Below are 288,358 nucleotides of genomic sequence, written 5' to 3'. Positions count from 1 at the left end.
ATAAGTGATGTAACAAATTTGCGCGTTGGCTCTGAGTGCCTTCCTCCACATCGGATGAGCTTGTTTGCAGATCACTAGATTAAACTTCCATTTTGGATGACTATAGGAAGTTAATTAAGAGCGTGTGATCTTCCCCATCGGAAGGGGCATAATCTTATTAATGGACTTAGTGTCAAGTAATGGTATACACTTAGGCACGTCTAATAGTATCCTCCCCATCGAAGTCACTGCTATTATTTGTGTGACCGAAGAAAACCAACTATTAATTTGTCAAATAAATAGGTTGACAAGATAATAAAATTAAAAACCCCTCTTACGAATGTTTGATTTTGTATACGTCCACACTATCGTGGCATACAAAATTCACGGTGTTTGAGGTAATTTTATTTGTCATAAAGATTTATTGACAAGGTATTTAATGGGTAAACCCCTCCTCTTACAAATGTTTAATTTTGTATACGTCCACATTATCGTGACATGCAAAATTCACGGTGTTTGAGGTGTTGGTGAATTTAAATAATATTGTTTGAGGAATCAATGTTATTTTAAATTCAAAAAGTTTTGACCAAATAGTTGATCAAAGACAGATCAACTATTAATTTTATTCGTCATAAAGTAAAGTTGACAAGATAATAAAATTAATGAATAAAATCTCCTCTTTGATTTTGTATACGTTCACACTATCGTGGCATACAAAATTCATGGGGATTTTAAAGAGTTGATCTTGACCAAATATTTTTATGATTCTTAGGATTTAAAATGTTTGTCAATCCCCTAGTAGTTATAGTATAGAAAAGACTTAGTAGTCCCAATTGTAATGATTGGAAATAGGACTTGGACATTAAGGTAGACTGTCTTCTTAGAATTAAGAATAATATAAGTGTATTTAATTCATTAGAGAGAAAATAACTATTGAGGGAAAGTCGGAGTTGCATCTATTGAGGGAAAACTCCGAGAGACACGTTTAAGATGGTACGAACATGTACTTAGACAACCAATAAATGCTCCAGTTAGGCGATGCGAAACTATGATAAATATGCATATCAAACGAGGAAGAGGAAGACCAAAAAAGACTTGGTTAGCAACAATAAAACAAGATAAAATTTATTTAAATATAGATGATGATATAATAGGAGATAGAGCTCAATGGCGTAAAAGGATTCATACAGCCGACCCCACCTAGTGGGAAAAGGCTTGGATGTTGTTGTTGTTGTAATTCATTAGTTGAAACATGTTTAGTGGTGTTATCTACCAGAACCTGGAGTGTAGATACAGATGCCATTAATCATGTCCGCAATTCATTGCAGGGTTCCAAGAAACCCGACAACTAAATGAAAATTAAAACACCGTCCACATGGGCACTACTGTAAAAATGGTAGCTGTTGTAGTGGGAGATGTTTATCTTTTGTAACGACCCGCCTTCTACTGACTAAGCTATAAGGCCGGACCGTCACATTATGCTGTGCTAAACTATATCCATGACCATCACTAAGTCTAGATGCGGAAGCTGTACTAATTAAAACTTTGCTATGCTAACACCAGTTCTTGGTTCTAAACGTGCTAAGGGACGTAATCTAAACTATTCATGTAACACCCCACCCTCCTCACTACTGGACTGTGAGGGCGGAGCGCTACTGGACTACTAACTTTACTTAACTATCCTTGTTCACATGTTGATAGAAATTCCTAAAACTCTCGGAGGACTCAAAACATACAATTAACTAGCAGCGGAAGACTAAATGACTCATCTAATACATTCTTAATAAATGACAATCTTAATAAATTCTTATGCTAGGTCCCAAGGCTTCTATAGTCAGGCATCACACATCCATCCACACCTCCTTGTCGCCTTCCTTTGCTATAACTTTTCCTTTCCTTTATCTGCAGTAAGAGGAAAATGCATCTATAAGCAAAATTGCTTAGTAAGCGCTATCTAACTCACAAAACTCGAATATGCATGTGAATATACTGAAATCTAAAAGCTGAATGCTCAAAAGGAAAACTACTCAAGCTCATCTACAAGCAAAAGAAACATACTGAAATGCTAAACGTGTAAAACAAATCTATACAATCATGCTAGCATAATCTTGCTGAATTTTAAACACTTTCTGAATCTTATTTCACTTGTTTAAAAACTTATACTTTAATACTTCAAAATAATAATCAACTTTCTTCTTGGGCCCAGTAACATCTTATGCGCGTTCCCTAATAGGTTGGGGTAGCGAGCCACCAATCCTAAAAGAGCAGACTTCGGTCTACCAGGGCCAAGACCTTGGAATTGATTTGTTTAACGACAACCTCGGAAGTCGGGTACTAGCCTCTTAAATAAAGTAAAATACTTGTTATCTTTTATTACTTCTAATATATAATGACTCGGCATTTTTTTTAAGCACCTTGTGTGCCAAAATCCCTAAAATCTTGACTTTGGGATCTACTTAAGGCCTTGGCCTTTCTCTTTCTTTTCTTTATCTTTCTTACACTTGTTAATACTTATAATAAAAGAATGCTTCTTTAAAAACTGAAATGTTTAAACAAATTCTAACTTTGAAATGCATAAACAAAAATCTGGATACTATGATAATCAAAATTCTGCATACTATACTAATTAAGATTCTACATTCTATGCTACACTATTTCTGCATACTATGCAAACATAAATTCTGCACTATAATACTTAACCAAATTGCACTATAATCTTTTTCTTTAAAAACTGCACTATAAGTTCCATCAAAAATCTGCACTACAAGTTCCACCAAAAATCTACACTATAAATTCCACCAAAAATCTACACTACAAGTTCCACCAAAAATCTGCACTATAAACTTTAAAGAAGTCTATACCATAAGCTCTTAAGAAATCTGCACTACAAGCTCTAAAGAAATCTGCTCTAAAGAAATTTGTATTTTAAGCTCTAAGAAATCTGCACTACAAGCTCTAAAGAAATCTGCTCTAAAGAAATCTGCATTTTAAGCTCTAAGAAATCTGCACTATGAGCCTACATAAAGATCTGCACTATAAGGTTAATTAAAAATCTGCACTATAGGCTTAATTAAAAATCTACACTACAAGCTTAATTAAAATCTGCACTATAAGCCTACATAAAAATCTGGACTATAAGCTTAATTAAAATCTGCACTATAGGCTTAATTAAAAATCTGCACTATAAGCTTAATTAAAACCTGCACTATAGGCTTAATTAAAAATCTGTACTATAAGCTTAATTAAAATCTGCACTATATGCCTACATAAAAATTTGCACTATAAGCTTAATTAAAATCTGTACTATAGGCTTAATTAAAAATCTGCACTATAAGCGCTTCTTATGCTTCGAATTCAAGAAGAACAAAGGTCCGAAACTACTCCTACTGCAGGTGAGAAGCACTTACCTTGCTTCTTGGACTCACAACTGAACAAAAAGGGCTTCTAGGACCTTGGTCGGCCGCCGGAGAAGATGCCCTAACTCCCTTTCGTTTTCTGCCCGAGCTCCGCCATCGTACGCAGAAGAGAAGGAGAGAATGGTTTAAGTTACGGGAAAATAGAGCATCAACTTATCCCTTTTTATAACTTAATATTTCTGTTAACTCCTTAAATAAATTCGCTATATTTTCTAAATAGACAAATCCAACATCAACTTATCCATTTTATAATCCAATATTCTGTTAATTATCTTAAATAAATTCGCTACTTTTTCTAAACAAACAAATCCAACATCAACTTATCCCTTTTATAATATTATGTAAACTATCTTAAATAAATTCGCTACCTTTTCTAAACAAACAAATCCAAGATCAACTTATCCCTTTTATAATCCAATATTCTGTTAACTATCTTAAATAAATTCGCTACCTTTTCTAGACAGAAAAATCTGTTTGCACACTTGGTCAAACGAGTTTTGACCGAGTCAAAGGTCATGGGTTCAATTCTCGGCTTGGACATTTTTTTGTCGAAACTTCCTTCGTTTAGTAAAAATACCAAACGACCTCCAAAAATTACACAAAAATACTCTAAAAATTTTTAAAAATCTCTAGAATATTTCTAAATATTTTGAAGAACTTTTAGACCTCCTAATGAGGAAAATTGGGTCATTACAATTCATGACATATTTTACATCCCCCATGGTCAAGCAACTGAACTAAGGGTCTCCCGGCTGTTATCAGGCCTCCCAATCGATCCACGGATCGATTGGAATGGTCGAATCGATCACCAATTCAGAATCGATCCGGTGATCGATTCAGCAGGCTACTGTATCCGGGACTTAGGTTGGATCGATCCAGTGATCGATCCAGCACGCTACTGTGCTCGGGCAATATCCTGGATCGATCGGTTGATCGATCCAGGCTAACCAATCTATCCAGTGATCGATTCCGGAGCTCTCTATTCGCGATGAAACTAGGCTGGATCGATCGGCTGATCGATCCAGACGCAGTCTGTTCGCGGAACAGGCTGCCAATCGATCCATTGATCGATTGAGGACCCCCAATCGATCCACCGATCGATTGGGATTTCTGATTTTGCAGCTAAGCTCTGATTTCAGCACTTGTTCGTGCCAAAATTTCTTATATCAACTCTAAACTAAATGCAAAACATTCTAACATCACACAAATAGTATTTTAAGCATGATAAGGTGCATGATTAACTAATTCATAGCAATTAACATACTAAGGTGCAAAATAATAAAATGCAAAAAGGTTTTAGTGCTTAAAACAAGCTTGCTGAAATTTCCTAAGATCTTTATTCCAAGTTCCATCCACACACATCTTCATCGCATTGCCCTCCAGCCTCCGCTAGTCCATCTTTCCTTTACCTTTATCTGCAGTATAAGGAAAAGTATCTGTAAGCTTTCGCTTAGTAAGAAACCATCTACCTCACTAAAACATGCATACGATGCAATTCATGATTTTAAAACATGCTATTTGAAATACATACTGAATATGCTAAGCATGGCATGGCATACAACACATAGAAAACTAACCGATCATGGCAATTAAAAGCTAATCATAACTATCATGTTGTATCAACAGAAAACTAAGCTGATAGAAAAATTGAACTGAGCTAATCCCAGTTAATGATAGAGCTGTACTGAATTCACCTAGCTATTTTGGTGAGAGTCTGCAAATTATATATATATAAAATAGGTGAAAATACTAATCATGCTGCTGATGGGCCCGGCATCTGTACGTGCTATGCGCACATCCCTAACTAGACCCGGGTTTGCAAGTCCCGAATTTAGTAGGGTTACTAGGTTATCTGAACCTAGGGACGACTGTGGGAGCCCAACCCAATGGATATCTAATCCAGTATAGTGACACTGAGAAAGTAAAATACTGAACATAAGCTAATAAATTCTTGTCTTGCTTTTACTAGGTTGTCTAAACCCAGAACTAGGTTATCTAAACCTAGAGGCGACTGTGAGAGCCCACCCATTGGACATCTAGGCCTGTAAAAGCTGAAGCAAGACTAAATAAGCTATAAAAAATGCTTCTAGTGCATTTATCTAAGCTACTAAAATGCCTAAGTTGCATTTTACTGTGCTAAACAATTTAATCGAACACTTGGTATGTGCTAATTCGCATCCTTTGTGTCGAAGGTCTGCATACTACTAAACTAAAACATGGAATTCACACGAAAGCTACTTATACTACAGGTGAGGGGTTTCTTACCTCCGGTGCTAGTTTTCTTACGATTCTAATCGCTAGATTCCCGGTGGAGACGATCTTCTCGACGATCTTCTCGCGTCTATACGTTCTTCTCGCGGAGAGGAGCGTCCTCGTATCTTTTGTGTTGCCGAGAGATATTCCTAGAAACCTTGGTTTGGTGCGCCGAGAGAGAGTGTAACGCCCCAAATTTCCTCAATTAGAGTCCTAAAAGTAATTTAAAAATATTTAAAAATGCTATACAAATATTCTAGGGATTTTTAGAAATTTTTAGAGTATTTTTATGTAATTTTGGAGGTCGTTTGGTATTTTTACAAAACGAAGGAAGTTTCGACAAAAAAATGTCCAAACCGAGAATTGAACCCATGACCTTTGACTCGGTCAAAACCCGGCTGACCAGGTGTGCAAACAGATTTTTCTGTTTAGAAAAGGTAGCGAATTTATTTAAGATAGTTAACAGAATATTGAATTATAAAAGAGATAAGTTGATCTTGGATTTGTTTGTTTAGAAAAGGTAGCGAATTTATTTAAGATAGTTAACAGAATATTATAAAAGGGATAAGTTGATGTTGGATTTGTTTGTTTAGAAAAAGTAGCAAATTTATTTAAGATAATTAACAGAATATTGGATTATAAAAGGGATAAGTTGATGTTGGATTTGTTTGTTTAGAAAAAGTAGCGAATTTATTTAAGATAATTAATAGAATATTGGATTATAAAAGGGATAAGTTTTGGATTTGTCTGTTTAGAAAAGATAGCGAATTTATTTAAGGAGTTAACATAAATATTAAGTTATAAAAAGGGATAAGTTGATGCTCTGTTTTCCCGTGACTTAAACCATTCTCTCCTTCTCTTTTGCGTACGATGGCGGAGCTCGGGCAGAAAATGAAAGGGAGTTAGGGTATCATCTCCGGCGGCCGACCAAGGTCCTAGATGCCCTTTTTGTTCGGTTGTGAGTCCAAGAATCAAGGTAAGTGCTTCTCACCTGCAGTAGGAGTAGTTTCAGACCTTTGTTCTTCTTGAATTCGAAGCATAAGAAGCGCTTATAGTGCAGATTTTTAATTAAGCCTATAGTGCAGATTTTAATTAAGCGCTTATAGTACAGATTTTTAATTAAGCCTATAGTGCAGATTTTTAATTAGGCTTATAGTGCAGATTTTAATTAAGCCTATAGTGCAGATTTTAATTAAGCTTATAGTGCAGATTTTTATGTAGGCTTATAGTGCAGATTTTAATTAAGCCTATAGTGCAGATTTTAATTAAGCTTATAGTGCAGATTTTTAATTAGGCTTATAGTGTAGATTTTAATTAAGCCTATAGTACAGATTTTTAATTAAGTTTATAGTGTAGATTTTAATTAAACCTATAGTGCATATTTTAATTAAGTTTATAGTGCAGATTTTTAATTAAGCCTATAGTGCAGATTTTAATTAAGCTTATAGTGCAGATTTTTAAGTAGGCTTATAGTGCAGATTTTAATTAAGCTGGTAGTGCAGATTTTTAATTAAGCCTATAGTGCAGATTTTTAATTAAGTTTATAGTGCAGATTTTTATGTAGGCTTATAGTGCAGATTTCTTAGAGCTTAAAATGCAGTTTTCTTTAGAGCTTGTAGTGCAGATTTTTGGTGGAATTTATAGTGCATATTTTTTGTGGAACTTGTAGTACAGATTTTTGGTGGAACTTATAATGCAGTTTTTAAAGAAAAAGATTATAGTGTAGTTTGGTTAAGTATTATAGTGCAGAATTTATGTTTGCATAGTATGCAGAAATAGTGTAGCATAGAATGTAGAATCTTGATTAGTATAGTATGCAGAATTTACTAGCATAGTATGCAGATTTTAGATAAGCTTAGTATACAGATTTTAGATAAGCTTAGTATGCAGATTTTAGATAAGCTTAGTATGCAGATTTTAGATAAGCTTAATAGGCAGATTTTAGTTAAGCTTAATATGCAGATTTCTGTTTAAACTTGTATGCAGATTTTGTTTAAGCATTTCAGTGTTAGAATTTGTTTAAACATTTCAGTTTTGTAAGAAGCATTCTTTTAAAGAAAAGTATAAGAAAGATAAAGAAAAGAAAGAAAAGGCCGAGGCCTTAAGTAGATCCCAAAGTCAAGACTTTAGGGGTTTAGGCACACAAGGTGCCTATTAAAATGTCAAGGCATTTAAAGAAGAAGTAATTAAGATTATAAGTATTTTACTTTTAAGAAGAGGCTAGTACCCGACTTCCGAGGTTGTCGTTAAACAAATCCAGGTGTCCAATTCCGAGGTCTTGGCCCTGGTAGACCGAGGTCTGCTCTTTTAGGATTGGTGGCTCGCTACCCCAACCTATTAGGGAACGCGCATAAGATGGTACTACGCTTGGGCCCAAGAAGAAGTTGATTATTATTTTGAAGTATTATAAGTATAAGTTTTTGAACAAGTAAAACGAGTTTTACATAAACATAAAGTATTAAAGATTAAGTTAGAACAAATGAAATAAGTTTCATATAGTTCTGAAAATCAGTAAGTTTAGTTCTTTATTCTACCATGTTTATCTAGTGGATGAGTAGTTTTCATGTTTACCTATTAGATGAGTAGCATGATTAGCTATTAGAATTACATGAGTAGATTCCTTAGCTTTTCTTTGCTATTAGTTTGATATGAGCAGTTATGTTTATGCTTTATTTCTTTTTAGAGCATATAGTTTCTAGTTCTTTTCGTATACATGCACATTCGTGATTTTGTGAGTTAGATAGCGCTTACTAAGTAAATTTTGCTTATAGATTGCACTTCCTCTTACTGCAGATAAAGGAAAGGAAAAGTTATAGCAAAGGAAGACGACAAGGAGGTGCGGATGGATGTGTGATGCCTGGACTATAGAAGCCTTGGGATTTAGCATAAGAATTTATTAACAAAGAGTTGAGTAGAATGTATTAGATGAGTCATTTAGTCTTCCGCTGCTAGTTAATTAAATGTTTTGAGTTCTCCGAGAGTTTTAGGAATTACTTTCAACATGTGTGCAATGTTAGTTAAGATAAGTTAGTAGTCCAGTAGCACTCCGCCCTCACAGTCCAGTAGCGAGGAGGGTGGGGTGTTACAGAGAGAGAGAAAAGGAGAGGTGGGCGGCGGTGAGGTTAGGGTGAAGAAAAGTTACGATCAAAATAACTCTTCACTAAATTACTTCCTATTTATATTAAGGAATTAATTCGCCCAACTCTAACATAAATATAATTGTTTCCCTTTCCTTTCAGCACGGCCCTGCTGGGTTCATTGGTTACCATGGTTCACCATAAGTCATAGGACCCAATAGGTCTCGGGTTCAATTCTCGTGTAGGCTATTTTCGTTCTCTATTTATTTTTGCTAATTCCGCTATTGTAAAAATTCCATAAAAATATTCTAAAATTCCAGCAAAATCATAGAATATTTCTAATAATTATTTTGAGAAATTTCGGGCGTTACAATCCCCCATACCTTATAAAAAGTTCATCCTCGAACTTAGAATAACTCTGGGTACTTCTGTCTCATACTAGCTTCTGTCTCCCAAGTTGCCTCTTCTACTGTGTGATTTTGCCAAATGACCTTTACTAATGGTACTTCTTTATTCCGTAATTTCTTAACTGCTAGATCTACTATCTGAGTAGGCCGACAGTCATAGCTGAGGTCTTCGCGGACTTGTACCAGCTGGGGCTCAATCACCTGGGTGGCATCTGGGATATGCTTCTTCAGCATAGAGATATGAAATACATTGTGGACAGCTGACATTTCCTGAGGCAGCTCTAGCTCATATGCTACTTTGCCCACTCTTCTGCTGATAAGGTATGGTCCCACGTATCTGGGACTTAGCTTGCCCTTCTTCCTGAAACGCATTACTCCCTTCATGGGAGCCACTCTGAGGAACACTGTATCCCCAACTGAAAACTCTAAAGGTCTGCGCCGTGTATCAGCATAGCTTTTCTGGCGGCTCTGAGCTATCTCTATCCTCTGGCGGATCTGCTGTATAGCTGCTGTGGTATCTGCCACTAGATCTGTCTGAAGTTCTAGTTCTTTCTGTTCACCACTCTCATACCAGCAGATTGGAGACCTACACCTCCGCCCGTAGAGGGCCTCGTAAGGTGTCATACCGATGGTGGCCTGATAGCTGTTGTTGTATGCAAATTCTGCTAGACTCAGATATTTGCACCAACTTCCTTTGAAATCTAGGGTACATGCTCGGAGCATATCCTCAAGTACCTGATTTACCCGCTCCGTCTGTCCATCTGTCTGAGGATGGAAAGCTGTGCTGAACTTTAACTTCGTGCCCAAAGCTGACTGTACATACTCCCAGAAGTGTGATGTGAACCTACTGTCTCTGTCTGATATAATGGTTCGTGGGACTCCATGTAGTCTAACAATCTCCTTGAGATACAACTGTGCTAGCTGTTCCATGGAGTAGGATATCCTGATAGCTAAAAAGTGGGCTGATTTAGTCAATCTGTCGACTATTACCCAGATGGTATCAAAACCATTCGTGGTTCTGGGTAGTCCCACTATGAAATCCATAGAAATGTCTTCCCACTTCCATTCGGGTATCTGAATGGGCTGTAAAACTCCTCCTGGTCTCTGATGTTCTGCCTTAACCCTCTGACAGGTTAGGCAGGTGCTGACATATCGATCGATGTCTCTCTTCATTCCAGGCCACCAAAAACGCTTCTTCAAGTCCTGGTACATTTTGGTGGAGCCTGGATGCATCGCATAGGGAGTCTTGTGAGCCTCTTCTAAAATCTTTCTTCATAGTTCCTCCTGATCTGGAACACATAATCTGTCACCAAAGTATAATACGCCGCTATCTGATATTCTGAACTCTCCACCTTCTGATTCTGTTATCCCTTGCTTGATTTTCTGAATTTCAGGATCCTGTTCCTGAGCTGTCTGAATGTCACCAAGCAAGGTAGACTCTAATGTCATAGTAGAGAGCTGTCCAACTATGAGTTCGAGACCGAAATCTGTGATCTCTTTCTGTAGGGGCGGTGACATGGCTGCTAAAGATAGAAGGGTAGCACTGGACTTCCTGCTAAGTGCGTCTGCTACCCTATTGGCTTTCCCTGGGTGGTAGAGGATGTCTACATCATAGTCTTTGACCAACTCTAGCCACCTGCACTGTCGCATATTCAGATCCTTCTGAGTGAAGAAGTACTTCAGACTCTGATGATCTGTATATACTCTGCACTGAGCTCCATACAAGTAATGTCTCCAAATTTTGAGGGCGAACACGACTGCTGCAAGCTCAAGGTCATGAGTATGATAGTTCTTCTCATAATCCTTGAGTTGTCTGGAGGCGTAGGCGATTACCTTGCCATCTTGCATCAGCACTGCTCCTAGTCCCAACTTAGAGGCATCACAATATATATCAAAGCTGTCTGTATTTTCCGGTAGAGTCAGGATGGGTGCACTGGTCAATCTTCTTTGTATCTCACTGAAGCTATTATCATAGTCCTCTATCCACTGAAATTTTCTGTTCTTCCTGGTGAGAGCTGTCAGTGGGGAGACTATCCTGGAGAAGTCCTCTACGAATTTTCTGTAATAGCCTGCTAATCCCAGAAAGCTTCTGATCTCACTAGCGTTCTTGGGTCTTTTCCAGTTACTCACAGCTTCTATCTTACTGGGGTCTACCATGATACCATCCTTTGAGATGATGTGACCCAGGAAGGACACCTGATCTAACCAAAATTCACATTTTGTGAACTTGGCGTACAGCTGATTCTGCTGAAGGGTCTGCAATACTATTTTCAGGTGCTCTGCGTGTTCTTCCTGAGTTCCTGAATAGATAAGAATGCCATCGATGAATACGATAACGAACTTATCTAAGTATTCTCTGAATACCCTGTTCATGAGGTCCATGAAAGTAGCTGGAGCATTTGTCACACCAAAGGGCATGACTATGAACTCGTAATGTCCGTATCTGGTCCTGAATGCTGTCTTGGGTATATCCCCTTCTTTAACTTTCACCTGATGATAACCTGATCTGAGGTCTATCTTAGAGAACACTGCTACTTCCTTTAGCTGATCGAACAGGTCATCTATTCTGGGAAGAGGATATCTGTTCTTGATCGTGACTTGGTTTAGTGCCAGGTAATCTATACACAGGCGCATGCTCCCGTCCTTCTTCTTCATGAACAATACAGGCGCTCCCCATGGTGAGTGACTAGGGCGTATGAAGCCTTTGTCAAGCAGCTCCTGTAGTTGCTCATGAAGTTCTTTCAGTTCTGCTGGGGCCATGCGGTAAGGCGCTTTGGAAATAGGATTTGTACCGGGAATGAGCTCTATCTCAAATTCTATCTCCCTGTCTGGTGCTAAGCCTGGTAAATCTTCAGGGAAGACTGCTGGGTAGTCACATACGATTCGGACCTCTGCTAGCTGTCGGTCCTTATCCTGACTGGTACTGACTACGTGTGCTAAAAATCCCGTACATCCTGAATCCATTAATCTCTGTGCCTTCATAGCTGAGAGAAACTTTTTGGCCTTTCTCTTGGATTCTCCGATGAACTCGAACTGTGCTTCTGCTTTAGGTTGGAATACAACTTTCTGTTTACGACACTCGATGGAAGCACCGTATCTGATCAAGAAGTCCATTCCAAAGATGACATCGTAGTCAGTCATATTTAGCACTATCAGATCACAAAAGAGTTCTCTGTTTGCTATAATGACTGGCACTGCTCTGAGCCAGTGCGTGGATGCCATATTTCTCCTGAAGGTAGCGTTGTCAGAAACTGACTACTGAGTACCTCTGGAGGTATTGCTAACTTCTCGGCAAATGCCCTGGATATATATGAATGGGTTGCCCCAGTATCGAATAAGACAGTTGTACTTTGCTGTAAAATACTAATCTGACCTGAAACAACTGTCGAGGCATTTGCTACGTCCTCTTTGGTGAGTGAGTAGATCCGTGCATTTGTCGTAGCTAGAGGGGCTTCTAGTCTGCCCTGGCTGATGTGGGGACCATCTAAAGCGGCCTGCATCTGATGCAACTGTGCTGTCTTGGCTTCGTACTGGATCGACTGTGGTGGAGGAAAGCTGGCCTTGTTCGGACACTGCTTGGCCATGTGCCCTTCTTGTCCACACTCAAAGCATCCTCGTGTGCCCTTACGACAAACTCCAGGGTGAAATTTCCCACAAGTAGTACACTTTGGATAACTGGGTTGTTTGCTAGCTGGCCCTCCTTTTGGGTAACTCCCTGGTTTGTGCTTGTTGCTGGAGTTCCCTTTCCAGTTGGAGCTGTGGCCCTGTTGTTTCTGAGTGCCTGAGCCTCCTTGCCCTTTCGACTCTGAGAGAACTTGCTTCTGCTGCTTGATGCTGTTCTGATAATGCTCAGTGATTAGGGCACTACTCACTAGTTCTTCTGTGGTTTGTGGCCTATGAACGCCACTGGCTACATTCAGTGCTATGTCCGGCCTGAGCATCTTAAGCATCAGTTGGACTCTTTCCTTTTCAGTGCTCACTAACTCGGGACACAGACGAGCCAGCCTGTTGAATTTCTTTACGGCCTCCTCAACTGAAAGGCTGCCCTGGCGAAACTCCGTGAACTCGTCGTAGTGGCGATTTGTGACCCGCATGTGAAAGAACTCCTCAAAGAATTCTTTCTCGAACTCTGCCCATGTCATCTGGTTTACTGGGCGCTTCACTCTAATTCTCTCCCACCACATGCGTGCATCTCCTGCCGAGCCTATGAGGCCTATCCTTGCTTCTGCCGATTCCCGTGCCCATCCTCTTGCGACCGACTTGAAGTATGGCATCGCGGTGCCTAGATATTGTGTTTGATCTTCCTTGCGAACTCTACGGATAGGCTTCTCTCCTTCTCGCTTTTTGGCTTTATGTAAGATACTGATCCTCCATTCCTTTTCCTTGCTTTCCGGTGACTGTTGAGGTATGTGCTTAGCCTTGGTTGGCTATCTCCTGTTGCTGTTCAGCTAACTGCTGCTGTAACTGAGCCACTAATGCTGTCAGGTCTGGGGGAGGCACTGAACTGCCTGCCTCGTGCTGGGGCTCAGTAGCTGGTGCCCTTCTAGCTGGGCGTCCTCGTGCCATCTCTAGAGACATAGAGGACATACATAACTGATACGATCATAATTGCCTATCTATGGTTATCATGTTAGGTACTATCATAAATAAGCATGCTTTATTTATCTCTAACATGAAAACAGGAAACATAAATAAGGTGAGAGATGTTCTTACTTGGAAGCTGCAGGTTCAATGCTGATGTGTGTGTAGGAAGTATGGAAACTGCTCTGATACCACTCTGTAACGACCCGCCTTCTACTGACTAAGCTATAAGGCCGGACCGTCATATTATGCTGTGCTAAACTATATCCATGACCATTACTAAGTTTAGATGCGGAAGCTGTACTAATTAAAACTTTGCCATGCTAACACCAGTTCTTGGTTCTAAAGGTGCTAAGGGGCGTAATCTAAACTATTCATTATATATTTTACATCCCCCATGGTCAAGGAACTGAACTAAGGGTCTCCCGGCTGTTATCAGGCCTCCCAATCGATCCACGGATCGATTGGAATGGTCGAATCGATCCGGTGATAGATTCAGCAGGCTACTTTATCCGGGACTTGGGTTGGATCGATCCAGTGATCGATCCAGCACGCTACTGTGCTCAGGAAATATCCTGGATCGATCGGCTGATCGATCCAGGCTAACCAATCGATCCAGTGATCGATTCCGGAGCTCTCTGTTCGCGATGAAACTAGGCTGGATCGATCGGCTGATCGATCCAGACGCAGTCTGTTCGCGGAACAAGCTGCCAATCGATCCATTGATCGATTGAGGACCCCCAATCGATCCACCGATCGATTGGGGTTTCTGATTTTGCAGCTAAGCTCTGATTTCAGCACTTGTTCGTGCCAAAATTTCTTATATCAACTCTAAACTAAATGCAAAACATTCTAACATCACACAAATAGTATTTTAAGCATGATAGGGTGCATGATTAACTAATTCATAGCAATTAACATACTAAGGTGCAAAATAATAAAATGCAAAAAGGTTTTAGTGCTTAAAACAAGCTTGCTGAAATTTCCTAAGATCTTTATTCTAAGTTCCATCCACACACATCTTCATCGCATTGCCCTCCAGCCTCCGCTAGTCCATCTTTCCTTTACCTTTATCTGCAGTATAAGGAAAAGTATCTGTAAGCTTTCGCTTAGTAAGAAACCATCTACCTCACTAAAACATGCATACGATGCAATTCATGATTTTAAAACATGCTATTTGAAATACATACTGAATATGCTAAGCATGGCATGGCATACAACACATAGAAAACTAACCGATCATGGCAATTAAAAGCTAATCATAACTATCATGTTGTATCAATAGAAAACTAAGCTGATAGAAAAACTGAACTGAGCTAATCCCAGTTAATGATAGAGCTGTACTGAATTCACCTAGCTATTTTGGTGAGAGTCTGCAAACTATATATATATAAAATAGGTGAAAATACTAATCATGCTGCTGATGGGCCCGACATCTGTATGTGCTATGTGCGCATCTATAACTAGACCCGGGTTTGCAAGTCCCGAATTTAGTAGGGTTACTAGGTTATCTGAACCTAGGGACGACTATGAGAGCCCAATCCAATGGATATCTAATCCAGTACAGTGCCACTAAGAAAGTAAAATACTGAACATAAGCTAATAAATTCTTGTCTTGCTTTTACTAGGTTGTCTAAACCTAGGGGCGACTGTGGGAGCCCACCCATTGGACATCTAGGTCTGTAAAAGCTGAAGCAAGACTAAATAAGCTATAAAAATGCTTCTAGTGCATTTATCTAAGCTACTAAAATGCCTAAGTTGCATTTTACCGTGCTAAACAATTTAATCGAACACTTGGTATGCGCTAATTCGCATCCTTTGTGTCGAAGGTCTGCATACTACTAAACTTAACATGGAATTCACACAAAAGCTACTTATATTGTAGGTGAGGGGCTTCTTACCTCCGGTGCTAGTTTTCTTACGATTCTAATGTTGGGTTCTTCGAGCCGCGAAAACCGCTTTTTCGCGTCGCGGAAACCCCGAAGGACCCAAAGCCGTAGATCCGTGCAAAGATTCGTATAAAAATTCGAAAAACTATTTCTTGTACGAGTTCAAAAACTGATCTACTACTTAGATCTATGAGGAAAAAGTGTTTACCCTTGATGCGATGCCCTTCGCGTTCCCGCTCGTCCAAATGATGCCGGATCTCAAGACCGTCAAGCGCCGGTCCTCTAGAAGTATCCACACGGACACACTAGATGGAGATGACCAAAAACCAAGGTGTGCTAGCACCTATGTGGTTCGGCCAAGGGAGGAGAGGGAGAGGGAGAGCTTGAGAGGAAGAACACAAGGAAGAAGAAGAAGTTACACCACTTCCATGGGAAAAATGAAATTTTTACACCCAAAAACCAAGTGGCCGGCCACATTTCAAAATTCACATTAATTGCATTAATTGCAATTAATATGAAACCATAAAATCACATTAATTGCATTAATTGCAATTAATATGAAGCCATTAAGAGAGTGGCTTTGTTACTTCCATGAGGTGGCACCCATGATGATGTGGAACATCATTATTGGTCCACCTAATGCCAACTCACCAATGAGGTGACAAAAAGGTCAAGTCAAAATTGACCTTTGGTCTTCCTTCTCAAGTCAAGTCAAACTTGACTCAATCTCTACCATGGTGGATGTAATCCAACCATTTGATTCGAGCCAACTTAATATAATGAATCTAATTCATTAAATTAAATTGATTCAATGAGTCAAAATCTAAATTAGACTCATTTAACACATGAATCAACTTGAGTCGAACTCAAGTTAGCCCAATTAGGATTACTCTTAATCCAATTTGATTCATCAAATGAATCTAATCCTCTTGGTTCATCATATGAACCTAATCTCCACCTAATTGTCCTAAGTGTGTGACCCTATAGGTTCTTGTAACGTTGGCAATGCCCTAAACCCATTTAGGAGCATAAGTAATGAGCGGTATCTAGCAACACATCATTACTACCTAAGTTACAAGAATGTCGAGATCCGACATCACCTTGTGACTACTCACAAAATAATGACAAGTGTCCTTCTATCCTAGACATCTAGATTGATCAATATGAGGCATAGACCGTGTCATCCTCTAATCAATCTAAATCTTGAACTCCAAGTAAACTCACTTGATCAAATGAGCTCAACATCTAATGTTGACTCATTTGGGCATGGCCATGCGCTTAGTGGTCTCACTCTATCAAGAATAGCGATGTCGCTCTCGTCATATGGGAGGGATAGATCCCATCTACATCACTCACATCCCTCTGCATAATTCGTTACATACCCAGTAATCGCCTTTATAGTCCACCCAGTTACGGGTGACGTTTGACGAAACTAAAGTACATAACTCCTTATGTAGGGATCCATGGTGACTTCAGGTCTAAGGACTAATAGTCATACTAATAGCCACATGAGAAAGTATATGACACTCATATAACGATCCATGATACTTTCTCATGGCGGGTCATTCAGTATACATTCTCTAATGCATACCCATGTGTCAGCTTGATATCTCTATATCCATGACTTGTGAGATCAAGTCATCGAGCTGACCTACATGCTAGTCTTATTGTATTAACATTGTCCCTGAATGTTAATACTCGACTAGGAATGATTTAGAGTAGTGTTCCTATATCATCTCACGATTCAACCAATCGATTGATATAGGTAAGAACCTTCTACTCAAGGACGTTACTATACTTATTTTATCTGGCACTAATACAAATAAGCATAATAACCAAAAACCAAATGCCTTAATATATATTCAAGAATATGATATACATGAGTCCATACAATCATCAAATGATTGGCTCTAGGGCTCTAACTAACAATCTCCCACTAGCACTAGTGCCAATCAGTATAGGCTCTAAGGCCTAATGACCTAGTGTGACCATCATGCTTTCTCTGTGCCAAAGCCTTGGTCAAGGGATCTGCGATGTTAGCCTCTGTAGGTACTCTGCAAATCTTCACATCTCCTCTATCGATAATCTCTCGAATGAGATGGAAGCGCCGTAGTATGTGCTTGGTCCGCTGGTGTGAGCGAGGTTCCTTCGCCTGTGCTATAGCTCCATTGTTGTCACAATAGAGCTCAACTGGGTCAGCGATGCTAGGAACCACCCCAAGTTCAGTGATGAACTTGCGGATCCAAACTGCCTCCTTTGCTGCCTCTGATGCAGCTATTGTAGAATCAGCTACTGTATCCTGCTTCGAACTCTTCCAGCTGACAGCACCACCATTAATGCAAAATACGAACCCTGACTGCGATCGGTAATCATCCTGATCGGTCTGAAAGCTGGCATCACTGTAACCCTTTACAGTTAGCTCATCATTGTCTCCATATATCAAGAAATATTCTTTAGTCCTTCGTAAGTACTTAAGAATATTCTTGACCGCTATCCAGTGACTTTCACCTGGATCTGACTGGTATCTGCTCGTCATGCTCAAAGCATACGAGACATCAGGTCGAGTACACAGCATGGCGTACATGATCGATCCTATGGCTGAGGCATAAGGGATCTGATCCATGCGGTCTCTCTCCTCTCTAGAAGAGGGACCTTGAGTCTTCGAAAGACTCACGCCATGTGACATCGGCAGAAATCCCTTCTTGGAGTTCTGCATGGCAAACTGAAGGAGTACCTTGTCAATGTATGTACTTTGACTTAGGCCAAGCAATCTCTTAGATCTATCTCTATAGATCTGAATCCCTAGAATGCGGGATGCCTCACCTAAGTCCTTCATTGAAAAGCAACTCCCTAGCCAGGTCTTGACAGACTGAAGCATAGGAATGTCCTTCCCAATGAGTAGTATGTCATCCACATACAATATGAAGAAGACAACTATGTCCCCTACAACCTTCTTGTAGACACAAAGCTCATCTTCGTTCTTGATGAAACCAAACTGTTTGATCGCATCATCAAATCGAAGATTCCAGCTCTGAGAAGCTTGCTTTAGTCCATAAATGGACCTATGCAGCTTGCATACTCTACTAGTATGCTGTGGATCTACAAAACCCTCAGGTTGTGTCATGTACACATCCTCGAGTAGGTTTCCATTCAGAAACGCGGTTTTGACATCCATCTGCCATATCTCATAGTCATGGTAGGCTGCAATAGCAAGCATGATCCGAATGGACTTAAACATCGCTACTGGAGAAAAGGTTTCATCATAGTCAATACCATGAATCTGCTTGAAACCTTTAGCTACCAAGCGACCCTTATAGATAAGTCCATCCATGTCAGTCTTTCTCTTAAAGACCCACTTACACCCAATGGGTTTTACCCCTTCAGGTGGATCAACCAAAGTCCATACTTGGTTGGTGTACATGGATTCCATCTCGGATCTCATGGCTTCTAGCCATTTCTCGTCATCACAGCTTCTTGATAGGTGGTAGGCTCATCCTCTATGAGCATAACGTCATCATGGTCAGACAAGAGAAATGAGTATCTCTCAGGCTGACGACGTACCCTATCAGACCTGCGAAGAGGTATGTCTACTTGAACTGGTTGTTGTTCCTCAACTTCTTGTGGAACAACATCATCCACAACACTTTGTGGTTCCAGTTCAACTTCCATCGAGGCATCAGTGCTATTGTTCGCATCTTGAACTTCTTCAAGATCGAACGCACTCCCACTAGTCTTTCTAGAAACAAAGTCCCTTTCTAAAAAGACCCCAGTCTTTGCCACAACTACCTTGTGCTGACTGGGAATGTAGAAGTAATATCCCTTAGTTTCCTTGGGATATCCGATGAAATAGCACTTGTCGGATTTGGGTCCTAATTTGTCTGAGACTTGATGTCGTACATAAGCCTCACAACCCCAAATCCTCATGAAAGACACCTGGGCATCTCTCCCAGTCCATATCCTATATGGTGTCTTTATTACGGCCTTGGATGGAACTCGGTTGAGAATGAAAGCTGCCGTGTCTAGAGCATATCCCCATAGATATGTTGGAAGATCTGTGTGACTCATCATAGATCGTACCATATCTAATAAGGTATGATTCCTCCTTTCGGATACACTATTCCACTGTGGTGTTCCAAGAGGAGTGAGTTGAGATAAAATCCCACACTCAGCAAAGTAGTCACGAAACTCATGGCTTAAGTATTCACCACCTCGATCTGATCGAAGTATCTTAATACTCTTGCCAAGCTGGTTCTGTACTTCATTCTTGAATTCTTTGAACTTTTCAAAGGATTCAGATTTATGTGTCATCAAATACACATAACCATATCTACTGAAGTCATCAGTAAATGTGATGAAGTACCTATAACCGCCTCTAGCAGCGACATTGAAAGGGCCACATACATCACTATGTATGAGTCCTAACAAATCAGTCGCTCTTTCACTGTGCCCACTAAAAGGAGTCTTGGTCATCTTGCCTCGTAGGCATGACTCGCATATCTCATATGATTCAAAATCAAATGAGTCCAGCAAACCATCCTTATGGAGCTGGGATAAGCGCTTGTCATTTATATGACCTAAGCGACAGTGCCAGAGATAGGTGTAGTTCATATCGTTCGATTTGAACCTCTTGGTACTAACGTTATAGATAGGGCTCTCTAGATCTAGAATATAGAGTCCGTTTATCAGAGGTGCACTACAATAGAACATATCGTTTAAATAGATAGAACAACATTTGTTCTTTATTATAAACGAAAATCCTTTCTTGTCCAAACAAGAAACTGATATAATGTTCTTAGTCAATGCAGGCACATAACAACAATCGTCTAACTCTAGTATAAGTCTAGAGGGCAGAGATAGAAAATAAGTCCCTACAGCAACAGCAGCAACCCGTGCTCCATTGCCTACTCATAGGTCTATCTCGCCTTTGTCAATGCTCGCTATTTCAGTGCTTGTATACTAGTACAAATGTGCGAAGTACATCCGATATAATACCCACGATGAAGAAATAGAGAGGTTGACTTCTATAACATTTATACCAAGTAGAAATCTTATTTCTCTTGTTAAGATCTTCCGGTATCTCAAATCTCTCATGCCTCGCTTGACCTTGATACAGTTGACGAAGAAGTTCAACCATATCGTAAGCAACCATTAACTCATGTTGCTTCTGAAGCTCAGAGTTCATGGTCGCGAGCATTAGACATGACACATCTAATGTGTCATCTTGATGCTTCTTGTAAGAATCTTTGTCAGCTCGCGGGGCATTGGCAGGAGGAGCCTCCGGAATGTGCTGTTCCTGAGTGAGAACTATTCTCAGGTTCCTGTACCAGTCCAGGAAATTTGCTCCGTTGAGCTTGTCCTTCTTAAGGACAGATCGCAGGGAGAAAATGTTCATATTCGACGTCATGGCAATTCTACAACAGAAATAAATATCATATTCTTTAAAAATCATTTAATTAGGCCTTTTAATTAAATGATGCTCCCACTGAATTCTATAATTCTTGTGGGACAAGATCCACATCATACCAACCCTTGAGTTAGCTTTGGTTAATACGCCCAAGGCTTAGTATGATCGGTAGGTAACGATTACCAATTACATCTCTATGCAACTCTTGTTTATAGAATCAATATCCGCATTTATATTAAAACTCGAGTTAGCTTTGGCTAATTCGCCCGAGAGTTAATATAGATGTGATATTGACCTATCTTTCCAACTATTGGAAGAATGCCTATAGTCGACTCGATCCAACCGAGTAACTATGAATACTCAATCTAATTGAGTTTGTATTCACCCATGCGTTGATAGACGGGACCAAGATTGTCCCTCTGTACCCTACCAAGATAATATGTATTGCTCTGCTTTGGCAGATTCAACAATACATGTGATCGAGGTAGTGATAGGTATCACGGCACGGTTAGGCATTTTAGAGTTGGTTCGATCTAGATCTAATCTAATCGAGAAGAATGCATCTTGTGCACGACTTAGATCTAATCTAATCGCAAGGGTGCATCATGTGCACGACTTAGATCTAATCTAATCGATAAGGCACTAATTAATTAATTAACTATTAAACATGCATCAGATACATAATAATTAATTAATTAATCTATTTGTGATTTTGTCATGGCCCTACTACGATCTTCTCAAGCCAATGAGAAGATCGAATGGTCAACCTAGGGTCAACAGCTTCTCCAAGCTCCTCCCTTTGACCACCTTGTGTTGCTCGTGCCTGCCTCGGAACTCCGTCTCGTGTGGACCCTCCACCGCTCCAATTTGTACATTACAATTTGAAACTCGAGTTACATTCGAGTCTAAATCTAATTTACAACAAGAATAAAAGATGAGGCACGACGCGCAGGTCGCGAATAATAAAATAAATACAACACACGAAAACACATCACGGCACGCAGGTCGTATTATGAATTACAACACAACCAATCATATTGGGCTTTGGGCCATGACTATCACAAAATTAATATATAATTCAAAATTATATATTTTCTTATTTTCTGTAATTTTTAAAATAATTTTTTTTTTTACAATTTTACAAGTAAAATTTCCCGGCGGTCCCGTTTAGCGGTTTCGGGCGCAATCGCGGAACGGATCCCCTTGCGGGGCCCAGGGGCAGCGCCCCTACCCGCGATCTAACCATTGCGAGGGTTCCTTTGTGATCCAACAGCGCCTAAACCCGCTGTCCCAAAACGATTTGGGCCGAGACATTACCGTTTCGGAAAAATCTTCCCGACGGGTTCGTTTTTAGCGATTTCGGGTGCGATCGCGGAGCAAATCCCCTTGCGGGGTTAGGGGCAGCGCCCCTACCCACGATCTAACCATCGTGAGTTGCTCCGTTGCGATCTAAAGGCACCCGAGTCCGCTGTCCCAAAAGATTTTGGGTCGAAACGAAGCCGTTTGGGAAAATTCTTCCCGATAGCCGAAGCCTACAAGTGCCGAGACACTTGTGCTTCGCCTATAAGGAAAAATTACCCATAAAAACATAAAAATTGAATTTTTACAGAAAATCACAGAAGCTTTTTGTTTTCCAAAAACCAAAAACTAACTCGTACAAGTCTTTGCACGTGGCTCTGATACCACTGTTGGGTTCTTCGAGCCGCGAAAACCGCTTTTTCGCGTCGCGGAAACCCCGAAGGACCCAAAGCCGTAGATCCGTGCAAAGATTCGTATAAAAATTCAAAAAACTATTTCTTGTACGAGTTCAAAAACTGATCTACTACTTAGATCTATGAGGAAAAAGTGTTTACCCTTGATGCGATGCCCTTCGCGTTCCCGCTCGTCCAAATGATGCCGGATCTCAAGACCGTCAAGCGCCGGTCCTCTAGAAGTATCCACACGGACACACTAGATGGAGATGACCAAAAACCAAGGTGTGCTAGCACCTATGTGGTTCGGCCAAGGGAGGAGAGGGAGAGGGAGAGCTTGAGAGGAAGAACAAAAGGAAGAAGAAGAAGTTACACCACTTCCATGGGAAAAATGAAATTTTTACACCCAAAAACCAAGTGGCCGGCCACATTTCAAAATTCACATTAATTGCATTAATTGCAATTAATATGAAACCATAAAATCACATTAATTGCATTAATTGCAATTAATATGAAGCCATTAAGAGAGTGGCTTTGTTACTTCCATGAGGTGGCACCCATGATGATGTGGAACATCATTATTGGTCCACCTAATGCCAACTCACCAATGAGGTGACAAAAAGGTCAAGTCAAAATTCACCTTTGGTCTTCCTTCTCAAGTCAAGTCAAACTTGACTCAATCTCTACCATGGTGGATCTAATCCAACCATTTGATTCGAGCCAACTTAATATAATGAATCTAATTCATTAAATTAAATTGATTCAATGAGTCAAAATCTAAATTAGACTCATTTAACACATGAATCAACTTGAGTCGAACTCAAGTTAGCCCAATTAGGATTACTCTTAATCCAATTTGATTCATCACATGAATCTAATCCTCTTGGTTCATCATATGAACCTAATCTCCACCTAATTGTCCTAAGTGTGTGACCCTATAACTTTGGCAATGCCCTAAACCCATTTAGGAGCATAAGTAATGAGCGGTATCTAGCAACACATCATTACTACCCAAGTTACAAGAATGTCGAGATCCGACATCACCTTGTGACTACCAATTGTGACTACTCACAAAATAATGACAAGTGTTCTTCTATCCTAGACATCTAGATTGATCAATATGAGGCATAGACCGTGTCATCCTCTAATCAATCTAAATCTTGAACTCCAAGTTAGACTCACTCGATCAAATGAGCTCAACATCTAATGTTGACTCATTTGGGCATGGCCATGCGCTTAGTGGTCTCACTCTATCAAGAATAGCGATGTCGCTCTCGTCATATGGGAGGGATAGATCCCATCTACATCACTCACATCCCTCTGCATAATTCGTTACATACCCAGTAATCGCCTTTATAGTCCACCCAGTTACGGGTGACGTTTGACGAAACTAAAGTACATAACTCCTTATGTAGGGATCCATGGTGACTTCAGGTCTAAGGACTAATAGTCATACTAATAGCCACATGAGAAAGTATATGACACTCATATAACGATCCATGATACTTTCTCATGGCGGGTCATTCAGTATACATTCTCTAATGCATACCCATGTGTCAGCTTGATATCTCTATATCCATGACTTGTGAGATCAAGTCATCGAGCTGACCTACATGCTAGTCTTATTGTATTAACATTGTCACTGAATGTTAATACTCGACTAGGAATGATTTAGAGTAGTGTTCCCTATATCATCTCACTATCGATTCAACCAATCGATTGATATAGGTAAGAACCTTCTACTCAAGGACGTTACTATACTTATTTTATCTGGCACTAATACAAATAAGCATAATAACCAAAAACCAAATGCCTTAATATATATATAAGAATATGATATACATGAGTCCATACAATCATCAAATGATTGGCTCTAGGGCTCTAACTAACATCTAATGGCTAGATTCTCGGTGGTGACGATCTTCTCGACGATCTTCACGCGTCTATGTGTTCTTCTCGCGGAGAGGAGCGTCCTCGTATCCTTTGTGTTGCCGGGAGATATTCCTAGAACCCTTGGTTTGGTGCGCCGAGAGAGAGAGTGAAAAGGAGGTTGGGCGGCGGTGAGGTTAGGGTGAAGAAAAGTTACGATCAAAATAACTCTTCACTAAATTACTTCCTATTTATATTAAGGAATTAATTCGCCCAACTCTAACATAAATATAATTGTTTCCCTTTCCTTTCAGCACGGCCCTGCTGGGTTCACTTGGTTACCATGGTTCACCATAAGTCATAGGATCCAATAGGTCTCGGGTTCAATTCCCGCGTAGGCTATTTTCGTTCTCTATTTATTTTTGCTACTTCCGCTATTCTAAAAATTCCATAAAAATATTCTAAAATTCCAGCAAAATCATAGAATATTTCTAATAATTATTTTGAGAAATTTCGGGCGTTACATCTTTTGATAAGAATAAAACATGGATTTTTGAGTAATTGTCTTTACGCACCAAGTTTAGAAAGAACTAGTTTTCAGTTTCTAAACTATTCAAAGAACTTGATATTCTGTCTCTTTTAATAACAAAGTTGTTATTAAGAAAAAGAGGGAAGTTATCTGTTCTAGTACGTTGGGTGGCAATTTATAAATCCAATAACTCTCATGATACAACAAATGGAAATTAGTAACACATCTTCTAACTTTAAGAGAAAGTAGCCTTCGGAAATAAACCAATTATGTCTTTGGCATCTAAGGTTAGGTTATATTAACTTGAGTAGGATTCATTGGTAGCTGATGAACTTTTGGGTTTATTATTAGTGGAAATCTTTCCAACCTGCGAGTCTTACTTGGAAGGGAAAATAACCAAGAAGCTTTTAAGTCTAAGGGGTATGGAGTCAAAGATATGTTGAAATTGGTTCATTCTGATTTGTGTGATCCTATGACTATCCAGACAAGAGGTAGTATTGAATATTTCGTCTATTTTATAGACAACTATTCAAGATACAAATAAATTTACTTAATGTACCGCAAGACTAAGTACTTTGATTAGTTCAAAGAGTACAAGGCTGATGCAGAGAAATGTTAAAGTAAAAGTCACTATGGTAAGATCGTAGTGACAAGAACCTCTTGGGAGAATTTAGGAGTCACTTATCAGAAGTAGGGATTCAATCCCAACTAACTGCACCTGGTACACCCCAACAGAATGGTGTAGAAAAAGGAAGGTATAGGACTCTTATGGAAATAAGTAGATTGATGAGTTATTTAGAAAATCATTTTAAGGATATACTCTGGAAACGGAAATGAATATACTACCTTCCAAAGACAGAACTCTCTACTCATATAGAATTGCTGAATAGGCGTAAGCCTATTTCGAAGCATATTCAGATTCGGGTAGTCTAGCACATATGCAAAAGAGAGACAATGATAAGTTGGACAGGAATTCACTTGTTTGTGGGTTATCCTAGAGAAATGAAAGTAGGTTTATAGTCTTAAAAATCAGAAGGTCATTGTTAGCATCAATGACCGATTTTTAGAAAAGGACTATGTAATAAACCATGTGCCCATAAGAAAATTTGTTCTTAAGGAAATAATAAAAGACATGTCTAATCTAGTACCAACTGTACAAGATGAGATACCACAAGGAAACTGCAACACATATCACAAATGATACACAATTGCAGAAAGTGCCTTGTCGTAGTGGGAGGGTTGTTAGGCAACCTAAAAGGATTCATGTTTTGGGAGAGTTTTTGGACTAGATCCCTGGAGGACATGAACCTGATCTCCGGACATATGACGAAGCACTCCAAGATAAAGATGCAACATCTTGGCAAAGAGTAATGAATAACAGAATTAGAATATATGTATTCTAATAAAATCTGAAAGCTAGTAGAAACACCAAATGGTGTAAAAGCCTTTGGGTGTAAAAAGGTCTATAATAGGAAAAGAGGGATAGACAGGAAGGTAGAAACTTTCAAAAGCAAGGCTAGATGAAAAAGGAAACTTTTTCACTGGTAGCCATGCTTAAGTCTATCCAGATTCTTTTATCTATTTGGCAAGTGGATGTCAAGACAGCATTCCTTAATGGAAGTCTTGAAGAAAACATCCATATAAAGCAACCAGAAGGGTTCATTGTAAAGGGCTAAGAGCATCTTGTGTGCAAGCTCAATCAGTCTATGGACTGAGGCAAAGCTTCAAGGTCTTGGAACATCCAGTTTATCAAAGTAATCCAGACCTATGGATTTATTGAGTAAACAGATAAGTCTTGTGTATACAAAAGGTGTGATGGAAACGTGGTGGTATTTCTTGTACTATACGTAGATAACATTTTTGGTAGTTGGAAACAATATCAAAATATTGTCAGAAGTAAGGGTATGGTTGTCCAAATAATTCGATATAAAGGACTTGGGAGAATGTATATATTTTTGAGATCAAAGAAATAAGGGATCGCAAGAAAAATATATATTTTACTTATCCCAAGCTTAATACATCGAAAAAATCCTTGCTCGTTTTTAGCATGCAAAAACTCCTAGAAAGGTTTCTTACCTTTTAAGCATGGAGTGTCTTTATCTAAAGAGATGTCTCTGATGACATCAAAGGAGATTGAGGACATGTAGGCAGTTCTTTATGCTTCGGCAGTTAGACAACCTAATGTATGCTATGCACGAGATCAGAAATCTGTTTTGCCAAGGGCATAGTTAGCAGATATCAAAGTAACCCTAGACAAGGACATTGGACTGCAGTAAAGCATATATTAAAAGTACCTTAGAGGCACTAGAGATTATATACTAGCTTACAAGGCAGTTAATTTGGTTCCTGTAGGTTGCATGGATTTTGATTTCCAATCGGATAGGGACAATAATAAATCGACCTCGGGGTTTTGTGTTTACTTTAGGAGGAAAAGTCATAACTATGGAAGAGTGATAAGCATAGGTGTTTTTCTAGACTCCACCATAGAAGCTGAGTATATGGCAAGCCTCTGAGGTAGCCATAAAAGCTGAATGACTTAAATAACCTCAAGATAGACTTAGATATGATTTCTAGTTTGTCCAAAGATTATTACAATTTATTGTAATAGTAATGGTGCAGTAGCAAACTCGAAGAAACCATGAGTCTATAAGGCAAGTAAACACAATAGAGCGCAAGTACTACCCAATACGAGAAATTGTATAACGAGGAGAAGTTGTTGCCGCCTAGATTGCATCAGATGATAACCTAAGGTCCTTAAGGCAAGAGCTTTTTGAAAGGCAAGGGAATCAGATGTATGGCAGTAGATATGACAACTTAGTCTTTTAGTATAAGTGGGAGATTGTTAGAATGTATACTAAAAGCCTAACTTTTTGTATAAAACATTTATCTAGAAATAATAATCACATTGGTCAAATGTCTACATTTGTGATAAATGTAGTTGTTCAATTAATTTATATTGTAGATAACATGGTGTGTGGTGTCACACACAGAAGATCATGTTATCAGTACCTTATAAATTATAAGCAGTAGCTCACGACCATGATGGAAAGGAACAAACCATTGGAAGGTTGTAGTGTAATTAGCTGTTAGTTTATCTTAACTATATAATTACACTAGTACACTAAGAGTGTATTGAGTAGGACCATTAGAGGTTGTTTCTTTTATACTGACTTTATAAAGGAACAAAGACCTCAGTTATTATGGAAGTGTGTGCTCTTAATCCTAATATAATAACAAGCACATATATTTGATATTTGTTTCTTTAATTTATCAATGGGTGAGATTTAGTTCGATGAATCAATAAGCCCGATAAGTTGGGAAATGATATCACTTATAGTGTGTGTTGTTGATTATAGAAGGAAACTGTGTCCTAGTAATCTAGGTTGAGAATGTCCCCAAGAGGAGCTCATAAGGATTGTCATGTTAAACCCTGCAGGTGGACTTAGTCTGACATGACGATGAAGTTGAGTGGTACTACTCTTGGAGCTAGATACTAATTAAGTGAGTTGTCAGTAACTTACTTAATTAGTGGACATTTGTTATCTTAAACACAGGGAGACTAACACACTCATGATAAGAAGGAGCCCAAAATGTAATTTGGGATTGGTAAAATAGTTCAATAATAGTTCTCTAGTGGAATGAATTATTATTGATAAAATTAAGTTGTATGTTCGGAGCGAGCATGGGATGTTTAATTTTATCGGGAGACCAAAACCAATTCTTCCTCTCGGTCCCTATTGTAGCCTCTAGTATATAGAGATTTATACCCACCGCATACCCACCTTCTTACCCATCCAATGGGGTCGGCCAAGCTAGCTTGGAACCCAAGCTAGGGCCGGCCAAGACCAAGTGGATGAGCCATGTAGGTGGCCGGCCAAAGCTTGGGTCCCAAGTTTAGGTGGCCGGCCACTAGAATATTAAAGAGAATTTTTATTAAAATTATTTCTTATGTGGATATCATGATTTTAAAAGAGAGTTTAAAAATTAAAAATTTCCTTTTATAGCTTTCTACAAAAGATTAAGAGAAGAGATTAATCTCTTTCCTTATTTGTAGTTTAAAAGGATGGTTTTAATTTTTGGTAAAAACTTTCCTTATTTGTAAATCATCTACATGTTTAAAAGAGAGTTTAAAATTTGAAATCTTTCCTTATTTGTTGATTAAAGGAGGATTTTAAATTTTAAGAAAACTTTCCTTTTCAACCATGTTCATGATTTAAAAGAGAGTTTAAAATTAAATATTCTCTTTTATAAGTTTCTACAAAAGATTTGATATCTTTCCTTATTTGTAGATTAAAAGAGTTTTAAATTTATAGAGATAACTTTCTTTTTATCCACATGTTTAAAAGAAAGATTTTAATTTATTAAATTTCCTTTTTATAAACCAATCATGAAGGGATAAAAATTATTGGAGAAATTTTATAAATTTCCGGAAGCAAATAAGGAAGTTTTAATTTTTGTTTAAAATTTTATTTGCTTGGAGAATTTATGTGGTGGCCGACCATTACAAATTGAAAAGAAAAATTGTTTTTAATTAAATAAATTTTCCTTTTCAATGGCAAAAGAATTAAGGAAGTTTTTATTAAATATTCCTTATTTGCCAAGACCAAGGATTATAAAAGAGGGGTTAGAGGAGGCTTTAAGGCGAAGGACTCTATTATATTTTTCTCCCTCTTTTCCTTGGTGTGGTGGCCGGCCCTTCCTTTCTCTTCTCTCCTCTTGTTGTGGCCGAAATCTATCATCTCTTGGAGCTTGGAGGATGTGGCCGGATCAAGGAAGGAGAAGAAGGAGAGAAAGCATGCATCCCTTGGAGCTTGGTTGGTGGAAAATTCTTCATCCTTTGAAAGTTCTTGTGCTTGGCCGAAACTTGAAGGAAGAAGGAAGAAGGTGCCTAGGTGGTTCTCATCTCGGAAGATCGTTGCCCACACAACGTCCGATGTTAGAAGAGGAATACGGTAGAAGATCAAGAGGTCTTTCTAAAAGGTATAACTAGTAATTTTCTTTCCGCATCATACTAGTTATTTTGGAAATAATACTAAATACAAGAGGCATACGATTCTAGTGTTTCGAATTTGTTTTCGATATAGTGTTCTTTTGTTTTTCTTTTCCTTGTGATTTGATTATTCTTTTCGGTTGACCTAAAGTTATTTTAGGAAATTAAATATTAGCTTTTCTTAAAAGGTTTTGTCTAGTCGGTGGTGGTTGCTCCCATATCCAAGAAGGTCATGTGCCTCGCCACGTCAGTACTGGGAACCAATTTTGGAAATTAATATTTAATGGAATTAATAACTTAGGTGATTTGGATCAAACGTGTTAAGTTCCGCAGGAGATCCAAGTCAAAACCTAAAAGAACAAATAGATTTAGTTTTGGATCAAACGTGTTAAGTTCCGCAGGCGATCCAAAATTTAATTTAAAAGAACACATGTAGCTAGGAAAAGGTTTAGACCTTTATACAAAATTTTTTATACAGTGGAACCTTTAGGTTTTCGGAGTAGCAACCAACACGGCCATGGCTTTCTTTGCTTCTGGAAATATTGCATGACCGTGTGATACACACGACCATGCACTACTTTGGCTCTGGAAGGCTTGCACGATCGTGTAGATCTACACGGCCGTGATCTGCTTGTCTTCAAAATTTGACACGGCCGTGTGATACTCACACGGCCGTGCCCTTCCTCCTTCCTCCTAAGGCTGCACGGGTGAGCACCACCATACAGCCTGGACACTCCTTCATTGCGCCAGTGCTGTAGGGGTGAGGATCACCACACTGCCTGGGCAACTCCCCATGGTAGGGCCATGTGGCACTCAGGGATGGTACTCTCTTCCGTTCAATTGTAGATTTTGCCTCGAACATCAATTCTTCTCCAAAATCGACTCCTGCGTACAAAAAATGCACAAAAGCAGATCTCTGAATAGAAAGAGTAAATATGCTAAAAGAAAAGATGGAAGTACATAAATACATAGATAAAGCATGCGCAAAATATGTGAATGTGTGTCAAAACATGCTAAGCAAGTGTATACAATCTATGCACATCACACCCCCAGACTTAAACTTTTGCTTGTCCTCAAGCAAAAATGCTGCAATCTTAATTCATATGCTCTACAATGCATTCATAATCCCTAATGTACTTTCCTAACTCTATCAAAAAGTTTCATTAACAAGCATGATTATGGAAATAAGTCAAGTATGGCTCAAGCATAAGTCTCTTGTGCACAGTGCAAAAAGTGACCCAAACTTTTCAAGTTTCAATCTATGTCCTAGTCAAGTCGTCATCTAGATGAATTCTTAATGTTTCCGGTGATAGACACTTACCTGCCACATACTTGGTTCATATTTCTCAATCAACCTAAGGTCTCAAAAGCGTGCTCAATCTCAAGAGAAGTTAAGTAGTCATTTCCCTAGTAACCTAACTCGGTCTCAAAGGGGTGACTTACTAGATTCCACTCATGACAACTATTTTTAATATCCCTTATTCACTTTTTTTTTCACTTTCTTTTTTATATAAGTGTTTGCATTATGCAAAACTTATTTACAAATGTACTTTTAGCACAAATGTTGGGATATTTTAATTTTTCCAAATGAGCTTACATGATTTGAGCATCATCCAGTAACCAAAATGAAGTTTGAGAAATCACCATGGAAACCAAGTACTAAACAAACAAGATGACTCATGACTATTTCAATGATATCAACTATCCAAGCTCAAGTATAGTGAAGGTAAGATCCTTAAGGTCAAGCCAAATCCCAAACTTATCTCCATATGATACTTAGCTTATTTTATGATATCCAAGATAGAGAAAAGAAATACACTAAGCATACTACTAGCATCATTTACAACATCACGAATCAAGATAATAAACGTTCTAACATTTTTACTAAAAAGACAAGAAAGCATATAAGTGAAGTTTGATGTTCTCAAGATGTATGCCACAGGTTTTTTTTCAAAAGACAGTCAAGTGACTATCAAAATAGTCCAAGCAAAACAAGAACAAATGCAAAACAAAATAAACTGTAGAACAAAATAGAAAATGTAAAAATTTTCAGGTTTTCAAACCCCCCCTAGACTTAAACTTTTCATCGTCCCGATGAAATCAATATGGTGGAGGAGGTGGACGAGGGAAAGGAGGTCTACGTCGTTCCCCAATAGGAAAACTAGGAAAACCAGGGGTTTCACTCAGGAATCTATGATATTCATAAAGAGCATCTATTTGTTGGCTAGTAATATTCATGCCCTACATAAAATCCCTCATTCTAGCTTGATCAATATCATAGTCCTGAACAAATTCAGCCATTTGATCTTGAAAGTTCCTCGTAAACTGAAAGTGATTTTGTACTTCTCTAAATTGGTCATCAGATAAAGAAAAGTGACTTTCCAACATTGTTGTTGGGCATTTTTCTTCTCATGAAGTGAATCCAGAGATGCACGAAAATCTGAAAAATCAAATCTGGAGGAACCCGTACCATAGGCAAAAGAATGCCTAGTGGGCTCCGGATATCCGGAGGGCTGCGGGTGTCCAGATGACAAGGGCTCAAGGTGTGGCTCTGTGACTCCAGATATAGAAGGGACATTCTCAGGGTCTAAATTAGTAATTACTCAATTAGCAGGGTTGCGAATAGAAGTTCGTTCAGGACAAGGAAGAGGTAAAGGAAAACCATTCGTCCTAGGAAATGCAAAACCATTCTCATCCCGATAAATTATTTTCATAGCCAGACATGCATCAATGTCTATCATGTCATTGCCATGGATGACTTCCAACCCATCTAAATCAAGCTCTAAATTAATAGCTATTTGAGCAATCAAACCACCAAAAATAATTTACCCCAAGGATGCCATCCCGGCTCTCACTAAGGTTTGCAAAAAATGAAAACTGGAATCGAAATCAACTTTATGTAACATAGCCCACAAAGCGTAAAGCTCTACTTTCTTGATGACTCCATCACTTTCCCCTCTACCAAAAATAATTTTACTCATAACACGATGTAGGTATCTAAAGACAGGGTTTTGCATGTGAGAAGCCTTAGCTCTAGAGGGATCATAAGGTTATTCTAAACTAGTGATCAAACTCCAAAATTGATTCCAATTAAACCTAGAATTAAACCTGCGGGAGTTACCAGTAGATAATCCAAAATAAGTGTTAAATTCACTAAATGTCCACTTAAACTCTTGATTCATAAGCCTAAAAGTTATCTTGCCAATATAATCATCCTCATTGCAAAGTGAACATCTAATGAACTTAAAAACTCCAAAATAATGCGAGGATATGTCAGTAGATGTGTGTACAAAATGTCATTCCAATCTAGGAACCCAATCATCCAATCTATATCATCTCTAATCCCTAGCATATCCAAAACGGTTGGGTCCATATATCTTGTACACACAATGTTTCTATTGACAAGAATCTCAAATCTAGATTTATGATCTGCATTTCTAAAAACGATATTGAATTCATTGTTGTTACCTTCATCGCGTGCTATCCTCTTTCCTTTACCTTTTTTTGGTTGTTTTCCTTCTTCCTTTGTTGGCTCCTTTCCTCTGCTCGATCCACCACTTCCCTTGTGAAGTTTTTTCAGAATATTGGACATGTTGTCAAGATTAAGTGAGGAAGGGTGCTGTTTTTGGTTGGAGAAGTCAGATCTTAAAGGAATAGATCTTGACAAACAAGATCTTTGGTCAAGGAGTTGGAGATTTTAGATATAGGAGAAGAGAAAAGTCTAGATCTTGATAAAGTTTATGGAGAAGAAAGAGTTTGAGATCTAGATCTGAGAAGGTTTAGGAGAAAGGTTGAAGAGGAAAGGAGTTCAGGAGAAAAGGATGTTTTGAGAAAGTGAGGGTGTGTGGCCGACACGGCCCAAGTATGGTCATGTATAACAAACATGGCTAAGACAATTACTCCGCATGGGCTATGTGGGTCTACACGGCCCCATCCTTCCTCTCCTTGGAAGACCTTGCACGGTCGTGCTAATCAGCACGACCACAGCCATCTCCTCATCGGATGAATTTGCATAGCCGTGTAAGGGACACGACTGCTTCCTTTTCTTTGTCTGGTTGGTTCGCACGGCCGTGCAGATATGCACGACCTCAGCCTTCTTCTTTTCAGTTTAGCTCACACGGTCATGTATGGGACACGACCAACATCCTTTCTTCCTCTGGGAATCACCACATGGCCATGTCAGGTACACAACCGGGCAATCTCTCTTTTCGGGAGGCCTCACACGACCGTGTTGTTAGCTAGAGCCCTAGAGCCAATCATTTGATGATTGTATTTTGGACTTGTTGTATCATATTCTATATAAATAAAGGTATTTGGTTTTTGGTTATTATACTTACTTGTATTGGTGCCAAATAAACTAAGTATAATAACGTCCTTGAGTAGAAGGTTCTTACCTATATCAATCGATTGGTTGAATCGATAGTGAGATGATAAAGGGAACACTACTCTTAATCATTCCTAGTCGAGTATTAACATTCAGGGACAATGTTAATGCAATAAGACTAGCATGTAGGTCAACTCGATGACTTAATCTCACAAGTCATGGATATAGAGATATCAAGTTGACACATGGGTATGCATTAGAGAATGTATACTGAATGACCCGCCATGAGAAAGTATCATGGATTGTTATATGAGTGTCATATACTTTCTCATGTGGCTATTAGTATGACTACTAGTCCTTAGACCTGAAATCACCATAGTTCCCTACATAAGGAGTTATGTACTTTGGTTTCGTCAAACGTCACCCGTAACTTGGTAGACTATAAAGGCGATTACTAGGTATGTAACGAATTATGCAGAGGGATGTGAGTGATGTAGATGGGATCTATCCCTCTTATATGACGGGAGCGACATCGGTATTCTTGATAGAGTGAGACCACGAAGTGCATGGCCATGCCCAAATGAGTCAATATGAGATATTGAGCTCATTTGATTTAGTGAGTCTACTTGGAGTTCAGGATTTAGATTGATCAGAGGATGACACGGTCTATGCCTCACATTGGTCAATCTAGATGCCTAGGATAGAAGGACACTTGTCATATATTGTGAGGAGTCACAATTAGTAGTCACAAGGTGATGTTGGATCTCAACATTCTTGTAACATTGGGTAGTAATGATGTGTTGTTAGATACCGCTCATTACTTATGCTCCTAAATGGGTTTAGGGGCATTGCCAACATTACAAGAACCTATAGGGTCACACACTAAAGACAATTAGATGGAGATTAGGTTCATATGATGAACCAAGAGGATTAGATTCATTTGATGAATCAAATTGGATTAAGAGTAATCCAAATTGGGCTAATTGAGTTGGACTCAAGTTGATTCATGTATTCAATGAGTCTAATTTAGATTATGACTCATTAAATCAACTTAATTTAATGAATTAGATTCATTATATTAAGTTGGCTTGAATCAAATGGTTAGATTAGATCAACCATGGAAGAGATTTGGTCAAGTTTGACTTGACTTGAGAGGAAGAGGAAGAGTCAAGTTTGACTTGACTAATTGCCACATCATAAGTGAGATGGCAAGATGTGGACCAATGATGATGCTCCACATCATCATGGTGTGCCACCTCATGGAGGTTACAAGCCTCCTTTCCCATTAATGTGGCCGGCCACATTAAATGAGTGGGAGTTACTCAAGTGGCCGGCCACACAAGAGGATGAATGGGAATGAATTTCCATCTCATTCATTCCTCCATCTTCTTCCTCTCTTCTCCTCTCCCTCTCCTCACTTGGTCGAACCACACAAGGTGCTAGCACACCCTTTGTGTGGTTTTTCTCCACCTATGTGTCCGTGTGGATACTTCTAGAGGGGTATCTATTTTGATACTCTCGAGATCCGGCACTGTTTGGACGAGCGGGAACGCGAAGGGATTCGCTTCAAAGGTATAACCTTTTCTTTTGTAGATCTAAGTGTAGATCTAGGTAGAAACTCATATTCGTGTGTTTTTCAAACTCTTTCTTTGCACGGATCCGTTGGCTAGGGGCTTTCGGGGTTTCCGCGACCCGGAAAAGCGGTTTTCGCGGCCCGAAAAACCCAACAGCGGTATCAGAGCCACGTGTGAAGATGAATACGAGTTTATTTTTTGTTTTATGAAAAACTTTTCAGTTCTGTAGTATTCTGTAAATTTATGATTTTTATAGTTTTTATGGGTATTTTTCTCGTAGAAGCGAAGCACAAGTGTTTCGATACTTGTAGGCTTCGACTACCGAGAAGAATTTTCCTAAACGGCCAAGTTTCGCCCCAAAACTTTTTGGGACAGCGGGCTAAGGCGCTGTTAGATCGCAATGGAACCCTCGCGATGGTTAGATCGCGGGTAGGGGCGCTACCCCTGGCCCCGCAAGGGGATTCGTTCCGCGATTGCGCCCGAAAACCGCTAAACGGAACCGCCAGGAAATTGTACTCGTAAAAATTGTAAAAATTATAGAAAAATTATAGAAATATATAATTTTGAATTATATATTATTTTTGTGATAGTCATGGCCCAAAGACCCAATTCGATTGGATAATTCGTGTTGTAATTCAAAATACGGCCTGCGTGCCGTGATGTGATGTGCGTGTTGTATTTTATTTTTTTTCGCGACCTACGCGTCATGCCTTTCTCTTTTATTCTTGTTGTAAATTAGATTTAGACTCGAATGTAACTCGAGTTTCAAAATGTAATATAAAATTTGAAGCGGTGGAAGGTCCACTCGAGACGGAGTCACGAGGAGGGCGCGAGCAACACGAGGTGGTCAATGGAAGGAGCTTGAAAAGCTGTTGACCTTAGGTTGACCATCCGATCTTCTCATTGGCTTGAGAAGATCGTAGTAGGGCCATGACATAATCACAAAATTATTTAATTAATTGCTTTTGTGTGTATGTGATGCATGCTAGTTAATTAAGTAATTAATTAGTGCCTAACGATTAGATTAGATCTAAGTCGTGCACATGATGCACCCTTCGATTAGATTAGATCTATCGAGTATATGATACGCATCATCATTTAGATTAGATCTAAATCACGTCAACTCGTAATGCCTACCATGCCGTGATACCTACCACTACCTCGATCGCATGTTGTTGTTGAATCTGCCAAAGCAGAGCAACACATACTATCTTGGTAGGGTACGGAGGGACAATTTTGGTCCCGCCTATCAACGCATGGGTGAGTACAACTCAATTAGATTGAGTAACTAGTTAACTCAATTGGATCGAGTTTAACTATAGGCATTATCCAATGGTTGGTAGATAGGTCAAAATCACGTTTATATTAACTCTTGGGCGTATTAGCCAAAGCTAACTCGAGATTTAATATAAATGCGAATTTTGATCCTATAAACAAGAGTTGCATAGAGATGTAATTGGTAATCGTTACCTACCGATCATACTAAGTCTTGGGCGTATTAGCCAAAGCTAACTCAAGGGTTAGTATGATGTGGATCTTGTCCCACATGAATTATAGAATTCAGTGGGAGCATCATTTAGTTAAAGGCCTAATTAAATGATTAAGAATATGATACTTATTTCTACATTTATTTCTGTTGTAGATTACCATGACGTCGAATACGAACACCTTCTCCCTACGATCTGTCCTCGAGAAGGACAAGCTCAATGGAGCAAACTTCCTGGACTGGTACAGGAACCTGAGAATAGTTCTCACCCAAGAACATAAACTGTACGTTCTGGAGCAGCTCATTCCGGAGGCTCCTCCTGCCACTGCCCTGCGAGCTGACCGAGATGCTTTCAAGAAGCATCAAGATGACGCATTAGATGTGTCTTGTCTAATGCTCGCGACCATGAACTCTGAGCTTCAGAAGCAACACGAGTTAATGGGCGCTTACGATATGGTTGAACATCTTCGTCAACTGTATCAAGGTCAAGCGAGGCATGAGAGATTTGAGATCTCAAGGGCACTGTTTCAGTGCAAGATGCCAGACGGGGCTCCTGTAGGCCCATATATACTCAAAATGATTGGGTACATAGAGAACCTACAAAGGTTGGGGTTCCCACTTGGCCAAGAGCTGGCCACTAAACTAATCTTGCAATCCTTGCTAGATAGCTATAGTCAATTCATTCTAAACTACAATATGAACGAGATTGACAAGCCACTGCTCGAGCTGCTTAGTATGTTGCGAACTGCTGAGCTAAACCTTAAGAAGGCTAAGCCCAACACTGTTCTGATGGTTCAGAAACATAAGGGCAAGGGCAAGCCCAAAGGCAAGGGAAAGTCCCAAGCCAAGGGTAAAGGCAAGACACTGAAGCCTAAAGGAGGGGTCGCCAAGGATGCTACCTGCTTCCACTGCGGTCAGACCGGGCACTGGAAGAGGAACTGCAAGGTATACTTGGAGGATCTTAAGAAGAAGCAAAGTGAGACTTTCACTTCAGGTATATATGTTATAGAAGTCAATCTATCTATTTCTACATCATGGGTATTAGATACTGGATGTGCTTCTCACATTTGTACTAATGTGCAGGCGCTGAGAAATAGCAGGGCATTGACAAAGGGCGAGGTGGACCTATGAGAGCACGGGTTGCTGCTGTTGCTGTAGGGACTTACATTCTATCTCTGCCCTCTAGGCTTGTACTAGAGTTAGTGGATTGTTGTTATGTGCCTGCATTAACTAAGAACATTATATCAGTTTCTTGTTTGGACAAGAAAGGTTTCTCGTTTACAATAAAGAACTAATGTTGTTCCATCTATTTAAACGATATGTTCTATTGTAGTGCACCTCTGATAAACGGACTCTATATTCTAGACCTTGAGAGCCCTATCTATAACATAAATACCAAGAGGTTCAAGTCAAATGACATGAACCAAACCTACCTCTGGCACTGTCGCTTAGGTCATATAAATGACAAGCGCTTATCCCAACTCCATATGGATGGTTTGCTGGACTCATTTGATTTTGAATCATATGAGATATGCGAGTCATGCCTATGAGGCAAGATGACCAAGACTCCCTTTAGTGGGCACAGCGAGAGAGCGACTGATTTGTTAGGACTTATACAAAGTGATGTATGTGGCCCTTTCAATGTCGCTGCTAGAGGTGGTTATAGGTACTTCATCACATTTACTGATGACTTCAGTAGATATGGTTATGTGTACTTGATGACACATAAGTCAGAATCCTTTGAAAAGTTCAAAGAATTCAAGAATGAAGTACAAAACCAGCTTGGCAAGAGTATTAAGATACTTCGATCAGATCGAGGTGGAGAATACCTTAGCCATGAGTTTTGTGACTACCTAGCTGAGTGTGGGATTCTATCCCAACTCACTCCTCCTGGAACACCACAGTGGAATGGTGTATCCGAAAGGAGGAATCGTACCTTATTAGATATGGTACGATCTATGATGAGTCACACAGATCTTCCGACATACCTTTGGGGCTATGCTCTAGACACGGCAGCTTTTATACTCAACCGAGTTCCATCAAAGGCCGTGATAAAGACACCATATAGGATATGGACTGGGAGAGATGCCCAGGTGTCTTTCATGAGGATTTGGGGTTGTGAGGCTTACGTTAGACGTCAAGTCTCAAACAAATTAGAACCCAAATCCGACAAGTGCTACTTTATTGGATATCCCAAGGAAACTAAGGGATATTACTTCTACATTCCCAGTCAGCACAAGGTAGTTGTGGCAAAGACTGGGGTCTTTCTAGAAAGGGACTTTGTTTCTAGAAAGACTAGTGGGAGCACGTTCGATCTTGAAGAAGTTCAAGATGCGAACGATAGCACTGAAGCATCGATGGAAGTTGAACTGGAACCACAAAGTGTTGTGGATGATGTTGTTCCACAAAGAGATGAGGAACAACAACCAGTTCAAGTAGACATACCTCTTCGCAGGTCTGATAGGGTACGTCGTCAGCTTGAGAGATACTCATTTCTCTTGTCTGACCATGATGATGTTGTGCTCATAGATGATGAGCCTACCACCTATCAGGAAGCTGTGATGAGACCAGATTCCGAGAAATGGCTAGAGGCCATGAGATCCGAGATGGAATCCATGTACACCAAGCAAGTATGGACTTTGGTTGATCCACCTGAAGGGGTAAAACCCATTGGGTGTAAGTGGGTCTTTAAGAGAAAGACTGACATGGATGGACTTATCTATAAGGGTCGCTTGGTAGCTAAAGGTTTCAAGCAGATTCATGGTATTGATTATGATGAAACCTTTTCTCCAGTAGCGATGTTTAAGTCCATTCGGATCATGCTTGCTATTGCAGCTTACCATGATTACGAGATCTGGCAGATGGATGTCAAAACCGCGTTTCTGAATGGAAACCTACTCGAGGATGTGTATATAACACAACCTGAGGGTTTTGTAGATCCACAGCATACTAGCAGAGTATGCAAGCTGCATAGGTCCATTTATGGACTAAAGCAAGCTTCTCGGAGCTGGAATCTTCGATTCGATGATGCAATCAAACAATTTGGTTTCATCAAGAACCAAGATGAACCTTGTGTCTACAAGAAGGTTGTAGGGGACATAGTTGTCTTCCTCATATTGTATGTGGATGACATATTGCTCATTGGGAAAGACATCCCTTTGCTATAGTCTGTCAAGACTTGGCTAGGAACTTGTTTCTCAATGAAGGACTTAGGTGAAACATCCTGCATTCTAGAGATACAGATCTATAGAGATAGATCTAAGAGATTGCTTGGCCTAAGTCAGAGTATATACATTGACAAGGTACTCCTTCGGTTTGCCATGCAGAACTCTAAGAAGGGATTTCTGCCGATGTCACATGGCGTGAGTCTTTCGAAGACTCAAGGTCCCTCTTCTAGAGAGAAGAGAAATCGCATGGATCAGATCCCTTATGCCTCAGCCATAGGATCGATCATGTATGCCATGCTATGTACACGACCTGATGTCTTGTATGCTTTGAGCATGACGAGCAGATACCAGTCAGATCCAAGTGAAAGTCACTGGATAGCGGTCAAGAATATTCTTAAGTACTTAAGAAGGACTAAAGAATATTTCTTGATATATGGAGGCAATGATGAGCTAGCTGTAAAGGGTTACAGTGATGCCAGCTTCTAAACCGATCAGGATGATTACCGATCGCAGTCAGGGTTCGTATTTTGCATTAATGGTGGTGCTGTCAGCTGGAAGAGTTCGAAGCAGGATACAGTAGCTGATTCTACAACAGAAGCCGAGTACATTGCTGCATCAGAGGCAGCAAAGGAGGCAGTTTGGATCCGCAAGTTCATCACTGAACTTGGGGTGGTTCCTAGCATTGCTGACCCCATTGAGCTCTATTGTGACAACAATGGAGCTATAGCACAGGCAAAGGAACCTCGCTCACACCAGCGGACCAAACACATACTACGACCTCATTCGAGAGATTATCGAGAGAGGAGATGTGAAGATTTGCAGAGTACCCACAGAGGCTAACATCGCAGATCCCTTGACCAAGGCTTTGGCACAGAGGAAGCATGATGGTCACACTAGGTCATTGGGGCTTAGAGCCTACACTGATTGGCACTAGTGCTAGTGGGAGATTGTTAGCTAGAGCCCTAGAGCCAATCATTTGATGATTGTATTTTGGACTTGTTGTATCATATTCTATATAAATAAAGGCATTTGGTTTTTGGTTATTATACTTACTTGTATTGGTGCCAAATAAACTAAGTATAATAACGTCCTTGAGTAAAAGGTTCTTACCTATATCAATCGATTGGTTGAATCGATAGTGAGATGATATAGGGAACACTACTCTTAATCATTCCTAGTCGAGTATTAACATTCAGGGATAATGTTAATGCAATAAGACTAGCATGTAGGTTAACTCGATGACTTAATCTCACAAGTCATGGATATAGAGATATCAAGTTGACACATGGGTATGCATTAGAGAATGTATACTGAATGACCCGCCATGAGAAAGTATCATGGATCGTTATATGAGTGTCATATACTTTCTCATGTGGCTATTAGTATGACTACTAGTCCTTAGACCTGAAGTCACCATAGTTCCCTACGTAAGGAGTTATGTACTTTGGTTTCGTCAAACGTCACCCGTAACTGGGTGGACTATAAAGGCGATTACTAGGTATGTAACGAATTATGCAAAGGGATGTGAGTGATGTAGATGGGATCTATCCCTCCTATATGACGGGAGCGACATCGGTATTCTTGATAGAGTGAGACCACGAAGTGCATGGCCATGCCCAAATGAGTCAATATGAGATATTGAGCTCATTTGATTTAGTGAGTCTACTTGGAGTTCAGGATTTAGATTGATCAGAGGATGACACGGTCTATGCCTCACATTGATCAATCTAGATGTCTAGGATAGAAGGACACTTGTCATATATTGTGAGGAGTCACAATTAGTAGTCACAAGGTGATGTTGGATCTCAACATTCTTGTAACATTGGGTAGTAATGATGTGTTGCTAGATACCGCTCATTACTTATGCTCCTAAATGGGTTTAGGGGCATTGCCAACATTACAAGAACCTATAGGGTCACACAATAAGGACAATTAGATGGAGATTAGGTTCATATGATGAACCAAGAGGATTAGATTCATTTGATGAATCAAATTGGACTAATTGAGTTGGACTCAAGTTGATTCATGTATTCAATGTGTCTAATTTAGATTATGACTCATTAACTCAACTTAATTTAATGAATTAGATTCATTATATTAAGTTGGCTTGAATCAAATGATTAGATTAGATCAACCATGGAAGAGATTTGGTCAAGTTTGACTTGACTTGAGAGGAAGAGGAAGAGTCAAGTTTGACTTGACTAATTGCCACATCATAAGTGAGATGACAAGATGTGGACCAATGATGATGCCCCACATCATCATGGTGTGCCACCTCATGGATGTTACAAGCCTCCTTTCCCATTAATGTGGCCGGCTACATTAAATGAGTGGGAGTTACTCAAGTGGCCGGCCACACAAGAGGATGAATGGGAATGAATTTTCATTCAAGACTCATTCACTCCATCTTCTTCCTCTAGCTCTCCTTCTCGCTCTCCTCCTCAACTTGGCCGAACCACACAAGGTGCTAGCACACCCTTTGTGTGGTTTTTCTCCACCTACGTGTCAGTGTGGATACTTCTAGAGGGGTATCTATTTTGATACTCTCGAGATCCGGCACTGTTTGGATGAGCGGGAACGCGAAGGGCTTCGCTTCAAAGGTATAACCTTTTCTTTTGTAGATTTAAGTGTAGATCTAGGTAGAAACTCGTATTCGTGTGTTTTTCAAACTCTTTCTTTGCACGGATCCGTTGGCTAGGGGCTTTCGGGGTTTCCGCGATGCGGAAAAGCGGTTATCGCGGCCCGAAAAACCCAACACGTGTATGGGACACGGTCCTAGCATTCCCCTTCTCTGTAAGATTTGCATGGCCGTGTATGGCACACGACCAAGCTCTGTTTTGCTCCCAAAGGATAATTTCACTCCTTCCTTGCTTCTCCAACACTTCCATGCCCATGAAGAAGTCATGGCCAGCTCACGGAAGCGAAATTTCAACCTAAAAACAAAAGTAAAAACAAGTTTAAAAGAACTAACTAATGAAATGAAAACTGAAATTAAAAATACTATAAAAACCCTTGAGTTGCCTCCCATGAAGCGCTTGTTTAGGGTCTTTAGCTCGACCAATATGATCATTCCTCTCTTTTTCTTGCCCATGGAGGGTAGATGTATTTCTCATTTTCATTGGGAGGCCTTCTCCCAACGTCTTCCACCAAAGTGTATTCCTCATTTGGTGGCCTCCCATGAGGATGGAAATTCCATTCCTTATGTTTATAAATGTTTGCCCTGCTATAAACATTTAAAAGAGAAGAGACATGGTTAGAGGCATTAGATAAATCATATTCCAACCTTTACTTACCAATTACCAAAGATAGTTTATGGTTTTTAACGTCAATAATAGCCCCAGCTGTAGCAAGGAATGGTCTTCCCAATATGATAGGAATTTTTGGATCCTCCTCCATGTCAAGAACTACAAAATCTGTGGGAATTATACTCCCACCTACCTCTACTGGCACGTCTTCAACGATACCCATAGGGTACCTGCAGGAATGGTCAACAAGTTACAGTGTCATAGTAGTAAGTTTAAAGTTTTTGAGACCTAATTTATTACAAATAGAATAAGGAATGAGGCTAACACTTGCCCCTAAATCACAAAAAGCTTTCTCAATAAATTCATCTCCTATATTGCAAGGAATATAAAAGCTTCCTGAATCCTTCAGCTTTGGGGAAATGTTCTTTTCAAAAAGAGCACTACATTCCTCCGTAAGTGCTATGGTCTCTATGTCTCCTCTCCTTCTCTTACTTGACATGATGTCCTTGAAGAATTTGGCAAACTTGGGCATTTGTAAGATTGCATCAATGAGAGGAACTTCAACACATATCTCTTTGACTTTCTCCAAGAATTTGCCAAACTCTTCATCCTTCTTAAGCATAACAAGTCTTTGAGGAAAAGGGACTACTTGACTTTGTGAGAAAAGTAGAAGAGTCTTTTCAACCTTGGCGATACTCTCCTTATCTTCTCGAACCTGGTTAGGTTCTTGTGTTGAAAGAGAAAGCTCTTCTTCAAATTTCATCCCCTTTTGAGCAGTCACTTGGGGATCTCCCAAGGTCAGTCTACTCCTAAGTTCAATTCGATTGCAGTGCTCCATAGGATTAACATCAGGTTTTCCAGGAAGTTGACCTAGTGCTCTAGAAGATGAAGAAGCTAACTGGGCAATTTGACTATCCTGAATCTTTTGATGTTTTTCAGAATTATTCATTCTCTGAGTAAGCTTCAAAATAGCTTGCTTCATTTCATTCTGATTTGAGATAATTTCTTCAAACATCTTTTCAATCTTAGACATTAGAAAGCCTTGAAAGGATTGTTGTTGTTGAAAATTCTGCTGCCTAGACTGAAAATTAGGTCTTGCCCCCATAGATGGTCCTTGCTCTTGATTATTTCTATAAGAAAAATTAGGATGACTTTTCCACCCGGGGTTGTATGTATTTGAGTACGGGTTGTTCTGCCGCTGATTAAAACCCATGATTGCGTCACATTGCTCTAAGTGATTGATTTGTGCAGAGATAGCTCCCAAAGGACATGAGTCACTAGAGTGATTAGAACTTCCGCATACTTCATAAGTAGATACAATGACATTGACCGTATTTGAATTAATTCTCATGCTTTCTAATTTCTTTGTAAGAGCATCGAGTTTTGCAGCCATTAAAATGACTGCATCAACATCGAACTTCCTTGACGCTTTTGTTGGGTTTACACAAGAATAGCCACCACTTCTCTCATTTGCCCATTGATGATGATTTTGTGTTACACTTTCAATTATTTCCTCAGCTTTATCTAGGCTTTTATTCGTGAGTGCCCCTCTAGCAACTGAATCTAGGGACACCTTAGTATGATAATTAATGCCATTATAGAATGTGTGCAACACTAACCACTTCTCCAAACTATGATGTGGGCATTGTCTAAACATATTATTATATCTATCCCAAGTTTCAAATAAAGATTCTGAGTCAGCTTATTTGAAACTTGCAATGAGATTCCTCATATGAGCCGTTTTACTAGGTGGATAGAATTTATCCAGAAATTGTTGCTCACATTGCTCCTATGTGGTGATGCTATTTGGAGATAAAGAGTTTAGCCATTGCTTAGCTCTGTCTCTTAAAGAAAACCCAAATAATAATAAATGCACTGCTTTAGAAGGAACACCATTCATTTTCATTGCACCGCATATCTCATAGAAGACCTCCAAGTGTTGATTTGGGTCCTCATACGATCCTCCACCAAACTGATTTTGCTGCACCATAGAAATAATAGCCGGTTTGATCTCAAAATTATTTGCTTCAACAAAAGGTCTTGAAATACTAGATCGAAACCCTCTAGCATAAGGTGCTGCATAATCCTTTAATGGTCTGTTTGTCATGCTAGAATGTTCTTGTTCTTCTTGATGTCTTTGTGAAGTTCTTCTTCTATGAAATGTTCTGTCTATTTCGGGGTCTAGAGGAAGAAGTTCTCCTGTAAAGTTAGATCTTCACATACACAAGAACAAGATTGCAAGATATATTTGTTCAAAAGAAAAGAAGAAAGAAAAAGAAAAGTTAGATCAAAGGAAAAATAGAGAATAGCTAGACTAGAATGCTAGAAATCAAGAATGCAAAGTTAGAATTAGAATTAGAATTGCAACAAAATGAATTGTTAAGAAGTAGAAAGATATGCAAAAACTATGAAAACAGAATTCTAAAGATTAGTTACAATTATGCAAATGAAAAGAAAAGTTGTGTTTAGTCTAAATCAATTGATAATCGCTAATGTTATATCGTAGTCCCCGACAACGGCGCCAAAAACTTGTTAACGATCCGCAAGTGTACGGATACGTCGTCAGTAATAAAGAAAGATATCGTATCCACAGGGACTGGTATAACCACTAAAGATATCTCAAGATGAATTAGCTAAACAACTAATCAATTATTATAACAACTAAGTGCAACTATGAAAAGTAAAGTATAAAAATAGGAATAAGGGCTACGATAAAAGGGTTGTTCTAGGAGTTTTGGTTTCTTTGTAATATTATTCAATGTAAATGATATACCAAATCTTATTCCTCAATTAGCCTTCATTTGTAGAAGATTGCTGATTCTCTCTTGCAATAGACAACCGACCTAGGACCAAAATCTATATCTAATGTGATCAATTAGGAATGATTCCTATGATGTCCTTACACGGGCTTGCTTGTCACGTGCGCCCCTCGGATAATCAACATAGAAATTCATTACTTCTCAACCATATCAAGATATAAAGATTAATGCATACAATCTATCCTATCCCCTTGAATATCCTTATTTCCCCTTCAAGATTATCCCTCAATCATCCTTACACGGGCATGTCTGTCACGTACGCCCCTCGGATAATCGAATGAGGGATTACCTCTACAAGATCCACTAGACACACAAACATTCAATCAAGTATGGTAATTAAGCCCAATCACATCAATCCACACAAGATCAAATAGATACAAACACAAGAACATATCATAGAAATAGGAAATTGGCAAATAATCCACAAGAGTTTACATCAAATCATATTACAAATACTCCCTCCATCCTAGAACAAAGAGATCTAATCCATAGAACAAGAAGAGGAATCCAAAGACAAGAAAATTACAAGCATCTTGATCCCAAAACCCAAGAAGATAAAGGGAAGAAAAGCTTATCTACGATGAAGAATCGTCTTCGGATCCAATCCTCGTTCCTAGAGTCAATTCATTGAAGATCCACCCTTAGATCGCCAGAAAATCCCTCTAAGAAAGTGAGGAACCGCCCAAATCTTGCCCTCTCCCAAAAGGGAGAACTCCCCTTTTCAAATGAGGTAGAAACCCTTATATAGAGCTGGGGTTTGGGCACCACACGACCTCGAGACACGACCTGGTCCATTCCCTTCACTACCTAGGTGACACGGCCGTGTGATGCTCACACAGCCGTGGCATGCTCTGCTATTGCCCCCTTGCATGGCCGTATAGATCTACATGGTCTGCTCTGCCTCTGGCTCTAAAACTCCTACACGGTCGTGTCTAAGACACGGCCAGGGCTTTATTGGCTTCTGGAAATGTTGCACGACCGTGTGACACACACGACCATGCACTGCTTTGGCTCTGGAAGGCTTGCACGGCCATGTAGATCTACACGACCATGATATGCTTGTCTTCAAAAATTGACACGGTCATGTGATACTCACACGGCCGTGCCCTTCCTCCTTCCTGCTGAGGCTGCATGGGTGAGCACTGTTAGAGTGTATACTAAAAGCCTAGCTCTTGTAAACATTTATTTTGAAATAAACAATCACATTGGTTAAAAATGTCTACATTTATATGTTAAGTGTAGTTGTTGAATTAATTTAGATTGTAGATAACATGGTATGTGGTGTCACACACAGAAGATCATGTTATCGGTTCTTTATAAATTATAAACAGTAGCTCACGAATGAGATGGAAAGGAACAAACCATTGGAATAGTCGTAGTGTAATTAGGTATTAGTTTATCTTGACTAATAAATTACACTAGTACACTCTAACACTACAAGAAAATTGGGATTCTACAACACTTAAACGACAACGCTTTTTATAAAAAACGTTATCTATTTTTTTTTAACAACGCTTTTAGTGAAAAGCGTTGTCTATTTCATTATTTTCTTATTAATAGACAACACTTTTCTAAAAACCGTTGTCTATTAGTGATTTTTACAGGTCAAAGACAACGCTTCATAAAAAGCGTTGTCTATTAGCCTTCTTTTTAGTGTCTACAACAATGCTTTTTAAAAAGTATTGTCTATTATTAAATTCTCATCTAAATCTTGATTAATACAAACCGTTGGATCTAAGTAAGGAGTAGAAAACCCGAACCATTCTCCCAACTCCTATCTTCCGATCGTTTTTGATCCCGAACCCTTCTCCCAACTCCTCATCTCACGCGGCAAACCCCTCTCTCGCGAACCCCTCTCCGCGAACCACTCCTCCAAACTCCTCTCCGTCAAGACCGCGGGATTAATCTCTTCGCCTCCGTCGCCTCATTCACGCTTCTTTCACACTACCCAATCTCTTTGATTCGTGGGATTAATCTCTTACCCGTCTGATATCGAGCAGTTCTTCCTTTTGCTTCAACAGGCGAAGGCGAAAAGGTTTCCTTTTGAACTCTTCGGTGGAACGCGAGCATCCCGCGAGAATGTTGCTTCAATTCGTGGGTATCCAGTCCAATCTCTGGCTTCCGGCCTTCGTTCACGCAAGGTACTCGATATCTGAAGCCCTCTGGATCGCTTCGTGGTTCTGCTAGAGAGATCTCTAAGTTTTTTTATCCTCGATTTGTTTTAGAATTTAGATCTCGCTTCTGGATCCCTTCTGAACCTGTTCGGATCGATCCTTTTCTGGAGATTTGCCTTCCGTTCTGGTTTGCTTCTGTTTTTTTTTTATCCCTTTTTTTTTTCCTCTTGTTGTTTGAGCCTCGTGCATTAGCTTTTGGCTCCGGTTACAACCATAGTGGCGTTTACGTTTGCCCGTTGGAGTTGGGTTTGATGTGGTGATTTGATCTGGTGTTGTAGGGTTTAGAATCTGGTTGCTGCTTACATGGGAGATGGTGGCGCCATGGCTATCAAAGTCATGAAGATTGAGCAGAGTTGTGTGGAGAACAAGCAACCGGGGGCTGCTTCAAGTTCATCCATGTCTGAAGGAAGTTATGGGTTTTCTGGGATGTCTCCGTCCGTTTGTAGCTCCTCGAGGTCTTCCCCATCCCATAGGTACTGCTTAGTTTGTTGTATTATGATTTGATGTCAATATTAATATATGTATCTCAAATTGGCCCTGTTACTGTTTATATTGTGTTATTTTTATTGTTAATTAATTTGAATGTATACATTTTTTTTTCTACAGTTTTTGACTGTTCAATTTCTATAAGATGCAGAGAATCTTTGTCTGAGTTAACTAATCGGTGTTAAGTTTGGTTTTTTATTAGACTGTATGTATGAGTTCTTACTATAGGGATCGAGTCAAGTCTGCTTTATCATCACTTGTTTGTTTCGATGCTACTCAAAGAACACTGAATCGATCAATCCCAATAAGGTAGACGCTCAAATATGCTCATTAGAACTGCCCTTAGTAGATACAAATAGGTGGTCTTTGTATGCAAAAGGTTTAGGAAGGCAAAGATTCTTATACAGGAAAGAAAAGGTTCATTCTTTGTGAGAAAAACAATATAGTGTTTAATCAGTTAAGCTTTACCTAAATAAGGTGGTTGTTCTTTGTCTGATTAGTTGTAAGATGTAATAGATTTTAAAATGTGATCTAATGTAATATTTTGTGACCTTGACCATGGGTCATAGAAATATAAAAATATGTTATTTGTTAAGCTTTACCTAGAGTGGTTGTTTGTTAAGGGGTTTGATAGAGATTAGTTGTAAGATGTCATGTTATAGGACTTGTGTGATGGCACTTGATTCACCTAACAAAATTTAAAACATTTTAAATGTAAACTAATGTAAAAGTTATAATTTATATTAGAGTGGATATATATCTTGTAGTTGTTTTTTTTTATCTTGCAGTGAGAGTCTTCAATATTACTTTTGAGTGTCCCGGCATTGCCATGAGGAGTTGGCGGGTTCTATTGAGTGTCCTGGCATTGCCATGAGCGCCTCCCAAGAAGAGAAGAAGTGCAGCTTCATAACACTGAGTTCAGGTACCAAAAGAGGGCTTTTACAAATTACAATAAACTCAAAGAAAAATTAGGGCAAATTACTAATTGTTCCATCCTCTTACTAATGTATACACAGATCCTGTGCATGTTGCTTATCATGATGAGGAATGGGGAGTTCTAGTTCATGATGACAGGTGATTACTTCCACTAATTTCTTCATCTTATCTACACAAATTTCAACTAAATTTACATGTTGACAAGATTCAGATGGATAAACTTGCAGGATGTTGTTTGAATTGCTTGTTCTAATAGGAGCTCAAGTGGGGATGGACTGGACTACTATATAGAAGAAGAGGAATGAATTCAGGTTAGAACTAATGCTAGAAACAGTTTTTATTCAAAGGAAAGTACTTGTTTCGAACAATTTAGAATCTTGAAAGAAATGTTGTGTGGCAGGGTGGCATTTGCTGAATTTGATGCAGAGTCTGTCTCCAAGTTCACAGAGAAGTAGATGGTTTCCATCAGTGTGGAACTGAAGCTGGATTTAGGAAGAGTTAGAGGAATATCACTATCTACTTTGAAACAGAATTAGTGTTAATTTTGATATTTACTAGCTTCTTATGTAATTAAATACTAATATTACTTCAATGTCAGAATTCTATTATTTTGGTATGAGTTTGAAATCATTAGCTGAGTTGATTATATGTAAAATTAGAATCTAGACATGGTAAAGGAAAAATAATAGTTTCGTAAATATAAAAATAATGATTTTAAAATAATTCTTTAAAATTTTTTTCTTTAAAATGACAACGCTTTTAAAGCGTTGCAAAAAGTGATGTCTTTGTAAAAAAACAACAACGCTTTTAAAGCGTTGTAATAGCGTTGTCTTCGCTAAAAACGACAACGCTTTAAAAGCATTGTCTTCGCTACAAACGACAACGCTTTAAAAGCGTTGTCGTTGAGCAGACTTTTAACAACAGTGCCTTTAACAACGCTTTTTCAGGCACAAAGACAACGCTTTAAAAGCGTTGTCTATTAGCTTTTTTCTTGTAGTGTAAGTGTATTGAGCAGGACCATTTAAGGTAAGTTCTTTTTGTGCTGACTTAATAAAGGAACAAGACCTTAGTTATTATGGAAGTGTGTGTTCTTAATCCTAATATAATAACAAGCACATATATTTAGTATTTATTTCTTTAACTTATCAAAGGGTGAGATTTAGCTCGATAAATCAAAAGGCCTGATAAGTTGGGAAATGATATTACTTATAGTGTGTGTTGTTGATTATAGAAGGAAACTAAGTCCTAGTAATTTAGGTTGATAATGTCCCCAAGAGGAGCTCTAAGGTTTGTCATGTCAAACCCTGCAAGTGGACTTAGTCCGACATGACGATAAGGTTGAGTGGTACTACTCTTGGATTAAGATATTAATTAAAGAAAGTTGTCAGTAACTCATTTAATTAATGGACATTCGACATCTTAAACACAGAGAGACTAACACACTCATAATAAGAAGGAGCTCCAAATGTAATTTGGGATTGGTGCGATAGTTCAATAATAATTCTTTAGTGGTATGAATTATTATTGATGAAATTAAGTTGGGTGTTCGGGGCGAACACGGGAAGCTTAATTTCATCGGGACACCAAAACCAATTCCTCCTCTCAGTCCTTATCGTAGCCTCTTATATATAGAGAATTATACCCACCTATACCCACCTATACCCACCTTTCTACCCACCCTTAGGTGGCCGACCAAGTTAGCTTGGAGCCCAAGCTAGGGCCGGCCAAGACCAAAAGGTTGAGCGAAGTAGGTGGCCGGCCAATGCATGGAGCCCAAGCATGGTGTGGCCGGCCCTAAGCAAATTAAAAGGATTTTTATTTTAAAAATTTTTCTTATGTGGATTCCATGGTTTTAAAAGAGAGTTTAAAATTTAAATCTTTCCTACAAAAGATTAAGAAAAGATTTGATATCTTTCCTTATTTGTAGATTGAAAGGAAGATTTTAATTTTGATAAAACTTTCCTTTTTTGTAACCATGTTCATGATTTAAAAAGAGAGTTTAAAATTAAATATTTCTTTTATAAGTTTCTACAAAAGATTAAGAAAATATTTGATATCTTTCCTTATTTGTAGATTGTAAGGAGATTTTAATTTTAAAGATAACTTTCCTTTTTGAAAATCATCCACATGTTTTAATAGAGAAATTTTAATTTATAAAATTCCTTTTATAACCAACCATGAAGGGGTAAATTATTAGAGAAATTTTATTTTAAAATTTCTGGAAACAAATTAGGAAGTTTTAATTTTGTGTTAAAACTTTCCTTGCTTGGAGCAATGAGGTGGATGACCATGTGGATTTAAGAAAAGAAAATTAGTTTTAATTAATTAAATTTTCCTTTTCATGGAAAAGTAATAAGGAAGTTTTTATTTAAATTTTCTTTATTGGCAAGACCAAGGATTATAAAAGAGGGGGTAGGGGTACCTTCATGACTAACAACTCTATTCTATTTTTCTCTCTTTTCTTCCTTGGTGTGGCCGACCATCCTCTTCTCCTCTTCTCTTCCTTTTGGTGGCCGAACCTCATAAATCTCAAGGAGACTCTTGTGGTGGCCGGATCCTACTTGGAGAAGAAGAAGAGGAAGGAGTTTCTTGCATTCCTTGGAGCTTGGTGGTGGTGGCCGAACCTCTACATCCTTGGAGGAGTTTTGGTGGCCGAAACATGGTGAAGAAGAAAGAAGGGCTTGGGTGGTTCACATCTCAGTAGTTCTTTGCCCACATAACGTCCAAGATAAGAAGAGGAATACGGTAGAAAATCAAGAGGTCGTTGCATACAAAGAAAGGTATAACTAGTAATTATTTTTCCGCATCATACTAGTTTGTCTTTGTATTAATTCCAAACACAAGAGGCATATGATTCTATATTTTTGGATTAGATATTCGAAGTTGTGTTTCTTTTATTTTATTTTGATCTTGTGATTCGATTGTTCTTTTTGGTTAAACCTAATGTTATTTTAGGAAATTAAATATTAAATTTTGTTAAGAGGCTTTGTCGAGGCAGTGGTGGACGTTCCCATACCTAAGAAGGTCATGTGCCTCGCCATGTTTAACCTGGGAGCCAATTTTCGAAATTGATATTTAATTGAATTTATAACATGGGTGGATTTGGATTAATAATGTTAAATTCTATTTACAATCCAAGTCTAAACCATTAAGAACAGATAAGTTAAATTTGGAATCAATAATGTTAAGTTCCATTTGCGATTCCGAATTTAATTTCTAAATAACACAATAGGTTGTTAGGAAAGGTTTGACACTTGTACAAAATTTTTGTACAGTGGAACTGGTACGATCTTCCTAGGACCAACCAACAATTGGTATCAGAGCTAGGGTTTGCCTGTATGTGTTTGGTTTTCAGTTTAATTATGCACATGTCATACATAATTTAGGCACGATAATAGTAGGATGTGCTAACTCTATGATTGCAGGCTCCAACTATTATGGCTTACAGATATTGTGTGTGATTGGACCCTTGGACATGTCAAGGGCATTTTATTGTGTGTGCATGATTGTAATATCAAATACAGCAGGAGCTGTATTAGTTAATAGGATTTTACATTTTTGTTCGATCTAGACTTTATGCACATTCCCTTGTGGAATATAGGATCGATGTATGTAAAATTTTATTTTCTGTCGCAGATCATATCCTTGCGAGGTGTGGTGCTATTGAAGGACCAGAGGCGTAGTAGAAAAGAAACCTCGATGGACCCGACGATATGAACCCTAGGGCTGGCAGCACACGAAGGACAGTGATGGAAAAGGCCATAATAGTTGAAAAATTAATTTCCATATTTATTGTTTTTATTTACTGTAATGTGTGTGATGTGTGCTTGTTAGGTTAAAATTCCTCACCTTAAATAAGTAAGTGGGAGAGGAATTTTTTAGATAAATTCCACGGTCTTCATTACTGGTTTGTAAGTGATGCGACAAACTTGCGTGTTGGCTCTGAGTGCCTTCCTCCCCATCGGATGAGTTTGTTTGCAGATCACTAGATCAAACTTCCTTTATGGATGGTTATAGGAAATTGATTAGGAGTGTGTGATCTTCCCCATTGGAAGGGGCACAATCTTATTTAATGGACTAAGTATCAAGTAATGGTATACACTTAAGCACATTTAATAGTATCCTCCCCATCGGAGTCACTGTTATTATTTGTGTGACCAAAGGAAAACCAACTATTAATTTGTCATAAAGATAAATTGACAAGATAATAAAATTAAAACCCCCTCTTACAAATGTTGAGATTTTGTATACGTACACACTATTGTGGCATACAAAATTCACGGTGTTTGAGGTAATTTTATTTGTCAAGTTGACAAGATAATAAAATTAATGGGTAAACCCCTCTTACAAATGTTTGGATTTGTATACGTCCACACTATCGTGGCATACAAAATTCACGGTCTTTGAGGTAATTTTATTTTTCATAAAGATAGGTTGACAAGGTTATTAATGGGTAAAACCCTCCTCTTACAAATGTTTGATTTTGTATACGTCCACACTATCGTGGCATGCAAAATTCACGGTGTTTGAGGTGTTGGTGACACCGTGAATTTAAATGATATTGTTTTGAGGAATCAATATTATTTTAAATTCAAAGTTTTGACCAAATATTTGATCAGAGATAGACCAACTATTAATTTATTTCTCATAAAGTTAGGTTGACGAGATAATAAAATTAATGGATAAAATCTCCTCTTTGATTTGGTATATGTCCACACTATCGTGACATACAAAATTCACGAGGATTTTAAGGTGTTGGTCTTGACCAAATATTTTTTTGATTCTTAGGATTTCAAATGTTTGTCAATCCCCTAGTTGTTAGACTATAGAATAGACTTAGTAGTCCCAATGATTGGAAACAAAACTTGGACTCTAAGGTGGACTGTCCTCTCAGAAATGAGAACAATAAAAGTGTATTTTATTCATTAGTTGTTGAAACATGTTTAGTGGTGTTATCTACCGGTACCTGGTGTGTAGATACGAGAGCCACTGATCATGTCTGCAATTCATTGCAGAGGTTCCAGAAAACCCGACAACTATATGAAGGGAAAATCACCGTCTACATGGGCACTGCTGCAAAAGTAGCAGCTGTTGCAGTAGGAGATGTTTATCCTCTGATAGGAATAAAATATGGATTTTGAGAAATTGTTTTTACGTACCAAGTTTAGAAAGAACTTGATTTCGGTTTCTAAACTATCAAAGAACTTGATGTTCTGTCTCTTTTGATAACAAAGTTGTTATAAAAAAGAATAGGTAAGTTATCTGTTCTGGTACGTTGGATGACAATTTATATAAATCCAATAAATTTCACGATACAACAAATGGAAATTAATAACACATATTCTAACTCTAATAAGAGAAAGCAACCTTCGGAAATGAACTAATCATATCTTCGGCATCTAAGGCTATGTCATATGGACTTGAGTAGGATTCAAAGGATAATAGTCGATGAACTTTTGGGTTCATTGGTGGTGGAAAACTTTCCAACCTGCGAGTTTTACTTGGAAGGAAAAATGACCAAGAGGCCTTTTAAGTCTAAGGGGTATAGAGCCAAGAAGTGTTAGAATTGGTTCATTTTGATTTGTGTAGACCTATGACTATCCAGGCAAGAGGTGGTTCCAAATATTTCGTCTCTTTTATAAACGACTATTTGAGATATGAGTACATTTACTTGATGCGCCACAAGTCTAAGTACTTTGATAAGTTCAAAGAGTACAGGGATGATACGGAGAAACTTCAAGGTAAAAGTATCAAGACACTACGGTGAGATCGTAGTGTTGAGTATCTCTTAGGAGAGTTTAGGAGACACTTATCAGAAGTTGGGATTAAATCCCAACTGACTGCACCTAGTACACCCCAACAGAATGGTGTGGCAGAAAGAAAGTATAGGACTCTTATGGAAATAATTAGATCGATGATGAGTTATTCAGAATTACCAAATTTATTTTGAGGATATACTTTGGAAACGGAAGTGAACATAGTACCTTCTAAATCAGAACCCTCTACTCCCATAGAATTATAGAATGGGCGTAAGCCTAGTCTAAAACATATTCAGATTTGGGGTAGTCCAGCACATGTGATGAAGGGAGACACTGATAAGTTGGAATTAAGAACAAGAGTTCACTTATTTATGGGTTATCCTAGAAAAATGAAAGGAGGTTTATAGTCCTAAAAAATCATAAGGTCATTGTTAGCACCAATGCTCGATTTTTAGAAGAGGACTATGTAACGAACCACATGCCCATAAGTAAATTTGTTCTTAAGGAAATAATAAAGGACATGTCTAATCTAGTACCAACTGTACAAGATGAAATATCATAAGAAACTGCAACATGTATCACAAATGATACACAATTGCACAAAGTGCCTCATCGTAGTGGGAGGGTTGTTAGGCAACCTGAAAGATTGATATTTTGGAAGAGTCTTTGGACTTGATCCTTGGTCAACATGAACCTAATCCCCAGACACATGACGAAGCACTCCAAGATAAAGATCCAACATCTTGGCAAAGAGCGATGAATATAGAAATAGAATTTATGTATTTTAATAAATTCTGGGAGCTTAAATAACCACCAAATGGTGTAAAAGTCATTGGGTGAAAATAGGTCTACAATAGAAAAAAGAGGGATAGATGGGAAGATAGAAACTTTCAAAGCAAGGCTTGTTGAAAAAGGGAAACCTTTTACCAGTAGTCATGCTTAAGTCTATCCAGATTCTTTTATCTATTGCTGCTCATATGGATTATGAGATTTGACGAGTGGATGACAATACAGCTTTCCTTAATGGCAGTTTTGAAGGAAACATCTATATAAAGCAACCAGAGGAGTTCATTGTGAAGGGCAAAGAACATTTAGTATGTAAGCTCAATCAGTCTATTTATGGACTGAAGCAAAACTTCAAAGTCTTAGTACATTTGGTTTAATGAAGTAATCCAGACCTATGGATTTATTTAATAACCAGATGAGTATTGTGTATACAAGAAGTGTGATGGAAATGTGGTGGTATTTCTTGTACTATATGTAGATGATATTTTTTGATAGTTGGAAACAATATCAAAGTGTTGTCAGAAGTAAGGGTATGGTTGTCCAAGCAATTCAATATGAAGGACTTGGGAGAATGCACACATATTCTCGCGATCAAAGTAATAAGGGATCACAAGAAAAAAACGTTGTGCTTATCCCGAGCTTCATATATCGATATAATCCTAGCTCATTTTAGCATACAAGACTCCAAGAAAGGTTTTCTACCTTTTAGGCATAGAGTATCTTTATCTAAAGAGATATCTCCGAAGACATCAAAGGAGATAGAGGACATAAAAGCAGTTCCTTATGCTTCGGCTGTCGGAAGCCTAATGTATGGTATGTTGTGCACTAGACCGGATATCTGTTTTGCCCAGGGCATAATTAGTAAATATCAAAGTAACCCAAGACCGGGACACTAGACTGCCGCAAAGCATATATTAAAGTACCTTAGAGGGACTAGAGATTATATGCTAGTTTACAAGGCAGATAATTTGATCCCTGTGGGTTATACGGATTTTGACTTACAATCAGATAGGGACAATAGTAAGTCAACCTCGGGGTTTTGTGTTTACTTTAGAGGTAAAGCCATAACAATGGAGGAGTATTAAGCATAGTTGTTTCTCGGACTCCACCATAGAAGATGAGTATCTGGTTGCCTCTGAGGCAACCATAGTAGCTGTATGACTGAGAAACTTCATGATGGACTTAGATGTGATTCCTGATTTGCCCAAAATTATTATAATAAATTGTGATAATAAGTGGTGCAGTAGCAAACTCGAAGGAAACACGAGTCCATAAGGCAAGTAAACACAATAGAGCGCAAGTACCACCCAATACGAGACATCATATAACGAGGAGAAGTTGTTGCCGCCTAGATTGCATCAGGTGATAACCTGGAGATCCTTTCACAAAGGCCCTTAAGGCAAGAGCTTTTAATCGACATGTGGAGGGGATGGGAATCAGATGTATGGCAGTAGATAAGACAGCTTAGTCTTTTAGTATAAGTGGGAGATTGTTAGAGTGTAGTATACTAAAAGCCTAGCTTTTGTAAACATTTATTTTGAAATAAGAATCACATTGGTCAAAAATATCTACATTTAAATGTTAAGTGTAGTTGTTCAATTAATTTAGATTGTAGATAACATGGTGTGTGGTGTCACACACAGAAGATCATGTTATTGGTTCTTTATAAAATATAAATAGTTTCTCACGAGTGAGATGGAAAGGAACAAACCATTGGAATAGTCATAGTGTAATTAGGTATTGGTTTATCTTGACTAATCAATTACACTAGTACACTCTAAGTGTATTGAGCAGGACAATTTAAGGTAAGTTTTTTTTGTGCTGACTTAACAAAAGAACAAGACCTTAGTTATTATGGAAGTGTGTGCTCTTAATCCTAATATAATAACAAGCAGATATATTTAGTATTTATTTCTTTAACTTATCAAAGGGTGAGATTTAGCTCGATAAATCAAAAGGCCCGATAAGTTGGGAAATGATATTACTTATAGTGTGTGTTGTTGATTATAGAAGAAAACTGTGTCCTAGTAATCTAGGTTGATAATGTACCCAAAAGGAGCTCATAAGTTTGTCATGTTAAACCTTGTAGGTGGACTTATTCCGACATGACGATAAGGTTGAGTGGTACTACTCTTGGACTAATATATTAATTAAAGAGAGTTGTCAGTAACTCATTTAATTAGTGGACATTCGACATCTTAAACACAGGGAGACTAACACACTCATAATAAGAAGGAGCTCAAAATATAATTTGGGATTGGTGCGGTAGTTCAATAATAATTCTTTAGTGGTATGAATTATTATTGATGAAATTAAGTTGGGTGTTCGGGGCAAACACGGGAAGTTTAATTTCATCGGGAGACCAAAACCAATTCTCCTCTCGGTCCCTATCGTAGCGTCTTGTATATAGAGAATTATACCCACCTTTCTACCCACCCTTAGGTGGTCGGCCAAGTTAGCTTGGAGCCCAAGCTAGGGCCGACCAAGACCAAAAGGTTGAGCCAAGTAGGTGGTCGGCCAATGCTTGGAGCCCAAGCATGGTGTGGCCGACCCTAAGAAAATTAAAAGGAATTTTATTTTAAAAATTTTTCTTATGTGGATTCCATGGTTTTAAAAGAGAGTTTAAAATTTAAAATCTTTCCTACAAAAGATTAAGAAAAGATTTGATTTCTTTCCTTATTTGTAGATTGAAAGGAAGATTTTAATATTTTATAAAACATTCCTTTTTTATAACCATGTTCATGATTTAAAAAGATAGTTTAAAATTAAATATTTCCTTTTATAAGTTTCTACTAAAGATTTAAAAAAGATTTGATATCTTTCCTTATTTGTAGATTATAAGGAGATTTTAATTTTAAAGATAACTTTCCTTTTTGAAAATCATCGACATGTTTTAATAGAGAAATTTTAATTTATAAAATTCCTTTTATAGCCAACCATGAAGGGATAAATTATTAGAGAAATTTTTATTTTAAAATTTCCAAAAACCAATTAGGAAGTTTTAATTTTGTGTTAAAACTCTCCTTGCTTGGAGCAATGAGGTGGCCGACCATGTGGATTTAAGAAAAGGAAATTAGTTTTAATTAATTAAATTTTCCTTTTCATGACAAAGTAATAAGGAAGTTTTTATTTAAATTTTCTTTATTTGCCAAGACCAAGGATTATAAAAGAGGGGGTAGGGGTGCCTTTATGGCTAACAACTCTATTATATTTTTCTCTCTTTTCTTCCTTGGTGTGGTCGACCATCCTCTTCTCCTCTTCTCTTCCTTTTGGTGGCCAAACCTCATATATCTCAAGGAGTCTCTTGTGGTGGCCAGATCCTACTTGGAGGAGAAGAAGAGGAAGGAGTTTTTAGCATCCCTTAGAGCTTGGTGGTGGTGGCCGAAACTCTACATCCTTGGAGGAGTTTTGGTGGCCGAAACTTGGTGAAGAAGAAAGAAGGGCTTGGGTGGTTCCCATCTCAGCAGTTCGTTGTCTACACAACGTCCAAGATAAGAAGAGGAATACACACTATGTGAAAAATGACTTTTTATTTCGTTGATTACCTAAAGTAAAAGACCTATTTTTACCGAAGTAGACATGCGTGAAGTAAAAAGATTTATTTTACTTCGGATAAACTCTGAAGTCATAGGCCCAGAAAAACGAAGTCGTATTGGGTGTCGGGTTCGGACATATTACGAAGTTAAAAGTGCATTTAACTTCGTCGGTTTTTAAAAACACCGAAGTAATTAATCCTTTTCGACTTCATCGTTTATTATTTGTTGTGAAGTAATATACCTACTTTAACTTCGGTTAAAAATGAAGTAATGGATTACTTTTACTTCGACATATATCGTTAATTCCTGAAGTAATTATCGATTAAATTACATTTAGCTTCGTTCTGGATCGAAGTAATAGATAGATACTACTTCGGAATTTTTGGTAATAACCGAAGTAGTTGATACTATTTTACAGCAACAAATTGTATTGCTTCGAAGTTATAAGTAGATTTTACTTCGGATTTTATGAATAAAGTGAAGTATTTTTTCTCTTTTTACTTCATTATTTTTAGACTTCAGTAATTTTGAGCATCACAAAAGGTAAATTCATAAGCCTTGATCAAAATAAGCCATGATTTCAGCATATGTTTATACAAAACAAATCTCACAACCTATAATTCACACAACCATAAAAAACGAGTACACAATCTCCCTAAATATGGTCAAAATAAGCCATAAAAAACCAAAAACATGTACTGGTTCATTCACACAACCTGCAATTCACTTCAAGAACGAGTACACAAATTCACTCCATTCAATTCTCACTTCATCATATTGTGTCTGCGTATAGTACTGGTTCTTCACACAACCTGCAAATTGCAATTTAGAAAGAACCATCATGTTATGTTTTGTAACTGAAAACTTTAAATCAAAACACAGTAAGTTGAATTAACAAAAGCATGATAAGACAAATAAATATGTATTTTTATATGCACTCTTATAGTAACAATTTTGTTCGAATTATAACATGTGAGTCACAGAAGCCTAAATAAATTTGGGCCTTACATGCTCATTATTTTACTGGACTAAAAGTTGAGGCATTGTCTATCACAAAAGTATATTTTTAAAAAAATCTGCCTGAAGTAAGCTCAGGTTGTGTGAAGTCCAGCAACACTTGAAGTAAGCTAACTGGAGACCAGCAATACTTGAAGTAAGCTAACTGAAGTAAGCATTATCTATCGCAAAAGATAATTTTTGGAATCCTAAAAAATTCTGCCTAAAGTAAGCTCAGGTTGTGTGAAGCTCAGGTTGCTTAACATATCTGTAGCTAACTTTTGAAAAAATATGTTATGTTTTATAGGCAATTTCTGGAATCCTAAAAATCAAAGAGAAGTATAACCCAACAACTTGGATGCTTGAAGAAGCTCAGTGCCTACAGAAGCCCGATTTGGAATGGATTTTGTAGAATACTCAACCCCCCACACACACACACAATATTACTAAGCACACACACACACCCCATTACTAAGCACATACACACTTTGTATAGACAAATAACTCAAAAAAACGTACCCCTATTCACCTTTCCCCTCTTCCCACAGGAAAGTACACATGTTAGCCCCAAATCAGTTACTAATTTCCCCCAGCTACTAATAGAACTATGCATAACACAGTTTTGTATAAAACCATAAACAGGGTGTCATCTAAGGGCGAGGAAAAAAAAGAATGAAAGAAGCCATATCAAAGCATGAGAAGAAAGCAGTAGCAGGGCGTGAACGATTTGATTCAGTGTGCAACACTATATCGATTTGATTCAGTATGTGCATTCCTGTTCAAAATGGAAGAAATTCACACACCTTCCTCTCCAACTGTAGATCCTCACATTCAACAATCTCTTTCATGTACCGCATGACACAATATCCACATTCAACACAACCTTGTTGTTTTAGATTACCCTAATGAATCAAAGTTAATGCAAAGTGAAAAACCAAATATATAAGAACCAGAAATGCATGTTTTCAATAAGACATACCGTCAACTGTTTGAAAATTGGTCGTTTTGGATTACCCCTCATACAAAGGTACGTCCTCACTCCACTACATTGTAAAAATAGAACTTATTTCATTTCATATTTGCTAATCAATCTATTCACAATCTACATAATCTAAAACATACTTGCACACTGTAGTTTTCCAAGCGTTATCTCGGTTCCTATTACCCATTGAGTCCAACAAATAAATTGTATCTTTGTCCTCGTTTATAACGGTCAAGATCCAGTGGTTCCTGCACGATTGTCAATATATAGCTAAGCTACTATGCATTAGGAATTGAGCAGGGATTAAAAATATACCCAGTGTTGTATGGGATAAGGCATATGCTGTCTCCATTTGATGCTTTCAACTGATTAGCAATGTGTTGTGAAGAGGTACTGCCATCTTGAGCGGCTGGTATTTTGTTGGGATCCACAAATGACACATACTCAGCCCTGTTTGTTTCCTTCAAGTACTTGTACAAGTAACTGTATTCAAGTAATAAAAAACATGGTTACTTAAGACATGAACTAATGCAAAGAGAAGAATTGTATATAAGACATAACTTACCCCATGTAAACCAAAATTTACCTGGCCCCTATCTCTCTCATTTCCATACAGCGCATGACATCCTCTCTCAACAACGATGTACTCACATTACGTCCAAATATGGCTTCATCAAATTCGATAGGAATGCTTTCCTCCTCAGTCATCAGTCTAACAACATAAGAATACAAAAACTTGCATGGCATTGGTAGAGCACTTTCAACTTCTTTGAATTTATTTTTCTCATCAGGAACCTCCAAAATAGCAAATGGTGGTGCATGTTTCTCCTTTTTCTGCAATTTTAAATAATTGTAGCAAAATATATAACTATAGCAACAGAAAAGTGAACTGAAAATACCTTTGTCGTCGGAAATGTCACCAACTCTTTTGGCCAGCCAACCACAGTTCCAACAGCATCTACCATTACTGTTGGTCCCGACTTAAGTGGAATTGGAAGCTCCGCTTCCTCCTGTAAAACAACATCAACAGACACCTTTAAGTTGCCTTCCCCAAATGGAGCATTGTGCAGCATAACATTTGGGCCTCCGTCAGATACTATCGTGCCATATGCCACCACATTCCCCTTATTCTTCAGAGCCAAATGACATTTTTTCTCCTGAACAATAAGATATTATGTTTTAATATCTAAAGCTAGGAAACAAATTTAATGTACCAAATATAATATAAAACCTCATTGAATGAACTGCCGCATTCAAAAACTTCCACATCATCTTCCAATCTTTGAACTGCCATGTGCGATGACTTATTAGATGCTACACGTTCAGAAACTCGATCACTTATTTCTGGCATAAATCGAGCAAGAAGAGCCTTGAGTTTTTCAACTTCAGCTTTCAAACTCTTTGTTTCCTCCGCTTGCTCTTTATAGTTTTCAGCCAAAGCCTTTGACACCAACTCCCTCTTCTTCCTTGGAGTTTTGAAGTAGACTTGGGGCTTCACAAATCCCCCTACACCTCTAACCCTGCCGTAATGTTCTTGGCTCCCTAATGCAGTAGTTAATACGTCATTACTTCAAGAAGATATGAACTCTCCCCTCTTTTTCTTATCCAACAAATCGTCCTAAAAATATGGAGGTAACATTAAATATCCAATGAAGACACCTTTTTCACTTATTATGAATGAACTAGAAATAAAACTAAAATAATACAATTTTTTCAGCAACTTCAGCAGTCTCTGTATTTGTGATGTTTCCGGATTTGTCCTCGCGGGCCTTACGCCAAAATAATGACCTATCAACTTCCTCATCCTCCCTGAATATTTTTCTATGCCTCTAAAATTCCAAAAAACGATCATTTAAAACATGGCATACTACATGAAAAGGATAATATAATGTTCCATGGATTACCAATTCAGTCTCCAAGCCAATGTAACCTTTGCGAGACATTTTGTGATGATACTTGCAATGGCTCGTCTGTTCCTTTTGTTTTTCATGAGTGACCTATATCACGTAAAAAAAAGTAAATTTATAGAAGAATTGCTAGAATTTAAAAACAATAGGATGGAGTATGATGAACTTATTATATATATTCCTGCTGTACATGAACTTATTATATATATTCCTGCTGTACATAACTTCATTTTGTTAATTAAATGCCCTAAATGTTTTAAATCTTGGTGCATATAATAATTTAAATATAACATGATAATATCATCAAGTACCTCCCAAGATGGATGTAGTCTCTCATCGACAAAAGCTTTCCAAATTGCAGATGGGATCTGATACTACTCCGGTGGTGACCTCAATTTTTCAGAATTATCTCTATATGGCCAGGCAAACCTACTGTTGAGTTTGTTTTTGAAGTCTCTCCATTTCTGGCCTGCTGAACTCATCACTGCCCCCTCGCTTTGAGGTGCTAAGTCAAAGACATTCTGTAACACACAGCAGTAATTGCTATCAGTTTGTATATTGAAAAAATCACAATGAAAAAAAAAACATAAGCAATCTCATAAGGAAGTGTATTATTAGATTATACTCACTGATATTTCTTCCCACACTTTCTGTTTCACGTTCTCTGGAACAGTGGGCCATGACTTTATGTTAATTGGCACCATGGATCTAACAACAGAGCCTATGAAAGATTGTAGTGCCTTCCCATTTTCATTGTACACAGGTCGTCCCATGTCATCATATTCAATCGTCGACTTTTTTCCCTAACTTGCAGCAGCAATAAGTCTGCACATTGATGTAGGCCCTCGAGTCTTCTTCTGCCCAGTAATAGAAGGTTCTACTATTTCAGTCTCTCCTCGTAGCTCTGCAGCGGCTAACCCATCAGCATCTTGGTGTAGTTCGGTGTCCTCAATTACACGTGGCTCATCATATTTTGCTATTTTTCGCAGTTTTTTAGGACGCAATTTTCTTTTCACTGCATATAGGAAAATAAATGATGAGATAACGGTATATAAAGTCTACAGTGACAATATAATAAAAGAAGACATGATACAAATAATAACATTAACACATATGAACAAGTAAAAATAATACTAGTAAAAATAATAAATATTAATGCAGATGACATAAAAGTGGAAAACATCATTTTTTCTTGTTTGTTACAAAGAAACCCTCTTTAGAAGATCTAAAGTATCCTTCACGTGTAGGAATACAATGAATATCAACATTATCAATTGGTCGAGCTTCGGGAATTCTGGTCCAAAGATCCTCTTCTCCCTCGTAACATCTATTTGGAACTGGAAGCACTATTGACGACTGTAACACCCCACCCTCCTCACTACTGGTCTGTGAGGGCGGAGGGCTACTGGACTACTAACTTTACTTAACTATCCTAGTTCACATGTTGATAGAAATTCCTAAAACTCTCGGAGAACTCAAAACATACAATTAACTAGCAGCGGAAGACTAAATGACTCATCTAATACATTCTACTCAACTCTTTGTTAATAAATTCTTATGCTAAATCCCAAGGCTTCTATAGTCCAGGCATCACACATCCATCCGCACCTCCTTGTCGCCTTCCTTTACTATAGCTTTTCCTTTCCTTTATCTGCAGTAAGAGGAAATGCATCTATAAGCAAAATTACTTAGTAAGCGCTATCTAACTCACAAAACTCGAGTATGCATGTAAGCTGAAAGAAATTTAGAAACTGAATGCTCATCTAATAGCAAACGAAACATAGCATACTGAAATACTAAACATGTAAGCAAATCTAAACAACATGTCAGTATATAAGAAAGCTAAACTTGCTGAATTTTAAACTTATGTGAAGCTTATTTCTTTTGTTTGAAAACTTATACTTTAATACTTCAAAATAATAATCAACTTTCTTCTTGGGTCCAACAACTGTACTTACTATGCGCACATCCCTAACTAGACCCGAGATAGCTGGTCCCGAATCTAGTAGGGTTTACTAGGTTATCTAAATCTAGGGACGACTATGGGAGTCGAGCCCAAGGACAACTGAGAGTCCTGCATACAAGGTTATCTAAACCTAGGGACGACAATGGGAGCCCAACCCAAGGACAACTGAGAGTCCAGTACAATGCCACTAATAAAAGTAAAATACTTGTTATCTTTTAATACTTCTAATATATAATGCCTCGGCATTTTAATAAGCACCTTGTGTGCCAAAATCTCTAAAGTCTTGACTTTGGGATCGACTTAAGACCTTGTCCTTTTTCTTTCTTTTCTTTATCTTTCTTATACTTGTTAATACCTCTAATAAAAGAATGCTTCTTTAAAAACTAAAATGTTTAAACAAATTCTAACTTTGAAATGCATAAACAAAAATCAGCATACCATGCTAATCAAAATTCTACATACTATTCTAATTAAGATTCTGCATTCTATGCTACACTATTTCTGCATACTACGCAAACATAAATTCTGCACTATAATACTTAACCAAACTGCACTATAATCTTTATTAAAAATCTGCACTATAAGCTTAATTAAAATCTACACTATAGGCTTAATTAAAATCTGCACTATAAGCTTACATAAAAATCTGCATTATAAGCTTAATTAAAATTTGCACTATATGCTTAATTAAAAATCTGTACTATAAGCTTAATTAAAATCTGCACTATAAGCCTACATAAAAATCTGCACTATAAGCTTAATTAAAATCTGTACTATAGGCTTAATTAAAAATCTGCACTATAAGCGCTTAATTAAAATCTGCAATACAAGCTCTACATAAAAATCTGTATTATAAGCTTAATTAAAATCTGCACTATAGGCTTAATTAAAAATCTGCACTATAAGCGCTTAATTAAAATCTGCAATATAAGCTCTACATAAAAATCTGTATTATAAGCTTAATTAAAATCTGCACTATAGACTTAATTAAAAATCTGCACTATAAGCGCTTCTTATGCTTCGAATTCAAGAAGAACAAAGGTCCGAAACTACTCCTACTGCAGGTGAGCACTTACCTTGATTCTTGGACTCACAACCGAATAAAAAGGGCTTCTAGGACCTTGGCCGACCGCCGGAGATGATGCCCTAACTACCTTTCATTTTCTGCCCGAGCTCCGCCATCGTATGCAGAAGAGAAGGAGAGAATGGTTTAAGTCACGGGAAAACAGAGCATCAACTTATCCCTTTTTATAACTTAATATTTCTGTTAACTCCTTAAATAAATTCACTACCTTTTCTAAATAGACAAATCCAACATCAACTTATCCCTTTTATAATCAAATATTCTGCTAACTATCTTAAATAAATTCGCTACCTTTTCTAAACAAACAAATCCAACATCAACTTATCTCTTTTATAATATTCTGTTAACTATCTTAAATAAATTCACAACCTTTTCTAAATATAAAAATCTGTTTGCCCACCTGGTCAGCCGGATTTTGACCGAGTCAAAGGTTGTGTGTTCAATTCTCGGTTTGGATATTTTTTTGTTGAAACTTCCTTCGTTTAGTAAAAATACCAAACGACCTCCAAAAATTACATAAAAATACTCTAAAAATTTCTAAAAATCTCTAGAATATTTCTAGAATATTTGTAAATATTTGTAAGAACATTTAGAACTCCTAATGAGGAAAATTGGGTAGTTACAATCCCCCATACCTTATAAAAAGTTCGTCCTCAAACTTAGACTAATTCTATAGCATGTTCTCTACCTTGTACATGCATTAGTTAGCGTCCATAATCTAATGTACTAAGGAAAACCACATCAAAGGTATCTTAGGACCTCCTAACCTACTTTCAATGAACATAAGCATAAGCAGTGACATAAGCATGACAACATAAACGTAAGCATGGTAGATGAACTAAACATAATGATAGACTCGATCACAAGCATGTCCATATGCATAGGCAAGAACATAACATGAACATAACGTGGACCTAAATATAAACGTAAATATAAATATAACATGACTTGAACATACTTGCATGCATACTTATAAACATACTATTGTGGTGGCCTAGTTGCACTTAGTAGTACCGTAACATAAGTTGTTGATCAGACAACCACCCTAGCGCTAGGTTGGTAGGGGTCTGAACTTAGGACCGGAGTTCCCCTTTATTCTGGCGCGCTCACCGGGCTTAGGTCCCTGGATCATACCACCATCCCAGAACATATCTTGTTTGATTCTGGCGCACTCACTAGGCTTAGGTCCCAGATCATACCATCATCCCAGAACATATCTTGTTTGATTCTGGCGCGCTCACCGGGCTTAGGTCCCCGGATCATACCACCATCCAGATCACATCTTGTTTGATTCTGGCGCGCTCACCGGGCTAAGGTCCCCGGATCATACCACCATCCCAGAACACATCTTGTTATGTAAAAGAAACTAAGCAGAATTCTTAACTTTATAAGCACTTCTAAACATCTCCCTATTCTGTACATATAATCTAATACTTCTAAGGATTTCTCTTTACTGTAAAGAATAAAGAAAAGCATACTAAAAATTAAATACTTTCTTACTTGAAGACGGCAAGGTTGGTGCTGATGTGTGATGTTGGAGAATAGGAACTGCTCTGATACCAACTTGTAACACCCCACCCTCCTCACTACTGGTATGTGAGGGCGAAGGGCTACTGGACTACTAACTTTACTTAACTATCCTAGTTCACATGTTGATAGAAATTTCTAAAACTCCCGGAGAACTCAAAACATACAATTAACTAGTAGCGGAAGACTAAATGACTCATCTAATACATTATACTCAACTCTTTGTTAATAAATTCTTATGCTAAACCCAAGGCTTCTATAGTCCAGGCATCACACATCCATCCACACCTCCTTGTCGCCTTCTTTTACTATAGCTTTTCCTTTCCTTTATCTGCAGTAAGAGGAAATGCATCTATAAGCAAAATTGCTTAGTAAGCGCTATCTAACTCACAAAACTCGAGTATGCATATAAGCTGAAAGAAATCTAGAAACTGAATGCTCATCTAATAGCAAACGAAACATAGCATACTGAAATACTAAACATGTAAGCAAATCTAAACAACATGTTAGTATATAAGAAAGCTAAACTTGCTGAATTTTAAACTTATGTGAAGCTTATTTCTTTTGTTTGAAAACTTATACTTTAATACTTTAAAATAATAATCAACTTTCTTCTTGGTCCCGGCAACTGTACTTGCTATGTGCATATCCCTAACTAGACCCGAGATAGTTGGTCCCGAATCTAGTAGGGTTTACTAGGTTATCTAAACCTAGGGACGACTATGGGAGTCCAGCCCAAGGACAACAGAGAGTCCTGCATACAAGGTTATCTAAACCTAGGGACGACAATGGGAGCCCAACCCAAGGACAACTGAGAGTCCAGTACAGTGCCACTGATAAAAGTAAAATACTTGTTATCTTTTAATACTTCTAATATATAATGCCTCGGCATTTTAATGAGCCCCTTGTGTGCCAAAATCCCTAAAGTCTTGACTTTGGGATCTACTTAAGGCCTTGGCCTTTTTCTTTCTTTTCTTTATCTTTCTTATACTTGTTAATACCTCTAATAAAATAATGCTTCTTTAAAAACTAAAATGTTTAAACAAATTCTAACTTTGAAATGCATAAACAAAAATCTGCATACAATGCTAATTAAAATTCTGCATACTATTCTAATCAAAATTCTGCATTCTATGCTACAATATTTCTGCATACTATGCAAACATAAATTCTGCACTAAAATACTCAACCAAACTGCACTATAATCTTTATTAAAAATCTGCACTATAAGCTTAATTAAAATCTGCACTATAGGCTTAATTAAAATCTGCACTATAAGCTTACATAAAAATCTGCATTATAAGCTTAATTAAAATTTGCACTATAGGCTTAATTAAAAATCTGCACTATAAGCTTAATTAAAATCTGCACTATAAGCCTACATAAAAATCTGCACTATATGCTTAATTAAAATCTGTACTATAGGCTTAATTAAAAATCTACACTATAAGTGCTTAATTAAAATCTGCAATATAAGCTCTACATTAAAATCTGTATTATAGGCTTAATTAAAATCTGCACTATAAGCGCTTAATTAAAATCTGCAATATAAGCTCTACATAAAAATCTCCATTATAAGCTTAATTAAAACCTGTACTATAGACTTAATTAAAAATCTGCACTATAAGCGCTTCTTATGCTTCGAATTCAAGAAGAACAAAGGTCTGAAACTACTCCTACTGCAGGTGAGAAGCACTTACCTTGATTCTTGGACTCACAATCGAACAAAAAGGGCTTCTAGGACCTTGGCCGACCGCCGGAGATGATGCCCTAACTCCCTTTCATTTTCTGCCCGAGCTCCGCCATCGTATGCAGAAGAGAAGGAGAGAATGGTTTAAGTCATGGGAAAACAGAGCATCAACTTATCCCTTTTTATAACTTAATATTTCTGTTAACTCCTTAAATAAATTTACTACCTTTTCTAAACAGACAAATCCAACATCAACTTATCCCTTTTATAATCAAATATTCTGCTAACTATCTTAAATAAATTCTCTACATTTTCTAAACAAACAAATCCAACATCAACTTATCCCTTTTATAATATTCTTTTAACTATCTTAAATAAATTCACTACCTTTTCTAAATATAAAAATCCGTTTGCCCACCTGGTCAGCCGGATTTTGACCGAGTCAAAGGTCGTGTGTTCAATTCTCGGCTTGGATATTTTTTTGTTGAAACTTCCTTCGTTTAGTAAAAATACCAAACGACCTCCAAAAATTACATAAAAATACTCTAAAAATTTCTAAAAATCTCTAGAATATTTCTAAATATTTTTAAGAACTTTTAGAACTCCTAATGAGGAAAATTGGGTTGTCACAACCACCCTTTGTTCAGTGGGTCAGCAACATAAAATACTTGTCTAACTTGACTTGCAAGCACAAATTCATCCTTCTGGTGGCCTCGTTTGTTCAGATTAACTAAGGTGAAGCCACATTCATCATTGTATTGTATTCCTTTGTCATTTGATACCCATGCGCACTTGAAAAGAGGAACTTGAAATTGATGATAGTCTAGTTCCCAAATCTCTTCAATAACTCCATAAAATGTCACATTCTCTAACACGGGATTCTTATCTTTGGCACTACAAACAAGCATCGTGTTGGCAAGTAGAGAAACACCACTGTTTTGACAAACTTTCTCATCATCCCGCTCTTTTTTTTGGTATAAATTGCCATTTATGACATAGCTATCACACTTTAAGACCCGCACACGTGGTCCATGGGCCAGCCATCTCAATGACGATGTCATTCCACCATTGCAACTATCGATTTTAGCAGCCACCTAACATGCATTCCTATTAATTAGTGTGATCAAAACAATGATTAACAAATATTGTATGTTAGCATCTTTTACATCACCTTTGCACGAAACCAGTCAATGAACCTTTTATTATGAGCATCTTGTATCCACCTTGCATCTTTCTGTTTCTTGGGAAACATTATCTTCAAGAAGGATTTGTGTTCACTGAAGAAGTAAAGTTCTAAAGTTTTATTTTCATGAATACATATGGGCTGCCAAGTACATATAATTATTAGTTATGCAATATACTTACATAATGTATGGAGATATTTCTTCTGTATTTTCTAGAACAGTCAAGTGTGCTTGTTGGAGATCAATTTGTTGGACGATGATTGATGAATTGCTTGCTGAGAATCCAGGAATGCTTGCGTTTGGGTCACATAGTGATTTAGGGACCCCAACAGGATCAAGGTCATTGAGATATTCTGAACAAAATTCAACTGCTTCTTCTGCTGCATATCTCCGAACAATGCAACCTTCCGGATATTTTCGACTGCCTACGTAACTTTTCAACACCTTCATGCATCTTTCAAATGGGTACATCCATCTGAAGTAGACTGGTCCACATAATTGGACTTCACGAACAAGATGAACTGTTAAGTGGATCATGATATCGAAGAAAGAAGGGGGGAAATACTGCTCCAATAAGCAGAGTGTAACGATCAAGTCAGATTGCAGCTTATCTAACTTGGCTACATCGATAATCTTACAACAAATATCTTTGAAGAAGAAGCATAATCTTATGACAGCATATCTAACATATTTTGGCAGAGAATTACGTATGACTATTGGCAGGAAGTGCTGCATTATAACATGAGAATCATGTGATTTCAAGCTACTCAGCTTCATCTCATCCATGCAGACAAGATTCTTCATGTTTGATGAGAAACCTTCCGGAACTTTTATATCCATTAATGACCTACATACTTGTAATCTCTCATTTTTTGTGAATGAGCATGCTGCAGGAGGTAGATATGTTCTTTTCTCACCAATTTTAGGAGTCAATTGAGGCCTAATTCCCATCTGAACCATGCCCAACCTAGCTGTCACATTGTCCTTAGTTTTTCCCTTGATGTTCATCAAAGTATTAATCAAAGACTCGAAAACGTTTTTCTCAATGTGCATAACATCGAGACAATGCCTAACATGTAGATATTTCCAGTATGGAAGATTGAAAAAAATTGACTTCTTCTTCTAACATTTACTGAAATTTGTAGCTCCAACATACTTTTCTTCTTCAATGTCTTCCACAATATTCTCCTTTGCATTTTTTCCTTATTTTCCCCTTCACACTTGTTTTCTTTCCAAACTCACATGTTATGTCTGAAAGCTTGTCAAACAACTTAATTCCAGATAATGGCCTACCTGCTTCACCAAGTTCCTCCTTGCAATTAAACTCCTTTATTTGCCTCCGATATGGATGAAATTGTGGTAGGAATCGTCTATGCCCAGCAAATGACACTTTCTTCCCATTTTGTAAGTGCTTTGCATAAATATCCTCACCACATATTGGGCATGCGTAATAACCATGTGTAGTACATCCACTAAGGTTACCATATGCAAGAAAGTCGTTGATGGTCCATAAAAGAACTGCTTTAAGAGTGAAAACCTCCCTTCGATAAGCATCATAAACTCCATCAACTCCTTCCCACAACAGCTGCAAATCATCAACCAGAACCTTAAGGTAGACATCAATATCGTTTCCAGGCTGTTTCGGCCCTGAAATGAGCATCGTTAGCATAAGGAATTTCCTTTTCATGCACATGTCTAGAGGCAATGTAACGACCCAATTTTCCCTATTCTAAGTTTCAAATGTCCATAAAGATATTTGAAAATGCTTTTAAAATATTCTAGAGATTTTTAGAAATTTTTAGAGTATTTTTGCATAATTTTTAGAGGTCGTTTAGCATTTTTTCAAAACCAAAGAAGTTTAGGCAAAAAGCGTTGGAAGTGAGGTTTGAACCCGGGACCTCGGGTCAGACTGACCCAAGCCAAAACCGGCCTGACCAACTAAGCTAGGAGATTTCTGTTAACCCTATATAGAGAGAATTAAGGATATAGTATAGTTTGGAATAAAACCCTTATATATAAAAGGGAATTAGGTTTTGGATTTTCCAAAAACCCAACATTTTCTCCCGAAATCTTTCTTCTCCTTCTCCCTCACGACGGCGCCTTCTCTCTCGGCGGAAACGAAGAAAGCTGGCTTAGGGCTTAACTCCGGCGGTCGGCGAGCTTCTTCCTCCGAGGGTTCGGCACACATCCGAGCTTCTCTCGGCAAGGTGAACGCACGGACGAGAAGGGACCGAGATCTTCAAGCTCCATCCGAACCCCTAAATTTCCTCTTCTCGGTTGTAAGTCCAAGCAATCAAGGGTAAGTACTACTCTCACCTGTGGTAGGAGTTGCTTCGTTTGGTATGGTTGCTTTCGGATTTTTGCTTGGCGTGTAGAATTGTAAGCTCGGTTTTGTTTCCTTTCCATGCCCTGTTCATAGCCGAACAACATCCTTTAACATTAGGTTTGTAGATTTCGGTTTTAAGCCTAAGTATAGCATGATTTGAGCTTGCGGGGTTGAAGTGGGTGGATTTTTGGTGCCATCCGAGTGCTGCCGAGACCTGCACATGAAGTTTGGGTTTATGCCGTGACCTGCATAGGGAACTCCAAGTATCATCTAGGCTAATTGAGCAAGTAGAATGGTTTAGTGCTAATTAGAATTGTATGCATTTTATTCTTGAGCGTATGTTGTTCATGAACCTCTTTGCTTTAGGGTCATGTTGTACATACTTAAGTTTGATAAGTAAATATTTTGGACAGCATGCTTATAAAACCTGAGTCGCATTCCTTTGCTTCCATTATAGCATGATGAGAATTTCTAAGTAGCATCCTATACTTGTCTTTACAGCATACTTAGAAGGCCAAGAAATTAGTTTCCTTTACGCTTCGTTTATAGCATGTTTAAGAAGTTTAAAGTAGCATGTTACCTTATTTTGTATAGCATGTTTAAAGGCCTTAAAGTAGTATTCTTTGTCATGTTTTAATAGCAGGTTTAGAAGCCCTTAAAGTAGCATTCCATGCTCTGTTTCTACAGCATGATAGAAAGTGTAGAGTTACATATATTGCTTTTATTACAGCATACTTAGAAAGCCCCAAAGTTAGCTTCCTTTTGCTTTATTTATAGCATGATTAGAATCATTCCATACTTGATTTTACAGCATGTTTAGAAGCACTAAAATAGCATCCTTTGCCATGTTTTCACCGTATGATTCAAAGGCTTTAAATTGCTTTCTTTAGTTTAGCTTATAGCATGATCAGTAAGCTTTAAGTTACTTGTTTTATTCTATTATATAGCATGGTTAGTTGATTATACACCCATACTTGTTAAGTATATTTAAAGGACTCCCACAATCTTTAATAAAAGATAATAAGGAAGATAAAAGAATAAGAAAGATAACAAGTAAGTCAAGCAAGAGGCTAGTACCCGACATCCAAGAGCTTGTCGTTAAACAAATCCAGGTGACCATTTCCGAGGTCTTGGCCCTGGTAGACCGAGGTCTGCTCTTTTAGGATTGGTGGCTCGCAACCCCAACCTATTAGGGAACGCGCATGAGATGGTACTAAGCCTGGGCCCAAAGAAAAGAAAACCAAAAGAAAGAAAGAAAGAAAGAAGAAAAAAGTAAAAGATAGAAATTAAAAGACTAATTTCTATTACAAGGATATAAGAAAATATAATAAGTTTTATGCTTAGAATAAATAAAAAGTTAGTTTCTTTAATTCTAAGCTTACAATGTTCATTTCTTATTATCCTGTTAGATAGTGAGCATGTTTAGTATTCAGTTTCATTTTCTGTATACCATGAGCACATGCAGATTTGCTTTAGCATTTCAGTTTCAGTATTATTGCATTACATTTATGCATTTCGAGTTTTGTGAGATAGATTAGTACTTACTAAGCGTTTTCGCTTATAGATCTTTTCTTTTTCCTCCTACCGCAGATAAAGGAAAAGCTAAGATATGAAAGGGAGGCGACAGGATGGTAGTGGTGATGAAGGTGTGTGATGACTGCGACTATGGAGAGATCCAAAGAGTGTTATCAAACCTGCAGGACCTATTTGATTAGAGTTTATGCTTTAGTTCTTTTCTTTAACACTATTATGAAGTTTATGAGATTGTAGTTGAGTTTGATTCGTATTGTAGCTTATTTATGTCCTATTCTGGGAGTTGTGTTTAGTACTTGTTGCTAGTCTAGTCTTTTGATTATAGTATGAATTTATTATTGCGTGGTAGTGAATAAAATGTGTTCCAGCCGCATGTGGCTGCGTATATATCTTGTGTATTATAGATTTAGTCACCGGTACAGGGGAGACTCTGCCGAAATTTTTCGGTAGGGTTTCCATGTGATATTTAATCATACCGGTTAAGTAGAGTTAGTAGTTAAGTAATGGTCATCCTTAGAGAGTAGTAGTAGTAAGAAGGGTGGTTGTTACAGGCAAATTATATGTGGCCAGCATGATTGGCCAGCAGCTGTAGCGACTACTAAGATTGCTGTGAGGATTAATTCCATCGGCTGCAAGTGCCAGGCGAATATTTCTTGCCTCACTTCCAAAGTCGGGCCACATATGATCCACCAATTTCCATGACGGTGAATCAACTGGATGGCGTAACTGACCAACAACTCTTGTGCTATCTGCATGCCATGTTAAATGTAACGATCCAATTTTCCCTATTTCAAGTTCTAAAAGTCCATAAAAATATTTGGAAATACTTTTAAAATATTCTAGAGATTTTAAAGAATTTTTAGAGTATTTTTACGTGATTTTTGGAGGTCGTTTAGTATGTTTACAAAAAGAAAGAACTTTTGACAAAAATTGTTGAAAGCGAGGTTCGACCCCACGACCTCGGGTCGGACTGACTCAAGCAAAACCGGCCCAACCAGCTGAGATAAACAGTTTTATTAACCTTATATGGAGTGAATAATATTTAAGCAGTAGTTAGTGAATAGAGAATAAATAGGAAGAAAACTAGTTGCAGCCGAGACTCGAACCTGCGAGCCGCGCTTTAAGCAAAACGCAGCCAACCAACTGTGCCAGCGAGTTATGTTAACTCAAGAGGGAGAAATATAGTTAAGTTGTAATTGGAACCGAAAATAACCCTAGTTATAAAGTGAGGACTAAAGTGATTTTCGGAAAACCTAAAAAAAAAAAATTTCTTTTCCTCTCCTCACCTCTCGCGTGCGACGGCGGCAGATCAGGCGGAAGGTGAAGCCGACCTAGGGTTCCTCTCCGGCGGTCGACATGAGCCAGTTCCATTCTCCAGCATCACACACATCAGCATCATCCTTGCCGTCTCCAAGTAAGAAAGTATTTAAGTTCTTTCTTTATTGCTTTTCTTTATTATTATTTGCAGTATAGAGTGATTGCTTATAAGTGCTTAAGTAGATAAGAGTTTTTGTTATTTTTCTTTCTTCATATACAAACATGTATGTATAGAAAGGGGTAGAGAAAATAGCAAATCTTTTTATTTGTTTAACTAGATGTCAAGAAGAGGACGTCCCCGTACCGCTCGTACTGTGGACCGAGCACAGGAGAATGAAGAGCCCAGAGTAGCTGAACCGAATCTTTCTGAAGTTGTTGCTCAACTTCAGAGACAGGTGGCAGAGCAGCAGCAAGTGATCGTCAATCTGATGGCGAATCAGCAGCCAGTTTCTCCCCCTCCCCTAGCAGTCACTATGGAGATTCCAGTGGTAGCTGAAGTTCCACCAGCTGCCCTGGGAGTCGTCACAGCATCTCAGAGACCAGAAGCATACCTAATACAGTGGCTGAAGCTGAAACCAGTCAAGATCGAAGCCAAGACAATAGGGAGCCAGAAACCCCACTCAAGTAATCAGAACTGGAAGGGCAAGGGTCACCAGAGAAAGCAGTGGAGCTCAGGAGGTAACCAAAAGGGGGGACCAGCAAACAAGCAGACCAAGTTTCCTCTATGTCCTGAATGTGGGAGAACACATCAAGGAGCCTGTCTTTTGGGTAAGACAGGATGTTATTCATGTAGGCAGGAAGGACACATGGTTAAAGAATGCCCTAACAAGCTCAAAGCACCTCAGCCACAGCCATTGCAATGTGGAGGCCAGCCTGCACAGTTGCACCACATGGAAGCAGCATTGGAGGGACCCTATATCAGTCAAGGAAAGTTAGAAGCTCCACCAGTTCCAGCCTTTGATGGTGCCAGAGTATTCTCCCTCACCAAAGAAGAAGCTGCTAGTGCCTCCACGGTCGTAACAGGTCAAGTAGTTATTTTTCAGCACATAGCTACTGTACTATTTGACACTGAGGCGACCCATTCTTTTATATAGATACCTTTTGCCAGTAGTTTACAGGTGCCTACAGAGAGTACGAACTCCAAGTTCCTGACGACCCTACCTTCTGGAGAAGTCATGGGATCCAATCAGTGGCTCCGAGCCGCACTGGTCAGAAGTGCAGACCGAGAGCTATATGTAAATTTGATAGTTCTCGGCATGCAGGATTTCGATATCATTTTTGGTATGGATTTCCTCAGCAAGTATAGTGCTTTGGTGGACTACCGCAGAAGGAAGGTGATTTTTAGTCCAGAAGGTGAACCAACTTTTGAGTTCACAGGAGTGCCAAGGGAGAAGACCCAAGAACACCAGGGAGATCAGAAGCTTCCTTGGTTTAGCTGGGTACTACAGAAAATTTGTGGAGGACTTTTCCAGAATAGCCTCTCCACTCACAGCCCTCACCAGGAAGGACAAGAAGTTTGAATGGTCAGATAAATGTGAGCAGAGTTTTCAAGAACTCAAGAGGAGACTGACCAATGCTCCTATACTGACTGTTCCAGAGAGCGACAAGAGTTTTGACATCTACAGTGATGCTTCCAAGATGGGCTTAGGAGCTGTACTCATGCAGGAAGGAAAAGTTATAGCTTATGCTTCCAGACAACTCAAAGACTACGAGAAGAATTACCCCACTCATGATCTTGAGCTGGCAGCTGTGGTCTTTGCACTGAAACTCTGGCGACATTATTTGTATGACGTTCAGTGCAGGATCTTCACAGTCAGAGTCTTAAGTACTTCTTCAATCAGAATGACTTAAACATGAGACAGCGTAGGTGGCTAGAGTTGGTCAAAGATTATGACTGTGAAATCCTCTACCACACAGGCAAAGCTAATAAAGTGGCAGATGCATTAAGCAGAAAATCCAGTGCATCCCTGATGTCTTTGTCATCATTAGCCCTACCACTGCAGAAGGAGTTGTCAGATTTTGGAATGGAAATTATTTATGGGCAACTCTCTACATTGACCTTAGAGTCAACCCTGCTTGAGGATATACAGAGAAAGCAAAGTGAAGATCCTAATATCCAAAAGATCAAGCAAGGGATACAAGAAGAAGGAAATTTGGAGTTTCGAGTATCAGACAGTGGAATTCTTTATCAGGGGAGCCGCCTTTGTGTCCCCAATGATGAAGAGCTGAGAAAGAAAATTTTAGAAGAAGCTCATAGTACACCTTATTCCATGCATCCTGGTTCTACCAAGATGTATCAAGACGTGAAACAGAGAATTGAGACTACCAGAGTAGACAGAAGAGATATGCTGACACACGCCGTAGGCCACTTGAATTCCAAGTAGGGGATTCAGTCTTTCTCAAGGTTGTTCCTATGAAGGGAGTGATGAGATTTGGCAAGAAGGGCAAATTAAGTCCTCGTTATGTAAGACCTTACTTGATCACAGAAAGGATTGGGAAAGTAGCTTACAAGCTGGAATTACCACAAGACATGTCAGCAATACACAATGTGTTTCATGTCTCCATGTTAAAGAAGTGCCTCCATGACCCTAGCCAAGTGATTGAGCCTCAGTCAGTGCAGATCCAAGAGGATCTTAGTTTTGAGAGTAGACCTACACAGATAGTGGATAGAGCAGTCAAGAGATTAAGAAGCGAAGAAGTACCACTAGTGAAGGTCGTCTGGTAGAACCAGAAGCACGAGAAAGTCACTTGGGAGTGGGAGGACAGTATGAGACAGAAGTATCCAGAGCTATTCTAAGTTCGAGGACGAACTTTTTATAAGGTATGGGGAATTGTAACGACCCAATTTTCCCTATTTCAAGTTCTAAAAGTCCATAAAAATATTTGGAAATACTTTTAAAATATTCTAGAGATTTTTAAGAATTTTTAGAGTATTTTTACGTGATTTTTGGAGGTCGTTTAGTATGTTTACAAAAAGAAAGAACTTTTGACAAAAATTGTTGAAAGCGAGGTTCGACCCCACGACCTCGGGTCGGACTGACTCAAGCAAAACCGGCCCAACCAGCTGAGATACACGGTTTTATTAACCTTATATGGAGTGAATAATATTTAAGCAGTAGTTAGTGAATAGAGAATAAATAGGAAGAAAACTAGTTGCAGCCGAGACTCGAACCTGCGAGCCGCGCTTTAAGCAAAACGCAGCCAACCAACTGTGCCAGCGAGTTATGTTAACTCAAGAGGGAGAAATATAGTTAAGTTGTAATTGGAACCGAAAATAACCCTAGTTATAAAGTGAGGACTAAAGTGATTTTCGGAAAACCTAAAAAAAATTTCTTTTCCTCTCCTCACCTCTCGCGTGCGACGGCGGCAGATTAGGCGGAAGGTGAAGCCGACCTAGGGTTCCTCTCCGGCGGTCGGCAAGGGCTTCTTTTCAGAAGCCGTTCACGGATTCGTGGTCTCCTCGTCAAGGAGAACACGCGGATAGGAAGGGATCGCAGAGATCTTCACATCATCCGAACCCTAGAATACGTCATCTTCTTCGGTTGTAAGTTAAAGAAGCAAGGTGAGTTGCTTCTCACCTGCAGTAGGAGTAGTTCCGATTCGTTTAGTGTTTTCTTGTTTGTTCAAGTTTTACGGTGAAGCATGATCAGGGGTCTTGTTTTCTGCCGTGAGTTTCCCGAATTGGGATTTGGTGGTTCCTTGTTTCTCTTGTTTTCTGTTGAAACATGCTGTAAAGATTATGATTTTGTGCTTACTGCCGGGGATCTCAAAGAAAAGGAATGAATTGTTTAGTTTAGGCATATGATTGGATTTCCTTCATGCCTTGCAATTAGAAATTCAAGTTAGAGTTAGAATTTTCTGTTGTGACCTTGCTGTGCAATTCGGGATTGTGACCTTGCTGTGCAAATTGGATTGGTACGGATTATGGTTTGTGCCAATTAGCCCTAGCTGTTTTTTTTTCAATTGGCACATTAGTTTAGACTTCCTTTTCATGCTGCAATGGGCACGAACAGCCCTCATTGCCCGGTTTCGGTTGGTGCATATGAGGAACAGAAATGATGTATATAAATGTAGCATGTAGAACAAGTATGGTTTTGAGTTTACAGTAGAAATTCCCATTAGATTTATTGGATTGATCCCTCTTGCTAATAAAAGAGTATACCATTAGCTGTATGTGTAAGTTGACTCTCCATCTCGTATATCTAAGGTTATGGCTTTTCTTTAGTCACATATCAGTTATTTCACATGCACCTATTGACCAATTTCATTCATGCCCAACCAAGGTATTAGAGTATGATATGGCACATTCACAGTAGAAGCAACAGCAATTTAGTCAAGTAACTCCACCTTTAGGGAAAAGTCTTTAAGTATGACCACGCATTCCTAATAGCCTTTTGGTTAATGACTTAGAACTACATGAACAGATTTAGATTTCTAGTCCCCTTGCTACTAGAATAACATATGCAGATTTTGTTAAGCATTGTAGTGCAGATTTGCTTAAAGTATTTAGTTTCTTTAGCAGTGTAGATTTTAGTTTTGTTCATTTCTATTTCCAGTAAGCATGAAAAGGGTTGCATTAGTTTAGCATTGCAGGTTGTGACTTTTCCTTGTTACTGCCGAACATGTTTAGGCCATATATTGTACATTGCAGATTTAGTTCCTCTACTATTTCTTACACATGAACAACCCTTTCAATTTAGTATGCTACTTAGTTTTCTCATCCTGTTCTTTGAGTTTAGATCTGCTAAAAAGGTAATCATATTATGATCCTTAGTATGTTTAGCATTTTTAGTCTTGGATTCCTATGCTCAACGAACATGAACAGCTTAAGCTTAAAGTATGCATAGTTGATTCTTTTTTTTAGCAATTCAGTATCTATTTCTTGAGCATTTTACAAGTACGAACAGCACCTTGTAGCATTTCAGATTTAGTACTTATTGTTGATTTAGTAGCATGAGCAGCCTTGCCATTTTTAAAGTATCAGTTGAACATGAGCAGTAATGATTCCTATCTTTAGTCTTTTCCTATTGGACTAATATGAGAAGTTATAAGCTAAGAAAGACCAAGACTTTAACTTGATCCCAATTTCAGAAGTTTAAGATCAAAAGCGCACACAAGGTGTTTGCTTAAATGCCAAGTAAGGGCAAGTATAAAGAAGTTATAAAGAAAGTATTTTACTTTTAAAGGGCATGTACCGGACACAAGATCCAAGGGATGGGCTCTAAGTTGCCCCTAGGCACATGGCCTAGAAGTATCTTAGTAGTTTCGGGATTAGCTACCTCGATTCTTATTAAGAATGCGCGCAAAGTGGTACAATGCCGGGCCCAAGAGAAGTTGATTATTATTTTCAAGTATTAAAGTATAAATTTTAAACAAGTGAAATAAAAGAATAAATTTAGAGTAAATGAAGTAAGTTTCACTTTGTTTTAAAGATCAGCCGGTTTAGCTTTCTTTTATGCTAAGCAGCTTTTACATGTTTAGTTTCTTACATGTTATTTATTTGCTAGTTGATGAGCATGTTTAGCTTTACATGTTCAGTAGTTTTACATGTTTAGTATCTTTACATGTTCAGTAGTTTTACATGTTTAGTATGCTTCTCTTATTAGTTTATGAGCATGATAAACTATACATGTTTAGCTTTTCAGTTAGTTGATTTCTTTGCTATTTATGAGCATGAGTAGCTGTACATGTTAGTTTTTCTGTTAGTTGGTTTCTTTGCTATTTATGAGCATGAATAGCTTTACATGTTAGCATTTAGTTTTAGCATGTTTTATTTGTATGCATGCATATCGAGTTTTTGTGAGTAGATAGCGCTCACTAAGCTTTATGCTTATAGACTGCACTTCCTCCTACTGCAGATAAAGGAAAGGAAAAGATTTAGCAAGGAAGGCGACAAGGTGGTGGTGATGGAGGTGTGTGATGGCTGGACTATGGGGAGATCAAAAGTTTGCTAAGGAATTATCAAGACTTTTCTGTTTAGAGTTCTTTAGTTTCCTTTAAATGTTATTATGAGTTAAGATTGTTATTAAGTTTATTCCGCATTTGTAGTTGGGTTCTACTGTATGGAGTGGTATTGTTGTTTGCTATCGTTAGGATAGTTTCCTCTTTTTTTGTGATATTATACTGCGTGGTTGTGAAAATATATGTTCCAGCCGCCTGTGGCTGAGTATAGTATATGTGTATTTTTGATTTGGTCACCGGTACAGGGGAGACTCTGCCGAAATTTTTTGGTAGAGTTTTCCTAGAGATTTATAATAAACCGGTTAAGTAGAGTAGTAGATAAGTAACGGTCACTCTTAGAGAGTAGTAGTAGTAGTAAGAAGGGTGGTCGTTACATTAAATTTCTGGAAGTTTCTAAAGATTTAAACATGCACTTAAATTTTGGTATGGGAGGGAAATACCAAACCACTTTGGCAGGAACACCTTTCTTCTCAACATTTTTCTTGGTTAGCTTCCATCTTGATAAGCCACATTTCGGGCAGCTTACACAGTCTTTATATTGTTTCCTATAAAGGATGCAATCATTGGAACAAGCATGAATCTTTTCATGACTCAAAGCCAAACAACTCAACGTCTTCTTTGCTTCATAAATTGATGATGGCAGATTGTGGTTATCAGGCAGCATGTCCCCAAAATCTGCTAGTAGATCTGAAAATAGAGCATCACTCATCCTATGCCTTGCTTTGGTATTGTATAGTTTTACAAGTGCACTCAACTTTGTGTAACGTTTGCATCCCTTATACAGTGGCTTCTCTGCTTCCTCCAAAAACTTCAAAAATGCTTCTGGATTTTCTGTATGGTTATCATACACTGCCTCACACAAATTAACAGTTTCAAAATTATCATGACAATTATCAGTTGGCTCTTGGTTGACACTCGAATTTAATCTATCCTTCTCCGTAGCCTCGCCATGCCAAATCCAATTCAAATAATTTTTACTGAAACCATTGAAGTAAAGATGCTCCCGAATCCACATAACCGCTCCCTTTTTAAGATTCATACATTTGCAACAAGGTCAATGAATTAAATTGGGGTCGATATGTGGATTCTGCAAACAACTTCTAATGAATTGTTCCACACCCTCCTCATACTCTTTGGACCTCCTATCTAAGTAAATCCAAGATTTATCCATTATAGTACAATAGAATCCCAAGAAACTTCTTCAGAATTATCGTGCTAAAATTATTTATCGCTAGCTCAATGTGTTCTTTGATCAAAACCTGAAGATACTACATATATGTTAAGCAAAAGTTAGAGTAAGACTGCAAAAAGGTAGTCAAATTCATATCGAGCATAGTTCCGTATTTTATACTCATTCCAACAGCTGTCAATATTTTCTACTCATCATGAAGAAAAATAATGCGTATTTTGTACAATATGTGGATATATAAAGAACGAAAGCATGGGATGACTCATAAATCTCATGAAGTATAGTCAGTGCTCAATAAAAATCTATATTTGTGCAGCTGAAATGCATTCTTCTACATCAAAAACCAACAATTTTAATTGGTATAAACTTTCACAACAGAAATCAATCCCACAATACACGATCCACAACAACAAACCAAATAAAGAACAACCGAAAACAGAAGTATCTAATCCAAGAAAGCATAATGAAAAAAAAAAGCAAAAAAAATTTCCAAACACTTGTCTTTGTTGGAAGAATAGCACCAAACCAACAACAAATTGGAGACCGTCTAAAACATGATTTTGCAAATTAAAGGAGGAGAAAAAGAAGAAGAATAAGAAAAAGAAATCGAAGGAAAGAAACCTGGACCTCAGCCTTCCGCCAGCTCCGTCAAATTGAAAACATATGGTATATCTCAAACACTTGCAACCTAAACCCTGCGTAAGAAAGTTCAAGTTGCCAAACCTTATTTTTGGCTGATTGCTGCAAACCTTCGTCTCTGTTGCCTAAGACTCCAAATCGGAAGCCCTAACGAGGGGGAACTGAGAGGACTGAAATAAAGGGGAAGGAAGAGGAGGTCCAACAACTCAATTTCGGAAGAGGAGCATCGGAAGCCCTAACCCAAGAAAATGAAAGGAAGTGGGAGGAAATAAAAATGGTAAGAATCTCTTTGTAAAATTAAAAGTTAACTCTTTGTACTATTACTTCGGAGTAAACACTAAAAAATGTATTCACGACGTTTGTAACACCCCACCCTCCTCACTACTAGACTATGAGGGCGGAGCGCTACTGTACTACTAACTTTACTTAACTATCCTTGTTCACATGTTGATAGAAATTCCTAAAACTCTCGGAGAATTCAAAACATACAATTAACTAGCAGCGGAAGACTAAATGACTCATCTAATACATTCTTAATAAATGGTAATCTTAATAAATTCTTATGCTAGGTCCCAAGACTTCTATAGTCCAGGCATCACACATCCATCCACACCTCCTTGTCGCCTTCCTTTGCTATAACTTTTCCTTTCCTTTATCTGCAGTAAGAGGAAAATGCATCTATAAGCAAAATTGCTTAGTAAGCGCTATCTAACTCACAAAACTCGAATATGCATGTGAATATACTAAAATCTAAAAGCTGAATGCTTAAAAGGAAAACTACTCATGCTCATCTACAAGCAAAAGAAACATACTGAAATGCTAAACGTGTAAAACAAATCTATACAATCATGCTAGCATAATCTTGCTAAATTTTAAACACTTTTTGAATCTTATTTCACTTGTTTAAAAACTTATACTTTAATACTTCAAAATAATAATCAACTTTCTTCTTGGGCCCAGGCGTAGTACCATCTTATGCGCGTTCCCTAATAGGTTGGGGTAGCGAGCCACCAATCCTAAAAGAGCATACCTCGGTCTACCAGGGCCAAGACCTCCCGAAGTCGGGTACTAGCCTCTTAAATAAAGTAAAATACTTGTTATCTTTTATTACTTCTAATATATAATGCCTCGTCATTTTCTTTAAGCACCTTGTGTGCCAAAATCCCTAAAGTCTTGACTTTGGGATCTACTTAAGGCCTTGGCCTTTCTCTTTCTTTTCTTTATCTTTCTTACAATTGTTAATACTTCTAATAAAAGAATGCTTCTTTAAAAACTGAAATGTTTAAACAAATTATAACTTTGAAATGCATAAACAAAAATCTGCATACTATGCTAATCAAAATTCTGCATACTATACTAATCAAGATTCTGCATTCTATGCTACACTATTTCAGCATACTATGCAAACATAAATTCTGCACTATAATACTTAATCAAACTGCACTATAGTCTTTTTCTTTAAAAACTGCACTATAAGTTCCACCAAAAATCTGCACTACAAGTTCCACCAAAAATCTGCACTATAAATTCCACCAAAAATATGCACTACAAGTTCCAGCAAAAATCTGCACTATAAACTTTAAAGAAATCTGTACCATGCTCTTAAGAAATCTGCACTACAAGCTCTAAAGAAATCTGCTCTAAAAAATACGCACTACAAGCTTAATAAAAAGCTGCACTATAAGCTTACATAAAAATCTGCATTATAAGCTTAATTAAAATCTGCACTATAGGCTTAATTAAAATCTGCACTATAAGCTTAAATAAAAATCTGCACTATAAGCTTAATTAAAAATCTGCACTATAAGCTTAATTAAAATCTGCACTATAGGCTTAATTAAAATCTACACTATAAGCTTAATTAAAAATCTACACTATAAGCTTAATTAAAATCTGCACAATAGGCTTAATTAAAAATCTGCACTACAAGCTTAATTAAAATCTGCACTATAAGCCTACATAAATATCTACACTATAAGCTTAATTAAAATCTGCACTATAAGCCTACATAAAAATCTGCACTATAAGCTTAATTAAAATCTGCACTATAGGCTTAATTAAAAATCTGCACTACAAGCTTAATTAAAAATCTGCACTATAAGTCTATATAAAAATCTGCACTATAAGCTTAATTAAAAATCTGCACTATAGACATAATTAAAATCTGCAACATATTATATATAAAATCTGCACTATATGCTTATAAAAATTTAAAATTACACTATATAGGCAATTAAAATCTACACTATAAGCGCTTCTCATGCTCGAATTCAGAAAGAACAAAGGTCCAAACTACTCCTATTGCGGTGAGAAGCACTTACCTTGCTTCTTGGACTCACAACCAACAAAAGGGCTTCTATGACTCATGGCCAGAGATGATACCCTAACTCCCTTTCATTTTCTGCCCGAGCTCCACCATCGTATGCAGAAGAGAAGGAGAGAATGGTTTAAGTCACGGGAAAACAGAGCATCAATTTATCCCTTTTTATAATTTAATATTTCTGTTAACTCCTAAAATAAATTTGCTATCTTTTCTAAACAGACAAATCCAACATCAACTTATCCCTTTTATAATCCAATATTCTGTTAATTATCTTAAATAAATTTGTTAACTTTCTAAACAGACAAATCCAACATCAACTTATCCCTTTTATAATCCAATATTCTGCTAACTATCTTAAATAAATTCGCTACCTTTTCTAAACAGACAAATCCAATATCAACTTATCCCTTTTATAATATTCTGTTAACTATCTTAAATAAATTCTCTACTTTTTCTAAACAGACAAATCCAAGATCAACTTATCCTTTTTATAATATTCTGTTAACTATCTTAAATAAATTCGCTACCTTTTCTAAACAGACAAATCCAAGATCAACTTATCCCTTTTATAATCCAATATTCTGTTAACTATCTTAAATAAATTAGCTACCTTTTCTCAACAGAAAAATCCGTTTGCCCACCTGGTCAGCCGGGTTTTGACCGAATCAAAGGTCTGTTGGAGTGTATACCGAAAGCCTAAGCTTTTGTAAACATTTGTTTTGAATAAAGAATCACATTTGGTCAAATTATCTACATTTGTTTGTAGTTGTTCAATTAATTTATATTGTAGATAACATAGTATGTGGTGTCACATGCAGAAGATAATGTTATCAGTAACTTATAAATTATAAACAGTAGCTCACGGCCAAAATGGAAAGGAACAAACCATTAGAAGGTCGTAGTGTAATTAGGTATTAATTTATCTTGACTATATAATAACACTAGTACACTCAGAGTCTATTGAGTAGGACCATTTGAGGTCATTTCTTTTATACTGACTTTATAAATGAAGAAAGACCTCAGTTATTATGGAAGTGTGTGCTCTTAATCCTAATATAATAACAAGCACATATATTTGATATTTATTTCCTTAATTTATCAATGGGTGAGATTTATTTCGATGAATCAATAAGCCCGATAAGTTGGGAAATGATATCACTTATAGTGTGTGTTGTTGATTATAGAAGGAAACGGTGTCCTAGAGATACTAGGTTGATAATGTCCCCAAGAAGAGCTCATAAGGATTGTCATGTTAAACCCTGCAGGTGGACTTAGTCCGACATGACGATAAGGTTGAGTGGTACTACTCTTGGACTAAGATATTAATTAAATGAGTTGTTAGTAACTCACTTAATTAGTGGACATTCGATATCTTAAACACAGGGAGACTAACACACTCATAATAAGAAGGAGCCCAAATATGTAATTTGGGATTGGTGCGGTAGTTCAATAATAGTTCTCTAGTGGAATGAATTATTATTGATAAAATTAAGTTGTGTGTTCGGGGCGAACACGGGATGCTTAATTTTATCGGGAGATCAAACCAATTCCTCCTCTCGGTCCCTATCATAATCTCTTATTTATAGATTACTATTCCCACCTATACCCACCTTCTATACCTACCTAAAGGGGGTCGTCCAAGCTAGCTTGGGAATCAAGCTAGGGCCGGCCTAAGCTTGGTTTATGGGTGGCCGACCCTAGCTTGAACCCAAGCTAGAGAGGGCCGGCCATAATAAAATTAAAAATAATTTTAATTTTAATTTTTTATTATGTGGAAGATATAATTTATTAAAGAGAATTAAAATAAAAATATCTCTTTTAAAAGAATCTACAAAAGATTAAAGAAAGAGATTAGATCTCTTTCCTTATTTGTAGATTGGAAAGATATTTTGTTTTCTCTTTGAAAATTATTCACATGTTGAAAAATTAAAATTATAGAAATTTCTTTTTATAAACCATGAAGGGATTTTTGAAGAGAAATTTTATTTTTAAAATCTCCGGAAATAAATAGGAAGTTTTAATTTGTTGATTGAAACTTGTCTAATTTTTCCTCTCTATGATGTGGCCGGCCATTATAAGATTAATTGGGAAATTTTATTTTATTTTTCTCAATTAAATCATGACAAGGAAATTAAGGAAATTTTATTGTAATTAAATTTCCTAATTTACCAAGACTAAGGAATATAAAAGAGGGGGTTGGGGTGCCTTCATGAGACACAACCTCTATTATTTTTCTCCCTCTCTTATTCCTTGGTGTGGCCGGCCAACCTCTCTTCCCCTCTTCTTCTTTGTGGTGGCCAAACCTTTCTCTTGACTTGGAGCTCTTGTGGTGGCCGGATACTACTTGGAGAAAAAGAAGAAGAAGGAGAGAAAGTTTGCATCCCTTGGAGCTTGGTTGGTGTTTTATTTTTCCTTCCTTGGTGAAGCTTTCTTGTTTTGGCCGAACCTAGCTAGGAGGAGAAGAAGGTGTTTGGTAGTTTCTCATCTTGGAAGATCGTTGCCCACACAACGTCCGAGGTTAGAAGAGGAATACGATAGAAGATCAAGAGGTTTTTCTAAAAGGTATAACTAGTAATTTTTCTTTCCGTATCATACTAGTTATTTTTGGAAATAATACCAAATACAAGAGGCATACGATTCTAGTATTTCGAATATATTTTTCGATGTTGTGTTCTTTTGATTTATTTTTCCTTGTGATTTGATTATTCCTTTCGGTTAACCTAAAGTTATTTTAGGAAATTAAATATTAGCTTTCTATAAAAGGTTTTGTCTAGTCGGTGGTGGTTGCTCCCATATCGAAGAAGGCCATGTGCCTCGCCACGTCAGTACTGGGAACCAATTATGGAAATTAATATTTAATGGAATTAATAACTTAAGGTGATTTGGATCGAACGTGTTAAGTTCCGCAGGGGATCCAAGTCTAAACCTAAAAGAACAAATAGATTAAGTTTTGGATCAAACGTGTTAAGTTTCGCAGGCGATCCAAAATTTAATTTAAAAGAACACATGCTAGCTAGGAAAAGGTTCAGACCTTTGTACAAAATTTTTGTACAGTGGAACCTCTAGGTTTTCCGAGTAGCAACCAACAATTGGTATCAGAGCTAGGGTTTTGCCTCTGTGTATTTGGTATTAGTTTAATTATGCATATATCATACATAATTTAGGCAGGATAATAGTAGGATGTACTAACTTTGTGGATGCAGGATCCAACTATTATGGCTTATAGTTTTATGTGTGTGATTGGACCCTTGGACATGTCAAGGGCATTTATATGTGTGTGCATGATTGTATTATAAAATACAGCAGGAGCTGTATTTAGTTTTATTAGGATTTTATTTTTGATCTAGATACATGTACATTCCTTTTATGGAATATAGGATCAAAAATGTAAAATTCTATTTTTGTCGCGAATCGAATCTTGCAAAGCGTGGAACCTTCTGAGGACTAGAGGCGCAGCGGAACAAGAAGCAAGATGGATGCGACAGCTAGACCCGGTAGGAGTGGCCAAATATGGCAGCAGCTTGGGATGACAACACACGGAGGACAACTATAAATAAAAGCCATAATAGTTGAAAATTAGATTTTCTATTGCTTTTATATTGTGCTGTGTGTGCATGTTAGTATACATGTTTAGTAGGCTAGCATAGTTAAAATTCCTCATTTATAAATAACTAAGTGAGAGAGGGATTTTTAAGTAAAACCATGGTCTCCATTACTGGTTTGTAAGTGATACAAACAAGCTTGCGCGTTAGCTCTGAGTGCCTTCCTCCATATCGGATAAGCTTGTTTGTGGATCACTAGAACAAACTTCCATTTGGGATAACTATAGGAAGTTAATTAAGAGCGTGTGATCTTCCCCATCGGAAGGGGTACAATCTTATTAATGGACTTAGTGTCAAGTAATGGTATACATTTAGGCACAAATAATAGTATCCTCCCCATCGGAGTCACTGTTATTATTTGTGTGACCAAAGGATACCAACTATTAATTTTATTTGTCAAAAAGTTAGGTTGACAAGATAATAAAATTAATGGGTTAACACCCTCCTTTTATAAATGTTGAATTTGTATACGTCCACACTATCGTGGCATACAAAATTCACGGTGGTTTGAGGTGTTGGTTAATTTAAAATAGTATTGTTTGAGGAATCAATATTATTCTAAATTTAGAGTTCTGACCAAAAGTTATTTGTGATTCTTAGGATGACTTTCAACCCACTGTCCATCATACTACAACAGAATAGACTTACTGGTCCTAACTACATAGATTGGAAAAGGAACCTGGATATTGTTCTTACTGCTGAAAGCTATAAGTTTGTACTGACTGAGTCTTGTCCTGATGCACCCACTGGTGAATCTACCCAAGAGGAGATTGAATATCATAGGAAATGGGTAAAAGCAGATGAGATGGCGCGGTGTTACATTTTGGCTTCAATGTCAAATGTATTGCAACATCAGCATCAAGATTTACCAACAGCTTATGATATTATGAACAATCTCAAGGAACTCTTTGGTCATCAGGATAGGGCTTCTAGGAAAGAAGCCATGAGAAAGATAATGACAGCCACCATGCAAGAGGGTACTCCTGTGAGGGATCATATCCTAAAGATGATGGCTTATCTAAACGAGATACAGATCCTTGGAGGAGAAATTGATGGGGAAACCCAGATCGATATGATCCTCTAAACACTACCTAGAAGTTTTGAGCAATTCCGCCTGAATTATAATATGAACAAAAGGGTATATTCATTGGCGGAACTACTGACAGAACTTCAGGCAGCAGAAGGTTTGTTTCGTCACAATTCTCATATTCACTATGCTGAAAATGGTTCTACTTCTAAATCGAAAGGAAAGAAGAATAAGAAACAAGTTGGTTCAGCAAAGAAAGTGAATAAATCTCAGAGTACGGGACCTAAAGCTGGAATGAAGAAGCTGAAGGGCAACGTCCTTTGAGTCGCGAAAGGCGGCCTGTCCTCGTAGGAATCAAAACAACAAAGGTATATCTCATACTCTAGTTGTTGAAACATGTTTAGCGGTGTTATCTACCAGCACCTGGTGTGTAGATACAGGAGCCACTGATCATGTCTGCAATTCCTTGCAGGGGTTCCAGGAAACCCGACGACTAACTGAAGGAGAGATTACCGTCTACATGGGCAATGCTACTAAGGTGGCGGCTGTTGCAGTGGGAGACGTCTACTTATCTTTTAGTAGAAATAAAAATTTGGTTTTGAGAAATTGTCTTTATGTACCCAGTTTTAGAAAGAATTTAATTTCAGTTTCTAAACTATTTTTAGATGGATATTCAGTTTCCTTTAGTAACGATATAGTTATTAAGAGAAATAAAGTGATTATCTATTCTGGTACATTAGTTGACAATTTGTATACTTTAAATCCAATTTCTCCCACAAAGCAAAACATAGAAATTTATAACTCATCTTCTAACTCAAATAAGAGAAAAGAACCTTCGGAAATGAACCAAGCATATCTTTGGCATCTATGGCTTGGTCATATTAACTTAAGTAGGATTCAGAGGCTTATAGCCGATGGACTTTTGGGTTCATTAGAGTTGGAAAATTTTTCAACTTGTGAATCTTGCTTGGAAGGTAAAATGACCAAGAGGCCTTTCAAGGCCAAGGGGTATAGAGCCAAAGAAGTTTTAGAATTGGTTCACTATGATTTGTGTGGTCCTATGTCTGTCCAGGCAAGAGGAGGTTTTGAATATTTTTTCTCTTTCATAGACGATTATTCAAGATATCGATACATTTACCTAATGCGCCGCAAGTCCGAGTGCTTTGATAAGTTCAAAGAGTACAAGGCTGATGTGGAGAAACGACTAGGTAAAAGTATCAAGACACTACAATCTGATCATGGTGGCGAATACCTCTTAGGAGAGTTTAGGAATTACTTATCAGAGGCCGGGATTCAATCCCAACTGTCTGCACCTGGTACACCCCAACAGAATGGTGTGGCAGAATAAAGGAATAGGACTCTTATGGAGATGGTTAGATCGATGATGAGTTATTCAGAATTACCAAATTTGTTTTGGGGATATGCTCTGGAAACAGCAGTATACGTTCTGAACTTAGTACCTTCTAAATCAGTTTCTTCTACTCCCACAGAATTGTGGAATGGGCGAAAACCCAGTCTAAGACATATTTGGATTTGGGGTAGTCCAGCACATGTGCTGAAACTAGATGCTGATAAGTTAGAATCTCGTACAGAAGTTTGCGTGTTTGTGGGATATCCCAAAGGAACGAAAAGAGGTTTATTTTATAGTCCTAAAGACCAGAAGGTCATTGTTAGCACCAATGCCCAATTTTTAGAAGAAGACTATATAATGGATCACAAGCCCAGTAGTAAAGTTATTTTAGAAGAACTAAGAGAGGACACGTCTACTTTAGTACCAACAGTACAAGATAAAGTACCACAAGAGACTGCAACACGCGTCACACATGATACACAACCACAGACAGTGCCTCGTCATAGTGGGAGGGTTGTAAGGCAGCCTGAGAGATTCTTGTTTTTGGGAGAGTCTTCGAACTTGATCCCGGGTAAACATGAACCTGATCCCCGGACATATGACGAAGCACTCCAAGATATAGATGCAGTATCTTGGCAAAAGGCAATGAATTCAGAAATAGAGTCTATGTATTCTAATAAGGTATGGGTAGAACCACCAGATGGTGTAAAAGCTGTTGGGTGCAAGTGGATCTACAAAAGGAAAAGAGGGACAGATGGAAAGGTAGAAACCTTCAAATTAAGGCTTGTTGCGAAAGGGTACACTCAAAAAGAGGGAATCGATTATGAGGAAACCTTTTCACCGGTAGCCATGCTTAAGTTTATCCGGATACTCTTTTCCATTGTTGCCCATATGGATTATGAGATTTGGTAAATGGATGTCAAGACAGCTTTCCTTAATGGAAGTCTTGAAAAGAACATCCATATGAAGCAACCAGAAGGGTTCATTGAAAAAGGCAAAGATCATCTAGTGTGTAAGCTCAATCGGTCCATTTATGGACTGAAGCAAGCTTCAAGATCTTGGAACATCTGGTTTAATGAAGTAATCCAGTCATATGGATTTATTCAAAGTCCGGATGAGTCTTGTGTATATAAGAAGTGTAACGGAAATGTGGTGGTATTTCTTGTACTATACGTAGATGATATTTGTTAATTGGCAACAATGTCAAGGTATTATCAAACGTAAGGGTATGGTTGTCCAAACAATTTGATATGAAGGACTTAGGAGAGTGTGCACACATTCTTGGGATCAAAGTAATAAGGGATCGCAAGAAAAGAATGTTGTGTCTGTCCCAAGCTTCATATATAGATACAATCCTTGCTCGTTTTAGCATGCAGGATTCCAAAAAAGGTTTCTTACCTTTTAGGCATGGAATAGCTCTATCTAAAAAGATGTCTCCAAAGACATCAAAGGATATAGAAGACATGAAAACAGTTCCTTATGCTTCGGCTGTAGGAAGCCTTATGTATGCAATGCTATGTACGAGACCTGATATTTGTTTTGCCGTGGGCATGGTCAGCAGATATCAGAGTAACCCTGGACAAGGACATTGGACTGCGGTAAAGCATATATTAAAGTACCTGAGAAAGACTAGAGATTATATGCTAGTTTACCAAGCAGACGATTTGCTCCCTGTGGGTTACACGGATTCAGATTTCCAATCAGATAGAGACAACAGTAAGTTTACATCAGGCTATGTGTTTACTTTAGGAGGTGGAGCCATTTCATGGAGGAGTGTTAAGCAAAAATGTGTTTCGGACTCAACCATGGAAGCTGAGTATGTACCACCGACTCGAGGGCGACTAAAAGCAGTATGGCTCAGGAACTTTCTAATGGACTTAGATGTGATTCCTGGTTTGCCCAAAATTATCATGATTTATTGTGAGAATAGCGGTGCAGTTGCAAACTCGAAGGAACCACGAGCTCATAAGGCAAGTAAACATATAGAGCGCAAGTACCACCTGATATGAGATATCGTGAAGAGAGGAGAAGTTGTCATCGCCAAGATTGCATCAGCGGATAACCTAGCAGACCCTTTCACTAAGGCCCTTCCGGCGAAAGCTTTTGATCGGCATGTGGAGGGAATGGGAATCAGATGTATGGTAGAAGAAATGACAGCTTAATCATTAGTATAAGTGGGAGATTGTTGGAGTGTATACTGAAAGCCTAAGCTTTTGTAAACATTTGTTTTGAATAAAGAATCACATTTGGTCAAATTATCTACATTTGTTTGTAGTTGTTCAATTAATTTATATTGTAGATAACATAGTATGTGGTGTCACATGCAGAAGATAATGTTATTAGTAACTTATAAATTATAAACAGTAGCTCACGACCAAAATGGAAAGGAACAAACCATTAGAAGGTCGTAGTGTAATTAGATATTAGTTTATCTTGACTATATAATTACACTAGTACACTCAGAGTGTATTGAGTAGGATCATTTGAGGTCGTTTCTTTTATACTGACTTTATAAAGGAACAAAGACCTCAGTTATTATGGAAGTGTGTGCTCTTAATCCTAATATAATAACAAGCACATATATTTGATATTTATTTCCTTAATTTATCAATGGGTGAGATTTACTTCGATGAATCAATAAGCCCGATAAGTTGGGAAATGATATCACATATAGTGTGTGTTGTTGATTATAGAAGGAAACTGTGTCCTAGAGATACTAGGTTGATAATGTCCCCAAGAGGAGCTCATAAGGATTGTCATGTTAAACCCTACAGGTGGACTTAGTCCGACATGACGATAAGGTTGAGTGGTACTACTCTTGGACTAAGATATTAATTAATGAGTTGTTAGTAACTCACTTAATTAGTGGACATTCGATATCTTAAACACAGGGAGACTAACACACTCATAATAAGAAGGAGCCCAAAAATATAATTTGGGATTGGTGCGGTAGTTCAATAATAGTTCTCTAGTGGAATGAATTATTATTGATAAAATTAAGTTGTGTGTTCGGGGCGAACACGGGATGCTTAATTTTATCGGGAGACCAAAACCAATTCCTCCTCTCGGTCCCTATCGTAACCTCTTATATATAGAGTACTATACCCACCTATACCTACCTTCTATACCCACCTAAAGGGGGTCGGCCAAGCTAGCTTGGGAATCAAGCTAGGGCCAGCCTAAGCTTGGTTTATGGGTGGCCGGCCCTAGCTTGAACCCAAGCTAGAGAGGGCCGGCCATAATAAAATTAAAAATAATTTTAATTTTAATTTTTTATTATGTGGAGGAAGATATAATTTATTAAAGGGAATTAAAATAAAAATATCTCTCTTAAAAGGATCTACAAAAGATTAAAGAAAGAGATTAGATCTCTTTCCTTATTTGTAGATTGGAAAGATATTTTATTTTCTCTTTGAAAATTATTCACATGTTGAAAAATTAAAATTATAGAAATTTCTTTTTATAAACCATGAAGGGATTTTTGAAGAGAAATTTTATTTTTAAAATTTCCGGAAACAAATTAGGAAGTTTTAATTTGTTGATTGAAACTTGTCTAATTTTTCCTCTCTATGATGTGGCCGGCCATTATAAGATTAAATTGGGAAATTTTATTTTATTTTTCTCAATTAAATCATGTCAAGGAAATTAAGGAAATTTTATTGTAAGTAAATTTCCTAATTTACCAAGACTAAGGAATATAAAAGAGGGGGTTGGGGTGCCTTCATGAGACACAACCTCTATTATTTTTCTCCCTCTCTTATTTCTTAGTGTGGCAGGCCAACCTCTCTTCCCCTCTTCTTCTTTGTGGTGGCCGAACCTTTCTCTTGATTTGGAGCTCTTGTGGTGGCCAGATACTACTTGGAGAAGAAGAAGAAGAAGGAGAGAAAGTTTGCATCCCTTCGAGCTTGGTTGGTGTTTTTTTTCCTTCCTTGGTGAAGCTTTCTTGTTTTAGCCGAACCTAGCTAGGAGGAGAAGAAGGTGTTTGGTGGTTTCTCGTCTTGGAAGATCGTTGCCCACACAACGTCCGAGGTTAGAAGAGGAATACGGTAGAAGATCAAGAGGTCTTTCTAAAAGGTATAACTAGTAATTTTTCTTTCCGCATCATACTAGTTATTTTTGGAAATAATACCAAATACAAGAGGCTTACGATTCTAGTATTTCGAATATGTTTTTCGATGTTGTGTTCTTTTGATTTATTTTTCCTTGTGATTTGATTGTTCCTTTCGCTTACGTAAAGTTATTTTAGGAAATTAAATATTAGCTTTCCATAAAAGGTTTTGTCTAGTCGGTGGTGGTTGCTCCCATATCGAAGAAGGTCATGTGCCTCACCACGTCAGTACTGGGAACCAATTATGGAAATTAATATTTAATGAAATTAATAACTTAAGGTGATTTGGATCGAACGTGTTAAGTTCCGCAGGAGATCCAAGTCTAAACCTAAAAGAACAAATAGATTAAGTTTTGGATCAAATGTGTTAAGTTCCGCAGGCGATCTAAAATTTAATTTAAAAGAACACATGGTAGCTAGGAAAAGGTTCAGACCTTTGTACAAAATTTTTGTACAGTGGAACCTCTAGGTTTTTCGAGTAGCAACCAACAATGTCGTGGGTTCAATTCTCGGCTTGGACATTTTTTTGTCGAAACTTCCTTCGTTTAGTAAAAATACCAAACGACCTCCAAAAATTACATAAAAATACTCTAAAAATTCTAAAAATCCCTAGAATATTTCAATAGCATTTTTAAATATTTTTAAATTACTTTTAGGACTCTAATTGAGGAAATTTGGGTTGTTACAACGTTACTACTTCGGTTTTTAACAAATTTCTGAAGTAATAGCTTATTTCAGTTTAAAGCGAAGCCCGTGTTTTTAAACCTGCAAAGTCTATATTTGTATATACTTCGTCGATTTTTGCAGCGAAGTTGCTTATACTCTTTTACTTCGTATATTTAAATTGGCGAAGTAAATTGTGGCGAAGTAAAAAGTCATTTTTCACATAGTGACGATAGAAGATCAAGAGGTCGTTGCATACAAAGAAAGGTATAACTAGTAATTATTTTCCGCATCATACTAGTTTGTCTTTGTATGAATTCCAAACACAAGAGGCATATGATTCTAGATTTTTGGATTAGATATTCGAAGTTGTGTTTTTTTATTTTATTTTGATCTCATGATTCAATTGTTCTTTTTGGTTAAACCAATTGTTATTTTAGGAAATTAAATATTGAATTTCATTAAGAGGCTTTGTCAAGACAGTGGTGGATGTTCCCATATCCAAGAAGGTCATGTGACTCGCCATGTTTGACCTGGGAGCCAATTTTTGAAATTGATATTTAATTGAATTTATAACATGATTTGGATTAATAATGTTAAGTTCCGTTTGCAATCCAAGTCTAAACCATTAAGAACAGATAAGTTAAATGTGGAATCAATAATGTTAAGTTCCGTTTGCGATTCTGAATTTAATTTATAAAAAACACAATAGGTTGTTAGGAAAGGTTCGACACTTGTACAAAATTTTTGTACAGTGGAACCGGTACGATCTTCCTAGGACCAACCAACAAGCACCACCACACAGCCTGGACACTCCTTCATTCTGCCAGTGCTGCAGGGGTGAGGATCACCACACGGCCTAGGCAACTCCCCATGGTAGGGCCATGTGGCACTCAGGGATGGTACTTTCCTCCTTCGTTCAATTGTAGATTTTACCTCGAACATCAATTCTTCTCCAAAATTGACTCCTGCGTAAATAAAATGCACAAAAGCAGATCTCCGAATAGAAATAGTAAATATGCTAAAAGAAAAACTAGAAGTATAAAAATACATAGATAAAGCATGCGCAAAATATGTGAATGTGCTTCAAAACATGCTAAAAAAGTATATATAATCTACGCACATCATCTATCTCCACTATCAAGAAATTTTTGATCCTTGATTTTCAAAGATCGAAGCTTATCAATGTGAATGGTGGAGGCATCTGTGTATCATATTCGAGTCCATCTCGGAATACCATCTTGAAGTTGAGTTTGTTGATGAAGTCTCTGATGTTGTTGAGATTAGGGCTTCAACTTCTTTTCTTCCTCTAGCTCATTCCCCTTTCTGGCGATGAGTCCGGTGAAGAGTGGTCTTGCTCTGATACCACTTGTTAGGTCACTCTAGAGCTAAGGGGGGTGGGGGTGAATAGCTCGTCTCCCTTTGTCGATGTTGATTTGTAGCAGAAAATATGACGCAAGCTCCTCTAATGCTAGCTCAAATGATTTACTTGGTATCCACCTCAAGAAGAGAAGACTAATATAAGGATCCAACACTCACTCACACATCCACTATTAAAATACTCGTTCTCAAAAACACTCCAGAGGTGGAGAAAACGTTGTACAAGACTCCAATGCAATAAGATGAAAAAAGAGTAGCTAATACAACCAAATCTTACAAGATTTACAACATTGAAACCCTAGCCTGCTCCTTCTTGCTTGTCCACCGGATTGTTGTGATTCCTTGATAATGTTGTCCCTTGGAGGTAATCTAACCAGACTCGTATCTGACCGACTATATGTAGTACGAGATTGTAATAAGAATGGAGAACTAAGTCCCTCCAGCCGGACTAGATATTAGGTTGACTGGACTATATGTTGAGTTGCATTATAATAGTGAGAAATGAGCTATCCTCTAAGTCTGAATGGCACTGAGTTAGACCGATTGTATACTGAGAGTTCTTTTGATGGAAGGGGAGAGCTCATTCCTAGGTCCGTCCGACACTTTAGACCTAGCAATCATATGTAATAAAACTTACCCCTGAACTGTTATGTTGGGATATGGAAGTTGTTGGTACAGTTAGCACTAACGATTTAACCCAGGTTTTGATGAATGACAAATAGGTTAAGTTAGTTTTGTTGTTGTCTGACACTTTGATCGAGTGTGCAGGAGAAGTCCAGACAGGTCGACGGGCTGACCGGATGTCTGGCACGAAGTCCAAGCGGGTCGACGGGCTGACCGGACGCTTGGCGAGAAGTCCAGCTAGGTCGACGGGCTGACCGGATAGATGGCGAGAAGTCCAAGCGGGTCGACGGGCTGACCGGACGTCTAGCAGGTAAGTGAGGTAAGTCACTGGAGGGGAGTGACTGTGAGGACGCGTTCCCGGAAAGGGGACATTAGGCGTCGATCCGGCTTAGATCCATTTCGGATGTCTAAGTCGAGATCGTGACTAGATTCCGGTCTCGGAAAGACGGAATCTAAGTCATACTCTTTTATCCATCTGTTGAACTTTAACTGTGCTAACAATCTGTTTTACAGGATACATATTTGCCTCAGACTAACTTTGTTTTGCAGGAAAAGGGAGTTTTCCAGGCGCCCGGAAGGCGAATTCTATCCAGCCGAGTCGTCGCCACGTGGAGCATCATGGTTTGTGCAGCTACGTCACATTCCAGGCGCCCGGAAGGGATCCAGGCGCCTGGAACAGCATATAAAAGAAGCCCCAGACAGGAGCTTCAGATGAATTCAATTTAAGCTGAGAACTCTTCTACTGCTGGTCTTGCTGCTCGACGTTCAGTGCGACGCCAACAAAGTTCCGACAAAGTGCTACTTCGGTTTTTATTTAATTTCCTTGTCGGTATTGCTTTATTTTCACTTGCATTTCCTGTACTCATTCTGTAATCATATTTCGACTTGTTAGTGATTGCCCAACGAAAGTGGTCAAGGACCACGGGCCTTCGAGTCCGAACGAAGTAAAACATCTGTGTCTATTTTATTTTTCCGCTGCGTTTATACTTGTCTTTTTCGAATCGATATTCACCCCCCTCTATCGAATCTAACGGTCCTACAAGTGGTATCAGAGCAGGTACCGCTCTGATTTGGTGCAACCACCAATCAGACAAGGGGTGAATTTTCTTTTGTTTTTTTTAATTTTAAAACTGGTGTTTCGTTAACTTAATATTTCTCTAATCAATTTAAATTAGTGCAACACGAATCTAGTTTTTTTTCTCTCTCTTCCCGCACTACTAATCCAAGACCAAGTCTTGGGATATTTTTTGGTTATTTACCTGTGCACAGAATGTCCCAACAAGAAGGATTCAGCACAGTGCGACCTCCACTCTTCAACGGGGACGACTTCCCTTACTGGAAGAAGCGCATGGAGGTCTACCTCAAAACTGACTTTGACCAGTGGATGAGCATTACGAGACCTTACAAAATTCCGGCAGACACCTCCGGGAATATACTGGATCCTGAAGAATGGACAGCTGACTTGAAGAAGAAGGCGTCAACAGAAAACAAAGCGATCAACACTCTACAGTGCGGACTAACAAGAGAAGAGCTAAACAGAGTCGGTCCACACAAAAACGCTAAAGAACTGTGGGACAAATTGATCGAGCTGCACGAAGGAACAAGCGACGCTAAGGTAACAAAACGAGACCTGCTTTTAAATAAAATTTTTAATATAAAAATGCAGGAAGGAGAAACAGCGAATCAACTCCACGCGAGGATCAAGGACATCCTCAACGGGCTCCATGCGATAGGCCACCAGATGGAGAACAGAGACTTGATAAGGTACGCATTAAACGCCTTTCCACGTAATAGTTTGTGGGCATCAATAGTGGATGCCTACAAAATTTCTAAGAATCTTTCTAAATTAAAATTGGATGAGCTTTTCTGTGAATTAGAATTACACGAACAAACTAATGCTGGAGCCAAGAAAGGTGTAGCTTTATTTGCAGGTTCCTCCAAGAAAAGCAAGCCTGAATTTGAAGAAGACGCCGACCAAGACTCCGAAGATGAAGAACACCTGGTGAACTTGGTAAGAAAAATGTTCACCAGGAGAAAGAGGAGCTTCAGCAAAAAGGACCTTCAAAAGATCAGCTCTCCCTCAGAACAAAAGAACGTCACTTGCTACGGCTGCAATAAAAAGGGACACTACAAGAACGAATGCCCAAAACTGAAGTTCGATAAATCAAAGCCAACCAAAAAGAAGGCACTCAAAGCAACGTGGGACGACTAGAAGAGCAGAAACATCAGAGCCACCTCGCACTGATGGCCCGCGAAGCTGAAACAGAAAATGAATCGGAAGATGAAGACGGGTCTGAACCCGAAACAAGCCACGAGTCCGTATTCGTTTCCGAAGGCCCGAATGAGGTATACTTTAATTTAAATAAAAAATTTTTTAGAATCATTTCCTGCTTAAATAGTAAATTAACTAAATTAGAAAATGAAAACAAATCACTTCTTGAGGAAAATCAAAACCTCAAGGAACAAATCATAAATTCAAATCCAACTCAAGATCTAACACTTGAGGAAGAAAATTTATTACTAAAAAATGAGATTAACAATTTAAAAGAAATGTTAGAAAAATTCACAACAAGATCAAAAAATCTAGACTTAATCCTAAATAATCAAAAAGCATGTTATAATAAAACCGGACTAGGATATAAGTCGAATTCAAATAAAACCTTCAAATCATTAATAACCCAATATAAATCAACTAATCTAGCTTGGGTTCCGAAAGCATGTCTGACCACGCAAGTAGGACTTAATCAATATTATATACCTAAAGAAAAAATACATTATATAAAATCGAATAAACCAAACCAAAATCCAAAATACAAACCTAAATCAAATTCAAAATCTAAACATTTTAAAAATCAACAAAATTATCACCAAGTTAACCATAACTATAAAAAGAATCGACACAAACCTAAAACCAAAATCTAAATTAATGGCCAATAATTCAGGGGGAGGCTCCAGAATAGCTGGCACCTCCAAAACTAAACAATCCCGGCAGGGTAATTAGGATTAGTTAAAAAGAGACCAAGTTTAACTTGACTCATGTTACTGGTGAAGTTTTTGGATGATAGTACGTTAGGGAAGCTTGGGCATCGCATGTCTAGAAAGATATGGCTTTGATCTGGTGCATTTGGCCAAGTGGAACTGACCGAAGCTACCCTTAAACGAATCCTAACCAGTTAGACCAAGATTTAGTACTAAGTTCTGTGGATAGGACTATTCGGAAAACCTCGAAAGGTTGGTTACTTCTAATGATGTCCATGTGACTCACCAAGCTTAGAAGTTTATCCGAAGAATGCCTATTTGTGGAAACCAAAGCTAAGTCTGAATCTAACACAAGTTAAACCAAAACTCGGTAATCAAACCAATTTCATCTCACAAAATCATAGAATTCCCTGATTGATAATATAGATCGGGTGAGATGAATAAGGCTTAAATTTTAAAGTTAAAATTTTTAATTTTAACTTAAAAATTAATTTTTAAATTTTAATTCTAAACTTAAAAATTAATTTCAAAATTTTAATTTTAAACTTAAAAAATTAATTTCAAAATTTTAATCTTAAACTTGAAAAAATTTATTTCAAAATTTTAATTTTAAACTTAAAAATTAATTTCAAAATTTTAATTTTAAACTTAAAAAATTAATTTCAAAATTTTAATTTTAAACTTAAAAAAATTAATTTCAAAATTTTAATTTTAAACTTAAAAATTAATTTCAAAATTTTAATTTTAAACTTAAAAAATTAATTTCAAAATTTTAATTTTAACTTAAAAATTAATTTCAAAATTTTAATTTTAAACTTAAAAAATTAATTTCAAAATTTTAATTTTAACTTAAAAATTAATTTCAAAATTTTAATTTTAAACTTAAAAAAAATTAATTTCAAAATTTTAATTTTAAACTTAAAAAATTAATTTCAAAATTTTAATTTTAACTTAAAAATTAATTTCAAAATTTTAATTTTAAACTTAAAAATTAATTTCAAAATTTTAAGTTTAAACTCAAAAATTAATTTCAAAATTTTAATTTTAAACTCAAAAATTAATTTCAAAATTTTAATTTTAACTTAAAAATTAATTTCAAAATTTTAAACTTAAAAATTAATTTCAAAATTTTAATTTTAAACTTAAAAATTAATTTCAAAATTTTAATTTTAAACTTAAAAATTAATTTCAAAATTTTAATTTTAAACTTAAAATTTAATTTCAAAATTTTAAACTTAAAATTAAAAATTTTAATTTTAACTTAAAAATTCATTTTAAAATTTTAATTTTAAACTTAAAAATTAATTTCAAAATTTTAACTTCAAACTTAAAAATTAATTTTAAAATTTTAATTTTAACTTAAAAATTAATTTCAAATTTTTTAAACTTAAAAATTAATTTAAAAATTTTAATTTTAACTTAAACTTAAACCAATTTTAAACTTAAACAATGCATGCTCAAAAGACTAACTTTAATCCTACTTACTGTAGGAAACCAAGTGGATTTTGGACAGTGGTTTGCTCCAAACATATGACTGGAGATCACACCAAGTTCACTCAACTCACTTACAAAAGCCTAGGAACAGTTGCCTTCGGAAACAACGGCAAACTCAAGGTAATTGGTATAGGTAATATTGAGTTAAAATTAGACTTTATAATTACAAATGTCTTACTTGTTGAAAACTTTAAATATAATCTTCTAAGTATAAGTCAATTGTGTGATACTAGGTATAAGGTCAAATTTCTATCTACAGAATGTTCAATCAAACATCTAGATAATCCTACCATAAGCCTAAAAGGTTTTAGAAAAGACAACATCTATGTCATCAACTTAACCATTTCTTCCATTAAGTGTTATTTAACACAAAAAGAAGAAACTTGGTTATGGCATAGGAGGATGTCTCACACCAACTTTAGAAATATAAGTAAACTAAATGGACTTGTAAAAGGCTTACCAAAGTTACCTAACTTAGATTCAACCATATGTAATGCTTGTCAACAAGGTAAACAAACTAAATCAACCCACAAACAAACAAATCAACCACAAACTAACTCAATCTTAGAACTTCTACATTTAGACCTTTTTGACTCCCATGGAGTCAAATCCATAAATGGAAACTTATATTGTTTAGTAATTATAGACGATTATTCTAGGTTTACTTGGGTAAAATTCTTAAAACATAAAGATGAAACTTTTGAAATTTTTACAAATTTTTGCAAACAGATTGAAAATGAAAAAGATATTAAAATTAAAAGAATTAGGAGTGACAATGGGGGAGAATTTAAAAATCACAACTTTAACAGTTTTTGTCTAGAAAACGGTTACCATCATGAGTTCTCATGCCCTAAAACCCCCCAACAAAATGGAATTGTAGAAAGAAAAAATAGAACCTTACTTGAAGCTTCTAGAACAATGTTAAATGAGTACAACCTACCTAAATACTTTTGGGCAGAAGTCGTTAGTACAGCCTGCTATGTACAGAACAGAACAACAATAAATAAAAATCATAACAAAACTTTTTTCGAAATATTTTATAATAAACAACCAAACATAAAATATTTTAAGGTATTTGGGTGCCCAGTTTTTATCTTAAATACAAGAGAACACTTAGGAAAATTCACCTCTAAAATTGAAAATGGAATTTTTGTGGGATATTCCCTAAACAGTAGAGGCTACAGAATTTATAATAAGGTTACATTAAAAATTGAAGAAACTACTAATGTAAAATTTAAAGAAACTAAACAAGACATAAAACCTACACAACCACCTAAGTTTGTTCCAGAAACCAACCAAACTCTAAGTCATGAAGAAGAGGAACACCATCAAGAGCATCAACCTCCTAGAACAATAAGGGTAAACCCAAATCATCCAACTGATCAAATAATTGGTGACCCAGACTTAAGAGTTCAAACCAGATCATCTTTTAGAAACCTAAGTCAAATTTCATTAATTTCAAAAATTGAACCCAAAACTGTGAAAAAATCCCTACTAGACCCAGATTGGATTATAACTATGCAAGAAGAACTAGCCCAATTTGAGCGTAATGAGGTCTGGGACCTAGTCCCACCACCCAAGAATAAGAAAATAATAGAAACAAAATGGGTATTCAGAAACAAACTAAGTGAAACTGGGGAAATTACTAGAAATAAGGCTAGGCTGGTTGCCAAAGGATTTAGTCAAGTTGAAGGACTTGACTATGATGAAACATATGCCCCAGTAGCCAGATTAGAATCCATTAGAATGCTACTAAGTTATGCAGCCCATAAGGGATTCAAACTATACCAAATGGATGTTAAGTCTGCCTTTCTTAATGGACTAATCAAAGAAGAAGTTTATGTAGGTCAGCCTCCTGGTTTTGAAAGTCTAGAACACCCTGATTATGTTTTTAAATTAAAGAAAGCCCTATATGGACTTAAACAAGCACCAGGGCGTGGTATGAGAGGCTAACATCTTACCTAACATCTAAAGGATTCAAACAAGGTAAAATGACCCAACCTTGTTTGTTAAATCATTAAATACAAACATTTTTATTGCACAAATATACGTAGATGACATAATATTTGGCTCAACAAATTCAGAATTTTTAGAAGAATTTATTAATCTAATGGAAAAAGAATTTGAAATGAGCTTAGTGGGAAAACTAACCTATTTCTTAGGATTAAAAATCAAACAGACAAATGAAGGAAACTATATTTCTCAACATAAATACACCAAGGAATTACTTAAAAAATTCGGAATGGAAAATACAAAAGAAATAAAAACACCGATGGCAGTAAACACAATCTTAGATAGTGACCCAAATGAAAAACTAATTGATTTAAAACATTATAGAAGTGCAATAGGTAGCCTACTGTACTTAACTGCAAGACGACCTGATATTTTATTTGCAGTTAGTATGTGTGCTAGATACCAAACTTGTGCTAAGGAATCTCATTTGACACAAGTTAAAAGAATTTTTAGATATCTTAAAGGAACAACAAATGTAGGAATCTGGTATCCTAGGACAAATAATTTTGAACTAATAGGGTATTCTGACTCAGATTATGCTGGATGCAAATTAGACCGCAAAAGTACAAGTGGTGGATGCCAATTATTAGGTTCATCACTTGTTAGCTGGTTTAGTAGAGAGCAACATTGTGTTGCTCTGTCTACAACTGAGTCAGAATACATAGCTATAGGCGAATGTGTTGCACAATTATTATGGATGATGCATACTCTAAAAGATTTCAACTTAAATATCACAAATGTAAAAGTATTAATTGACAATATAAGTTCAATTAACTTAACCAAGAATCCTGTGCATCATTCATGTAACGACCACCCTTCTTACTACTACTATTCTCTAAAGATGACCGTTACTTAACTACTAACTCTACTTAACCGGTGTGATTAAAAACCACATGGAAACTCTACCGAAAAATTTCGACAGAGTCTCCCCTGTACCGGTGACCATATTCAACAATACATGCAGTATATATACTCAGCCACAAGCGGCTGGAACACATAACTAACAACCACGCAGTATAATAAATCTAACTCAGCAACAATAAAGGAAAACTAATCCACAACCACAACTGAATAGCAAACATAGTATCAAGTGTCCTTATAAACAGTTATCAAATTTCCTTAACACATAAAAACTTAATTAACTCAAAGAACAAATCATAATTCATCTTATTCGCAAGGATCCCTAGAACTTCCATAGTGCAGACATCACACACCCCTCTTGCATCTCCTTGTCGCCTTCCTTCATATTAGCTTTCCTTTTTCTTTATCTGCAGTAGGAGAAAGTGCAGTCTATAAGCATAAAGCTTAGTGAGCGCTATCTAACTCACAAAAACTCGATATGCATGTATACAAATAAAAACATGCTAAAACTGAATGCTAATATGTAAAGCTACTCATGCTCATAAATAGCAAAGAAATCAACTAACAGAAAAGATAACATGTATAACTACTCATGCTCATAAACTAATAAAGAAAGCAAACTAACTGGAATGCCAACATATAAAGCAAAACATGCTCATCAACTAGCAAATAAATAACATGTAAGAAACTAAACATGTAAAAGCTGCTAGCATAAAAGAAAACTAAACTTGATGATCTTTAAAACAAAGTGGAACTTACTTCTTTTACTCTAATCTTATTCTTTTACTTCACTTGTTTAAAATTTATACTTTAATACTTGAAAATAATAATCAACTTCTCTTGGGCCCAGGCATAGTACCATCTTATGCGCGTTCCCTAATAGGTTGGGGTAGCGAGCCGCCAATCCTAAAAGAGCAGATCTTGGTCTACCAGGGCCAAGACCTTGGAATTGAACACCTGGATTTGTTTAACGACAACCTTGGAAGTCGGGTACTAGCCTCTTCTTAAAAGTAAAATACTTATTATCTTAATTACTTCTTTAAATGCCTTGGCATATTAATAAGCACCTTGTGTGCTAAAATCCCTAAAGTCTTGACCTTAGGATTTATTTAAGGCCTTGGCCTTTTCTTTCTTTTCTTTTTCTTTCTTTTTACTTGTTAGTGCCTCTAAAAGAATTTGATAGAACTCCTAATTTTCCCACTAGAATACATGGTTGTTCATGCTTATTAAAATAGCAAATGAAAACTAAAGGAACTGCTCATGTGTATCTAGTAATAAAGAAAACTGATCATGCTCAACTTATAGCAATTAAAAACTGCACATGATCAGCTAAGGGTAAATGAAAACAAAACATGCTCAGCTAAGGTAAGTTCAAACAACAAAGGAAACTCGTAATGCTGGTTCAAGATGTAACGACCCGCCTTCTGGGTACTAAGCTGTAAGGCGAATCGTTACAATACTGCTAAGCTATACTGCGCGGAAAGCTGGGCTAATTAAAATTTTTGCTAACTAATTGATTCTTATAAACTAATCGCCTTACAGACCGATCTACTGATACTGGTACGGTCACAAGACCCTGGATCGGTCTGCTGTCCGATCCTGAAGCTTCATTGCTTCTGGTGGATCGGTCTGAGCCCGATCGAGTGCCTGATCGGTCGGTGAACCCGATCGGTGGCTTCAGTGCTCTTGGATCGGGGTTGACCGATCCTTAAACTTCTGGGTTCGCTCTTGTCCCGTCTTTGGATCGGTCGGCCCGATCCAGAGCTGAATCGATCGGCGAGCCGATCCGGTCGATCGGTGGCCGTCCGGTACTAATCTCTTGAGGCTCTTGTATCGTCTTTGGATCGGTCGGTGGCCGATCCGAGGATCTGATATCTCTGTATCTCCGGATCGGTCGGTGACGGCCGATCGATGCTTCTCGAGCAGCGATCGAGGCCGTCGGTCTATTCGTTCGGAACTCGATTTGGGACTCGGTGTGCCAAATACAATCCAACAACTACCTACTGCATAATAAACTATTCTAATAACAGGTAGTGGCAATTCTAAACTGGTTCATGGCATTTCACTCACTAAAACACATTTTAACAACTTAACGTGCATGAAAGCGACAGTATCAAACTAATAAACTGAAAGTGCTGAAAGTAAATGCTAAAGAGTTCTAATGTATAAATGAAGCTCGTTAGATCCCTAAGATCTTTCATTCCAGTTCACCACACACACCATCTTCGCATTGCCCTCCAGCCTCCGCTAGTCCATCTTTCCTTTACCCTTATCTGCAGTATAAGGAAAAATAGAATCTGTAAGCTTAAAGCTTAGTAAGAAACCATCTACCTCACAAAACATGCAACGATGCAATCATGGATTTAAATCATGCTATTTGAAAACATGCACTGAAAAGCTAAACCATGGCATCTTGAAATCTAATGGCATAACATATAAGCATGGCATATACACTGGAATCATGGCATAGCAAGTAATAACACTAAGCTAATCATAAGTTAAGCTAACTGGAACTAAAGCTGTAACTGAAAACAAACTCCACTAGCATATCTGATTTTGAGTTTGAAACTAATACATAATAAGTGAAAATAATAAACATGCTGTTGGGCCCGGGCGCATTTCTACTAGACCCGGGGTTGCAAGTCCCGAATTTAGCAGGGTTACTAGGTTAGGACGACTATGGGAGTCAACCCAATGGATATCTAATCCGATGCAGTGCCACTGAAAATAAAATACTAATATCTTTAGCTAACTGATATAACATGCTTCTAGGTTATCTGAACCTAGAGCTAGGTTATCTGAACCTAGAAGCGGGAGCCTACCCATTGGACCATAGTCCCATATAAGCTGTAGTGAGCAAAGTTACTAATTTAAATGCTACTAATGCATTTAACTGGGCTAATAAACATAACTGAAGGGTAATTAGCTAAACTAACCCCTTTTTCGAACACTTGGTGTGCTTCAACCCCTCTCTGCATTAGGAAAGACACCTCTAGGCACCCAACCGCGTCTATGATCTCCAACTGAAGGAGAATAAACGTGTCCGGCCCATCTAAAGGTGCTAACTAAATTCCTAATCTTCGAGAAGGGTTAAAACACATCCTAGGTGCCGGAAACTACACATATAGCTAATAACTAATGCATATAAACGAACGGAGCTATTATACCGCAGGTGAGGGGTTTCTTACCTCCTGATCTTAATTTCTTACGATTCTATTCGCTAGAGTTCCGGTGGAGATGATCCTCTCGATGATCCGATCACGTCTTCGCGTTCCTCTCGCGGAGAAGAACCTCTTTCGTGTTGGAGTCGTCGCCGGAAAGTGAACCTATGGACCCTTGCCTTGGTGTGCCGTGCGTGAGGAAGAGGAAGAGGAAGAGGAGTGGGCGGCGGTGAGGGTTTGGAGAGGATCGGCGTGAGTTAGGGTGAGGAGAAGGAAGTTGCCGAACCAAAACTAAAATAAACCAAACCCCACTTAAACCCTCTATTTATATTAAGTGGGTAACCCGAACCAACTCTAATATAAATTTAATTGTCTCCCTTTCCTTTCAGCACGGCCCTGCTGGGTTCAACTGGTTACTAACATTATCCTCTACACGATAGGTCTCGGGTTCGATTCCCGCTTAGACCGTTTTCGTTTATATTTATTTTTGCTACTTCCGCTACTCGGAAAATTCCGGAAAAATATCTAAAAATTCCAGAAAAATCATACTATATTTCTAAAACAGTTTTGAGAATTTTCGGGCGTTACAATCCCCCATACCTTATAAAAAGTTCGTCCTCGAACTTAGAACAATTCTGGGTACTTCTGTCTCATGCTGGCTTCTGTCTCCCAAGTCGCCTCTGCTGCTGTGTGATTTTGCCAGCTGACTTTAACTAATGGTACTTCCTTGTTCCGCAATTTCTTTACTGCTCGGTCTATTATCTGAATAGGCCGACTGTCATAGCTGAGATCATCACGGACCTGTACCAGCTCAATCACCGGTGGCGTGGAATATGCTTCTTGACATGGAGACGTGAAATCGTTGTGGACGGTGACATTTCTGAGGTAGCTCTAGCTCATATGCTACCTTGCCCACTCTCCTCGTGATAAGGTATGGTCCCACATATCGGGGCTAGCTTGCCCTTCTTTCCAAAACGCATGACTCCCTTCATGGGAGCTACTCTGAATCCCCCACTGAGAACTCTAGGGGTCTGCGGCGTGTATCGGCATAGCTCTTACCAGGCTCTGTCCTCTATCCTCAATCTGGTATGCTCTTGGTAGTGCTACTAGATCAAGCTCTGGTTCCTTCATTCACCACTCTCATACCGTACAGATAGTGATGCACCTCCGCCCATAGAGTGCCTCATAAGGTGCCATGCCGATAGTGGCACGATAGCTGTTGTTGTATGCAGCTAGACTCGGATATTTGCACCAACTTCCTTGAAATCTAGGGCACAAGCTCGGGAGCATATCTTGAGTACCGATTTACTCGCTCAGTCGACCATCCATGAGGATGGAAAGAATTTTAACCGTGCCCAATCTTGTTACACTCCCGAGTGTGATGTGAATCTCTTGTCCATGCGAAATGATGGTTCGTGGGACTCCATGTAGTCGGACGATCTCACGGAGATATAACTGAGCTAGCTTCTCCATGGAATAGGATATCTTGATAGCTAGAAAGTGGGCTGATTTAGTCAACCTGTCAACTATTACCCGATGGCATCAAACCCACTATGAAGTCCATCGAGATATCCTCCCACTTCCATTCGGAATCTGTATAGGCTGCAGAACTCCTCCCGGTCGCCGATGTTGCCTTGACCCTCCGACAGGTGAGGCAGATGCTAACATATCTGGCGATGTCTCGCTTCATCCCGGCCACCAAAACGTTTCAGGTCTTGATACATTTTGGTGGAGCCTGGATACGGGAGTCCTGTGAGCCTCATCTAAAATCTGTCTCCGTAGCTCCTCCCGATCTAGACTGTCGCCAAAATACAACACCCCGCCATCGGACACTCTGAATTCTCTACTTTCTGCAGCCCTTGCTTGATTTTTCGAATCTCGTGATCCTGATCTGGCTGAATATCACCAAGCAAGGTAGACTCTAAGGTCATAGTAGAGGCTGTCCCACGATGAGCTCGAGACCGAAATCCACGATCTCCTTCTGTAGGGCCGGTGACATGGCTGGCAATGGATTTTTGCTAAGTGCATCTGCTACCTTATTGGCTTTCCCCGGATGGTAGAGGATGTCTATATCGTAGTCCTTGACCAGCTCAAGCCATCTGCGCTATCGCATATTCAGATCCTTGAAGAAGTACTTGAGACTACGATGATCTGTATACACTCTGCATTGAGCTCCATATAAGTAATGTCTCCAAATTTTGAGAGCGCTGCAAGCTCAAGGTCATGAGTAGGGTAATTCTTCTCATAATCCTTGAGTTGTCCGGAGGCATCACCTTGCCGTCTTGCATCAGCATCGCTCCTAGTCCCAACTTAGAGGCATCACTATAGATGTCAAAGCTGCTGGTGCCAAAATAGGAGCACTGGTCAATCTCCTTTTAGCTCGCTCTCGATCCTCACGGAATTTCTGTTCTTTACGGTAAGAGGCATCGGTGGGAGGCTACCGAGAAATCCTCTACAAACTTCCTGTAATATCCTGCTAATCCCCTGACGTTCTTGGGTCTCTTCCAGTTACTTACTGCTTCTATCTTGCTGGGATCCACCATAATACCATCCTTTGAGATGATGTGACCCAGGAAGGACACCTGGTCTAGCCAAAATTCGCATTTCGTGAACTTGGCGTAAAAGTGGTTCTGCTGAAGTGTCTGCAATACTAGTTTCAGGTGCTCTGATGTTCTTCCTGAGTTTCTGAGTAGATAAGAATGTCATCGATAAACACAATAACAAACTTATCTAAATACTCCTGACTCTGTTCATGAGATCCATGAATGTAGCTGGAGCACCAAAAGGCATGACCACGAACTCGTAGTGTCCGTATCTGTTGGTATATCCCCTTCTTTAACCTTTACTTGATGATAACTCCGAGATCTACCTTAGAGAACAACGATGCCCCTTGATCGAATAGGTCATCTATTACGGGAAGAGGATACATTTTTGATTGTGACTCGGTTCGGTGATCGTAGTCTATGCGATCGCATGCTTCCATCCTTCTTCTTCACGAAGGCGCTCCCATGGTGAGTGACTCGGTATATGAAAAGCAGCTCCCGTATTTGCTCTGAAGTTCCTTGATTCTGCTGGAGCCATGCGGTATGGTGCCTTGGAAATTGGATTTGTGCCGGGAATAAGCTCTATCTCAAATTCAATCTCACATGTCTGGTGCTAAGCCTGGTAGCTCTTCAGGGAACCTCTGCTAGCTGTTGGTCCCTGTCCTGACTGGTGCTGACTACGTGTGCTAGGAATCCCGTGCATCCTGAATCCAGTAACTTCTGTGCCTTCATAGCTGAGAGAAACCTCTTGGCCTTTCTCCTTGGTTCCCCGACGAATTCGAACTGTGCTTCCGCTTCAGGTTGGAACGTGACTTTCTGTTTACGGCACTCGATAGAGGCACCGTATTTGACCAAAAAGTCCATTCCGAAGATAATGTCATAGTCGGTCATTTCTAGCACTATCAGATCGCAAAAGAGCTCCCTGTCTGCTATAATGACCGGCACTGCTCTGAGCCAGTGCGTGGACGCCATGAGTATCTCTGGAGGTACCTCTAATTTTTCGGAGAACATCCTGGCTATATATGAATGGGTTGCCCCAGTATCAAATAGAACAGTAGCACTATACTGAAAAATGCTAATCTGACCTGTGACAACCGTCGAGGCATTGGCTACGTCCTCTCTGGTGAGTGCGTAGATCCTCGCATTCGCTAAAGCTGGAGGGGCTTCTAATCTGCCCTGGCTGATAAGTGGACCTTCTAGAGCGGCCTGCATCTGATGTAACTGAGCTGGCTGAGGAAGACCGGTCTTGCTCGGGCACTGCTTGGCCATGTGCCCTTCTTGTCCACATTCAAAGCATCCTCGTGTGCCCTTGCGACAAACCCCTGGGTGGAATTTCCCACAAGTGACACACTTTGGATAACTGGGTCGCTTGCTAGATGGTCCTCCTTTTGAGTCACTCCCGATTTGCGCTTGTTGTTGGGTTCCTTTCAGTTGGCCCCGCCGCTTCCGAGTGTGAGAGCTTCCTTGGCCTTTGAACTCGAGGAGACTTGCTACATTGCTTCATGCTGTGCAGTAATGCTCGTGGTCAAGGCACTGCTCACTAGCTCCTCCGTGGTCTATGGCCTATGAATGCCACCAGCCACGTTCACTGCGATCTCGGGCCTCGGCATCTTGAGCATCAACCGGACTCGTTCCTTCTCTGTGCTAACTAACTCTGGACATAGCCAAACTGTTGAATTTCTTCACGGCTTCCTCCACCGAAAGGTTGCCACTGACGAAACTCCGTGAACTCGTCGTAGTGGCGGTTTGTAACCGCATGTGAAAGAACTCCTCAAAGAATTCCTTCAAGTCCCCCATGACATCTGATTCACTGGGCGCTTCGTGTGCGTCTCCTGTCAGGCGAAGAAGGCACACTTCACCTTCTCGTGTTACGGCCAGTCCAGACTTTCTAGTGTTTTGAACCATGCTTGTGCATCCCATGGTTCACTAGTGCTGAGAAGTTCTCCGGCTTGACTCTGCCACTGGATCAGATAGGCTTCCTTCCTTGGCTCATTCTTTGACCTTTGGTCTTTGGGGAGTGGAACCTCTAAAACTCTGGAGTCGTCGGGTTTGGCTCGGGGTATGTGGATTAGCCTTTAAGGTGGCTATTTCCTGCTGCTGTAACTGAGCCACTAATGCTGTAAGATCTGGAGGAGGCACTGAACTGCCTGCCTCTTGCTGGGGCTCACTGGCTAGTGCCCTTTTTGCTGGGCGTCCTCGTGCCATTTCTAATGACATAGAGAACATATGTATAACTAATACTATCACAGTTATAAAATTTCTGATATCATGATTAAACTACCATGTACTAACAAGCACAAGCATATAACATGAACTGTAATTATAAGCAAGAAACATATAACATGAACTGTAGCTATAAACAAGAACATTAAGGAGAGTAGAGGTATCCTTACTTGGGAGCTGCAGGTACAATGCTGATGTGTGTGTAGGAAGTATGGAACACGGCTCTGATACCACTCTGTAACGACCCGCCTTCTGGGTACTAAGCTGTAAGGCGAATCGCTACAATACTGCTAAGCTATACTGCGCGGAAAGCTGGGCTAATTAAAATTTTTGCTAACTAATTGATTCTTATAAACTAATCGCCTTACAGACCGATCTACTGATACTGGTACGGTCACAAGACCCTGGATCGGTCTGCTGTCCGATCCTGAAGCTTCATACATTCTTGGATCGGTCTGAGAACCGATCCGAGTGCCTGATCGGTCGGTAGGAACCGATCGGTGGCTTCCGTGCTCTTACACCGGATCGGTCGGTGACCGATCCTTAAACTTCTGGGTTCGCTCTTGTCCCGTCTTTGGATCGGTCGGCCGAGCGAGGCTGATCGGTCGACGATCCAGTAGCTGGATCGGTCGGTGACCGATCCGTACTAATCTCTTGAGGCTCTATCGTCTTTGGATCGGTCGGTGACCGATCCGGAGGAATCTGATATCTATCTCCTTTGGATCGGTCGGTGGCCGATCGATCTCCGAGCGATCGGTGCAGACCGATCGGTGTCTGTTCGGCCGGAACTCGATTTCGAGGACTCGGTGTGCCAAAATACAATCCAACAACTACCTCTTGCATAATAAACTATTCTAATAACAGGTAGTGGCAATTCTAAACTGGTTCATGGCATTTCACTCACTAAAACACATTTTAACAACTTAACGTGCATGAAAACGACAGTATCAAACTAATAAACTGAAAGTGCTGAAAGTAAATGCTAAAGAGTTCTAATGTATAAATGAAGCTCGTTAGATCCCTAAGATCTTTCATTCCAGTTCCACACACACACACCATCTCCGCTTCCGCTAGTCCATCTTTCCTTTACCCTTATCTGCAGTATAAGGAAAATAGAATCTGTAAGCTTAAAGCTTAGTAAGAAACCATCTACCTCACAAAAACATGCAACGATGCAATCATGGATTTAAATCATGCTATTTGAAAACATGCACTGAAAAGCTAAACCATGGCATACTGAAATCTAATGGCATAACATATAAGCATGGCATATACACTGGAATCATGGCATAGCAAGTAATAACACTAAGCTAATCATAAGTTAAGCTAACTGGAACTAAAGCTGTAACTGAAAACAAACTCCACTAGCATATCTGATTTTGAGTTTGAAACTAATACATAATAAGTGAAAATAATAAACATGCTGTTGGGCCCGGCAACTGTACTTGCTGTGCGCGCATCCCTACTAGACTTTAACCTAGGGACGACTGTGGGAGTCCAACCCAATGGATATCTAATCCAGTACAGTGCCACTGAAAATAAAATACTAATATCTTTAGCTAACTGATATAACATGCTGATTCTAGGTTATCTGAACCTAGAGCTAGGTTATCTGAACCTAGAGGCGACTGTGGGAGCCTACCCATTGGACCATAGTCCCATATAAGCTGTAGTGAGCAAAGTTACTAATTTAAATGCTACTAATGCATTTAACTGGGCTAATAAACATAACTGAAGGGTAATTAGCTAAACTAACCCCTTTTTCGAACACTTGGTGTGCTTCAACCCCTCTCTGCATTAGGAAAGACACCTCTAGGCACCCAACCGCGTCTATGATCTCCAACTGAAGGAGAATAAACGTGTCCGGCCCATCTAAAGGTGCTAACTAAATTCCTAATCTTCGAGAAGGGTTAAAACACATCCTAGGTGCCGGAAACTACACATATAGCTAATAACTAATGCATATAAACGAACGGAGCTATTATACCGCAGGTGAGGGGTTTCTTACCTCCTGATCTTAATTTCTTACGATTCTATTCGCTAGAGTTCCGGTGGAGATGATCCTCTCGATGATCCGATCACGTCTTCGCGTTCCTCTCGCGGAGAAGAACCTCTTTCGTGTTGGAGTCGTCGCCGGAAAGTGAACCTATGGACCCTTGCCTTGGTGTGCCGTGCGTGAGGAAGAGGAAGAGGAAGAGGAGTGGGCGGCGGTGAGGGTTTGGAGAGGATCGGCGTGAGTTAGGGTGAGGAGAAGGAAGTTGCCGAACCAAAACTAAAATAAACCAAACCCCACTTAAACCCTCTATTTATATTAAGTGGGTAACCCGAACCAACTCTAATATAAATTTAATTGTCTCCCTTTCCTTTCAGCACGGCCCTGCTGGGTTCAACTGGTTACTAACATTATCCTCTACACGATAGGTCTCGGGTTCGATTCCCGCTTAGACCGTTTTCGTTTATATTTATTTTTGCTACTTCCGCTACTCATAAAATTCCGGAAAAATATCTAAAAATTCCAGAAAAATCATACTATATTTCTAAAACAGTTTTGAGAATTTTCGGGCGTTACACAAGAGAACATATCAGTAAACACCCTAAACTAATTCTTGAATCTAATTAAGTACTATGACTGATTATAGCTTGCTACTTTATGTGTACCTAACAATCCAAACTCTATCTTTACAGGTTAATTACACATGCACAGTACACATTTATTCAACTAGAAATCTCCATATTATGAACATATCATCTGAATAATCTAGGGTATTCCTGGAATACTAGTTTTCAACTAAACACATGGGTATGATTAGAATCTGGAAACTCAATTTAAGCATAATCAAAATTCTAAGTAGAGTATGCACCTATCTAACCTTTAATGAGTACCAAAATAGCATATGTAGAGTACAAAAACAACACATGCTCAAATCTGTTGAATGGATTCCGAAATTCGTATCAACACATTCATTTCATTCTATTACCACCCAACCCAAAAGATATATCTGTATATATATAAAGAGGAGAACTAAGTGTAAACAAATCTAATGTATAACATCCAGGAAGACCCTATCCAGGTCTAATGAAAGAAAAAACTCAACTGAAATGAGAAAAGAAAGCAAGGGACACATGCTGTTCTTAAACCTCTAGCTATCCTAATTCTGTACACGAAACATCCCTTTATTTTCTTTATAAGAATCACGGCAGCAAGCTTCACAAGCAACAAATTCTGTACAAGGTTCTTTAAACTTGGTTCCACAGACATAAAAAGAAACTGCAAATCCGTGCATCATGATCCGAAACCAAAAGGAAGACCAAATCCCTATTGCAGATTCTTTAAACTCTAAGGTTTCGTGCAAAGCTTCGGGAACAAGGAAAATAACAAGAAATAAAACTCGGAGCTATCCTACTGCAGGTGAGTAGCAACTCACCTCGCTGCTCTTGGACTTACAACCGGAGAAGAGAACTCTAAAGCTTCTAGGTTTCGGGTGAAGATGAAGATCTCGGTGATTCCTTCCTTTCCGCGTGTTCCCCTTGACGAGGAGAGCTCGGTTCCGCAAGAGCTCGTGGAAATTCCCTTCGGCCGGCCGTCGGAGACGAAGTTGGCTTCGTCTTTCCTCCGCTCGGCAGAATCGGCGCACGCACGGGAGAAGAGATGGGATTAGGTCACGGGAAAACACTTAACCCTTTATAACCTAGATTTTATTTTTGCCCTTTACAATAACTTAAGTACATCTCGCTACATACTTAGTTAACAAATCACGCGCAGCCCAGTTGGTTGGCTGTGTTTTAATCAAGTTCGGCCAGAGGTCTTGGGTTTATTCTCAATTTATTTTAAACGTTCCAGCTATAACTTAAATCTATTTCTCTCCATATTTGATTAATAAAACCTGCGTAGCTCAGTTGTTGGCTGCGTCCGATTGGGTCAGGTCCGGCAGGAGGTCTTGGGTTCAAGTCTCAACTTCCACATTTTTGGTCAAAACTTCTTTCTTTTTGTAAACATACTAAACGACCTCCAAAAATTACGTAAAAATACTCTAAAAATTCCTAAAAATCTCTAGAATATTTTAAAAGTATTTCTAAATATTTTTATGGACTTTTAGAACTTGAAATAGGGAAAATTGGGTCGTTACAATTCAAGAACCAAACATATTGAAATTAGGCACCACTTCATCAGGGATCATGTTACTAAAGGTGATATTGAACTCAAGTACATTGAGTCCAAATCAAATTTATCTGACATTTTTACAAAACCACTCCCTGAAAGTGAATTTAGCAACTTACGATGAAAATTAGGGATGTGCTCAATAGACTAGGTTCTTTCAAAAAAAAAAAACTTTCAAAAATGGTTTTATCAAAGTATAAGTCAAATTTATTTGTTTTCAAAACTTGCCATTTTTAGATTTTCAAAAACAGTTTTGGCCTTAGACTAGTTTTGAATCCTTAGAAAGCATGTACCCATAGGACTAGTTTTTGAGCATCTCACCAACACCTTAGGCTTACTTTGCTTGTGTTTGACAAACATAGAAAGGGGTGAGATGCATAGGCCAACTGTCTGGACTTAAAATGCTTATTTCAGTGCATCAGCATAAGTCTGGACGTTAAATACAAATCAGACAGTAATCAGATTAAAGATAATCAGTCAAGTCATACACTGACCTTAATCTGACTAACCAAGTGAAAGCTACTATCTTCTGATAGTTAGTTAGTACCTAATTGGTTAGACAGCTGTTTAATTTTAAGATATCAAATTCAGGGGGAGAAATTAATAGCAAAACTTGAAAGTTTAAATCCCATTTTTTTAAACCTGAGTTTAAAAGTTGAATATAGCATATTTAAACTTATTCAGTTCTTGTAACATATGCTTGGAAATCTTTACACACTTGAAAAGTGAAACTTGATTAACTTTATATTTCTTCAAAAATTCATCCCAAGTCATTTTGACTATTTTTTTGGTGTTCAAAATTAAACCAAACTTAAATATATTGCAAAATCTAGTTACTTTTTGCAGAAACTCAACACTTTGATTATTTACCCTTACTTATTTTTTTTTATGAATGCCAAAGGGGGAGAGTTAGGTGCTTAAGTTAGCTAAACCAATTTGAAAATACAAACTAACTTTAAAAACCACATAAATGCATGTTGTTTCTTGCATATGTTAACACTAACTTAACCAGGTTGTCATTCCATCAAAAAGGGGGAGATTGTTGGTGCAGTTAGCACTAACGATTTAACCCAGGTTTTGATGAATGACAAATAGGTTAAGTTAGTTTTGTTGTTGTTTGACACTTTGATCGAGTGTGCAGGAGAAGTCCAGACAGGTCGACGGATGTCTGGCACGAAGTCCAAGCGGGTCGACGGGCTGACCGGACGCTTGGCGAGAAGTCCAGCTAGGTCAACGGGCTGACCGGATAGTTGGCGAGAAGTCCAAGCGGGTCGATGGGCTGACCGGACGCTTGGTGAGAAGTCCAGACGGGTCGACGGGCTGACCGGACGTCTGAGTAAGTGGAGGGGAGTGACTGTGAGGACGCGTTCCCGGAAAGGGGACATTAGGCGTCGATCCGGCTTAGATCCATTTCAGATGTCTAAGTCAAGATCGTGACTAGATTCCGGTCTCGGAAAGACGAAATCTAAGTCATACTCTTTTTATCCATCTGTTGAACTTTAACTGTGCTAACAATCTGTTTTACAGGATACATATTTGCCTCGGACTAACTTTGTTTTGCAGGAAAAGGGAGTTTTCTGAAACAAGGTGGTCGGCGCCGAAGCGAATTCTATCCAGCCGAGTCGTCGCCACGTGAAGCATCATGGTTTGTGCAACTCGTCACATTCAGTGCCGGAAGAGATCCGAGCGCTGGAGCGATATAAAAGAAGCCCAGGGAGCTTCAGATGAATTCAAATTAAGCTGAGAACTCTTCTACTGCTGGTCTTGCTGCTCGACGTTCAGTGCGACGCCAACAAAGATCCGACAAAGTGCTACTTCAGTTTTTATTTAATTTCCTTGTCGGTATTGCTTTATTTTCACTTGCATTTCCTGTACTCATTCTGTAATCATATTTTGACTTGTTAGTGATTGCCCAACGAAAGTGGTCAAGGACCACAGGCCTTCGAGTAGGAGTCGTCACAGGCTCCGAACGAAGTAAAAACATCTGTGTCTATTTTATTTTTTCGCTGCGTTTATACTCGTCTTTTTCGAATCGATATTCACCCCCCCCTCTATCGAATCTAACGGTCCTACAGAAGTTTGACAGGATCTCATCCTGGTCAGCTGTATGTTAGGAGATATTGCCTTTGTTGTATGCTGAGAAAATACTTCTGGAGGATGGGGCGCTAACACCCTTTTGGCCGACCAACATTAGGGTCATCGAAATTTATCTTATATATCTTAGCATCAAGTGAAGTGATAAGTCCTCCTAGTTCAGCTAGTTATTAGGGTCGGTTGACCGTATACAAAGAGACTTCTACCTAAAGAATGGGGAACTGAGTCCCTTAAGTCCGACCGACTACTGGAATGATCGGCTTTATTCTGAGAGTCATAACGCTGAGTGAGGAGTTGAGTCTTGGTGAGAATAATCCATTCAGATGCATCTATTCTAACTTTGATTGTCACCTCACCCTGACTTTGACCACCACCTTATCTTGACTCTGAATGACACATCATCTTTGGGTCCACTTATAACACATCATATCACTAGCCTCCCCTTCAAGTCTAGTCGAAGGAGACTAATATTTAACTGACTAGACTCAAGTCTTATTTCTATCCGATCATCCAATTTACTGGTTTGGTCGGCTGGTTGTGCTTCTACTCATCCATTAATGCTACAGTGTAACGCCCGAAAATTCTCAAACTTGCATTAGAAATATTCTATGATTTTTCTGGAATTTTTAGATATTTTTCCGGAATTTTCCGAGTAGCGGAAGTAGCAAAAATAATTAGAAGAATAAAAAGGCTTAAGCGGGAATCGAACCCGGGACCTCTCGGGTCCGCTAAACCTTTAGTTAGCCTTGGTAACCGGTGAACCCAGCAGGGCCGTGCTGAGAGAAAGAGGAACCAATTATATTTATATTAGAGATGGGTTCAATAATCCACTTAATATAAATTAAGAACTTAAGTGGGTTTGGTTTAATTTTGGTTCGGCAACCCTCTCCTCACAAAACCTCACGCCACCTTCTCCTCTCAAACCCTCACGTCGGCGCCCCTCTTCCTCCTCCTTCTCACGGCACACCAAGCCCCAAGGGCCAAGGGAACTTCTTCCGGCGAGATCTTCGATACGAGGACGTTCCCCTTCGCGAGAAGAACACGTAGACGCGAGCGGATCGTCGAGAAGATCATCTCCACCGGAGTTCTAGCGAATAGAATCATAAGAAATTATGAATAGGAGGTAAGAAACCCCTCACCTGCAGTATAATAGCTTCCGTTTGAGTTTTTATGCTTTAGTTAGGATGTATGCAGATTTTTTATCGATATCTAGGGTGTTTTTAACTCTCTTCGCAGATTAGGGATTTAGTTGAGCACCTCTAGACGGGCCGGACACGTTTTCCCTCTTCAGATAGGAGGTTAGACGTTGTCGGGTGCCTAGAGGTGGTCTCCCTAATAGGAGAAGAGTTAGAGCATCCTAGGTGCTCGATTAAAGGTCTAACTCAGTAATAGACAGTTTAATTAACTGATTAAATGCACTAGAAGCATTTAAAACAGCAAATTAGTTTTATTTCAGCTTATGTAGGACTACAGTCCCATGGGTGGGCTCCCACAGTAGCCTCTAGGTTCAGACAACCTAGTTCTAGGTTCAGATAACCTAGATTCAGCAAAATAAGTATATAGCATTCAGTATTTTACTTTCAGTTGGCACTGTACTGGATTAGATATCCATTGGGCTGGATTCCCATAGTCGGTCCCTAGGTTTAGATAATCCAGTAGCTCTACTAAATTCGGGACTTGCGACCCCGGGTCTAGTTAGAGATGCGCGCATAGCACGTACAGTTGCCGGGCCCCTCAGCAGCATGTTTAGTATTTTCACTTATTATATGTATACGGTTTTTAACCTTTCACAAATTAGTTCGTGAACTCAGTACAGCTCTAGCAGTAGCTCAGTATTAGCGTAGCTCAGTTTCAGTATCATGCTCCAGTTTAGTTTTTCCCTGGGAATATGCATGATAACTTTATGTGCAGTTGTTATACATGTTTTTATGTTCAGGTTTAGATATGCCATGATTGTATGCTTATATGCCATGCCATGCTAGTTTATTCAGTATATCCAGCATATGTTTTAAACAGCATGATTTAAAATCATATTTGCATCGTTGCATGTTTTATTGAGGTAGATGGTTTCTTACTAAGCTTTAAGCTTACAGATACTATTTTTCCTTATACTGCAGATAAAGGTAAAGGAAAGATGGACTAGCAGAGGAAGCTGGAGGGCAATGCGAAGATGGTGTGTGTGGCAGGAACTGGAATAAAAGACCCTCTGGGGATCTAGCATTTACTTTAGCACTTTACAATTTATTAGTTCTAGTTTTCATGTTTTATGCACTCTTGAACCTTAGCAAGTTTAAACAATTAGAACTTTTAGAAATTTATACTTCCATGCACTTTAAGTTGTTAAAATGTGTTTTAGTGAGTAAAATGCCATGAACCAGTTTAGAATTGTCACTACATGTTATTAGAATAGTTTATTATGCATTAGGTAGTTGTTGTATGAGGTTTTGGCACGAAGCAGTGCTGAAATCAGAGTTTCAGCTCGAAATCAGAAACCCCTGATCGGTCAGCAGACCGATCAGGGAGTCTCTGATCGGTCGGTAGACCGATCAGGGATCTGGTTTCTGCGAACAAACTTTCTGTTCGCTCACTGATCGGTCAGCAGACCGATCAGTAAGCCACTGATCGGTCTCACTGACCGATCAGGGACCAGCTGGATCGGTTGGCAGACCGATCCAGCAGCGTACAGAATTGCAGCCTAGTTATGGATCGGTCGGTTGAACGATCCGGAGGTTCCTACCGTACCAGTATCAGTAGATCAGTCTGTGGATCGATCCGAAGTTTATTATCAGTTGTAAACACCTCCCCTAGCATGTGTACAACTCCTAGGTACACCTAGAATACTAAGATCAGATTTTAAAGATAATAGTTTAGCAAAATTTTAATTAGCCCAGCTTTCCGCACAGTATAGTTTAGCATTATTGTAGCGACCGGCCTTACAGCCAGTACCCAGAAGGTGGGTCATTACAGAGTGGTATCAGAGCAGTGTTCCATACTTCCTACACACACATCAGCATTGTGCCTACAGCTTCCAAGTAAGAATACCTCTTCTTTATTTATGCTCCTTGTCTTGTCATTAAGGTTCATGTTTATATGTCTACTGCTTGATAGTATGTGATAGTTTTTAAACATGACATCAGTAGTTATATAACTGTGATTACATTAGTTATGTTATGTTCTCTATGTCTTTAGAAATGGCACGAGGACGCCCAGCTAGAAGGGCATTAGCTACTGAGCCCCAGCAAGAGGCAGGCAGTTCAGCTGAACAACGACAGGAAATAGCCACCTTAAAGGCTAATCAGCAGAATACTCCCACAGTCATCCCGGAACCAAATTTGACTACTCCAGTAGTCTTGGAGGTTCCACCAGTCCAGCCTACAGTACCAGTAGCCCCAGCAACAGAGACAAGGAGAGAAGCCTATCTGATCCAGTGGCGGTGGTCAAGCCAGAGAACTTCTCGGGCACTAGTGAACCATGGGATGCACAAGCTGGTTCAAAACCTTTGGAGAGCACGATGGAGCTTGGGTGGCGAGAATACTAGAAAGTGAAGTGTGCCTCCGCACAGGCGCGCATGTGGAGAGAATCGAGCAGGCGCCCGGTGAACCGGATGTCATGGGTTGACTTGAGAAGGAGTTCTTCGAGGTTCTTCCACATACGGGTTACGAACCGCCACTACGACGAGTTCAGCGAGTTTCGTCGGGCAACCTTTCTTGAGGAAGCCGTGAAGAAATTCAACAGGTTGGCTCGTCTATGCCCGAGCTAGTCGGCACAGAGAAGGAACGAATCCGGTTGATGCTCAAGATGCCGAGGCCGAGATAGCAGTGAACGTGGTGGTGGCATACATAGGCCACAAACCACAGAGGAGCTAGTGAGCAGTGCCTTGACCACGAGCATTACCAGAATAGCATAAAGCAGCAAAGCAAGTCTCCTCAGAGTCCAAAGGCCAAGGAAACTCTCACACTCAAAAACAGCAAGGCCACAGCTCTAGCTGGAAAGGAAACTCCAACAGCAAGCGCAGATCAGGAAGTGATCCAAAAGGAGGACCATCTAACAAGCGACCCAGTTATCCAAAGTGTGCTACTTGTGGGAAATTCCACCAGGGTTTGTCGGGCACACGAGGATGTTTTGAATGTGGACAAGAAGGGCACATGGCTACCGAACAAGACCGGTCTTCCTCAGCCACAGCAGATTCAGGATGCAGGCTAGCTCGGATGCAGGCCGCTCTAGAAGGTCCACTTATCAGCCAGGCAGATTAGAAGCCCCTCCGGCTATGGCGAAGGATCTACTCACTCACCAGAGAGGGCGTAGCCAATGCCTCGACAGTTGTCAGATTAGCATTTTTCAGTATAGTGCTACTGTTCTATTTGATCTTGGGGCAACCCATTCATATATAGCCGGGGTTCTCCGAAAAGTTAGAAATACCCTCGGAAGCACTCGGTGGTCAATTTTTGACGACACTATGCCAGTCATTATAGCAGACAGAGAGCTCTTTTGTGATCCGATAGTGCTAGAAATGACCGACTATGATGTTATCTTTGGAATGAACTTTCGATCAGATACGGTGCTACCATAGAGTGCTGTAAACAGAAAGTCATCTTCCAACTGGGTACATCGGAGAACCAAAGAGAAGGGCCAAGAGGTTTCTCTCATGTAAAGCATAGAATCTTGGATTCGGGATGTACGATTCTAGCACTTGTAGTCAACGTCGGCTAGGACAAGAACCAACAGCTAGCAAAGGTTCGAGTCGTATGTGACTACCCAGCAGTGACAGGGAGATCGACTTTGAGATAGAGCTCATTCCGGTACAAATCCTATCTCCAAAGCGCCATATCGTAACTGAAGGAACTTCAGGAGCTGCTTGACAAGGGCTTCATACGCCCTAGTCACTCACCATGGGGAGCGCACTATTTGTGAAGAAGAAGGATGGAAGCATGCGGCTATGCATAGACTACAGAGCAATGAATCAGGTCACGATCAAGAACAGGTATCCCTGAATCGATGACCTGTTTGACCAGCTGAAGGGAGCAGCAGTGTTCTCTAAGATATATCTCAGATCAGGTTATCATCAGGTGAAGGTTAAAGAAGGGGATATACCCAAGACAGCATTTAGAACCAGATACGGACACTACGAGTTCGTAGTCATGCCCTTTGGCATGACTAATGCTCCAGCTACATTCATGGATCTCATGAACAGAGTATTCAGGGAGTATTTAGATAAGTTTGTTATTGTGGTTATCGATGACATTCTTATCTACTCAGGAACTCAGGAAGAACACTCAGAGCACCTGAAACTAGTATTGCAGACCCTTCAGCAGAACCAGCTATACGCCAAGTTCACGAAATGTGAATTTTGGCTAGATCAGGTGTCCTTCCTGGGTCACATCATCTCAAAGGATGGTATTATGGTAGATCCCAGCAAGATAGAAGCAGTAAGTAACTGGAAGAGACCTAAGAACGCCAGCGAAATCAGGAGCTTTCTGGGATTAGCAAGATATTACAGAAAGTTTGTAGAGGACTTCTCCAGGATAGCCTCCCCACTGACAGCTCTTACCGGGAAGAACAGAAATTTCGGTGGACGGAGGGCTGAGACGGCTGAGCTAAAGGAGATTGACCGGTGCTCCCATTTGGCTCTACGACAACACCAGCAGCTTTGACATCTATAGTGATGCCTCTAAGTTGGGACTAGGAGCGGTCCTGATGCAAAGATCGCCTATGCCTCCAGACAACACAAGGATTATGAGAAGAATTATCCTACTCATGACCTTGAGCTTGCAGCAGTAGTGTTCGCTCTCAAAATTTGGAGACATTACTTATATGGAGCTCAGTGCAGAGTGTATACAGATCATCAGAGTCTGAAGTACTTCTTCACTCAGAAGGATCTGAATATGCGACAGCGCAGATGGTTAGAGCTGGTCAAAGACTACGATATAGACATCCTCTACCATCCAGGAAAAGCCAATAAGGTAGCAGACGCACTCAGCAGAAAGTCCAGTGCTACCTTATTATCTCTTACAGCCATGTCACCGCCCCTACAGAAGGAGATCGTAGATTTCGGTCTTGAACTCATCGTTGGACAACTCTCTATTATGACCTTAGAGTCTACCTTGCTTGGTGATATTCAGTCAGCGCAGGAGCAGGACCCTGAAATTCAGAAAATCAAGCAAGGGTTAGCAGAGACAGAAAGTAGAGAATTCAGAGTGTCCGATAGAGGGGTGTTGTATTTTGGTGACTGTAAAATACGGTACCCAAATATTATTTAAATAATAAGGTTATTGGACAAATAATCTTATTGGATTTTTTTAGGAATTTTTAGGAATTTTCTGGGAATTTTTCGGAGTCCGTTTGGCGTAGTTTAAGGGGATCATTTATAGGCTAAGTGGAAGCCCGTTTAAAATACCCAAAAGTGGGAGTTGATTGAGGAAACCAACTTAGGGTTTAATTGATTTAACCTAAGTTTTAATTAGGCTAGGTTTATAAGCCGAAATCTTCTCCATTCCTTCTTCACTCTGCCGATCCCTTCTCCCCATTTGCGCCGACTCCTTCCCCTCTTCCGCCCGATCGGTGCCGATCAACCTCAGATCGTCGGCCAGCCGGGGTTCCCTTCCAACTCCTCAGCATCGTCGTCGACTCTCACGGGCCGCCTCTCAGCATCGACCTGAGCCGAGCCTTCATCTCTTCTCACCGGCGCCGACTGCCAAGCCTCAATCCGGCCATTGTTCTTTCATCCCTAGTCGCGGATACTCGCCGGAAAACCAGGCACACGAGCTACCTCTTCTCAGTAGCCGCGAGCCCCTCTACCAGCGTCGTGTGGACTTCTTTCCCCTCTCCGACCACAGATTCAGCCTGGAGTTAACCTTACCGTCGTGTGCTCTACTTTTCTTCCCCGATCTGATATGTGCACTGCCGGCCTTCGTGGATCAGTGTCGCCTTGATCGCCCAAGTTGGATCGCGATGCCACTGTTTAATCGCATTAGTGCTACCCAATTTTGTAAGCCGAGCTTCTCATTTCCTCCATCGATCAACCCAAATCTACTCTGAATTAGTTGCCCACAGGTATAATCTAGAACACACAGTTATGCTCTAGATTTTTGTCGTTGGATCATCTATCGTTATTGAGTTAACTATTTACAGCCAAGATTTCTTTCTCCTATCGTGAGCCATCGCCGAAAGAGCTAGGTATTGTTAGATTAGTCGATGGATCAGCCTTTGTAGCTGCCTCCCCTGGTTCCGATAGCAGCTCTACCAGGACACCCATTTCTAGCAGCAAGAACCCGACTATGAGTTAGCAAGGAAGAGCTTCACTTCTATTGCTACTATGATTGGATATCTTCGTCAAGCGGAGAATCGGATTTGGGTAAGTTTAGAAGGTAACTTCGTGTATTTACCATATCTGATTTTAGTTGTGAAATGGTTAGAGTGTCCTAGTCTATTTTGTTGTGATTTATTGCTTGAGTGGATTTTAGTTTGTGTGTGATTATCATGTGGATGATTTGTTATTGAGATGAAAGTATATGGCTGATTTAGAGGAGTACATGATTGTAATAGAATCATAAGATTGATATCATGATTAGTGTTGATGGGTTGGATTAATCGGTGTGATATGTGGATTTTGGTAGATCTTGAATTGTTTGGTTTAAGGATTATCTAGTTGTCATAGACGTGATTAGGTAAAATTTATAGCATGTGATTTAATTGAATTGGAAATTGGATTTTAAGTTTAGCTAGTTGTTGTATATATAATTAGTTAAATATATTATGTGATTGCAGGACTTGGATTCGAGATGTGCATCTCGACATGGGATTAGTTTATCACGATCGACAGATAAAGGCGGGTACTTCTGCCTTTATCTCTCTAGCACATTGATCTTAGTGCATGAGCTATATGTTTAGTTGGCTACTATGTTTATCTTGACTCCACTCTTATTTTTCCTGCGCTTGATACTTCCACTCAATCTTTGAGCTACTCGTTTATGTATCTATATAGTCTCTCGTTGTTATTCATGATATTTAGCAGATACTATAGTACTAGGTATTGGATACCAGACACCAGACATTAGATAGTAGGTATTGGATATATGGACACCTGATACCATGTTTACCTGCTTTGATTTCTGTTTATTTACACACCTTGCTGAGCATGCTGGCTTCATGTAGCATACCTGTTTCTGTTTATATATATATGATGACTGCTGCATTTTCGCATCATGTCATTGCATGCATAGCCGACGACTTTGGCTCCCTTGTGGTTGAGACGGTCGTTGGCCACTCATGGGTAGTGGTAGCTGGAGCGTGCCGCTTGTCCTGTCGTGTCACACTCGGCCACTCATGGGTAGTGGCGGCTGGAGTTGCGGCAGCAGGGACCCCGTCGCAGACGTAGCTATTCAGCTACTATGCACCTGTCCATCCGGTCACTCGAGAGTAGTGGCGGCCTTTGGGTGGTACAGTTTGTCATCGATCCGGCCTCTCGACCATACAGGGGTCGTGGTGCAGAGAGGTGGGCGGGGTGACCATCCGTACATACGCTGTTGTTATTATATCTGCTGGTTGTTTACTTATGCTGTTGTTGCTTATCTATGCTGCTGTTGCTAGATTATGCTGTTGTTGTTTTATTTATGCTGTTATGCTTACATAGGTTGAGATTTATACCTGTGATATGTGTTTAGACACTGGCTTACTTACCATTGACCTGTATATACCTCACATGATACCATGTAGTTATGAGCAGTACTGTAGCAGGACTTTGCTACATCTACCTTCCCTTACTAGCCTAGGATATGGTTTCAGGTATGGACACTTATTATGTTATCACTGTAGTATCTGCTATTTCCATACGAGACTGTATACCTTTGCATCTCTAGTTCTTTACTATACTCATGCACTATCCGTCTATTACCCGCTGAGTTTTTATACTCACCACCCCGTATATTGGTAATTTCACCAGGTAGCAGGTAAAGGATTTATGGAGTCGCCTGGAGAGCCTGTCCGCCAGTTCCACGTCACATTCGAGGACGACCTTACGATTTCGGTATTTCTTACGTTATTTGTATTTTGGGTTTTGTACTTGTTTATGTATTTGTATTCTTTTGTATTTGGTTTGATATTATTGTGTCAAGCCGAGCCGGCTCGCAGTTAGTTACTTTATGTTTTGTGATCGTTGTTTGTGATTTCCGCTGTGTTGATTTTAGTACAGCCGTGTGGGCTGATTTATATATTTATATAACTGCGTGGTTGTGTAGATATATTCCAGCTGTATGTGGCTGATGTATATTGTATGTATGTATGTTTCAGATTGTCACCCGTACAGGGGAGATGCTGCCGAAATTTTTCGGTACGGTCTCCTTTTGGGGGCGTGACAATTTATTGGTATCAGAGCCAATGTTTTAGAGGCCTATTTTCGTTTGGTTTTTCGTGATTTGGTTTTTCTCGATGTGACTTTTCGGGTTTTGGGACCAGGCAGCGACAGGATTCTCCAAGCTATAGGAGGTATGTTTGCATATTGTTAGCTTACATTTCTGTTAGTGCATGCATAGTTGTTATGTCAGTTATGTTATGTATTAGTATGCTTTTGTTAGTACCTGTCCAGTTGTTTGTAGCATACATCAAATGTGTTGGGTCAATCACTGATCACGGTTGATCCTACTAGAGATCAAGGAATACAGTCTCATAGGATTTCTTTTACCATACCACTAGTGTTATTAATTTCTGTTATCACTAGTTTAGTAGTGGTTAGTATCTGCTAAATATCATATTGTTTCGGTTAGTGGAGAACCAATTCACTCGTATTGCCTTGGTTTGTAGAGAACCGATTTACTCTTATTTGACTTGGGTAGTAGAAGATTGATTTATTCTTGTTGCTTCGGTTAGCGGAGGACCGATGTACCCTTGTTGACTTGCTTGGTAGGGCTGATTTACTCTGTTGGTTTGGTTAGTAGAGGATCGATGTATCCTATTATATGGAGATTTTAACCCTAGACTGTATGTACCTGGTAGGATGACCTTGAGGGTACATTTGGATGGACGACCCCTACTGACGTGGAAAAATGTGGAGCTAGTTGCTTAACACTTACGAGATATTTTATATCTGTGGGAGGTTAGGTGTGATCCTGAATCACTTCTTATCTGGGAGGAGTTTTGTAGGAAAACACCTCGATATGGATTTGTGATACATTCGGGTGACACCCGATGTATAAGGACTTGGAGCGTTTCTACTGGTGGAATGACATGAAAAAGACATCGCGGATTTTGTAGCTTGGTGTCTAGTATGTCAGCAAGTGGAGGCTGAACATCGGAGGTTAGTAAGATTATTTCAGTAGATTCGGATACTGGAATGGGGTTGAGCGCATGTTATGATGGATTTTGTTGTGAGATTACACAGGACATGGAGAGGATACGAAGCGTTGGGAAATCAGTGATTGGTTGATGAATTTGCTCCCTAGTTATTGATTTGTAGGATGGATTCTTTAGATCCAGTAGCAGGATTATATGGCAGAGAGATTATCGGACCTCATGGTATATCTCTGGGTGTTATATTGGATGGAGATCCATGATTCACCTCACGTATCTCGCAGGGTTTGTAGCATTGTGAGTGTGGAGCTTTGTTGAAGTGGAGGTTTTCACCCTCTGACAGATGGACAGTCGGAGCACGTTATGTGGATGTTAGAGGATTTGCTGATACTAGGTGTTGTGGATTATGAATTTTAGATGAAATTGATTTACCTACCGTTGGTTAGACAGTAGTGTGAGAGTAGCGGAAGCAGGATGAGCTCATAACCCACAGAGTCATACCTTGCAGTTAGAGGTTTGTTAAGGATATTTGAATGGAGCTGTATGTGAGTATGTTGTTGGATTATTACAGTTAGATGAGGATCCCTGAGTTGAGCAGTAAATTTGGGGACCAAATTTTTATTAGTGGGGGAGAATGTAAAATACGGTACCCAAATATTATTTAAATAATAAGGTTATTGGACAAATAATCTTATTGGATTTTTTCAGGAATTTTTAGGAATTTTCTGGGAATTTTTCGGAGTCCGTTTGGCGTAGTTTAAGGGGATTATTTATAGGCTAAGTGGAAGCCCGTTTAAAATACCCAAAAGTGGGAGTTGATTGAGGAAACCAACTTAGGGTTTAATTGATTTAACCTAAGTTTTAATTAGGCTAGGTTTATAAGCCGAAATCTTCTCCATTCCTTCTTCACTCTGCCGATCCCTTCTCCCCATTTGCGCCGACTCCTTCCCCTCTTCCGCCCGATCGGTGCCGATCAACCTCAGATCGTCGGCCAGCCGGGGTTCCCTTCCAACTCCTCAGCATCGTCGTCGACTCTCACGGGCCGCCTCTCAGCATCGACCTGAGCCGAGCCTTCATCTCTTCTCACCGGCGCCGACTGCCAAGCCTCAATCCGGCCATTGTTCTTTCATCCCTAGTCGCGGATACTCGCCGGAAAACCAGGCACACGAGCTACCTCTTCTCAGTAGCCGCGAGCCCCTCTGCCAGCGTCGTGTGGACTTCTTTCCCCTCTCCGACCACAGATTCAGCCTGGAGTTAACCTTACCGTCGTGTGCTCTACTTTTCTTCCCCGATCTGATATGTGCACTGCCGGCCTTCGTGGATCAGTGTCGCCTTGATCGCCCAAGTTGGATCGCGATGCCACTGTTTAATCGCATTAGTGCTACCCAATTTTGTAAGCCGAGCTTCTCATTTCCTCCATCGATCAACCCAAATCTACTCTGAATTAGTTGCCCGCAGGTATAATCCAGAACACACAGTTATGCTCTAGATTTTTGTCGTTGGATCATCTATCGTTATTGAGTTAACTATTTACAGCCAAGATTTCTTTCTCCTATCGTGAGCCATCGCCGAAAGAGCTAGGTATTGTTAGATTAGTCGATGGATCAGCCTTTGTAGCTGCCTCCCCTGGTTCCGACAGCAGCTCTACCAGGACACCCATTTCTAGCAGCAAGAACCCGACTATGAGTTAGCAAGGAAGAGCTTCACTTCTATTGCTACTATGATTGGATATCTTCGTCAAGCGGAGAATCGGATTTGGGTAAGTTTAGAAGGTAACTTCGTGTATTTACCATATCTGATTTTAGTTGTGAAATGGTTAGAGTGTCCTAGTCTATTTAGTTGTGATTTATTGCTTGAGTGGATTTTAGTTTGTGTGTGATTATCATGTGGATGATTTGTTATTGAGATGAAAGTATATGGCTGATTTAGAGGAGTACATGATTGTAATAGAATCATAAGATTGATATCATGATTAGTGTTGATGGGTTGGATTAATCGGTGTGATATGTGGATTTTGGTAGATCTTGAATTGTTTGGTGGATAAAAGATGAACTTATCATCTAGTTGGATTTAGACTATTAGGTGAAATTTAACGGTTATCTAATTGAATTGGAAATTGGATTTTAAGTTTAGCTAGTTGTTGTATATATAATTAGTTAAATATATTATGTGATTGCAGGACTTGGATTCGAGATGTGCATCTCGACATGGGATTAGTTTATCACGATCGACAGATAAAGGCGGGTACTTCTTGCTTTATCTCTCTAGCACATTGATCTTAGTGCATGAGCTATATGTTTAGTTGGCTACTATGTTTATCTTGACTCCACTCTTATTTTTCCTGCGCTTGATACTTCCACTCAATCTTTGAGCTACTCGTTTATGTATCTATATAGTCTCTCGTTGTTATTCATGATATTTAGCAGATACTATAGTACTAGGTATTGGATACCAGACACCAGACATTAGATAGTAGGTATTGGATATATGGACACCTGATACCATGTTTACCTGCTTTGATTTCTGTTTATTTACACACCTTGCTGAGCATGCTGGCTTCATGTAGCATACCTGTTTCTGTTTATATATATATGATGACTGCTGCATTTACGCATCATGTCATTGCATGCATAGCCGACGACTTTGGCTCCCTTGTGGTTGAGACGGTTGTTGGCCCGAGCCGCACGCTCGGCCGCTCATGGGTAGTGGTAGCTGGAGCGTGCCGCTTGTCCTGTCGTGTCACACTCGGCCACTCATGGGTAGTGGCGGCTGGAGTTGCGGCAGCAGGGACCCCGTCGCAGACGTAGCTATTCAGCTACTATGCACCTGTCCATCCGGTCACTCGAGAGTAGTGGCGGCCTTTGGGTGGTACAGTTTGTCATCGATCCGGCCTCTCGACCATACAGGGGTCGTGGTGCAGAGAGGTGGGCGGGGTGACCATCCGTACATACGCTGTTGTTATTATATCTGCTGGTTGTTTACTTATGCTGTTGTTGCTTATCTATGCTGCTGTTGCTAGATTATGCTGTTGTTGTTTTATTTATGCTGTTATGCTTACATAGGTTGAGATTTATACCTGTGATATGTGTTTAGACACTGGCTTACTTACCATTGACCTGTATATACCTCACATGATACCATGTAGTTATGAGCAGTACTGTAGCAGGACTTTGCTACATCTACCTTCCCTTACTAGCCTAGGATATGGTTTCAGGTATGGACACTTATTATGTTATCACTGTAGTATCTGCTATTTCCATACGAGACTGTATACCTTTGCATCTCTAGTTCTTTACTATACTCATGCACTATCCGTCTATTACCCGCTGAGTTTTTATACTCACCACCCCGTATATTGGTAATTTCACCAGGTAGCAGGTAAAGGATTTATGGAGTCGCCTGGAGAGCCTGTCCGCCAGTTCCACGTCACATTCGAGGACGACCTTACGATTTCGGTATTTCTTACGTTATTTGTATTTTGGGTTTTGTACTTGTTTATGTATTTGTATTCTTTTGTATTTGGTTTGATATTATTGTGTCAAGCCGAGCCGGCTCGCAGTTAATTACTTTATGTTTTGTGATCGTTGTTTGTGATTTCCGCTGTGTTGATTTTAGTACAGCCGTGTGGGCTGATTTATATATTTATATAACTGCGTGGTTGTGTTTATTTCTGTTCCAGCCGAGTGGGCTGGTTATATAACTGCGTGGTTGTGTAGATATATTCCAGCTGTATGTGGCTGATGTATATTGTATGTATGTATGTTTCAGATTGTCACCCGTACAGGGGAGATGCTGCCGAAATTTTTCGGTACGGTCTCCTTTTGGGGGCGTGACAGTGACAGACTCTGTGTTCCAGATCAGGAGGAGCTACGGAGACAGATTTTAGATGAGGCTCACAGGACTCCTTATGCGATGCATCCAGGTTCCACCAAAATGTATCAAGACCTGAAGAAATGTTTTTGGTGGCCCGGGATGAAGCGAGACATCGCCAGATTTGTTAGCATCTGCCTCACCTGTCAGAGGGTCAAGGCAGAACATCAGCGACCAGGAGGAGTTCTGCAGCCTATACAGATTCCAGAATGGAAGTGGGAGGATATCTCTATGGACTTCATAGTGGGACTACCCAGAACCACGAATGGTTTTGATGCCATCTGGGTAATAGTCGACAGGTTGACTAAATCAGCCCACTTTTTAGCTATCAAGATATCCTACTCCATGGAGAAGCTAGCTCAGTTGTATCTCCAGGAGATCGTCAGACTTCATGGAGTCCCACGTACCATTATTTCAGACAGAGACAGCAGGTTTACATCACACTTCTGGGAGTGTGTACAGTCAGCATTGGGCACGAAGTTAAAGTTGACACATTCCATCCATGAGACGGATGGTCAGACAGAGCGAGTAAATCAGGTACTCGAAGATATGCTCCGAGCGTGTGCCCTAGACTTCAAGGGAAGTTGGTGCAAATATCTGAGCTTAGCAGAATTTGCATACAACAACAGCTATCAGGCCACTATCGGCATGGCACCTTATGAGGCTCTCTATGAGCGGAGGTGTAGATCTCCAATCTGCTGGTATGAGAGTGGTGAACAGAAAGAACTAGAGCTTCAGACAGATCTAGTAGTAGATACCACAGCAGCTATACAGCAGATCCGCTAGTGGATAGAGACAGCTCAGAGCCGCCAGAAGAGCTATGCTGATACATGGCGCAGACCCTTAGAATTTTCAGTTGGGGATTCAGTGTTCCTCAGAGTAGCTCCCATGAAGGGAGTAATGTGTTTTGGGAAGAAGGGCAAGCTAAGTCCCCGATATGTGGGACCATACCTAATCAGCAGAAGAGTGGGCAAGGTAGCATATGAGCTAGAGCTACCCCAGGAAATGTCAGCTGTCCACAATGTATTTCATGTCTCTATGCTGAAGAAGCATACCCCAGATGCCACCCAGGTGATTGAGCCCCAGTCGGTACAGATCCGCGAAGACCTCAGCTATGATAGTCGGCCTATTGAGATAATAGACCGAGCAGTTAAGAAATTGCGGAACAAGGAAGTACCATTAGTCAAAGTTATTTGGCACAGTCACACAGCAGAAGAGGCAACTTGGGAGACAGAAGCCAGCATGAGACAGAAGTACCCAGAATTTATAAGGTATGGGGGATTGTAACGCCCGAAAATTCTCAAACTTGCATTATAAATATTCTATGATTTTTCTGGAATTTTTAGATATGTTTTCGAAATTTTTCGAGTAGCGGAAGTAGCAAAAATAATTAGAAGAATAAAAAGGCTTAAGCGGGAATCGAACCCGGGACCTCTCGGGTCCGCTAAACCTTTAGTTAGCCTTGGTAACCGATGAACCCAGCAGGGCCGTGCTGAGAGAAAGAGGAACCAATTATATTTATATTAGAGATGGGTTCAATAATCCACTTAATATAAATTAAGAACTTAAGTGGGTTTGGTTTAATTTTGGTTCGGCAGCCCTCTCCTCACAAAACCTCACGCCACCTTCTCCTCTCAAACCCTCACGCCGGCGCCCCTCTTCCTCCTCCTTCTCACGGCACACCAAGCCCCAAGGGCCAAGCGAACTTCTTCCGGCGAGATCTTCGATACGCGGATGTTCCCCTTCGCGAGAAGGATACGTAGACGCGAGCGGATCATCGAGAAGATCATCTCCACCGGAGTTCTAGTGAATAGAATCGTAAGAAATTACGAATAGGAGGTAAGAAACCCCTCACCTGCAGTATAATAGCTTTCGTTTGACTTTTTATGCTTTAGTTAGGATGTATACAGATTTTTTATCGATATCTAGGGTGTTTTTAACTCTCTTCGCAGATTAGGGATTTAGTTGAGCACCTCTAGACGGGCCGGACATGTTTTCCCTCTTCAGATAGGAGGTTAGACATTGTCGGGTGCCTAGAGGTGGTCTCCCTAATAGGAGAAGAGTTAGAGCATCCTAGGTGCTCGATTAAAGGTCTAACTCAGTAATAGACAGTTTAATTAACTGATTAAATGCACTAGAAGCATTTAAAACAGCAAATTAGTTTTATTTCAGCTTATGTAGGACTACAGTCCCATGGGTGGGCTCCCACAGTAGCCTCTAGGTTCAGACAACCTAGTTCTAGGTTCAGATAACATAGATTCAGCAAAATAAGTATATAGCATTCAGTATTTTACTTTCAGTTGACACTGTACTGGATTAGATATCCATTGGGCTGGACTCCCATAGTCGGTCCCTAGGTTTAGATAACCTAGTAGCTCTACTAAATTCGGGACTTGCAACCCCGGGTCTAGTTAGAGATGCGCGCATAGCACGTACAGTTGCCGGGCCCCTCAGCAGCATGTTTAGTATTTTCACTTATTATATGTATACGGTTTTCAACCTTTCACAAATTAGTTCGTGAACTCAGTACAGCTCTAGCAGTAGCTCAGTATTAGCGTAGCTCAGTTTCAGTATCATGCTCCAGTTTAGTTTTTCCCTAGGAATATGCATGATAACTTTATGTGCAGTTGTTTTACATGTTTTTATGTTCAGGTTTAGATATGCCATGATTGTATGCTTATATGCCATGCCATGCTAGTTTATTCAGTATATCCAGCATATGTTTTAAACAGCATGATTTAAAATCATATTTGCATCGTTGCATGTTTTTGTGAGGTAGATGGTTTCTTACTAAGCTTTAAGCTTACAGATACTATTTTTCCTTATACTGCAGATAAAGGTAAAGGAAAGATGGACTAGCAGAGGAAGCTGGAGGGCAATGCGAAGATGGTGTGTGTGGCAGGAACTGAAATAATAGACCCTCTGGGGATCTAGCATTTACTTTAGCACTTTACAATTTATTAGTTCTAGTTTTCATGTTTTATGCACTCTTGAACCTTAGCAAGTTTAAACAATTAGAACTTTTAGAAATTTATACTTCCATGCACTTTAAGTTGTTAAAATGTGTTTTAGTGAGTAAAATGCCATGAACCAGTTTAGAATTGTCACTACATGTTATTAGAATAGTTTATTATGCATTAGGTAGTTGTTGTATGAGGTTTTGGCACGAAGCAGTGCTGAAATCAGAGTTTCAGCTCGAAATCAGAAACCCCTGATCGGTCAGCAGATCGATCAGGGAGTCTCTGATCGGTCGGTAGACCGATCAGGAATCTGGTTTCTGCGAACAAACTTTCTGTTCGTTCCCTGATCGATCCGTGGATCGATCAGGAGCTGGATCGCGGCTCACTGATCGGTCAGCAGACCGATCAGTAAGCCACTGATCGGTCTCACTGACCGATCAAGGACCAGCTGGATCGGTCGGCAGACCGATCCAACAGCGTACAGAATTGCAGCCTAGTTATGGATCGGTCGGTTGAACGATCCGGAGGTTCCTACCGTACAAGTATCAGTAGATCAGTCTGTGGATTGATCCGAAGTTTATTATCAGTTGGAAACACCTCCCCCAGCATGTGTACAACTCCTAGGTACACCTTGAATACTAAGATCAGATTTTAAAGATAATAGTTTAGCAAAATTTTAATTAGCCCAGCTTTCCGCACAGTATAGTTTAGCATTATTGTAGCGACCGGCCTTACAGCCAGTACCCAGAAGGTGGTCGTTACATACAGTCAACATTATTTTCCTTGGAAAAATATGTGTCAAGCCCTTGACATGCTAGGCAATACGTCAATGATATGTAGGAAAATACTTTTAGCGAAATGATTTAAGTTATCTTGTCCATCATAAATATCCATTTATGGGTAAGCGACATGTGTCCCACTACCATATTCTCTAAAGCGACAATTGACGCAAGCCTTTTCGTATGAACCAACGATGCTTCCTCCTTTATAATCAATCGATCGCCAATGATCAAGCCATTTTAGTCAGACAATTGAGATTGAAAAATCACTTATGACTTTTGTTTAAAAACCATAAGCATCACAAAAGAAAATTATCTGTGTCTTCTCTTCTCCAACCCTTTCTGTTGGAGTGTATACTAAATGCCTAGCTTTTGTAAACATTTATTTGTTGAAATAAAAGAATCACATTGGTCAATATCTGCATTTATTTGTTAAATGTAATTATTCAACTAATTTATATAGTAGATAACATGGAGTGTGGTGTCACACTCAGAAGATCATGTTGTCGGTTCTCTATAAATTATAAACAGTTGCACACGACTAAGATGGAAAGGAACAAACCATCAGAATAGTCGTAGTGTAATTAAGTATTAGTTTATCTTGACTAATAAATTACACTGATACACTTTAAGTGTATTGAGTAGGACCATTTAGGTAAGTTCTTTTTGTACTGACTTAGTAAAAGAACTAGACCTTAGTTATTATGGAAGTGTGTGCTCTTAATCCTAATATAATAACAAGCACATATATTTAATATTTATTTCTTTGACTTATCAAAGGGTGAGGTTTAGCTCGATAAATCAATATGCCCGATAAGTTGGGAAATGATATTACTTATAGTGTGTATTATTGATTATAGAAGGAATCTGTGTCCTAGTTATCTTGGTTGAGAATATCCCCAAGAGGAGCTCATAAGGATTGTCATGTTAAACCCTGCAGGTGGACTTAGTCCGACATGACAATGAAGTTGAGTGGTACTACTCTTGGAGCTAGATATTAATTAAGTGAGTTGTCAGTAACTTACTTAATTAGTGGACATTCGTAATCTTAAACACAGGGAGACTAACACACTCATAATAAAAAGGAGCCCATAATGTAATTTGGGATTGGTGCGGTAGTGCGGTAATAACTCTCTAGTGGAATGAGTTATTATCGATGAACTTGAGTTGTGTGTTCGGAGCGAACACGGGATACTCAAGCTCATCGGAAGGACAAAACCAATTTCTCCTCTAGGTCCCTGTCATAGCCTCATTATAGCCTCAAGTCCATCCAAATGAAAGGCTCTTCTTGGTGTCTAAACAGTGGGCCGGTCCAATGCTTGGTGACCAAGCAAGGGCCATTGGACCGGCCACATCCTCTTCTATAGGGGCCGACCCATTGCTTGGTGACCAAGCATGTAGGGGCTAGCCACAATATTCAAACAAGGAGGGTTGTTTTTAAATTTTTAAAATCTTCGCTTTGTAGAAAACTATAAGTTTTAAAAGAGAGATTTTAATTTTAAAAAACTTTCCTTATTTGAATTTGGCCACATATTTTAATAGAGAGTTTTAAAAGTTTTAAAACTTTCCTTTTTTAACTATCCTCATGGTTTAAGAAAAAAGGAAGATAAGTTTTAAAATTAAAATTTTCTATCATCATGTTTAAAAAGAAAATTTTATAAGAGAAGTTTTAAATTTTAAAACATGGTTTTAATTTTTAGAACTTTCCTTTTTTAACTCCTACTTTAGGAAAGAGAGCTTGTAAAATTTTATAAGAGGATTACTTCTTGTAAAATTTTTTAAAAAATATATTTCCTTATTCCTCTTGATGAGGTGGCCGGCCACCTTGATTGGTGCCCAAGCAAGTGGCCGGCCATCATAAAATAAAAATAAAAATCATCAAATCAAAATTGGCGATTGATTCAATCAAGAAAAAAGAAAAGGAAAAATAAAAAGGAAAAAGGAAAAACTCTTGGATGATTTTATTTTTTGTAAAAAAATTTTCCTTATTTGCCTTGGGCAAGTAATATAAAAGAATGAGTGAGGGGGCTTCATGAGACAACTCTTATTCTTTTGCTTGGAGATCTCAAGTGGTCGGTCCCTCTCTCCCTTCTCTTTTCCGTTTTGCTCTCTTCTCCTTGGTGGTGGTGGTGGCCGGATTTTAGAAGAAGAGGAAGAAGCTTTTGGGTGGTGTTCATCTTGGAGGATCGTCGCTCACACGACGTCCAAGGCGAGGCCAGGAATACGACAGAAGATCTCGAGGTCATTAGCTTTACAAAGAGAAGGTATAACTAGTAGTTTTCTTCCGTATCATACTAGTTATTTTCTTTGTAAGAATTCTAAATACAAGAGGCAATTAGATCTAGTTTTTCGAATTTATTTTTCGAGTTTGTGTTTTCTTCTTTTTCGAATTTGTGATTCGATTGTTTTTTTTGATTAACCTAGAGTTATTTAAGGAAATTAAATATTAGTTTTCCTTAAAAGGCTTTGACTAGGCGGTGGTGGTTGCTCCCATATCCAAGAAGGTCATGTGCCTCGCCATGCAGTCCTGGAAGCCAATTTTAAAAATCAATATTTAATGGAATTAATAACATAGGTGGATTTGAATCAATAGTGTTAAGTTCCGCTTGCGATTCAAATCTAAACCATTAAGAACAGATAAGTTAAATTTGGAATCAATGATGTTAAGTTCCGTCTGCGATTCCTAATTTAACTTCTAAAGGACACAATAGGTTATTTAAGGAAAGGTTCGACACTTGTACAAAAATTTTTATATAGTAGAACCGGTACGTTTTCCTAGGATTAACCAACAATTGGTATCAAAGATAGGGTTTGCCTCTGTGTGTTTAGAATTCAAATAGGTTATGCACATGTCATACATAATTTAGGCAGAATAATAGTAGGATGTGCTAACTCTTTGGTTGCAGGCTCCAACTATTATGGCTTATTTAGATATTGTGATTGATTGGACCCTTGGACATGTCAAGGGCATTATTTTGTGTGCATGATTGTATATATCAAATATAGCAGGAGCTGTATTATTTTTAGAATTTTCATTTTTTGTTCGATCTAGAATACATGTACATTCCCTCGTTGAATATAGGATCGATATATGTAAAATTCTATTTTTGTCGCAGATCGGATTCTTGCGAGGCGTGGTACTTTTGGAGCACCAATGACGCAGTGGAATAAGAAGCAAGATGGATGCGACGACTTGACCCGATGGCGGTGGCTAAAGATGGCAGCAGCTAGGGTTGGAGCATATGGAGGACAGTAACAGAAAAAGGTCATAATAGTTGGAAAATAATTTCCATATTTATTGCTTTTATTTACTGTGATGTGTGTGTATGCATGTGATGTATGCTAGGATAGTTTAAAATTCCTCACTTTAAATAACTAAGTGGGAGAGGGATTTTAATAAATCCCATGGTCTCCATTACTGGTTTGTAAGTGATGCAACAAGCTTGCGTGTTGGCTCTGAGTGCCTCCCTCCACAACGGATGAGTTTGTTGCGGATCACTAGATCAAATTTCCTTAATGGATGGTTATAGGAAATTATTTAGGAGCGTGTGATCTTCTCCAACTGAAGGGGCACAATCCTATTTAATGGACTTAGTATCAAGTAATGGTATACACTTAGACACATTCAATAGTATCCTCCCCAACGGTGTAACTACTATAGTATTGTGTGACCAAAGTGAAACCAACTATTAATTTTATTTGTCATAAAGTTAGGATGACAAGATAATAAAATTAATGTGTCACACCCTCCTCTTACAAATGTTGAATTTGTATACGTCCACACTAACGTGGCATGCAATATTCACGGTGATTTAAGGTGTTCGTTAATTTAAAATAGTATTGTTTGAGGAATCAATACTATTCTAAATATAGAGACTTGAATAAAGTTATTTTTGTGATTCTTAGGATGACTTTCAACCCACTGGCCATTATATTGAAAGAGAACAAACTTACTGGACCCAACTACATAGATTGGAAAAGAAACCTGGGCATTGTCCTTACTGCTGAAAGCTATAAGTTTATACTGACTAAGGCTTGCCCTGATGCATCTAACGGTGACTCTACCCCAGAGGAGATTGAGTATCATAAGAAATGGGTAAAAGCTAATGAGATGGCGCGGTGTTACATTTTGGCATCAATGTCAAATGTATTGCAACATCAGCATCAAGATTTACCAATAGCTTATGACATAATGAACAATCTCAAAGAACTCTTTGGGCACCAGAGTCGGACTGCTAAGCAAGAGGCAATGAGAAAGCTAATGACATCCACCATGTCTGAGGGAACACCCGTAAGGGACCATATCCTCAAAATGATGGCTTATCTGAATGAAATACAAGTCCTTGGAGGAGAAATCGATGGGGAAACCCAGGTCGATATAATTCTCCAAATGCTACCCAGAAGTTTTGAGCAGTTCCTCCTGAACTATAACATGAAAAAAAGAGAGTATATGTTGGTGGAACTTCTGACAGAACTACAGGCAGCAGAAGGAATATTTCGTCATAGTTCTCAGATTCACTATGCTGAAAATGGTTCTACTTCTAAGTCGAAAGGCAAGAAGAAGAAGAAGCAGGTCTTTTCAGTAAAGAAGGTGAATAAACCTCAGGGTACAGGACAGAAAGCTGGAATGAAGAATCCGAAGGGCAAGTGCTTCATCTGCAAGCAGTCTGGACATGGGAAAGTGGACTGTCCTCGTAGGAACCAGAACAATAAAGGTATATCTCATACTCTAGTAGTTGAAACATGTTTAGCGGTGTTATCTACCAGCACCTGGTGTGTAGATACGGGAGCCACTGATCATGTCTGCAATTCTTTGCAGGGGTTCCAGGAAACCCGCGACTATTTGATGGAGAGATAACTGTCTATATGGGCAATGATACTAAGGTGGCGGCTATTGTAGTAGGAGACGTCTACTTATCATTTGATAGGAATAGAAATTTAATTTTAAGAAATTATCTTTATGTACCCAGTTTTAGAAAGAATTTAATTTCAGTTTCTAAACTGTATTTGGATGGATATTCAGTTTCCTTTAGTAACAATGTGGTTATAAAGAGAAATAAGGTGATTATCTGTTCGGGTGCATTGGTTGGCAATTTATACACTTTAAATCAAATTTCCCCCACAAAGCAAAATATGGAAATTAATAACACATCTTCTAACTCTAATAAGAGAAAAGAACCTTCGAAAATGAACCAAACGTATCTTTGGCATCTAAGGCTTGGTCATATTAACTTAAGTAGGATTCAAAGGCTTGTAGCCGATGGACTTTTGGGTTCAATAGAGTTCTGCTTGGAAGGTAAAATGACCAAGAGACCTTTTAAGGCCAAGGGGTATAGAGCCAAAGATGCGTTAGAACTGGTTCATTCTGATTTGTGTGGTCCTATGTCTATCCAGGCTAGAGGTGGTTATGAATACTTTGTCTCTTTTATAGATGATTATTCAAGATACGAATACATTTACCTAATGCGCCACAAGTCTGAATGCTTTGACAAGTTTAAAGAATATAGGGCTGATGTGGAGAAACGTCTTGGTAAAAGCATCAAGACACTACGGTCTGACCGTGGTGGCAAATACCTCTTTGGAGAGTTTAGGAATTACTTATCAAAAGTCGGGATTCAATCTCAATTGTCTACACCTGATACACCCCAACAGAATGGTGTGGCAAAATTAAGGAATATGACTCTTATGGAAATGGTTAGATCGATGATGAGTTATTCAGAATTACCAAATTCGTTTTGGGGATATTCTCTGGAAACAACAATGTACATTCTGAATATGGTACCTTGTAAAACAGTTCCTTCTACTCCCATGGAATTATGGAGTGGGCGTAAGCCTAGTCTGAATCATGTCCGGATATGGGGTAGTCCAGCACATGTGCTGAAGGGAGATACTGACAAGTTGGAATCATGTACAGAAGTTTGTTTGTTTGTGGGATATCCTAAAGAAACGAAAGGTGGTTTATTTTATAATCCTAAAAATCAGAAGATCATTGTTAGCACCAATGCTCAATTTTTAGAAGAAGATTATGTAATGAACCATAAGCCCATGAGTGAAATAGTTCTAGAAGAAATTAGAGAGGACACGTCTACTTTAGTACCAACAGTACAAGATGAAGTACCACAAGAAACTGCAACACGAGTTACACATGATACACAGCCAGAGACAGTGCCTCGTCGTAGTGGGAGGGTTGTGAGGCAACCTGAGATATTCATATTTTTGGGAGAGTCTTCGGACTTGATCCTAGATAAACATGAACCTGATCCCCGAACATATGACGAAGCACTCCAAGATATAGATGCAGTATCTTGGCAAAAGGCAATGAATTCTGAAATAGAATCTATGTATTCTAATAAGGTCTGGGAGCTTGTAGAACCACCTGATGGTGTAAAAGCCATTGAATGCAAGTGGATCTACAAAAGGAAAATAGGGATAGATGGGAAGGTAGAAACCTTCAAAGCAAGGCTTGTTGCGAAAGGGTATACTCAGAAAGAGGGAATTGATTATGAGGAGACTTTTTCACCGGTAGCCATGCTTAAATCTATCTGGATACTCTTATCTATTGCCGCTCATATAGATTATGAGATTTGGCAAATGGATGTCAAGACAGCTTTCCTTAATGGAAGTCTTAAAGAAAACATCCATATGAAGCAACCAGGAGGGTTCATTGAAAAGGGTAAAGAGCATCTAGTGTGCAAGCTCAATCGGTCCATTTATGGACTGAAGCATGCTTCAAGATCTTGGAACATCCGGTTTAATGAAGTAATCCAATCATATGGATTTATTCAATGTCCAGATGAGTCTTGTGTATACAAGAAGTGTAACGGAAACGTGGTGTTATTTCTTGTACTATACGTAGATGATATTTTGTTAATTGACAACAATGTCAAGGTATTATCAGGCGTAAGGGTATGGTTGTCCAAACAATTTAATATGAAGGACTTAGGAGAATGTGCACACATTCTTGGGATCAAAGTTATAAGGGATCGCAAGAAAAGAATGTTGTGCCTATCCCAAGCTTTATATATAGATACAATCCTTGCTCATTTTAGCATGCAAAATTCCAAGAAAGGTTTCTTACCTTTTAGGCATGGAGTAGCCTTATCTAAGGAGATATCTCCGAAGACAGCAAAGGAGATAGAGGACATGAAGGCAGTTCCTTATGCTTCGGTTGTAGGAAGCCTTATGTATGCAATGCTGTGTACGAGACCTGATATCTATTTTGTCGTGGGCATGGTTAGCAGATATCAGAGTAACCCTGGACAAGGATATTGGACTGTTGTGAAACATATATTATAGTACGTGAGAAGGACTAGAGATTATATGTTAGTCTACCAAGCAGACGATTTGCTCCCTGTGGGTTACACGGATTCAGACTTCCAATCAGATAGCGATAATAGTAAGTCTACGTTAGGCTATGTGTTTACTCTAGGAGGTGGAGCCATTACATGGAGGAGAGTTAAGCAGAAATGCGTCTCGGACTCAACCATTGAAGCTGAGTATGTGGCAGCCTCTGAGGCAGCCAAAGAAGCTGCATGGCTCAGGGATTTTCTAATGGACTTAGATGTGATTCCTGGTTTGCCCAAGATCATCACAATTTATTGTGATAATAGCGGTGCAGTTGCAAACTAGAAGGAACCACGAGCCCATAAAGCAAGTAAACATATAGAGCGTAAGTACCACCTAATACGAGACATCGTCAAGCGAGGAGAAGTTGTCGTCGCCAAGATTGCATCAGCAGATAACCTGGCAGACCCTTTCACTAAGGCCCTTCCGGCGAAAGCTTTTAATCGACATGTGGAGGGGATGGGAATCAGATGTATGGCAACAAATATGGCAGCTTAGTCTTTTAGTATAAGTGGGAGATTGTTGGAGTGTATACTAAAACCCTAACTTTTGTAAATATTTATTTGTTGAAATAAAAGAATCACATTGGTCAATATCTGTATTTATTTGTTAAATGTAATTGTTCAACTAATTTATATAGTAGATAACATCGAGTGTGGTGTCACACTCATGAAAATCATGTTGTCGGTTCTCTATAAATTATAAACAGTTGCTCACGACTAAGATGGAAAGGAATAAACCATCAGAATAGTCGTAGTGTAATTGAGTATTAGTTTATCTTGACAAATAAATTACACTGATACACTTTATGTAACAACCACCCTTTCTTACTACTACTCCCTAAGGGAGATTGTTACCTAACTATAACTTCACTCCTAGTGGCACTGACTCTATAATTAGAGTCAGGTAGATTTTATCACAGTTCAGAGGAATTCCTACCAAAAAATTTCGGCAGAGTCTCCCCTGTACCGATGACCAAATCTATAATACACAAGATATATACACAGCCACATGCGGCTGGATCACAATTTATTCACAACCACGCAGTAATAAATCATATCGTAATCAAAAACTAATCTAGCAACATGAACTAAACTCAAGCTCCCCGAAAGAAGCATAATAAGCTACAATGCACATCAAACTCAATCATAAACTCAAAATTTCATAACAGAAATAGGGAAAAATAAACTAGACATAAACTCTAAATAAATAAGTCTTGCTAGTCCCCTCTGGACCTCTCCATAGTTCAGTCACCACACACATCCATCATCACCACCACCCTGTCGCCTCCCTTCATATCTTAGCTTTTCCTTTATCTGCGGTAGGAGGAAAAAAACAAAAGATCTATAAGCGAAAACGCTTAGTAAGTACTAATCTATCTCACAAAACTCGAAATGCATAAATGAAATGCATAAGTACTGAAACTGAAATACTAAAACTATCTGCATATGCTCATGGTATACAGAAAATGAACTAGATACAAATCATACTCAGTATCAAGCAGAATAACAAGAAACTAACTATGTAAACTTAGAATTAAAGAAAACTAACCATTCTTATTTATTCTAAGCTTGGAACTTATTTCATTTCTTGTATCCTTGTGTTAGAAATTAATCTTTTAATTTCTATCTTTTACTTTCTTCTTCTTTCTTTCTTTCTTTACTTCTTTACTTTTCTTTACTTTGGGCCCAGGCTTAGTATCATCTCATGCGCGTTCCCTAATAGGTTGGGGTTGCGAGCCACCAATCCTAAAAGAGCAGACCTCGGTCTACCAGGGCCAAAACCTCGGAAATGGTCACCTGGATTTGTTTAACGACAAGCTCTTGGATGTCGGGTACTAGCCTCTTGCTTGACTTACTTTTTATCTTTCTTATTCTTTTATCTTCCTTATCATCTTTTATTAAAGATTGTGGGAGTCCTTTAAATATACTTAACAAGTATGGGTGTATAATCAACTAACCATGCTATATAATAGAATAAAACAAGTAACTTAAAGCTTACTGATCATGCTATAAGCTAAACTAAAGAAAGCAATTTAAAGCCTTTGAATCATACGATGAAAACATGGCAAAGGATGTTATTTTTGTGCTTCTAAACATGCTGTAAAATCAAGTATGAAATGATTTTAATCATGCTGTAAAAACAAGTATAGAACGATACTTTAGGGCTGCTAACCCTGCTGTAAGTACATGGCAAGGATGACTACTCTAAGGCTTTTAAACATGCTGAAAAATAGAATAAAACATGCTACTTTAATCTTCTAAACATGCTATACAAAATAGGCAAAAACATACTACTTTAAACTTTCTAATCATGCTAGAAATAAGGCAAAAGGAAGCTAACTTTGGGCTTTCTAAGTATGCTGTAATAAATAGGTATAGGATGCTACTTTAGTGACTCCATTCATGCTGTAAAAATAGGCAAGGAATGCTACTTTAGGGCTTCTAAACCTGCTATTAAAACATGACAAAGAATACTACTTTAAGGCCTTTAAACATGCTATACAAAATAAGGTAACATGCTACTTTAAACTTCTTAAACATGCTATAAACGAAGCGTAAAGGAAACTAATTTCTTGGCCTTCTAAACATGCTGTGATAAGAGCAAAGAAACTAATCTAATCTTACTAATCACACTACAAAATGGAGCAATAGAAAACTAATTTGATCTTGCTAATCATTAGCAATGGATAATGGCTCATGCTTTACTATTAGCAAACAAAACTAAACAACAAGGGAATGATCTAACAGCATAGGAAAAATCTAAACAACATGCTAAACCCATTCAAATTTCCTTCTCCTCTTCTTTAACAAACCCATGGCAGCAAAGGTAGATTAACCAAGCTAGGGCAGCAAAAAAAGAAATTAACTGTTCATGCTCATTAAGTGGCAAGGAAAACTAAACAATTTAATTTGAGTTTCATAGCAGCAAGGGAAATTACACATGCTCAACTAATTGCTAATGGGAACTACTCAAATTACTTAAAGCTTCTTCTCAGCTTCCTATAAGGACTCACGGCAGCACAAAGGGAAAGGGTTGATACCGTTCAGTCCACAGCAAAGAGCCAAATACAAACCGAGCACACATTTTAGGGCCACACGGCTTATCAATTCCAAGCTAATCATGTACAAGAAGTAATCTACTATGCCAGGTTCCAAAATTCTGTACGAAGCAAGGAAAACTATAGGAAGCTGTTACCCGCAGCTTCTGATCCCAATTGTACAGTAGACCCGAAACCACCTTGGTAAAGAAAATTCTGCACAACATGATCCTAAACAAGAGGAACCATATCCCTAACACAAGGAATTCGGCACAACCAAATCCGGAAGCAAGGAAGAAAGCCCTAACATGCATTTCTACTCGGCACTGTGAAATCCGGAAGCAAGGAAGAAAAATCGAAACTCGGAGCAACTCCTACCGCAGGTGAGTAGTACTTACTTGCTTTCTTGGACTTACAACCGAGAAGAAGGGAAGGAGGGCTTCTAGGGCTCGGGTAGCGGCTTTTCCGGCGTGTTCTCGGAGCTCTCGGCTTCTCTCCGTCGGGAACAGCCACCGTGGATGAAGGACGGTTGGAGGGAAGCTTCGCCGGCGTCGGAATCTCCAACCCTAGCTGCTCCTGGTTTCCGCCGCGAGAGGAGAAGAACCGCGCCGTCGCGAGGGAGAAGGGGAGAAACAATTTCGGGAGAAATTGTTTTGGGTTTTGGAAAATCAAAACCTAATTACCTTTAATATATAAGGGTTTTATTCCAAACTATACTATATCCTTATTTAACTCTATTTGAGATTAACATAAATCTCTTATCCCAGCTGGTCAAGCCGGTTTGGCTTGGTTTGGTCCGACCCGAGGTCGCGGGTTCGAACCTCTTCTCCAACACTTTTTGCTTAAACTTCTTTGGTTTTGTAGAAATACTAAACGACTTCCAAAAATTACGTAAAAATACTCTAAAAATTTCTAAAAATCTCTAGAATATTTTAAAGGCATTTCCAAATATTTTTATGGCCCTTTAGAACTTGAAATGGGAAAAATTGGGTCGTTACACTTTAAGTGTATTGCGTAGGACTATTTAGGTAAGTTCTTTTTGTACTGACTTAGTAAAATAACTAAACCTTAGTTATTATGGAAGTGTGTGCTCTTAATCCTAATATAATAACAAGCACATATATTTAATATTTATTTCTTTGACTTATCAAAGGGTGAGGTTTAGCTCGATAAATCAATATGCTAGATAAGTTGGGAAATGATATTACTTATAGTGTGTGTTGTTGATTATAGAAGGAATCTGTGTCCTAGTTATCTAGATTGAGAATATCCCCAAGAGGGGCTCATAAGAATTGTCATGTTAAACCCTTCAGGTGGACTTAGTCCGACATGACAATGAAGTTGAGTGGTACTACTCTTGGAGCTAGATATTAATTAAGTGAGTTTGTCAGTAACTTACTTAATTAGTGGACATTCGTAATCTTAAACACAGGGAGACTAACACACTCATAATAAGAAGGAGCCCATAATGTAATTTGAGATTGATGCAGTAGTGCGGTAATAACTCTCTAGTGGAATGAGTTATATTGATGAACTTGAGTTGTGTGTTCGGGGTGAATACGGGATACTCAAGCTCATCGGAAGGCCAAAACCAATTTCTCCTCTAGGTCCATGTCGTAGCCTCATTATAGCCTCAAGTCCATCCAAATGAAAGGCTCTTCTTGGTGTCCAAGAAGTGGGCCGGTCCAATGCTTGGTGACCAAGCAAGGGCCGGCCACATCCTCTTCTATAGGGGTCGGCCCTTTGCTTGGTGACCAAGCATGTAAGGGGTCGGCCACATTATTCAAACAAGGAGGGTTATTTTTGAATTTTTAAAATCTTCTCTTTGTAGAAAACTATAAGTTTTAAAAGTGAGATTTTAATTTTAAAAACTTTCCTTATTTGAATTTGGCCACATGTTTTAATAGAGAGTTTTAAATGTTTTAAAACTTTCCTTTTTTAACCATCCTCATGGTTTAAGAAAAAAGGAAGATAAGTTTTAAAATTAAAATTTTCTATCATGTTAAAAAAAGGAAATTTTATAAGAGAAGTTTTAAATTTTAACACATGGTTTTAATTTTTAGAACTTTCCTTTTTTAACTCCTACTTTAGGAAAGAGAGCTTGTAAAATTTTATAAGAGGATTACTTCTTGTAACATGTTTTAAAAAATATATTTCCTTATTCCTCTTGATTAGGTGGCTGGTCACCTTGCTTGGTGCCCAAGCAAGTGGCCGACCATCATAAAATAAAAATAAAAATCATCAAATCAAAATTGGTGATTGATTCAATCAAGAGAAAAGAAAAGGAAAAATAAAAAGAAAAAAGGAAAAACTCTTGAATGATTTTATTTTTTGTAAAAAGTTTTTTCTTATTTACCTTGGGCAAGTAATATAAAAGAATGAGTGAGGGGGCTTCATGAGACAACTCTTATTCTTTTGCTTGGAGATCTCAAGTGGTCGGCCCCTCTCTCTCTTCTCTTTTCCCTTTTGCTCTCTTCTCCTTGGTGGTGGTGGTGGCCGGATTTTAGAAGAAGAGGAAGAAGCTTTTGGGTGGTGTTCATCTTGGAGGATCGTCGCCCACACGACGTCCAAGGCGAGGCGAGGAATACGGCAGAAGATCTCAAGTTCATTAGCTTACAAAGAGAAGGTATAACTAGTAGTTTTCTTCCGCATCATACTAGTTATTTTCTTTGTAAGAATTCTAAATACAAGAGGCAATTAGATCTAGTTTTTTCGAATTTATTTTTTGAGTTTGTGTTTTCTTGTTTTTTGAATTTGTGATTCGATTGTTCTTTTTGGTTAACCTATAGTTATTTAAGGAAATTAAATATTAGCTTTCCTTAAAAGGCTTTGACTAGGCGGTGGTGGTTGCACCCATATCCAAGAAGGCCATGTGCCTCGCCATGCAGTCCTGGAAGCCAATTTTGAAAATTAATATTTAATGGAATTAATAACATAGGTGGATTTGAATCAATAGTGTTAAGTTCCGCTTGCGATTCAAATCTAAACCATTAAGAACATATAAGTTAAATTTGGAATCAATGATGTTAAGTTCCTTCTGTGATTCCTAATTTAACTTCTAAAGGACACAATAGGTTATTTAAGGAAAGGTTCGACACTTGTACAAAAATTTTTGTATAGTGGAACCGGTACGTTTTCATAGGATTAACCAACACTTTCTTGCGGCGATTTCTGTCGACAAGCTTTCCTTTCTTATAAACTATAGTTGTAAGTTTCTCCTCCGATCTTCCTTTGTCTTCCCTTCATCCATGGCCCAAGAGGCATTTTCTCCTTGGTATATCTTTACTCGCTCCGACTTTGACAACTACGATCTAGAAATGCTTGGCCTTTGGAAATCCCCAAAAACTATCTTATCTGTGTTTCAACCTCCCAAGATCATCCTCATCGCCCCCTCCTTGCCATGTTACATTCTTTAAAGACCAATTTCTCGCATGTTTATGCTTTCCAATTCCCTATTTTTTATCTGAGATAAGTTGTTACTTCAATATTCCTCTCCAATAATTTACACCCAATGCCTTCCGCACTATATGTAGAATGTTTATTTTGTTCCGCCTATATGATATTCCTCTGACCCCGAAGTTTCCTTGAAGAGAAGACACAAGAGGCGCCAACTCGTCCCTACCACTCAACTCCTCGCAGGACAAGCGTCTCCAATTACTACACCTTCTCCCCATCTTACACCCATCCGGGAAGAAACCCCGACTCCATCTTTCGAGCGAATACCATCTTCTCTTCCTTGTGGTAGTCCGACCCAAGGGGAGGTTGTGTCCCATCGAGGCAGTTCTCCAGCTGTGCCTACTCCATACTTGTAACGCCCCGCCCCTCCTGCTAAGGCGGCGGGGGTTACTTGGACATACACATACTTACTTACTGCAGCGGAAGTCTTACATAGAGAATTTAAAAACAACTTTTCTTACTTTAAAATCACCATGGACATAAAAGAACCACATAACATACCTAACATGATTTTTGAGTCATAATACCCAATACATACTTAATGTCATGGAGTCATAATAACATAAACATAGCATATTCCTTATTAAACAAAAGCAGGTCTTTCCCTTTAGCCAAGCCACTACCACACACATCCTTCTAGCCCCTCCTGCTGCTCCCCTAGTACATCCTTTCCTTGCCTTTATCTGTGGTACAAGAAAGTAAGTTGTGAGCACTCAAGGCTCAGTAAGTTCCTTTCCTACTCAAAAAAACCGTATAGCATATCAAAATCACAAGTCAAATTGCATGGAAACAAATTTATCATAACAAGCAGCATATCATGGCATATCGTAATATAATCATCATAAAGTATCATGGCATATTCTAACATGAACATCAAATGTATCCTGACATAGCATAACATCGTCATAAATATCATGGCATAATCATAAAGTATATGCAAGGTGAATTCCTAACCATGTATCATGAAACATACGCAACATGTCTTTTGAAAACTTATAATATACATACTTAAACATAATCTCAACATGATTAGGGCCCCGGCTTGTACCACATACATAAATGCGCGCGTCCTATGTAGGTCCAAGGTAGCAAGTCTTGAACTCTACAAGGCATACATACTAGGCCCGTTTCTTAGTCCATCGACCTAGGGGCACTTAGGAGCCCATCCCTAACGAGGCCCGTTTCTTAGTCCATCGACCCCGGGGCGCTTATGGAGCCCACCCTTGGTACAAGCCATACATAAAGTAAAGTAGCATGTCATACATATCATAGTTCTTATCCTTTCATGCATATCATGTTTCTTAACATATCATAAAACATGCATATTTGGGCACACAGCACATGCATGAATCATAAGCATACATAATGAACATGTCATTTATCACATCATAAGGCATGCATATTTGGGCACACAGCACATGCATGGATCATAAGCATACATAATGAACATGTCATTTATCATATCATAAAGCATGCATAATTGGGCACATAGCACATCACAAAGGACATTATCATGCATGGATCATAAGTATACATAAATTAGCATATCACCTATCATAGAAAGACATAATCATTCATGGAATCATTAAATAACATCTCTTAATTCATAACATAGCATGTGAGGCACATCTAGGTCACTAAACCTATTATGGCCGAAAGTCAAGAGTAGGGACATGATCTATTGACAACATACAAACATAAGAATCTCATGATAACTTCACATCCTATCATAAGAAAGATCATAAGTATATTAACCTAAATTTTTAAGCCCTCCTAGGTTTCTAATTCTTTCATGGCCGAAACCTTCATGAAGAGCAATCAAGTTCTAAGCAACATGCAAACATGTAAACCCTAAACTCATATCATATCATATTTCATAAGGAACAACTTGAGCATGTTTAGTTTAGGTTCTAAGTTCCCTAAGCTTCCAACCTTATCATGGCCGAACCCTAGCAAGCCTTATTCTAGGTTACATGTAGCATGAAAGTGTTGATCCTTAAGCCAATATCCTACACATTTCATGAGGAACATCATAAGCACATTTGGTTCAAGTTCCAAACTTCCTAAGCTCATTAAACTAAGGTGGCCGAAACATGTTAAGCATGGAAACTAGGTTTCTAGTGGCATAAGAGCATGGAAACCACAACCACATTTCATAGCATTTATCACAAGAAACATCATGAGCATATCTAAGTTGGGTTCTAAGTTTCCCTAGGCCTTTAGACCAATAGTGGCCGAAACATGTTAAGCTTAGATTTGTTTTTCATGTGGCCTAAAAGCATGGAAACCCTACACAATTTTCATGGCATCATTACAAGAAACAACATGAGTAAACTTAGTTTAAAAATCTAAGCATCCTAGCCTTAAAACTTAGTGTGGCCGAAAGTTACATGTAACCAAATTTCTATGTAACAAGCAACCATAAGAACATCAAACTAGTTTCATATCATTTCATCAAGGAGGTCATGAGCATCTTAGACTTGGTTTAAACTTTCCTAGGCCTCAAATCTCAACATGGCCGAATCTTTATAAGCATGAAATAGAATTCAAAACCAACATACAATCATGGCATGACATTTTGGCTTCATATCTTGTCTTAGGAAAAATCATAGAATGCTTAGTTTTGTGTTTAAAGCTCTCCTAGGCCTTTAGTTCTTCCATGGCCGAATATTCTTGAGCATGAAAATGGAGTTTCAATCAACATACAAGTAAGAGAAAAAGTTAACAACACCATTATCATAGGGTACATAACACAAGAACAAGGGAGCATGTTTAGTTTGAGCTTTAGCTTACCTAGTCCTCTTGTTCATGCTTGGCCGAGAGTCTAAGGTTCATGGATCTAGGTTCTAATTAATCATTCTAGCATGGAAACATTAGATTAACCTTCTACATAAGATACATGTCACAAGAAAAATAATAAGCATATCTAGTTTAAAATTTCTTAGACTCTTCCTTTTGTCTTGGCCGAAATTTTCATAAAGCAATCCTAGGTTTTTAAGCAATCTATCTTCATGGAAAACCATATGAGCTATTGTACCATAGGTGAGGGGAAGCTTACCTAGTGTTTCCTTGTTAATCCTTAAGAAAATGGTACCCTTGGTGAAGAGGAAGAAGAGAGTTTCTTCTATTAGCACTCCTTTTGATTTCTCTTGCTTGGAAGGGTACACCTTGAAGGCTCCTTCTTGTAATTTAGTTTTCTCTTAGGGAGAAAACCTAAACTTGGCTTGTGGAGATGAGGGAGGAGAGCTCTAGTTTCGGCAAAGGTGAGGAAGAAGGAAAAAAATGAAATTCTTTTCTTTCTTTCCTTTCTATGCTAAGTGGGTGGAAGAAACAAAGATAAACTTTGCTTCCCTTTCTCCTTAATTCATGTATATACTTTTTTTCTAATGAGAATATGTCCTCATTCATCTCGCTTAATTCTTCTCATCCTTACTCTCTTAATCCCCACGAAAATAGAGAAAGAAAAAGAAAAGACAACTTGTCTTTTGCTTACTCCTTTTTCTTAACCAAGCGGTAAACAAGAGGAAGAAAGTTACTTGATTTTTCTCTTGTTTCCTCACTTAATTATATCCCCACTTTTAACTACAATTCCCATCATTTTCCATTCATATGTTATTCATTATCCTAGTGGTTATCATACATAATTTTATTTCTATCCTTTGTGAGAGGTTCAAGGTTCAAACCTTCACCTCTTCTTTTTATTTCTCTTATTTCTTTTTCTTTTGATTCTTCTTACTCTTATGTTCTAAAGCAAATAACACCCATATATTTATCTTATAATTTTGTGGGTGTTACAGTACCCCATACCTCATAGAAAGTTCATCCTCAAACTTAAAATAGCTCCGGATACTTTTGTTTCATATCATCTTCTCGTTCCCACGTGGCTTCTTCGTATTGTTGATTTTGTCATAGGACATTTACTAAGGGTACTTCTTTGTTCCTTAGTCTTTTGACATCTTGATCCAATATCTGAATTGTTCGGCTTTCGTAGGTTAGGTCCTCTTTCACTTGTACCGTCTGGGGTTCGATCACTTGGCCCGTGTTCGGAATACATTTCTTTAGCATCGAAACGTGGAACACGTTGTGAATGGCTGACATCTCTTGAGGCAGCTCTATTTCATACGCTACCTTGCCGATTTTTTTCAGAACCTGGTATGGTCCCACATAGCGCGGGCTTAGCTTTCCCTTCTTACCGAACCTCATTACTCCCTTCATAGGAGCTACCTTGAGGAATACTGAGTCTCCGACACTGAACTCCAATGGCCTTCGTTGCTTATCCGCATAATTCTTCTGTCGACTCTGAGCAGTTTCTATTCTTTGGCGGATATTCTGTATAACATGGGTGGTGTTATCAATAAGATCTATTTGAAATCCCATCTGTTTCTTTTCCCCGCCTTCATACCAACATATAGGTGATCTGCATTTCCTACCATACAGAGCCTCGTAGGGTGCCATCCCAATAGTAGACTGGTAGCTATTGTTGTAAGCGAATTCTGCTAAGCATAAATATCGGCACCAGCTTCCTTTGAAGTCCAAGGCACAAGCCTGTAGCATGTCTTCTAGCACTTGGTTCACCCTCTTTGTCTGTCCGTCGGTTTGAGGGTGGAAAGCAGTACTGAATAATAGCTTTGTGCCAAGAGCCCTCTGAACACATTCCCAAAAATGCGAGACAAAACGACCATCTCTGTCCGAGATGATGGTCTTAGGGATCCCATGTAGTCTAATAATTTCCTTGACATATAATTGAGCCAGTTGCTCAATTGAATGAGTCATCTTAATTGCCAGAAAGTGGGCGGATTTGGTTAGTCTATCCACGATTACCCATATAGCGTCATAGCCATTTGTTGTCTTGGGTAATCCTGAAATAAAGTCCATAGATATATCCTCCCATTTCCATTCCGGAATTTGGACAGGCTACAGTAATCCTCCAGGCCTCTGGTGTTCTGCTTAAACCCTTTGACAGGTCAGGCAGACACTGATGTACTGAGCCACATCTCTTTTCATACTGGACCACCAAAATTTCTTTTTCAAATCATGGTACATTTTGGTGGTCCCGGATGCATTGCATAGTGCGTTGAATGAGCTTCTTCTAATATCTTCCTTCGCAACTCGGGGTCCTCGGGAATACATAATCGATCTCTGAGGTATAATATTCCGCTGTCCGCGGTACGAAATCCATCATTCTTTCCTTCTAAGATCTCTTGTTTAATCCTTTGGAGGCTTTGGTCACTGGTTTGCTTCTCTAATATATTGTCGAATAGGGTGGGTGCTATGGTCAGGGTGGAGAGTCGCCCGGACATAGCCTCGACCCCATGACACGAAATGTTTCTCGGTTTCCCAATAGATTCGACCACTGGTTTGCCTTCAGTATTAAATAAAACTTTAGCATGTTGGCTTGAGATAGGCAGCTGACCTGTAACGACAGTAGAGGCGTTCGCCACATCTTCACTAGTAATCGCGAAAACCCTGGCATTCGTCGTCGCTGGCGGGGCTTCCAATCTCCCTTGGCTGATCGAAGTCCCTTCTATAGCAGTTTGCATCTGGTGTAGCTGTGAAGGGGCACTCCTGCTCTGATTATTCTGCTGGAATGGTGCCTGAAACTGAGTAGGACAGTCTCTGGCCAAATGTCCTTCTTGTCCACAATTATAGCATTTTCTTGTACCTTTGTGACACATTTCGGAATGCAGCTTCCCACAAATAGAACACTAGGGGTATCTCGATTGCTTATTCACTGACATACTTTTTGCATTGTCCCACTGCTTTCTTTTTCTGGTAGAAGTTCCTTTCCAGCCTGGTTTGGTACTCTGGGGTCTCTGTCCTTCGGCTCGTGTCTGACCTTTATTCTCATTCATTGCTTTCTGATAATGTTCTGTAATCAGTGCACTGCTGACTAATTCCTCTGTAGTCTGCGGTCTATTAACTCCGCCGGCCACGTTCAGTGCTATCTCGGGTCGAAGCATCTTCAGCATCAGTCTGACCCTTTCTCTTTCTGTACGCACTAATTCAGGGCAAAGGCGTGCTAGACGGTTGAAGCGCTTTACTGCTTCGTTCACTGATAAGTCACCTTGCCGGAACTCGGTGAACTCGTCGTAATGCCGGTTCGTCACTTGCGTATGGAAGAACTCTTCGAAGAACTCTGTCTCGAAGTCTGTCCAATTCATCAGATTAATTTGCCTCTTAGTTTTAACTCTTTCCCACCACATTCTCACATCTCCGGAGAAACAGAAAGATACGCATTTGATCTTCTCTGATTCAGGCCAGTCCAGTAGTTCCACTGTGCTTTCTATTATCTTGAACCAGGCCTGGGCGTCCCACGGCTCGTAAGTACCCGAGAAGTTCTCCGGCTTCAGCCTCAGCCACTGTATCAAGTAGGCCTCCTGTCGAACCACTAGGGCAAGGGCTACTGGTGGTACTGGTGCAACTATTGGCATGACGAGCACTGCGTTCTGAATTACTTGCGGGGTGGTAGGAGTTCCTTGTTGACCCATCAAAGTCGTGATCAACTGTTGTTGTTCCGTGATCTGACGATGGAGGTTGGTAACTACCTGAGTCAGATCTGGTGGAGTTACTGTCTCGTCCGCTCGGGTAGTGCGTCTCCTAGCCATGCTTATCTTCATTAAATAGCAATAAATCATCGTTATTCCTATTCGACTGTCATAAGGTCATTACTATTCCTATCCTACCATCATGCATACCTAAACTAAATCAAAGAATAAATAAACATGCATAATATTAAAGCATCAAAACAAAAAATTACAATAGGCATATAGAATCTTACTTGTAGGTCTCATTTAACAATATTTATGTAACGCCCCGCCCCTCCTGCTAAGGCGGCGGGGGTTACTTGGACATACACATACTTACTTACTACAGCGGAAGTCTTACATAGAGAATTTAAAAACAACTTTTCTTACTTTAAAATCACCATGGACATAAAAGAACCACATAGCATACCTAACATGATTTTTGAGTCATAATACCCAACACATACTTAATGTCATGGAGTCATAATAACATAAACATAGCATATTCCTTATTAAACAAAAGCAGGTCTTTTCCTTTAGCCAAGCCACTACCACACACATCCTTCTAGCCCCTCCTGCTGCTCCCCTAGTACATCCTTTCCTTGCCTTTATCTGTGGTACAAGAAAGTAAGCTATGAGCACTCATGGCTCAGTAAGTTCATTTTCTACTCACAAAAACCGTATAGCATATCAAAATCACAAGTCAAATTGCATAGAAACAAATTTATCATATCAAGCAGCATATCATGGCATATCGTAATATAATCATCATAAAGTATCATGGCATATTCTAACATGAACATCAAATGTATCCTGACATAGCATAATATCGTCATAAATATCATGGCTTAATCATAAAGTATATGCAAGGTGAATTCCTAACCATGTATCATGAAACATATGCAACATGTCTTTTGAAAACTTATAATATACATACTTAAACATAATCTCAACATGATTAGGGCCCCGGCTTGTACCACATACATAAATGCGCGCGTCCTATGTAGGTCCAAGGTAGCAAGTCTTGAACTCTACAAGGCATACATACTAAGCCCGTTTCTTAGTCCATCGACCTAGGGGCACTTAGGAGCTCATCCCTAACGAGGCTCGTTTATTAGTCCATCGACCCCGAGGCGCTTATGGAGCCCACCCTTGGTACAAGCCATACATAAAGTAAAGTAGCATGTCATACATATCATAGTTCTTATCCTTTCATGCATATCATGTTTCTTAACATATCATAAAACATGCATATTTGGGCACACAGCACATGCATGAATCATAAGCATACATAATGAACATGTCATTTATCACATCATAAGGCATGTATATTTGGGCACACAGCACATGCATGGATCATAAGCATACATAATGAACATGTCATTTATCATATCATAAAGCATGCATAATTGGGCACATAGCACATCACAAAGGACATTATCATGCATGGATCATAAGTATAAATAAATGAGCATATCACCTATCATAGAAAGACATAATCATTCATGGAATCATTAAATAACATCTCTTAATTCATAACATAGCATGTGAGGCACATCTAGGTCACTAAACCTATTATGGACGAAAGTCAAGAGTAGGGACATGATCTCTTGACAACATACAAACATAAGAATCTCATGATAACTTCACATCCTATCATAAGAAAGATCATAAGTATATTAACCTAAATTTTTAAGCCCTCCTAGGTTTGTAATTCTTTCATGGCCGAAACCTTCATGAAGAGCAATCAAGTTCCAAGCAACATGCAAACATGTAAACCCTAAACTCATATCATATCATATTTCATAAGGAACAACTTGAGCATGTTTAGTTTAGGTTCTAAGTTCCCTAAGCTTCCAACCTTATCATGGCCGAACCCTAGCAAGGCTTATTCTAGGTTACATGTAGCATGAAAGTGTTGATCCTTAAGCCAATATCCTACACATTTTATGAGGAACATCATAAGCACATTTGGTTCAAGTTCCAAACTTCCTAAGCCCATTAAACTAAGGTGGCCGAAACATGTTAAGCATGGAAACTAGGTTTCTAGTGGCATAAGAGCATGGAAACAACAACCACATTTCATAGCATTTATCACAAGAAACATCATGAGCATATCTAAGTTGGGTTCTAAGTTTCCCTAGGCCTTTAGACCAATAGTGGCCGAAACATGTTAAGCTTAGATTTGTTTTTCATGTGGCCTAAAATCATAGAAACCCTACACAATTTTCATGGCATCATTACAAGAAACAACATGAGTAAACTTAGTTTAAAAATCTAAGCATCCTAGCCTTAAAACTTAGTGTGGCCGAAAGTTACATGTAACCAAATTTCTATGTAACAAGCAACCATAAGAACATCAAACTAGTTTCATATCATTTCATCAAGAAGGTCATGAGCATCTTAGACTTGGTTTAAACTTTCCTAGGCCTCAAATCTCAACATGGCCGAATCTTCATAAGCATGAAATAGAATTCAAAACCAACATACAATCATGGCATGACATTTTGGCTTCATATCTTGTCTTAGTAAAAATCATAGCATGCTTAGTTTTGTGTTTAAAGCTCTCCTAGGCCTTTAGTTCTTCCATGGCCGAATATTCTTGAGCATGAAAATGGAGTTTCAATCAACATACAAGTAAGAGAAAAAGTTAACAACACCATTATCATAGGGTACATAACACAAGAACAATGGAGCATGTTTAGTTTGAGTCTTTAGCTTACCTAGTCCTCTTGTTCATGCTTGGCCGAGAGTCTAAGGTTCATGGATCTAGGTTCTAATTAATCATTCTAGCATGGAAACATTAGATTAACCTCCTACATAAGATACATGTCACAAGAAAAATAATAAGCATATCTAGTTTAAAATTTCTTAGACTCTTCCTTTTGTCTTGGCCCAAATTTCCATAAAGCAACCCTAGGTTTTTAAGCAATCTATCTTCATGGAAAACCATATTAGCTATTGTACCACAGGTGAGGGGAAACTTACCTAGTTTTTACTTGTTAATCCTTAAGAAAATGGTACCCTTGGTGATGAGGAAGAAGAGAGCTTCTTCTATTAGCACTCCTTTTGATTTCTCTTGCTTGGAAGGGTACACCTTGAAAGCTCCTTCTTGTAATTTAGTTTTCTCTTAGGGAGAAAACCTAAACTTGGCTTGTTGAGATGAGGGAGGAGAGCTCTAGTTTCAGCAAAGGTGAGGAAGAAGGAAGAAAATGAAATTCTTTTCTTTCTTTCCTTTCTATGCTAAGTGGGTGGAAGAAACAAAGATAAACTTTGCTTCCCTTTCTCCTTAATTCATGTATATACTTTTTTTCTAATGAGAATATGTCCTCATTCATCTCCCTTAATTCTTCTCATCCTTACTCTCTTAATCCCCATGAAAATAGAGAAAGAAAAAGAAAAGACAACTTGTCTTTTGCTTACTCCTTTTTCTTAACCAAAAGGTAAACAAGAGGAAGAAAGTTACTTGATTTTTCTCTTGTTTCCTCACTTAATTATATCCCCACTTTTAACTACAATTCCCATCATTTTCCATTCATATGTTATTCATTATCCTAGTGGTTATCATACATAATTTTATTTCTATCCTTTGTGAGAGGTTCAAGGTTCAAACCTTCACCTCTTCTTTTTATTTCTCTTATTTCTTTTTCTTTTGATTCTTCTTACTCTTATGCTCTAAAGCAAATAACATCCATATATTTATCTTATAATTTTGTGGGTGTTACAGTACCCCATACCTCATAGAAAGTTCATCCTCGAACTTAAAATAGCTCCGGATACTTTTGTTTCATATCATCTTCTCGTTCCCACGTGGTTTCTTCGTACTGTTAATTTTGTCATAGGACCTTTACTAAGGGTACTTATTTGTTCCTTAGTCTTTTGACATCTCGATCCACTATCTGAATTGGTCGGCTTTCGTAGGTTAGGTCCTCTTGCACTTGTACCGTCTGGGGTTCGATCACTTGGCCCGTGTTCGGAATACATTTCTTTAGCATCGAAACGTGGAACACGTTGTGAATGGTTGACATCTCTTGAGGCAGCTCTATTTCATACGCTACCTTGCCGATTTTTTTCAGAACCTGGTATGGTCCCACATAGCGCGGGCTAAGCTTTCCCTTCTTACTGAACCTCATTACTCCCTTCATAGGAGCTACCTTGAGGAATACTGAGTCTCCGACACTGAACTCCAATGGCCTACGTCGCTTATCCGCATAATTCTTCTGTCGACTCTGAGCAGTTTCTATTCTTTGGCGGATATTCTGTATAACACGGGTGGTGTTATCAATAAGCTCTGTTTGAAATCCCATCTCTTTCTTTTCCCCACCTTCATACCAACATATAAGTGATCTGCATTTCCTACCATACAGAGCCTCGTAGGGTGTCATCCCAATAGTAGCCTGGTAGCTATTGTTGTAAGCGAGTTCTGCTATGCATAAATATCGGCACCAGCTTCCTTTGAAGTCCAAGGCACAAGCTCGTAGCATGTCTTCTAGCACTTGGTTCACCCTCTCTGTCTGTCCGTCGGTTTGAGGGTGGAAAGCAGTACTGAATAATAGCTTTGTGCCAAGAGCCCTCTGAACACATTCCCAAAAATGCGAGACCAAAACGACCATCTCTGTCCGAGATGATGGTCTTAGGGATCCCATGTAGTCTAATAATTTCCTTGACATATAATTGAGCCAGTTGCTCAATTGAATGAGTCATCTTAATTGCCAGAAAGTGGGCGGATTTGGTTAGTCTATCCACGATTACCCATATAGCGTCATAGCCGTTTGTTGTCTTGGGTAATCCTGAAATAAAGTCCATAGAGATATCCTCCCATTTCCATTCCGGAATTTGGACAGGCTGCAGTAATCCTCCAGGCCTCTGGTGTTCAGCATTAACCCTCTGACAGGTCAGGCAGGCACTGATGTACTGAGCCATATCTCTTTTCATACCGGACCACCAGAATTTCTTTTTCAAATCCTGGTACATTTTGGTGGTCCCGGATGCATTGCATAGGGCGTTGAATGAGCTTCTTCTAATATCTTCCTTCACAACTCGGGGTCCTTGGGAATACATAATCGATCTCTTAGGTATAATATTCCGCTGTCCGTGGTACGAAATCCATCATTCTTTCCTTCTAAGATCTCTTGTTTAATCCTTTGGAGGCTTTGGTCACTGGTTTGCTTCTCTAATATATTGTCGAATAGGGTGGGTGCTATGGTCAGGGTGGAGAGTCGCCCGGACATAGCCTCAACTCCATGACATGAAATGTTTCTCGGTTTCCCGATAGATTCGACCACTGGTTTGCCTTCAGTATTAAATAAAACTTTAGCATGTTGGCTAGAGATAGGCGGCTGACCTGTAACGACAGTAGAGGCGTTCGCCACATCTTCACTAGTAATCGAGAAAACCCTGGCATTCGTCGTCGCTGGCGGGGCTTCCAATCTCCCTTGGTTGATCAAAGTCCCTTCTATAGCAGTTTGCATCTGGTGTAGCTGTGAAAGGGCACTCCTGCTCTGATTATTCTACTGGAATGGTGCCTGAAACTGAGTAGGACAGTCTCTGGCCAAATGTCCTTCCTGTCCATAATTATTGCATTTTCTTGTACCTTTGTGACACATTTCGGAATGCAGCTTCCCACAAATAGAACACTAGGGGTATCTCGATTGCTTATTCACTTACCCACTTTTTGCATTGTCCCACTGCTTTCTTTTTCTGGTAGAAGTTCCTTTCCAGCCTGGTTTGGTACTCTGGGTCTCTATCCTTCGGCTCGTGTCTGACCTTTATTCTCATTCATTACTTTCTGATAATGTTCCGTAATCAGTGCACTGCTGACTAATTCCTCTGTAGTCTGCGGTCTATTAACTCCGCCGGCCACGTTCAGTGCTATCTCGGGTCAAAGCATCTTCAGCATCAGTCTGACCCTTTCTCTTTCTGTACGCACTAATTCAGGGCGAAGGCGTGCTAGACGGTTGAAGCGCTTTACTGCTTCGTTCACTGATAAGTCACCTTGCCGGAACTCGGTGAACTCGTCGTAATGCCGGTTCGTCACTTGCGTATGGAAGAACTCTTCGAAGAACTCTGTCTCGAAGTCTGTCCAATTCATCGGATTAATTTGCCTCTTAGTTTTAACTCTTTCCCACCACATTCTCGCATCTCCGGAGAAACAGAAAGATACGCATTTGATCTTCTCTGATTCAGGCCAGTCCTGTAGTTCCACTATGCTTTCTATTGTCTTGAACCAGGCCTGGGCGTCCCACGGCTCGTAAGTACCCGAGAAGTTCTCCGGCTTCAGCCTCAGCCACTGTATCAAGTAGGTCTCCTGTCGAACCACTGGGGCAGGGGCTACCGGTGGAACTGGTGCAACTATTGGCACGACGGGCACTGCGTTCTGAATTACTAGCGGGGTGGTAGGAGTTCCTTGTTGACCCATCAAAGTCGTGATCAACTGTTGTTGTTCCGTGATCAGACGTTGGAGGTCGGTAACTACCTGAGTCAGATCTGGTGGAGTTACTGTCTCGTCCGCTCGGGTAGTGCGTCTCCTAGCCATGCTTATCTTCATTAAATAGCAACAAATCATCGTTATTCCTATTCGACTATCATAAGGTCATTACTATTCCTATCCTACCATCATGCATACCTAAACTAAATTAAAGAATAAATAAACATGCATAATATTAAAGCATCAAAACAAAAAATTACAGTAAGAATATAGAATCTTACTTGGAGCGGCAGGATGGAGGCTTGATGTGTGTAGTGAGATAGCTAACCTCGCTCTGATACCAAACTGTAACGCCCCGCCCCTCCTGCTAAGGCGGCGGGGGTTACTTGGACATACACATACTTACTTACTACAGCGGAAGTCTTACATAGAGAATTTAAAAACAACTTTTCTTACTTTAAAATCACCATGGACATAAAAGAACCACATAGCATACCTAACATGATTTTTGAGTCATAATACCCAATACATACTTAATGTCATGGAGTCATAATAACATAAACATAGCATATTCCTTATTAAACAAAAGCAGGTCTTTCCCTTTAGCCAAGCCACTACCACACACATCCTTCTAGCCCCTCCTGCTGCTCCCCTAGTACATCCTTTCCTTGCCTTTATCTGTGGTACAAGAAAGTAAGCTGTGAACACTCATGGCTCAGTAAGTTCCTTTCCTACTCACAAAAACCGTATAGCATATCAAAATCACAAGTCAAATTGCATGGAAACAAATTTATCATATCAAGCAGCATATCATGGCATATCGTAATATAATCATCATAAAGTATCATGGCATATTCTAACATGAACATCAAATGTATCCTGACATAGCATAACATCGTCATAAATATCTTGGCATAATCATAAAGTATATGCAAGGTGAATTCCTAACCATGTATCATGAAACATATGCAACATGTCTTTTGAAAACTTATAATATACATACTTAAACATAATCTCAACATGATTAGGGCACCGGCTTGTACCACATACATAAATGAGCGCATCCTATGTAGGTCCAAGGTAGCAACTCTTGAACTCTACAAGGCATACATACTAGGCCCGTTTCTTAGTCCATCGACCTAGGGGCACTTAGGAGCTCATCCCTAACGAGGCCTGTTTCTTAGTCCATCGACCCCGGGGCGCTTATGGAGCCCACCCTTGGTACAAGCCATACATAAAGTAAAGTAGCATGTCATACATATCATAGTTCTTATCCTTTCATGCATATCATGTTTCTTAACATATCATAAAACATGCATATTTGGGCACACAGCACATGCATGAATCATAAGCATACATAATGAACATGTCATTTATCACATCATAAGGCATGCATATTTGGGCACACAGCACATGCATGGATCATAAGCATACATAATGAATTTGTCATTTATCATATCATAAAGCATGCATAATTAGGCACATAGCACATCACAAAGGACATTATCATGCATGGATCATAAGTATACACAAATGAGCATATCACCTATCATAGAAAGACATAATCATTCATGGAATCATTAAATAACATCTCTTAATTCATAACATAGCATGTGAGGCACATCTAGGTCACTAAACCTATTATGGCCGAAAGTCAAGAGTAGGGGCATGATCTCTTGACAACATACAAACATAAGAATCTTATGATAACTTCACATCCTATCATAAGAAAGATCATAAGCATATTAACCTAAATTTTTTAAGCCCTCCTAGGTTTCTAATTCTTTCATGGCCGAAACCTTCATGAAGAGCAATCAAGTTCTAAGCAACATGCAAACATGTAAACCCTAAACTCATATCATATCATATTTCATAAGGAACAACTTGAGCATGTTTAGTTTAGGTTCTAAGTTCCCTAAGATTCCAACCTTATCATGGCTGAACCCTAGCAAGCCTTATTCTAGGTTACATGTAGCATGAAAGTGTTGATCCTTAAGCCAATATCCTACACATTTCATGAGGAACATCATAAACACATTTGGTTCAAGTTCCAAACTTCCTAAGCCCATTAAACTAAGGTGGCCGAAACATGTTATGCATGGAAACTAGGTTTCTAGTGGCATAAGAGCATGGAAACCACAACCACATTTCATAGCATTTATCACAAGAAACATCATGAGCATATCTAAGTTGGGTTCTAAGTTTCCCTAGGCCTTTAGACCAATAGTGGCCGAAACATGTTAAGCTTAGATTTGTTTTTCATGTGGCCTAAAAGCATGGAAACCCTACACAATTTTCATGGCATCATTACAAGAAACAACATAAGTAAACTTAGTTTAAAAATCTAAGCATCCTAGCCTTAAAACTTAGTGTGGCCGAAAGTTACATGTAACCAAATTTCTATGTAACAAGCAACCATAAGAACATCAAACTAGTTTCATATCATTTCATCAAGAAGGTCATGAGCATCTTAGACTTGGTTTAAACTTTCCTAGGCCTCAAATCTCAACATGGCCGAATCTTCATAAGCATGAAATAGAATTCAAAACCAACATACAATCATGGCATAACATTTTGGCTTCATATCTTGTCTTAGGAAAAATCATAGCATGCTTAGTTTTGTGTTTAAATCTCTCCTAGGCCTTTAGTTCCTCCATGGCCGAATATTCTTGAGCATGAAAATGGAGTTTCAATCAACATACAAGTAAGAGAAAAAGTTAACAACACCATTATCATAGGGTACATAACACAAGAACAAGGGAGCATGTTTAGTTTGAGTCTTTAGCTTACCTAGTCCTCTTGTTCATGCTTGGCCGAGAGTCTAAGGTTCATGGATCTAGGTTCTAATTAATCATTCTAGCATGGAAACATTAGATTAACCTCCTACATAAGATACATGTCACAAGAAAAATAATAAGCATATCTAGTTTAAAATTTCTTAGACTCTTCCTTTTGTCTTGGATGAAATTTCCATAAAGCAACCCTAGGTTTTTAAGCAATCTATCTTCATGGAAAACCATATGAGCTATTGTACCACAGGTGAGGGGAAGCTTACCTAGTGTTTACTTGTTAATCCTTAAGAAAATGGTACCCTTGGTGAAGAGGAAGAAGAGAGTTTCTTCTATTAGCACTCCTTTTGATTTCTCTTGCTTGGAAGGGTACACCTTGAAGGCTCCTTCTTGTAATTTAGTTTTCTCTTAGGGAGAAAACCTAAACTTGGATTGTGGAGATGAGGGAGGAGAGCTCTAGTTTCAGCAAAGGTGAGGAAGAAGGAAGAAAAGGAAATTCTTTTCTTTCTTTCCTTTCTATGCTAAGTGGGTGGAAGAAACAAAGATAAACTTTGCTTCCCTTTCTCCTTAATTCATGTATATACTTTTTTTCTAATGAGAATATGTCCTCATTCATCTCCCTTAATTCTTCTCATCCTTACTCTCTTAATCCCCATGAAAATAGAGAAACAAAAAGAAAAGACAACTTGTCTTTTGCTTACTCCTTTTTCTTAACCAAGAGGTAAACAAGAGGAAGAAAGCTACTTGATTTTTCTCTTGTTTCCTCACTTAATTATATCCCCACTTTTAACTACAATTCCCTTCATTTTCCATTCATATGTTATTCATTATCCTAGTGGTTATCATACATAATTTTATTTCTATCCTTTGTGAGAGGTTCAAGGTTCAAACCTTCACCTCTTCTTTTTATTTCTCTTATTTCTTTTTCTTTTGATTCTTCTTACTCTTATGCTCTAAAGAAAATAACACCCATATATTTATCTTATAATTTTGTGGGTGTTCCAATATTCACTCCCCTCTCTTCCAATTTCTCCCCTTACCGAAGCTCCAGCCTCCGCAACTTCCTCCAGCCTGTCGAAAAGTCACTATCAATTTTTGGTTGTATACAACCTACTGTCCGCCCAAGCAATAGCTTCTCTATCGGCTCTACTATCGGCATGCAGTCGAATATTACCGAAGGGCCCATTAATTGAGGCCTGAGAGTTAGCCATGAGCCGAGTTGACAAGCACACTCTGGTTGAGATGGCGGATAAGTATTCTTATGACTTAACCAAAGTAGGTTTTAGCTTTCTTATCTTCTTTTATTTATAATACCTCTAATGATGATTTGTCTATAGCTTTAGGGAGTCGGGATGAACTTAACCCAATCCATGGCAAACTTGGCCTAGGAAAATGAGGCCTTAAAGGGGCGACTAGCAAAGGCAGGATCTATCTATGCCTCCACCCGATCCCCATAGGAAAGTTAGGCTCAACTTAACTGCCTAATCAAGTTAGAATGGCAACTTCAGGAAGCTCAGGCATCGATGAACGCTAAAGAAAAGAGAGTGAAGTCATCAGAGGGTGCCCTAGAAACCACCAAAGATACACTACAATTCGAATCAACCAGGCAAACCAAGGTGATGACGGATCTGGATGAGAAAATTACTGAAATCCAGAGCCTCTCTACTCAGTTAGAGGAGCTGAGGGCTATTCATGCTTTGGAGATGGGTACAAAAGAAGGCAAACTAACGGCCATAACCCACCTGTTATCAGAGTAGCAACAAAGGGTGGACGCTTAAAGAACTGAACTGAGTCCCTGCAAGTGGAAGTAGAGTCCACAAAATTTGAGTTAAATGCCTCTAAATCTAAGATAGTAGGAACTATATTCAAGTTGACTGCTTCCTGGGTGGAACTAACAACCTACTAGGCAAGGGAGAATGAGCGCTTTGAGACTAGGAAAACTACCTACCTCCAAATACGAGAGTTCAATATCAATTGTCACCTCCATCAACAAAGCATTTCTTGTTGGTGTTGAGAGGGCTATTGTGTAACTTCTTGAGGGTGGTTACATGGTGTTAGAATCTCCCACCTGATTTCTAAACCACCAAAGGATTTTAAAGGAGCTCTCGCCTAGCGTCTTCCCTATGTTTGTGTAGCATATCTTGTATGTTAGCCCCTTTTATGGGCCAAGCAAACTTCCATGTAACCAAACTTTGATTTTGCTTAATCTTGTTTCGTTCTTGGTCACTTCTTGCTGCTAATTTTCCTTAGTATTCTTGAGTACTCCAAGTATTTAAGTGGGAGTATCTTAGTCTTACTTTATATACTTAGCAACTTATAAGACAAAGCACATCCTTAAGTATTTAACAAACATCGATGATCAGACCAGATTCATGTTGATCGGATATATAGTAAGGACCGTAATCCTGGGCACTTAACTACTTTAGTGACAAAATTATGAAGGCCCGACTAGCTTAGAGTCGATCGGATACATGGTATGTGTAAGGTTCTAGTACGCTAAACACGTAAAAAGCAAAGCAGAAAAATTAATTAGATCCATTCCAGAAGATCTATGCAAAGGATAAAATATATACTAAGTTTGTTAAAGGGAGTTATACCTTCGGAGCATAAACACGAACTCCCGATAGCAAGGATCTCAGCACGATCATGTGGGCATGCCTCTAGCGGTATCCACATGTTAGTTAGAGCCCTAGAACCAATCATGTGATGATTGTTGTATGGACTTGATGTATCATATTCCTATATGTTTATAAATACATTTCTTTATGGTTATTATACTTACTTGTATTGGTGCCAAATAACTAAGTATAATATCTTCCTTGAGTAGAAGGTTCTTATCTATATCAATCGATTGGTTGAATCGATAGTGAGATGATATAAAAAACACTACTCTTAATCATTCCTAGTCAAGTATTAATATTCAGGGACAATGTTAATGCGCTGAGACTAGCATGCAGGTCAACTCGATGACTTGATCTCACAAGTCATGGATATATAGATATCAAGTTAACACATGGGTATGCATTGGAGAATGTATACTGAGTGACCCGCCATGAGAAAGTATCATGGATCGTTATATAAGTGACATATACTTTCTCATGTGACTACTAGTATAACTATTAGTCCTTGGACCTGAAGTCACCATAGTTCCCTACATAAGGAGTTGCATACTTTGGCTTCGTCAAACGTCACCCGTAACTGGGTGGACTATAAAGGCGATTACTGAGTATGTAACAAATTATGCGAAGGGATGTGAGTGATGTCGATGAGATCTATCCCTCCTATATGACGGGAGAGACATCATGATTCTTGATAGAGTGAGACCACTAAGTGCATAGCCATGCCCAAGTGAGTCAATATGAGATATTGAGCTCATTTAATTAGAGTGAGTCTACTTGGAGTTCAAGATATAGATTGATTAGAGGATGACACGGTCTATTTATCAATTGATCAATCTAGATGTCAAGGATAGAAGGACATTGTTATGTATTGTGAGAGTCACAATTAGTAGTCACAAGGTGATGTTGGATCTCAACATTCTTGTAACTTGGGTAGTAATGATGTGTTGCTAGATACCGCTCATTACTTATATTTCTAAATGGGTTTAGGAGCATTGTCAATGTTACAAGAACTTATAGGGTCACACACAAAGGGCAATTAGATGGAGATTAGGTTCATTTGATGAACCTAGAGGATTAGGTTCATGTGATGAACCAAATTGGATTAAGAGTAATCCAAATTAAACTAATTGAGTTGAACTCAATTTGATTCATGTGTCCAATGAGTCTAATTTAGATTATGATTCATTGAGTCAATTTAATTCAATGAATAGAGATTCATTAAATCAAAATTGACTTGAATCAAAGGTTGGATTTGTTCAACCATGGGAGATAAGAGGTCAAGTTTGACTTGACTTGAGAGGGAAGATGAAGGGTCACGTTTGACTTGACCATTTTCCACCTCATTTGTGACATGGCATGGGGCCGGCCAATGATGGTGTTCCACATCATCAAAGCTAGCTCAAGTGTGTGCCACCTCATGAGGAAAACCAAGAGTCATGACTCTTGGTCTTCCATGAGTGGTCGGCCACTTAAAGAGGAGAGGAGTTACAAGTTTGTGAATAATTTTGGTGTGCTCATTCAAGTGATCTTCCTCCTCCTCTCTTCTTCCCTCTCCCTCTCATCCTTGCCGTGACTTCTAAGGGTGCTAGCACACTCTTAGTTTGTTCTCTCTATCTCTTGTTCATGTGGATAATTCTAGAGGTGTGTCCGCTTGAACACACTTGAGATCCGAAGAACCTTGGACGAGCGGGATTTGCGAAGAGCTTCGCTTCAAAGGTATATGACATGTAGATCTAAAGTAGATCTAGAGTAGAACAACTAAGTACATGAAAAATTTTATCTTCGCACGGATCCAATGGCTAAGAATTTCGGGGTTTTCGCAATGCAAAAAGCGATTTTTGCGGCTCGAAAGTTCTAACACCACATGAATAAGCCTTTTGTCTGTCTCATGAACTCTCGAAGTGGGGAAGAAAACCAACCAAAGGTTGTGCTAGTAACCACAAGGGGAGGTTTCGGCCAAAGGTGGAAGAAGAAGGAAGAAGAAGATGCATATCTTAAAAATGAGATAGAAAAGACCTTTTGTACTTCATCCAATGAATACACTTAATGAGCATTAATACTCCATTAAGACAAGAGCCTTTTGGTCTTCCTTCAAGAATTCAAATCAACATTTGAATTCTTCATGAGTCAATGGTCAATTGTGAAATAGACCTTTCATCTTCCTTCATACAATTCAAATTCAATGAGTCACTATCTCATTAATTTAAATTTACCCAATGAGTCTAGTATGAATTGAACTCAATCCAATAATTAGATCTAATTAAGTCTAACTCAATAAGTCTAGTTCGGATTAGATTTAATCCAATAATCCATCATATAAACTCATCTCCAAATAAACTTATTCTTTGTGTGTGATCCAATAGGCTCTCGTAACGTTGGTAATGTCTCTAAAACTATTTTAGATATATAAACAATGAGTGACATCTAGTAAGACATCATTGCTACCCAACTGGCGAGAATGTCAAGATTCGACTTAACCTTTTCATGTCTATTATTTTGTATGACTCAATTCTTCTATTCTTGCTATCTAGATTGATCAATAAGACATGGATTGTATCATTCTCTTATCAATCTTTATGTTTCTTGATCTCTAAGTAGACACACTCAATCAAATAAGCTTAATATCCCATATTGACTCATTTGAGCATGGTTATGTATTCTTATGTCCTACTAATCAAGGGGCCCATAAATATCACTTTTGTCATATGAAAGGGATAATTCTCATCTATATTACTCACATCCCTTCGCATAAGTTATTGCATATCCAATAATTAACTTTATAGCCCATCCTATTACAGGTAATGTTTATTGATATCAAAGTATACAACTCCTTATGTAGGGAATCGTAGTGACTTCAGGTCTAAGGACTATTCATATTAATAGTCACTATGAGAATATTTATGACACTCATATAATGATCCATGAAATATCTCATGGTGAGTCATTCAATATAATTCTCTAAGATATACTCATGTGTCAACCTGATATCTCATATCCATGACTTGTAAGATTAAGTCATCCGTTGACCTACATGCTAATCTTAATGCATTAACATTATCCTTGTATATTAATACTTGACTAGAAATAGTTTAGAATAACATTCTATATATATCCACAAAATCTCACTATCAATTCAATCAATTGATATATTGTAGACTATAACCTTCTACTATAGGACATTATTATACTTATTCATTCGGCGCGAAACTACAGTAATATAATAACCAACTTTGTCTTTTATTAATAAAATATGATACAAAAAGTATCATTGTGATTATCTCATAATTGGTACTAGGGTTAATACTGATAGTATTGACCTTACTTAGATAAGGGGAATAAAATCCTCAAGACCTGATCAGAATTAAAGCCAATCAGCTTTTTAGATGACCTGGTCACTAAATAAGGAGAGAGGTTCTTATTGGCGCAAGTACTGAGATTTTGGAATAATGATTTGCCCATCACGTTTTCATAAATGTGTCTTTCCTAATATTGACACATGTCTAACAACTTCAGTTTTCCTTACAAGACAACTGATGTACAATTCTCTATGCATGAGACTGTTTATCTTTCCTCTAATCCGATGGTCCTAGTAAGTGGCCCGCTTTTTTTACCCCCTAAGCCAACGACTCCTTTTGAAAAGGGGCTTGCAATATTTCTTTAAAAACCATGGCAACTTTATCTCTTTATCTTCTTTCTTCTCCACGAGGTTAATCAATTCCCTAATTTGTAAGTCTTGTAGAACCCTTTTTTTTTCTTTATTTTCCTTCAACCGTTCCTCTCGAGTCTTCACCATGAATGTTTCAGGTGTTTAGTGCACTTTTCTTACCTTAGATTTCAACAAGGTGAATCTAGACAAACTCTGTTTCACTTATGAAGTTTACTCTTCTATGCATATTCAGGTCCACTAACCATGATCACCCCCATTGCCCTCCTAATAGTTATGTAACCTTTTTCAAGGATCAAATCCTTGTTGGCCTATGATTTCTTCTCCCACCTTTTTTTGCCTAAATGAGTCAATATTTTCACATCCCACTTCAACAATTGGTTCCCAAATTCTATTCATCTTTTATGTAGAATCGCCACCATGTTTCATTTTCTTGGAATCCTCTTGACTCCTAGCATGTTTCACTACTTCTACTACCCCCAACAAATAGTGGATGATATTTTTCTCTTTTGTGCCCATCCAAAAATTACCCTCTTTGATAAACTCCCTTATTAGGGTACTGAGTGGAAGAACAAATATTTCTTCCTCCAATTCCCTATCCCATTATCCTGTTCAACCCATTGGTAGTTGTCTCTTCCCCTACACCTGAGCTAAGCGAGTTTTGAAAGGAATTGACTTTTAATGAAACTACACAAAAATCGTCTGGCTTGAAATTTGACATTCCTGGGCTACTCTTGGAGGGAATGTTGTATATCTTCGGATTGAGCCCCCATCCAGCTTGGGCTAGACTCCTCCTTCGGTAAGAAATTTTAACTTCCTTCCCCTTTTACTTCTAACTAAAACCTTCTCTTTTTTTCTACAGTGGATATTGTCTCTAAGGCTTTCCTCTCCCAAACTATTCATATGGATGAAGCCATGTTGAACCAGTTAAAAAAGGCAATCCTGGACGTGCGAGAGGCCACGCTGGAAACTTCGCAACATGGTCTTCCCTAACTACCAGTGGTACCCTTTGAGTCTTCTGACTTGGAGGTGCCCTTCAGTTTTAGGTGTAACCGCTCAAATGCCCCTAACCCTTCCAATCGGGCGAGGGCCGAACAGGCCACGATGACCCCTACTACTTTCGCTCAGGGAAAAGCCTCGATGTGGACGACGTGCCCCACCCCAGCAAGGCCTTCGAAGTCGACTAAGCCTATCCCAAGACCATCAACATCTATGCATCTCCCCCAACTAGTTGACCCTACCTCAGGTGCTTCCTCATCCAGGCTAGGCATGCCTCCTGAACTTAAGTGCTAGTTCCATCTCTCCTTCGGCTTACCATCCAAGAAGAGGATGGGTTCGAACCCTCCGCTACCCTTCAGGCTGGTGAAATTTCAAGGGTCGTTAGCCGAAGCTTGGATGAGTGGGATGAGGCAACCAAGAGATTTTCTATATTTGATTGTACAGATGAATTCACCCAGGGCACCACCATAGTAAGTTTCAAATTTAATTTCCTTTAATGAATGAAATTTCCTAACACTGATCTTTCTTAGATTTTTATTGTTGGCCTTAACCTGAGTCACTTGGTGGTGGACCTAGCGCGAGCCAACAAGATCTTGAAATAACTTGTGGAAGAGCTAGAACTCCCCTCTATGTCTGCCCCAAACCCCGAGATAGCATGCTTATTGCCTTCCAGGCTGGGCTACTATTGGAGATGGAGAGGGCTATGAAAGAATCCCAACAAAAAGTAGACCTCCAATAGGAGGAGTAAAGGAAACTTGAAATCTTGTTGCAAAATAGTGAAACCAAGCTCTAAGCAGAAATGACAATGAAAACCAAGGCAATATCCAACCTGACACAAAAGACTATCACATTAGAGGAACTTAAGATGGCTCATGCTTCAGAGTCGACTGAGAAAGCCAAGGAGTTATTAGCCAAGGATTTGTTAATACTAGAACAACAGAAGAACTTGGATACATAAGAGAACGGGATAGACTCTCTACAAACGGAACTGGAATCTACTAAATCCGAGCTGGCAGCTTATAAGGCAGGTGAAGATGAGCATTTTGAAACTAAGTGGCAAGCCTATTTTAAATATCGTGAGTTTGGCTTGAAATTTGTCCAATGGACTGTATGGACTCTCATTCTTGGAGCTGAGGGAGCCATCACACAATTACTGTATTGTCATGAATTTGTTGTAAGAGACTTCTTTGACTCCAGAAGATTTCTGAGAAGGAGGAAGTTCTTATTTGAAGTGAAGAGCCTGGAGTAGACTCTTGAATTAGTCATTTTAAGGAGGCAGATACCAAGTAAAATCCAAGTGTTATGCATATAGAGTTGATTTTGAATCAAAGTTTTCGTTGTACATGCAAACGACAAGCACAAGATCGAGATAAAGTGATTAGAGTTATTCTCCCCCTCTCTATCTCACACGGATCCTAACACTAGCGAACTTACTGAGAGGAAAGGAGAGGAGGCGTAACCACTATAGAGAGGTGAAGGAAGTGCCACTATGATCGATTGAGAGGAGAAGGAAGGAGACAAGCATTTTATTAGAATGTATACTAAAAGTCTAGCTTTTTGTATAAACATTTATTTTGAAATAAGAATCACATTAGTCAAATGTCTACATTTATATGCTAAATGTAGTTGTTCATTTAATTTGTATTGAAGATAACATGGTGTGTGGTGTCACACAGAAGATCATATTATGAGTTCCTTATAAATTATAAATAGTTGCTCACAACCAAGATGGAATGGGACAACCCATTGGAATGGTTGTAATGTAATTTGGTATTAGTTTTTCTTGACTATAAAATTACACTAGTACACTCTGAGTGTATTGAGAAGGATCATTTGAGGTTATTTTTTTTATACTAACTGTAAAATAGAACAGGACCTCTGTTATTATGGAAGTGTGTACTCTTAATTATGATATAATAACAAGCATGTATACTTAATATTTATTTCTTTAGTTTATCAAAGGATGAGATTTAGTTCATTAAATCAAAAGGCCCGATAAGTTGAGAAATGATATTATTTATATGATGTGTTGTTGATTATAGAATTAAACTGTGTCCTAGTGATCTAGGTTGGTGATGTCCCCTTGAGGAGCTCATAAGGATTGTCATGTAACCCTACAGGTGGACTTAGTCCTGCATGACAATAAGGTTGATTGGTACTAATCTTAGAGCTAAATATTAATTAAGTGAGTTGTCAATAACTCATTTAATTAGTGGATATTCGATATCTTAAACACAGGGATACTAACGCACTCATGATAAGAAGGAGCCCATATTGTAATATGGAATTGGTGTGGTAGTGCAATAATAACTTTTTAGTGGTATGAGTTATTATTGATGAACTTAAGTTGAGTGTTCGGGGCGAACACGGGAAGCTTAAGCTCATCGGGAGACCAAAGCCAATTCCTCCTCTAGGTCCCTATTGTAGCATCTCATATAAAGCCTTATATCCACTCGAAGCCTAGCTTCTTAAAACCTAAGCTAGGACAGGCCAAGCCTTGCTTGGTGTCCAAGCAAGGGTTCGACCAAGCCAAGCTTAGAGCCCAAGCTAGGGTCGGCCAGCCTTGCTTAGTGCCCAAGCAAGGGGTCGCCCACACACTTGGAAAAGGAAGTTTTATTTTGAAATCTTTCCTTTTATAGAGATCCATTAAAAGGATTTAAAAGGATGATTTTAATTATAAAATTTTCCTTTTTTAGATTGGTCACAAAAGGAAATAAAAGGAGTTTTTATTTTGTAAAATCTTTCCTTTTATAGAGATCCATTAAAAATATTTAAAAGGATGATTTTAATTATAAAACATTCCTTTTTTAGATTGGTCACAAAAGGAAATAAAAGGAGTTTTTATCTTGTTAATCTTTCCTTTTATAGAGATCCATAAAAGGAATTTAAAAGAAAGATTTTAATTATTGAAATCTTTTTTTTTATAGACATCCACAAAAGGATTTAAAAGAGAGATTTTAATTTTATAAAACATTCCTTTTATAGCTATTCACAAAAGGGATTTTAAAAGAGAGATCTTAATTTTTGTTTAAAATCTTTCCTTGTTTGATGAAGAAGGTTATGGTCGACCATGATAAAGGAATTAAAGGAAGTTTTAATTTTGTTTTAAAACTTTCCTTTTTTGCATTCACCAAGGATTATAAAAGAAGAGGAGGTGGTGCCTTATGGTTTAACACATCTTCTATTCCTCTTCTCTTCCTTGGTGCTCGATCCCTTCATCATCTTCTTCTCTTCTTCTTCCTTGTGGTCGGCGGGATCAAGCTTGGAGCTTTTTTGGTGGCCGGATACTTGGAGGTGAAGAAGAAGAGAAAGGAAGCTCTCTAGTTGTGATATCCTTTGGTGGCCGAAAGCTTGGAAGGAAGAAGAAGGCTTGGGTGGATTTCATCTTGGTAGATCGTCACCCACATGATGACCAAGAGAAGGAGAGGAATACAATAGAAGATCAAGAGGTCTATAAGCTACAAAAAGGTATAACTAGTTATTTGTTTCTGCATCATAACTAGTTCATCCTTTTGTATAGATCTTGAAAAACCAAACACAAGAGACCATCGATTTTAGACTATCATTTTTGTTATCGATTTTGTACTTCAATTTCATGTTTCGATATTGTGCTTCTATTGAGGTCTCTGTAGTTAAACCTAGTTTACTATAAGAAGTTAAATATCCGATTTCTTTGAAAGGTTTTGTCTAGAAAGTGGTGGATGATCCCATACCCAAGAAGGCCTAGTGCCTCGCCATGTTTAACCTGGAAGTCGATCTTTGAAATAGATATTTTAATTAACTTCTGTAATATGGTTTAACTTATGAAGAACACATTGGTTAAACTTGGAGTAAAAATGTTAAGTATCGTTTCCAATCCAAGTTTAACTTCTGAAGGATAATTTGTATTAATAATGTTAAGTATCGTTTTCAATCCAAATTTAACTTCAGTAGAGCACATGAGTAGCTAGGATAGTTCTTTGTTTGTATAAATTTTTGTACAGGGGAACTAGAGCGGTATTCCGAGTAGCAACCAACAATTGAGTAAATAGTTAAATTTTTATTAACTTATTAACTAGGATATATAATTTAATCCTAATTTGAATTAACAAATAAGTTACAATTATTTTTGGGATTACTAGTAAACATTAAATTAATCTTTAAAAGTAATTAACTTTATTCAGTTAATTAATTCACACTTGGTATTGGTTTTATTAATTGATCATAATCGTTAAGTTCATGTTATTAAAAGTATTATTAAATTAGGATTAATTAATTAGTTATTAATTAAAATTTAAATTAATTGATTGAGTTGATTTTATGTTTTAATTTAACTTAAGTTAAATTATTAATTAAAGTTAATTTAAATTAGGATTTAAGTTTTAAAATAACTTTTAAAGGATTTTTCTAAAATTATTTTAAAATAAGTTTAGTTTAAATTTTTAAAGGATTTTTAAAATAATTTTTAAAAGGATTTTTTAAATAATTTTTAAAGGATTTGTAAAATATTTTTTAAAGGATTTTTAAAATATTTTTTAAAGGATTTTAAAAAGATTTATAAAATAATTTTATGTAATATGTTAATTAAATTTACTTTAACTTCAATTTAATTTAATTTAATTTTTATTCATTACACCCGATCTATATTTTCAATGAAGGGAATGCTATATTTTTTTGAGATGAGTTCAATTAACTTTTAGGATTTGATTTAACTTGTATTAGATTCAAGTTTAGTTTTAGTATCTAAGCTATGGTGAGTCACCTGGATATCATTAGAGTAACCACGTCTTTGAATTTTTCCAATTAGTCAAAACTTTGGTTTAACCAGCTAGAATTAGTAAAGGATAGCTTAAGTTTAATTTGTTCTACTAAGTCAAATACACCATGTCGAAGTCATATCTTCCTAAATATGCATAGACAGAGTTTCTCTAACTTACTATCATCCAAAACTTCTTCAGTGATGTTTGTCAAGTTAAATTTTTGTCTCTAATTAAGGTAGTTCTAATTACCCAGCTGAGTAAACTATTGTTTTAGAGGTGCCAACTAGTTTGGTATCTCCTCTGAATTATTAAACCTCCTTTTAAGTTTAAGCTTAATTAATTTCTAGTTAAGATTAATTAAGTTTTAGTCGAGATTTAATTAATTATAGTTTAAGTTCAATTTAAGTTTTTAATTGAGTTGAATCTAGATTTTATGAATTTTAATTTATATTTTAGATTAGGTTTATTATTATATTTATTGATTAATTTCATAATCAAAAGATACTTAATTATATCTTGATTTTAGATTTGGCTTAGACTTGTACTCTAAGTCTAGATTTAATGACTTGGTGAGATTATTAATTATCTTTTCTAGTTTATAAATTTTGTTTTTCAAAATATTATTTTATTTTTCTAATTTCCTAAACCTTGAATATGAATTTTTAAAGATTAAATAATTATTTTCTAAATTATTGTTTAGGTTTTTACTAGTTAATTTATTTGGTTGAGCATGCATATCTAATTGTTGAGGAAAATCTAAACTAGAGCAATAATAATTATCTAAGTTATTACGATGTGTAGAAAAAATAGAATTTTCATATACTATAAATTTACTAACCTTTGCTTCCCCAAGATCCTTAGATCTTCTTTCTAGGCAATGATATTTGTAATGACTCATCTATCTACACTTGAAACATTGGATATGCTCCTTCCCTTTCTAGACTTTTGGTATTAATTTCGCCTTTGCTTCTGGTTGTGTGGTTCGAGCCTTATAAGTGGGGATCTTACTTTTGTAATGTCATCTTTCACTGCATTTAAAGCATGTTATATGATCTTTAACTTTTAAATTTACTAATTTACCTTTTAAATCCATGTTAGGATTCTCCTCCTTGTCCATCGTCGTCTCAGATTCAAATTTTGACTTTTGTTCTGGCTCAAATTCAGATCCTTCTGCCTCCTCGTTAGCCATTAATATCATGAAGCTGGTTTGATCTGATTCTCCTAAGTCTGATTCTGAGTATGACTCATGGGATGACTCTGGGAATTCGAACTCAGATTAGAGCTAAGTTTGTCACGCCCCAGGTGAGTCCTTGTCCGAAGAAATTTCGGCAGCATCTCCCCTGTACGGGTGACAATATGAATCCAGAATACATATATCTCTATACCTCGGCCACACACGGCCGGAACAATACACACAAATAGAAAACAATCCACGCAGTTATATTCAACATTTCCACACAGATATAATATGAACAATCCACGCAGTTATATAAAGAAAGAACGATATAGAATCCTCGAAGATATATGTAAACATCCTACTCCACTACAACGAAGAAAGACAAAATCCACGAAGTAATGAAAATATATCCGCAGCGGAAAACCAAAAGTAGTAAACCCAAGTGTTCGATATAAAGTCCACAATACAAAACCCACATCACAAGTATATAAGATGCAAAAGCAAAACAGATCCCGACAACAGGAAATCCTCGCGATAAAGGGCTAGCAACTGGAATCTCTCCTGACGGCCTAACAATAGTAACAACGGGGTGAGTTCAAAGAACTCAGCAGATAATCCAATAGATATGTACAGTAACATATAACCACCAGTAACATCCTATGGTACAGTACACCAAACCATAGAGCCTACAGTACAGTTTCCTAACAGAACAACCTACGGTACAGTCTCCTAACAGTATAACAGATATGCATAGCTGAAATAAATTGTAATAACCAGCAATAGGCATAAGGTACAGTCTATAGCAAGCATAATAAGAAAATGCATAACTGAAATAAACTGTACTCACCTGCGAGGCTTGGGCAATTAACTGTGGACATACACAGACAAAGATAGTCAGAGCAAATAAGCATGTATCATGTATGCATGTCAATCATATGCAATCACCCAAGTGCATCATCCAATATGCAACAATCACAATAAATGCAATATGTGCATATGATGCAATATGACATGGTCACCCCTGACGCCAGTCAGCCATCTCACACACAATGGTGAGACCGAGTGGGTAGGGTTGTGACACCGTGCACTCTGCCGTCACTACCCCTGATAAGTGACCGAGTGGACGGGATGCTGTCGGAGTACACCTATCCTCCTACCTCAGACATAGTGAGGGAGCGCAATGCTCTCATCTCCAGGTACGCGATGACGGGGAGGGATCCCGGCTGAAACCCCGCTGTATCGTGCTACCCATGAGCACCCCGGCGGTGCACCACCGAGCAACCTGCCATACACACCCTGAGTGTTGTGCCACTACCCATGCAGTGGTCACGCTGTGTGCAGGCCCTCATGTAGCAGGCTGACGAGCTCAACAATAATGGAGTCGTCAATCACCCAGCATGCAATCATGCAATATGGTGCGTGCGGCTACAGTATGTCATACCTGAACATATCCTCCTCCATATGTGTAAGTGCCAAAAAGATAAACACATATATAACAAGGATAATAAACAACATGAATCCAATATCACATATCCAACATATCTATCAACTAATCCAGTATAGAGGGAAGCACAATAAATACCTCTATCTCTATGAACACAGATAACATAGCCAGAAAGAAAGCATACTAGGGTATAGCAACTAACAGTAGAACCATGTATCAGGTATCAACTAAACTAAAAACAGGGGAAGTACTAAAGCTACAAATCACTAGTAATTATATATAAAGTGCACATATCATAAGACAGTATCAAAAGATAAGTCAAAGGGTACCCGCCTCAAATAGAAGGTATGATCAAGCAATCCAAGGTCGAGACGTCTGTCTCGAATCAGAGTCCTGTGTCAAACAAATAATATATATTTTATTTAGCTAAATCCAAATGAATAGCTAAATAAAATCTTTAAAACTAAATTAGGGCAAAACCCTAATCACACAACCTCAATCTACATAATTAAACCTAACGGTCAATTAGGGTTAGTTACTTAATCCCTAATCACCAATTAGATTAGAAATATAAACTTAAATTAAAACTCAATAGTTGACTAGGGTTAATTGTCTTAACCCTAATCATTCCATTAGATTAAATCTAAGCAAATATATCTAATCATAATCAACTAACCAATTACAACCTCCAATCAAACCTACACGTGATCCTCCATCTAAAATAATCAAATCCAATCATGATCTACACATCATATATCAACTACCTCATACAACTAATCATGGATTAATCCAATGTAGTCCTAATCCAATACATGAATCTAATTCCTCAACACAAGAAACAATTACCCTACACCTTACCTCGAATCCCAGCCGATACTATTGCTGGTTGGAGTGCTGTCGGCAAGGAAATACCTCACGATCACAATTCCACAGAACAGGACAGATCAGAACCTCACAACTGCACTTGTTGATCCACAGCACTCACTTTGCCAAAATCTTCCCTCACTGATCAGCTCAAAGTGAGATCAAGAAATGGAGATCACAGATCCAGTAGCAACTCTTCTAGGCATTGCCCGATAGCTCAAGCACACCTCCATCATCAACCAAATCTCCCAATCCACCACAAGAATAGGAGGTGCAAGATCTGCTCAAGAGGAAATACCAGCACAAGAAGAATCAATGCCGGAAGAACTCTGACCTAACGAACCTTTGAATCCACCAAAGATCCGGCGATGCCTTACCTCCAAGATCGCTGCTCGGTGGCGTCTCTCGATCCAAATCCGGCCAATGAAGGGGTGGATCGCACTGTCAGCAACGCGAGGAGAGGAAAGGGAAGGTCGATTGGCTAGGAGACGACACAAATCAACCCCCCGCCGTGCCCTAGTTGTCGTATCGCCGACAATCGATCGTTGAATCCACCGAACCGCAACCCCTCGACCGATGGAGATCTGTACTCCACTAGTCCCGTCGTGCTCCAGCAAGCTCCGATGACTCCACTGGTTTCCGTCGTGGTCGACAGCCGCCGGAACCGTCGGCTTTGCTTCGTCCGCAAGAGAGAACAGAGGAAGGGGATCGGGGAGGAAGAGGGGAAGGAGTTCGGGTAATCGGCGATTTGGGGGAGGAAATAAGGGAAAAGGATTTATATAATTTAAAACATTTCCTCACTTAAATGGTATCCCAAACAGGCTTAATCCGTACCCGAAATTAATCCCCTCAAAACCCGTCATACGAGCTCCGAAAAATTCCTAGAAAATTTTTAAAAATTCTGAAAAAATTCTATAAGGCTATTTTCCAAATAACCCTATTAATTAAATTTTTCTGAGATCTCACATCCTCCTCTACTAATAAAAATTTGGTCCCCAAATTTCGCTATAACCAACAGCCAACACTATAACATAACCAAACTGTATAAATGCTAAAAGAAACTCTAACCCACATACCTCAAGTAAAGAGATGAGGGTATCGAGCTCGAATCGTATCCTCCAGCTCCCAAGTAGCCTCCTCGTCAGAATGATACTGCCATCTGACTTTAACCAGTCGGACCGTCTTGTTCCTCAACTGACGCTCTCTACGGTCCAGAATCCGTACCGGAACTTCCTCGTAAGTAACGTCCGCCTGAATAGGAACTGATATATCCGACAGAACATGTGCCAGATCTGATACGTATCTCCTCAGCATAGATACATGGAATACATCATGAATGCCGGCTAGAGATGGTGGTAGCGCTAGACGGTAAGCTACTGCTCCAATCCTCTCCAAGATCTGGAACGGTCCAATATATCGGGGAGCTAGCTTACCTCGGAGACCAAATCTCTTCACCCCTTTCGTGGGTGAAACTCTAAGAAATACATGATCACTAATGGAGAACTCCAGGGGTCTCCGTCGCCGATCAGCATAACTCTTCTGACGGTCCTGAGCCTCTGACATCCTCCGTCTGATAGTGCGAACTAACTCTGCATCCTGCTGAGCTCTCTGAGGTCCTATCAGCTGGGCCTCCCCAACCTCCTCCCAAAGGATGGGTGTCCGACACGGTCTACCATACAACGCCTCAAACGGTGTCATCTGGATAGTCGAATGATAGCTGTTGTTGTAGGCGAACTCCACTAAGGGCAGGTGGTCCTCCCAACTGCCTCCGTAGTCCATAACACAAGACCTCAGCAAATCCTCCAAAGTCTGAATGGTCCGCTCTGACTGTCCATCTGTCTGCGGATGGAATGCCATACTGAAACGGAGCTGTGTGCCCAAGGCCTGCTGCAGACTCTGCCAGAATCGGGACGTGAACCGTGGGTCTCTATCAGATATAATGCTCAACGGAACTCCATGCAATCTGATAACCTCTCGACAGTATAGCTCTGCTAATCGATCTAAAGAATCTGTCTTCCGGATCGCTACAAAATGTGCGGATTTGGTTAATCAGTCAACGATTACCCAAATCGCATCATGACCTCGTCGAGTCCTAGGCAATCCTACCACAAAATCCATAGTAATATGCTCCCACTTCCACTCTGGAATAGGGATCCTCTGAAGTAATCCAGCAGGTCTCTGGTGCTCGGCCTTCACTTGCTGACAGACAAGACATCTTGCTACAAAATCAGCGATGTCCTTTTTTTTTCATACTGTTCCACCAATAGGAACGCCTCAAATCACGATACATACGGGTCCCACCTGGGTGGATAGCAAATCTAGAACGATGAGCCTCCTGAAGTAATTCCTCCATGACCGGATGAGACTGAGGCACACATAATCTGCCTCAAAAATAAACAATACCCTCGTCAACTCGTGTAAACTCGGTCTGCTGTCCAGAAGCTATCTGGCTGCCAATGAACTGTCAGTGCTGATCTCCGGCCTGGGCCTCTGGAATCCTCATCCTGATCGACGACTGAGCAACCATGGTAACAAGAATACCCTGCTCTGTCCATCCCTGCTCCTCAAGGCCCAACTTGGAGAATCCCTGAATCAAGTCCGTGACTAAAACTCGGTGACAAGGTAAAGTCCCTCTGGACTTCCTGCTAAGTGCATCAGCAACCACATTAGCTTTACCCGGATGGTAGCTAATAGTACAATCATAGTCCTTCAGGAAATCCATCCATCTCCTCTATCATAGATTGAGTTCCTTCTGTGTAAAATATATTTGAGACTCTTATGATCAGTAAGAATCTCAAAAGTAATACCATAAAGATGATGTCGCCAAATCTTCAAAGCAAAGATAATAGCGACTAGATCTAAATCATGTACTGGGTAGTTCTTCTCATGCTCCTTCATCTGACGAGAAGCATAGGAGACTACCCTACCGTGCTACATCAAAACAACGGCCAAGCCCTGAAGAGATGCGTCTGTGTAAAGTACGAATCCGTCATCACCAGAAGGTAAAACCAAGACTGGTGCTGATACTAATCTCCGCTTCAGCTCCTGGAAGCTGGTCTCACAAGCCTCTGACCACGTGAACTTCACGCCTTTCCGGGTCAGACGTGTCAACGGCATAGCAATGCTGGAGAAACCCTCAACAAATCGTCGGTAATATCCAGCCAATCCCAAGAAACTGCGGATCTCTTGGACTGACTTCGGCTGCTCCCAGCTGGTGATAGCCTCGATCTTCTGAGGATCTACTGAAATACCTCGGCTTGACACCACGTATCCCAGAAAACCAACTGAAGATAGCCAAAATGCACACTTGCTGAACTTCACATACAGATGATGTCGTCGAAGAGTCTCCAAGACTATGCGAAGGTGATGCGCATGTTCCTCCTCGGAACGTGAATAGATCAATATATCATCGATAAACACAATAACAACTGATCTAGGTACTCCAGAAAGATACGGTTCATTAGATTCATAAATACTGCAGGAGCATTGGTAAGCCCAAATGGCATTACCAAAAACTCGTAATGTCCGTATCTTGTGCGAAATGCTGTTTTCTGAATATCAGAATCTCTAACTCTCAGCTGATGATATCCGGACCGCAGATCAATCTTAGAATACTCTGATGTATCTCTAAGCTGATCAAATAAATCCTCAATCCGTGGCAAGGGGTACTTATTTCTGATAGTCACTGCATTCAGCTGCCTATAATCGATGTACAACCTCAGAGTACCATCCTTCTTCTTGACAAATAGTACTGGAGACACTAAGGTGGAATACCGTGGGGTTCTCCACAAGGACATCGAAATGCTCCTGCCCGTGCATGCCATATGCAGCTGCTGCAGGGGGAGCTATCCTCTGCTGATGATGCGAAAATTGGGCTTTCGGCCAACCTCGCTGAGTCCCGGACTAACCAAACTGTCCTCTGGGAACAGAAACTCTAGAAGCTACATGCTGAGCCTTCAGCGAACAGCCTCGACTCAAATGTCCAGGCAGTTTGCAATAATAGCAAACTGACTATCCCAGAGTACATGCAGAGATGATGTGATCTCAAGACCCGCATCGGGTGCAGTGAGAGTCACCGGTGGACTGTTCCCGGTTCTGCTAAGAAGACCGGGAATGTCCTGATGCAGAGCGTCCTGACTTCTGGGGTCGGCCAGATGACCCTGAAGTACCCTGCCCCATCTAAGTGCGACTCCTCTGCTACTGTCCAGTAGTTTGTGGCTGCTGGGTCTGTCCGGAAGTCCGATCAGTCTCCTTCCTCTTCTTGTCCGCATTCACTCTCTGATGAGCAAACTCAATCATAAGAGCTCTACCCAGTGCCTCTGTATATGATGAATGACCAAAACCGGCAATCTTCACCTGAAGATGCCCGTCCAGTCCCTGGACAACCTGAAGCATACGAGATCTATCCTCGGCAACAACTCAGGATAGAATCTGGCCAATCGATTAAATTCAGCATTATACTCCATCACTAAGCGGTTATTCTGTCGAAAACTCAGAAAATCCTGCCGACGTGTCATCTGATACGCTAGGGGAAAATACTGACTCTCGAACGCCTCTATAAATCTCACCCATGTAATATGCTGCTCGTTATAATCGAGCGCTGCGTGTCCCACCAGATCTTTGCCTCATCTCGTACCTCAAGTACGCAGTAGTAGGCACGACTGGAGGGGGTGCCGGGTATACTGAAGGTAATACCACTAGTGGTAAGTAGAGGTAGATACCTCTGAAGTCGGAACCGTCGGGGTCTTATAATCCGACGTGCATATAATATCCTGACGAGTCTGTCCCTGACGGACAAGCTCGACCCTAGCAGATCTCTCTAAAGACTCTATCTCCGGAGAATCTATCGGCCTCTAACGTGGATGACCACGTCTCAGTATCGAAACACGTGTATGTACCATATCTGTAACAAAATGTTATCCAGACATCACTACAAGTATGAAAACTATAAAATTACCTCATTTACCTATTTGCCGTCTGGAGATGTCCTGTCGCTGCTTAGCCCCAAATAGAACCAATAAAACCTCATCAAAATACCTCGGAATTCCGAATCAAAAAATCGACGGAAATCCGCAAAATCCAAAAATATCCAGATAAGCTCGCAAAACTCGTACGAACTAGTATCAGATAAGCTCTGATACCAAATAAATTGGGATTAGATAAAATCCCAAAAATCAAGATACGCTAACAAACTCCAGGACACAAAAATCCGAAATCGGGGCCTAGCTCAGATACCAAATAAATTGGTATCAGATAAACTCAGAAATCCAGAGCAGGTATCGCAAACCTACTCTGATACCAAATAAATTGGTATCAGATAAAAAGAAAATAGAGAGCATCATAACCCAGGCTCTGATACCAAAAGAAATTATCACGCCCCAGGTGAGTCCCTGTCCGAAGAAATTTCGGCAGCATCTCCCCTGTACGGGTGACAATATGAATCCAGAATACATATATCTCTATACCTCGGCCACACACGGCCGGAACAATACACACAAATAGTAAACAATCCACGCAGTTATATTCAACATTTCCACACAGATATAATATGAACAATCCACGCAGTTATATAAAGAAAGAACGATATAGAATCCTCGAAGATATATGTAAACATCCTACTCCACTGCAACGAAGAAAGACAAAATCCACGAAGTAATGAAAATATATCCGCAGCGGAAAACCAAAAGTAGTAAACCCAAGTGTTCGATATAAAGTCCACAATACAAAACCCACATCACAAGTATATAAGATGCAAAAGCAAAACAGATCCCGACAACAGGAAATCCTCGCGATAAAGGGCTAGCGACTGGAATCTCTCCTGACGGCCTCAACCTAAAAATAGTAACAACGGGATGAGTTCAAAGAACTCAGCAGGTAATTCAATAGATATGTACAGTAACATATAACCACCAGTAACATCCTATGGTACACCAAACCATAGAGCCTACAGTACAGTTTCCTAACAGAACAACCTACGGTACAGTCTCCTAACAGTATAACAGATATGCATAGCTGAAATATATTGTAATAACCACCAATAGGCATAAGGTACAGTCTATAGCAAGCATAATAAGAAAATGCATAACTGAAATAAACTGTACTCACCTGCGAGGCTTGGGCAATTAACTGTGGACATACACAGACAAAGATAGTCAGAGCAAATAAGCATGTATCATGTATGCATGTCAATCATATGCAATCACCCAAGTGCATCATCCAATATGCAACAATCACAATAAATGCAATATGTGCATATGATGCAATATGACATGGTCACCCCTGACGCCAGTCAGCCATCTCACACACAATGGTGAGACCGAGTGGGTAGGGTTGTGACACCGTGCACTCTGCCATCACTACCCCTGATGAGTGATCGAGTGGACGGGATGCTGTCGGAGTACACCTATCCTCCTACCTCAGACATAGTGAGGGAGCCCAATGCTCTCATCTCCCGGTACGCGATGACGGGGAGGGATCCCGGCTGCAACCCCGCTGTATCGTGCTACCCATGAGCACCCCGGCGGTGCACCACCGAGCAACCTGCCATACACACCCTGAGTGCTGTGCCACTACCCATGCAGTGGTCACGCTGTGTGCAGACCCTCATGTAGCAGGCTGACGAGCTCAACAATAATGGAGTCGTCAATCACCCAGCATGCAATCATGCAATATGGTGCGTACGGCTACAGTATGTCATACCTGAACATATCCTCCTCTATATGTGTAAGTGCCAAAAAGATAAACACATATATAACAAGGATAATAAACAACATGAATCCAATATCACATATCCAACATATCTATCAACTAATCCAGTATAGAGGGAAGCACAATAAATACCTCTATCTCTATGAACACAGATAACATAGCCAGAAAGAAAGCATACTAGGGTATAGCAACTAACAGTAGAACCATGTATCAGGTATCAACTAAACTAAAACCAAGGGAAGTACTAAAGCTACCAATCACTAGTAATTATATATAAAGTGCACATATCATAAGACAGTATCAAAAGATAAGTCAAAGGGTACCCGCCTTAAATAGAAGGTATGATCAAGCAATCCAAGGTCAAGACGTCTGTCTAGAATCAGAGTCCTGTGTCAAACAAACAATATATATTTTATTTAGCTAAATCCAAATGAATAGCTAAATAAAATCCCTAAAACTAAATTAGGGCAAAACCCTAATCACACAACCTCAATCTACATAATTAAACCTAACGGTCAATTAAGGTTAGTTATCTAATCCCTAATCACCAATTAGATTAGAAATATAAACTTAAATTAAAACTCAATAGTTGACTAGGGTTAATTGTCTTAACCCTAATCATTCCATTAGATTAAATCTAAGCAAATATATCTAATCATAATCAACTAACCAATTACAACCTCCAATCAAACCTACATGTGATCATCCATCTAAAATAATCAAATCCAATCATGATCTACACATCATATATCAACTACCTCATACAACTAATCATGGATTAATCCAATGTAGTCCTAATCCAATACATGAATCTAATTCCTCAACACATGAAACAATTACCCTACACCTTACCTCGAATCCCAGCCGATACTATTGCTGGTTGGAGTGCTGTCGGCAAGGAAATACCTCACGATTACAATTCCATAGAACAGAATAGATTAGAACTTCACAGCCGCACTTATTGATCCACAGCACTCACTTTGCCAAAATCTTCCCTCACTGATCAGCTCAAAGTGAGATCAAGAAATGGAGATCACAGATCCAGTAGCAACTCTTCTAGGCATTGCCCGATAGCTCAAGCACACCTCCATCATCAACCGAATCTCCCAATCCACCACAAGAACAGGAGGTGCAAGATCTGCTCAAGAGGAAATACCAGCACAAGAAGAATCAATGCCGGAAGAACTCTGACCTAACGAACCTTTGAATCCACCAAAGATCCGGCGATGTCTTACCTCCAAGATCACTGCTCGGTGGCGTCTCTCGATCCAAATCCGGCCAATGAAGGGGTGGATCGCACTGTCAGCAACGCGAGGAGAGGAAAGGGAAGGTCGATTGGCTAGGAGACGACACGAATCAACCCCCCGCCGTGCCCTAGTTGCCGTATCGCCGACGATCGATCGTTGAATCCACGAACCGCAACCCCTCAACCGAAGGAGATCTGTACTCCACCAGTCCCGTCATGCTCCAGCAAGCTCCGGTGACTCCACTAGTTTCCGTCGAGGTCGACAGCCGCCGGAACCGTCGGCTTTGCTTCGTCCGCAAGAGAGAACAAAGGAAGGGGATCAGGGAGGAAGAGGGGAAGGAGTTCGGGTAATCGGCGATTTGGGGGAGGAAATAAGGGAAAAGTATTTATATAATTTAAAACATTTCCTCACTTAAACGGTATCCCAAACAGGCTTAATCCGTACCGGATATTAATCCCCTCAAAACCCATCATACGAGCTCCGAAAAATTCTTAGAAAATTTCTAAAAATTCCGGAAAAATTCTATAAGGCTATTTTCCAAATAACCCTATTAATTAAATTTTTCCGAGATCTCACAGAGTTCGACTTGATCTTCCAGTTATGACAAATCCTCGTGAAGTTCGTTTAATCATGTCTAAAAGTCATAGGCATATTTGAATTCTCAAATTTTGTATATAATTTTATTTGGTAATAATTCTGAAATTAAGCTAATTACCTTTTGGTTTGCTTCTAAATTTTTGATAGATCTCTTCAATGCCATCCCACAGTTGAAGTTGCCCATCATAATGAAGCACTCCATTTGATACTTCTATATCTTGAAGTAATTCATTTCGTATGGTGGAGGTACATAAATGCTTCGCCCTTCACCTTGAGCCATTTATGTGAGAAGATCTTGCACATAAGAATATAAAAGGGAAGAGTTGCCAAGACTAGGTCTTGGATTAGTAGTGCTTAAGGTAAAAAGAAATATCGAGGACTCGAGTGGTGTTGCAATAATGTCGAGTCAAAACCAAATGAGAAAGAGTTATTTGAAGAGGTAAATTTTACCAAGTCAAATAAATTACAAAAAACTAAAATCTGAATATAAAAATGGTTCCCTTGGCTTGATTGGTGGTTGCACCAATTCAGAGCAAAATCTTACTTTGATAACACTTGTTTGATTGTAAAGATGTTAGAGGAGGGTGAATATCATTCGTCAAAAATCGTGATTTAAAACAAGTTACGCAGCGAAATAAAGAAAACAAAAACACACGCTAAAATAAGTAATTTTTTACTTGGTTTGGAGCCTTTGACGACTCCTACTCTAAGGCCCGCACTCATCGAGTACTTTCGTTGGATAATCCACTAATAGTTCAAATGATTACAAAATTTAAGTACAAGAACTATAAGAAAATGTTATCGACTACAGAGAAAATAAATAGATCCTCATTGTCGATTGTCGAAGGAGCGTTACAGCATCGTAGGAGCTTTCCAGAGCAGCGTGCAAGAAGTCAAGTCGTAGAAAAAGTTATTTTGAAGCTACTAGTTGAAGGCCTTTATATAGGCCTATTCCGGGTGCCTGGAACCCCTTCAAGTGCCTGGACCGCTGCTGATGTGGCAATCTCTTGTCGAAACTTAGTCTATCAAGTTTATCCACCTCCGGACGTCCGAACCCCCTTAGGATGCCTTGACCCCCTCTGGACGCCTTGAAAGTTGACATGGCTTCGACCAATCGTTGCACTCCACCTCAACTTCGGGATGAAATTTTTAATCCAAGCGCTTGGACAACTATGGGCGCTCGGACTGCCCAGGTGCCTGGCGAGGCTGCCCGGGCGCCTGGACTCCCCTTTTTTTAGTTGCTTCCTCCCTGTAAAAAGGGTTAGTCCAGGTAACAAAAAAAATATGCTTTTCCTGCAAAACAATGTTAGTATAATATAGCTATTGGGATGTATACTAAAAGCCTAACTTTTTGTATAAACATTTATTTTAAAATAAGAATCACATTGGTCAAATGTCTGCATTTATGTTAAATGCAGTTGTCCATTTAATTTATATTGTATATAACATGGTGTTTGGTGTGACACAGAAGATCATGTTATCAGTTCCTTATAAATTATAAATGGTAACTCACAACCAAGATGGAATGAGACAAACCATTGGAGTGGTTGTAGTATAATTTGGTATTAGTTTATCTTAACTATAAAATTATACTTATACACTATGTGTGGATTGAGCAGGACCATTTGAGGTTGTTTCTTTTTATACTAACTACATAAAAGAACAAAACCTCTGTTATTATGGATGTGTGAACTCTTAATCCCGATATAATAACAAGCATGTATACTTAGTATTTATTTCTTTGATTTATCAATAGGTGAGATTTAGTTCATTAAATCAATAGGCCCGATAAGTTGGGAAATAATATTATTTATATGGTGTGTTATTAATTATAGGAGGAAACTGTGTCCTTGTAATCTAGGTTGATGATGTCCCCTTGAGGAGCTCATAAGGATTGTCATGTAAACCCTGCAGGTGGACTTAGTCTGGCATGATAATAAAGTTGAGTGGTACTACTCTTGGAGCTAGATATTAATTAAGTTGTCAGTAACTCATTTAATTAGTGGACATTCGATATCTTAAACATAGGGAGATTAATGCACTCATAATAAGAAGGAGCCCATAATGTAATTTGGAAATGGTGAGGAAGTGCAATAATAACTCTTTAGTGGTATGAGTTATTATTGATGAACTTGAGTTGGGTGTTCGGGGCAAACACAAGAAGCTTAAGCTCATCGGGAGACCAAAACCAATTTCCCCTCTCGGTCCCTGTTGTAGCCTCTATAAATCCTTGTATCCATAAAGTCCACTTCTTACCCAAGTAATGGGTCGGCCACATCCTTTCTTGGTGCAAGGGTGTCGGCCAAGCATGAGCTTGGAAGCCAAGAGGTGGCCGGGCAAGCTTGGTCCCCAAGCTAGGGGTTGACCACTAGAAAAGGAAAAGGAAGTTTTTTTTTCAAAATAAAATTTTGTTAAAATCTTTCCTTATTTATAGTTATCTTCAATGGTTAAAAGAGAGATTTTATTTTATTAAAATCTTTTTTTTTTGTAGTTATCTACAATAGTTAAAAGAAAGATTTTAATTTTCCTTTTATAGTCATCCTCGTGGTTTTAAAAGAGAGTTTTAAAATTTTAAAATCTTTCCTTTTATAGCTATCTACAAAAGATTAAAGAAAGATTTTAATTTTGTTAAAATCTTTCCTTATTTATAGTTATCTAGAGAGATTTTAATTTTTGATAAAACTTTCCTTTTTGTAACCATGATTTAAAAAAAAAAGTTTATTTAATCTTTCCTTTTTTTTAGTTGTCTACATGTTTTAAAAGAGAGAGATTAATTTTAAAACATTCCTTTTGTTGCCATGTACAATAGGAAATTTAAAAGAGAGAAATTTTAATTGTTGTTAAAATTTCCTTTTTTAAAGGGAGGCCATAAATAAGGAAGTTTTAATTATGTTTAAAACTCTCCTTTTTTGCCATGACCAAGGATTATAAAAGAGAAGGAGAGGGTGTCTCATGAGATATACAACCTAAGCCTTGCCTCCTCTCCTCTCTTCCTTGTGGCCAACCCTCTCCTTTCTTTTTCTTTCTTTGTTTTCTTTCCCATAACGGCCAGCGGCACCTTTCTCCTTGTCTCCTCTTTTGCTTCCTTAGGGTCGGCGGCATCAAGGATTGGAAAATCCTTATGGCCGGTTGCTTGGAGAGGAAGAAGAAGAGGAGGAGTAGCACTTGGTGGTCAGTTGCTTGGCGGAGAAGAAGGAGGAAATTTCCTATTTTGGCATCCCTTGGTGGCTTGAGAGTCTTAAAGGAGAAGAAGTGGTTCGAGTGGATTTCATCTTGGTAGATCGTCGCCCACACTATGTCCAATAGAATGAGAGGAATACAACAGAAGATCAAGAGGTCATTAGCTACAAAGAAAAGTATAACTAATTAAAGGTTTCTGCTTTGAATTAATTAGTTAGTTTTCTTTGCATGGATTCTGAAACACCAACGCAAGAGGCTAGTGATTTTATGTATCGATTATGTGCTATTGATTTTGTATTTAGTTTTTGCGTTTTGATCTTGTGTTTCTATTATGGTCTCTATAGTTAAACCTAGGGTTATTGTAAGAAGTTAAACATCAAATTTCTTTGAAAGGCTTTGTCTAGGAAGTGGTGGATGATCTCATGCCCAAGAAAGACTAGTGTCTCGCCATGTTTATCCTGGAAGCCGATCTTTGAAATATATGTTTAATCATCTTCTGTAATATGGTTTAACTTAGGAAGATCACATCGGTTAAACTTGGAGTAAAAATGTTAAGTATCATTTCCAATCCAAGTTTAACTTCTGAAGAGCAATTTGGATTAATAATGTCAAGCATCGTTTGTAATCCAAATTTAACTTCAGTAGAGCACATGGGTAGTTAGGTTAAGTTCTATGCTTGTACAAATTTTTGTACAGGGGAAACAGAACGGAATCCAGGTGTAGCAACAAACAATTGGTATCAGAGCTAGGTTTTTGCCTCTGTATGTTTGGTTTTTAGTTATTATGCACTTTTCATACATAAGTTTAGGCGGGATAATAGTAGGATGTGCAAATAGATTAGCTCTGTGATGGTAGACTCTAACTATTATGACCTATTGTGATTGTGTGTGATTGGACCTTCTGACATGTCGTGGGCATTTTATATGTGTGCATGATTGCAATTATTAAATACAGCAGTGTTGACCTCCGTAAGTGTACGGAAATATCGCAAGTAATATAAAAGCTTATTGTATCTACAGGGACTGGAATAAGCACTAAGAATATCTCAACGCGAATTAGCTAGACAACAAATCAATGGATTGACAAAGTCTAAGTGTAACTATGAAAAGTAAATAAAAGAATGAAAGAATAGGCAACAAGAATAAAGGCAATGATAAGGGATATTCTAGGAGTTTTGGTTTCTTTGTAAGGTTGTTCAATGTAAATAATCTACCAAATCCTTTTTCTCAATCGTCCATCATTTGTAGAAGGTTATCGGTTCTCTCTTGCAATAGAGAACCGACCTGGGACTGAAATCCATACCTAGATTGATCAATTAGGAATGAATCTATGTTGTCCATACACGGGCTTGCCTGTCACGTGCGTCCCTCGGAAAATCAACATAAGAATCCATCGCTCATCAACCCATCAAGATATAAAGATTAATGCATAAATCTATCCTACCCTCTTGAAATACCTAATTTCCCCTTCAAGATAATCCCTCAAACGTCCTTACACGGGCATGTTCCTGTCACGAAGATCCCTCGGAAAATTGAATAAAGAATTACCTCTACAAGATCCAAAAGATATCCAAACTCTCAATCAAGCATGGTAATTAGGCACAATCACAACATTCCACACAAGATCAAATAGATACAAAATAGGACAAAATCATAGAAATGGGAAATTGGCATATCCACAAGAGTTTACATCAAGAAATCTTTACAAATACTCCCTCCATCCGAGATCGAAGATAAACTACTCCATCGATCGAAGAAAGAAATCCGAAAACATAAAGATTACAAGCATTCTTGATCCCAATCCAAGAAAAGGAAAGAAAGAAGGAAAATCTATGATGAAGACGGTCTTCGGAACCAATCCACGTTTTCGGAGTCGAATCGGTGAAGATCTTCCCTTAGGTCACCCAGAAATCTACCCAAGAATGGAAGGAATTGCCCAAATCTTCCATTCTCCCCAAAGGGGAGAAGATCCCCTTTCAAATCTTGAAGGAAGCCTTATATAGAAGAGGGGATTGGGTGCCACACGGCCCCGAAGCACGGTCGTGTGAGTTCACACGGCCTGCTCAATTCTCTTCTCTGCTAACCTCACACGGTCATGTGAGGTACACGACCATAGCTTGCCTCTACCAATGCCCCCCTTGCACAGCCGTGTAGATCTACACAACCTGTACTACCTTCTCCTCTGGAAACCTGGCACGGCCATGTGGTGCACACGGCCAGAACTCTCTTGCTCACTGGAAACCTCACACGGCCGTGTAGCACACATGACCGAGGCTTCTCTGGTCTTGGGAAAACTGACATTGTCGTGTGGTGTACACGACCTAGGCTTCATTGGGCTCCAAAGCTTGGCATGGTCATGTGAGGTTCACACAGCCAAGCCATCTTCCTTCTCTGCTGCAGCAACACGACCTCTCATGTCCACACGGTCTAGGCAAACCCCCATGGAAGGGCCATGTGGGGTTTAGGTATCATGGCTTCCCCATCTCTTTGCTTATAGATTTGGCCTCGAACACACATCCTTCACCAAATTTGACTCCTGTGTATAAAAAATGCACAAAAGCAGATCTCCGAACAAAGAGAGTAAATATGCTAAAAAGAAAAACTGGAAATACGAAAATGTATAGATCAAGCATGCTCAAAGTATATGAATGTGTGTCAAATCATGCTAACAAGTGTATACAATCTACGCACATCACACCCCCAGACTTAAACCTTTGCTTGTCCTCAAGCAAAATGCTGCAATCTAAATTCATATGTTTTACAATGCTCTCATATCCCTAATACATTCTCCTAACTCTATCAAAAAGTTTCATCAATAAGCATGATCATGGAAACAAGTATGACTCAAGCATATGTCTCTTGTGCACAGTGCAAAGTAACTCAAAACTCTTCAAGTTTCAATCTATGTCCTAGTCAAGTCGTCATCAAATTTGAATTCCTAATGTTTTCGGTGATAGACAAGTAACCAGTGATAGGCACTTACTTGCCACACACTTGATTCATATTTCTCAATCAACCCAAGGTCTCAAAGGCATGTTCAATCTCAAGAGAAGCTAAGTAGTCATTTCCCAGTAACCTAACTCGATCTCAAAGGGGTGACTTACTAGATTCCACTCACGGCAACTGTTTTTTATATCCCTTATTCACTATTTTTCACACTTTTTTTCGTAAGTATTTGCATTGTGCAAATCTTATTTATAAATGTACTTTTAGCACAAATGTTGGGATATTTTGATTTTTCCAAATGAGCTTACATGAGTTGAGCCTCATCCAGTAACCAAAATGAAGTTTGAGAAATCACCATGGAAACCAAGTACTAAAAACAATATGAATCATGACTATTTCAATTATATCAACCATTCAAGTATCAAGTATAGGTGTAGTGAAAATAAGATCCTTAAGGTCAAGCCAAAGCTAAAACTCATCTCCATATGATACTTAGCTTATGTAATGCTACCTAAGATAGAGAAAAGAGGTACATTAATCATACTACTAACATCATTTGAGCATCATGAATCTAGATAATGAACGTGCTAACATTTAATCTTGAAGACAAGAAAGCATATAAGTGAAGTTTTGATATTCTCAAGATGTATGCCACTAGAATTTCAAAAGATAGTCAAATGACTATCAAAACAAGCAATCCAAGCAAGACAATCGAAATAAAATGCAGAGCAAAAAAACAACTACCATGCAGAAAACAAGTCAAAAATTGAAAACTAGAATGCAAAAAGAAAAATCAGGTTCGACACCCCCCGAGACTTAAACTTTTCATCGTCCCGATGAAATCAATATGGTGGAGGAGGTGGAGGTGGAGGAGGACGAGGAAAAGGATGCCTACGACGTGGTTGGCTAATGGGAAAACTAGGGAAACCTGGAGTTTGACTCAGGATTATATGATACTCAAACAAAGCATCTACTTGTTGGCTAGTGACACTCATGCTTTGCATAAAATCTCTCATTCTAGCTTGATCCATATCATAATCCTGGACAAATTCAGCCACTTGACCTTGAAAATTCCTCGTGGATTGAAAGGGCTCTTGTACTTCTCTAAACTAATTATCTGATAAAGAGAAGCGACCTTCCAACATTCTTCGTTGGGCATCATGCTTCTCATGAAGCGATTCTAGAGAAGTATGAAAATCAGAAAAGTCAAATCTGGAGGAACCTGTACCATAGACAAAAGAATGCCAAGCAGGATCTGGATATCCAGAGGGCTACGGGTATCCATATGTCGGGGGCTCAATGTGTGACTCTATGTCTCCGGATATGGAGAGGGCATTCTCGGAGTCTACATCAGTGATTACCCAATTAGCTGGGTTACGAATGGCAGTTCGTTCGGGACAAGGAAGAGGTAGAGGAAAACCATTCCTCCTAGGAAATGCGAAACCGTTCTCATCCTGAATAATCATTTTCATGGCAAGACATGTATCCATGTCGATCATATCATTGCCATGAATAACCTCCAACCCATCTAAATCAAGTTCCAAGTTAATTGCTACTTGAGTAATCAACCCACCAAGAACTATTGATCCCGAAGACGCCCTCGCAGCTCTCACTAAGGTTTGCAGAAAATGAAAATCGGAATCAAAATCGACTTTATGCAACATAGCCTATAGAGCATAGAATTCTACTTTCTTAATGACTCCATCACTTTCCCCTCTACCAAAAATTGTTTTGCTCATGACACGATGCAGATATCTAAAAACAGGGTTTTGTATGTGAGAAGCCTTGGCTCTAGAGGGCTCATAGGGATGATCTAATCCGGTGATAAAATTCCAAAAATTGTTCCAATTAAGCCTAGAGTCAAACCTTCGAGAGCTACCGAAAGACAATTCAAAACAAGTGTTGAAATCACTAAATGTCCATTGAAATTCTTGATTCATTAATCTAAAGGTTATCTTGCCAACATAATTGTCCTCATTGGAAAAATGGACATCTAGAGAACTTAGAAACTCCAAAACAAGGCGAGGATAAGTAGGTAGATGTGTGTACAATATATCACTCTAATCTAAGAACCCAATCATCCAATCTATGTCATCCCTAATTCCCATCATATCTAAAATGGTTGGGTACATATACCTAGTACACACAATCTTTCTATTGACAAGAATTACAAATCTAGTAATTTGATCATCATTTCTAAATACGATATTGAATTCGTTGTCATTACCTTTGTTATGTGAGGTCCTCTTTCCTTTGCCTTGCATTGGTTGTTTCCCTTTGTCTTTGGATGGTTCCTTTCCTTTGTCTCCACCACTAGATCCACCACCACCCTTGCAAAGTCTCTTCAATAGGTTGGACATATTGTCAAGCTTGAGTGGGGAAGGTATTAGTTAGAGCCCTAGAGCTAATTATATAATGATTGTTGTATGGACTCATTGTATCATATTCCTATGTATATAAAGGCATTTGTTTTGGTTATTATACTTACTTGTATTGGTGCCAAATAACTAAGTATAATAGCGTCCTTGAGTAGAAGGTTCTTATCTATATCAATCGATTGGTTGAATCGATAGTGAGATGATATAGAGAACACTACTCTTAATCATTCATAGTCAAGTATTAACATTCAGGGACAATGTTAATGCGATGAGACTAGCATGTAGGTCAACTCGATGACTTGATCTCACAAGTCATGGATATAGAGATATCAAGTTGACACATGGGTATGCATTGGAGAATGTATACTGAATGACCCGCCATGAGAAAGTATCATAGATCGTTATATGATGAGTGTCATATACTTTCTCATGTGGCTATTAGTATGACTATTAGTTTTTGGACCTGAAGTCACCATGGTTCCCTACATAAGGAGTTGCATACTTTGGCTTCGTCAAACGTCACCCGTAATTGGGTGGACTATAAAAGCGATTATTGGTATGCAACAAATTATGCGGAGGGATGTGAGCGATGTAGATGAGATCTATCCCTCCTATATAACGGGAGTGACATCGTTATTCTTGATAGAGTGAGACCACTAAGTATTGGGTTTTTCGGGCCGCGAAAACCGCTTTTTCGCGTCGCGGAAACCCCGAAACCCCCTAGCCACTGGATCTCGTGCGAAGAAAAACATTCGAAAAATACGAGTATGAGTTTAAATGTTGATCTACAGTAGATCTACATAAGGATAAACCTTTTTATACCTTTGTAGCGAAGCCCTTCGCAATCCCTCTTGTCCTCGGTTCGCCGGATCTTGAAAGTGTCAAAGTAGACACTTCTCTATGTGTATCCACACAAGCAAGAGATGGAGAAGAAACCTTTAGAGTGTGCTAGCACTCAAGCAAGGTCTCGGCAAGAAGGAGGAGAGGGAGAGAAGAATTGTGAGCAAGAGGAAGAAGATGAAATCAATTAGCCTTGAATGAAAATAAAACTTTCATCCACACTAAAAGTGGCCGGCCACATTAAGACTTGTAACCCCCATGGAATATCAAGAGTCACAACTCTTGGTAACTCTCATGAGGTGGCATTTGGTCAAGTCAAACTTGACCAAATGAAGAAGCCTTGATGATGTGGCATTGGTCAAGTCAAAGTCAAGTCAAAACTTGACTCTACATCTTCCTACTTAAGTCAAGTCAAACTTGACCACTTCTATCCCTTGGTTGATCTAATCTAACCATTAGTCCAAGCCAATTTTAATTTAATGAATCTCTATTCATTGAATTAAATTAATTAAATGAGTCTAAGTCCAAATTAGACTCACTTAACACATGAACCAACTTGAGTCCAACTCAATTAACCTACTTTGGATTACTCTTAATCCAATTTGGTTCATCATATGAACCTAATCATTTAGGTTCATCAAATGAACCTAGTCTCCATCTAATTGCCCTTAGTGTGTGACCCTATAGGTTCTTGTAATGTTGGCAATGCCCCTAAACCCATTTAGGAGCATAAGTAATGAGCGGTATCTAGCAACACATCATTACTACCCAAGTTACAAGAATGTTGAGATCCAACATCACCTTGTGACTACTAATTGTGACTCCTCACAATATATGACATTGTCCTTCTATCCTAGACGTCTAGATTGATCAATGTGAGGCATAGACCGTGTCATCCTCTAATCAATCTAAATCTTGAACTCCAAGTAGACTCACTCAATCAAATGAGCTCAATATCCTATATTGACTCATTTGGGCATGGCCATGCACTTCGTGGTCTCACTCCATCAAGAATACCAATGTCTCTCCCGTCATATAGGAGGGATAGATCCCATCTACATCACTCACATCCCTCTGTATAAGTTGTTACATACCCAGTAATCGCCTTTATAGTCCACCCAGTTACGGGTGACGTTTGACAAAACCAAAGTACATAACTCCTTATGTAGGGAACGATGGTGACTTCAGGTCTAAGGACTAGTAGTCATACTAATAGCCACATGAGAAAGTATATGACACTCATATAACGATCCATGATACTTTCTCATGGCGGGTCATTCAGTATACATTCTCCAATGCATACCCATGTGTCAACTTTATATCTCCATATCCATGACTTGTGAGATCAAGTCATCGAGTTGACCTACATGCTAGTCTTATTGCATTAACATTGTCCCTGAATGTTAATACTCAACTAGGAATGATTAAGAGTAGTGTTCCCTATATCATCTCACTATCGGTTCAGCTAACCGATTGATATAGGTAAGAATCTTCTACTCAAAGACGTTATTATACTTAGTTTATATGGCACCAATACAAGTAAGTATAACAACCAAAAACCAAATGCCTTTATTTATATATATAGAATATGATACAACAAGTCCAAAAAATACAATCATCAAATGATTGGCTCTAGGGCTCTAGCTAACAATCTCCCACTAGCACTAGTGCCAATCAGTGTAGGATCTAAGCCCCAATGACCTAGTGTGACCATCATGCTTCCTCTGTGTCAAAGCCTTGGTCAAGGGATCTGCGATGTTAGCCTCTGTAGGTACTCTGCAAATCTTCACATCTCCTCTCTCGATGATCTCGCGAATGAGATGGAAGCGCCGTAGTATGTGTTTGGTCCGTTGGTGTGAGCGAGGTTCCTTCGCCTGTGCTATAGCTCCATTGTTGTCACAATAGAGCTCAATAGGGTCAGCAATGCTAGGAACCACCCCAAGTTCAGTGATGAACTTGCGGATCCAAACTGCCTCCTTTGCTGCCTCTGATGCAGCAATGTACTCGACTTCTGTTGTAGAATCAGCTACTGTATCCTGCTTCGAACTCTTCCAGCTGACAACACCACCATTAATGCAAAATATGAACCCCGACTGTGATCTATAGTCATCCTGGTCGATCTGGAAGCTAGCATCACTGTAACCCTTTACAGCTAGCTCATCATCGCCTCCATATATCAAGAAATATTCTTTAGTCCTTCTTAAGTACTTAAGAATATTCTTGACCGCTATCCAGTGACTTTCACCTGGATCTGACTGGTATCTGCTTGTCATGCTCAAAGCATACGAGACATCAGGTCGAGTACATAGCATGACGTACATGATCGATCCTATGGCTGAGGCATAAGGGATCTGATCCATGCGGTCTCTCTCCTCCCTAGAAGAGGGACCTTGAGTCTTCGAAAGACTCACGCCATGTGACATCGGCAGAAATCCCTTCTTGGAGTTCTGCATGGCAAACCGTAGGAGTACCTTGTCAATGTATATACTCTGACTTAGGCCAAGCAATCTCTTAGATCTATCTCTATAGATCTGTATATATCCCTAGAATGCGGGATGTCTCACCTAAGTCTTTCATTGAGAAGCAACTCCCTAGCCAGGTCTTGACAGACTGAAGCATAGGGATGTCCTTCCCAATGAGTAATATGTCATCCACATACAATATGAGGAAGACAACTATATCCCCTACAACCTTCTTGTAGACACAAGGCTCATCTTCGTTCTTGATGAAATCAAACTGTTTGATTGCATCATCGAATCGAAGATTCCAGCTCCGAGAAGCTTGCTTTAGTCCATAAATGGACCTATGCAGCTTGCATACTTTGCTAGTATGCTGTGGATCTACAAAACCCTCAGGTTGTGTCATGTACACATCCTCGAGTAGGTTTCCATTCAGAAACGCGGTTTTGACATCCATCTGCCATATCTCATAGTCATGGTAAGCTGCAATAGCAAGCATGATCCGAATGGACTTAAACATCGCTACTGGAGAAAAGGTTTCATCATAGTCAATACCATGAATCTGCTTGAAACCTTTAGCTACCAAGCGACCCTTATAGATAAGTCCATCCATGTCAGTCTTTCGCTTAAAGACTCACTTACACCCAATTCAGGTGGATCAACCAAAGTCCATACTTGGTTGGTGTACATGGATTCCATTTCGGATCTCATGTCCTCTAGCCATTTCTCGGAATCTGGTCTCATCACAGCTTCCTGATAGGTGGTAGGTTCATCATCTATGAGCACAACGTCATCATGGTCAGACAAGAGAAACGTGTATAAACATGATGAGCACAACGTCATCATGGTCAACTAATACGCCCAAGACTTAGTATATTAAATCTCTAGTTAGCTTTGGCTAATACGCCCGAGAATTAATATAAACGTGATTTTGTCCTACCTTTCCAACCATTGGAAGAATGCCTATAGTTGTACTCGATCCAACCGAGTAAACTAGGAATACTCAATCTAATTGAGTTTGTATTCACCCATGCATTGATAAGCGGGACCAAGATTGTCCCTCCGTACCCTACCAAGATAGTATGTGTTGCTCTGCTTTGGCAGATTCAACAACAGCATGCGATCGAGGTAGTGGTAGGTATCACGGCATGGTAGGCATTACGAGTTGACGCATTTTAGATCTAATCTAAATGATGATGCGTATCATATACTCGATTGATCTAATCTAATCGAAGGGTGCATCATGTGCACGACAAATGACATGAACCAAACCTACCTCTGGCACTGTCGCTTAGGTTATATAAATGACAAGCGCTTATCCCAGCTCCATAAGGATGGTTTGCTGGACTCATTTGATTTAGAATCATATGAGATATGCGAGTCATGCCTACGAGGCAAGATGACCAAGACTCCCTTTAGAGGGCATAGCGAAAGAGCGACTGATTTGTTAGGACTCATACATAGTGATGTATGTGGCCCTTTCAATGTCGCTGCTAGAGGGGGTTATAGGTACTTCATCACATTTACTGATGACTTCAATAGATATGGTTATGTGTACTTGATGACACATAAGTCTGAATCCTTTGAAAAGTTCAAAGAATTCAAGAATGAAGTACAGAACTAGCTTGGCAAGAGTATTAAGATACTTTGATCCGATCGAGGTGGAGAATACCTTAGCCATGAGTTCCGTGACTATCTAGCTGTGTGTGCGATTCTATCCCAACTCACTCCTCCTGAAACACCACAGTGGAATGGTGTATCTGAAAGGAGGAATCGTACCCTATTAGATATGGTACGATCGATGATGAGTCACACAGATCTTCCGAAATACCTTTGGGGCTATGATCTAGACACGGCAGCTTTTATACTCAACCGAGTTCCATCCAAGGCCGTGATAAAGACACCATATAGGATATGGACTGGGAGAGATGCCCAGGTGTCTTTCATGAGGATTTGGGGTTGTGAGACTTACGTTCGACGTTAAGTCTCAGACAAGTTAGGACCCAAATCTGACAAGTGCTACTTTATTGGATATCCCAAGGAAACTAAGGGATATTACTTCTACATTCCCAGTCAGCACAAGGTAGTTGTGGCAAAGACTGGGGTCTTTCTAGAAAGGGACTTTGTTTCTAGAAAGACTAGTGGGAGCGCGTTCGATCTTGAAGAAGTTCAAGATGCGAACAATAGCACTGATGCCTCGATGGAAGTTGAACTGGAACCACAAAGTGTTGTGGATGATGTTGTTCCACAAAGAGTTGAGGAACAACAACCAGTTCAAGTAGACATACCTCTTCACAGGTCTGATAGGGTACGTTGTCATCCTGAGTGATACTCATTTCTCTTGTCTGACCATGATGACGTTGTGCTCATAGATGATGAACCTACCACCTATCAAGAAGCTGTGATGAGACCAGATTCCGAGAAAGCTAGAGGACATGAGATCCGAAATGGAATCCATGTACACCAACCAAGTATGGACTTTGGTTGATCCACCTGAAGGGGTAAAACCCATTGGGTGTAAGTGGATCTTTAAGAGAAAGACTGACATGGATGGACTTATCTATAAGGGTCGCTTGATAGATAAAGGTTTCAAGCAGATTCATGGTATTGAATATGAGGAAACCTTTTCTCCAGTAGCGATGTTTAAGTCTATTCGGATCATGCTTGCTATTGCAGCTTACCATGATTACGAGATCTGGCAGATGGACGTCAAAACCACGTTTCTGAATGGAAACCTACTCGAGGATGTGTACATGACACAACCTGAGGGTTTTGTAGATCCAAAGCATACTAGCAGAGTATGCAAGCTGCATAGGTCCATTTATGGACTAAAGCAAGCTTCTCGGAGATGGAATCTTCGATTCGATGATGCAATCAAATAGTTTGGTTTCATAAAGAAGGAAGATGAGCCTTATGTCTACAAGAAAGTTGTAGGGGATATAGTTGTCTTCCTCATATTGTATGTGGATGACATACTACTCATTGAGAAGGACATCCCTTTGCTTCAGTCTGTCAAGACCTGGCTAGGGAGTTGCTTCTCAATGAAAGACTTAGGTGAGACATCCCGCATTCTAGGGATATATACAGATCTATAGAGATAGATCTAAGAGATTGCTTGGCCTAAGTCAGAGTACATACATTGACAAGGTACTCCTTCGGTTTGCCATGCAGAACTACAAGAAGGGATTTCTGCCGATATCACATGGCGTGAGTCTTTCAAAGACTCAAGGTCCCTCTTCGAGAGAGGTGAGAGACCGCATTGATCAGATCCCTTATGCCTCAGCCATAGAATCGATCATGTACACCATGCTATGTACTCGACCTGATGTCTCGTATGCTTTGAGCATGACGAGCAGATACCAGTCAGATCCAGGTGAAAGTCACTGGATAGCGGTCAAGAATATTCTTAAGTACTTAAGAAGGACTAAAGAATATTTCTTGATATATGGAGGCAATGATGAGCTAGCTGTAAAGGGTTACAGTGATGCTAGCTTCCAGACCAACCAGGATGACTATAGATCGCAGTCGGGGTTCCTATTTTGCATTAATGGTGGTGTTGTGAGTTGGAAGAGTTCGAAGGAAGACACAGTAGCTGATTCTATGACAGAGGCCGAGTATATTGTTGCATCAGAGGCAGCAAAGGAGGCAGTTTGGATTTGCAAGTTCATCACTGAACTTGGGGTGGTTCCTAGCATTGCTGACCCTATTGAGCTCTATTGTGACAACAATGGAGCTATAGCACAGGCGAAGGAACCTCGCTCACACCAGCGGACCAAACACATACTACGGCGCTTCCATCTCATTCGAGAGATCATTGAGAGAGGAGATGTGAAGATTTGCAGAGTACCTATAGAGGCTAACATCGCAGATCCCTTGACCAAGGCTTTGGCACAGAGGAAGCATGATGGTCACACTAGGTCATTGGGGCTTAGAGCCTACACTGATTGGCACTATTGCTAGTGGGAGATTGTTAGCTAGAGCCCTAGAGCCAATCATTTGATGATTGTATTTTGGACTTATTGTATCATATTCTATATAAATAAAGGCATTTGGTTTTTGGTTATTATACTTACTTGTATTGGTGCCAAATAAACTAAGTATAATAACGTCCTTGAGTAGAAGGTTCTCACTTATATCAATCGGTTAGTTGAACCGATAGTGAGATGATATAGGGAACACTACTCTTAATCATTCCTAGTCGAGTATTAACATTCAGGGACAATGTTAATGCAATAAGACTAGCATGTAGGTCAACTCGATGACTTGATCTCACAAGTCATGGATATAGAGATATCAAGTTGACACATGGGTATGCATTGGAGAATGTATACTGAATGACCCGCCATGAGAAAGTATCATGGATCGTTATATGAGTGTCATATACTTTCTCATGTGGCTATTAGTATGACTACTAGTCCTTAGACCTGAAGTCACCATGGTTCCCTACATAAGGAGTTATGTACTTTGGTTTCGTCAAACGTCACCCGTAACTGGGTGGACTATAAAGGCGATTACTGGGTATGTTACAAATTATGCGGAGGGATGTGAGTGATGTAGATGGGATCTATCCCTCCTATATGACGGGAGAGACATCGGTATTCTTGATATAGTGAGACCACGAAGTGCATGGCCATGCCCAAATGAGTCAATATGAGATATTGAGCTCATTTGATTGAGTGAGTCTACTTGGAGTTCAAGATTTAGATTGATTAGAGGATGACACGGTCTATGCCTCACATTGATCAATCTAGATGTCTAGGATAGAAGGACACTTATCATATATTGTGAGGAGTCACAATTAGTCGTCACAAGGTGATGTTGGATCTCAACATTCTTGTAACTTGGGTAGTAATGATGTATTGCTAGATACCGCTCATTACTTATGTTTCTAAATGAGTTTAGGGTCATTGCCAATGTTACAAGAACCTATTGGGTCACACACAAAGAACAAGTGGATGGAGATTAGGTTCATATGATGAACCAAGAGGATTAGATTCATTTGATGAATCAAATTGGATTAAGAGTAATCCTAATTGGGCTAATTGAGTTGGACTCAAGTTGATTCATGTGTTCAATGAGTCTAATTTAGATTATGACTCATTGAATCAATTTAATTAAATGAATTAGATTCATTATATTAAATTGGCTTGAATTAAATGGTTGGATTAGATCAACCATGAGAGAGATTAAGTCAAGTTTGACTTGACTTGAGAGGAAGATGAAGAGTCAAGTTTGACTTGACTTTATGCCACCTCATTGGTGAGTTGGCATTAAGTGGACCAATGAAGATGCTCCACATCATGATGGTTACTTAAGTGAAGTGCCACCTCATGGGAGTTACCAAGAGTTGTGACTCTTGGTATCCCATGGAGGTTACAAACCACTTAATTAGATGAAAAGAGTTTCATTTTGCGAGTGTAACTCTCATTCAAGTGATCTTCCTCCTCCTAAGCTCTCTTCTTGCTCCTTCTCTTCTCTTGGTCGTGGGTTTCAAGCAAGGGAGAAGAAAGGAGAGTGAATCTAATCCAAGAAGAAAGGTTAGTGAAAGTCACATAGAGATTTTAGAGGAGTGTGTTATCTTCTTTTCCTTTCTTCTTCTTCCAATCCTACCCGAGAGCCCTAGAGAGTGCTAGCACACTTGTGGTGCTCTCTTCTCCATCCTTGAGTGTTAGAGAACACATCTTGTTCGTGTGGATATCACTAGAGAGTTGTCTACGTTGACAACTTCGAGATCCGACGTACCGTTGGACGAGCGGGATTTGCGAGGGCACGCTTCAAAGGTATAAAATGTTTTTCCTTTGTAGATCTACTGTAGATCATAGTTTTAAACTCGTACTCATATTTTCGAAAGTTTTTCTTTGCACGAGATCCAGTGGCAAGGGTGATTCGGGGTTTTCGCGACGCGAAAACACGGTTTTCGCGGCCCGATAAACCCAACAATCCGGTGGCAAGGGATTTCGGGGTTTCCGCAACACAAAAAGCGGTTTTGGCGGCTCGAAAATCCCAACAGAAGGATACTGTTTAGGGTTGGAGGAATTAGATCATGAGGAAATAGATCTTAGAGTTATGAAAGTGGAGATCTTGGATATAGGAGAAGAGAATAATCTAGATCTAGGTGAAGTTTTTGGAGAAGAAAGGGCTTTAGGTTTAGATCTGAAAAGGTTTAGGAGAAAGGTTGAAGAAGAGAGGAATTTTGGAGAGAAGAGGGTGTTGAGATGAGGTGGGTGTGTGGGGGACATGGCCTGGATCTGGCCGTGTATAGGAGACACGGCCTGAATAAGTTTCTCCACACGGGCGGTGTAGATCTACACGACCCCTGCCTTCTCCTTCTCGGGTATCTTTGCACAGTCGTGTCTGGGACACAGCCTCACCAGCCTCCTTCTCTGGAATCAGCAAATGGTCGTGTTAGATGACACGGCCAATGCATGCTTCCACACTGGTTCCTTCACACGGTCGTGTGTGAGACACGGTCAAGAAGTTCTCCTCCTCTGGATTCTTCACACGGCCGTGCGTGAGACACGACCGAAAAATTTTCCTCCTCTGGATTCTTCACATGGTCGTGTCCCAGACACGACCATGCACCTTTTCTTCTCTGGAGACTCCACACGGCCATGTCATGTAGACATAACCCAAGCTTCTCCCTTCTCTGCACCATAAGCCTGGTCGTGTACAACACACGACCATGCTCTATTTTGCTCCAATTGATGATTTTTCTCACTTCTAGCTCTTCTAACACTTCCATGCCCATGAAGAAGTTATGGCCAGCTCATGGAAATGAAATTTCAACCTGAAAACAAAGCAAAAAAGCAAAGTAAAAACACTACTAATGAACAACAAAAACATGGAATGAATCTAACTAAAAAGAACCCTTGGGTTGGCTCCCAAGAAGCGCTTGTTTAAGGTCTTTAGCTCGACCAATCTTGATTACTCCTCTCTTTTCCTTGCCCTTGGAGGGCAGACATACTTGTCACTTTTGTTGGGAGGTCTTCTCCCAACATCTTCCACCACATTATTTTCTTCGTTTGGTGGCCTCCCATGAGGATGGAAATTCCATTCCCACAATTTGTAAATGCTTGCCCTGCTACAAGCATTTAAGAGAGAAGAGACATAGTTAGAGGCTTTTGATAAATCATATTCCAACCGTTACTTACCAATCACCAAAGAAAGTTTATGATTTTTAACATCTATAATAGCTCCTACTGTAGCAAGGAATGGTCTTCCCAATATGATAGAGATTTTTGGGTCCTCCTCCATGTCTAACACAACAAAATCGGTGGGGATTATACTCCCACCTACTTCTACAGACACATCTTCAATGATACCCATAGGTACCTGCAGGAGTGATCAGCAAGTTATAGTGCCATAGTAGTAAGTTTAAAGTTTTTGAGACCTAATTTATTACAAATAGAATAAGGAATGAGGCTAACACTTGCCCCCAAATCACAAAAAGCTTTCTCAATAAATTCAGTTCCTATATTGCAAAGAATATAAAAGCTTCCAGGGTCCTTCAACTTTGGGGAAGTGTTCTTTTCAAAAAGAGCGCTGCATTCCTCTATAAGTGCAATGGTCTCTACATCACCTTTCCTTCTCTTATTCGACATGATGTCCTTCAGGAATTTGGCAAACTTGGGCATTTGAAGGATTGCATCGATGAGTGGTACTTCAACACATATTTCTTTTACCTTCTCCAAGAATTTTCCAAACTCTTCATCCTTCTTTAACATAGTAAGTCTTTGAGGAAAAGGGACTGCTATACTTTGATGGTGGAGTGGAAGAGTCTCTTTAACCTTAGTGGTACTCTCCTCATCAACTTGAATCTGGTTTGGTGCTGGAGGAGAGAGCTCTTCTTCAGTGTGCATCCCTTTTGGAGCAGTCACTTGGGGATCTCTCAAGGTCCGTCCGCTCCTAAGCTCAATTCTATTGCAGTGCTCCATAGAATTGACATCAGGCTTGCCAGGTAATTGTCCTGGTGCCCTAGAAGATGAGGAAGCTAGTTGGGCAATCTGACTTTCCAGAATCTTTTGATGTCTATCAGAATTATCCACTCTCTGAGTAAGCTTTAAAATGTCTTGTTTCATTTCATTCTGAGTGGACATAATATCTTCAAACATCTTTTCAATTTTAGACATAGGAAAGCCTTGAGAAGATTGTTGTTGAAAGTTTTGTTGCCCAGATTGAAAATTAGGCCTTGCCCCCATGGATGGTCCTTGATCTTGGTTATTTCTATAAGAGAAATTAGGATGACTCTTCTATCCAGGGTTGTAGGTATTTGAGTATAGGTTGTTCTGCCTTTGATTGAAACCCATGATTGCATCACATTGTTCTAATTGATTGATTTGTGCAGTGATAGCCCCCAATGGACATGAGTCATTTGAATGTTCAGAACTTCCACATACTTCACAAGAAGAAACAATGGCATTGATCGTACTTGAGCTAGCTCCCATATTCTCAAACTTTTTTGTAAGAGCATCCAGTTTTACAGCCAATAAAGTCACTTCATCAACATCAAATTTTCCTAATGCTTTTGCTGTTGGGTTCATACAAGAATAGCCACCACTTCTTTCATTAGCCCATTGATGGTGGTTTTGTGCTACGCTCTCAATTATCTCCTCGGCTTCATCCAAACTCTTGTTCATAAGTGCCCCTCCAGTAGCTGAGTCAAGGGATACTTTTGTATGATAATTAATGTCATTATAAAACATATGTAGCACTAACCATCTTTCCAAACCATGGTGTGGGCATTGTCTAAGAATATTGTTGTATCTATCCCAAGCTTCAAATAAAGATTCAGAGTCTGCTTGCTTAAAACTTGCAACAAGATTCCTCATATGGGTCGTTTTACTTGGAGGATAGAATTTATCAAGGAATTGTTACTCGCATTGCTCCCATGTGGTGATGCTATTTGGAGCCAAAGAGTTTAACCATTGCTTGGCTCTATCTCTCAAGGAGAACCTAAATAATAGTAGGTGCACTTCCTCTGAAGGAACACCATTCATTTTCATTGTGCCATATATTTCGTAGAAGACTTCCAAATGTTGATTTGGGTCTTCATGCGGTCCTCTACCAAATTGATTTTGCTGCACCATGGATATAATCGCAGGTTTGATCTCAAAATTATTTGCTTCAACTGAAGGCCTTGAAATACTAGATCGAAAACCCCTAGCATAAGGTGCTGCATAATCCTTTAGTGATCTATTTGCCATAATAGAATGTTCTTGTTCTTCTTGTAATCTTTGCAGAATTTTTTTTCTATGAAATGTTCTGTCTATCTCAGGGTCTAGAGGAAGAAGTTCTCCTGCAAAGTTAGATCTTCACATACACAAGAACAAGATACCAAGATATGTTTACAAAAGAAAATGAAAGAAAGAGATTAAATCAAAAGAAAACAGAGAAAAGTTAGACAAAAATGTTAGAATAAAAAATGCAGAATTAGAATTACAACAAAAAGAATTGACAAGAAAGTTATACAAGAAAGGAAGAACTTATGAAAACAGAATTCTAACAATTAGTTACAACTATGCAAATGAAAAGAAAAGTTATGTTTAGTCTAACTCAATTGATAATTCCTAATGTTATAGCGCAATCCCCGGCAACGGCGCCAAAAACTTGTTGACCTCCGCAAGTGTACGGAAATATCGCAAGTAATATAAAATATTATCGTATCCACAGGGACTGGAATAAGCACTAAGAATATCTCAACGCGAATTAGCTAGAAAACAAATCAATGGATTGATAAAGTCTAAGTGTAACTATGAAAAGTAAACAAAAGAATGAAAGAATAGGCAACAAGAATAAAGGCAATGATAAGGGATATTCTAGGAGTTTTGGTTTCTTTGTAAGGTTGTTCAATGTAAATGATCTACCAAATAATTTTTCTCAATCGTCCATCATTTGTAGAAGGTTGTCGGTTCTCTCTTGCAATAGAGAACCGACCTAGGACTGAAATCCATACCTAGATTGATCAATTAGGAATGAATCTATGTTGTCCTTACACGGGTTTGCCTGTCACGTGCGTCCCTCGAAAAATCAACATAAGAATCCGTCGCTCATCAACCCATCAAGATATAAAGATTAATGCATAAATCTATCCTACCCTCTTGAAATACCTAATTTCCCCTTCAAGATAATCCCTCAAACGTCCTTACACGGGCATGTTCCTATCACGAAGATCCCTCGGAAAATCGAATGAAGAATTACCTCTACAAGATCCAAAAGATATCCAAACTCTCAACCAAGCATGGTAATTAGGTATAATCACAACATTCCACACAAGATCAAATAGATACAAAACAGGACAAAATCATATAAATGGAAAATTGGCATATCCACAAGGCTTATCTATGATGAAGACAGTCTTCGGAACCAATCCACGTTCCCGGAGTCGAATCGGTGAAGATCTTCCCTTAGATCGCCCAAAAATCCACCCAAGAATGGAAGGAATCACCCAAATCTTTCTTTCTTCCCAAAGGGGAGAAGATCCCCTTTCAAATCTTGAAGGAAGCCTTATATAGAAGAGGGGATTGGGCGCCACACGACCTCGAAGCACGGTCGTGTGAGGTTCACACGACCTACTCCATTCTCTTCTTTTCTAACCTCACACGGTCGTGTGAGGTACACGACCATAGCTTGCCTCTACCAATGCCCCCCTTGCACGGCCGTGTAGAACTACCTTGCCTGTACTACCTTCACCTCTGGAAACTTGGCACGGCCGTGTGGTGCACACGGCCAAAACTCTCTTGCTCACTGGAAACCTCACACGGCTGTGTAGCACACACGGTCGAGGCTTCTCTTGTAACACCCCACCCTCCTCACTACTAGTCTGTGAGGGCGGAGCGCTACTGGACTGCTAACTATACTTTAACTATCCTTATTCACATGTTGATAGTAATTCCTAAAACTCTCGAAGAACTCAAAACTTACAATTAACTAGCAGCGGAATACTAAATGACTCATCTAATACATTCTTAATAAATGACAATCTTAATAAATTCTTATGCTAGGTCCCAAGGCTTCTATAGTCTAGGCATCACACATCCATTCGCACCTCCTTGTCGCCTTCCTTTGCTATAACTTTTCCTTTCCTTTATCTGCAGTAAGAGGAAATGCAACTATAAGCAAAATTGCTTAGTAAGCACTATCTAACTCACAAAACTCGAATATGCATGTGAATAAAATAAATCTAAAACTGATTTGTGAAGTTTTGAAAACTATTTTCATAATAGATAAAAATAATAATCAAACTGCTGATGGGCCCGGCAACTGTACTTGCTATGCGCGCATCCCTAACTAGATCCGAGATAGTTGGTCCCAAATCTAGTAGGGTTTACTAGGTTATCTAAACCTAGGGACGACTATGGGAGCCCAACCCAGGACAACTAAGAGTCCAGCACAGTGCCACTGATAAAAGTAAAATACTGATTTATAAGTTGATTTATCTTAATTACTTCTTCTTTAAATGCATTGGTATTTTAATGAGAACCTTGTGTGCCAAAATCCCTAAAGTCTTGACTTTGGGATCTACTTAAGGCCTTGGCCTTTTTCTTTCTTTTCTTTATCTTTCTTATACTTGTTAATACCTCTAATAAAAGAATGCTTCTTTAAAAACTGAAATGTTTAAACAAATTCTAACTTTGAAATGCATAAACAAAAATCTGCATACTATGCTAATCAAAATTCTGCATACTATACTAATCAAGATTCTGCATTCTATGATACACTATTTCTGCATACTATGCAAACATAAATTCTGCACTATAATACTTAACCAAACTACACTATAATCTTTTCCACCAAAAATCTGCACTACAAGTTCTACCAAAAATCTGCACTATAAATTCCACCAAAAATCTGCACTACAAGTTCCACTAAAAATTTACACTGTAAACTTTAAAGAAATCTGCACCATAAGCTCTTAAGCAATCTGCACTACAAGCTCTAAAGAAATCTGCTCTAAAGAAATCTACATTTTAAGCTCTAAGAAATCTGCACTACAAGCTTAATTAAAATCTGCACTACAAGCTTACATAAAAATCTGCACTATAAGCTTAATTAAAATCTGCACTAAAGGCTTAATTAAAATCTGCACTATAAGCTTAATTAAAATCTGCATTATAAGCTTAATTAAAATATGCACTATAAGCTTAATTAAAATCTGCACTATAAGCTTACATAAAAATCTGCTTTATAAGCTTAATTAAAATCTTCACTATAAGCCTACATAAAAATCTGCATTATAAGCTTAATTAAAATCTGCACTATAGACTTAATTAAAAATCTACACTACAAGCTTAACTAAAATCTGCACTATAAGCCTACATAAAAATCTGCACTATAAGCTTAATTAAAATCTGCACTATAGGCTTAATTAAAAATCTGTACTATAAGCGCTTCTCATGCTTCAAATTCAAGAAGAACAAAGGTCCGAAACTACTCCTACTGCAGGTGCGAAGCACTTACCTTGCTTCTTGGACTCACAACCGAACAAAAAGGGCTTCAAGGACCTTGGTCGGCCGCTGGAGATGATGCCCTAACTCCCTTTCATTTTCTGCCCGAGCTCCATCATCGTACGCAGAAGAGAAGGAGAGAATGGTTTAAGTCACGGGAAAATAGAGCATCAACTTATCCCTTTTTATAACTTAATATTTCTATTAACTCCTTAAATAAATTCGCTACCTTTTCTAAACAGGCAAATCCAACATCAACTTATCCCTTTTATAATCCAATATTCTGTTAACTATCTTAAATAAATTTGCTACCTTTTCTAAATAGACAAATCCAACATCAACTTATCCCTTTTATAATATTCTGTTAACTATCTTAAATAAATTCGCTACCTTTTCTAAATAGACAAATCCAACATCAACTTATCCCTTTTATAATATTCTGTTAACTATCTTAAATAAATTCGCTACCTTTTCTAAACAGACAAATCCAACATCAACTTATCCCTTTTATAATATTCTGTTAACTATCTTAAATAAATTCGCTACCTTTTCTAAACAGACAAATCCAACATCAACTTATCTCTTTTATAATCCAATATTCTATTAACTATCTTAAATAAATTTTGCTACCTTTTCTAAACAGAACTGCCTGCTTGACCACTTGGTCAGCCGGATTTGCTTAAGGCTTGGTTCGACTGGAGGTTGCAGGTTCGAATCTTGGCTAATTTTCTTTATTTTTTACAACTTGTTTCTTTTGGTAAAAATACCAAATGAACTTCAAAAATTACATAAAAATACTCTAAAAATTTCTAAAAATCTCTAGAATTTTTCTAAAGTATTTCTAAATATTTTTAAGTAATATTAGGACTCGAAATTAGGAAATTTGGGTTGTTACATCTCTGGTCTCTAGAAAACTGACATGGTCGTGTGGTGTACACGGCCTAGGCTTCATTGGGCTCCAAAGCTTGGCACGGCCGTGTGAGGTTCACACGGCCAAGCCATCTTCCTTCTCTGATGCAACTACACGACCTCTCATCTCCACACGGCCTGGGCAAACCCCCATGGTAGGGCCATGTGGGGTTCAGGTATCATGGCTTCCTCCATCTCTTTGCTTGCAGATTTGGCCTCGAACACGCATCCTTCACCAAATTTGACTCCTGTGTAAAGAAAATGCACAAAAGCATATCTCCGAACAAAGAGAGTAAATATGCTAAAAAGGAAAGCTAGAAGTACAAAAATGCATAGATCAAGCATGCTCAAAGTATGTGAATGTGCGTCAAAATATGCTAACAAATGTATACAATTTGCGCACATCAAGCAGGAGCTGTATTAGTTTTAGGATTTAATATTTTTGTTCGATCTAGATTATATGTACATTCTTTCGTGGAATATAGGATCGATAAATGTAAAATTTTATTTTGTCGCGGATCATATCCTTGCGAGGCGTGGTGCTATTTGAGGATCATAGGCGCAGCGGAAAAGAAAGCATGATGGACGCAACGACGTAAACCCTTTGGCGGCGGCTAGGGTTGGCGGCACACGGAGGACAGCTATGGATGAAGCCATAATAGTTGAAAAATTAGTTTTCATATTTATTGTCTTTTATGCTGTGATGTGCTGCTGTGTTTGTGTGCTTGTGTGCATGTTAAAATTCCTCGTCTCTAAATAACTAAGTGGGAGAGGAATTTTATTGAAATTCCACGGTCTCCATTACTGGTTGTAAGTGATGCATTCAAACTCACGTGTTGGCTCTGAGTGCCTTCCTCCACAACGGATGAGTTTGTTTGCGAATCACTAGATCAAACTTCCTTACTGGATGGTTATAGGAAATTATTTAGGAGCGTGTGATCTTCTCCAACTGAAGGGGCACAATCCTATTTAATGGACTAAGTATCAAGTAATGGTATACACTTAGGCACATTTAATAGTATCCTCCCCATCGGAGTCACTGCTATTATTTGTGTGACTGAAGAAAAACCAACTATTAATTTATCATAAAGTTAGGTTGACAAGATAATAAAATTAATGGGTAAACCCCCCTCTTACAAATGTTTGAATTTATATACGACCACACTAATGTGACATACAAAATTCACGGTGTTTGAGGTAATTTTATTTGTCATAAAGTTAGGTTGACAAGATAATTAATGGGTAAAACCCTCCTCTTACGAATGTTGATTTTGTATACGTCCACACTAACGTGACATACAAAATTCACGGTGTTTGAGGTGTTGGTGAATTTAAATGATATTATTTGAGGAATCAATATTATTTTAAATTCTAAAGTCTTGACCAAATGTTTTGTGATTCTTAGGATGACCTTCAATCCCCTTACTATTATATTAAAAGAGAACAAATTTATTGGTCCCAATTACATTGATTGGAAACGAAATCTAGACATTATCTTAACTGCTGAAGGCTATAAGTTCGTGCTTTATGAGGTCTGTCCAAGCTTGCCTAATATCGATTCTAGTGAAGAGGAGATTGAGTGTCATAAGAAATGAGTCAAGGCAGATGAGATGATGCAGTGTTACATTTTGGCTTCTATGTCAAATGTGCTGCAACATCAGCATCAGGTCATGCCTACTGCCTATAACATGATGTACAATTTCAAGGAACTCTTCAGACACCAGAATCTGGTTGCTAGGCAAGAAGCTATGAGAAACTTAATGACAACCACTATGTCTGAGGGGACACCTGTAAGGGATCATATCCTCAAAATGATGGCCCTTTTGAATGAGATAGAAATCCTTGGAGCAGAACTCGAAGGGGAAACCCAGGTCGATATCATTCTCCAGATGCTGCCTAAATGTTTTGAGCAGTTCCGCCTGAACCATAACATGAACAAAAGGGTTTATACGTTGGCGGAACTTCTGACAAAACTTTAAGCAGCAAAAGGGCTATTTTGTCAAAGTTCTCAAACTCATATTGCTGAGAATGTTTCTCCTTCTAAACCGAAAGGCAAGAAGAAGAAGAAACAAGCAAAGAAAGTGAATCGATCTCTAGGGACTGGACCAAAAGCAGGTGTGAAGAAGCTAAAGGGCAAGTGCTTCACATGCAAGCAGTCTGGACATTGGAAGGTGGACTGTCTTCTTAGAAAGGAGAACAATATATGTATATCTTATTCTCTGGTAGTTGAAAACATGTTGAGTGGTGTTATCTACTAGTACCTGGTGTGTAGATACGGGAGCCACTGATCATGTCTGCAAATCATTGCAGGGGTTCCAAGAAACTCGATGACTACTTGAAGGGGAAATTATCGTCTACATGGGCAATGCTACGAAAGTGGGGGTTGTTGTAGTGGGAGATGTTTATTTAGGAATAAAACATTGGGTTTTGAGAAATTGTCTTTATGTACCAAGTTTTAGAAAGAATTTGATTTCAATTTCTAAAATTATGGATGAATATTCTATTTCTTTTAGTAAAGAAAATACAGTAGTTATCTGTTCTAGTATGTTGGTTGACAATTTGTGTACTCTAAATCCAATAACTCCCATGATACAAACAAATTTGTCTTAGGGATATGCTCTGGAAACGGTAGTGTACATTCTGAACTTGATACCTTCTAAGTCAGTACCCTTTACTCCCACAGAATTGTGGAATGGGCGTAAGCCTAGTCTGAAACATATTCGAATCTGGGATAATCCAGCACATGTGCTAAAGGGAGACACTGATAAGTTGGAATCACATATAGAAGTTCGCCTGTTTGTGGGTTATCCTAAAGGAACGAAAGAAGGTTTATTTTATAGTCTTAAAAAATCAGAAGGTCATTGTTAGCATTAATGCTCAATTTTTAGAAGTGTAAAATATGGTACCCAAATAATAATAAAATAATAAGGTTATTGGAGAAATAGTCTTATTGGATTTTTTCTAGAATTTTTAGAAATTTTTCATAATTTAAATGGGGTATGTATGACCTATTTCGAGGAGATTGATTCGGGGTACAAAGGAGGCTTGTTTGGAATACGCGAATTAAGTGAGAGTTGATTAGGAATGGACTTAGGCTTTGATTAAGCTAACCTAACATTAAGCCACAGTAACCTATCTATTTCACGCCGAAATCCCCGATTCTTCTTCTTCGATTCCTTTCGTCCCGATCCTCACCTCTCCACTGGCGATCCTCTTCCTCTCTCAGTGTCACCGGAGCAAAGCAACCACCGGAGCTTTGAGGAGGAAGCGAGTTGTTGGACCTTCTTCCTCTCCCTCTCTTCCTCTCTCGCGCTAACGTCCCGACGGCGACTGTGCACCTCCTCCACCGCAATCGCGACCTCGCCGAGTCACCTAAAGAAGGACCGCTTGAGCTCGAAGGGTATCGACCATCTCCGACTGAGCAGGTGTCTCGGTGGTTGTTTCTTGCGGGCAGGCGACGGTGGTCCAGCGGCTAGGGCACGGCGGGGCTAAGGCTGATCAAGCCCTTTCTCTTCTCCTCTTCGATCTTCTCGCTAGAGGGCGAGCCGGATCATCACTAACAGAGGTGGATCGTGCGACACCAGCTGTAGGTGATCAATTGAGGTAAGGCATCATTGAGAAATTCTGTGGATTCAAGGATCTTGGTTTCTAGGTTTCCAATTACGATGTTTCTCCTGTTTTGGACTAGGGGAAGGCATAGAAATAGCTCCTTGATGGATTTCCTCTCGGGAGAGCACTCTCCTCTGTATTCTTGCGGCTAAGTAAGGTTTCAGTTGAAGATTTGGGGGTTGTTTGAGGTGAGTGTGATTCTGTTTGTAGGATTTCAGCACATTGATGTACGATTGCTTCTTTGTCTAATTTTTTTGGAAGAATTGGTGTATAGGTTTCTTTTGTAGCGTTCGGGCAGAGGGTGCTACTGGATTTACTGATATACCTCACCGTAAGCATTTTTCTAGGGTATACTTTTGGTTTTCTAATCAGTAAGTTATTGGATTAAGTGAGGTAGATGAATTATGTATGATTGATTTTGGATGTTTAGTAGAGATGATACAATGGATTGAATGATAGGTTAATGGATTATAGAAATAAATTAAGTTGTATTGGATTGATTTAATAGATTGTGGATTATGTTTAGATCTAGAAGGAGTTAGATTAAGGAATTAGGTAAATTATTTCGATTAAGGTTTATCCCTAATTTGATTGGGGAGTTTATTTAGTTATTTACTGTATAAGTAATTAGCTAAATACATTATGTGATCGTAGGACATTGTTTTGAGGCGAGCGTCTCGACGTGGGATTGGTTTATTTGACACGGTCGACAGATAAAGGCGGGTATTTCTTTCTTGGCTTCTATATATTTCTTTGAGCTTAGTGCATGGTTATTATTTGATGGATTAGGCTGTTTTATCTTATATCGTGCTCGTTTGTTGCTTTCCTGCTTAATACTTATGCTTGATCTTTGAGGTGTTCTAGTTATATCATATACAGTCTCAACTCTTGATATATATTGCGTGGTGATTACACGTGTAGAGTGTGTATTGTAGGGTTTGTCTGGTTGATTGAATTACCATGCTGATGGTGCATAGGATGTGGATTGTACATAGGTTGGTATATGTTATAGGAGTCATGTTGAGTGTACATTTACATGTTGTATTTACACACGTATTTGTTATGTACTTTTGGAGGAGTTGTATTGATTGTATGTTTGTGTTTTATACACATGCCCGATGTATTTTACTGGAGGATACATGTTAATTGTACCTATGTTCTATATATCGGTGCAATATTCCCTAGGGTTAAGGTTGACCAGATTGACTAAGTTTGAGTTGGCTCAAGTTCAAGTTATGATGTTTGTGTTTCGATTTTTGACAATACATGAAAACTGATAGTAAATGGAGATTACAGGTGCAATCGTTCATTTGGGGAGATTGTTGGTACAATTTTCCTCTGGTCAAGGTTGACCAGGCAGATGGGAAGACCTAGTGAGTGAAGCTAGGCAGAAGGAAAATCCTGGTGAGTGAAGCCAGGTGAAAGACCTAGTGAGTGAAGCTAGGCAGAAGTGAAAGTCCTGGTGAGTGAAGCCAGGCAGATGGAAAGTCCTGGTGAGTGAAGCCAGGCAAATGGGAAGGCCTGGTTATTGAAGCCAGGCAGATGGGAAGACCTGGTGAGTGAAGCCAGGCAAGTGGAAATCCAGGTGGGTCAAGATTGACCAGACATCTGGTGTTGAAAAGTCCAAGTAAGTCAAAGGATTGACTGGATACTTGGCACGAAGAAATCCAGATGGGTCAAGGGTGACCGGACATCTGGTGAAAGTCCAAGTGGGTCATGGAGGACCGGACACTTGGCATGAGACGGTAAATCTAAGTGGGTCAAGGAGGATCATACTTGGTGATCAGAAGTCCAACGAGAAGTTGGCAAAGAGAAAGTCCAGATGGGTCAAAAGTTAACCGATTTCTTAGCGGTCGTAAGTCCAATAGGGAGTTGGCATGGAACTAGGAAGTTCGGACATAGTAAACTTCTGAAGGCCATAACTTTTGACTCGGATATCAGAATAAGGTGATCTCAGATGCGAAACGAAGCTAATTTCAAGCTCTATCCAATTTTATATTTCCAATCGATTAGACAATCGATTGGGGGGTTCAATCGATTGGTCAATCAATTGGGTGACGTAAATTCGTGCAGAAATAGGCTGAATCGATTGGGTAATCGATTGAAACTTTCCCAATTAATCAGTCAATCGATTGAGAGAGTTTTTGAGTGAAAGTAAGCTTTTGAATTGATCAGTTGATCGATTGAAACCTCCAATCGATCGGTCGATCGATTGGAGCGCTGGAAATCGCTCGAGAAGCCTTGAATCAATCGGGCAATCTATTCAGGGCGATTCTAGAGAGCACAAAGGCACTCTAGATCGATCGGTCGATCGATCCAAGGCCTCCCCAATCGATTGGGAGCAATCCAATCGATTGGGATTCGACCGTTGGCGCAAATATAGACGTTAGCGAACGTTTTCTTCGACAGAGCTTCCATCTCTTCTCTATGGCAATCACAGCAAAGCTCCACAGGGATCCTTTCTTCCTCACCGCTAGTTCTTGAAGGTTCTTGGAGGCACATCCAAATCAAGAGGCACAAGAAGAAGAAGTTAGGGTTTCATTGTAATCTTGTAAGATTTACTTGTATTTTGCTTCTTTTTTTCTTATTGTTGTATTGTGAGCTTCTAAGGCTTCTCCACCTTCAGTAGTTACCGTAAAGGAGTGTTTTCATAGTGGAGGGTGCGTGAGTGTGTGGATCCTTGGATTAGTCACCTCTTCTTGAGGTGGATACCAAGTAAATCCTTAGTGTTAGTGTTGTAGTTTTTGTTTCTTGTATTATCCGCTGCACATCATCATCAAGGAGCAAGCAACGACAAGCACAAGATCGTGACGAGATATTCCCCCCCCCCCCCCCCCTCTAGCTCCATTTTCGGTCTCAACAAGTGGTATCAGAGCGAAGTCGCTCTTCACCATAATCATCGCCGGAAGGGGCAAAAAGCTAGAGGGTGAAGAGGTTGGAGCAATTCTACAAGTCGAAGACTTCATCAAAAAGGCTCAACTTCAAGATGGAATTCCGAGATGGACTTGGATTTGACACAAGGGTGCCTCCACCATATGTATCCACGAGTTTTGATTCTTGGAAATCAAGAATTGAAAATTTTCTTATGATGGAGATAGAGCAATGGTTTGCTCTAATGGAAGGCTTCGAAGCTCCAAAGAATTCAAAGGGCAAAATTCTCAAGAGGAGCAAGTGGAGCCAAGAACAAATCCAAAGGTGTGAGGCTAATGACAAAGTGACCAAGCTTTTGGTCAATCTATTGCCGAGCAATATCTTGGAGAAAATTAGAGAATTTGAAGATGTCAAAGAGCTATGGAGCAAATTGGCAAAACTTCATGAAGAACCCTCCACTGTACCAATCCAAGAAAAATCAAATGAGGGTGATTCATTGAATCAAGACCAAAGAGAAGAAGAAGAGGACTCCGAGGTTGAGAGGTGCTCAACACCAGAGGAAGAAGAAGAAAGTCCATCCTCAATAGAGCACGAAGGTAAAGCCAAAGGAGTTTACTCCTTATTTCATGTGAATGATGATTCGGAAGTTGAGAGATGTTCAACATCCGAGGATGAAGAGGAAGAAGCCTCCACCTCTAGGATTGACGGGGAGCGTGGATCATTATCGCCGGATCAAGAAGAGGCCTCTACATCCAGATCAAAAGGAGAAGATGTCATCCCTACACATGAATGTATAAATGTTTCAATTAAGAATAAAAATCATATTATATGTTTTGAGTGTAGGGAACATGGGCACTACAAGAGCAAGTGCCCAAATTGGCCAAGTAGAAGGGCCAAGTGGCACTAAAGGGCAAGGTGAAGCCCAAGGAGACCGTCCCCACAACAAAGAAGAGCAAGGAGCACATTGTGTGCTTCTCTTGCAATCAAAAAGGACATTACCGGAGCCAATGTCCTAAGGGGAAGAAAGCGGTCAAAGCTAAAGGAGGAAGCATGGATCAAGGGGGAGCCTCCAAGGTAAAACGAAAGGTATCATTTATTGAGTCTATCCCCTTAAATAATGGTAAAAAGCATGCTAATTCCAATTTTTATCATTTTAATGCTATTTACCATAAAAATAGGAAGCATGATAGCATTAGGGAAAAACATATAGCTCTTCATGCTAAAACTACCACACCTAGGTCTAGGAAGGTAGATAAAAATTTAGACAAGAATTCTAAAGATTTTAGTTACAAGCCTAAAAATAAAAATGCTCAAGTATTAAATGAAAAACTAAAAACTAAGGATTTAATGAGAGAAAATCAAGTCTTGAGGTCAAGACTTGATAAATTAGAAAAGACCCTAAAAAGATGGAAAATATCCTAAAAGGGCAAAATGAGCAAAATCTAGGTTTAGGACAACAAGGGTCATCCAAGGGTAATAGAGGTTTGAGATACAAACCTAAAATCAAAAAGGATGTGTCTTCTTACCATAGGGTTCCATATAGCTATGGAACTAACCCTAGGCCTAGTGGTCAAGTCAAAAATACAAGGAAAGTTATCCCTAAGAGTATTTTTGTAACAAATGTGACTAAGACTTCTAAGAAGTCTAAGAAAGTCACTAAGAAGGTCACAAGGGAAGAAATCCCTAGAGTTGACCTAGAAAAGGTGACCAAGGCTTCTAAGAAGCCAAACAAGGTCACTAGGAAAGTGTCTAGAGAAGTTATCCCTAGTAAGTACCTAGAGCATCCAAGGAGCGCCAATAGATTTTGGGTTCCTAGGAGCATTTTCTCTACCCCCTAGATGGGTTAAAGAGTGTCAACTCAAATTGGGAGGGTAGTTAACCCAACTTTGATGAAGTTACCACCCGGAGAGCATTTTCAAGGTTATTATCAACCTTTGAAAATGAAGCGGAGTTTCATTTACTCTTTGGAAGAGTAAAATGTGTCATAATTTGAAAGTTCAATTTTAAATTAAATCGTCATAATTGGGAAAATCATAAAGAACTACCAAGTTGGGATTTTGGTATGTTCTTAAGGAGTGAGGGCAAAAATTTAGAACTTGATCTCGATGATTACTCCTTGAAGGAGAAAATTGTGCCAAAATTTGAGGAATATGCTTAATTTGAATTGGCACAAATTAAGAAAAGCAAAAGAAATGTCAAAATTAGACTTTGGCATTCTCTTGGGAAATAGTGGGTAATCTAGGGTTCAAATTTGTTAAAGTTAACTAAGGTTAAGGATACTTAGATAGGTAATCTAGGTATTGTATATATGCTAATTTACCATACTTTGTTTGCTCATCATATGTCATGACATCATATTTATTCTTGCACTCATGCCTTATTATGAAAAACACAAAAATACCATGTCATGTCATACATACATCATGCAGCCATAGGAAATTTTCTTTTGAAAATTATTTATCTTTGATGTATGTCATAACGCATCATGCATTATTTTAATTCCTTACAAACTAAGGACAAATGACATTCATCAACAAGCAACATCCTTGGTGGATGTTCATAATCTCAAAATGCCTAGATAGATATGCATGATCCCTAGATTAGGGCAAAACCAAAGTTTACATCTCACTAAGAACTATAAGATGACTTGTATGTGGTTTCGTACACATTAAATACAAGTGAGATGTTAGGATGATGAACAAAACTCTAGATGTTGATTTAGTGCATTCTTTTGGGTTTTAAGTTCATCAAAACACATAGTTATGTGTTTTCCAATCATTGGAAAAGCTAATGTACAAGTCATGTGCATTGAGCCCAAAGAATATGGTTGGATATTGGTTTTGAAAATAGTTTTAAATACACTTTGGAAAACCTTAATGAAGGCTACCTTTTGATAGTAATCATCATTGAATAGTTAGGCACAAACTTGGAAGAAAACTCTAAAGTTTTTACAAGTTTTTAAGTTTGTGTCAATCTTTGAAAACAGAAAGTATTTTCATAAAAAAAAAAATTCTTGATATTATATACCCTAAGGAATGTCTACATGAATTTTCATGATTTTTTGAATTTTATAGAATTTTTGGGGAGTTTCTGAAATTGACTTAAAGTGAATTTCTGCATTTTCAGAGCTTCAATCGATCACCCGATCGATTGGAGTGCCTCAATCGATTGGGTGATCGATTGAGAAGGTATTTCTCGTGAGAAGAAGCTTGCTGGATCGATCCACTGATCGATCCACGCATCCTGAATCGATCAGTGGATCGATTCAAATGGGTTCAATCGATTGGGACCCAACTTCAATCGATTGAAATGCTGATTTTGTTGGTGTGGGAAGCATCCGACGATCGAACCTGAGTTTTGATAATGGCAAAAGATTCAAAGTTAAGGTGGTTGGTGATCTAATGGTCTAAATGATATTGCAGGAAAGTCCTAAGTGTACTTAGGTAAAAGCCCTAACTGTGGTTAGGCAAGGTGAAAACCCTAGGGGGCGGTAACCCTAGGTCATAGGGGATGGTAACCCTATGTGGAAAGTCTTGGTGGGTCGAGTGCTTCAGGCAAAAATCCTAGAGGGGGGGGGGGGTAACCCTAAGTGGAAAGTCCTGGTGTCGCGAACCAGGTGAAAGACTGGACCAGCCGGGAAGCGAGCGTCTAGCAGAAAGTTCGGAAGCATCGAGCACCGAGCAAAAGTCCAGTCGATCTGAAGGATTGTACTGGCATCAGGTAAATCTCCTTAGTGGAGTAGGTGAGGACGCGTTCCTCATAGAGGGAACAATAGGCGTCGGGTCGACCTAGGGTTTCCTATCGGAAACCCGAAGTCAGACTCGGATAGTCCGATGATTGTCGTTCACTTATATTATTATATTTTATGTGCTAACTTTGTACTGCAGGGTATATTTGGGATTAATGTATCTTGTTGGGACCAAAGTGCAAAGAATAGCCTCGGATGAACAGTACCGAGGTGCCTCCATGGAGCTTGGAGGTGCCTCGAGTGCGAGTCGAAGCTAGCTGTCCAAAAGGGTTGGAGGCGCCTTGAAGGAAGCTCAAGGCACCTTGAACAGGTGATTTAAGGCGCCTTGGACAGTGATGAAGGCGCCTTGAGATGGATAAAAGGCAGTGGTCAAAGCTTCATCGCAGAGTCATTTTCGAGATAAAACTTAGGGATTCAAGGCGCCTTGGAGCCTGATGGAGGCGCCTTGAACACCCTTTATAAGAGGGGCTCGACCAGCAGTGTAACACCCATAGGGTCTCTAATAATTCATGTAGATTTATGCATGATTAATATAGATTATGCATGATTAAAATAAGCCTTAATAATTCAAATAGATTTATACATGATATAGTATGGGCCTTATGTGGATTCTTCTTTAGAAAATAAAATAAAGAACCAAAAAAAGAGGCATGACAAGGATTGAACCTTAGACCTCTTAGTAGGTGGTTCCATGTCATGACCAGTGGCCCCAGCAGGGGTGTGCTGATATGAAAAAGAGGGAAATTGTTGTTAAAGGTAAGGAAAGTGGAGGCTCTCTTCACTAAGGAGGAGAAGTCCAAGTTTCCTTCCTCTTCTCACAATGAAAAGAGAGTTTTTACTTTCTCCCTTCATTAAGGATGAAGTAAAAGAAGAGGGAAGAAAAAAAATTCATGTTTCCTTCTTTCTCTCAATTGGAATAAAAGGGGAAAATGAATGAGAATCTTTATTTTTGCTCTCTCTTTCTCCTTCCTCCTCTCCACCGAAACCATCCTCCTCTTCCTCACCATTGCCGAACCAAGCAAGAAGATTTGCCCTCTAGGAAAAACTTCACAACCAAGGATTTCTTCTCCTAGGGAATTTAGCAAGAGATGTAAGTATCCTCTCACCTGCAGTACAATAGTTATCATACGCTTTACGTTTTGTAAAAAAAAAAAAGGGACTTAGGGATCTCCTTGCAAGTTTCGGCTAAGACAAGAAGTTGTGGTCACAAGAAGTTGTGGTCAAGTTACAAATTATGCTACATGTTGTATAAATGAAACCTAGATCTTTACTTTAGGTTTCGGCCAAGATAGAATACAAGGCTTAGAGTAAAACTTTGAGACCTAAACATGATTGTTTATGCTCCTTCATGACATATGATATATTACATGTTGTTAGTTAAGTTTTTATGTTACATGTTGTATAAATGAAGCCTAGATCCTTACCTTAGGTTTCGGCCAAGATAGAATACAAGGCTTAGAGTAAAACTTTGAAACCTAAACATGATTGTTTATGCTCCTTCATGACATATGATATATTACATGTTGTTAGTTAAGTTTTATGCTACATGTTGTATAAATGAAAGCTAGATCCTTACTTTAGGTTTCGGCCAAGATGGAATACAAGGATTAGAGTAAAATTTTGAAGCCTAACATGCTTATTTATGCTCCTTCATAATACATGATCTATTATATGTTGCTAGATAAGTTCTCATGCTACATGATGTATAAACAAAACCTAGAACCTTTCCTTAGGTTTCGGCCAAAGATGAACACAAGGTCTAGGGCAAGATTTTGAGACCTAACTATACTTATTTATGCTTCCTCATGATGTATAATTTTCTATGCAATGTTAGATTGAAATTCCATGTCTTATGTCGCATGAAAACCCTAGAAACCCTACCCTTAGGTTTCGGCCAAGGTTGAATTAAAGGTTTAGAGAAAAATTGTTGACCTAACTATACTTGTTTGATGCTTCCTCATGATGTATGCTTTCTTATGCTATGTTAGGTTAAATATCCATGCCTTATGTTACTTGAAAAAACCTAGAAACCCTACCTTAAAGTTTCGGCCAAGTTAAGATACAAGGTCAAGGGCAAAAATTTGAAATGAAAACATGCTTGTTTATGCTCCTTCATGATTCATGATCTCTTATATGTTGTTAGTTAAGAGTTTTATGCTCCATGTGGTGTTAAAAGTTTAGAAACCCTACCTTGATGTTTTGGCCAAGTTGGGAAATAAGGTCTAGGGCAAGGTTTTGATATCTAATCATGCTTGTATATGCTTCCTTAGGATGTATAATCATTATCATATGGTTGGTTTAAGTTTCATGTTTCATGTTGTATTTAAAAGTTTAAATACCTCACATTTAGGTTTTGGCCAAGATTGAAATTGAGACTTAGAGCAAAGTTTTGAAACCTAACCATGCTTATTTATGCTTCCTTGTGATATATGATTTCTTATATGTTATTAAGTTTCATGCTATATGTTGTATTAAAATGTTGGAACCTCACCTTTAGGTTTCGGCCAACAATGAATTAGGGTTTGTAGGAAGATCAAAACTCCAACCATGCATGATAATGACTTCTTATGATGTGCTATGAAATTTAGGTCACCATGTTGTATGTTATATGCTTTATGTATGTGCACTTATGACATCATGTTATGATTCCTTATGATATGCTTTATGTATGTGTACTTATGACATAATGTTATGATTCCTTATGATATGCTTTATGTATGTGCACTTATGACATCATGTTATAATTCCTTATGATATGCTTTATGTTATGTGCACCTCATGCTATTATGATATGTTTATGAAAAGCTTATGTAAGATGAAAAGCCTAAGAGATGCTTCCCTTGAAATGGGATCAAGAGCACTCTTCATGATATGACAAGAACATGAAATGTTATGATATGACAAGAACATGATATGTTATGATATGACATGCTATTTTACTTTGTATGGCTTGTACCAAGGGTGGGCTCCATAAGCGCCCCTAGGTCGATGGTCTATGAAACGGGCCTAGTAAAAGGGATGGGCTCCTAAGTTGCCCCTTGGTCGATGGTCTATGAAACGGGCCTAGTTCCTAGTAGGTTCAAGATTTGCTACCTTGGATCTATTTAGGATGCGTGCACTCATGTATGTATGTGATACAAGACGGGCCCTCATGTTGAGATTATGTTTAAGTATGTATATGATATATGTTTTCAAAAGGACATCCTGCATATACTCATCTCATGTCACATGTTTTCAAAAGAACATCTTGCATCTACAAGTTCATGTTATATGTTTTCTTTTATGCTACTTTAAAGATGCTCTTGAGATATGTCCATGATGTTCACATGATATGATATGATTTTATGTTTATGATGTTCACATGATATGATATGATTTTATGTTTATGATGTTCACATGATATGATATGATTTTATATTTATGCTTTCACATGATATGATATGATTTTATGTTTATGCCTTCACATGATATGATATGATTTTATGTTTATGTCTTCACATGATATGATATGATTTTATGATCATGCTCTCACATGATATGATATGACTTTATGTTATGCTCTCACATGTTATGTTATGACTTACCAAATGAATATGTTATCACTTTAAGTTCATATATGAATTATGGTTTTTGTGAGTAGGAAATGAACTTACTAAGCCCATGGGCTTATAGTCCTTTTATGTTTCCTTGTACTGCAGAAAAAGGAAAGGAATGGCTAAAGTAAGAGGAGCAGCAGGAAGGGCAAGTGTGTGTGTGGCAGTGGCATGGTGGAAGAAAACAAAACTGCTTTATGTTTATATGTTTTTAAGTTGCGTATGAACCATGTGTTGTCATTATGCTTTGATGGTACTTGCACTAGTATGGATAGTATGCATTTATGTTCTCCTTATTTCATGTTAGTATGCTTATGGTATCATGAATCATGTTTCAAGTAGTTGATACTAATTAAGTTAAATGCATGAACATCAGTATGTCTACATATTCAATATGAGAAGCATGATGTTTACTGTAGTTAGTGTAGAAAAAAATTTATAACTCTTTCCGCTGCCATGATTTCTTTTATATGTATGCACGTATGTAAGCAAGTAACCCCATCCCTCCTTGAGCAGTGGGAGGGCGGGCGTTACAAGCAGCTCTGAACAACTGATTCTAAGCGATCTTTCTGCTACAAGCTGCTTACGTTACGACCTCAACGTGCGGTTTCAAGATCCCGACGACCCGGAGCGCCATTACTCTAGATTATGTCGTTCGGTATAATTTTAATTATCATACTCATTTGTAATTCATATTCAGTACATTTCATTGAGCTTATAGTTGTTGCCCACGGAAAGCGATCAAGGATCGCGGGCCTTCGAGTAGGAGTCGTCACAGGCTCCGAACGAAGTAATTCCTCGTGTCTCTGTGTTTGATTGTTCTCTTTATTCCACTGCGTTTCTACTCGTAGTTTTAAATTGTTGAAATAGCCACGAGCGCTATTCACCCCCCCTCTAGCTCGTCTCGATCCAACAATTGGTATCAGAGCGGGGTCGCGTTGATCTGGTGCAACCACCAATCACGTAATTTTTTCATGGTATTTTCAGTTTTTACGGAGTCAATTAGAATTAGCTTAATAGCTATATTCTAATTAATTTTTCGAATCGGATTTTTCTCAAGACTGGTGCAACACCACTCGAGTTCGCAAATCTTTAACTCTATTTCTCACACTATTAATCCAAGACCTAGTCTTGGAACATTCTTTATTTTTTTTGTTGCATATTACAAATGGCCCAACAAGAAGGTTTCAGCACCGTTCACCCCCCACTTTTCTCCGGAGAAGACTTCGTATATTGGAAGGGGCGAATGGAAACCTTCCTGATGATATAGTTCGACACGTGGATGATCATCAAGACCGAACTTCAACTGCCATTCGACGAAGACGGCAAGCCAACACCCTGTGAAAAATGGGAAACGACCCTAATCAAGAAGGTGGAAGCTAATGCCAGAGCAACCTGCACCCTCCAGTGCGGACTGATCAAGGAGGAACTCAACAGAGTTGGACCATTCTCCAGCGCAAAAGAACTTTGGGAGAAGCTGATCGAACTCCACGAGGGCACCTTCGACACTAAGGTAAGCAAGAGAGATCTCTTATTTAATAAATTGTATAATTTGAAAATGCAAGAAGACGAGACGGCCAGCCAACTTCACGCTCGTATACAAGACATACTAAACTCTCTCCACGCGATCGGGCAAAAGGTCGAGAACAAGGACATCATAAGGTACTCTCTTAATGCCTTTCCGAGGAGCACATTGTGGGCATCAATGGTAGATGCCTACAAAGTCTCTAGGGATTTATCTTCAATTAAATTAGACGAGTTATTTTCTGAATTTGAACTTCATGAGCAGACTAATACACAGCCACCCGAGAAAGGTGTAGCTTTGCTTGCAGGTAACAGTAGAGCACGCAAACCAAGATCACGAAGAAGAACCGAGCAAGAGTCGGAACCAGAATCAGACTTAGATGATGAAGACGACGAACTAACAGCCGAACTCGTGAACTTGGTAAAGAGGCTCTACAAGAAAAAGAAGGGCTTCAATAAGAAAGACCTAAAGAAAGCAGTGCAATCAAAGGAAGGTCAATAGAGCTCAAAGATCAAGTTTGAGGTGACCTGCTACGGATGTAACCAGAAAGGGCATATCAAGGCCAACTGCCCCAACCAAAAGGAAGCAAAGAAGCAAAGAAGAAAGAAGGCCCCGAAGGCGACATGGGATGAATCTTCCTCAGAAGACGACGATGACGACGAACTCGATCAGGCGAGTTTACTTGCGCTGATGGCCCAGGACCGGATCGACGAATCCGAGAGCGAGAGCAAGTTGGAGGCCGAGTCCGAGCTAAGCCACAGATCCGTATCCGTTTCCGAAGGGTCCAATCCCCCTGTAAGTATCCCTCACCTCAATAACTTAGTTAATTATTTAATACGAAAATTAGCTAAGTCAAATCTTAAAATTAAGTCACTTCTAAAGGATGTAGTCGTCCTTAAAGAAGTGACTAACTCTAAATCTTTGACTGAACCAGTTCAGACTGGAAACTCAACTCAAGTCTAAAAACTTGAAGAAGAGAATTCCAACCTGAAAATTCAAGTCAAGGATCTGGAGAAAACACTAGAACGATTTTCTTTAGGTTCCAAGAATCTTGACCTAATTCTTGGGACACAAAGAGCCGTTTACAATAGAACTGGTCTAGGATTTAAACCAAAGAAAAAAATACAAATCTTATTTATCTCTTGTACAAAAAGCAAATAGAAAATCAGTCCAAGTATGGGTCCCCAAGTCCAAATTGATTAATCAAGTTGGACTTGATCAATATTGGATCCCGAAAGATCAAATACACTACCTCGATAAACCATATCGAGGCTATGATCCAGGGGGAGCAAAAGCAAAAACGATATTAATAAAACGAACATAATTAAATTATTAATAATTCAAATTCTATTAAAAATTCAAAATTAAATTAAATAATTCAAAATTCAATTAAAAAATTTGAAATTAAATTATTCATAATTCAAAATTCAATTAAAAATTTGAAATTAAATTAAATAATTCAAAATTCAATTAAAAAATTTGAAATTAAATTATTCATAATTCAAAATTCTATTAAAAATTTGAAATTAAATTAAATAATTCAAAATTCAATTAAAAATTCAAAATTAAATTCAAAACTCAAAATTCTAAATTCAATTCGAAATTAATTCAAAATTAACATTCAACTTAAATCAAATAAAAATAGAAGGAGGATCCAGAATCGCTAGCACCCCCAACTAAACTACCCGACTGGGTAACCCAACTTAATCTACCCGACAGGGTAACCGAACTTTACCTACCCTGCAGGGTAAATAGGGTTAGAATAAAAAGGGCTAGGCTTAACTTGACCCACGGTACTGGTGAAGTATTGGATGATAGTACGTTGGAGAAACTTAGTCATCGCATGTCTAGGAAGATATGGCTTCGACCTGATGCATTTGGCTAAGTGGAACTGACCGAAGCTACCCTTTATGGATCCTAACTAGTTAGACCAAGGTTTTGTATTAAGTTCAATGGGTAAACTATTTGGAAATCTCGAAGGCATGGTTACTTTAATGATGTCCATGTGACTCACCATAGCCCAGAAGTTTATCCAAAGAACGCTTACTTGTTGAACCCAAAGCTAAACCTGAATCTAACACAAAGTTAAACTAAACCCTAAAATTGAACCTAATTCATCTCACAAAAATTGTAGGATTACCTGATCGAAAATTTAGATCGGGTGAGATGACTAACGAATGGAAATTTAAAAGAGAATCAAATTTGAAATTCAAATTGAAAATTATATTCGCAATTAATATTATTTTTTCAATTTCAAAATTATTTAAAAATTATTTTCAAAATTAATTTCAAAATTATTTTTAAAATATTTTCAAAATCAATTTCAAAATTATTTTAAAAATCTTTTAAAACTTAATTTCAAAATTATTTAAAAAATCTTTTAAAACTTAATTTCAAAATTATTTTAAAACTTTTTTCAAAATTAATTTCAAAATTATTTTAAAAATCTTTTAAAACTTAATTTCAAAATTATTTTAAAAATCTTTTCAAAATTAATTAAAAAATTATTTTAAAAATATTTTAAAACTTAATTTCAAAATTATTTTAAAAATCTTTTAAAACTAAATTTCAAAATTATTTTAAGAATATTTTCAAAATTAATTTCAAAATTATTTTAAAAACCTTTTAAAACTTAATTTCAAAATTATTTTAAAAATATTTTCAAAATCAATTACAAAATTATTAAAAAATCCATTCAAAATTATTTAAAAATCTTTTCAAAATTAATTTCAAAATTATTTTAAAAATATTTTAAAACTTAATTTCAAAATTATTTTAAAAATATTTTAAAACTTAATTTCAAAATTATTTTAAAAATCTTTTAAAACTTAATTTCAAAATTATTTTTTCAAAATAAATTTCAAAACTATTTTAAAAATCTTTTCAAAATCAATTTCAAAATTATTTAAAAATCCTTTCAAAATCAATTTCAAAACTATTTTAAAATCCTTTCAAAATTATTTAAAAATTATTTTCAAAATTATTTAAAAATCCTTTCAAAATCAATTTCAAAATTATTTAAAAATCCTTTCAAAATCAATTTCAAAATTATTTTAAAATTATTTTCAAAATCAATTTCAAAATTATTTTAAAAATCCTTTCAAAATCATTTCAAAGTTATTTAAAAATCCTTTCAAAATCAATTTCAAAATTACTTAAAATTATTTTCAAAATTAATTAACTTAAAATTACTTTCAAAATTAATTAAACCTAATTATTTTTCAAATAAAACTTAATTCTCTTTCAAATTTATTGAACTTAATTATTTTCCTTAATTAATCAAACTCTTTCAAATTAATTAAACTTACATATTTTTTTTATCACAATTTTTTAAAAAATAAATAAAAAATATAAATTAAAAAAAAAAAACAGAACACGTGGCACCTGTCGTAGGCGCCTCCCATACATGGGAGGTGCCCTAGAAAGTAGCGGGAAAACTCCCGCCGCCTGAGACTAAGGCACCTCGGATCATATTCGAGGCACCTCCAATGTCTTTATAAGGCGCCTTAACTCTTGTTTAAGGCGCCTTCAATTCATTATATTACACCGAACAAAAGCATTTCTGTTAGTTTTTCTGCTGATGCCAAGCACGAGATACTCGTGTGATTTCTTCCCAATCTAAGGCGCCTTCGACCTATTCCTCCCCTTCTACACCCCACAATGCCTCCTAGGTAAACTCTAATCACTTCCCAGTCAATTTTTACATAATCTTTGTGCTTATTTTGCCAATTTTTGTGTAAAATTGTTGAAAATAGGAAACGACGTCAAGTAGATCCCAATCCGGCTAGACTCCCATCAGCCGACCTCAGATTCCCAACCGAACAACTTAGGGCTACATTTGCTAGCTTCACATTTAACCCTATCAAACCTAGATACCTAAATAGGCCCTTTTTTAGTCAGTTCTGTCACCCATCGGTCCAGATGATAGAATACTATCAGCTGGACAAATTGGTTTACAGCAGTGATCCAGTAAATCATGATTTATGTGCACAATTCTATCACAACCTTGAAAGGGTTGATGATAGTACGTACTCCTCTAGAGTTGGTAGCGCTGACATCCAGCTTACCCCCACTTTGTTGTGTACCGCCTTAGGGCTTAGAGCGTCAGAGTGTACCTTCCTGTGCTACCCCGGTAGGGATCTGCCATTTGGCGATCCCTACTCTCATATTACGTTAGACACTATCTATACGTATTTTTTTTGGGGGGGGGAGCGACCACTCGGCTTGACTGAGTTCAGGTCTGTTTTTCTTAGAGTCCAGGACTATGTTATGTATAGGGTCCTGACAGCCTGCATATTGCCGATCTCATCTCGGGATGTCCCGAAGATGCGATCTTCCCATTCATTCTTTCTATATGCCCTGAGCCATCGGTTGGACATTGATATAGCCTTACACGTGTTCCAGAACATTATCTCAGCATCTAGTACAGTCACATCCCGTATAGTGCATATGCCCTACTGCCATATTTTGACTTCCATCTTTTCGACCATCAAGGGCATAGATGTGACCAGAGGGACAGTTATCCCTTTAACCATATACGACGAACTAGGGTCACGCAGTTGTAGACTAGCCCATGCTGAGGTCAACGCCGATGGAGTTCTAGCCTGGATAGGTCGACCACAGCCAGCCGCTGCCCCTATCACTCCAGAGGCCGAGGACATACCAGGCGAGGGAGAGGAGTGGGCCGACTTCTTAGCCGAGGATTTTTTCACGAATCTTTCTTCCTCTGCCGGGCCCTCCACATCAGCCGGGCCTTCATCTTCGGCACCACTTTCTGTCGAGGACAGACTCACTCGGCTCGAGATCCAGCCCTCTCAGACGCGACGAGCTGTGCTAGATAGCCATCACTTCCTTCGATCTATGCGATCCAAGATGGCTGCTGGGTTCACCTCTCTCCGAGACGAGATCCGACGCCAGGGACAGCCTCAGCCTGCACCCGAGCAGCCCCTAGCACCACCCCCAGCCGATGATCCCTTAGCTGCCGATCCTCCAGCTGACGACCCCCCTGCTTGACACTCTATCTTTTTAGATTATCTGGATATGTCACTCACTCTTTTGCTTGTATATTATATCTGGATCTAGATTATCGTACTCTTGGATGTGATTATCTTATATTTTGCTGATTTATGCTTTAATTCAGCACTTATTTGTCAACTTTCAAAATTGTGAGTATAATTTCAAAACTGCTTTTAAAATTGTTTTGAAAATCCTAAGGCAAATATTTTTTTCAAAATCCCGGCTTCTTAGATTTTTCATATATGGACTTAGCCTAGGCTTTCCCCCTAGAAATTCTGTTCCCCTAGATTTAAGCCAGAGCATCTCACAAACACCTAGGTATACTTTGCTTGTGTTTAAAAAACATAGAATGGTGTGAGATGCATAGGGTACAGCCTGGACTCAAGAATGCTTATTTCTGTGCATCAATATGAGTCTGGGCGTTAAATACTTTATTAACAGTAATCAAGTCAAGTCTTCCAGCCTTAGTGAAATCTAACTGGACTAAATGACTTAACTTGACTAACCAAGTGAAAGCTGCTGCCCTCTAGGCAATCAGCAAGTAGCTAAAGGTTAGACAGTTGGTGAAGGAAATGGAAATATTAAGATTAAGCATGCCTGTACTTTAGGGCTCTGATACTTGATCAAAACCAATTAGATAATTTGATTTCTATTTAACTTGACTCATGCTTGGACTTAAGGACCAACTGAATAAATAACCTAAATTAAATTTTTAGCTACTTTCTCGTCATCCTAAAAATTAACAAGTTCTTACTCCTAATTTTTTAAAAAATAAGTATTATTTTATTCAAATTAAGCTAAGTACCTTTTCACTTAAGCTATATTTTCAAAATTCAATGTTTGCAAAAGGCTTAGCTAAGTGATTCATATAGCAACTTTCAAACTTTTTCAAACTTAGCCAACCTTGAAACCTAACTTTATAAATTCTTACTAAGATATTTTCCTAAGTTACCTTTCAGATTCATTCTTTACTTCGCTAAAAGTATTAAAAATTATAGTTTTGCAAAATTTTAACTCATTGCTTTCAAAAATTTTAGGTGAAAATTTTTTTTCGAAGTCAACTTAGCACTTATCCCATTTTTCAAAGCCTAATCTGTTTTTCAAAAAGAAAAATTAAAAATTTTTTAAAACTGCCTTAATTATGATAAATGGCAAAGGGGGAGAGTAGGGAATTCAAAAAGTAAAAGAAAGTCTAATTCAAAAAGAAAGCCTTGTATTAAGGGGGAGCTTCACAAAGTTTAAGTGTTAGCTTAAGTTATGCTTGTATTTGAACTTAAGTACTTAAGCTTGCTCACTTACACTTTTTAAGTATCTTATGCATTTGTTTTACTTAACTTTGAATTTCGGTTGCCATAATCAAAAAGGGGGAGATTGTTGGTGCGGGAAGCATCTGACGATCGAACCTGAGTTTTGATAATGGCAAAAGATTCAAAGTTAAGGTGATTAGTGATCTAACGGTCTGAATGAGATTGCAGGAAAGTCCTAAGTGTACTTAGGTAAAAGCCCTAACTGTGGTTAGGCAAGGTGAAAACCCTAGGGGGTGGTAACCCTAGGTCATAGGGGGTGGTAACCCTATGCGGAAAGTCTTGGTGGGTCGAGTGCTTCAGGCAAAAGTCCTGGGGGGGGTAACCCTAAGTGGAAAGTCCAGGTGTCGCGAACCAGGTGAAAGACTGAACCAGCCGGGAAGCGGACGTCCAGCAGAAGTCCGGAAGCATCGAGCACCGAGCAAAAGTCCAGTCGATCTGGAGGATCGCACTGGTATCAGGTAAATCTCCTGAGTGGAGTAGGTGAGGTCACGTTCCCCGTAGAGGGAACAGTAGGCGTCGGGTCGACCTAGCATTTTCGGTCGGAAACCCGAAGTCAGACTCGGACAGTCTGATGATTGTCGTTCACTTATATTATTATGTTTTATGTGCTAACTTTGTGCTACAGGGTATATTTGGGATTAATGTATCTTGCAGGGACCAAAGTGCAAAGAATAGCCTCGGATGAACAGTACCGAGGCGCCTCCATGGAACTTGGAGGCGCTTCGGGTGTGAGCCGAAGCTAGCTGTCCAGAAGGGTTGGAGGCGCCTTGAAGGAAGCTCAAGGCACCTTGAATAGGTGATTTAAGGCGCCTTGGACAGTGATGAAGGCGCCTTGAGATGGATAAAAGGCAGCGGTCAAAGCTGTAGAGTCATTTCCAGGATAAAACTTAGGGATTCAAGGCGCCTTGGAGCCTGATGGAGGCGCCTTGAACACCCTTTATAAGAGGGTCTCGACCAGCAGCTCTGAACAACTGGTTCTAAGCGATCCTTCTGCTACAAGATGCTTACGTTATGACCTCAACGTGCGGTTTCAAGATCCCGACGACCCGGAGCGCCATTACTCTAGATTCTGTCGTTCGGTATAATTTTAATTATCATTCTCATTTGTAATTCATATTCTGTACATTTCATCGAGCTTATAGTTGTTGCCCACGGAAAGTGATCAAGGATCGCCGGCCTTCGAGTAAGAGTCGTCACAGGCTCCGAACAAAGTAATTCCTCTTGTCTCTGTGTTTGATTCTTCTCTTTATTCCGCTGCGTTTCTACTCGTAGTTTTAAGTTGCTGAAATAGCCACGAGCGCTATTCACCCCCCCCCCCCTCTAGCCTGTCTCGATCCAACAGATTTTGGCTGAGTAAGCTAGATTTTAGCATTTTTAGTCTATGTAACCATTCCTTACCCCTCAAAACATATTTATATACATTTAGGGGGAGTTTTCTTGATGAAAATAAGGATAGATTGGCTAAGGAAGACTAAGTAGAGGTTTAGGTTGAGGTTTGGTTTCAATATTAAATTTTTGAACCTCAAAACCTTCTAAATTTGGGTTTTCTATATGTTTAGGGATTCCAAGTCATTGTTGGTATAATGACAGAAGTTACGTGCATGTCTTTAGGGGGAGTTACTCTTTAAGGACATGAAAACTATTTTTCATACATCTTGGAAGGTGGTTAACCTTCTTTAGCGTAAATGCTCAAGGTTGAGCATTTTAAGTTCAATGGGGAGTGGATATCCTCACTGTTTATTTGTTATTGCTCAAGGATGAGCATTAAAGATAATGAAGAGTATAAGACCTTCATAATGGTGTTGTGAACAATGAGCGAAGTTGTGAATAACGTTGGGTAACTCTTCAGGGGAAGAGTTTTTTATGTATGCCAATAGGGGGAGAATGTGTGGTTAAGTTATGCCTTCATTACCTAAAGAGGGAGTTTGCCCTCTAGTAAAGGAGAAGAATGAAGGAAACCATCATCCTTACATTGGCATGAAGGAGAGTTGAGGCTATGGGATTAGCCTAACTTAAAGGTATTGTCAAACATCAAAAAGGGGGAGATTGTTGGTGCAATATTCCCTAGGGTCAAGATTGACCAGATTGACTAAGCTTGAGTTGGCTCAAGTTCAAGTTTTGATGTTTGTATTTCGATGTTTGACAATACATGAAAACTGATAGTAAATGGAGATTGCAGGTGCAATCGTTCATTTTGGGAGATTGTTGGTACAATTTTCCTCTGGTCAAGGTTGACTAGGCAGATGGGAAGACCTAGTGAGTGAAGCTAGGCAGAAGGAAAATCTTGGTGAGTGAAGCCAGGTGAAAGACCTAGTGAGTGAAGCTATGCAGAAGTGAAAGTCCTGGTGAGTGAAGCCAGGCAGATGGAAAGTCCTGGTGAGTGAAGCCAGGCAAATGAGAAGACCTGGTGATTGAAGCCAGGCAGATGGGAAGACTTGTTGAGTGAAGCCAGACAAGAGGAAATCCAAGTGGGTCAAGGTTGACCAGTCATCTGGTGCTGAAAAGTCCAAGTAAGTCAAAGGATTGATTGGATACTTGGCACGAAGAAATCCAGATGGGTCAAGGGTGACCGGACATCTGGTAAAAGTCCAAGTGGGTCATGGAGGACCGGACACTTGGCATGAGACGGTAAATCTAAGTGGGTCAAGGAGGATCATACTTGGTGATCAGAAGTCCAACGAGAAGTTGGCAAAGAGAAAGTCCAGATGGGTCAAAAGTTGACCGATTTCTTAGAGGTCGTAAGTCCAATAGGGAGTTGACATGGAACTAGGAAGTTCGGACGTAGTAAACTTCCGAAGGCCATAACTTTTGACTCAGATATCGGAATGAGGTGATCTTGGATGCAAAACGAAGATAATTTCAAGCTCTATCCAGTTTTATACTTTCCAATCAATTAGCCAATCGATTGGGGGGTTTAATTGATTGGTCAATCGATTGGGTGATGTGAATTCGTGCAGAAATGGGCTGAATCGATTGGGTAATCGATTGAAACTTCCCCAATCGATTGGTCAATCGATTTGGAGAGTTTTTGAGTGAATAGTAAGCTTCTGAATTGATCAGTTGATCGATGAAACCTCCAATCGATCGGCCGATCGATTGGAGCGCTGGAAATCGCTCGAGAAGCCTTGAATCGATCGGGCAATCGATTCAGGGCGATTCCAGAGAGCACAGAGGCACTCTGGATCGATCGATCGATCGATCCAAGGCCTCCCCAATCGATTGGGAGCAATCCAATCGATTGGGATTCGACCGTTGGTGCAAATATAGACGTTGGCGAACGTTTTCTTCGACAGAGCTTCCATCTCTTCTCTACGGCAATCACAGCAAAGCTCCACAGTGATCCTTTCTTCCTCACCGCCAGTTCTTGAAGGTTCTTGGAGGCACATCCAAGTCAAGAGGCGAGTTACAACAACAAGAAGAAGAAGCTAGGGTTTCATTGTAATCTTGTAAGATTTACTTGTATTTTGCTTCTTTCTTTCTTATTGTTGTATTGTGAGCTTGTAAGCCTTCTCTGGCTTCGGTAGTTATCGTAAAAGAGTGTTTTCATAGTAGAGGGTGCGTGAGTGTGTGAATCCTTGGATTAGTCACCTCTTCTTGAGGTTGATACCAAGTAAATCCTTAGTGTTAGCATTGTAGTTTTTGTTTCTTGTATTATCCGCTGCACATCATCATTAAGGAGCAAGCAACGACAAGCACAAGATCGCGACAAGCTATTCACCCCCCCCCCTTCTAGCTCCATTTTCGGTCTCAACACTATATACATGTGTTTAGCGAGATTATTGGAGATTTTTGGTTGATTATACATGTGTAGTTGTGTACATGTGTTTGGTGGGATAGGTGGAGGTATGATGACGATTATACTCATGTTGTGGGGTACTTATGTAGATTTGGAGGTTGCATTGATGATGACGGTGTCTGTATCATGATTATATATATATCATGTTCATCATTCATTGCATGCTGTCGACCATTGTCTCCCTTGTGTGAGAAAGTCGTCAGTTGTTTTGGTTTAGCGCTGCACACTCGGCCACTCATGGGTAGTGGTAGCTGGAGCAGTTGCCGCTCATCCTGTTATGCCACCCGGTCATGAGGTTTGTGAGATCCGGCGTTGTGAGCAGTCAGAGACCCTGATGCTATGTAGTTAGATTGCTACTAGCGGACTGTCCGCCTCGACCACTTTATAGTGGGCTGGAGGGTAGTACAGTCATCACAGACCTAAGCCTCTTGGCTATACAGGGGTCATGGTGTCTAGAGAGGTGGCGGGGGTGACCATAGAGCATGCATACACATATGCATATGATGCGCGGTGCATATGTGGAGTTATATTTGCATACATACCTAGTAGATACTAGTTGCATGTGATTGTGGTTGTTGCACTTGTTTGAGATATGATTGTTGTATATGGTTGTCATGCTGTATACATGTCATTTATTTTATATGTATATGAAGTTGTATTTATATTGCACAGGTGTCATGAGTGGGGTTGTTGCAGATCCGGTGAGTTTACTGATCATTGTACCATGTGTTATTTCCAGATTGGATATGTGTTTGTCATTTTGTTAGTTATAGTATGTGCAATTTTTGTATGTCAGTTATGATCGTTATACCATGTGAGATAGACTAGTATTGGTAGTTGTGTTTATTGGATATGTTAGTATGATCATGTTCTTTATTCTCTACTGAGACTGTATACTTTGATCTCCATGTTTATTTATAGACCATGCACTATCTTGTCTATTACCCGTTGAGTTACCTATACTCACCACCGCATATATATCTTTACCTTTTTAGGTAGATGGTTGGAGTATCGCTCGGAGTATCCTGTCTGTCAGGTCCTATGTCACATCCGAAGACCATTTCGAGTTTTGTATATGTTTTATTGGTATTTGGTATTTGCTGTATTTGGTGTGTTGTTGTATTTGTTGTTGTGGTTGTTATATAAAGCCTAGCCGGCTAGCAGTGTGTTGATTTGTTTTGTATTGGGTTTTCCATTATCATTTTTCCGCTGTGTTGGTTTTTAATGCAGCCGAGTGGGTTATTCATTGTATATATTTAACTGTGTGGTTGTATTTTATTATGTTCCAGTCGAGTGGGTTGAATATAAACTGCATGGTTGTGTATATATTCCAGCCGCATGTGGCTGTGTATTTTGTATGTATGTATGTTTTAGATTGTCACCGGTACAGGGGAAATGCTGTCGAAAGTTTTTGGTAGGGACTCCTTTGGGGGTTATGAAGACCTAATCCATGGACATATGGCGAACAAGAGATCTTGGAACATCCGGTTTAATGAAGTGATCCAATCATATGGATTTATTTTGTGACCGGATGGGTCTTGTGTATATAAGAGGAGTGACAGACACGTGGTGGTATTTCTTGTACTATATATAGATGACATTTTGCTCATTGGCAACAATGTCAAAGTATTGTCAGACGTAAGGGTATGATTGTCTAAGTGTTTTGATATGAAGGACTTGGGAAAATATAGACATATTCTTGTGATCAAAGTAATAAGGGATCACAAGAAAAGGATATTGTCCTTATCGCAAGCTTCATACATCAATACTATCCTAGCTCGTTTTAGCATGCAAAACTCCAAGAAAGGTTTTCTAACTTTTCGACATGGAGTACCCTTATCTAAAGAGATGTCTCCTCAGACATCAAAGGAGATAGAGGAGATGAAGGCGGTTACTTATGCTTCGGCTGTAGGAAGCCTAATTTATGCAATGTTATGTATAAGACTAGATATCTGTTTTGTCGTGGGCATGGTTAGCAGATATCAAAGTCACCCAGGACCGGGACATTGGACTACCATAAAGCATATATTAAAGTACCTGAGAAGGACTAGAGATTATATGCTAGTTTACAAGGCAGATAATTTACTCCCTGTGGGTTACACGGATTTGGATTGAATGGGACAATATTAAATCGACCTCGGGGTTTTGTGTTTACTTTAGGAGGTGGAGCCATAACAATAGAGGAGTGTTAAATAGAAATGCGTTTCAAACTCCATTGTGGAAGCTGAGTATGAGGCAGCCATAGAAGCTGTATGGCTCAGAAACTTCATAATGGACTTAGATGTGATTCCTGGTTTGCCCAAAAATTATTACAATTTATTGTGATAATAGTGGTGCAGTAGAAAACTCGAATGAACCATGAGCCTATAAGGCAAGTAAACACATAGAGAGCAAGTACCACCTAATACGAGGAGAGGTTGTTGTCGCCAAGATTGCATCAGAAGATAACCTGGCAGATCCTTTCACTAGACCCTTCCGGCGAGAGCTTTTGATGGGCATGTTGAGAGGATGAGAATCAGATGTATGGCAGCATATATGACAGCATAGTCTTTTAGTATAAGTGGGAGATTATTGGGATGTATACTAAAAGCCTAGCTTTTTGTATGAACATTTATTTTGAAATAAGAATCACATTGATCAAATTTTTTGCATTTATGTTAAATGTAGTTGTCCATTTAATTTATATTGTAGATAACATGATGTTTAGAGTGACACAGAAGATCATGTTATCAGTTTCTTATAAATTATAAATAGTGGCTCACAACCAAGATGAAATGGGACAAACCATTGGAGTGGTTGTAGTGTAATTTGATATTAGTTTATCTTAACTATAAAATTACACTAGTACACTATGTGTGTATTGAGCAGGACTATTTGAGGTTGTTTCTTTTAATACTGACTACATAAAAGAATAAAACCTCTGTTATTATGGATGTGCGTACTCTTAATTCCGATATAATAACAAGCACGTATACTTAGTATTTATTTATTTGATTTATCAATGGGTGAGATTTAGTTCATTAAATCAATAGGCCCGATAAGTTGGGAAATAATATTATTTATATGGTGTGTTGTTGATTATAGGAGGAAACTGTGTCCTTATAATCTAGGTTGATGATGTCTCCTTGAGGAGCTCAAAAGGAATGTCATGTAAACCCTGCAGGTGGACTTAGTCTGGTATGGCAATAAAGTTGAGTGGTACTACTCTTGGAGCTAGATATTAATTAAGTAAGTTGTCAGTAACTCATTTAATTAGTGGACATTCGATATCTTAAACACAAGGACATTAATGCACTCATAATAAGAAGGAGCCCATAATGTAATTTGGGATTGGTGCGGTAGTGCAATAATAACTCTTTAGTGGTATGAGTTATTATTGATCGACTTGAATTAGGTGTTCGGGGCGAACACAGGAAGCTCAAGCTCATCGAGAGACCAAAATCAATTTCTCCTCTCGGTCCCTGTTATAGCCTTTATAAATTCTTGTATCCATAAAGTCCACTTCTTACCCAAGTAATGGGTCGGCCACATCCTTGCTTGGTGCAAGGGGGTCGGCCAAGCATGAGCTTAGAAGCCAAGAGGTGGCCGGCCAAGCTTGGTGCCCAAGCTAGGGGCCGACCACTAGAAAAGGAAAAGGAAGTTTTGTTTTTAAAACAAAATTTTGTTAAAATCTTTCCTTATTTATAGTTATCTACAATAATTAAAAGAGAGATTTTATTTTATTAAAATATTTCCTTTTTTTTGTAGTTATCTACAATGGTTAAAAGAAAATTTTTATTTTTCCTTTTATAGCCATCCACATGGTTTTAAAAGAGAGTTTTAAAATTTTAAAATCTTTCCTTTTATAGTTATCTACAAAGGATTAAAGAGAGATTTTAATTTTATTAAAATCTTGCTTTATTTATAGTTATCTTGAGAGATTTTAATATTTGATAAAACTTTCTTTTTTTGTAACCATGATTTAAAAAGAGAAGTTTTAATTAATCTTTCCTTTTTTGTAGTTGTCTACATGTTTTAAAAGAGAGAGATTAATTTTAAAACATTCCTTTTGTTGCCATGTACAATAGGAAATTCAAAAGAGAGAGATTTTAATTGTTGTTAAAATTTCCTTTTTAAAGGGAGGCCATAAATAAGGAAGTTTTAATTATGTTTAAAACTTTCCTTTTTTACCATGACCAAGGATTATAAAAGAGAAGGAGAGGGTGTCTCATGAGATATATAACCTAAGTCTTGCCTCCTCTCCTCTCTTCCTTGTGGTCGATCCTCTCCTTTCTTCTTCTTTCTTTGTTTTCTTTCCCATAACGGTCGGCGACACCTTTCTCCTTGTCTCCTCTTTTGCTTCCTTAGGGCCGGCGGCATCAAGGATTGGAAAATCCTTGTGGTCGGTTGCTTGGAGAGGAAGAAGAGGAGGAGGAGTAGCACTTGGTGGTCAGTTGCTTGGAGGAGAAGAAGAAGAAGGAAATTTCCTATTTTGGCATCCCTTGGTGGCTCGAGAGTCTTGGAGGAGAAGAAGTGGTTCAGGTGGATTTCATCTTGGTAGATCGTCACCCACACGACATCTAAGAGAAGGAGAGGAATACAACAGAAGATCAAGAGATCTTTAGCTACAAAGAAAGGTATAACTAATTAATGGTTTCTGTTTCGAATTAATTAGTTAGTTTTCTTTGCATGGATTCAGAAATACCAACATAAGAGGCTAGCGATTTTATGTATCTATTATGTGCTATCGATTTTGTATTTCGATTTTGTGTTTCTATCTTATGTTTCTATTGTGGTCTCTATAGTTAAACCTATGGTTACTGTAAGAAGTTAAACATTGAATTTCTTTGAAAGGCTTTGTCTAGGAAGTGGTGGATGATCCCATACCCAAGAAGGCCTAGTGCCTAGCCATGTTTAACCTGAAAGTCGATCTTTGAAATATATGTTTAATTATCTTATGTAATATGGTTTAACTTAGGAAGATCACATCGGTTAAACTTGGAGTAAAAATGTTAAGTATCATTTCCAATCCAAGTTTAACTTCTGAAGAGCAATTTGGATTAATAATGTTAAGCATTATTTGCAATCCAAATTTAACTTCAGTAGAGCACATGGGTAGATAGGTTAAGTTCTGTGCTTGTACAAATTTTTGTACAGGGGAAACAGAACGGAATCCAGATGTAGCAACCAACAATAGCATGATAGTAGTAGTAATTAGATCCTATCTCCTTGAGACAAAGATCAAGTTAAAGTCTCAGCTTAGGTTTCCCAAATGGATCTAAGCTGGACTGACGCCTACTATCCTCTCAACTGGGAACACGTCTTCATTGAGTCACTCTCCTCCAGTAACATACCTTCACTTACCTGCCAAACATATGGTCTTTCAGACCTGTTTGGACTTTCTCTGGCCTTGCTTAATATCTGACCAAGCTGATCTACTAAGACTTGTCTACAACACTGAGTTAGCACAATCGATATAAAATGATAAAGAAAAACAGTGTTAGTATTATTCATAATTCACTGGTCCAGTCACATATTACCTAGGGTTACCTCCCCCTAGGGTTGCCCAACTTCACTCACTAGGACTTCCATTGCCTAACTTCACTCACCAGGACTTCCACTACCTAGCTTCACTCACTATGATTCACTCACTATGACTTCCACTACCTAGCTTCATTCACTAGGGCTCGGCTTCACTCACCATGACTTCCATTACCTAGCTTCACTCACTACTGCCTGGGTTCACTCATCATATATGTTGCTGACCTCTAGTGAGTTTACTGATCACTATACCATGTGTATTAGATTCTGATTGGCTATGTGCATTCATTGTGTTAGTTATGATTATGTGCATTTAATATGTCAAATATAATCATGTTCATGTTTCCTTACTAAGACTGTATGATTTAACTTTCATATTTGATATTGATCATGTACTATCATATCTATTATCTGCTAAGTCACCCAGACTCACCACCCTCGTTTGTACATTTATGTTTCTCAGGTAACATATAGATGTTGCAGAGTCGATTGGAGTATCTTATTTGCCAGTCCCACATCATATCTGAGGATGATCTTTACTTTGCTTTTGTTTCACTTGAATTTCTTTAGATTTTATGGACTTGACATTGTAATAATTTGACTTGTGTTAGTTAGAGCCCTAGACACAATCATATGATGATTGTTGTATGGACTCATTGTATCATATACCTATGTATATAAAGGTATTTGTTTAGGTTATTATACTTACTTGTATTGGTTCCAAATAACTAAGTATAATACCATCCTTGAGAAGAAGGTTCTTATCTATATCAATCGATTGGTTGAATCGATAATGAGATGATATAGAGAATACTACTCTTAATCATTACTAGTCGAGTATTAACATTCAGGGACAATGTTAATGCGACGAGACTAGCATGTAGGTCAACTCGATGACTTGATCTCACAAGTCATGGATATGGAGATATCAAGTTGACACATGAGTATGCATTGGAGAATATATAATGAATGACCCTCCATGAGAAAGTATCATGGATCGTTATATGAGTGTCATATACTTTCTCATGTGGCTATTAGTATGACTATTAATCCTTGGACCTGAAGTCACCATGGTTCCCTACATAAAGAGTTGCATACTTTGGCTTCATCAAACGTCACCCATAACTGGGTGGACTATAAAGGCGATTACTGGGTATGTAACAAATTATGCGGAGGGATGTGAGTGATGTAGATGGGATCTATCCCTCCTATATAACGAGAGTGACATCGTTATTCTTGATAGAGTGAGACCACTAAGTGCATGGCCATGCCCAAATGAGTCAATATGAGATATTGAGCTCATTTGATTATAGTGAGTCTACTTGGAGTTCAAGATTTAGATTGATCAGAGGATGACACCGTCTATGCCTCAAATTGATCAATCTAGATGTCAAGGATAGAAGGACATTATCATATATTGTAAAGGGTCACAATTAGTAGTCACAAGGTGATGTTGGATCTCAACATTCTTGTAACTTGGGTAGTAATGATATGTTGCTAAATACCGCTCATTACTTATGCTTCTAAACGAGTTTAAGAGCATTGCCAACGTTACAAGAACCTATAGGGTCACACATAAAGGGCAATTAGATGGAGATTAGGTTCATATGATGAACCAAAGAGGATTAGGTTCATGTGATGAACCAAATTAGATTAAGAGTAATCCAAACTAGACTAATTGAGTTGGACTCAATTTGATTCATGTGTCCAATGAGTCTAATTTATATTATGACTCATTGAATAAATTTAATTTAATGGATAGAGATTCAATAAATTAAATTGACTTGAATCAAAGGTTGGATTTGATCAACCATGGGAGAATTTAAATCAAGTTTGACTTGACTTGAGAAGGAAGATGAAGAGTCAAGTTTGACTTGACCTTGACTTGACCAAATGCCATGTCATTGTGACTTGGCATAGGGCCCGCTAATGATGAAGTGCCATATCATCAAAGGTTACATGAGTGTGTGCCACCTCATCAGGGAGACCAAGAGTTGTGACCCTTGGTATACCATGGAGATAAAAACTCCTCCATTAAGTGGTCGGCCACTTAAGTGTGCATTTGGTGTGCTTGTGTAACTCCATCTTCTTCCTCCTCTCTTCTCTTCTCTTCTCTCCCTCTCCTCCTCCTTGGCCGAACACCTTTAGAGTGCTAGCACACTCTAAGTGTTTTCTCCATCTCTATTGTTCGTGTGGATACGTATAGAGGTGTGTCCACTTGAACACACTTGAGATCCGACAAATTTTGGAAGAGCGGGATTCGCGAAGGGCTTCGCTACAAGGGTAATCTCTTAACCATGTATTGTTAGTTAGAACCCTAGAGTCAATCATTTGATGATTGTATTATGGACTTGTTGTATCATATTCTTATATAAATAAAGGCATTTATTGTTTTGGTTATAATACTTACTTGTATTAGTGCCAAATAAACTAAGTATAATAGCGTCCTTGAGTAGTAGGTTCTCACCTATATCAATCGGTTAGTTGAACCGATAGTGAGATGATATAGGGAACACTACTCTTAATCATTCCTAGTCGAGTATTAACATTCAGAGACAATGTTAATGCAATAAGACTAGTATGTAGGTCAACTCGATGACTTGATCTCACAAGTCATCGATATAGAGATATCAAGTTAACACATGGGTATGCATTGGAGAATGTATACTGAATGACCCGCCATGAGAAAGTATCATGGATCGTTATATGAGTATCATATACTTTTTCATGTGGCTATTAGTATGACTACTAGTCCTTAGACCAGAAGTCACCATGGTTCCCTACATAAGAAGTTATGTACTTTGGTTTCGTCAAACGTCACCCGTAACTGGGTGGACTATAAAGGCGATTACTGGGTATGTAACGAATTATGTAGAGGGATGTGAGTGATGTAGATGGGATCTATCCCTCCTATATGACGGGAGAGACATCGATATTCTTGATAGAGTGAGACCACGAAGTGCATGGCCATGCCCAAATGAGTCAATATGAGATATTGAGCTCATTTGATTTAGTGAGTCTACTTGGAGTTCAAGATTTAGATTGATTAGAGTATGACACGGTCTATGCCTCACATTGATCAATCTAGATGTCTAGAATAGAAGGACACTTGTCATATATTGTGAGGAGTCACAATTAGTAGTCACAAGGTGATGTTGGATCTCAACATTCTTGTAACTTGGGTAGTAATGATGTGTTGCTAGATACCGCTCATTACTTATGCTCCTAAATGGGTTTAGGGGTATTGCCAACGTTACAAGAACCTATAGGGTCACACACTAAGGACAATTAGATGGAGATTAGGTTCATATGATGAACCAAGAGGATTAGATTCGTTTGATGAATCAAATTAGATTAAGAGTAATCCAAATTGGGCTAATTAACTTGGACTCAAGTTGATTCATGTGTTCAATGAGTCTAATTTAGATTATGACTCATTGAATCAATTTAATTAAATGAATTAGATTCATTATATTAAATTGACTTAAATTAAATGGTTGGATTAGATCAACCATGAGAGAGATTAAGTCAAGTTTGACTTGACTTGAGAGGAAGAGGAAGAGTCAAGTTTGACTTGACTATATGCCACATCATTAGTGAGTTGGCAAGATGTGGACCAATGATGATGCTCCACATCATCATGATTACTTAAGTGTGTGCCACATCATGGAGGTTACAAACCTCCATTCCATTTAATGTGGTCGGCCACATTAATTGTAATGGAGTTACAATTGTGGCCGGCCACACACAAAAATGAATGGAATTCATTTTTCTCATTCAAGGGGTCATTCACTTCTTCTTCCTCCTTGTGCTCTCTCTTCTTGCTCTCCCTCTCCTATCTTGGCCGAACACCCTAGGTGCTAGCACACCTTGTTTGGTCCTTCTCCATCTAGTGTGTTCGTGTGGATACGTGTAGAGGATTGTCTACGTTGACAATCTTGAGATCCGGTAAGCCGTTGGACTAGCGGGATAGCGAAGGGCATCGCATCGAGGGTAATACTCTTATCTAGTATAGATCTAGAGTTTGTAAACTCGTACTCATATTTTATTTTATTTTTCTTTGCACGGATTCGGTGGCTGGGGCTTTCGGGGTTTCTGCGACACGAAAACGCAGTTTTCGGGGCCCGAAAAATCCAACAGTGGTATCAGAGCCACGTGCAAAGACTTGTATGAGTTTATTTTTATTTTTTATGAAAAATATAGCTTCTGTGATTTTCTGTAAATTTAGGTTTTTTATAGTTTTTATGGGTAATTTTCTCGTAGAAGCGAAGCACAAGTGTTTCGGCACTTGTAGGCTTCCGCTACCGAGAAGATTTTTCCAAAACGGCTTGGTTTCACCCCAAATCCTTTTGGGACAGCGGGCTAAGGCTCTGTAGGATCGATAAGGAACCCTCGTGATGGTTAGATCGCATGTAGGGGCGCTGCCCCTGGCCCCGCAAGGGGATTCGTTCTGCGATTACGCCCGGAAATCGCTAAACGGGACCGCTGGGAAATTTTACTCGTAAAAATTGTAAAAATTGGTATTAAAATTGCAGAAAATTATAGAAAATACATAATTTAGAATTATGGCCCTAAAGACCCAATTGGATTGGAATAAATGTGTTGTAATTCATAATACGACCTACGTGTCGTGATGTGATGTGCATGTTGTATTTTTATTCGCGACCTGCGCGTCGTGTCTTTCTCTATTTTATATTCTTGTTGTAAATTAGTTTAGACTTGAATGTAACTCGAGTTTCAAAATTGTAATGTACAAAATTAGAGCGGTGGAAGGTCCACTCAAGACGGAGTTACGAAGAGGGCGCGGGCAACACAAGGTGGTTAAAGGGAGGAGCTTGAGAAGCTGTTGACCCTAGGTTGACCATCCGATTTTCTCATTGGCTTGAGAAGATCGTAGTAGGGCCATGACTAATCATGAATTAATTTAATTAATTGCTTGTGTATATGTGATGCTTGATTAAGTAATTAATTAGTGCCTAACGATTAGATTAGATCTAAGTCGTGTACATGATGCACCCTTCGATTAGATTAGATCTATCGAGTATATGATACACATCATCGTTTAGATTAGATCTAAATTATGTCAACTCTAATGCCTACCGTGTCGTGATACCTATCACTACCTCGATCACATGTGTTGTTGAATCTGCCAAAGCAGAGCAACACATATTATCTTGGTAGGGTACAGAGGGACAATCTTGGTCCCACTTATCAACGCATGGGCGAATACAAACTCAATTAGATTGAGTATTCCTAGTTAACTCGGTTGGATCGAGTACAACTATAGGCATTCTTCCAATAGTTGGAAAGATAGGACATAAATCACATTTATATTAATTCTTGGGCGTATTAGCCAAAGCTAACTCAAGTTTTAATATAACTGCGGATAATGATCCTATAAACAAGAGTTGCATAGAGATGTAATTGGTAAATCGTTACCTACCGATCATACTAAGTCTTGGGCGTATTAGCCAAAGCTAACTCAAGGGTTAGTATGATGTGGATCTTGTCCCACATGAATTATAGAATTCAATGGGAACATCATTTAGTTAAAGGCCTAATTAAATGATTTAAAAAATATGATATTTATTTTCTACATTTTTTTTCTGTTGTAGATAAACCATGACGTCGAATACGAACACCTTCTCTCTGCGTTCTGTCCTTGAGAAGGACAAGCTCAACGGAGCAAATTTCTTGGACTGGTACAGGAACTTGAGAATAGTTCTCACCCAGGAACGTAAACTGTACGTTCTGGAGCAGCCCATTCCGGAGGCTCCTCCTGCCAATGCCACTCGAGCAGACAAAGATGCTTGCAAGAAGCATCAAGATGATGCATTAGATGTGTCTTGTCTAATGCTCACGACCATGAACTCTAAGCTTCAGAAGCAACACGAGTTAATGGGCGCTTACGATATGGTTGAACATCTTCGTCAACTGTATCAAGGACAAGCGAGGCATGAGAGATTTGAGATCTCAAGGGCACTGTTTCAGTGCAAGATGTCAGATGGGGCTCCCGTAGGCCCATATGTACTCAAAATGATTGGGTACATAGAAAACCTACAGAGGTTGGGATTCCCGCTTGGCCAAGAGTTGGCCACTGACCTGATCTTGCAATCCTTGCCGGATAGCTATAGTCAGTTCGTTCTAAACTACAATATGAACGAAATTGATAAGCCACTGCCCGAGCTACTTAGCATGTTAAGAACTGCTGAGCTGAACCTTAAGAAGGCTAAGCCCCACTCTATTCTGATGGTTCATAAACACAAGGGCAAGGGTGAGCCCAAAGGCAGGGAAAAGTCCCAAGCCAAGGGTAAAGGCAAGGCACTGAAGCCTAAAGGAGGAGTCGCCAAGGATGCTACCTGCTTCCACTGCGGTCAGACCGGACACTGGAAGAGGAATTGCAAGGTGTACCTGGAAGATCTTAAGAAGAAGCGAAGTGAGACTTCCACTTCAGGTATATATGTTATAGAAGTCAATCTATCTATTTCTTCATCATAGGTATTAGATACCGGATGTGCATATCACATTTGTACTAATGTGCAGGCGCTGAGAAATAGCAGGGCATTAGCGAAGGGCGAGGTGGACCTACGCGTAGGCAATGGAGCACAGGTTGATGCTGTTGCTGTAGGGGCTTATTTTCTATCTCTTCCCTCTGGGCTTGTATTAGAGTTGAATGATTGTTGTTATATGCCTGTATTAACTAAGAATATAATTTCAATTTCTTGTTTGGATAAGAAAGGTTTCTCTTTTATTATAAAGGACAAATGTTGTTCTGTTTATTTAAAAGATATGTTCTATTGTAGTGCACCTCTGATGAACGGACTCTACATTCTAGATCTTGAAAGCCCTATCTATAACATAAATACCAAGAGGTTCAAGTCAAATGACCTGAACTAAACCTATCTCTGGCACTGTCGCTTAGGTCATATAAATGACAAGCGCTTATCCCAGCTCCATAAGGATGGTTTGCTGGACTCATTTGATTTTGAATCTTATGAGACGTGCGAGTCATGCCTACTAGGCAAGATGACCAAGACTCCCTTTAGTGGGCACAGCGAAAGAGCGACTGATTTGTTAGGACTCATACATAGTGATGTATGTGGCCCTTTCAATGTCGCTGCTAGAGGCGGTTATAGGTACTTCATCACATTTACTGATGACATCAGTAGATATGGTTATGTGTACTTGATGACACATAAGTCAGAATCCTTTGAAAAGTTTAAAGAATTCAAGAATGAAGTACAGAACCAGCTTGGCAAGAGTATTAAGATACTTCGATCAGATCGAGGTAGAGAATACCTTAGCCATGAGTTTCGTGACTACCTAGCTGAGTGTGGGATTCTATCCCAACTCACTCCTCCTGTAACACCATAGTGGAATAGTGTATCCAAAAGGAGGAATCGTACCCTATTAGATATGGTACGATCTATGATGAGTCACACAGAGCTTCCGATATACCTTTGGGGCTATACTCTAGACACGTCAGCTTTTATACTCAACCGAGTTCCATCTAAGGCCGTGAAAAAGACACCATATAGGATATGGACTGGGAGAAATGCCCAGGTGTCTTTCATGAGGATTTGGGGTTGTGAGGCTTACGTTCGATGTCAAGTCTCAGACAAGTTAGGACCCAAATTCGACAAGTGCTATTTTATTGGATATCCCAAGGAAACTAAGGGATATTACTTCTACATTCCCAGTTAGCACAAGGTAGTTGTGGCAAAGACTGGGGTCTTTCTAGAAAGGGACTTTGTTGCTAGAAAGACTAGTGGGAGCACGTTCGATCTTGAAGAAGTTCAAGATGTGAATAATAGCACTGAAGCCTCGATGGAAGTTGAACTGGAACCACAAAGAGTTGTGGATGATGTTGTTCCACAAAGAGTTAAGGAACAACAACCAGTTCAAGTAGACATACCTCTTCGCAGGTCTGATAGAGTACGTCGTCAGTCTGAGAGATACTCATTTCTCTTGTCTGACCATGATGACGTTATGCTCATAGAGGATGAGCCTACCACTTATCAGAAAGTTGTGATGAGACCAGATTCCGAGAAATAACTAGAGGCCATGAGATCCGAAATGGAATCCATGTACACCAACCAAGTATGGACTTTGGTTGATCCACCTGAAGGGGTAAAACCCATTGGGTGTAAGTGGGTCTTTAAGAGAAAAACTGACATGGATGGACTTATCTATAAGGGTCGCTTGGTAGCTAAAGGTTTCAAGCAGATTCATGGTATTGACTATGATGAAACCTTTTCTCCAGTAGCGATGTTTAAGTCCATTCGGATCATGCTTGTTATTGCAGCTTACCATGACTATGAGATATGGCAGATGGATGTCAAAACCATATTTTTGAATGGAAACCTACTCGAGGATGTGTACATGACACAACCTGAGGGTTTTGTAGATCCACAGCATACTGGCAGAGTATGCAAGCTGCATAGGTCCATTTATGGACTAAAGCAAGCTTCTCGGAGCTGAAATCTTTGATTCGATGATGCAATCAAACAGTTTGGTTTCATCAAGAATGAAGATGAGCCTTGTGTCTACAAGAAGGTTGTAGGGGATATAGTTATCTTCCTCATATTGTATGTGGATGACATACTGCTCATTGGGAAGGACATCCCTATGCTTCAGTCTGTCAAGACCTGGCTAGGGAGTTGCTTCTCAATGAAGGACTTAGGTGAGGCATCCCGCATTCTAGGGATACAGATCTATAGAGATAGATCTAAGAGATTGCTTGGCCTAAGTCAGAGTACATATATTGACAAGGTACTCCTTCGGTTTGCCATGCAGAACTCCAAGAAGAGATTTCTGCCGATGTCATATGGCGTGAGTCTTTCGAAGACTCAAGGTCCCTCTTCTAGAGAGGAGAGAGACCGCATGGATCAGATCCCTTATGCCTCATCCATAGGATCTATTATGTACGCCATGCTATGTACTCGACCTGATGTCTCATATGCTTTGAGCATGACAAGCAGATACCAATCAGATCTAGGTAAAAGTCACTGGATAGCGGTCAAGAATATTCTTAAGTACTTGAGAAGGACTAAAGAATATTTCTTGATATATGGAGGCAATGACGAGCTAGCTGTAAAGGGTTACAGTGATGCTAGCTTCCAGACCGACCAAGATAATTATCGATCGCAGTCAGGGTTCGTATTTTGCATTAATGGTGGTGCTGTGAGCTGGAAGAGTTCGAAGCAGGACACAGTAGCTGATTCTACGACAGAGGCCGAGTACATTGTTGTATCAGAGGCAGCAAAGGAGGCAGTTTGGATTCGCAAGTTCATCACTGAACTTGGGGTGGTTCCCAGTATCGCTGACCCTATTGAGCTCTATTGTGACAACAATGGAGCTATAGCACAGGCGAAGGAACCTCGCTCTCACCAGTGGACCAAACACATACTAAGGCGCTTCCATCTCATTCGAGAGATTATTGAGAGAGGAGATGTGAAGATATGCGAGTACCTACAGAGGCTAACATCACAGATCCCTTGACCAAGGCTTTGGCACAGAGGAAACATGATGGTCACACTAGGTCATTGAGGCTTAGAGCCTACACTGATTAGCACTATGCTAGTGGGAGATTGTTAGTTTGAGCCCTAGAGCCAATCATTTGATAATTGTATTATGGACTTGTTGTATCATATTCTTATATAAATAAAGGCATTTGTTGTTTTGGTTATTATACTTACTTGTATTGGTGCCAAATAAACTAAGTATAATAGCGTCCTTGAGTAGTAGGTTCTCACCTATATCAATCGGTTAGTTGAACCGATAGTGAGATGATATAGGGAACACTAATCTTAATCATTCCTAGTCGAGTATTAATATTCAGGGACAATGTTAATGCAATAATACTAGCATGTAGGTCAACTTGATGACTTGATCTCACAAGTCATGCATATAGAGATATCAAGTTGACACATGGGTATGCATTAGAGAATGTATACTGAATGACCCGCCATGAGAAAGTATCATGGATCTTATATGAATGCCATATACTTTCTCATGTGGCAATTAGTATGACTACTAGTCCTTAGACCCGAAGTCACCATGGTTCCCTACATAAGGAGTTATGTACTTTGGTTTCGTCAAACGTCACCCGTAACTGGGTGGACTATAAAGGCGATTACTGGGTATATAACGAATTATGTAGAGGGATGTGAGTGATGTAGATGGTATCTATCCCTCCTATATGATGGGAGAGACATCGATATTCTTGATAGAGTGAGACCACGAAGTGCATAGCCATGCCCAAATGAGTCAATATGAGATATTGAACTCATTTGATTTAGTGAGTCTACTTGGAGTTCAAGATTTAGATTGATTAGAGGATGACACGGTCTATGCCTCACATTGATCAATCTAGATGTCTAGAATAGAAAGACACTTGTCATATATTGTGAGGAGTCACAATTAGTAGTCACAAAATGATGTTGGATCTCAACATTCTTGTGACTTGGGTAGTAATGATGTGTTGCTAGATACCGCTCATTACTTATGCTCCTAAATGGGTTTAGGGGCATTGCCAACGTTACAAGAACCTATAGGGTCACACACTAAGGACAATTAGATGGAGATTAGGTTCATATGATGAACCAAGAGGATTAGATTCATTTGATGAATCAAATTAGATTAAGAGTAATCCTAATTGGGCTAATTGAGTTGGACTCAAGTTGATTCATGTGTTCAATGAGTCTAATTTAGATTATGACTCATTGAATCAATTTAATTAAATGCATTAGATTCATTATATTAAATTGGCTTGAATTAAATGGTTGGATTAGATCAACCATGAGAGAGATTAAGTCAAGTTTGACTTGACTTGAGAGGAAGAGGAAGAGTTAAGTTTGACTTAACTATATGCCACATCATTAGTGAGTTGGCAAGATGTGGACCAATGATGATGCTCCACATCATCATGGTTACTTAAGTGTGTGCCACATCATGGAGGTTACAAACCTCCATTCCATTTAATGTGGTCGGCCACATTAATTGTAATGGAGTTACAATTGTAGCCGACCACACACAAAAATGAATGGAATTCATTTTTCTTATTCAAGGGGTCATTCACTTCTTCTTCCTCCTTGAGCTCTCTCTTCTTGCTCTCCCTCTCCTATCTTGGCCGAACACCCTAGGTGCTAGCACACCTTGTTTGGTCCTTCTCCATCTAGTGTGTTCGTGTGGATACGTGTAGAGGATTGTCTACGTTGACAATCTTGAGATCCGGCAAGCCGTTGGACTAGCGGGATAGCGAAGGGCATCGCATCGAGGGTAATACTCTTATCTAGTGTAGATCTAGAGTTTGTAAACTCGTACTCGTATTTTATTTTATTTTTCTTTGCACGGATCCGGTGGCTGGGGCTTTCGGGGTTTCCGCGACGTGAAAATGTGATTTTCGCGGCCCGAAAAATCCAACATGTAGATCTAATGTAGATCTAGGATAGAAAACAAGTACATGAAAAATTTTATCTTCTCATGGATCCGGTGGCATGGGAATTCGGGGTTTCCGCAATGCAAAAAGCGGTTTTTGCGGCTCGAATGTCCCAACAGTGGTATCAGAGCCACGTGCGTAGCGTGTATATGTTTCGTTTGTATTTTTATGAAAAATATCAGATCTGTAAGTTTCTGTAAATTTACGTTTTTTATAGTTTTTATGAGTATTTTTCTTGGAGATGCGAAGCAACAAGTGCTTGGTCACTTGTAGGCATCGTATACCGAGAAAAACCTTCATAAACGGCAAGGTTTCGCCCAAATAGTTTTGGGACAGCGGCTTAAGGCACTGTAAGATCGTAGTAGGACACTCGTGAGACTCATTTCATGAGTAGGGGCGCTTCCCCTAACCCCGCAAGGGAAGTTGTCCCGCGATCGCGCCTGAAAATCACTAAACGGGACCGCCGGGAAATTATAACTCATAAAATTGTAAAAATAGTAGTAAAATTGCATAAATTTATATAAAATACATAATTTAGAATTATATATGTATTTGTGATGGTCATGGCCCGAAAACCCCAATTGGATTGGATACATGTGTTGTAATTCATACTATGACCTGCACGTCATTTTTGTGTGATTGTGCGTGTTGTATATTTAATATGCGACCTGCGCGTCATGCCTTTCTATTTTATTTCCTGTTGTAAAATAGTTTAGACTCGAATGTAACTCAGGTTTCATCTTTGTAATGTACAAAATGGAGCTGTGGAAGGTCCACTCGAGGAGGAGTTACGAGGAGGGTGCGAGCAACACATGGCGATCAAGGGGAGGAGCTTGGAGAAGTTGTTGACCCTAGGTTAACCATCCGATCTTCTCATTGGCTTGAGAAGATCGTAGTAGGGCCATGACTAATTACAATTTAATTAATTTCTTGTGTGTATGCATGTGATGCATGCTAGAGTAGAGTAATTAATTAGTGCCTTAACAATTAGATTAGATCTAAATCGCGTATATGATGCACCACGATTAGATTAGATATAAATCGCGTATATGATACACATCAACGATTAGATTAGATCTTAATTGCGTCAACTCAAAATGTCTACCATGCCATGATACCCATCACTACCTCGATCACATGTTGTTGTTGAATCTACCAAAGCAGAGCAACGCATATTATCTTGGTAGGCTGCAGAGGGACAATCTTGGTCCCGCCTATCAACGCCTGGGTGAGTGCAAACTCAATCAGATTGAGTAAAACTAATTAAACTCAATTGGATCGGGTTTAACTATAGGCATTTTTCAATGGTTGGTAGACAGGTCAAAATCACATTTATATTAACTCTTGGGCGATTTAGCCAAAGCTAACTCAAGTTTTAATATACATGCGGATCTTGATCCTATAAACAAGAGTTGCATAGAGATGTAATTGGTAATTAGTTACCTATCGATCATACTAAGTCTTAGGCGATTTAGCCAAAGCTAACTCAAGGCGTAGTATGATGTGGATCTTGTCTCACAAGAATTATAGTTAGTTGGTTAGAATCTAGTGAGTATGGTTTGACCACATCCATGACTCAATTCTACAAAAGTTCTATAATTCAGTGGGAGCATCGTTTAATTAAAGACCTAATTAAATGATTAGTGGAATATGATATTTATTTTCTGCATTTTCTATTGTAGATTGTCATGTCGTCAAACACGAACACCTTCTCCCTGCGTTCTGTCCTTGATAAGGACATGCTCAATGGAGCTAACTTCCTGGACTGGTACAGGAACCTGAGAATTGTTCTCACTCAGGAAAGGAAACTATACATCCTGGAGACGCCCATTCCCGAGGCACCTCCTGCCACTGCCACGCGAGCTGACTGTGATGCTTATAAGAAGCATTAAGATGACGCATTAGATGTGTCTTGTCTCATGCTCGTGACCATGAACTCTGAACTTCAGAAGCAACACGAGTTGATGGGTGCTTATGATATGGTTGAACATCTTCGTCAACTATATCAAGGACAAGCTAGGCACGAGAGATTCGAGATCTCTAAGGCACTGTTTCAGTGCAAGATGCAAGACGGGACTCCCGTAGGTCTATATGTACTCAAGATGATTGGGTACATAGAAAACCTACAGAGGATGGGATTCCCCCTTGGCCAAGAGCTGGCCACTGACTTGATCTTGCAATCCTTGCCAGAGAGCTACAGTCAATTCGTCATGAACTACAATATGAACGAAATTGACAAGCCACTACCTGAGCTGCTAAGCATGTTGAGAACTGCTGAGCTCAACCTTAAGAAGGTAAAGCCCAACTCCATTTTGATGGTGCAAAAGAGCAAAGGCCAAGGTAAGCCGAAAGGTAAGGGAAAGTCCCAAGCCAAGGGCAAAGGCAAGGCACTGAAACCCAAAGGAGGGGTCGCCAAGGATGCTACCTGCTTCCACTGTGGTCAGACCGGGCACTGGAAGAGGAATTACAAAGTCTACCTAGAAGATCTTAAGAAGAAGAGAAGTGAGATTTCTACTTCAAGTATATATGTTATAGAAGTTAATCTCTCTATTTCTTCATCATGGGTATTAGATACCGGATGTGCTTCTCACATTTATACTAATGTGCAGGCGTTGAAAAATAGCAGGGCATTGATGAAGGAAGGTGGACCTACGAGTAGGCAATAAAGCACGGGTTGATACTGTTGCTGTAGGGACTTACTATCTATCTCTGCCCTCTAGGCTTGTACTAGAACTAGATGAATGTTGTTATGTGCCAGCTCTTACTAAGAACATAATTTCAGTTTCTTGTTTGGATAAGAAAGGTTTTTCATTTATAATAAAGAACAAATGTTGTTCAGTTTATTTAAATGATATGTTATATTATAGTACACCTCTGATGAACGGACTCTACATTCTAGACTTAGAGAACCCCATCTATAACATAAATACCAAGAGGTTCAAATCAAATGAAATAAACCAAACCTATCTCTGGCATTGTCGCTTAGGTCATATAAATGACAAACGCTTATCCCACCTCCATAAAGATGGTTTGCTGAACTCATTTGATTTTGAATCATATGAGACATGTGAGTCATGCATACTAGGCAAGATGACCAAGACTCCCTTTAGTAAACACAGAAAAAGAGCGACTGACTTGTTAGGACTTATACATAGTGATGTATGTGGCCCTTTCAATGTCGCTGCCAGAGGTGATTATAGGTACTTCATTACCTTTACTGATCACTTCAGTAGATATGGTTATGTGTATTTAATGACACATAAGTCAGAGTCCTTTGAAAAGTTCAAAGAATTCAAGAATGAAGTACAAACCCAGCTTGGCAAGAGTATTAAGATACTTCAATCAGATCGAGGTGGTGAATACCTTAGCCATGACTTTCGTGACTATCTAGCTGAGTGTGGGATTTTATCCCAACTTACTCCTCCTGGAATGCCAAAGTGGAATGGTGTATTCGAAAGGAGGAATCATACCCTATTAGATATGGTACGGTCTATGATGAGTCACACAGATCTTCCTATATCTCTTTGGGGCTATACTCTGGACACAGCAACCTTCATACTCAACCGTGTTCTATCCAAGGTTGTGATAAAGACACCATATAGGCTATGGACTGGGAGAGATGCCCAGGTGTCTTTTATGAGAATTTGGGGTTGTGAGGCTTACGTTCGACGTCAAGTCTTAGACAAACTGGGACTCAAATCCGATAAGTGCTATTTTATAGGATATCCCAAGGAAACGAAGGGATATTACTTCTACATTCCCAGTCAACACAAAGTAGTTATGGCTAAGATTGGGGTTTTTCTAGAAAGAGACTTTGTTTCTAGAAAAACTAGTGGGAGTACGTTCAATCTTGAAGAAGTTCAGGATATGAACCATAGCACTGAAGCCTTGATGGAAGTTGAACTGGAACCACAAAGTGTTGTGGATGAAGAGATTGTTCCATAAGGAGTTGAGGAACAATAACCAATTCAAGTAGACATACCTCTTCGCAGGTCTGATAGGGTACGTCGTCAGCCTGAGAGATACTCATTTCTCTTGTCTGACCATGATGATGCTATGCTCATTGAGAATGAGCCTACCTCTTATCAGGAAGCTATGATGAGACCAGATTCTGAAAAATGGCTAGAGGCCATGAGATCCGAAATGGAATCCATGTACACCAACCAAGTATGGACTTTGGTTGATCCACCTGAGGGGGTCAAACTCATTGGGTGTAAGTGGATCTTTAAGAGAAAGACTGACATTGATGTACTTATATATAAGAGTCGTCTGGTAGCTAAAGGTTTCAAGCAAATTCATGGTATTGACTATAATGAAACCTTTTCTCCAGTAGCAATGTTTAAGTCCATTCGGATCATGCTTGCTATTACAGCATACCACGATTATGAGATCTGGCAGATAGATGTCAAAATCACGTTTCTGAATGGAAACTTACTCGAGGATGTGTACATAACACAACCTGAGGGTTTTGTAGATCCACAGCATACTGGCAGAGTATGCAAGCTGCATAAGTCCATTTATGGACTAAAGCAAGCTTCTCGAAGTTGGAATCTTCGATTTGATGATGCGATCAAACAGTTTGGTTTCATCAAGAATGAAGATGAACCCTGTGTCTACAAGAAGGTTGTAGGGAACACAGTTGTCTTCCTTGTATTGTATGTGGATGACATACTACTCATTGGGAACGACATTCCTTTGCTGCAATCTATAAAGACTTGGATAGGGAATTATTTCTCAATGAAGGACTTAGGTGAAGCAGCCCGTATTCTAAGCATATAGATCTATAGAGATCTATCTAAGAGATTACTTGGCCTAAGTCAGAGTACATATGTTGACAAGGTATTACTACGGTTTTCCATGTAGAATTCCAAGAAAGGATTTCTGCCGATGTCACATGGTGTGAGTCTTTCGAAGACTTAAAGTCCCTCTTCTAGAGAGGAGAGAGACCGCATGGATAAGATCCCTTATGCTTCAACCATAGGATCTATCATGTACTTCATGCTATGTACTCGTCCTGATGTTTCGTATGCTTTGAACATGACGAGTAGATACCAGTCAGATCCAAGTGAAAGTCACTGGATAGCAGTCAAGAATATTCTTAAGTACATAAGAAGGACTAAAGAATATTTCTTGATATATGGAGGCGATGATGAGCTAGCTGTAAAGGGTTACAGTGATGCCAGCTTCCAAACTGACCAGGATGATTATAGATCGTAGTCTGGGTTTATGTTTTGCTTGAATGGTGGTGCTGTGAGCTGGAAGAGTTCAAAGCAGGACATAGTTGCTGATTCTATAACAGAGGCTGAGTATATTGCTGCATCAGAAGAGCAAAGGAGGTAGTTTGGATCCGCAAGTTCATTACTGAGCTTGGGGTAGTTCCTAGCATAGCCGATCCGATAGAGCTCTATTGTGACAACAATGGAGCAATTGCATAGGCTAAGGAACCTCGCTCACACCAGCGGACCAAACACATACTACGGCTCTTCCATCTCATTCGAGAGATCATCGATAGAGGAGATGTGAAGATTTGCAGAGTACCCACAGAGGTTAATATCGTTGATCCCTTGACCAAGGCTTTGGCACAGAGAAAGCATGATTGTCACACTAGGTCATTGGGCCTTAGAGCCTACACTGATTGACACTAGTGTTAGTGGGAGATTGTCAGTTAGAGCCCTAGAGTCAATCATATGATGATTGTTGTATGGATTCATTGTATCATATTCCTATGTATATAAAGGCATTTGTTTTGGTTATTATACTTACTTGTATTGGTGTCAAATAACTAAGTATAATAGCGTCCTTGAGTAGAAGTTTCTTATCTATATCAATCGATTGGTTGAATCGATAGTGAGATGATATAGAGAACACTACTCTTAATCATTCCTAGTCAAGTATTAACATTCAGGGACAATGTTAATGCGACGAGACTAGCATATAGGTCAACTCGATGACTTGATCTCATAAGTCATCGATATAGAGATATCAAGTTGATACATGGGTATGCATTGGAGAATGTATACTGAATGACCCGCCATGAGAAAGTATCATAGATCGTTATATGAGTGTCATATACTTTCTCATGTGGCTATTAGTATGACTATTAGTCCTTGGACCTGAAGTCACCATGGTTCCCTACATAAAGAGTTGCATACTTTGGCTTCGTCAAACGTCACCCGTAACTGGGTGGACTATAAAGGTGATTACTGGTATGTAACAAATTATGCGGAGGGATGTGAGTGATGTAGATGAGATCTATCCCTCCTATATAACGGGAGTGACATCGTTATTCTTGATAGAGTGAGACCACTAAGTGCATGGTCATGCCCAAGTGAGTCAATATGAGATATTGAGCTCATTTGATTATAGTGAGTCTACTTAGAGTTCAAGATTTAGATTGATCAGAGGATGACACCGTCTATGCCTCAAATTGATCAATCTAGATGTCAAGGATAGAAGTACATTATCATATATTGTGAAGGGTCACAATTAGTAGTCACAAGGTGATGTTAGATCTCAACATTCTTGTAACTTGGGTAGTAATGATGTGTTGGTAGATACCACTCATTACTTATGCTTCTAAACGGGTTTAAGAGCATTGCCAACGTTACAAGAACCTATAGGGTCACACATAAAGGACAATTAGATGGAGATTAGGTTCATATGATGAACCAAAGAGGATTAGGTTCATGTGATGAACCAAATTAGATTAAGAATAATTCAAACTAGACTAATTGAGTTGGACTCAATTTGATTCAGGTGTCCAATGAGTCTAATTTAAATTATGACTCATTGAATTAATTTAATTTAATGGATAGAGATTCAATAAATTAAATTGACTTGAATCAAAGGTTGGATTTGATCAACCATGGGATAATTTCAGCCAAGTTTGACTTGAGTTGAGAGGGAAGATGAAGAGTCAAGTTTGACTTGACCTTGACTTGACCAAATGTCATGTCATTGTGACTTGGCATTGGGCCGGCCAATGAGGATATGCCACATCATCAAAGGTTACATGAATGGGTGCCACCTCATGAGGGAGACCAAGAGTTGTGACCCTTGATATACCATGGAGATAAAAACTCCTCCATTAAGTGGTCGGCCACTTAAGTGTGCATTTGGTGTGCTTGTGTAACTCCATCTTCTTCCTCCTCTCTTATGTTCTCTCCCTCTCCTCCTCCTTGGCCGAACACCTTTAGAGTGCTAGCACACTCTAAGTGTTTTCTCCATCTCTATTGTTCGTGTGGATATGTATAGAGGTGCGTCCACTTGAACACACTTGAGATCCGACAAATTTTGGACGAGCGGGATTCGCGAAGGGCTTCGCTACAAGGGTAATCTCTTAACCATGTAGATCTAATTTAGATCTAGGATAGAAAACAAGTACATGAAAAATTTTATCTTCGCACGGATCCGGTGGCATGGGAATTCGGGGTTTTCGCAACGCAAAAAGCGATTTTTGCGGCTCGAATGTCCCAACAACTTGGACTTGGTGTTTAGCCTTGTGACACCATTTGTTGTTTTGTTGGTTGTTGTGTAATTCAAGCAGGCTCACAATCAATCATTTTTGGTTTATGCGGCTTATCCTATGTCTTCCGATTTATTTTTGTTTTAGCCATGTGGGTTGCTTATATCCTGAGTGGTTATGTATGTTTCCAAGCGTGTGGACTATAGTTATTATACTTGTATAGCTGTGTAAATATGTATTTAGATTTTTTACATTATCATAAGAGTGGAGATGTTGTCCGTTTATTGGGAAGGGACTACTTCGGGATGTGACACCGACAATAACACTGCCTAGGCATGCCAATTGGCATGGTAGTGCTTGCCCTAGCTGCGGATGCATGCCCAACTATGCCAAATGGCATGGCCGTATAGTGGAGAACATGAGGGGGCACAACCCCCACCTATAAAAAGGGTCTTTCTCCCCTTTTTAACCTATCCTTGGTTTGGAGCTCCGTCCCCTTCTTTAGGAAGGGTTTTCCCTTCTAGGAGAAACCCTAGAGCCTCTATCTTCAAGAAGTCCAACCTAGAAGAATGACAACGCATCGCTAAGCATTTCTCTTCTTCTTTCTTTATGATTTGAGTTGTAGAATTCTAATTTTTATGTCTTTAGATTGTTTCTTCTTCGCAATGGAGTAGACCTCCAATTCTTAGGATGTAAGGAGTAATTTTGATGTGTTGTTGATGTATGAATTATGTATATGTCATTTTCATGTTCAATGAATTGTTTCACTACAACAAAAACCCTCATAGACATCAGTTTTCCACCAGTGTCTATTTCATTTTCGACCGATGTCTATGAAGCCGATGTAAAAGGTCTGCCATTTTAGACATCTGTTTAAAACCGGTGTAGTATCACTTAATGACACCGATCTTCGAATCGGTTATTAATCGGTGTAGTATCATTTAACGACATCGTTTCATCAACGGTGTAAAACCGATGTAATATTGAATGTTAATAACACCAGTTTTGGCAGCGGTAAGTGACCGATGTAATATTAGTTAATAACACCGGTTTTGCAGCGGTGGAAAACCGATGTAATATGGATATTTTTTAACAATTTGATTTCCGAAACAATGAAAAACTGACAATAATAAAAAAATACACAAAATATTCACAAATTATACAAATATTCTTCATTCAACAATATCCATAAAATACACAAATATTCACAAATTATATAAATAATCTTCTTACAACAATATCCATAAAATACCCAAACATTCTTTTTACATCAAAAGCTAGCTAATAGATATCAAAATCAAGGTAGAACATTCTTTTAACAACACATCAAGGTAGAACTGCACTTCAAATGTAATCTAGCATGCATTCAGCCCACTCGAACCGCACTTCATCAATTTCAACTTTAGAGTACTTGAGATTTGTAAACTGTAAAAACACATAAATAATATATTAGTAAAGATGTAATTTTGAAAGCTGGAAATGATAAAGATGCAATTTTGAAAGCTGGAAATGGTAAAGATGCAATTTTGATTTATTTATTTTTTCCAAATATCTGCTCTAGCTCTAACGAGGCCAATCTAAAGATGCAATTTTGAAAGCTGGAAATCAAGCATTTTAAAAGCTTTTCAGTGATCTGATTTTGGGATGAGAACTACCAATAAACTAAATTTGGAATGCAAAATATCTAAACCAAAGAAAGTCCCTTTCTAATTGATACTTGCAACAAAGATAATCTACAATACTTTATACAAAGTTAATTCATGATCAGGACCCAATAATCCACCATATGTCAAATAACTAAAACAAATGTGTACATGTATCAAATAAAATAGAATACTGAGTTTTTAAAGGCTGCTGTGGAAGATAACGAATATAACATAGAATCTAAAACTTTCATATATGACACTTAGTATATGCTGCTTAGAATATAACATAGATAATTTGCTCCTTCTAATTCAAGTGTACAGATTGATAAGAACCGACAGCATCATACAACAAATTACTAGGCATGATAATGGTTGAACAAAGAAATATGACTACACAACAAATCCAGTGAAGGAAGCATAGAATAACAAAGCTACCTCTGATGAAGAGATATACTATTTATTGTACTACCTCTGATGCCATCTTCCAAATCTCATAAGCAAGAATGCAACTGTGCCCTTTGTATACACATGGCTAATAGACATAATACAATAAGGAGCAAAAGCTATAAAAATCATTGTAACAAAAGCATAGCATCCGGTTTGTATCAAAAAAATCATTGTAACAAAAGCATAGCATCCGGTTTGTATCAAAAAAATCATAGCAAGCACCAGGGGAAAAGCATAGAAATTATCAAAATCACCAGGGGAAAAGCATCCGGTTGTTCACAAAAAAATCATTGTAACATAGAAACACATCAAGCACCAGGGGAAAAGCATAGCAGCAGCAAGATCTCAAAAGCTAAGAGACGTTCATAATCAATCAAAATCAATGAGTTTGTATCAGTTATGATACTGAAATAGTGTTGGAAAATGCAACAAATTATCTTTAGGGCTTATATGCAAAATGAAAAATATTGTATTATTACCATTGCTGGAAGTGAATCCTTGTGGTCAACTCCAAAATTTTCAATTATATCTTCCATATATCGCATGATATAAAAACCACATTGCTCCGCATCCGGTTGTTGAGGAGCCTATGTTAGAAAAGAAATATTGGAATAACTCCTTCAAGGATAGTGAAACAGTTGCTAATCAAAAGGACATACGTTGACAACTACCCATGTTGGTTGTTTTTTCCCTTTCCTTCCAGCCTCCGCATTATACATTTTCAAGGCCCTTCATGCATATAACCCGTGGAAATTGTATTGCCACATCAAAATACATATATGTTTTAACAAAGGTAAGAAAAGAAGCCAAAAAAACTTATGAAAGACACTGGGTCAAATCCAAGAGGTCATTCCATCAATTATTAAAGTCCAAGCCATCATGTCCTTCAAGAATTCCCAACAAGTACATGTGTACATTATAAATTCATACAGAAAACACATAAAAATAAAACATGTTCTGTACACTTTCAACGGAATATTTTGCATTGTTTAGTTTGAAAATTACCACACTATATCTATAGTTTAATTCAGTGTTCAAAAGAACAACTTTAATGAATGATTTTAATTATTTGGTTCAAATTGAAGCAACCCACATGTATGAAGGTTGATTTGCTTTTGTTATATTTCTTGATGAAAATGATTTAATTCAGTTGTATTAAGAGGTCTTGTTCAAATTGTACTACAGCCAGTTACAACTGAAAGAAATATTTCTTAGGTGATTTCACTAGTAATCAATTTTCCGATTCTGAAACTAAGATTAAAGCAGGAAAACCCCAGCCATCAATTTGCAGCTTCTAAGTATCAAACTTAATGGCATAGAAACAAGGTAAACGTTGACATGAAAATTGATTGTGCTAATTATTTCAGATGGATCGCTTAAAAATCAATGTTCACTAAACGAACCTTTTATCCATTAGATTCTTTGATAAGCAAATAAGAACTTAAATAAATAAATCATAAAATAAAATTTAAGAACCATCAAAATGATAAAGATCTTAAAGAAGATGTCGTATGACATTCACCCATGAGACAGGGAATTTATCACATTCTCCAAACAAAAAAATTACAATTAGCGTGAGAAAATATAAAACAGAAAGTGTAGGATGACATAAATGAACATAAAATTCCCAATTTCCCTTGCTATTCCGACTGCCTTCAAGAGTTAACACACCAATTGCTTGTAAAAGCTAATTTTCATAAATTACAAATTGGTTGAACGTGAGTCACCATGAGCAAGACACAACACTGAGTTGATCAAATACGCACCAGATGATGGTAATATTGAAGTTGGAATTAACATCAATGTGGCTTAAAGTGTTGACTTAGAACAATGAGCAGTCTTGTAACATCTTCACAATGCATATATTAGAAACTAAATTCAAAATCCCTCTACATAGTTAGGAAAGATTATTAACAATTTCATCATTGTCAAATATAAAGGCACCTTTTTTCCTGGCCTCACAAGGCGCAAGGCAACTTCTGCTGCTGTATTGGCTGCAACAATCACATCTGCTGCTCTACCAGTCACTGGTCCTTCCTGTATAACATGAGTGTGTGCCACCACAGTAATAAACCCATCAATATGACACCCCATGTCACTACAACACAGAGAAGATATTGCCAAAAAACCTCAGAAGAATTAAATCGTAGAGAGTCACAAAACAATCTAGATAATCAACATATACATTTTAACGATGTCATTTTCTTCCAATCTAGATAATCAACATATACATTTTAACGATGTCATTTTCTTCCAGTACATTCTCGTCATTGCCAAGCTTAGCTTGAAATAACATAATACAAGCATGATAGAGTGCCAAGGGTCCCCACAGATCTGTCCATATGACTTGAAATAAAGAGAAATAACCACTTAAATTAGAGGGATCAAACAAATTTATGAAGATAAAAAAATAACTACACAATAATGTCAAACTACTTGAATCATCAACTTTTTACTAAAATAAGGAAAGCCCTAGTGACCAGAAAAGTAAAAGTAGAAAATACTACAGCCAAGACTAGAATCTAACAAAATTAGTGTAATTATAAATTTGTCCATAAATAAGTCAATTCTCTAAATCAAGGATTACACATCAAACTTTGTGATCAAGTCTATTAACGCGGTCACTAATAAAAAAGAAAGTTCATAGGGTATCCATTAGTAGACATCTCTATGGCACAAGTTTGTTTTTGTTTGACAATAAAAAAACAGATAAAGATCTTTTAAGATACAAAAAAATGCTATAAACATGCAATTATTATCACAATAACTGGCAGTCATTTCATCAAAACAAGATATTTTTTTCAAATTATTCCTGGCAAACCAGATCATCCAGAAGCAGTTCAATATGAGGGAAGACGGGCTATAAAGAAACATGGTTAAGAGTGATGCAACTAGGTACATATTGAAATGAACAAAAAATAACAACAAATTGGAGAACTGCATCATCATCCAAGAAGGAAATCTAAAAATGAATATATATATATATATATATATATATATATATTTTACAAAGCAAGAATCATGTAAAAACTATAGTTATTTAAAACTGAAATAAATCAGCCAAGCAAAGATAAATTTCATGGCAAGCAAATAATTATCTCATCACTGCTAGAATACAATCAAATGAACTAAGATAAATACAGTCAAATGAACTAGCTAAACATAGTAGGGTATTTGCATTTAGCAACTACAATTAGGACGCTTGTATGCTAATTACTTTGTGTGAATTCCTACTATATCAACCACAGTAAATTTATCTAATACCATTAAAGGATTTTGTCATTTACTGTCAAAGAAATCATCTAATATCAAATTACCAATTAATGGTGATAATGAACTTTAATTTTTCTTGTATTCCAATACACTATTGTACTTCCAGTAGAATCAAATTGCTTATTTTCAGATGAATAGGCGCAAACATAAAAATTAGTAAAATTAAAATTAAAAAATGGACTTACCTTAGCTCCTTCATCGCCAATATTATTTCCTGATAGGTTCAGAGTTTTAAGCATGGTATTCGTCTGAAGAACACCATCAAGTGTCTTTAGGCCAACTACTGTAATCCCATTGCCAAAAAAATCAACTTCCTCTACTGCCTGAGACTTGGAAAAAAACTAATGAGATGCTAAATGACACTAAAAAAAGTTATGCTTAAATGTCTTGCTTAAGTAATGTCATACCTATAAGAGTCTAGTTCAGCAATAGTTTACAAGTAGGAATAAGAAAAAAAGTAAGGTTATGGAAAAGGAAGGAAAAGAACTAACCTGATTGTAACCAAGGCTTTCAGCAAGAAAAAACAGACCATCATCACCAAAGTTACGACCTAACAGAATCATGAATTTGTTAAATATCTACAAGTATTCCATTACCTTGGTAAAGTAAATGTAAGTTTAATCCCATGAAAAAGTTATCTCAGCATATTCATTACCAGATATTAGATTTAGAAATAATCAGTTATAGAGTGAGCAACTATAATCACTTGCTGTAGATGCATTCTAACAAGTTCAGTGTGCTAACCTGACAAGTCAACACTTCTGAATGTTCTAAGTTCCTTGGAAAACTCATTTAGTTTTTGCCTAGACTCTTTTTCAAGTTTTGCAGCATCACCTGATAGCAGGTTGGTCCCAGGAGAAAAGGACCACTTAAGTCCAGACGACGGAGATTTTTTAATCTCAGATGTTGAGCCCTTTGGTTTTGGCATGATTAGTTTTCCAGCCACCTTCCATAAAACTGTGTGTTGAAGGAGTAAATTAGTTGTACCATCTGAATAACTAAAGCATGATGAAGCAAAATGGAGTTCAGTAAAGCTATATTCTTTTAGCATGATTATCAAGACAGTCAAATTTTGGCATCACAGAGTAAGCATTCATATACATCTGACTTGAAGATGAACCAAGAGGCTAGCATGAATACCAAAGGATGTCAAAAGACTAGCAATGACAACAAAGGCTTGTAGAGTAACCCAACAGATTTGTCTTCTCAATGTGCCTTTCTCAATGTAGGACGTCATGGACCATCCATCATACCAGATAGAACATTATAAGATGCACACTATTTAAGACAAATGTAAATGGTACCTTTGAATGTCTCATAAAGTGTAGCATGATGAAGGTTTTAAACAAGATGAGGACCAAACATATAAATATCCTGTAACTCAGAGCATTGATCATTATTGAGTGAACAACTTATCTCGGAGCATTGATCAGCAATATTGCCAGCGTCGGTGAGACATGGGCCACATGGCTGACAGGAACCAACATTGAGAGAAAGTTCACTACCTGGAGCCGGTGCTGGGTTGCCATAAGCATGCTAGAAATTCCAATTCGGGTCGTGACAGTTCCAACCAGGCAGTGAACTCTTCTTTATATGATAGGATGGTTGAACTACACTGAATGTTTTGCCTAAAGGCACTTGATGATCGACCAATTTGCTCTGATTCCACATGAGATTGATATCACTTGGCGACCCAAACTTACAGTGAGGTGATGCTGCAAGTGACGAAGTAACTATCATATCCTCCCCCGTACTATTTTCTGGCACACAGGTGGTGGAAGATAAAAGATTAGCAAGTGAAGTGGCAAAAAGGGAAGTTCATGAAAAATGCTCACGGAGGCCAACATTGGCAATGCATCGATTGAATGAATCATTACCAATCTGAGTAAAGTTCTAGAAAACGAGGTGCCACTAAATGGACTAGCTTCACTGCTTGTCAAATAAACATCAGCAGTTGTTGTGTCTTGAACTGCAGAAACAAAGAGATTACCGGCAAACATTTGCCTGTGGATGTTGTTGCCCGGTATGCTTAACTGGAGAAAAGAACCAAAGGTTGGATCAAAAATCATGTTACTTTGACTAAAATTGAGGAATGAGCCATTGAAAATGTCATTCTCCATCCCAGTCCAAGATGCTGGAATTGCACTCTCAGGAAGTGCTACTGCCGGTCTACTGGATTTGCCGAGCTATCAAGTTTCAGGTACCACTTGGATTTAGAAAGAAAATCCTTTTTGCTAGACATTCATCTCATCACTATAGACAAAATGAACTCTTTTAGATCTTACAGTAGGTATTGGCTTAGGTTTCCAATGTCTAGCTCGGCATATCAGAAAGGGGGAAAAAAGGAAATAAAGCTGAATTTTATGAAGCATGCATACACAGAATCCTCATTCCTCTCAACTCCAAATCATACACTTGATGGTAAATGATCCAATAAAAAGATTAAGAACGCAACACAAAATGCAACATGACTGGATTCTTCCTTCAAGAAACAAGACACAACACCTCGGCTGATGCCCAACTAGGCTCGGCCTTCCATCGCACACCTCGGCTGCGGCCCTGGGAACGAAAGTCACCGACGATCCAGGTCTACGACCGCCCGGTAGACACGAGTCACGAAAGGAATATAGTAGGAAACCCACTCTGTGGCGCTGTTTGCAGGGAAGTCCATGCGTGGAGGGGAGTGGTATGGAGGAGGAGGGGCGAACGCCAGATCTGAGAGAATAGGAGGCGGCAAGGGCGTGAGTCTCCCTCAAAGCCTTTTAAGTTGTCTTGATCCTGATCGGGAGGGGAAGGGGCGTCAATCTAGGAAGGGGAAGAGGGAGAGGTTGAGGGAGATGAGGTTTAGGTTTAGGCTGAGAGAGATAGTCGGAGGAAGGGGCACGATATAGGTTTAGGTTTGGAGGGAACTTCACAGTGTTGCAAATTTTGGCTGTGGAAAAATTAAAATATTTTATTTTGGTTCATTAACACCAGGTTTTAAAAATCGATGTTAAAATCGGTGTCTATTAACGAAAAAAAAGGCGCTCATAGACATCGCCTAAAAAATCGATGTCTATGAGCGAAAATCTGCGCTCTTAGACACCGATTTTTGAAAAAAATCGGTATAAAATACTCAAAGACATCGGTTTTTGCTTAAAACCGTTGTTGTTCCACCGATGTCTATGAGGGTTTTTCTTGTAGTGTTTATGCTATGTTTTATGTGTATTTTGCCTCATACATGTTTGATGAAATGTATATATGGTGTATGTATGTGAATTATGGTGGATTGGTCATCCTATAGAGAAGAAATGCTAGATTGTATGACCATGGAGCCTTGTGACAAGCGGTAACTCTTTAAGCGGACTTTATAGAATGATTATCTTGCTAGGAGACCAATTCTCTACAAAGGAATATCTACTTAGAGTTTAGAAGGTTTTTCCTAAATTAATGTTAGGAAGTAACTTGTGTAATCTAGAAATGTATAATCGAGGAGCCCTATGTTAGAGGGTAACCCTTGAACCAAACTTTCTAGGTTATCTCTTCTACTTAGTTGCATTAATCTATCGCTAAGAAGTAAATTGGATAAATCTAGAATTGTATACTCGGGGAACCTTAGGGTAATCCTTTAATCCAACTCTCTAGAGTTGCTTTTTTATTTAATGGCGTTAAAACTTGGGTAAAGTCCCCGGTACGATCTTCATAGGGTTGTGTCAAACTTTAGTTAGAAATTCTACAAAGTGTATGCATGAAGGTAAGGAGATGAACAATACATATAGATATTAACTAGCATCATAATGAAACCAAACTCCTAGAATCACTTCCCCTAAATCAACTTCTCTCTAAAATCCCTCTCTCTTAACTCTCTCTTGCCTTCAGGCTCTCAACCAATCTTTCTACCATCTAGATAATTCGCTGTATGAAGTCAACTAATTCTTAATCAACAGTTTAATAACAAAATTGTGCACTTACAGTTTCATAAGGGGGGTGAATCACATGTATTTAAAAACTTAATCTTTTTGAAAATTTAAAGAAAAAGTGAGTGCGTAGCAGAATAAAAGAAAAGAAAACATGAGAAAAATAGAACACAGTTAGTTACTTGGTTCAGAGTATTCGACAACTCCTACACCAAGATCCAGGACCCTTTGACCTATCTGTTGGTACCCCAAGGTTGTTTTGATGTGATAAGATAAGTTAGGTTAGGTCTTGTTGTGTTTAATCCTGTGTCTAAGTGTGCAGGAACTTAGGAGCATAAGATGTCGAGCAAAAGACGCAACTAGCGAGAAGGATGACACGACAAAGAGCCGACGGGCTCGGTGCATCTGAGGGATGAGGTGCTGCGGAAGTGTATGCAGGCGGACGAGAAAGAGGCACGCGGAGTTTCCGAGGGACGAGAAGCCAGAGCAGAAACTTGCTCGAGAAGGTTGGAAGTTAGATTCGGGTGAGCCCTATTCCGAATGGCTGAAATCATTCAAGCGAGTGGAGTTAGAGAGGAAGACCCGGACCAAATCAAGTGGAGCTGAAGCTGGAGGCCCAAAGAGAAAGTCAACAAAATGTTGACTTTTTCCTTTAGGACAGCCGGAACCATTCCGGCCGCCCGGACTAGTCCAGGATGCCTGGAACCCTTCCGGGCGTCTAGAACCCAAGTTTTATCAGTTTTGACATGGCCTTTGACCATTGCATCGGGGATAGAGTTTTATCCCACTCTAGGCGCCTTGAACCCTTCCAGGCACCCCGAGCAGTGCTATATAAGCAGCCCTGCTCCCAGAAGCTAAGAACAACAAAAATTATTCAAGCAACACTTGTACACACTTCTTTATCTGTTTTAGCTTCGTCTTTTTATGTTTTCTTGTTGTAAAGAGTCTTCTCCACCTGAAGGAGAAATTAGCACGACTTTATTCCTTGGATTAACAACCTTTCCAGTTGTAACCAAATAAAATTCTCTATGTCTCTGTCTTTTTAGTTTATTTCTTATTTTGTCTATACAAGTGTTTTATTCTAAGTTATAAGTTCGAGAAAGGTATTTATTTTGTGTAATTTGTGCATGGGATATTCATCCCCCATCTAGCCGGCCGCCAAGCGTCTTAACAATTGGTATTAGAGCCAGGACGCTTCAGGAGAACTAACCGCCGAACGAAGCACACGAGATGGCCGGACTGAGCATCTGCCCACCAAAGTTCGACGGGGAGTTCACGAGCTAGAAAAAGAAAATGGAGGTATTCTTTAAAACCGACTTTGAATTGGTTTTAATAATGAAATTCGATTTTGCAGCACCCAAAGGCAAGGAAGAATACTAGTGGACGAAGAAAGAGCAGGCCGACTTTGTGACAAATGAGATGGATGAACAGGATTCAGAATCTTATCTCGGCGACGACGAAACGATAATGATGGTAAGATAATTTTAAAAATTATTTAAATCTAGAAAAACTAACCATCTGCAAGGTAGAAAGAAAAGAATAATCAGATGCTACCACTGCAATGAAGAAGGGCACGTTAAAGACAACTATCTTAAATTAAAGAACAAGGACAAGGGTAAGAACAAGAAGCCCGTCCAAACAAACAAGCACAAAAAGTTGAAGGCGACGTGGGATGAAACATCGTCCGAATCAAAGATTGAGGCTTTCTCCAGACTTACGTTAATGGCAAGTCATCAAGACGATGAAAACGAAGCAAGCTTGTTCAAAATAAGCATCGAGAGCATCGATGAAAGGGGAGCGACATCGGAAGAAAGCAATAGTTCAAGGGGAGCTATGGATAACAAGATCGACAAGGTAAGTCAGGTACGATCTCTTCCTCCTGATAAGTTATTTAAATTTATTAAGTTATTATCTAAAGAATGTTGCAAATTAGAAAAAGAAAATAAAGAATTAAAGTTAATTCTAGTCAAATCCTGCTTATTAGAAGATTTAAAAAAATTAAAATTGGAAAATGATAAATTGAAGATAAAAGTAGAAAACTTGAAAAATCATACATGTGTAACTGTTCAATCTCAAAATTTTAAAAGATTAAGCTGGTATCTTAGATTTCACAGGGGTCAAATTAGAAAAATTTTCAAAAGTTATATGCCCCCAAAATTTTTGATTAATCCTGTAGGAAGGAACTTATATTGGGTTTTAAAAACTTGTATAAATTAAAAGTTTAATTGGACTTAGGGCTTTCAGAGAATAGATTAAATGTTTGATTTCCTTAAGAGGCTTTGTCTAGAAAGTAGTTGTTGCTCCAATAATTAAGAATGCCTAGTGCCTTCCCATAGCCTAGAAGCCGATTAATGAAATAAAATATTTAATTGACTAACTGACAAAGTATTTAATTATAATTAATGCTTTAAAATAGTTACTCAAACATTTTTTTACTTAGATTTTTTTTACTTAGATTTTTTTTGCAAAAATTAAAATTTTCAAAAATTATTGCAATTTTTTTTAAGTGTTATCAAATTATTTTCAAAGTTTTCAAAAAAAATGATAAGTTTTAAAATAAAAATTATTGGAAAATCAGAGTTTTTTTTTTAAAAAAAAACTCTTAGGTTTCTTTTGGTACTCCATTTTTTATGTGATCAAAAAGGGAGAAGAGAAGATTAAGTCTAGGAGGAGGTAGTTTAAACTGTTTTAAATTTTTACACTTTAAATTGTAAATTTATTTCTTTTACTTTATGTTAGTTTACCCTAAGTTAGCTTGGGTTGCTCACATCAAAAAGGGAGAGATTGTTCGTACACCAAGGTTATTTTGATGTGATCAAACAAATTAGGTCAGGTCCTGTTGTGTTTAATCATGTGTCTAAGTGTGCAGGAACTTAGGAGCACAAGATGTCGAGCAATAAACGCAACTAGCGAGAAGGATGATACAGGAGAGAGCTGATGAGCTTGGTGCGTCTGAGGGATGAGGTGCTGTGGAAGAGTCCGCGGGCGGACGAGAAGGAGGCGCGCGGCGTTTTCGAGGGACGAGAAGCCGAAGCGGAAGCTTGCTCGAGAAGGTCGGAAGTTGGGTTTGGGTGAGCCCTATTCCAGATGGCCGAAATCACCCAAGCGAACGGAGTCAGAGCGGAAGACCTAGACCGAAGCAAGCAGAGCCAAAGATAGAGGCCCGGAGTGAAAGTCAACAAAATGTTGACTTTCTCTTTCGGGGCGCCCGGAACCATTCCGAGCTCCCAGAACCATTCCAGCGCCCGGAGTAGTCCGGGGTGCCCGAAACCCAAGTTTTATCAATTTCAATGTGGCCTTTGACCGTTGTGTCAGGGATAGAGTTCTATCCCACTCCAGGCGCCTGGAATCCTTCCAAGCGCACCGAGCAGGGTTATATAAGTAGCCCTACTCCGAGAAGCTAAGAACAACAAGAATTATTGAAGCAACACTTGTACACGCTTCTTTGTCTATTTTAACTTTGTCTTTCTGTGCTTCATTGCTGTAGGAGGTTTCTCCGCTTGAAGGAGAAATTAGCGTGATTTTATTCCTTGGATTAACAACCTCCCCGGTTGTAACAAAATAAAATTCTTTGTGTCTCTGTCTTTTCACTTTATTTCTTATTTTATCTACGCAAGTGTTTTATTCTAAGTTATAAGTCTGAGAAAGGTATTTGTTTTGTGTAATTTGTGCAGGGGCTATTTACCCCTCTCTAGCTGACCACCAAGGGTCCTAACACTACAATGGACAATCCACTAAATTCTCTACCCGTAAACTCCCAGTAGAGCAATTGGATACAAGAATAAAGAGATAGAAAAATGTAACAACCTTACACTTTTCTTTTGTAAGTACATAAATAAGTACAATAGCAAATTCATTACCAACAGGAAAGATGGAGATCTATATGCGCTGTTGGTGTTAGTTTTCCGACAATGGTCGGATACAATAAAGTAGTAGTATAGCTACGTGTGAAGACGAAGTTACAGAACGATCGTTAGAGCTCATGTGCAAATTGTGTTCGAGCTGCTAGTTGAACAGGGCATTTAAAGAATGTTGAGGGTGCCTCCAACTCCATCCGAGATGCCTCCAATCTCAAATTTGATCTCAAAATCTTCAGCCTTTATCGTTTTCGAAACATATGATTTTAACCGTACGAGGGCACTTCCAAGCTCTCCAAGACACCTTCAATGCATTCTGAGGCGTCCCCAACATGCTCTAGGACGCCTTCGAGCAACAAACTTCTATCCCCAAAGTTTACCTATGTGTGGGCGCCTCCACGGGGTCCAGGGCACCTCCGCGGCTCCGAGGCATCTTCTCGCAGCTCAAAGGTACCTCAGATATTGTTCATTAGAGGTGATTATTTGCAATTCAATCAGGTAAGTTAATGTTAGCTCAATAATAAAAAATAACTTATAAAACAAAATTGATACAATTAAAACATAATTATTAATTAGATAATATTTTCCCAAGATCGAGATTTAGTTATAGTTTCAGCTTACACTTCCAAAAATGACTCTAAGTTCAATCAGCGCTTATAGTCCATTAGGATTCGTCTTCATTGGATGACTTTCCTCTAATTCCTTATATTCATTTACCGTTTGTAGTTACTTGACTTGCTTCTTAATCTATTTCCTACTAGTTGTTAAATCCAGAGACCCTTGGATTTCAGGCAGCTGTCAGGTTTTGTAGATCCAACTGGACTTCCTGCCAGATATCATATCATACTTTGACCTATCTAAACTTCATGCCAGTTATAAGGTTCTTAGACTTAACTAAATTTCAATTTGATGTCAAAACTTCTCGACCCATCAATTCTTACGTACTCAGTAAAAACAATTTAACCATTTATTATTCACCAACATAAAAATTCAATTATTAGTGTAAACTTACACTAACATTAATAGTAAAAACATGATAACGATCCTACCAATTGTAGGGCCTGGGCGACAGTGAAATTGTTGTCGATGGAATATATTGTTCGCTTCTATCCAATTTTAGGTAGATCATTTAAAAAAAAATCAATCCCCTAATGAGAAAAGTGTCTCGAGTCTTACACAATTTATCCTTTGAAGTAGTAAATTTAGCATTTAAAGAGAATAAATGAGAAAAGGTAAGCAATTAAAGAAGTGGGTGGGGTTTCACGGGCGGTCCATGATATTAGAAAGCAATCGAAGGAAAAATCTAAACAAAATTCAAATGAAGGGGAAATTCAAAACAGCAGTATTTATTAATTATAATAATTATTTTAAAAAACATATTTTGAACTTTATTAATTATGTTCCGTCCAAAATAATTTTGTTCTGGACATGAGAAAAATCAAAAGCAACGTTGAGTTGCACAGAATGAGAACGAAAAAATAAAATAAATTGATTAAAAGTGAAAGAATAATTTCTTTTTCATCCTTCTTTACTTTGCCTCCAATCAAACTTGCTAAGTCAAAAAAGACTTTATAAAGTTTTCTTAAAATATAATGTAATATAATATTTCATATTAAACTTATTACAATCGTTTAAGTTTTTAATAAAATTTTAATATTTATAATTGTCACTAAGATGGTGATATTGTGTATCCAATAATGTTGCAATATATGGAAATGATCTTTTGTAGATGTTTTATCGTATTCAAATTTGCAAATAGATTTATGTTTGAGATATTTATTCAGATATAATTTTATTGATATCTAAATGAATGATTCATTTGTATAGTGATCCGGTGGTAAGAACAGGGGATCCCCGTTCTGGGGAGTCAACGCCACGTGAAAGTCAAAGGGTCAGGTGGTCGACCGGAGATGGGTGGGTCGAACGCTCGGCCGGCTGACCGGTGTCTAACTGATGACAAAGGGCGCCCCAGCAGGAGGCTGGGCCCCGGCGCTCATGGTACAGGATCGTAGGGCCGAGCGGAGGGCACGCTCGGCCGAAACATGAGGTAGCATACTGCTAACAGTCTCCACAAAGTACATCACCGAGAATCTTCCAAGTAGACCACTATATGTGCCCGGACGGACGTAAGTCAGAGGCTAGCCGGTCGGGCACCCGGAGGCGGGTCGGCCGGACGCCCGGCCGGAAGCAAGGGGAAAAGGACAAGGGACATCTTTTTCTGACAGCGAGCATGTTCTACGTTTAGGCCATACTCCAAATCTTACGACAGGGGGTTCCGCTGTCCCATCGAAGACATGCTTGGACTGTAGCAATATGGGGTCAGGTAAGCTCACTGACAGGCCCTTACTGGGGCATGGGCTGAGGACACGTGTACACCTCTGTATGTGTGCATTCGCTTCTCCACTGCCATATATAAAGGCCCTCATCCTTCGCCGGAGGTACGCATGATACAATTTTTGCAGCCACTTCTTCACTGTTAGCTTGCCTGACTTGAGCGTCGGAGGGTCGTCGCCGGGAACCCCTTCCCGACCTAACTTCTGTGCAGGTTCGTCGGAGGTGCATACGATCAACCGACGATCTACGTCAGCGACCCGGAGAGCGCCACGTGCCCAGCGTCCGTTGATTCAGCTTTCGGACAGGATCAATTTGGCGCCGTCTGTGGGAACGATCCTGCATCCGATCGGAAGCAATGGACGAAGCTGAACGACAGCACTCGGTGATGCTCTCCACGGAGGAACTCGACGCGTTGATCGAGACAAGAGCTGCCAAACTTATGGATCAGAGACAAAAGTCACAAGCTGAGCGGGCAGAGCAGCAAGCAACATAAGCATCAGGCGGCCGAGTGGAAGCACCTCAGGCCACCGTTGCATTCCATCGGGCCCTATTCCGCACGCCTGAAGCCGCAGCAACTAATCGAGATTGGGGATCATCTTCGGATGAAATGCCAAGACGAGATAGCAGAAAAGGGAAAGCCCCCCGAGCGGACGCATCGCCCGAGCGGATCAACCGCCAATTTTCAGAGGCTATTCTACGAGACCCTCTGCCCAAGCACTATGTGCCTCCAACGATCGGCGAATACAATGGAACCACCGACCCGGATGATCATTTGTGTAAATTTGATAACACTGCAACCCTGCATCAATACACAGATGGGGTGAAGTGTCGAGTTTTCCTCACCACCCTCTTTGGATCGGCTCAACGGTAGTTTCGGAGGTTGCCGGACGGATCTATCACAAGCTTCAAAGACTTCCGTACGACCTTTCTCCACCACTTCGCAGGTAGTCGGTACTATCAAAAAACCAGTGTTAGTCTGTTTGCCATCAAACAGGAAGCCCGCGAATTGCTCCGAGCCTACATCCAGCGGTTCAACAGAGTGGCCATCGATATTCCAATGGCCACCTTGGAGACCATGATGAATGCCTTCACACAAGGCCTCGTGGATGGGGATTTCTTCCGATCACTCATTTGGAAGCCGCCCCGAGACTACGACCACATGCTACATCGGGCCAACGAATACATCAACGTGGAGGAAGCCCAAGCGGCCCGGAAAAAAGAAACTCCAACCGAGCGGGCTCCTCCTGCCGAACGGAAGCCGCACGCTGCTCATCAGCCACCCAGAGGACCAAGGGCCGAAGCAATCCGCTCCCCCCATGCTAGGTCCCACGTGCAAGAGGTAGCTGCCGCATGGCCCAAGCCAAAGAAGAGATGAACCCCAATGTTCTGCTCCTTCCATCGGACGGACACACATAACACCAGGGATTGCCGTAGTCTTCCTCTAATCGCCCACCCCGTTCCCAGAGGCGGCGGTTGTCGGTCGCCATCAGCCGACAGGCGGCAGAGGCCTCGGGAAGAAGATCGGACGATAGCTGACCGGCGACAACAACAGACTCCCGAGCGGCATCGCTCTCCGAGGCGGGAGAATCTCCGGATGTCCAGGGAGCGGCCCAGACCGTCCGCTCGAGAAGAAGACAATAGAAACAACACTTCCCGAGGTGAAATCAACATTATAGCTGGTGGTCCGACCGGAGGCGACTCTAACCGAGCGAGGAAGGCTAGCGTCAGGCAGCTCCAAATCCATGCAGTCGGCTGCAGCCAAGAGCGGGCGAGCGGACCCGAAATCAGTTTCGGGCCCGGGGACTTGGAAGGAGTCGAAGTGCCCCATGACGACGCTCTGCTCCACAAAGCGGTAATTGCCAATTATACTATTCACCGAGTTTTTATTGACACAGGAAGCTCGGTCAACATTATATTCAAAAAGGCGTTCGATCAACTACAAATTGATTGGGCCGAGCTCCTGCCCATGACGACCCCCCTCTATGGGTTTACGGGCAATGAAGTCCTGCCGGTCGGACAGATCCGACTGGCTATCTCACTGGGAGAAGAGCCGCTCAGGAGGACGTGGACAGCAAACTTCGTGGTGGTCGATTCTCCCTTGTCATACAACGTCATTTTGGGACGACCGGCGCTTAGCGAGTTCCGAGCGGCCGTCTCCACCTTCCACCAGAAGATCAAGTTCCCCGTTGAGAACAAAGTGGGAGAAGTACGGGGAGATCAACTAGCAGCTCGGTGATGTTACGTCGAGATGGTCTAAGCAGAAGCCAATTCCGCTCGGAAGTCGCCACGGATCGAGGTGAACGCTATAACTGAAAAGCCTCCCTCTTTAGTTTATGAAGAAAAAGAGAAAGTGCAGATTCACCCGACTCGATCGGAGGCCACAACGTTCATTGCGGCCGATCTGGAGGAAAGCCGAAAACAGAAAGTGATCAAATGCCTCCAGAGAAACTGTGATGTCTTCGTCTGGTCGACGCATGAGCTGCCCGGAATTTCACCGAGCATAGCACAGCACTAGCTACATGTCCGACCGGACGCTCGGCCGGTGAAGCAGAGAAAAAGGGATTTCAGCGCTGAACAGAACGCCGTCATCCGGGCGGAGGTTGAGAAGCTTCTGGTGGCCGGTCATATACGCGAGGTTCAGTTCCCGAGCTGGCTAGCAAACATAGTATTGGTCTCCAAGCCGGGCAACAAGTGGAGAGTATGCATAGATTTTCGGGATCTCAACAAAGCTTGCCCGAAAGACTTTTATCCTCTGCCCCAGATCGATCAATTGGTGGACTCCACAACTGGCTGCGAGTTGATATGTATGCTCGACGCTTACCAAGGATATCATCAAGTGCCGCTCGCCCCAAAAGATCAAGAAAAAGTCAGCTTTGTTACAGCCGACGGCACCTACTGCTATAATGTAATGCCGTTCGGACTGAAGAACGCGGGAGCCACTTATCAGCGCTTGATGAACAAAGTATTCAAAGAGCAGATCGGGCGAAATCTGGAAGTATACGTGGACGACATTCTCATCAAGTCCGTCCGAGCGGCCGATCTCTTCAAAGACATGGAGGAAACTTTTCAAACGCTACGAAAATATGGAGTCAAGCTAAACCCTCAAAAGTGCCTGTTTGGAGTAAAAGGAGGACGTTTCTTGGGTTACATAGTGACCGAGCGCGGTATCGAAGCAAATCCCAGCAAGGTGAAAGCTCTACAAGATATGCCGCCTCCAAGAAATCTGAGGGAGGTGCAGCGCTTGACCGGTCGGATAACTGCTCTATCCAGGTTCATCTCCAAAACCGTCGACCGGAGCCTACATTTTTTCAAAATCTTGCGCAAAGCTACCAAGTTTCACTGGGACGAAGAATGTGATCGGGCGTTCGAAGATCTGAAGACCTATTTGAATTCTCTTCCGGTACTAGCCAAGCCAGCTGCGGTGAGCCACTTTGTATCTACTTGTCTTCAACCGAGCAAGCAGTCGGCTCGGCACTAGTGAGAGCGAGTGGAGAAGAGCCTGTATATTTTCTGAGCCACAGTTTAAAAGATGCTGAATCTCGCTACACCGGGCTCGAGAAGCTGGCTTTCGCTTTGGTCCTCGCCGCTCGGCGCCTTCACCCATACTTCCTAGCGCATACCATCGTTGTCAAAACTAATAGCCCGCTCGGACGAGTATTACTGAATCCAGAAGCATCCTGACGGCTCATCAAATGGACTACAGAGTTGAGCGAATTCGACATTCAATACCAGCCCCGTTCGACGATAAAGGCGCAGTCCTTGGCGGATTTTGTCACCGAAGTACAAAGGCCATAGCCCGAAGCCATGTGGAAGATATTTGTGGACGGATCGTCCACTCGGCTTGGGAGCGGTATTGGTGTATTATTGCTGTCTCCCCAAGAAGAGAAGATGTATCTATCCGTCCGGCTTGATTATAGAGCTACGAATAATGAGGCAGAGTATGAAGCCCTTATAGCCGGCTTACAAGCCGCTCGGCATGTAGGGGCTGGACGGGTGATGCTGCATTCAGACTCTCAGTTGGCCGCCCAGCAACTCTCAGGTACCTTTGAGATTAACAACGCTCGGCTCAAACTCTATGCCGAAGCCTTTGAAAAACTCAAAGCCGACTTCAGAGAGGTTATTATCCAAAAGATACCCCGAGCAGAGAATCAAGCGGCCGATGAGTTAGCCAAACTCGCGAGCTCAATAACGCCGGTCGCCATCCAGCAGCCAATTGAACAAGTATCTTTGGTGGCGCACGTCGACCGGATGGAGGGTCTCACATTTCCGAGCGACTGGAGGACACCCATCATGGAGTTTTTACGCTCGGGCGCCACACCGTCCGATCGGAATGAAGCCCAGTTGTTAAGGAGGAGAGCCAGCCGGTTCACACTCATTGGAGATCAATTATACAAGAAGGTCTTCTCTCGCCCGCTGTTGAAATGCGTGAGTTCGGAAGACTCGGCGTACATCCTCCAAGAAGTGCATCAAGGATCATACAGAGGGCATCCGAGCGGACGATCGTTGGCTAAGAAGGTCCTGCTGGCCGGATACTTCTGGCCAACCTTACAGATAGACACCGCTCAGACCGTGTCGATGTGCCTTTCTTGCCAAAGGTATCATAACTTCTCACACCGACCGGCGGAAGAAATGAGAGCAGCTACTGTGTCATGTCCGTTCGACCAGTGGGGAATAGATATCATAGGTCCGTTTCCTATGGCGACCGGGCAGCGAAAATTTTTACTTGTGGCAGTTGATTACTTTTCCAAATGGGTGGAGGCAGAGCCGCTAGCCAAGATCACCGAGCAGATGGTCAAGAAGTTTATCTGGTAGCACATTATCTGTCGGTTCGGCATCCCTCGCCGACTTGTTTCCGACAACGGACGATAATTCACTGGAAAGTTGCTCGAAGATTGGTGCAAAAGTCATGGCATTGAGCAACACTTCACGTCCGTGGCATACCCCCAAAGCAATGGTCAAGTTGAAGTAGCCAATCGGGAAATTCTTCACATTCTGCGTGCTCGGCTCGACCATTTGGGAGGAAGTTGGGTGGATGAAGTTCCGGGCGT

This window comes from Zingiber officinale, chromosome 7A (genome assembly GCF_018446385.1).
Source record: "Zingiber officinale cultivar Zhangliang chromosome 7A, Zo_v1.1, whole genome shotgun sequence".
In the NCBI taxonomy this organism is placed as follows: Eukaryota; Viridiplantae; Streptophyta; class Magnoliopsida; order Zingiberales; family Zingiberaceae; genus Zingiber; species Zingiber officinale.
Note: the sequence above shows the minus strand (reverse complement) of the source record.